General features: G+C 50.4%; 2 protein-coding genes across 2 annotated transcripts; both read right to left on the minus strand.

The window, feature by feature from the left end:
- Positions 1-5,555: 5,555 nt before the first annotated feature.
- LOC125437609 (metabotropic glutamate receptor 1-like) lies at positions 5,556-57,184 on the minus strand. The gene is made up of 7 exons (XM_048505359.1): positions 56,847-57,184; positions 56,390-56,562; positions 44,345-44,591; positions 33,043-33,211; positions 30,957-31,083; positions 27,846-28,776; positions 5,556-7,744 (listed from the first exon to the last, which is right to left on the minus strand). Exons 1-7 carry the CDS (start codon positions 57,182-57,184, stop codon positions 6,886-6,888), a joined length of 2,844 nt encoding a protein of 947 aa, XP_048361316.1. The 3' UTR covers positions 5,556-6,885.
- Positions 57,185-96,282: 39,098 nt separating this feature from the next.
- On the minus strand, positions 96,283-220,681 carry LOC125437613 (metabotropic glutamate receptor 1-like). The gene is made up of 7 exons (XM_048505372.1): positions 220,572-220,681; positions 218,771-219,667; positions 150,112-150,361; positions 132,171-132,176; positions 128,852-128,856; positions 96,783-96,845; positions 96,283-96,296 (listed from the first exon to the last, which is right to left on the minus strand). The coding sequence occupies exons 2-7, from the start codon at positions 219,531-219,533 to the stop codon at positions 96,283-96,285; spliced, it is 1,101 nt and encodes a 366-aa protein (XP_048361329.1). The 5' UTR covers positions 219,534-219,667; positions 220,572-220,681.
- Positions 220,682-238,101: the final 17,420 nt, after the last annotated feature.

A 238,101-nucleotide genomic window follows, 5' to 3' on the forward strand; every position in this document is an offset into this window, starting at 1 on the left:
TACAGGAGAGAAATGAGGGATATAAATCCCAAACAACTCCTCCTCCTCCTCCTCCTCCTCTTCTTCTTCTTCTTCTTCATGGCTGATTTTCTGTTGATCTGTATTTTCTTCTCTGTATGCAGGAAGCTACAAAGGTGATACTAAATACCTGGCTTTGCTGAATATTTAATTTCACAATAAAATTTTGTATTAGTTAGGTCCTTTTTTTTTGGTCACATATTGCCCAATTAAAACTTCAATTTTTGAACAAAATGAATTTCATACCCAGATTTTCTTGTAGTTTGCCATCAAAAACTTTCACTTTTGCTGAGACTGTACTAATACAGAACCAGGTTTTTATTCCATGAGGAATGTTTAACTGCAAATAGTTAAAAATACTTGAAAATGCATAGACTTTTGATTATATTCTGGTTGATCTTGAAACCCACAGCACTATTTCAGTTCACTGCAGTCTCTCCGTTAACTCTCGATATGGTCTCAACCAAAGGCCCAGTAGAACACCTTTGTGTCTGGTGTCAGCATACTGGTGACAACCCAGCCCAAAGCTCCGAACCAGCTGTGCCAAGGGCTGCATGTAGATGCTAAATAACATCAGGGGCCATCACTGGTACATCACACACACACACACACACACGCACACACACACACACACACACACACACACACACACACCCCGATTGTCACCTGCTGTACCTGGTTCTGGAGAAACGAGGTCAGCCACTTCAAGGCTGTCCTCTGTATACCAGCATCAGTGAGGCAGTGCGTTATGATTGACCACATCAAATGCTGCAGTGAGATCTAACAACTACCAGCAGTGCTGACCTGTCTTCGTCCAGCTGTAGACAGAGGTAATCTGTGATGGCAACCAGCAGTCTCGATCCCATGGCCAGGCTGAAAGCTGGACTGGAAAGGGTCCAAAGCTGATGAATCATCCAGAAATGTCTGCAACTGTTCTTCCGCCTCTCTCTCTTTTTAAATAATATTTTATTAATTTTTTCAAATATAAATCATGAAAAGAAAATACAGAAAAAGAAGAAAACAGCTACCCATAAACTACATGCATTAACTCTAGAACACTGGATCTTAAAATTACCACACTAATATCAGAGAGAACATTACATAGTTTTAAAATTCAGTACCTTCTAACATTTAATTCCTGAACAGCAATTAGTATCTAGTAAGCAGTTACTTGTATCTTAGTCAGTAACAATATTCTTACTATTGTTATTATTCTTGCATAATTGATACAGCTTCAAATAAGAAATACAGTTCCTATTTCTCTTCAGACTTTTTTTTTACCGTTTGTTTACAAGATTTGTTAATTTGGCCATCGTAGCATATTCTCTAACTCTATCTTCCAAGAATTCTATGCTAAGATCTCTTTCAGTTTTCCAACAGGATGTAACTATTATCCTTGCAGCTGTTAATAAGTGCCAACATAGTTCATTAAGCTTTTTTGGAAGATTTTCAGGAAAAATGCCTAAAAGCATAGTTTTAGCAGTAAAAAGGAAATTTCAATGTAAGTATTTTTTGCATTTTCATATGTACTTCTATTCAATACTTTTTGATTTTTTAAACAAGTCCGCCACATGTGAAATAACGACACAACAACTTCTTGTCATCTCTAACAAAGACCATCACTATGTTTACTCACCTCCGTAATAACTTCGGGAGTTATATACCACCTATAAAACAATTTATACCAATTCTCTTTTAACATTTGGCACACAATAAGTTTAATATTTTTTGGACCAGAATGTTTCCCACTGTTGAAAAGTTATTTATTTGAAGTTTTGCATCCATTTCACCATGCACACATTTACCTGTTCCATTTGTTTTGTATGTCAGCAAAATCTTATATATTCTTCCTATCAAATGTTTCTGTGAAGTAACCTCCTTTTCAAAGTTTGACATTTTATGTAGTTTGAATTTTCTTCAGAGTCTAGACACCAACTGAAAATATATCAACCATTAATTCTCCTGCCCTTTATCTCTTGCCATAATTTAATTTTCTTTTGCTTGTTGATCATTTCCTTATGAGTGTATTATCATTCCTCTGTGTTTCTTTATCACAATAAGTTTATTTGGGAGATTTTAAAGATGAGATCAAGGGACTGAGTTGTAAGTAATTTGGTGTATATTCTCTGTATCCCATCTTAAAATGTAGGTCTACATTTCAGATATTCTGACGTTTTTAACATAAATGAAATATTGTTGAAAGCTTTCTCTGCATCATTTCTTGAGGAGGTACAATTAATTTTTCTTCCATACATTTGTAATATTCTGGGCTTAAATTGTCAGGTCCTAGAGCTTTCCCCTTTTTCAATTCTTTTATGGCCTGTAATAATTCATAGATTGATATATTTCTGTTCAAAGTATCTTTGTGTTCTCTTGTAAATTTCTCCATGGGAATCTCAAGCTTCTTCCTCCAGATTTCATTTGTTATAGAGTTCAGAAAAATAGGAAACAAATTGTTTTTGTATGCTACCATCTCTATCTTAACTACCTTACCCAGGAACAATAGATTTGAAACTGGGCAGAAATTGGCTGGATCTGTAGGATCCAAAGATGGCTTTTTCTAGTGGGGGCTGACCACCACCTCTTTTAGCCTCAATGGAAACACTCCTTGCTCAAGGACATGATTGATGATATCCAATAAGGAGCATTGTACCACCTCTCCATTCCCTCCATTTGCAATATTCCTGAAATGAATGTTGCCGGGAAATTTAAACACAAATGTACAAAGGAACTGCAAATGTTGATAGTGGCTGGGAGTAATTATATTGACCATCAGATAATGGGCCTGTTTAAAGTTGACTAATTGAGTGCTGGGCATACTGATATCACTTTGTTAACAGAAACTTATACAATAACTGATACTAATCTGCACAGGTTATTTTTCCACTAAATGTGTACAGTGCAGATGGCTGAGGATGTTCATTGAGTGGGTAGACAGCCTGATTTTTAGTACTGGTACAGGCACTTTCCTATTCAGCCTAGGAAATCTAAAAGCAGAATATGGTGGCAGGTACAAGGAGTCAATTAAAAAGGAAACCTATAGTTCTAAATAAAAGATTAGAAACAGACATCTTATTCGCAGGTCATGAACTGATGACAAAAATATAGCAATATCATCCATATATTCCATATATCAACTGTTTTAATTATAGCAGCAATTATTTCCTAAATTGGAACCCACCTTGTAAAACCAGTGCACTTCAAGAAATAACTCAATCAGTTTGCTTTTCCAAATGTTAGATCTTGTTCATACTATCTTAGGATGATCCTGGGCAGGTATCAATTTACATTTTTTCTTTAAAAAAATCTCTTTGGCCTCACAAATACAGTTGTATATTACAACATACCGCTCTGATATTTATTTTGTCAACTCAGATATGCCACTAAATCTCATGCATGAATTTGTGGAAGTATATTCCCCTTACCTGAATCGGACTTACCCTTAGGTATATGTGCACAGGACTGCAGTCCATAATTCTGCTCTGCTGGGTGGTGGACAGCCACCCTGCTGCCTCCAAGAAGGTTTCCAGTGGCATGGGGAGCAGAAACTGCAAACCCCACACCCCTCCGTAGGGGTTTGGATAGTGTAAATCCGAGGGCTGTAGTGCCATGTTCCTTCCTGGCCCTAAAACCTGGGTGAGAGTCGACTAATGTCAGCTCCACCCCTGGGAACACCCCAGCCTGCCTCCCCGGCTGTTGGTTGTCAGTGCAGAACTGCTGTGGCCCAGACTTCCAGGTTTTGCTTTTTGCTTTAAAGTTGCAATTGTTGTTCAAAATATATAATTATTTTATGTTGTTCCCATAGAAATACGAACAAATACAGTGGCGGGGTCAAGGGTGGCTGGCCGCCAATGCCTCTGCCTCTTCCGTAGATGAGGGCGGGCAAGCATGACAGTGAAAAGCCATACTGCTTCCTCAAGCTCTCCACCCCCAGATGGGACTGTTGGTCTGGTCTCCCATGATGCTCAATCTCCCTTAAAATAAATCATTCATGGTTTTGGAATAGGGTGTCATCAGCATGTGGACAACATCCAGATCTATTTTTCTTTGTCCAGATTTCCAGGTGACATGGTAGAGACTCTGAACCAGTGTCTCGTGCTGTAGTTAAATGGTTAATTTGCCACCCAGCAAACAGGTAAAAAAATTGGCAAGTGCTTGTTCATGCACATTCTCTGTGGTAGCTCCTACGTTGTGGAAAGAATTGCCTGAGGTTGTTAGGAAGGCCCTACAAGTCTGTCATTTCACAAAACATGCAAAATGAAAGTCAATATCAGCTACTGCATGGTGCAAGGTGATCCACACTGGAGACATCTCTGTGCTAGGAGTTATTAGGAAAGGTATTGAAATAAAATTTGTAATGCCCCTCAGCCCCTGTAAAGATCTATTGTATGGCTCCAAACCAAATAAATGGATATATTGAAATAAATGCAGTAAATTTTACAGATATATAATCTGAGTGAAGAACTTTCTGAATTGGTGTTCTTTTAAATGTTTAAATCCCAATGTTGATGTTAATTCAGATGAAGTTTACCTTTGATCCAAGCCTTTGATCTAAGCCTTTGATCTAAGCTTTCTGAAATTATTTCATTGTACTGTCACATTGTTTCATGCTATAACGTTTTGGGATGATCTTTTTGGTTGAAGGATAAACATTATTTGAAATACTTGCAGTTGGCCTTTGATAGAACCCCCTTCCCCCTTGAGCTTGGTGGAATATTTTACCCAAAACCTGGAATAGTGAAAAGCACTCACAGCTATGACTTAACAATATCATATCAAGAGAAGGAAGCCTTGTGTAGAGTTGGACAAAATTAGTTTATATAGCCAGTCACGTGTACCTATAGTGGAAATGTGCAACTTTTGAACCTGCCAGGTCCTTTTATTTATGACAGTTATATTTTAACTTTCTTCCATGGAATTCATGACTGCCTACATAGGATTCCTAAGCCAGTTTCTTAACTGTCCAGACCCAGACATGCTTAGCTTTAGCAAGGTTGATGTATTGAGTAGGTTCAGGAGGGTAGGGTTGCAAACCACCAGATGGGACCTGGGGATCTTCTGGAATTATGACTGATCTCCAGACTACAGAGTTCAGCTCCCCTCCTAGAAAATAATGCAAGGCTTTCATTTTGATCCACAAAGTTCTACATGGATTGTTCCAAGACACCTTAGAAACTTCCTCCTTGCCAAAATCACTACAGTTACAGTGCAACTACATTGGATATTGGCGCATTTGCAGTCTTCATTTTCAGATCTAAAAGGGATGGGTAGGTAGAAATATTCACTGTAAACACTTCAGATTCTGGGAACATTTTCATTCTAAGCCACACCATTACTTCCTTTGATGGCTGTGGCTGCTGCTGCTTCAAAACTATTTCCACCCTCTAATTGATGCTTTATTTTTCTTCCAGAGGCATGGGAACAATTGTGGACAGAGCTATGTTTCAGGTCCCTGGCGAACAGCAATGAAGATATTTTGTGCAAAATATTTTAAAAACAATTTTGCCTTTACAGTTTTAATACTTGCATGTCCAAGATTGCTAAAAGAGATGCTTTTATTTGTTTAAAATACAAGAAATAACAAATTGGAGCACTGCTTATCATCAACAGCTGAATTACACATGGCAGAAATATCAGCAAAATCAAGCACCCTATTATAAGGGGAAGGCGGGGATTATTAAAAATGTTTCAGCACAGCATACAAACCTTCAAAGATGTATAGTATTTTTAAACAATACAATAGAAAACATGATTGAAACATAAAAATATCCATAGTATATTCATAGGACAATCATCCAGTGGCAGTTATTAGATATTTTATACAAACATTCTATACAGTTACACACAACACACACAGACACAAACATACTCTCTTGCATCTACCATATAATCTAATGAGCCAAAATTAGGGATTGCTTTTTGCTGTAAAGTTGCAATTGTTGTTCAAAATATATAATTATTTTATGTTGTTCCCATGGAAATACGAACATATGATGTAGTCACATGGCGAATGCATCAGATTATGAAAGCTGAGTTTGTACTTATTGTTTTGCTACAGGAAATGTAATGTTAACAGTATAGCCACCTGGCTTGCAATCTTCTACAAAAGGGCAAATCTACATTTTCAGGATGACAAGGTTTTTTGCCTTGGTTCATGTAAGCAACCTTTTGATGTCTTCTTTATGTTCATTCTGACAAAGGAGAAAACCTATATCTAATGTTCTATACATTCCTTATAAACTATTTGCTCACAGACTGTCTGTTTTCCCTGGTTAACTTTCAGAGGACAACTTTCTATTTCTAGGCCATCCACTTAAGAAAGCATGATAAAATATACACCTGTGTCCAATGTACAGAGGAATCTTCCTCCCCCTCCGTTCTTCTTTACTCTCTCCAGCAAATGTTGGCTGCTTAAGAGTCTGCTGCATTCAGTGAAGATACCCAGCCATGAGATGTGCTCTGTCCTCTCTGTGATTGAATTATGCAATCATATTCAAGTGTTGCCAAGAGAGTGTGTTTTGACAGTGACAGTGAGTGTGATCATTGTGTACTTATCATTTTTGTATTTTGTTTTTGCAATAGAAGTTATATATGGGGGTTTGTGCTTTGTCAAAATTCCTTTTATCTTCTCAAAACAGAATACTTGGAACACAATACAACATTTTCCCTTTAAAAAAACACAACAGATCAAGATTTGGAGCCCTCTAGTGGATTTAGTGCAGGATACATTTTTTTGCCCATCCATATACACATTAGCATGTTTTTATGCTTTCTCGTGCCCTTGCGCGGCTTGTGCTGTTTCTCCTTGCATAATAGAGCCAAAAGAGGAGACAATGTCAACTCGCTCCCATCATAAGAGCCTTTGTGTTACAGGGTGGACGAGCTTTGCTTGTAATCCCTCAGGACAACTGAAGCATAGGTGGCACTGGGAGGTGTGCAAAGAACTGATTCAGAGACAGGAGAGCTGGGCACAGAACTGCCCGAAGCCACCGAATCTCGGAAAGGAGATGGAGGGGTCAGTGCTGGCGAGTCTTCCAGAGTCAGTTTACTGGTTGCTTGTTCCTCTTCCTCCTCCTCGAGATTTCCTGGCCTCTCATACACATATTCTGGGATGAGTTTAAACTTCTCATTTTCTTCCTCTTCTTCCTCCCCCTCTTCCTCAGCAGGGGGAGAAACCAGTTCTTTGCTGAATGTGCCCATTGGGACAGGCAATACCTGCTGCTGCACCAATGGAGGATGATAGATAGGTCTCACTCCATTGGCTGTACCAGGCACAGGGATCACAGAGTTGAAGTCAGGAATGCCACTGGCAAATTTGTTGACCACTCCTTGCAACTGCTCCATGATGGATCTCTGAGGTGGCAGGAGGCTTTTGGGATTCTGTTCGGGCAAGAACAGATGGGCTTCATCTGCTGATCCCTGCAGGGGAGGAGTCATTGTGACTCTCCTGTGCACAGTTGTGGGAGGACTGCTCAGCTGGCTGAAGTGCACTGGCTCTCTCTCTTCTTCCTCCACCACATTGTACAGAGTCTTGCTGCTGATGTCTGAAAAAGTCAGGTTCTTGCCTTGGGCTGGATAGCTTTTAGTGAGGGGCTTGATCACTGCGGTCTGATTGCATCCTAGTTCCTTGCTCTTCACATGCACTGAGAGTCTGTGCCACATATGCTGTCCCTTGGGAACTTGACTTCCTCCTGGTTCAGACCATGACACAGACTTGCCATTAGAACTATGAATAAAATAAAGATGTGTTTATTTGTATTTATTGTAGGTACACATAGGCAAATAAATAAATAAATGACAGGACATCCCTACGGATGTGTTCTGTAATACTGAGTTCTGTCAGAGCCTAAAATAAAATGCTATGAGAAACAGCAAATACTCTTGAATCTAAGGCCGTTTCCGCATGGCAGCGGAAACGGCTGGGTCGGCGCTTCTCGCGCCGACCCGAAGACGCTGGGACCGTCTGCATGGATGGTCCCGGGAAGAGGCGGGCAGCCGGCGCCGCGGAGCGCTGGCGCCGCCAAGAGGCTTGTACCACCCTGGGCCTCTGGCTGTCAGCGGGAGAGGCCTGGGGACACGCCCTTGGCCCCGCGCACCTACTCGAAGCGGGCGCAGGGTAAGGCGTGTCCCCAGGCCTTCGGGCGACGCACCGGAGGCCCAGGGACAAGGTAGAGTGGTCCGGGTGGGGGAGTCGAAGTGAAGACGCTGCCGTTCGCTCGGCAGCGGCTTCACTGCGGCGTTTCCCCAAAAAGAGCGCTAGGAAGCGCTCTGGGGAAACGCCAGCTCCAGGCCGGGCGGGCGGCGCGAGGGCGGCGCGGCTGCGCTGCAGCTGCGCCCCTCGTGCGAATGGCGGCCTGGAGACGGTGTTTTTACCGTCTCCAGGCCGTCATTTTCTGCCCGTGCGGAAATGGCCTAATAGTTATTTCTATTAGAAAGTGAAGCCAACTACTTATTCCATGAGAAGAACTATGTATTACAGAAGGTACATGGCTGCCACCAGAAACTGCAGAACTGAGAACAGGCTTCTCACCAAAGTTGCATATCTCTGCCTCACTTCTGTCAATGGAGATGTCATATCAGAGTAAATAAGCATACAGCTATATTGTGACATATTCCTTAACTACACATTAATGCAGCAGAAGCTGAATGGGAAAGAGTCACCTAAGGTTGTATCTCCACTTGCCCCCCTGACTGTCGGCCCACTATTGGGCAGTGTCAGACAGTGGGACTAGGAGTGGGCAAAGGCAAGGGTGACATGAGTACAATGGAGTCATGGGTGACACAATGATGACAGTGGAAGAGGAGGAGGCAGTGATGGGATTCAGCAGGTTCGCACTACTTCGGCAGAACTGGTTGTTAAAATGGTGCTTGTAAACAACCAGTTGTTAAATTATTTGAATCCCACCACCAGAACTGGTTGTTAAATTATTTGAATCTCACAACTCGGTGAAGGTGATTGTCCCAGAAAATCTGTCACCTTGCCTCACTTCATCAAAAAATTAGCTCTGCATGAGGAATTAGAGGTGAAAAACCGCAGTTTTTGGTGGCAGTAATACATATCTAAAAACATACAATTCCACCCAACTAAACTAAAACAAAAAGTCTTCATCATAAATGATTGTAAGAAACTAAAGTTATTAAGAAAATGTTAAATGATTGTTTCCATCAAAGTTAACCTAACTAGATTTTTTCGACTAAATTTTGACTTCATCTTTTCTACAAGTTTTGAAGATCTTTAAACATCAGGGTTTTTTTAAAAAAAATGATGTAACTAGAAAAGGTATTGTTATTAGTTTCCCATCATTAAAGAATTTCAAGATATATTCCCAAGATATATTCACATTTCTAAAAGCCATCTAAGCTTTTTTCCTTTCATGCACTAGTCAGGCAGTTTTGTGATGTGGAATCCCAATTAATTCCACCATCTGTTTTTGGTATTTCTAAATGAAATCATAAAAAAGAAAGTATTCAATTCACTCATGCTAGTAGTACCTTCCATTTCAGTGACAAAAATCCCTAAACCTAAACCATCCAATATTCTGAAATGGCTCTAGAGGAAAAGATGCAATAATTCTCTAGCAAATGTACTTATAAATATCCTTATTTTAAAGAAAAAATCCTTTCTAATAGTTACATAAACTCTGATCTGAGGAAGTGAACCCATAGCAAAAAGCTGGTTTCTGACTTATTTGTAGAAGTTTTTGGTTTTATTCACCATTTCCTACACCACTTCATGCATGGGAAATAATTATTATACTTTATACCATCAAAAGGCATCTAGCCAGTCATTGCCATTTTAACAGAGAACCAGGATGTTAATTACATTGTGAAAAGGGGAAGAATTTGTACAAAATAGTAAGCTAATTTCTTCAGATCCTCACTAACAATCCAATCCTAACCATGTTTACTTCTACTTCTCATTGGTTTGATTGATATCGATGGATCTTCTAGAGCTTTTACAGTAAATGCAGGTGAACTCATGATAATCCATCAAAACAAAATAAGTTTATCAGACCCTTTCCTTCTACTTATAGCTATTGCCTACACCTTCTCACAAACCTATCATAAGAAGATTATAAATGAGACAGAAAATATTATATAACTCAAATATTTCACCAAAAACATGTTTTTAGGGTTACAGAACATCTAGCACCTATCTGCAACATCTACTATTTCCTTCTGACCCATCTGACTGTCATCTCTTGCTGTGATAATATATGGGAATTGGCTTAGATCTGATAGAAATAATACTGGATAACTGTTTAGTTAAAAATGGACATCTGTTGAAACTGTACAAATCAGACATGCCGTCAAACATTTATGACCTTTCCTCATCAGAAACATGAAATTTGAAAGGGCCCCTTACCAAGATTACACTTTGAACAGTAACACAAATTCAGCCTCAACATTCATTATGATGAAAAATTCACTAAATACAAATTCAGGCATAGCTGATGCCTATGAACACAAAACATTATTTGTTTTAAAGACTATAAAATTCTGGGTGTAGGGAAACAGGAAACTGGAAAGGTGATAAAAGGTACACCTTACATACTCCTGTTTTTCCTGATGATGCCACAAATATGCTTATAAAATACGAACACCTAGACACTACTAGAAAGAAAGGCAATGTAAACAGTGAAAATCAACACCAAATTAAAGCAAGGCAAAGTGCAGTGCAATGCACATATGACTTTAGGCAGCATTGTTTATGAAGAACTAAACAATTCTTGGGAGTGCCTCTCATTGACTGCATGTGTAACTTTGTTTATCCATTTAAAATAGTGAAAACAACCCATTGAAAACTAATTCTGCTTATGTGCCTGCCTAACATATCACTAATGAGAACCAGTCTTAGTCTATCTAAGGCCCCTTCTGCACATGCAGAATAATGCACTTTCAATCCACCTTCACAATGGTTTGAAAGTGGATTTTGCTATTCCACACAGCTGCAAAGTGCATTGAAAGTGGATTGAAAGTGCATTATTTTGCTTGTGCGGAAGGGGCCTAAGGAGTTAGCTGTGCTTGTAGATTCAGACTAAGGCCCCTTCCACACACGCAAAATAATGCATTTTCAAACCACTTTCACAACTCTTTGCAAGTGGATTTTGCTATTCCGCACAGCTTCAAAGAGCACTGAAAGCAGTTTGAAAGTGCATTATTCTGCATGTGCGGAACGAGCCTAAGATTGAAGCATAGTAAACATATGGCAATGCAGTATGTGTTCTTAGAAAGAATATTTCTTGGAAAGGATATGGCAATGCAGTATGTGTTCTTAGAAAGAATAAAAGTTGATGCATATTTGGGATTTTCTTGTCCTTTTTTGAATCAACACATTTCTGCAAGCATATAAGGTATATGTTTCTCGCCACAGTTTGTTTGGATGGTATAGGTTGACTGTTGAAAGATGGATGGCTTTGCCCTGCAGATGGAGTGGGAGGGGGGTAGATTAGATCACTGTCTCCTTGAGCGCAATGACTCTGGTTTTGGAGTTCATTCTTTTCTCAATTGCAAGTCTACAGACCCATTGACAAGGTGAAAGTCTTCAAGTGAACAGGGAAAAGTCTTCAAAAGAAATGGGTTCTCTGCTTAATTTATTTGGCAGGGATTTATTATTCATGATACTGGGAATGTGAAATACAGGATTAATGTAATGAGGCATTCTTCACATGGAAACTGTGACCAAAGTGGTGTCATAGATATGTGAGAGTAGGTGCTGCAATTCTATATATGTGGGGAAAAGAAACAAAAATGAAGTATTGTCCTAACCAATAATGTTTGAATGGTTTAATAGAGGCCATATATGGGTACTACAGGGAGGAGTGGAAAACATTTAAGAGACATGCACAGCAAGCCACAGTGTTTCAAAAATGTTTCAACAAAAGAATCGCTAGAAAAGAGAATGAGTTTAAAACATTTTCACACTTGGTATAAATGTTTTGGGCTAAAAACATTGCGCAGCTCCTCAGAGGAAACATTTTCTTTTCTGCCTCAAAACATTTTATTCTGGTTGTGCAGAGAGTCCTGATTCATGCATCTGTGACAACATACACACACACGCCAATCAAATGAGCTTACATGGACAAGATACACAGCCCTAACATATTTATAATTTCCCCCTGTAATAAAGGCATTTTGAAGCTGGATTTGCTTTCAGTGGACCATATGTTGAACCAAATTGTCACAAGAGGCATGAACAGGAATGGGTTCCTATACAATACACCAAATTGAGCCCTGTTCCATTGCACACTGCAGAAAGGCAGTTCATATGGGATTATACCTATATGGTTTACATTTGTATAGTAATTTTGTGTTATGTGAAATTATCTTAATGGTGTTTCAGTCTCTGAAACAAAGCTTTAATGTATTCTGAAGACCAAACTTTTGCAAGTAAGTTTTCCAATTCATGCAAAATCAAACATGAATGTATACCTAATAGTTTAAATCCATGTAGGAGAGCTTACTTGATTTTTCACTATAAGACCAGGCATGTAGCTTGGCTTTGTCTAAGGTAATTCTGCTTATTAGATTATTTTATCAGTCCAGTGTCTTTGACTGTTGGCACCTACAAGCTGTAAACTGATATAAACTTGTTAAGGGAGAGAAGTTAACAGGATATAACAGGGGCTTTCATCACTTTTAATGGTTACCTGGATCCTGCACATAGTAATCTACATTACATTCTGTATTTCATGTCTTTCACCAAAGCCATGTGGTGTTAAACCCTCCTCAACAGGCAACTGAAGTTCACCGGCTGTGACTGTTGAGAAGAGTGAGGCACAACAAAGATGCAGAAAATGTGAAGTGGTCAATGAAAGAAGACAGGATAATTTCACTTCCATGCAAAACTGTGAAAAGGGTAAAAGTGTTGACTAGATGAGGGGAAAAGAGAAGTTAACAAGAAAAATATATTTTGCTTTCTTCTGCAATTGCTAGCAAGCACTGAAGTGACAACCATTAAAAACAACCCAAAAAATCTTTCAAAAATGATTCCACAGTGTCGTCTGAAGAGTACATGAACAAGCAAGAGTCAAGGCAGTGTGAAAAATGGGGCACATAAGCAATTTCCCATCATTAATGGCATGCACACATTTGCCCCATTATCAGAAATGATGAAAGTCATGAGAAAGAGAAAACAATGGGTAAAAAAAAAAATCCACTGTTTGTCATGCAGCTTCTCTTACACATTCACTGCAGTTTGGGGGTTTTCAAAGCTGCACATGTGCCGACGGACACTGGCTGGTGGGCGAGAATTCTGGCTGCCTCTTCCTGAGAATTGAAAAGAAAAACACACCCAGTGAGTGGTTATACACGTGCATACACATGGTGGTTGTACCACTCGGGTGCCTGTTTGTGTCTTGTGCCTCTTCAGAGTTCTTTTCCACATCTGCTTTATGGTTTAACTCTTTCCTTGGATCTGCATATTGTTCTAGTCAACTCCATATACCATTCTTATTGATTTGATGTAGTCAATACCAGCTGGAATTTAGATATGAATTTGAACTGGAAAAGAAGTTCCATAGATGACCCTGGAAAAATTGTTAGCCTTTAATTTAATTTTCAGCAGTGTTCTGGGGCTAAAATGAGATTTGATTCAACTGACCAAATAAACCAAGTAGCTATGATGCTGATACAAATGGAAATGATTCCCAGTCAGGTAATCTGGTTTTCTGTGGTTTGTGTAACAGTTGATTCCAAGGGGACCATTAGGCAGAGAAGCGTCTACAAACATATTAGGCTATTAATGTGTCTGAAATATGAACATAACTCACATATGTGAGTAGCAATGTTTTGTAAATATTTTGGGGATTAGTAAGCATTTGCGAGATGGATTCATGTGCTAGAGGCACACAAAAATATTCCTAATGTGATATATGGAATTTTTCTTGCTCAATGACTGCTTGGAAAGCGTGTGCATATACTATCCCTTTCAGATATCTGACCACTCTTTTCAGTGTACAGCCTCTACATTGCATTTATTAATTGTCATAATTTGCTTTTTCTGAAAATTTAGGTTTTCAATGTGGATGCCAATTTCTATGGCAACAGGCATATGAAAGAAATGACAAATTAAAGCTTAAAATTGTAGACCTCTGGAAAAAAAGAGCAGTTAGGCCACTTTGTTAAAAAAAATGCCATAGGAACGGGGGGGGGGGGGAGAAAACACTAAAGGTGAACATAGAAAGTGCCTACTCAGTCACAGGCTGAGCTGGTGTAATGTCATGGAATGTTCACCAATATTCGAACTATTTCAGAGTGAGTTATCTCTTTATACTGACTATTGACGGAAGGAGTTGTTTGCTGCTGGTGTGAAAGCATAAAAATGTAGATAGATATGTATTTAGAAAACAATAGAATAGCTTGCTGGGAAGGTTTTTTGTGGGGGGATTAATAACCTAACTTGCTGCATGTAAGGAACATTCATGGAAATGGAGTCCAGCCTGACTGTTCTTTGGCTGCCATGTATACAAAAGCAGAATTGTAAATGCAGGGCTGATATTTAAATAATTACACTCTTAATGTGCCACTCTCATTGAAATTAAATTTCTGTTCAGTTTCTTTTTGTCTTGGATATACTGTTCCAAAAATAATGCCAAAATTAAAATTAAATATTTTCAACAGCTCTGAATACTTCACTTTTATTGGTCCAATGTACACATTAAATTTAAGAGGCTCTTGACAATGCAATCCCAGTCAGAATTACACACATCTAAGCCCACTGAACTTCAATGGACTTGTAAGGATATTGCTCTGTTTAGGACAGAAATGTTTGTAAAGAGAAGTCGAAGGCATTTCAGGACTCTGGTGAAGGACTTTAAGAGCACACAGAGGGCTTGGCTATTGTCTCAGGAAGAGACTCACCTACATATGGAACCAGAGAATTTCTGACAGTGTTTAGCTTAACTGGCAGAGTTAAGAGTGGGTTTGGTGAAACCCCAGAGCTTAATCTGTTCCAAGGCAGTGTGAGACCCATTGGAGATTAAGGGTGGCAGTTTTAGGAGAGTGTTCAGAACTGTGTTAATAATGTTTACCCTGAATAAAGACACCTGTGCGTGTGTGAAACTATATGTGAAGGAATCTGTAAACTGAAACAGCCATCTTTAAGTGAAGTTATTTTATAACCGAAACAGTCATTTAAAAGAAACTTCATTTGCTCTGTAACTTCTAAGAAATCTGCCTGAAGAAACCAGTACCACTTAAGAACCTCTCTGTAACAGCAACCTGAGAAGAAAACCTTGTCAAAATAAAATCTAGTTTTTTGTTTATCTTTTAAAAGCCTCTCTAAGTTCCCTATTACTTTTAGCTCAGAGTTGGTGGCAGCAGACATTTTGTTTTCCCTGACAGGATTTTTGGTTAAAGGCCTCTATGTGTGTGTGTGCGTGTGCGTGAGTTGAGGTGTGCCTTAGATCAATAACAACAATCAAACAGCCACCCTTCAGCAACACAGATCCGTCCCTGCTGGATTAAAACTAAATTAAAACAGTACAATAGATGGTGTTAAACAAGCAGCAGTATGCAGGTTCTAATGGTAGTCTTGGCCTAAATACAGCTACTTGTTCAGACACTGGGAGCAAATGTACACCACTAACTGGGCTAGTAAGGAGTCAGCCCCCAAAAATGAACTAGTAGTGCATAATTTGGGAGGGGGAGGGGCCACAAGATCCTGGGTGATAAATAGATTTACTGTGTATTGTTACTGCCCTCAACAACATGCCTGGTGAAACGGTTCCACGTTACAGGCCTGAAAAACTGAACTAGATCATTTAAAGCTCAGGTCTTCCTAGGCAGAGCATTCCACCACACAGTGGCTAGTGATGAGAAATCCTTGGCCCTAGCTAAGGACAGTTGCCAGAGCCAGAGACCACCAGTAGACTTTTAGATGATAATTGCAAGGCTTTTGCAGGTGTGTACTGGAAAAAGCAGTCCCAAAAATATGAAAATTCTAGACTGTGTAGGGCTCTGAAGGTCAATACCAAAACCTCAAAACTGATCCAGTACATCACCGGAAGCCAATGCAGTAATTGAAGTACAGGATGGATATGCATTTTTCATAGTGCCCTAGCAAGGAAGTACGCAGCTGTTTTCTAGACCAGTTGCAACATCTGGAGGAGCCTCAAGGACAGCCTTGTGTAGAGTGAGTTACAGTAGTTCAATCTGGAGGTGACCATGGCATAGAACACAGTGGCTTGATCAGCAGGTGATAGGTAAGGCAGCAGCTGGCACTCGTGGCAGAGATGGAAAAAAGCTATTTGGACTATGTTGTTAACTTGGGTCTCCAAAGAAAGAAAGACATCCAGGATCACACCCAACCTCTTGACACAGGAAGATGAAACACATTGCACCTGTCTAGGGCTGGGAGTTGGACTGCCTGATGGACCCCTCCTCCCCAACCTAACTAAAGGACCTCTGTCTTTGTTGGATCTAGCTTCAGGTGGCTCTGTTCCAGTTGTTTCACTATGGCTCCAAGAAACTTGGTCAGGACCTCAGGGAGAACATCTGACTGGACACATAGCAACAGAAAGATCTGGGTGTCATCTGCATATTGATGGCAGCCCAGCCTGAAAATTCATACCAACTGGACACCCAGCAACAGAAAGAGGGTACATAAAGATGTTAAAAAGCATCAGAGAATGGCACCCTGTGTTAATTCAAACACCAGAGAATATACCAGGTGGGAATTCTCTTTCAAGCACCACTACTGAAGTTAAGCTGTGCTAATAATTTGGTGGCTGGCTCAGCTTCCTGTGGCATCCATCTTATGGCAGCTATTTTGTTTTGCTAAGCCCACTATGGTGTGTCAGAATTCCAAATGTGCTTGCAGACTAGATTGGGATCCCTGCATGGGGGTATCTCCAAAATTTCCTGACCTGGATGGCCGAACCTTTGCAGATCTTGGAGGCTATGAAGGGTTGGCCCGGGTTATTATTTGGATGGGAGGTCACCAAGGAAGTCCAGGATAGCTATGCAGAGGCAAGCAATGGCATACCACCTGTTCACCTCTTACCTTGAAGAAGTAGAAGAGTTTGGATTTATACTCCTCCTTTCTCCCCACCTACTCTTAACAACTACACCATGCTGGCTGTCTGAGGTTGCCATAAAACCCTCTGAGGTTGCCATAAGTCTGTGGCAACTTATCTAGAGTCTAAAATGCCTACTGCACCTACTAGTTATGAGTAGTTTACCATTAAACAGCTATACTTCTGCATATTGAGTTAGATTACAAATATAGTACGAATTGCTGTGACTTGTGACAACAGGGCTATGATTCATAAATCTGCATAACTAATTCTGTATATCAAGCAAGACCGCTGACTATTTTCCAAGAAGCTTTCTTTCAAAAATTTCAGGCTTCAAGCTAACCACTTCTAAATGTGGGCAAAGAAAAAAAAAGGATGAGCTTTTGGAATGCTGTTTAAAGTTTTTCTTTGTCCTCCAAATACTGTGCCTCTGTATTTTTCTTGCTGCCTGAGGGAAGTAGCTGATAGCCCTCCTAACCTTTCGAGAAATTATGAGCACTGCAACCATTTTTAGAGTGGCAAAACTTTTTATTAACAAAAAATGGTTCAAGGTAAACAAAGTGTAAGGCACAGCATAGGGGTCTGATCTTCTGATCTGTGTACTGGGCAGCACAAGTGCTGTCCCCCAGACACCTAAATTTTTCACAGCACGCCTGCCGATGAAAAATTATACACACACACTGGAGCAGCTGTGAGATTCCAGATGGGCGGTCGCCACTTCCTGAAGATTCTTTGCTGCCAAGGGCGCAAGCCATATAAGCCCACGTCTGGGCAGGTGACCCCTTGGCTTGCTACACCCCAAACCTCCTGAGGAGGTTCCACTAAAGTGGGTATTCTCCCACTGCCCCCCCAACTAACAATCAGTCCCCCATGCGCAAACCGCCAACCCTCTAACAATAAAGCATATGCATTAACAAAGACAAAAAACCGGGAGAGGTGGGTAGGAAACACACTAAATGGGAAGGTGGGAAGGCTGGGCCCTGACCTAAATAGGCCCAGCCCCAGCTTCCTTGGTGATGTCAGGGTGCCCAGTGTCGCTGCTCTGCACCCTGAAGCCTGCCAGGCCCACGTTGCCTGGCCAGCCTGAAGCACAGTGGAAGGGGGGAGCATCACAGAGGCTGTCCCTTCCCCACCAGCAATGGCTGCCGTGGTAAGTTGTGGCCACTCTTTCTCAGCTTTCCAGGCATCATCTTTCCTGCCTGACAAGAGAAATGTTTGTCTTCCAAAGCATCACAGCAGCATAGCCACTGGCTGGGAAAGAGGGACCTATTGGTAAGAGGGGAGTGATAACAGAAATGAAAAAGTGCATGCTCAGTCACTATGTAACTAAAATGGAAGATCTACATTTTGCAGAGATTGTTGACCTTGAAATTTGGAAAAAGTAACTTAAAATCTCCAATCTCACCAAGTCCATCAGAAGATCCAGTCTCTAATAAAGGTCAACATTTTGTATTTTTTAATAACTATGGATTGTGATGTCAAAGCACAGGAAATAATTGTGGTACCTTCAGAAGTTAGCTGTAGAACAGCTAGATTTGAGACCAGTAACACCTTAGAGACCAGCAAGATTTTGGGGTATGAGCTTTGGAAAGCGAGACATCTGATAAAAGCAGCATTGACTCTTATACCCTGAAAATCTTGATGATCTCTAAAATGCCACTGGACTCAAAATTAATTGGGGTACTTGGTTATTACCTATTCTAATATAGTATGAAACATACACTTTTTCAAATCCAGAAGTTCATACTCCAGTTATGGAGTATGATATTGGGAGACCTGTGAACAGATTTCCCCAACATTTTAAATAGACCAATAGAAGTAGTACGGGGCCTGAATTTTGACTGGGATTACAGTGTAGTTCAGAAGAGTTTTAATCAATCCCTGGCACTGTTTCACCATTCAAAAGTGACTTCTCAAAGTTGTTATCAAACTGAAAAGAAAAAAAACACGTGGCAAAGATAGAAGAAATGTCTTCCTGTTCCAGAGCTAATCATGCAGAATGGCTTGGGAGACTATGACTCTTGAACTGGTGCCCCTAAATGAATCAGAATCTTATGTGGCAGTTGCTTATCTTAAACAAAACAACACTGAGCAGATCCCAGTGTTTTGTCAAATGTCAAGTTGATTGCTACTTCTTCGGTAGTAAGAAGAGGAAACAGGGTGAAATGGCCCCCTTTTCTACCTGCAGGGAAAGGTAAGTGAAGCAAGCTTTCTGTTTGTGCAAGAGGGAATGGGTGATCTTCTTTCCCATCTCCTCTATCTTTATGCCTGCCCTTTTACACATGATGTTCCTACAGTCACCAACACTGAGTGCTCAATGGAGCAGCAGGGGAAAAATGAAAGGACTAAAATGGTGTTTCATGGCAACATTACATCATTTCTGGCTGTATAAATGGAAGGATGCTTTAGGATTCTAGGTTTTTACCACAGCCTTTCAGGGAAAGCTTAGAGCATCGTATGATACAATGATGTCACTTTTGGTTATATAGTAAGAAGTGATGTTGCAGCATTGCAGCATGCCATCTGGGTAAACCTCTACCCTCTCTCCAGTGTTCCAGGGGTTTCCAACCAAGGAAATATTTACAAATTGAATCATTTTACCTAATGATAGATGTTCACAGAAGATGGCCAGTTTATACACTTGTGTGAATTCCCAACCTATGCCTAAGATTTACTATTACAACTGAATATAGAAGCAAATGGTTCAATATATAAATTGGAAATAATACCTGTGATAAGCGAAAGCCCACCTTAGTCCTACATTCCAGTAGCTTTAATGGAGGAGAGCAGATTTCAGCTCAGAACTGCATGATGACATAGCCATTATTTTCAAGGCCTAACTGAGAAACAGCTTGGCAGTTTTCCAGCCATGTTTATGGATGCTCAGGATAGAGCACAATACTGCTTGAGACCTGATTTAGTGGTCTCATCACATATTGTAACTTGGTCACATATTCCCTGTTTTAGATGGCAAACAGTACTCTTCTCCTAACAGTTTCATTTTCCTAATGGTTTTCTGCATAACTTGGCAGCTGATCTAGTAATGCGTACAATGGAATCAAATTTTAATTAGATGAAAATGGAATCCAGGCCATACATGATTGTATTTATTCACTAGTCTCTTCAATTTATGGCTCATTCCGCACATGCAGAATAATGCACTTTCAAACTGCTTTCAGTGCTCTTTGAAGCTGTGCGGAATGGCAAAATCCACTTGCAAACAGTTGTGAAAGTGGTTTGAAAATGCATTATTTTGCGTGTGCGGAAGGGGCCTATGTTGGTTTTTCCTAGAGACAATCTTACTGAATTTTATTTTTTTCAGTAATTTTCAAAAATATAAGTGGATTATCAGCATCTAGTGTTATCAACTCTTAGGCCCCTTCCGCACATGCAGAATAATTAACTTTCAATTCACTTTCAATGCACTTTGCAGCTGGATTTTACCATGCGGAATAGCAAAATCCACTTTCAAACAATTGTGAAAGTGGATTGAAAGTGCATTAGTCTGCATGTGCGGAAAGGGTCTTAGTGTCAACAGTGAACACACTATTGACAGTTCTGTATGCCATGTTCGTGGGAAGGTGACACAAGGTCTATAAAGAAATTTAAAGTACTCCAAAATGAATTCTCTTACCCTAAGAATGCAATCCTAAGGAGAGTTACTTCAGTCTAAGCCCATTCATTTCAATGGGCTTAGATTGGAGTAATTCTGCATAGAACTATGCTGTGAGACACTTAGCCATGTGTACTATTCTACCATGTGGTGAAGATAATTTTACCACCTACCTAACTTCTTTATGTTCTGAGAAAAAACAGACAGGTGAAGGAGATTTTCAAGAGGGGAAATGACAAAATACTATCCTTTCCCATCCTCAGGGCCATGATCCCAATCCCTGTCACCACAGCTGTTTTTTGCAGATAAATTAGGTATCTGATCTACCATGGATCCTTAGCATCATGTGTAGTTTGGCACCCAAAGAAGTACAACAGCATTTTCTGTTAAAAGCTGTTGCAGCTTCCCATAGTCCTTCAGCATATGAAAATGGCACAGTGATGTTATAGAACTATAACAAGCCCCAGTGTGCTTATTAATCAAATGGATCATCATGGTTTTTAGGGACTGGTTTCTTCAACTGCTAACATAGCAAAAATTTCATTCGAGAGAGAGAGAGAGAGAGGGAGAGAGGGAGAGATACCTGTAAACTTCAAAACTTTTTTGATAATTCAAATAATATGTTCACCCAATCATGGCTTAAGAAGAGTTTCTGATTCCTGTCCAAAACCAAATCTCTAGTAGATACAAACCTTTGCCTTGGGAATTCCCAGTGACTGCATTTTAGGAGAAAGTGAAAACTAGTCCTCAGACATTCGGGTGAATATTTGTAACTTGATGGTTTGTTTGCTTCTGCGTCTGACCTGGTATTTGGACTTTAATTGTATTTTAATCATGGGTTAATTAAAATTCATATGAATGTTCTATTCCAGGGGTAGGGAGCTATACCACTCAAAAGGATGGTGCGAGTCCATTTTCCCTGACTCTGGCATTCCTAGTAGCAGCCGACTCCTCCCCCCTCTTGAAACACTCCCATAATCCCCCTACCTTACTGGCCTCCACATTAGGCTGGTGCAACTGTGGAAGCAGAAGTCAGAGTGAAATGCTGTGGACCTCTGAAGTGTGCACCTGTCTGTGGCCCCCTGGCTGGCATAAGTGCCATGCTGGCCAGAAGAGAAAATGTATCGGCACAAACCCAGATCAACTCCAGTGGTCATTCAGTCTTACCTCATCTGGATTGGGCTGCTCAGAATGAAATGGCAGGAAGATAAAATTTGATATTTGGATATTTTTATAACTGAAGACCCATTTTCCAGTTAAACACATTGGCCAGAAAAGCTGTAGACTTTCCCTTCCAGAAAGGTGAATAATCAAAGAGAATTCAGCCACAGCAAGTCTTGCAGTATAGGTGATTGCCGGATTCTTCTAAACTGATCAGTTCAAGAAATTCAAATTGTTATACATTGCCAATCTGTACCTTAAAGCCGAAGGGGCCTTTTGGAATAACATCAACATGCATATATTTGGCATAACAAGAGAATAGCATAGAATAACAACCCACAAGCTAGTCTGTTTTATTGCTAAGGATGCAGTAATTGCCTGTTAGGAAGTGAAGATACAGCACTGACTTTGCTTTTTATTTGTTTAAGACACTAGTAGCCTGAATGAACCCAAAATATAGAGGACCTATTATTAACAAGTTAATTGGCCTTCAGTTCCAGGACACAGTGACAGTACAATGAGATCTTTTGTCCTTCATTATGGCAAAGTTCCTAAGGAGAGGACAGCCAAAAGAAGAAATGCAAATATTAGAAAAGAGAGAGATAAAGAAAATCAGTTGAAATCACTTTCATTGCTGCACCAGTTCTGAGACAGTATGAATACATGTTCATTTGGGAAGCATTTTCTTCCAATGGGTAATTTGTGGTGACTACAGAATATAAAGCATGAATGTACTGTATTAGTAAGTATTGCATTAGTAATGCCACTCTAATTCTAATCCCCCCCCCCCCAAATGTTAAAATGGGCTCTGAGTTCATTTGATATGAAATCTTTGCTACATCAAACAGGAGAGAAGAAAAAAAGAGAGTCAAAATGCAACTCTCTAGGAATCCCTGGCCACCTGAGATATAGCCCATAACTGACTGTACAAATCAACTGAGATAACCTTCATCCAACAAATTATATAAAGTCATTTTGGAAAGAAAATATCTAGGCTGTTAAGCCACTGACATTCTGACTGTAGTACAGGGGCATAACGAGGCAGCCCTGGGCAAACTGTAGCCCTGGGCAAAACCTGAGTTGGATGCCCCCCCCCATGGGCGGCCACTCCACCACGACCAAATTTTTTTTTGCACCAGGACATTGGTGCCTACAGGGGGTGAAGTTTTTAGACATATCAGCACCAGAATTTCAGCACATCATCAGGAGACTGTCCTTATGCTACTCCCCATCAGGAGACTGTCATGATGGCACCCCCAAGGTTTGGTGCAGTTTGGTTCAGGGGGTCCAAAGTTATGGACCCTCAAAGGGGGTACCCTTTTGAGGGTCCATAACGTTGGACCCCCTGAACCAAACTGCACCAAACCTTGGGGGTGCCATCATGACAGTCTCCAGATAATACCCTGAAATTTTGGTGCTGATACGTCCAAGAATGCCCTCCCTGCAAGAACATCCCAAAATTTGCCCAAGAATTTTTGTTCTGCATTGAGTTTTCTGCATTGCTGTCAATGGGGGTTGCAGGCTGGGGGGGCACATTTCTGAAGGTACAGTCTCAAAACTTTCAGGGTCTTATCAGGAGACTGCCCTAATTATTCCTCCCAGGTTTGGTGCAGTTTGGTTCAGGGGGGCCAAAGTTATGGACCCTCAAAACTGTAGCCCCCATCTCCTATTAGCTCCTATTGGAAACAATGGGGGATAGGGGCACCCCTTTTGGGAGTCCATAACTTTGGACTCCCTGAACCAAACCTCACCAAACTTGGGAGGTAGCATAAGGACAGTCTCCTGTTGATACGCTGAAATGTTGGTGCTGCTAGCATAAGAACTGCGCCCCCTGCAGGCCACAAATGGAAAACCACTAAAATACCCAAAAACAAACCCAGCATTTTGATGCCCCCCACAAGGTGATGCCCTGGGCAGCTGCCCACCTTGCCCAATGGGCATTACGCCAGTGCTGTAGTATCTTCAAGATAATCCCATGTAGCTATGTATCAGCCAGTTCCAAGCATTCTCTCCTTTTATTACTATTTTATTGCTCTAAGGGGGTGGTTCCCAAACTTTTTCAGGCTGCCACCTCCTTGGCTCCAGGGCCACATCCCTAGTGCTCCCCCCCCCACAAACATGAACCCCATCACTTCTTTCTTGATATTAGGTCTACTGCAAATTCAAAGCTACTTCTAACACTGTAAACACATGAATGCATTTCACAAATAAACATGATCTAGTAAAAGTAAACTAATTTATTGAGCTGTTTTAGCAATATGAAAGAGTTTCTTTGCATCTCTTTGCTGGGTCTTTGCCATGGTTCCCCCCAGGGCTACACAGTGAGGATAGTGCTGTTGCAAAAAAAGTCTTGCCTTGCAAAGCAGCAGCGATGAGGCTCTTTGCCTTGGGTTTCCCCCGCTCCAGGCTACACAGCAAGGAGAGTGCTGCTACTTTTCCTTTAAAACTCACCAGTCACCAGGATGGAAGAACAAGACCTTTTTTCCTGTCAGCTGTTCCAGGAATACCTGTGCCACCCCCCTACCACCCCACAGTTCTCTGACACCCACTACCACCCCAAAATTCCTTGCTGTGCCCATTGATGTTTCCACCCGCACCCCCCAAGGGGGCAGTACTGCCCAATTTGGGTATTCTACTCTGAGATGCCATATGTAGTATGCCAAGCAACAAAAGGCAAAACAATGGTTGCTGGGACTAGAAACTACCCCAAACACAAAAACTGGCTTTGGGATTGGGGGAAAAAACCTTCCTACTGGAGCAAGAAACATTCTTTCTGTGGCAGGTCGTAGTTATTGTTTGGTGAGTTTGGTGCAGTACTGGATATATAAGATGAGGTTTTGCCCTTCCTATGATAATGGCCTCAATAATGGATGAAAGTAAGGAGTGGAGAAAACTCTAGATTGCACTCCTATACCCACCCTAAAAAATAAAATAGAAAAAAGGACTGGCCTTCTTTCCATTCAAGATTCTGGCCTAGAATCACCACAATACAGAAGAAGTTGTGGTAAATTAACTGGGAAAGAGGCTGAAAAAGACTAATGGAAACAAAAAGGGCAAAATCACTGATCCCTTTACCCATTGCCTATACGAGTAACAGCACAATGGAAGAACCCTGATTAATTTTTGGTTAAGTGTTACATGCTGTTATGTCTCTAGGTAGAAGAATTGATACTCATCAGCTGAAACTACTGTCACAAAAATGCCCTAGGCTTAACCCTTCTTTAACTATGGCTCTCCGTCATTCACTCATTTGTCAAAAGATGTGTTTATTATTTTATTATTATTAATTTAATTTAATTTATAGGCCCTCCCTCCCAACCTTCCCCATGTAGGCTCAGGGAAGCTTACAACAGTTGATTAGCGTAACATAATTATTTAAACGATTTAATAAAACTACAACTCCACAGTAAACCTCTTCATTCCACAGTGCCATTAAACGACAATTGAGGGGGAATAACATTATCAAATTAACCAATAATTCCCCATAATTCAAAGCATTCATACACTCATTAGTAAGAAAAGGTAGAGGGAAGGTGTAAAAAAGTGTATTTTAATTTACCATTTTATTAACTTAACATAACCGTAACCATTTTGTATGATTTTTAGAACCTAAAATGCCACGTCTGTTTTATTTATTTTAGCAAATGCAGCTATAATGAAATTGACTTTCATCTACCAAGGTCACAAAAACAGTTAAACAAGTTAACTGGGAAAACATTTATTTTGGTGTATGTAACTGATTACATCTGTGAACCATTAAGATAACAACCTTTGCTATGGCTTAATTAGAGCAGCAATCTCATTGGTTCAGCAAGTACCACATGGGGTAAAGTTTTTCTATAAAGTTTTAATATGCTATTGAGAGCTCAGAGCTGTCTTTGGCTGGCTATTCTGTTATACTATTGCTGTGACTCATTCAGGACTTAATTTCTGAACTGAAAGAACTGAAACACAGTTTGCTGCTTGGAACATAAGAACTAGCCTGCTGGATCAGACCAGAGTCCATCTAGTCCAGCACTCTGCTACTCGCAGTGGCCCACCAGGTGCCTTTGGGAGCTCACATGCAAGATGTGAAAGCAATGGCCTTCTGCGGCTGATGCTCCCGAGCACCTGGTCAAAGGCTAAGGCTATGCAGAGAATGGACTTTTCTAACTGGATTCTATTGGGACTTTGCTTTGTTATATTAGCCACTGCATTTTTCCAGTTTTTATTTTGTACTAGTTGCATCTGCCAATATCAATGCCTCTGAACTGTATCTTTCTTAATAATTTTTAAATTATATCTTGTTTTCCTGAAGTGTTTCATTCAGACAGAGAGCCCACACACTAGTAGGTCCTGGGTGAGCACTCAGGAACCTTGACAGAAGGGAAAGGGGAAAGGAAGGCCAGCTAGTTGTATCCCATGGCCCTCCTCAGCTGTAGGCCAGGCAGAACAGCCTTACAGGATCTGCAGAACTGTACCAAATCCTCAGGGCCTGGGTCTCACTGGAGGGAGCTTTCCACTAGGCTAGTGCCACAGCCAAAAAAAAGTCCTGGCTCTGGTTGAGGATAGCCCGACAGATTTCAGGTCAGCAACAACCAGTAAGTTGTTACATGCTGAACAGAAAACATGCTGAGAATGTACTGGAAGAGACAGTCTCACAGATATGAAGACCTCAGACTGATTAAGGCTTTGAAGGTTGAATCTGATTCAGAGCTCTACCTGGAGCCAATGCAGCTGGCAGAGTACTGTTGGATGTGTGCCTGCCATGGAGTCCCCGTAAAGACTCAAGCAGCAGCATTTTGTACCAGCTGGAGCTTCCAGAGCAGATCCAAGAACAGCCACGCATAAAACGATTTATAGTAGTCTAACCTGGAGGTGACCATTGAATGGATCACTGGGGCTAAGTCGGTTTGGGAAATATAAAGTGGCAGTAGCCTCTCCTGACAGAGATGTAGAATGCCAGCTGAACTATACAATTGTTTCAATGAGTCTGGTAATCTCACAAATTGGGGGTCACTGTTTGAAGGGTGGAAATATAATTGATGAAGATGACAGTGGCTTGTGATTAAATATCTGGGTTGACTCAAGGACCTGGAGGGAGTTCATATTACATAGCCAATTACTTATTTCAATAGTATGCCCAGATAAAAGTATTTACAGGGCAATTTGGAGGAAAAGTACAGAATGGCTAATGACCCTGGGTATATGCAAGTCACATCATCTCCAGATAGTGATAGAAAATGCTGGATTTAGTTGTTACCAATCTCTCTAGGGTTGCCAGTGTGCAGGTGATAGCTGGTGATTTTCCAGAATTATAACTAGGATTACTAGGTTACAGAGATCAGTTTCTGTGGAGAAAATGGCTGTTTGGGAAGATGATCTCCATGGCATGATGTTCCACTGAGATCCCTCATCCCGCAAATGTGCCCTCCCTAGGCTCCACTCTCAAAATCTCCAGAAACTTCCAAACCTACAACTGGCAACCCTCCTTTCCACTTACTTTTCTGCCATAAATTGGACTCACAGAAAGGGCTTAGTCATACAAAATCGTTCTTACAAGATTCAGGTTTTAGAAGTCATATTCTAAAACCTTTGCCTTCATCAGACGAAACCTAGATATAACTCAGATCACAAGGAAGGACCTCATATTTCCATGTAAACACCCTTAAACTGCTGACCATACATTAGTGCTGAGAAAGCATACAGTATGTTTTCAAAAAGAAGATTACCAAGATTGTTTATAATGATGCTCTCACACTGTGCTTTAAAGGAGATCATAATTTTGTGGGCCTAAGTCAGTGGATAGGGAATCACAGGAAAAGGAAAACAGGTGTATAAGACTGGGAGTTTATTAAACAAAGGCATGTAGGCATGTCACATTACACCTGACACAGAGCAAAGAACACCTCATCTCTACTCTCTTCCATTCTTCTTTATTGTAAGCAAACTTCTACAGGATTACAGACCTTGTTGAAGATGAAGTGGTTTACTGAAAACAGAAAAAGAATAAAGAATGAGAAAAAGAAAGAATGATGGGCACCCAAATCACTTACTTTGGATTTCCAGTGCCTGGCTTCTTCCTCCGGAATATGCTGAGGAAAGTATTAGACCTACAAGGTGCCTTGCCATCCCCAACATGCATGCGCACCACGTCAGAAGTGGTGAAGGCACTGCGAACATTCCTCTCAGGCTTGGCAATGATGATGTACATCTTGGGAGTGAACATGCATCCCAAGGCTACTGTCACACTCAGGCTCACGGCAAAGCAAGTAGTTATGATCTTGTAGTTGCTCCCAAAGTAAATAGGCACAAAAGCCAGCCAGATGATACAAGTAGTGTACATAGTGAAGGCAATGTACTTGGCTTCATTGAAATTTGCGGGCACGTTGCGAGTTTTGAAGGCATAGTAAGTGCAACTCATGATAAGGAGTCCATTGTAGCCCACTGGAGCGACCACACCTAAGTTGCTGGTGTTGCAGATCAGGAAGACTTCCTTGATGCTAGGGTAGGAAAGGATTGGCATGGGAGGTTCCATGATGATCAGGGTAATTACTAACGTTAGCTGCACACTGATCAAAATGGAGGCAATGACCACTTGAGCCCAAGCACTCATGAAACGTGGCTTACGGGTGCAAATTTTTTTCTTGCTCCCTGCCAGAATGCGTGCAATGCGGTTGGTTTTGGTTACAAGGGCAGAATAACACATGGCAGAGGAAAGCCCCACAAGGAGGCGTTGGAGGTAGCATGACGTGACAGTGGGCTTAGCTATAAGAGTAAAGGTGGAAATATAACCAAGGAATATCCCAGCAAGGATAATGTAGCAGAGCTCCCGGCTTGATGATTTTACAACAGGGGTGTCCCTGTAGAGTGCAAAGATCAGTGTAACAAACATGGTGACCAGGATACCCATGCAGGAGAATGCCACAGCCACGATGGACTCTATATCACTCCATTGAAGATATTTTACAGGAATTGGTTCACAGCCTGCAGAATATAGAAAATAAATGTTAAAAAAGGTGAACAGTTTTTCCAGCACCTACAACATTATAGTATAAGATTGTTGTAAACTTGATAATCCATACACAGAGACAAGCTAGGGTTTTTTTAAAGTGTTAGTCACAGACAAAATGCATCTCAAAGACAGATTGACAGTAGTTTTAAGAACTGCCTAAACAACATATTCCTGGCATTTATCTGCTTGTTATTCTTCAGTTTCTAACACACAGTACCTGCAAAACTATGCCACACTTCGAATGACTGGATAATTTTTTGTATTTTATTTTAGAACTGATGAATTGTGTACACTTAAGAGATAGCACATTTTTAAAAGTTATTAAAAAATGGGAGCCATTTATTCATTTTTGATCAGTCCAATAGCCAGTCCAATCCAGCATCCTGTTTCTCATACTTACCAATCAGTTTTCCAAAAAGACACACAAGTAGGAGTATAGCCTCCTGCTATCACTGACCACCAGAAATTGGTATTCAGAGGTGTTCTGCTTCTGAGCATGAGCATTTCCAAGGTGTAAAATGATGTATATTGCACTTCTTGAAATGCAACAGTTAGCAGTTAGTTTTTATAGACAGTAACTCTACATGTTCTTTCTATTCTGGAGATGTAATACCAAGAGAGAAGAAGAAGCGAAGGAATTTGGATTTACACCTTTTTCTCCTGTAAGAAGACTTAAGGCAGCTTACAAACTCCTTTCCCTTCTTTTTCCCAGAATAGACAACTTGTGAGGTAGGTGGGACTGAGAGAGTTCTGAGAGAACTGTGACTAGCCCATGGTCATCCAGAAGGAATGTAGGAATGTGGAAGCAAGTCTGGTTCAGCAGATAAGACTCCATCACTCATGTGGAAGAGTGGGGGAATCAAACCCAGCTCTCTAGATTGGAGTTCGCTTTCTCTTAACCACTACCCTACACTGGATATGGGTAAAAGACCTGAAAAGCATGTTCATTCTGTGTTGCCATAGCCAGGTGCTAACAGTGGCTAAAAAAACATTGCTTTGAAAGTGTATGCATGAATAGTATAACAACATCTTTGTATTTATTATTCTAATAGTAAGACGTCCTGAAACAGATTCTGAAGAGGTGGCATAGAATTGTCATAAATAAGTGAATACATATATAACAAATTCAGGTACAATGTGAAAAAGACTGAAATCCTATGTGTACTTACTTGGAAGTAAAGTCCTCTTAATTCAGTGGAACTTACATCTGCATAAGAATTTAGAGAATGGAGCTGACAACTGCAATCATATGCACACTGTATACCCATGACAGCAAGAGCTGCTTTGTTCAGTGAAACTCTGGAGAAAATATGCCTAGGACCAAGTTTTTAAGTGCCCATTTGTGACATAATATTACCCATTGATACAAACAAGTCATTTCCCAACTTTCTGCTATGGTAAAGAAAAAAATATGTCTGTAGTACCTTGCAAAACTGCTGAAATTTAGATGCATTTCACATTCACCCACACTGGTATGGGAGCCACTTCCCAGTGGTGTGATCCTATGTGGTTGTACTAAATATGTGAATCCCAGAAGCATTTGGATGGAGCCAGGTTTGTCTAACCAAGAGGAAGCAATGATTGACCAGGAAAGACGCACATAGGTGGTGCCATATATATTGTTGTGCTATTTATATTCAAATGCAAAATTTAAAACCACAACAAAATCCAAAAGGTGGCCAAAGGTTTATTTGTGTTAATGGTTTTATTGAACCAGCAGAGTGTAGTGGTTAAGAGCAGCTGACTATAATCCGGGGAACTAGGTTTGATTCCCCACTCCTCCACATGAAGCCTACTGGGTAACCTTGGGCTACTCTCAGTTCTCTCAGAATTCTCTCAGCCCCATCTACCTCACAAGGTGTCTGTTGTGCGGAGAGGAAGGGAAGGAGTTTGTAAGCTGCTTTGAGACTACCTACTGTTGAGAAAAGTGGGCTATAAATCCAGATTCTTCCTCTTCTTCTTATCAAGCAATATAGGTAGAGTGCTTTGACTGAATCACTCTGATGTTGTACTTACTCATATTTATTCTGGCAATATTATTTCCTAACTATAAAATCGTTCTAAAACAAATACTGGAGTGCACTGGGAATTTGCACTAATATTTCTATTTCGGGACCACTGCTAAATTATTAAAGAAAATAATTGTCCTCACCTGTCAGGTCGGAATTAGGCCACCATCCCAGTTCACATGCCTTGCATGTGAACTCGTCCTGCACAAATTCATTCTCCTTGCAAGCTGTACAAATCCAGCAGCAACTCACTTCCCCTTTCCTTATAACCTACAAGACATTTTGTTAAACAAATGAGAACCTCCTGAGTGCATCTCTGTACAATACTATTATAGAAAGAACCATAGACCTAGTCTCAGCAAATGTTAACAATAAGTGAATGTTAAAAATTGTATTTCAACTCGGTTTGTTTGGGCTAAAATACAAGTTTTAAAATTACAAGTTTTCCTTACATTTCCCAAAAAAATTCCCCCATGAACTGAAAACATGAACACAGTAAAAGTTAATTATCACTTAGTTAAAGGGAAAACTAAGTTAACTGGTGTGCTGGATGTTGTACTACTTGCTCGGCTCAACTAGGTCAAAGCTTTGCTAACCAAGATATTTGATTTACTGGCACCTCCAGTTCCCATAGACACCAGTTATCAAAGCTTGTACTGTAAAAAACACAATTAAATAATCTGGATTCTCACTGCATTTACAGAGATGCTGCAAGGCTCAGGTCAGTATTTACAAACTCTTATACATGGATAAGCAATACATCACTTTGGAAGAAGTCACTGGGCTTTTGTGCTTTCCTGTTCCATGGGTGGATCGGGACGTCTCTCCCCTCGTGTGAGTGCTCAAGCGGGAAATCAGAAAATCTTAATAAACCACAGTTTTTGGGATATCCAACTAAGATTCCAAACCAGGACTAAACTTTTAGAACCCTGGTTGTAAGCAAGAAATAAACTGTAATTTGTTAAAGTGTCTGAATGATATGTCAAATCTACTCCAGGAATCTGTTGTCATATGAGCTGATGGCCATCACAAAGTCTCCTGGCAGTGAATTCCACCATTGAGTTAGCTGGGGAATTATAAACAACTTCCATTTTCCTGTCCTTTTGCCCATCAACTTTATTGGAGGTTTGTCAGTTTTAGCATTATTGCGGGGGTGGGGGGGAGTATTCACTTTCTCCATATCCATAATTTTATTCACTTATGTCATGTCCCCCTTCGTCAACTTTTTTTTCGCAATGGAAAAGCCCCAGTCTAAGTGTTAAAGGAAATGTACTTCAAACCTACAGAAGCTAAGCTGGGTCAACTCTGGCAAGGATTTGGATGTGAGATCTCCAGTGAATACCAGGGTGGTCAGACAGAGGCAGGCAATGGCAAACCACCTCTGGGAGTATCTTGCCTTGAACATCCCACCAGGGGTCCCCATAAGTCAGCTGTGATGGCAAAAAAGGGGGAAAGCAACTGGGTGCATGGCTGAAGAAATTTATTCCAACCCCAAATACTGGAATCAGTAATATATTACTGTTTGGATGTCCAGCCACAATCCAGTGGTGCAAGTAACCACAGTCCCTCTACTTTCCAAATAGAACCCCATTTCCTTCTGAAAAAGTAAATATAGGCAGCAATACTGGAAGGTACTTTTATAATCTGCACTAACCTTTGAAACTGACATGTTTTTAAATTGTTCTTTTTCTCCCTTGGAGGAACACTTTGTGTTTCCAGGCTATTTTAGCAGCGTTATTTGATAATAATGAAATGTTGCTTTATATCACATGAGCATTGCAGGTGCCAAATTGCTTTTAGGAAGACACAAATGCAGTTAGCAGGTAGAAGTTTTATTTGCAACTTTAGAATAACCTGCGATATGGAGTCATAAACACTACAGTGGATGTTTTAGTCTCCATCCACCTCTGCCTCTGAGAACTGCTTTTATGCTAGCTATTAATTTTGTGCAGCAAATTTTACATCATATGCATATTATATGATGTGCCTTTGGAGAAAAGGCTAACAGCCAAATCCAGAGGCAGATGGACCGCCTCACCTTCCTAACTTCCTGAAGACAGGCTGAACACTCTCTGAGTGAGCTGGTCAGATTTCCTGCTTGGTATGGTAGCCTGAAGTGATTTAAAAACACTATAGCTCAGCCCCATGTCCAACTCTCTAACCATTTCACTATCATCTCATGAATCATTAGTACATTGACTTTCCATAAAGCAAGATCTGGCAACATACCTTAATCTGACCTTTCAAACAAGGATCACTGCACACTGACCGGACTATTCCACTTTTGTTCATCTGAATCCGATTATCATCAATATTCAATACCCCTTCATGCCAGGTGCCAATGTGGACATAGTCATAATGCTGAGACTCTATGTGCTGCAGGTTCATGATGTCATACCTGAAGACCAAATCAGATTTACAGATGCCAAGTTAAACATTTCCAGTATGATTGGTTCTCCTACTCCACTCCTACCGTAGATTCCGGATGGGAAATTCCATCTCTCCCCAACAGCTTTTAACAGCATGAACAGATGTTGCTTTTGTATTGTTCTGCCACTGCTTCCTGTTTAGTGGGGTGTCAGAGTCTCAGAAGGTTACTATGTCAGATGGCACAGGAAGGCCATTGAAATTCATAAACACCAAGACAACTTCAACAGGAAAGAAGAGACTCTGAGAATTAACAAAGCTTGGCTACCAGTACTTAAAAACACCAAAAGCAAACCCCAAGGACATGCTAAGTTCACAAACAATGGACTCCACCCAAACACAGGATTTGCATTCACCAATACTGCTGCTGCTGCAGGGCATGAAAATGTGAATCACTCCCTGGACTGATAAATCCTGTCTGTAATGCAATACTATCAACCACATCTTTGCATAACAAGTTCCACCCAAACAGTTACTGATTGGTTCCTCACCCTGGGACATGGACAAAATATACCAGACTAAAACATTCCCTTCTCATTGGACACAGTGTGTAACAGACTTCCCTCCGTGATACACCTCTGAAGATGCCAGCCACAGATGCAGGCGAAACGTTAGGAACAAGATCCACCAGACCACGGCCACATAGCCCAGAAAACACACCACAACCAAACTGAGAAAAGGTGACATAAATACAGGTATGAGGAAGACTTGCTCCCAAAGCTGGACGAATTACCTGTGCTATACAGAGATTAAATTCATCAGCTAATCAGTGCTCACTTCATCACTGGCAACCCCTTCTCTCTGTGTTTCTGTGTATTTTTTTTTATTGGGTCACCATCAGGAGGAGGAATGTCAAGTACCCTGCTCCCAGCCCAACTCTCCAACAAGGTAATGGAACTGGCTGTATCACCATCAGAAGGAGTCACCATCAGAAGGAGGAATGTCAAATACTCTGCCTGGGGTTTGTTTGTTTGTTTGTTTCTCACTGAAGCATTCACTTCATAAACTGCTGAAGATCCCTCAGGGAGAATGACTAAGACTAATCATCTAGTTTACTTAAAGCTTTTCACTAAATAAAGGGAAGGGAATAAAGTCTCAGTCTTATAATAGGAGGTCAGGTAATTGTCTGTTAATCACTTTCAGCTACTCAAAAGGGAAACTTGTTTCTCTTTGTTGATTTGCTCCCCAAAGGTAAACCTTTTCCCCGCTTCATAACAGGACTGGTATTTTATCAGAGCGCCAAGTTCCTGAGCAAGAGACAAACCTGCAACTTTATGGGAATGTATACAAGTCATGTTTAAAGAGTGAGTGTTTGTCTGGGTGAGGTGCAATTTAAATGTTAAAAATAGAAAAGGTAATGATGGCCAGAGCACTGAGATGGCTTCAAAAGATGGTTACACACATTAATGGAAGAGATATTCATCAATGGCTACTACAACAGAAGTTATCCTGGAATTATAAGTGGTCCCCAGAAAACAGAGTGCCATCTCCCTAGAGAAAATGGCTTCTTTGGAGTGTGGACTCAATGGCATTGAGGTCCCTTCCCTCCCCGGGCTCCACTCCCTAAATCTCCAGGAATTTCTAAATCTGGAGTTGGCAATCTATGGTCATCAAAGAGAGCCTCCACTTTCAAAGACAGTAAACCTTTGAAACTCAGTGCTGAAAGGGAATATCAGGGAAATACAGTGGCGTATCTGTAGGAAATGGCGCCCAGGACAAATACGGATTGCTAGTGGGTGGTGAGCTGCGAATGGGACAAGTGAGGCAGGTAAGCAGCTGCAAGAGGTGGTGGGCAGCCAAATGTGCCCTCCACGTAACCCAATTGCCATCAGCCCCATCATGCCCTTCCTAGGTACGTCACTGGGGGAATGCCTTGGTCTTTTTGCCATATTAGTTGGCCGTTCGGGGTAACTAGTTGGCCCCTGTGTGAAACCAGTACCTAGCATCTAATAGGCTATTATAGTTGGTCCTCTGATATGATTTAGCAGGGCTCTTATATTTTTAGGTTCTTAAAAGGTGCATGGACAGAAGTAGAGGACCATTCTTTTGTCTGTCTGCTTTCCCTTCTTTTTATCCCTATAGTCACTTTTATCCCTGCAGACTCACTTCCAGTATCACATCATGGTTGCTAGAAGAGGGGTTTTTGGTGAGGGGGGGGGGGAGCACAAGGCTTTATGAGAAAACAGCCACAAAAAGGGTTTCAATAACCTCCATCCACTCTTTTGCCCCTTAATTGCATTCTACTCCCTACTTTACATGCGAATGGAGCAGATTTAATGCCATAAATTGACAGTATGTATGACCACTGTTTTCCCATGAGCCCTTTCCCTTCTGCCCTCTTTCCTGTAGGGGTGCCGGAAACCAGGCCTTGGTCTGCCAAAAAAGCCACCTATCTTTATCAAACATGCAGATACCCAGATAGCATTTGCCTTGATTTAAAGATGCAGCCACAGAATCCTTGACATAAATTAATCACAGTGTTGCAGTTAATTATGAATGAAAGGCAGCTTGGCAAGCATCTCGTGACCACTTAGCAATCGGGGTGGAAAATCTGCTACTTGCCAGCTCAAAGGAAGGAGAATAGACTTGAACAAGACAAATTCAAAGTTACCACCTGTGGCTGCTGAAGACAATCCAATGGCTTCCTCTGCTCACGGTCCTTCGTCTCAACTTCCTTTCTTACAAAGGCATATCAGCATTAAATTGCAGAAGTCTTTCAGTGTCACTGTACTCATTTTCTCTTTGGCAAAAGAAATGACTGACAGTAATAATTTTAAGGTGAGGGAGGAAAACGTAGGACTGAAGGAGCAAACTGAGGAAAGGAGGAGGGCTCACCAGTGAGTCTACGCTAGAAAGACAAACTGGCTGTTGAGAAAGTAAAAAGCAGAAGAAAAGATCATTGTGGGTGACAAGCAGAGGAGGATTTGGAACAAAATTTAGAATGAGAAGAAAGCTCCTGCTAGAAACTGTGATTTTGTCTGTAAATTGCAAGAGGCATAGTTCTTCCTGGGCAGCTACATGGCCTATCTGATTGGTGATTTGATGTCAGGGCATTTTCCCGCTGTCACATCACAATAATACACAAGCTGGGAAGAAGAAAGAAGGCAAGCATTTGTGCTCCGAATAATAATGACAAATATGTAAAGCACGCTGATTCTGAAGTGGCAAAGAGAAATTTTCAATCTTTTTACTCACCTGATGTTGAAATGAGATAATTCCTGTTTGATTTTTTTCCTCATGACAACTAAATATTATCTTTGATTTCCCAGGCAAGCAGAGACCTGATTCAGATCAGGAGCACAGTATGTGGAGAGGGGTGGGTGGGTTAAGCATTCCTCCCATGCCGTTTTCCTGACCTGAAACAGCTTGGGGAAGCTTACATCAGTACTCATATGTTTCCCCAGAAGGGCAAATAGCAGCTCACTGTAGCTATTGCAGGTTGGGAAAACAGTGCAGTGGGAAATCTGAATCCCCCTCTCCCTGCATGCTATGGTCCCAGCCCAGATTGGATCCCTAGCACCTGGGAATTAAACTCTGAGCATGGATCTCCTACAGAATGTCTGATCAAAAGGGCAAAATGTGGGGAACAAAAGCACTGTATGAATCAGCCCTCGGTCTCCAGGCTCTTGGGCAACCAAATTTAGTTGCTGAAGACATGAGGCATGCCACAGCTGGCAGTAAGACTTATTCGCCATCCATGCTGTGTCTTGCTGTACTGGTCTAATGTGTCGTCTTTGTGTATAAAATGTCAGCTACTTGGCAATGTCCTGCCAAGAGCTCAAAAATCAGCCTGGTTTTTGCAGTCCCTTGGTAGAGGCACAGCGTGGCTCTTTTCCATAAAGAAAATTATCTTCTTGAATAACACGACAGGCAGCTTTGCAAGCATCTTGTAACTATTTAGCAATCCAGGTGGAAAATGTTCTGCTTGCCTGGAAGTAGAATATGTTTGCACAAGGCTAAGAAAAACATCTGGTTTGTTACGATGTGCCACGTTGATATTTATTTACTATTTCTTGCTCACCTCAATTACTCCTTTATTAATAGTTGTTCTAAAGCTTTCTTTACCACCAATATTAAACCAGTAAATATGTAATAATAGTCACATTCTGTCTTTTCCTACCTAAGTAGACTAGATAGGTTATCAATGGAGAGCTTTTTACTTGCATTCATATTTGGGAGCATTCTCCAGAAAGGGATTCAAGAAAGTGTGTAGGGGCAAATTAGCAAAAGGTTCAATAATGAGGCATTGTTCTCCTTTCTTTCATTTTATCCTCACAACAACCCTGTATGGTAGGTAAGATTGAGTGTGTGACTGGCTCAAGGTCATTCAGCAAGCTTCAGTGTCAGGGTGGGGACTCAAACCTGCGTCTCCCAGATTGTAGTCCAACACTCTAACCCAGGGGTAGGGAACCTGCGGCTCTCCAGATGTTCAGGAACTACAATTCCCATCAGCCTCTGTCAGCATGGCCAATTGGCCATGCTGGTAGGGGCTGATGGGAATTGTAGTTCCTGAACATCTGGATAGCCGCAGGTTCCCTACCCCTGCTCTAACCACTACACCACAGAAGAGACTTTCCAATTAACTTTCTTTAAATGCAAACTCTATCTGAACTGAGGTAACAGCTTTTTCTCTCCTACTTCCCCCTTCCCATCTCTGTCTTCCTCAGTCATCTATGGACCCTGATAAGTGTTTGTTCAGAGCAGCAGACAACCAAACCAGCATGCAGGGTATTTGTGACAAACAGAAAAAGTTCAGGATCCCAGACCATCTATCTCAATACCTAGACTCCCTCAAGTTGCTTGTTGTGTGCTCTTGGACCTGATACCTTCTCTCTCAGAGGACATTTTCTCCTCAGATTGTTACACTCATAAAATGAAAGTGAGCAGAACCATGTATGCTGCTCTGAACTTCTTGAAGGAAGGACAGCACAAAAATATGTGATTGGTTGGTTGCTTGTGAGCAAATTTGCACATTCCCACCACAGTGCCCTTGAATTTTACTTTTTTCCTTCAGAGTGTATTAGTGTGAGTTCTAGCTAGCATCCACAGAAATGCACATTTAACACATTAACAATCACATACCACACAAAAGCATGTTTTTAAATGTGTCCTTCTATGTGTATTAAAGCTGGGAGACCCCTTTACAGGAATACATTTCTCAACAGCTGTAGCTTAGGAAAAAGAATATAAAGCCAAGCAGTTTATTTATTTGTTAATTTTACAACATTTGTTAATTTTACAACATTTGTTAACGTTTACAGTGATCCATGCGACAGTCATCTCTAGAATAGACTATTGTAACTCGTTGTACGCTGGCCTTCCTTTGGCCCTGACCCAGAAACTAAAACTTATCCAAAATGTGGCAGCCAGGCTCCTTTTGGGAGCGCATAGTGGACACCGGATTACTCCGGTCCTGTACCAATTCCATTGGCTGCCAATCAAGTTCCAGATCAAGGTGCTTGTTTTGACATTTAAGGCTGTGAGTGGTCTTGGACCTACATACCTACGGGACTGTCTCTTCCCATATTGCCCCTCTAGAATCCTCCATTCATCAGGGGGCAGGATTTGCTGGAGGTCCCCGGCCCAAAACAGGTCTGGCTGGCCACTACTAGGGCCAGGGCTTTTTTGGCCCTGGACCCTACCTGGTGGAATGAGCTCCCAACCGAGATTAGGGCCCTGTGGGACATCGGTGAGTTCCGCAGGACCTGTAAGACTGAGATTTTAACTATCCCCATATAAACTGGAAAAATGCAGGTTCAGGTCATAGTAAGGAGAGAACATTCCTGGATATGCTAAATGACTGTGGCTTAGAGCAGATGGTTGTGGAACCAACCAGGGGAGAGGTGATCCTAGATCTAATTCTATGTGGGACCCAGGACCTGGTGCAGGAAGTCAGTGTTGTTGAGCCGATAGGGAACAGCGACCACAATGCTGTCAGATTCAGTATCTCAGCATGCGAACAAGTGGCAACTACTAATGTAGTTACATTCGCCTTCAGAAAGGGAAATTTCTCAAAGATGAGGGGGATAGTGCACAGGAAGCTGAAAGGGAAAATCAAGAGAGTCAAAACTGTCCAGGATGCTTGGAGGTTATTTAAAAACACAGTAATAAAAGCTCAGCAGGAATGTGTTCCACAGGTTAGAAAAGGCAGCACCCAGTCCAAAAGAAAGCCACCATGGTTAACAAGAGAGGTTGAGGAAATTATCAGAAAAAAGAAAATGTCTTTTAGAAAATGGAAGTCCAGTTTGACTGATGAAGAATATGAGAGGGAACACAAATGGTGGCAAAAGAGAAGCAAGTTAGCTGTAAGGGAGGCAAAAAAGGATTATGAGGAACGCATGGCTGCGAACATCAAGACTAGCAACAAATAGTTCTCCAAGTACATCAAAAGAAGGAAGCCAGCTAGGGAAGCGGTAGGCCCATTAGATGATGAACAAAAGGTGTGCTAAAAGATGACAGGGAGATTGCAGAGAAGCTGAATGAATTCTTTGCATCTGTCTTCACCCAAGAGGAGGTGAGGAACATTCCTGCACCTGAACCAAGCTTCTTAGGAGGCGAATCCGAGGAACTAGCGAAGATAGTGGTAGACAAGGAAGAAGTTCTGGCAGCCATTGATAAACTAAATGTTACCAAATCCCCTGGCCCAGATTGCATTCACCCAAGAGTTCTTAAAGAGCTCAAGCATGAAATTGCTGATCTTCTCACTTTAATCATGCAACTTATCCCTGAAATCAGGGCTCCATCCCTGAAGACTGGTAAGATGGGCCAATGTCACACCAATCTTTAAGAAAGGGATCTAGGGGGGGGACCCGGGAAATTACAGGCCAGTCAGGGTTTGACATCTGTTCCTGGTAAATTAGTAGAATCTATCATTAAAGATAAAATTATAAAACATGTAGAAAAGCAAGACCTGCTGAGAGAAAAGAGTCACCATGGCTTTTTTGCAGGGAGAGGCAAAATCCTGTCTTACAAACTTACTAGAGTTCTTCTTTGAGGGTGTGCTAAACAGGCATGTGGACAGGGGTGAACCGAGTAGGACATTGTCTACTCTGGGATTTCCAAAAGGCTTCTTTGACAAAGTTCCTCACCAGAGACTGTTGGAGAAAACTCCAGCAATGAAGGAATAAGAGGGGAAGTCCTCCTATGGATTAAAACTGGTTGAGAAACAGGGAAACAAAAGAGTGGGTGTAAAATGGGAAGTTCTCACAATGGAGAGAGATGTCGGAGTGGTGTCCCCAAGGATCCGCTTTGGGGACCAGTGCTCTTTAACCTATTCATAAATGACCTGGAAGTAGGGGTGGGTAGCCAAGTTTGCAGGATGATACCAAATTATGTAGGGTGGTGAGAAACTTCACAAAGGATTGGCGAAGAGCTCCAAGCGGACCTTGATAAATTAGGTGAGTGGGCTCCAGAAATGGCAAATGCAGTTCAATGTAGCAAAATGTAAAGTGAAGAAGTGCACATAGGGGCAAAAAAATCCAAACTTCACATACACATCAGCTACAGAGGGTCAGTGCTTTATCAGGGGTCACAGACCAGGAAAGGGATTTGTAGGCCTTAGTTGATAGTTCCATGGGAATGTCAACTCAAAGCATGGCAGCTGTGAAAAAGGCAAACTCTATGCTGGGGATAATTAGGAAAGGAATTGAGAATAAAACTGCAAAGATTGTCATGCCCTTATATAAAGCAGTGGTGCGACCGCACTTGGAGTACTGTGTCCAGTTCTGGTCGCTGCATCTCAAAAAGGATATTGAGGAGATAGAAAAAGTGCAGAGAAGGGCAACAAGGATGATTGAGGGACTGGAGCACCTTCCCTATGAGGAGAGGCTGCAGCGTTTGGGACTCTTTAGTTTGGAGAGGAGGCGGCTGAGGGGGAATATGATTGAGGTCTACAAAATTATGCATGGGCTGGAAAATGTTGACAGAGAGACATTTTTCTCTCTTTTTCACAATACTAGAACCAGGGGGCATTCATTGAAAATGCTGGGGGGAAGAATTAGGACTAATAAAAGGAAACACTTCTTCACGCAACGTGTGATTGGTGTTTGGAATATGCTGCCACAGGAGGTGGTGATGGCCACTAACCTGGATAGCTTTAAAAGGGAGAAGCTTGGACAGATTTATGGAGGAGAAGTCGATTTATGGCTACCACCAATCTTGATCCTCCTTGATCTGGAGGATTGCAAATGCCTTTAACATCAGACCAGGGTGATCGGGAGCAACAGCCGCAGAAGGCCATTGCGTTCACATCCTACATGTGAGCTCCCAAAGGCACCTGGTGGGCCACTGCGAGTAGCAGAGAGCTGGACTAGATGGACTTTGGTCTGATCCAGCTGGCTTGTTCTTATGTTCTTATGTTCTTATCTTCCGCCAGGCTTTTATATCTTGCCAGCCGGCCTGATCGGAACATCATAACCTCCCATTGGTCTGCTTATTTATTGCTTTATTGTTGTAAGTTTTAATTGGTGTGACTGTTTGTATACATTGTTTTATTGTATTGTTTTTATCTGGTTATATTGATGTTCACCGCCCTGAGCCCTGTTGGGAAGGGCAGGGTATAAATTTTAAAATAAAAAATAAAATAAATAAGGCAAGTGGGGTGCAGGTGTTGCCCTGGGCGCTATTTTCCACCCCATGCTTCTGCCCCAGACTGAGGACACAGTAGTGAAATCAAAGTAAGAGTCACAATTTCATTAATTCAATGCCTGTGAGGTAGGTGGGGCTGAGAGAGCTCTGAGAAGCTGTGACTAGCCCAAGGTCACCCAGCTGGCTGTGTGGGAGTGTACAGGCTAATCTGAATTCCCCAGATAAGCCTCCACAGCTCAGGCGGCAGAGCTGGGAATCAAACCCGGTTCCTCCAGATTAGATACATGAGCTCTTAACCTCCTACGCCACTGCTAAAGAGAAAGTACTGTTTCTGATAGCTTTGTGGACAAAACAACGAAAAACCTGCAGGGTTCTTGATGAAGTAGTTATTGTATAAATGAGCATGAATATGTTAATGTTTTGCTAATAAACAGATATACTATGTAACTAGTTATTACAGGGACATAAAATTATATAACTTTCATGAAAAGTACATATGGGATTAATCTATTGCTCAAAACTTCGTTTTCTTTACTAGGAATGCACAGTTCCTCTGTTCTGTTATTAAGAGGATACATACAGCAGAAGCTATCAATAATGCACCACAACCCAGTCCCAAAGTAGAAAGTTTTAATCTACCTGAGTCCTGTTATATTGGAGTTGTTAATATTTTACAGGAGTTGAGGTTTATATGAGAACTGTCCTTCATATCCCTGATTTGATATACATAGTAGACACAAAATAAAACCCTTTATACAGTCTGTCAGTCTTCAGAGCTGGCTTGACTTGTGACTCTTAATTAGATTGATAAATAAATAATCCAGCTATAGAAATAGTCAGCTAGTCATGAAATGTTTTATTTTGTTACTTTCAAGATGTCCACCAAATAGAAAATGTGCTCAGATATGAAAGCCTTAGCTTTTTTTGAGTGAGCCAGAGAAGCATAGTGGTTTGAGTTCCGGGGTAGGACCTGGGAGACTGGTTTGAATCCGTACTCTGAATTGGAAGCTTGCTGAATAACCTTGGGCTCGTTCCACTGAGGAGAATGATGGGTTTAAATGAAATATATATATATATTTTAAAATGGTGTTAAGATAATAAAAAAGGATTAAGAATTCTATTCATAAAAACAGTGACTGTAAATAAAATAACAGATAAAATATTTATGTTCAAGTATATATGCTCCGACTCTATTCCATAAAATTCAGCCCCTGTCAAACACAGACTTTTTACATAGATTGTGTTAGTGCATTTGTTTTTATAGAAAAAGTAACACAAAAATCCCTTTGGTTCACCAGTCTGCCTTGTTATCTTGGAGTGTGTCAGCAAAAGTAGTGGAATGAAGATTAATAGCATTACCAATGTAGTTTAATCTAATCAAACTGTAAAGCTTTGTTGCACATTCAACATGTATCCATGTCTTCAAAAGAGCTGGTATAGTGTAATAGTTAGAGCATCAGACTAGGACGTGGAAGTGCTTGGTTTGAATCCCACCTTAGCTGTAAAAGCCCCCCCATGTGATATTTGACTTGACATCACCTAGCCTACTTCACTAAATCCTTGAGAGAATAAAATGGAGGAAGGGACAATGATGTGATAAGCCACTTTTGCTCTCCATGAGCAAACAAGGTGGGGTTTATAAATAAATAATTAATACAAAATAAAAGAAATCTAAAAACAATCAATGGTTGCTTTTACAGAACTCTATTTTTTGTTCTAGTGCCTCATTTTGTTCTAGTGCCTCACTGTTGGAGTAAAAAAAGGACATTGACCCCCTATGTATCACTGAGAATGGAGCATCTGTAACATTGATTTAAAAAAAGATCTGGCACCTATTATCTGCCAGGTCACATTCAAGTTACATGATGCAACCTATGTGGAGTTGCTTTTTCAGTCAAAATTGTGCTTCACATGACATAAACATCCTGACTTGTTCCCCTTACTGTCTTCAAGTACACTCTGGCTTGGCTAGAGAGGGCCATGAAACCAGCATATGTTGGGACAAACCAGGACTTGAAGAATCGCCTACAAGCTTAATCCTGGTTTCACAAACTGACCATGATTGAGATAAACTATGACTTTGCTTTATGCCTGAAGCAACCAATCAATCTAGTCTACTGCTCCACCAAATCTAACCCCTGCATCCAATCATGCCAATGAATTTGCCTGCCTTCACTTGCCTGTAATTCATCCATGAATTATATGTAGTGCAGATGCTGATGTGGCATTCTGGCATCAGGCTAGGAGCAAACCAGTGAAGCCTAATTGTGTTACCTGTGCTGTACGCCCTGTATACAATGGCATAGGTGTAAACTTCTAGATCAGGGGTCTGCAACCTGTGGCTCTCCAGATGTTCATGGACTACAAATCCCATCAGCCCCTGCCAGCATGGCCAATCGGCCATGCTGGCAGGGGCTGATGGGAATTGTAGTTCTTGAACATCTGGAGAGCCGCAGTTTGCAGACCCCTGTTCTAGATGTATGGATTAGCTGAAATTGACACTTCAGTACACTCTTACCTTCCAGGGGCATCTCCATTTCCATCAATCCGAACTTCTTCTCCTGAAACTCCAGTGAATGATGAATTTAGGAGAAAATCCAAGAGTTTGCTACCATCAATGGGCTTCATGGCATCACATAGTCCAACATGTCCTGGACATAAGGCTTGATGCATGTTTTGTAGGCCATGGGCCATGGCATATATGGCATTGATAACAAATCCCATTTTACTGTCCTGGACATAGTTTTCTTCTAAAGTTTCATTACCTGCAAGGAGAAGAGGTTGGCATTATTCCAACTATGAAATATGCAAAATACAGCCTTTACAGATAGATTCATTGCATTAGAGGACATGTTAGATACAAACGGTCATACGCAATATAAAGTTGCAAGATACGATCATGTTCCAATTTATATAACAAATTATATTTTCACTAATAATTTGACTCTAGTCAGTTCTATTAAAACTAAATACCTGTGGGACCACCTCTCCCCATGTTGCCCCTTAAGATCCCTCTGTTCATCGGAGGAAAATTTGCTGGTGGTCCCTGGCCCTAGAGATATCCAGCTGGCCACTACGGCCTTGGCCCCTACCTGCTGGAACAGGCTCCCCAGGGAGATCAGGGCCCTGTGGGACTTGAACTGTTTCCACAGGGCCTGTAAAACGGAACTGTTCCACCAGGCTTTTACATCTGGCCTGCCAGGACTGAATCTGAACTGGGACATATAATTGGTTGGGTTGCCGCCATCTATTGTAACTGTTGTTCTGCTGTTTTTATGCTGCTCATGCTTTTATTATCATTGTGTTTTACATTGTTTTATATTATTGTTGTTCACCGCCCTGAGTCCTGTGGGAAAGGGCGGGTTATAAATCGGAAGATAAATAAATAAATAAAAATTCTCATAAGGGGGGTAAAAAGAAATCTACTCTCTCTAGAAAGAGGGTTTTTTTTGGAGGGGGAATATCTGAAAGATAGCATGTTGGGCCATCTTGTTTTAAATATCTGCCCTTTAGAATTTTTTCTCATGTTTTTACTGTGCTTTGGTGAAGGTCTTTTGCTTCTGCTGTGTATGTATATAAGTCCATCAGTCCCAGACCTGCCCCCCACCCTGCCCCGGCGGCTTCAGGCCTGACTGATTGGCCTGACTGGGAGGGGGAAGCATAGGGAAGTCTCTGTCTGCATGGAGGCCTTCCTGGCCATTCCTCAGCCACACCACTACCCCAAAACTGGCCAGCAATGTCCATAAATAGGATTCCATGAAAGTCCTGGGTCTGGGCTTTAAAAAAAAACCCAAACCAACATCAAAGTGTTAAAGTTCTGTTATGGGTCTCCTACCAAAAAATATAAAAATGAGATGCACGAGGCTTGATTACTCATTAAAATCAAACTACTGCAAGATGTGTTCACATGTATCACTGAAAGGATACACCACATGGATGCACAAGTGGTTCATGCGTCATGTTCTGATCCTTCCATCACTTTTGATTCCAGTGGCCAAGTCCCATTTACCCTTCACAAGACTTTCTTATTGTACCATAAATCTGGGAAATCTGTAAGTCTCCTTTTTGTGTCTGTTGTGTCTGTGTGATATCTGAAGCCCCTCGTCAATTCCGTGCCGGAAAACAGAAAGTCAGAGCTTCATTCATCTTTCTTTAATCCTTTTCAAAACTCTGTTTTCAAAAGATTGAAAATATGCTGATGCTATTATGATTGTTATCAACCTATTATGTAAAACTGCCTGCTATGCTTGCACCTGTGGATTAGCATTAGATACACAAATCATCCCCAAGAGCAACAAAGTGTCTTTTGATTGGGTGATACCTGTGGTTTTCTTTCACCTTTGAAAAACATTATTAATACTATCTGAATATTTGAAAGGATCAGCAGAAAGATTGTTCTTTTAAAAAGAGAAAGAGAAAAGGTACATTGTCAGTTGGGATTTTTCATTTGTAAGCAGAACCTGATACTTTAACTCTCTTTACATATATACTTGGAGCAAGGTAGTTGCTGTCTTCTCTGTAGTTCCAAGAAAAGCTTTTAAAAAAACTTTATGGTTGGATTTTAGAATCTTTACATAAAGCACAAGTGAACACCTTTACTCACATCCTTCATAAATAGAAACTCAAAAAACTGATGTTTTGAAATATTTCTAAAGCAATAGGAAAACAACCAATGGAAGCAGGAATGTTGCATCAGAATCCATTGGGCTGACTACAGGTAAATATATAGAGAGTCTCTCTCTCTCCCCCCTTCCTTCCTTCCTTCCTTCCTTCCTTCCTTCCTTCCTTCCTTCCTTCCTTCCTTCCTTCCTTCCTTCCTTCCTTCCTTCCTTCCTTCCTTCCTTCCTTCCTTCCTTCCTTCCTATAGAAAATAAATAATCATTTATTCTATATTCATTTGTTTATGTCCTAGCACATCTAGGGAGGCTGTTAAACTGTTTTAAATCTCTTTATGCTGAATTAGCAATTTTAAATTTATTGCTGTTTTATCAATTCTCATGGTGGTGGTGGTGGTGATGCTGGTGATTTTGGTGACTGTATTATATCCTCGAATAATTTCTCAATAAAGCTGTTTGGCTAAGTAATAACAGCAGCAACTGCATAGGGAACATTGCACAGCATGGGCTATGCTGGCATTCAAAGAAACTCATATCTGAGCTACTTAATGGTCTGGTGTTATTTCATGCTCCGAGTCTAAACAAAAAGAAATCTGAAAGAACATTATCTCCAAGTAAAACTGTCATTTCCAAAAGTAAGGATTCGATGTTTATTTCCTTACTTGTGTTGCCTGGCCTATTTGCTTGTATCCCCAACTTGTTTTACTAACTGTACAGGTTCTCCTAAACAGAGTTCACTGGTGCATTTCACCTTATCTGCTTTCTACCCCCGTTTAAGGATGGATTTAAAGCCTCTAAACTAACCACTGTTCCCCAAATTCAAAACATAGTACAAAGATACAGTTTGAGTGTTGAGTCTCATTTGAAGACTGAAAAATAGGGGACTAAGGAAAACAGAGCACAATATAATTTCAACTGTCTGACCAGGGGAACACAAAACTAAATCAAAAAATGTTCAGAAGGCCATTTTCCCCATAGTAACTGCTGACCAGAGGCCTGCTTCATAGCAGAGATTAAAAATCCTAATGATTTTGCAGCCAGTCACAGCTCACCTAAGTATGCTATAGACCCAAGTCTAACAAATGGGGTTATACTTTTTTGGCTATCTGTTGTGAACCCTTAGAAGACACATGTAGGGCTTCTTGCCTTTGGCCCTTTAGAACGGTGACAGTCACTCTGCCTCAGAATTCCACCCAAAAGGAATCTCCTCTGCACACCTCCATGTACGGATCCAAGCAGTGACGTAGGTATAATTTTTAATGGGCTGGGTTCGGGGGGCCACAACCCCAACCACCCCTGGGGGTGTGGCCACACCTCCCCAAGTCTGCCCCCTCTGCTCCGCCCCTGCCTGAAATATGTTCTTAATGTGTACCAATTTAGCCACCCTTTCTCATTTTATAGTTGTTCACAGTGTTTCCCACAAAGGGAGCCCACAGGCTAAGTACGAACAGTGCAGACATCATATGTCATTGCAATTTCTTCATTGTATCCTGCTGATGTACCACTATGGTTTGATTAGGGAAGCATTATCTATCATGGGCATGCTATGTCCCAGTAAGCTCTGCCTGTTGTTCTGCTTTCTTTTAATGAAGCTTTCAACAACACCTTGCCAGAACAAGAGACGTTACAACTCCATCCAGCTCTCCAGAGCTCAATTTCTAATTCTATTCAATAAACAATTATTTCATAGCTGTACTTTTGTTTTAAAGGGATTTGTCTGTGGATATGTGCTCTAATCCTTTTTGTTACTAACCTTACTGAGAACTCCTGGGACTCTTACAGGGTCATCTAGTACCTAGCCACATGCAAGACTTGATCTAGGACCTCAGGGATGATAAACCTGTGCTGTTTCACTGTGCTGTGGCCTTTAATGGCAATATTTCCTCCCCTGGTATGCCCCATGATGACTCTTTTACTTTGTACCCAGTGTGGGAACTCTGTGCTGTGACTGAGTCGTGGGTCCTAATCCTGACTATTTCTTCTATTTTGCTTCTGAGAAGGTAATTTCTAGCAAAATGATAGTGACACATTGCATCAGCAATGTTTCCTAAATGAGGTTTTAAGGAGATGACTAGGGAGTCTGTCCTCTGTGAATGTGTAGCCATGCCTTCTCTTGCTTGGTACTGTCTTTGTATCTTTGTTCCCTCATCTTGCAAGAAAGATCTCCCAAAATGCCATTATGGGTTAATAATCACCTGAAAATATCTTATTCTTAAAATAATACATTTGTTACTGTACAAATTAATGAGCTCAGGAATTTATTTTTAAAGAAAGTGTGAATTAGATTCTCATTCTCTGGAGAGATCAGGAGACAAATCTCATTAATCTGATTCATGGGAAATGGGTCAACTATCCACTTATAGTTAGCAAAATTCAAAGGGACCAAACATGTCAAACCAAACCTTCCTGATGTTGACCCAGCGAGTCTATAAAGGGCCAAATGGGTTAAAGTGCTGCAAGATCTATGGATGTGTCTCTCAAGTATTTTATTAGAACATAGAAACTGTGGAAGACTGATTCAGATTGGAGCTGTGATACTGGGAAAGAGGAGCTTAACCATGTCACTCTATGCCATTTCCCAAATCTCAACCCTACTGCTCCAACTTTGTTGCTGTTTAGGAAAAATATGCCGGCAATTTGTATGTTTATCCCAATGTCAAATGTTAGTCCAGCAGGCAACCTGAAGCTGGAAAATGCTCTGGAATGAACAGATTAATTTCCTCAACCCTCAGTTACAACCTGATTTGGATCTTTTCTCTTCCCTCAGCTATTAATCCATAAAAACTATTTGAAAGACAATTCCTAAATCTGACAGTGTCTTGTCTGGTTTGTCCACAAGTAGCATACTTCAGGAACAAGAAAGCACAAAACTATGAAATGAGTCCTAATTTTCATAGTGTTAAGCAACATATGTTTCCCACTTCAGTTTGCTAATTTGATCATGCTTGCAGCAGCAAATATTCCACTTTGATTCCTCACCATGCCAAACAGCAGGGCCTACCAGGAGACTCCACTTGACTTTCCACCCTAGAAAAACAGCCAAGTCAAGAAACTGCAAGTGCTCTTTTGAAGTAAAATAATATAATTTAGCATTGTACCACATGTTGCTCATTGGTGCTGTCAAGGGAAGCCACTGTTTAATGAACAGAAAAACAGTGTTGCTTACCTGTAACTGTTTGTTCATCCAGTGGCTTCTCTATGCAGGTACTGTGATCCAGCAGATCAGCCACACTTAATTTAGTTAACTTAAAAGAGCTTTCCAGCTGTAGAATGAATGCTCCTCTTGTAATGTCGTAATGTCCATTGGGCAATGTGGGCAGCTGTCCAGGACTCAGGAATTTTGCAGGGCATGCTCCTATGTTTTTATTTTTTGGTGTTTTTCACATTTCGGTCTGCAGGGGGCGCATTTTTAGAGATATCGGCACTAAAATTTCAGGGTATCATAAGGAGACTGTACTGAGACTGCCTCCCAAGTTTGGTGCAGTTTGGTTCAAGGGGACCATAAATTTGGACCCCCTGAACCAAACTGCACCAAGCGGGTTGCCCCTATCCCGCGTTGTTTCCAATTGGACCTTTGAGGACTTTGTTCCCCCTGAGCCAAGCTTCACCAAACTTGGGGGGTGTCATCATGACAGTCTCCTGATGATACTCTAAAATTTTGTGGTGTCACTAACTTAACAATTGCACTCCTGACAGGCACCCCCAGAAATTTGCCCAAGAATCTTACTTCTGCATTGATTTTTTTCCATTGATGTCAATGGGGAATTTCTGGTGCAGCCTGTGGGGTGCACATTTCTGAAGGCACAGTCACAGAACTTTCATACTATCTTCAGGAGACTGTCTTGATGACACCCCCCAAGTTTGGTGAAGTTTGGTTCAGGGGGGCTAAAGTTATGGATCCTCAAAAGGGCAGCCTCTATCTTCTATTCGCTCCCAATGGAAACAATGGGGGATGGGGCACTCCTTTTGGGAGTCCATTAATTTTGGCCCCCCTGAACCAAAATTCACCAAACTTGGGGGGTGTCATCAGGATGGTCTCCTGAAGATACCCTGAGCTTTTGGTGTCACTAGCTTTAAAATGCTGTTTTTTGTGGAACACAGCAGGCTTCATGTGCTGGAGCAATGATACCCTGAAATTTTGGTGCCAATATATCTAAAAATATGCCCCCTGCAGGCTGAAATGCAAAAAACCCAAAAAATAAAAATGCATCAGAGAATCTCGGATTTTACCGCAAGTTCGGATTGCGCAGAGTTCGGAGGGGGCAGGCTCGGGCCCTTGGCCCTCCAAGTGCCTCCAAACCAGCTCAGCTTGGCCTGATCCATGGATCAGGCCGAGTCAAGCCAAACTGCCAAGCCTTGCTGCCTGTACTCCACCTCTTGTCAGCCCTGCTGTATCCTCAGATGGATCTTTGTGGGGTGGCAGGACTTGCAGTCAGGGGTGCACACGTACCTGGCAGACCCACCGACCGCGCCACTCTCCCCTGGATGCCACCACTGCCCGCCACTGCCTCACTGCCCCCCACATGTCATGTCCTTTTGCTGGTAAGGGGGGCACCTAAGTTCAGCCGGCAGGGAGGGGGAAGCCACAAGCCACCAGGGGAGGAGGACAGGGGAGCTCCGCCTCCTTCTGCCACCCATGGGGGGCATCAAACTTAGGTTTTGCCCAGGGCTCCAGTTTTCCTCGCTACGCTTCTGTCCTCTCCTCCTCAGTCATGAGCCAGGGCTGTCCAATCTTCCTACCCAGGGCCACATAACCAAAGGGGAGGGGGGCACTCTCTTCCTTCAGATCTTCCTTTGCTACCATGAGAAGTCACTGTTTGAGCTAGATGATAAGCCACAGCAGGGAAGGTAGGAGGGTCATGTGTCTGCACAGAGAAGCCACTAGATAAACAAACAGTTACAGGTATGCAACATTGTTTGTCATCGTTGTGGCCTCTGCGCAGTCCCATAAGGGAGAATAGCAAGCTTACATGCTGTGGAGGTGTGTGTGTTTTCAGAGTTCTCAGTGTTCTCAGAGTGTGTTCTTAGTGTTGCTCTCAGTTCAAAGAAATTAATATGCAGGAATGTTTCAAATTGAGGCCAGACACATTGAACCATATGTCCTTGAAAGTGTGCTCCCCACCCCATGAGTGAGGCATCAGTGGTTACCAGAATGGGAGGACAACTGCCCCTAAGGGCATGCCACCCAAGACGTGAGCGTCCTCCTTCCACCACTTCAGGGATCTGAGGGCTTACATGGAAATGGACAACCTGTGTCATTGCAGGTCAACATTGCTTTTAAACGCCCTGAGGAACCAGTTCTTTGGGGTTGCATCTGAATCTGGAGTACCAGACTATGGCCATGGCTGAAGTCATGAAGCCCAAGAGCCTCTAAAGAATAACAGCCCTTTGAAACCTGTAGTTTAGAATTTTGGTAATGAGGTGTTTGGTAATTCTCACCTTCCTAACTGGGAGAAAGGCAGGACCAGTGTCAGAATCAAGGGCCCCTTCCACACATGCAAAATAATGCGTTTTCAAACCACTTTCACAGCTGTTGCAAGTGGATTTTGCTATTCCGCACAGCTTCAAAGAACACTGAAAGCAGTTTGAAAGTGCATTATTCTGCATGTGCGGAATGAGCTAAGGGAAGTGTCTATAAATTCGATTTCATGAGTGGGTTGAAGCTTGGACTTAGTAATGTTCACTACCAGGCTTGGAAGCTTGGAAGGTGTGTAAGGCCAAAGTCAAATTATCTTGGAGACTGGCTGCTGAGTGTGTTACAAAGCACCAATCATCCAGATAGGGGAAGCTTTCCTGTGAAGAAGCTTCATGGCTTGAGGTTTGCCTTCTTAGGAGGAACTGTCACCTGCCCTGGGTATCTGGCAGCAGAGCAGGTCAAAAGTTCTGCATTTCCAGACAGGCCTGGCAAGCCAACTCTGGGTGCAAGGCCCAGTGGGAAAGGGCTTTGTGCAGGTGAGCCATCCTTTCCTTTTGCACCTTTGTGGAGAAGTGGCCACATGCCTTACAAGAGGCAACAACGTGGCCTTTCCCTAGGCAGACCATGCAATCTAGATGGCCGTCCAAGGCAGAGTGGTTCATGCTTTAAGAGCAGAAGATCTTCACCAACAGCATCTTGGGTCAACTTGTATCTCAGCTAGAAAAGACATAAGCCAAAAAATAGGCAAACTATACAGAAAAATAAAGAATGCACAAAGAACGTTCAATCACAACACTAATATTATCGAAATGAAAGAACTAAGAAAAAATGGCTCATAGCCATGTATCTGCTAATGGGAGGAAAGCTCAGCTGACCAAAAAACTCAACCACTTCTCTCAGCAGAAAAGAGAGATCTGAAGGGAGAACTGTATATGGACTTTGTGACTTGAGGTCAGGCTTCAAACTCCTGTCTACCTATGGATTTAGTGGGTAGCTCAAGAAGTTCCAGCTGTTCCCACATGCAAAATAGATGATGTAGGTCTTGCTCACAGGGCTGCTTTAGAGAAAAAGCAAGGCAAAGGCGGGTAACACTATACATAAAAAATAATGTATTCATTTATACAGCAAGAAAGAGCTATAAAGAGAACAATCATTTGAAATTAGCACCAGGAAGCTTTTGCATGGCATACCACTGACTTAAACAAAATCAACACCCTCTGCCATGTATGGCACCAAGTTTCTTTTTAGCTAGAGTACAATCAACTTCACTTTTCTACGAGGGACAAAATGGAATTAAAAACCTTTTGCATAACCTCCAGGCACCTTGCTGAGTTCCGAAACACATTAAGGATCTGAGAGCTTGCAGGGTTCCTGAAGCTATAAGTTTAGAAGGCTGTAGACTTCATTTTCAAGATGTCAGTAAATAAGAGAGCATTTATTTTAGTTCTCCACTCTTATTTTCCAAGGAAACAAGCATTGCCTTATGCTTATAATAACCCCATGCCATTAAAGACTTCAGTTTTGCATATTAAACGCTGAGCAAAATCACAACGACCACTAAAATGCTTCTTTATAAATATATCAACTGATGTTGCCAACCTCCAGGTGGTGGCTGGAGTTCTCCTGGAATTACAAGTGGAAGACCTGCTTGCAAGACCCCTGCCATGAAGAAAATGGCAGCTTCAGAGCTTCTGTGGTATATCACAGAGTGTAACATTCAGGCATTTCTTAAGTCAGAGTGGGCAACCTTAAGTGTCTGCATGCAGAGAACACCAGAATCCTAAATGGGAGGAAAATCTGTTAGGCCCCTGTCAAATACCAACCAGTGGGGAAGTTGGGTTGAAATAGCATGAAGTACTGTTTTGGGATCCTCTTACAAGGTATTTCATCCTATTTTCCCTCCCCCACAGGGTCAGTCCAGAAATTGATACCAGCTGTATACACAGAGAAAGTAACTGATTAGGATGGTTAAAGGTAGTTTCCTTTATAGAGTTTCTCTCATGTGCCACAGATTTTTTTTGAAAAAAACCTGAAGCTTTTTTGATTCCAGCTGAAAGAAAGGGTCTTACTCTCACCTTTCTATTCAGTGACATGATCAGGTTTGAAATTGTAACAGGTGGTGGAGACAGCATGGTGAAGAAGTTGAAGAGTACTGGATTAGTCCTGATATCGCCACTGTGTCATGGAAGCTTGCTGGGTGAGTTTGCGCTATTTGTGCACTCTTGGCCTAATTTACCTCACATGATTGTTATTATAAGGATACAGTAGTGGAAAAGAGAGCCATGGAAGATGTTTTTGAGAGAAAATCAGGGAATAAATGGAGTAAGAAAATAAATGGTTCATAAAATTGCATTTAATTCGGCATTTTAAAAAAGCTGCATCAGAAGGAATATTTTGCATTATACCTTGAACGTGAGCTTTTAAAATACAATTGCTGTAGCCTAGCACAAGCAGACAGCAACAAATTGTGAGCACTTCCACTTTTTGCATGGCATACAAAGATTCTTCCATCTTGTGAAAGCACCGCTGCGCAAATTGAAAGCTTCTGGGGGTTTAATGCTTAAAGTTTCAGTTGAAGCAAGTATTCTTATAGATATGTTACATCCAGATCTAGAGAATAAGGAAAGCTATAGATCACATACATTGAAATCCAGCCTACTAGGCTCTAGCTCTTAAGATCTCAATTTTAAACAAGAGGACCACACTTACTATCTCAAAATTCCTTCGTAGAGCAGAACTACATTTGTTCTGTCCACAAGAGGGAGCATTTTGTTCTTCCTAATAGGATTTTTTTTTTTGCCTTTCTCAGACACATGCTGGAAAAGGGAAAGTAAAGCTTGTTTCAGTTACATTTATGTTTCTGGTATCCACACAGAATTAGAATGCCTCATGCTCTGTGGAAAGAAACAATCAAGCAAAATCTTAATATTAATTCATTCTTGATTATCAAGGAACACTAGAATTGTTGAAAAATGGAGGCCTGAACATAGATGATGAGGAAAGAGGAAAATTAGTTAGCTTAAAGTGCCTTGAACAGGGACAAGGTCAGTTTTCTTGGGTCAGTCTTGCAGCACATAATAACTTTTTTTATCCACTGAGGTATAAAGGTGAAGGGAAATGACAAAGTCTGTCTTAACGATGGAGAAAATAGCCAAGTTGTTTTCACCAGCATAATTGAGAATTCTACCTACTTATGTGCAGACTCAGTGTCTTATTGACTACATTATTAAAACAAGAGTAGAATAGAGGTCTGCAGTATTCCAGCCTCCAGGACCCAGGGATCCACCAGAATTACTGTTTATCTCTAGACTATAGAGATCATTTATCTTGAAGAAAATGGATGCTTTGGAGGGTGAATGCTATGGCATTGTATCCCACTGAGGTCCCTATTCTTCCCAGGCTCCATCCCCAAGTCTCTAGGAGTTTCCCAACCTGGATAATGCAACCCTACCTCACCCCCATCCCCTGCCAGTGACCAGGGAGGATCTGGCAACCCTAGGCAGAGAGGGGAGATTTGATCAGGCAACCCTCTGATTCACTTTGAGCAGCGACTAAGCCAATAAACTGAACACCTGGCAGGAGTCTTCAGTCCATGAACTGCCATTATATTAAAAAGTACAGTATTCCTTCCCTCAAATTAAACATGGACATTAACAAAATGATGCTGATGGAGGAATCTATAACCAGTTAATGGTGAATAAATTTATATTTTATTTTAATATTTAAAATATAAAGCAAATTTGAACAACAAAGTATATTTCATGGTAATTTTGCACATTATGCAGAGGCAGATGACACTTTGGACTTACCATGAGGGTATTTTCTCTTCAGTGGGACATAGTCATCGATTCCAGTTAGGTCACACCCCCTATGCTACAGGCAGGGCTATGGAAACTTTGTAAGCTCTCCTGGTTGCTAGGGCCCTGCCCTTCCAGTTATCCAAGAGCTCTACTGCATACTAAATTGAAGGGTTTTTTTGTGCTGGGAAAGTGGATTACTATGCCCCACTGAAGAGGTAAGTCCAAGAGGTTGGTTATGTATGATAGTTACTTCTAGGGAGGGTAACTATAGATGTGAGTTCCCCTACCTGAAAAGTTAAAATAGTATGCATTGTAGGACCCTTCTCCCAAATGCTGCCTCTGTAGAACAGGTTTAATTAATTCTGTAATGCTTCATGAAAGTGAAGAAGGTAGACCATGTTGCAGTTCAACAGGTTTCTGCTAGCAGTGTTCTCATCTTAAGCACCACTGACATAGCCAATGCTCTGGTGGAATGGCCATAGAGTCAGTCAGGCAAGGTAGTCCTTGAGAGTCATATGCCTGTTTTATGCAAAGTTTTATCCATCAAGTTACAGACATCTTTAAAACCTTTTTCCCTGGTTTATTTGATCCATACACAACAAAGAGAGAGTCTGCTTGGCAAAGTCCCTTTGTTCTTTCCAGGTAGATTCTTAAGGTAAATTTATTTGTTGGTTTACTTGAAAACTAGATGTCACTCTCATTATAAAGGATGGACCTAGTCATAGGCTTACTGAGTCTTTGTGAAAAATACACAATTCTTTTATCATGGATAATGCGCTTAGCTCTGAAACCCTTCTTGCAGATCTCACGGCTATTAGGAATGCCACATTCCAGCACAGAGATTTTATGTCTGTAGATTTCAGAGGTTTGAATGGTTTTTTTGGTCAAGACTTTATTCAGGTATCTACGGGGAAAAATGATGCACCAGACGTGCAAGTTAAGTCACTCATTTTAGGAAATACTTTATTAAGCTAGTATAGGATAGATTTGGAATCCCTTTTGAGATAGGATAGCTGACAGAATCGTTACTTGTCTTTTTAGAGCATTAGGCCGTTTCCACACGGAGGCGGAAGGGGTCGGGTCGGCGCAATCCACGCTGACCTGACCCCTCTGGGACCGTTTGCATGGACGGTCCCAGAATCGGCCGAGACAACGGAGCAGAGTTGCGCCATCGTCAGAGCGACTTACCGGTCCTGCGGCCCTCCGGCGTGTCGCTGAGGCCAGGGGTCACGCCTGCTCCTAGCGCCGCACCGGGCTCCAGGGTCGCAGAGGGCAAGGGGAGCGATATCGTCCCCAGGCCTCGGGCGACACTGCCGGGAGGGCCGCAGGACAGGTGAGTCGCTTCCGGTTAGGGGAGGGAAGGCTTCGTGGAAGCTACCAAGCTTGAGGTTGGGAAACGGGTGGCTTCGCGCCGGTCGAGGCGAAGCGCTGAGGGCAGCAAGCGGGCCAGCCATAAGCAGCTGCACCTCTGTGCGAATGGCTCCCCTGGGGATGGCGTGCTTTTGGCCGTCCCCCAGGTCAGCCATAAAACCCGGCCTCGCAAGTATTGAGGAAGCGGGCCTTTAGATTTTTAGGACTTTCTTACAGCCCTCAGCATGCATGTCCCTTTGCTCATTTTCTGAAAGGTAAATAGCCCTTTCTGAGTGGTCCATAATTCCAACCAGTTTATGCTGTGTAGCTTTTTTGGGAGGGGTGGTGGTCTGTCATAATTACTAGTGGTTGTGCTTGGAGGAACAATATTATCTTGTTGAAGAAGAAGAAGAATTTGGATTCATACCCCCCTCTAAGGAGACTCAAAGGACCTTTCCCCTTCTCTCCCCAGAACAGACAGTTTGTGAGGTAGGTGGAGCTGAGAGAGTTCCGAAGAACTGTGACTAGCCCAGGGCCTCCCAGGTGGCACTGTAGGAGTGTGGAAGCAAATCTGGTTTACCAAATAAGACACTTCCACTAATGTGGAGGAGTGAGGAATTGGATCCAGTTCTCCAGATTAGAGTCCACCTGCTCTTATCAACTACATGACACTGGCTCTCTTGAGATTGTGTGTTTGAATCCACCAACGCAGAAATGCTTTCAGGCTGTGGTGAAGTTGAATTCTTTTGTGTTTTTCTTGACCTATCATCTTTTGGAAAGGCAATAAAACCAATTGGAATGATGTTGTCTACCCCACAGATTTATCTCTATTGTGGAAATCAGTAAGCCCAGTACATGGGAGTGTTCCATAATATCTGCTGTTTGTTTTGAGCATAGGTTTTTCAATGCCTCTACTATTTTTATTTGTTTTTTCTTGAGGAGGAATATTTTTCCGTGGAGGTGTTGGTTGTCATTCCCAACTGAACCAGGATCTTGGAGGGGTCAGCTGACTTTTCTGGTGATTGATGAGGAAGCCATGAGAGGTGAATAGGTGGATGGTTGTTTGTGTGTCCTTTTAAGTTGTTTCTTGATGATGATCTGATTAGGATATCATTCAGGTGAGGAAATAGGTGAATTCCCTGCTGGCATAGGATAGCTATGAGGGGAATTAGGACATTCATGAAAATAATAGGCTAAAGGGAGGGCCTTGTACTGGAAATGTTGTTGATGTTGGGTTTGGTGTACTAAAAAGATAGAGTAAAATTCGGTTGGGTGTTTTGGGCATAAAATGATTTGGCTGTGCCCGAATCGAATCATAGCCAATTCTCGGATATACCGAAAATTCGGGTAAAATCCGAAAAATTCGAGCCCGTTTTATTAGTTTTTTTTAATTTTGGGTGTTTTTACACGTTTTGGCCTGCAGGGGACGCAATTTTAAAGCTAGCAGCACCAAAATTTCAGGATATCATCTGGAGACTGTCCTGATGATTCTCTAAGTTTGGTGCAGTTTGGTTCAGGGGCAAAAGTTGGCCTGACCTCAAAGGGGTGCTTATCCCCATTGTTTCCAATGGAAGCTAACAGGAGATGGGGGCTACACTTTTGAAGGTCCATAACGTTGGACCCCTGAACCAAACTTTCTAAGCGGGAGTATCATAGGGACGAGTACATTTATGATACCCGAAATTTTGGTGACAGTACTCTAAACTGCACCCTCACAGTCACCCAAATTTCCCCAGATTCTGTAGCTTTCTGTGGTGGCTGGCTGGCTCCATTGCAGCCAATAGGAAATTTCTGTTAAGGAGGGCTGTGGAGTGCATTTCTCATGGTAAGCCACAAAACTTTCAGGGTGTCTTCAGAGTCTCTTCATGACACCATCGGGTTTGGTGACCGTTGCTTCAAGGGGTTCAATGTTATGGAGTGGGGTCCATCTCCACTGCCCCATAAGCAAAGTTCCTCAAACCTGGATTATTGATCATCAAAATCTCCTGAAGATACACTGTTGACCCCCAACAACTGTGCCTTGATAATGTGCGCCCACCTCCCTCCCATCCACATTATTTAACAATGCAGAAGTCACTGCAGAAAAAAGAACAGCGGGCAAATTTTTTTGGGGTGCCTGCGGGAGACAATTTTTAAGGCACCATATCGAAAGCACCAAAATATCCGGAATACATCATCAGGGGAGATGTCTGATGACACCCCATGCTGGTGCAGTTTGGTTTAGGGGCCAAAGTTATGGACCCTCAAAATGGTAGCCATCTCCTTAGCTGTCCAAGACAGGGGATGAAATTTTACTGAGGGGTCCATAACTTTTGCCCCCCCTGAACCAAACTTGCGCAAACCCGGGGTGTCATCGGGACAATCTCAATACTAACCCTGCTTTAAAAATTCCGGTTTCATGTTTCTGCGCTCCTGCACATGGCCTGCTTCCAAGGTAGAGGTGGCGTTAAATGCCAAAGCCAAGCTTGCATTTTTTAAAGGCTTCAAGTGACACCAAAACTTTCAGGGTAACATCCGGGAGGGCTTCAATCTGTTTTAAAAGTTTCAAGTACAGTTTGGAAGTTCGAGGAGCTAGGATTATGGACTCTCAAAGGTGTAGCCCCCATCTATCAGTATTTGGAAACAATGGGGATAGTTCTGCACGGGGTCATACCTGAACCAAACTGCACCAAGCGGTAACTATCAGGACGATCACCTGATGATACCCTGATAATTTGGTGCCAATACATCTCAAAATGCGTCCCCTGCAGGCACTTTGAGCTGCCAGATTCACGGTGACTTAACTTCGACCTTTGTCAATGGGGGCTTCTGATAGAGAGTTGCGCACATTTCACGAAGGGTATGGTAAAACAAAACTTTCCGGGGTATCTTCAGGAGGTCTCTGGATGACACCATCCAGGTTTGGGGAATTTTGCTTCCAGGGTTTTAATTCTATGGGACCCAAAGGGTGGGGCCCATCTCCCCACTTCCCCTGAGTAAGTTCCCCAAACCTGATGATTCGTCAATTCTCCTGATACTGAAAAGTTTATTGATTTCGCGATGTGCACTCCACAGCCCCTCGAAATTCCTATTGACAACCGCCAAGCCAGCTAAAAAGGCGATCACCAAAGGAAACAAAGAATCGCCTGATGCATTCTGGGGGGTGCAGGGGTGCATTTTGTAGATGTATCGGTACCAATATTTCAGTGTATCATCAGGAGACTGTCCTGATGATACCCTCGTTTGGTGCAGTTTGGTTCCAGGGGGGGCCAAAGTTATGGACCACTCAAAGGGGTCAGCCCTCATCTCCTTAGTTCCCATTGGAAAGAATGGGGATAAAGGGGACACCACTTTTAGGGGTCCCTCAATGACCCCATCACCAAAACCCATGGTATCATCAGGACCGGTCTCCTGATATTACCAAAGAGCCGGTGCTGACTGTGTTTAAAATGTCTCCCCTACCGGGCCGAGGAAATGTTGAAAAACACCAAAAAAATAAGCGCCAGATGGGCTGTTGAAATCCGAATCCCATGGATTCGGATCTGTTAGGATTCGGACAGCTCAGATTCGGCCCCTGCTCTTCCGAATCCGTCCGAATCCATGCAGATTCGGTAAAAATTCGGATTTGGACTGTCCGAATCTCCAACCCTAGTCCCCATGAAAAGTGTAGGTACTTCCTTGAAGCACAGTGAATTGGCATGTGTAGATGGGCTTCCTTCAAGTCCAGGGAAGTCATCCAGTCATGTCTTTGAACTGTTTGCAGGATGGTTTTCAGGGATTCCATCTAAAACTTCCTTTTCCTCATCCATCTGTTAAGCTTCCCCACTGTTCCCTTGACCTTTTGAGTACTACAAATTGGGGGAATATACCCCTTTGAGGTTTTCCTTCTCTGGGACCTGTTCTGTTGCTCCAATGTCCAGCAGGTGGTTGATTTCTTCCTGTAATGTTTTGCTTGTTGTTCTCACTTTGGAGCTGGGAAATTTTTAGACCAGGTAAGGGGAACTATTTTGGAGTTCTGTTTCGTAGCTGTGATGTATCTGTAATACAACCAGCTCTGGGTGAAGAAACTGAGTCTTCCTCCTATTAAAATGTCAGGTGGGCATGCCCTTGGAGGAAGGGTTTCTATCTCATTTGTTCTGATGGAACTGCTTGCCTGACCTTCGTGTCCTGAAAACTGATGTTCTGTTGTACCTGAAGTCCTTGTGGAGATCTGTAAGGACAAAAGGAAGTAAACTGCTTGGCTTTATATTCTTTTTCCTTAGCTGCAGCTGTTGAGAGCAGTGGCACGGCCTTCTTTTTGCCTCTGGTTTCAATCAGGGCCTTCTCAAGCCTGGCATCTTCAGCTTCCCTGGAAATTTTTCCATGCATAGGTTTGTTTTTGTGAGCGGGTCCACTTTCCAAGTTTTCAGACAGAGATTTCTGTGTACTGTTTGCTGCTTGTACTCTGGTGTCAAACTGAATCACATCCTGGGATGCGTCTGAAGGAAACTGTGCTGCTTTTTTATTTTCAATAAAGTTATTTTATAAGACAGAGGGTCTATGTCTGGTTCATTTAACATGTTGTCAGCCCAGATGACTATCACTCGGGTAAAATTTGAAAGGACCGCTGAAACTCTGATGGATAAGGATATGACTTTGTATGTTCTTTTTAAGGCAGTCTCATTTTTCTTGTCAACTTGATCCTTGAGGGCATTGTCCCCATCCTTGGATAGAATTACACCTGAATGCCGATTACTTCCACTAATAAAGGGAGCATCCACAGTATACATTGTAAAACTTTTTTGCTGTGGCTCCTGCAGCAGTGTTATTTTGTCAAGTATTTCAGGGAATGGACATTCTCTTGTGGACTTTGTGGGTTTTTTACAGCCTCTGGGAAGATGGATTGCTCCAGTCCTTAATGAAGCACTTTGAAGATAGCACCCATCTCTTTTGCGCCTTTTTGGAGTGGAGAGTTTCAGTTTTGCTGAAGGCTTCCTTGTCAGAGGCTTCTTGCCCTCAATGGTAATGAAGGTTAGGGGAATCCCTGTGCCTTTTTTGCCTTCTAAGTAGCCTGAGGATCACTTCTTCCTTCCCTTTATTGGATTGGGGTGATCTGGCTGACTCTGGGAACTTGCCTCTCACTGATTGCTCCTGACCCCTGTGCATCTGAGCTCAGCTAATGGTGGGGACTGAAAGGCTCCAGGGTTGCCTTATGTTTGCAAGAAGCCTAGAAAAGCTAGGGCCAACTGGTTTGGGTTTCACCAATAAGCCACCCATTCCACCTGTTGTTGGGCATAAAGGGCAGGAAACAGGGTTGCAGGCACCATATTAGGTACTCCCAGGTTTTGCACCTGTCCTCCCTAAATGGCATTTGGGGGTAAAACATCTGCTCAAATTTGAGATGGTAGCTGTCAGTTATGGAATCTCATGAGCTGTGAACTGCTAAACACACTTTATCATCTGTTAAATATGTGAGAAACTAAAGACCATTACATGCTTGCTATCAAACAGTGACAAGTACTAAATATCTTTATATATTGTTAATCAGGTTGAGTGGAATACTAGGCATTATGTAATTAGTGTTCAAAAATTAAATACTTCCGCAGTCTAACGGCATGTCTAATTGACATACACCAAAAGCTGGAGGTTTGCAATTCTCATTATTTCCTTCTCGTTAAGTCTTGGGAAGCTGCGTAATTTCTAAACTAGAACCTCTGAATTAGCCAAAGGAAAAGCACTAGTCACATTACAGAGGACCTCTGGCAACATAAAAAGAAGTACCACCTGGATCAGCTGCTAGCAATCCCCACCATGATTAAGCTACCAGACTGACTATTTTGTGTGCCAAGATACAGACTTGCATTTATATATAAAAAAAAACCTGAGACAACAAAACAGCATTGAAACAAATTAAATTATTTGTATATTTATTCTTGCCTTTCCTAGGACCAGGACATTTTTTCTGTTTCTCTTCCTTTCTTACAATGCACTTCTTAGCTAATGACATGTACTTCATTCAAGATGATGAGACCCTTCAAACCCCAAGATGCATGTTCTTAGCCATGGTGGATTCAGACTGGAAGATACCTTACACTCTGTTTTGCATCTTGGTCAGCAAATGGATACTTCTCAGTAATGCTCAAGCGCTACTGTGCAAACAGAAGTTAATCCTAACTTTAATAACATCACACAGTAAATGGAGCTGTATGTAATCGGAACCCACTTAAGGAATTTATGGAGTATACTGTCATGAGCATTGAGGTTTATATACCTATAAGCCAAACCGTAACCACATTATAGATAGTACATTGAAGCACAATTTAATATATTCAATATAAGAGAAAAGTAATGAACAGGCTGCAGTACCAGCTACAATTTCTAGACAGGTATAAACAATTACTGAATCAGAGCCATACTGTATGTGCAGCTTGTTTCAAAAGAAAATGGCATGACAAAGCCTCTGGTGTTATATCATAAACATTCAAGAAACTTCGAGGCAGATAAAGCTGGTGAAAACCAGATTGGTCTTCTTTGCTACATCTCGCATGCTAACATAAAATCCCTCACTGGTCTTATCCCTTCTCAAAGTGGAAAATTAATGCACACTCTTTTCACATCAACAAAAATATTAAAACAACATGTTCAGTACAAAAACCATCTGAGATTGTATAATTTTTTATCCTGTGAAATGGCCTATTGCATCATATGCCAGTCATAATGTCAAAAAGTTTTCATTTACATTGCATTTCATGCTTCCTACCAAGATCTGAAACAGGCACTGTATCATTTTAGCATAAATTAGCTTGAATAGCCTCTAAAAAGGACTGAAGAAATCCATGTAGGCCAAGTCTATGAATGATGATTAGCCCATCATAGCCCATCATAGTCAAGTGGTATGTGGTTAAAGTACTTTTGAAAACCAGATGTTAGGGACAAAACAACCGAGGAGGGATATCATCTTTATACATTGCTTGAGCTCCCAGAAACATCTGGTGGGTCATTGTGAAAAAGAAGATGCTGAATCAAATGAATCTTGATATTATCCAGTAATTCATATTGCACAGTTAACAGAATCGAACCCCCTTTGGGGGCTGGGCGGTCTATAAAATCTAATAAATAAATAAATAAAATTGCATAGAATATTGTCTTTAATGAATATGTCTCATGCTGCAACACTGCAACTTTTAAAATAATTATTTCCCCTAATATGTGGAGCCTTTGGAAAGTGCATGGGCTTTTAAAACAACTGGGATGACAGACCAGATATTTGGGCTTACTGGGAACCAATTATTTCCACATGTTTAAGTCTTGTTTTCCTGAGACAAAAAGGGCAATGCACTGTGAATAGGAATAATCAGCAAATCAACATTTATATATCTAAATAAAAACAGTGCTACATTCTGAATCTGGAGTTTATTATTATGGTGCTGACTAACCAGATCTGTGCTGATGATGACAGCTAATGACAGTATGTAAACTAGCCACCATCAGCCTAGCAGTAAACAAAATGCTTCAGAAAAAAAACAGAATGGGTTTTGTTTTTAAAATGAGAATGTAGAAAGACATTAACATGCTCTCTGCAGATAAGAACATAAGAAGAGTTCTGCTGGATGTCAGCAAAGATGATAAGCTATCATATTAATGTGGAGTAGAGATTCTTTAGCTACTCATTCTGGTGAGGGCATCTTATTAGAGCAGTGGCGGAGCACCAAGGAAACGGGGGCATGCATCATAAGAACATAAGAACATAAGAACAAGCCAGCTGGATCAGACCAAAGTCCATCTAGTCCAGCTCTCTGCTACTCGCAGTGGCCCACCAGGTGCCTTTGGGAGCTCACATGTAGGATGTGAACGCAATGGCCTTCTGCGGCTGTTGCTCCCGATCACCTGGTCTGTTAAAGCATTTGCAATCTCAGATCAAAGAGGATCAAGATTGGTAGCCATACATCAACTTCTCCTCCATAAATCTGTCCAAGCCCCTTTTAAAGCTATCCAGGTTAGTGGCCATCACCACCTCCTGTGGCAGCATATTCCAAACACCAATCACACGTTGCATGAAGAAGTGTTTCCTTTTATTAGTCCTAATTCTTCCCCCCAGCATTTTCAATGAATGTCCCCTGGTTCTAGTATTGTGAGAAAGAGAGAAAAATGTCTCTCTGTCAACATTTTCCAGCCCATGCATAATTTTGTAGACTTCAATCATATCCCCCCTCAGCCGCCTCCTCTCCAAACTAAAGAGTCCCAAACGCTGCAGCCTCTCCTCATAGGGAAGGTGCTCCAGTCCCTCAATCATCCTTGTTGCCATTCTCTGCACTTTTTCTATCTCCTCAATATCCTTTTGGAGATGCAGCGACCAGAACTGAACACAATACTCAGAATGCGGTCGCACCACTGCTTTTATATAAGGGGCATGACAATCTTTGCAGTTTTATTATCAATTCCTTTTCTAATGATCCCCAGCATAGAGTTTGCCTTTTTTGGGGGGGGGGTGGGGGGGGGGGGGGGTGGGGGGGGCGGGGGTGGGGGGTGGGGGGGCGGGTGGGGGGTGGGGGGGGGTGGGGGGGGGGGGGGGTGGGGGGGGGGGGGGGTGGGGGGGGGGGGGGGTGGGGGGGGAGTGGGGGTGGGGGGGGGGGGGGGTGGGGGGGGGGGGGGGTGGGGGGGGGGGGGGGTGGGGGGGGGGGGGGGTGGGGGGGGGGGGGGGTGGGGGGGGGGGGGGGTGGGGGGGGGGGGGGGTGGGGGGGGGGGGGGGTGGGGGGGGGGGGGGGTGGGGGGGGGGGGGGGTGGGGGGGGGGGGGGGTGGGGGGGGGGGGGGGTGGGGGGGGGGGGGGGTGGGGGGGGGGGGGGGTGGGGGGGGGGGGGGGTGGGGGGGGGGGGGGGTGGGGGGGGGGGGGGGTGGGGGGGGGGGGGGGTGGGGGGGGGGGGGGGTGGGGGGGGGGGGGGGTGGGGGGGGGGGGGGGTGGGGGGGGGGGGGGGTGGGGGGGGGGGGGGGTGGGGGGGGGGGGGGGTGGGGGGGGGGGGGGGTGGGGGGGGGGGGGGGTGGGGGGGGGGGGGGGTGGGGGGGGGGGGGGGTGGGGGGGGGGGGGGGTGGGGGGGGGGGGGGGTGGGGGGGGGGGGGGGTGGGGGGGGGGGGGGGTGGGGGGGGGGGGGGGTGGGGGGGGGGGGGGGTGGGGGGGGGGGGGGGTGGGGGGGGGGGGGGGTGGGGGGGGGGGGGGGTGGGGGGGGGGGGGGGTGGGGGGGGGGGGGGGTGGGGGGGGGGGGGGGTGGGGGGGGGGGGGGGTGGGGGGGGGGGGGGGTGGGGGGGGGGGGGGGTGGGGGGGGGGGGGGGTGGGGGGGGGGGGGGGTGGGGGGGGGGGGGGGTGGGGGGGGGGGGGGGTGGGGGGGGGGGGGGGTGGGGGGGGGGGGGGGTGGGGGGGGGGGGGGGTGGGGGGGGGGGGGGGTGGGGGGGGGGGGGGGTGGGGGGGGGGGGGGGTGGGGGGGGGGGGGGGTGGGGGGGGGGGGGGGTGGGGGGGGGGGGGGGTGGGGGGGGGGGGGGGTGGGGGGGGGGGGGGGTGGGGGGGGGGGGGGGTGGGGGGGGGGGGGGGTGGGGGGGGGGGGGGGTGGGGGGGGGGGGGGGTGGGGGGGGGGGGGGGTGGGGGGGGGGGGGGGTGGGGGGGGGGGGGGGTGGGGGGGGGGGGGGGTGGGGGGGGGGGGGGGTGGGGGGGGGGGGGGGTGGGGGGGGGGGGGGGTGGGGGGGGGGGGGGGTGGGGGGGGGGGGGGGTGGGGGGGGGGGGGGGTGGGGGGGGGGGGGGGTGGGGGGGGGGGGGGGTGGGGGGGGGGGGGGGTGGGGGGGGGGGGGGGTGGGGGGGGGGGGGGGTGGGGGGGGGGGGGGGTGGGGGGGGGGGGGGGTGGGGGGGGGGGGGGGTGGGGGGGGGGGGGGGTGGGGGGGGGGGGGGGTGGGGGGGGGGGGGGGTGGGGGGGGGGGGGGGTGGGGGGGGGGGGGGGTGGGGGGGGGGGGGGGTGGGGGGGGGGGGGGGTGGGGGGGGGGGGGGGTGGGGGGGGGGGGGGGTGGGGGGGGGGGGGGGTGGGGGGGGGGGGGGGTGGGGGGGGGGGGGGGTGGGGGGGGGGGGGGGTGGGGGGGGGGGGGGGTGGGGGGGGGGGGGGGTGGGGGGGGGGGGGGGTGGGGGGGGGGGGGGGTGGGGGGGGGGGGGGGTGGGGGGGGGGGGGGGTGGGGGGGGGGGGGGGTGGGGGGGGGGGGGGGTGGGGGGGGGGGGGGGTGGGGGGGGGGGGGGGTGGGGGGGGGGGGGGGTGGGGGGGGGGGGGGGTGGGGGGGGGGGGGGGTGGGGGGGGGGGGGGGTGGGGGGGGGGGGGGGTGGGGGGGGGGGGGGGTGGGGGGGGGGGGGGGTGGGGGGGGGGGGGGGTGGGGGGGGGGGGGGGTGGGGGGGGGGGGGGGTGGGGGGGGGGGGGGGTGGGGGGGGGGGGGGGTGGGGGGGGGGGGGGGTGGGGGGGGGGGGGGGTGGGGGGGGGGGGGGGTGGGGGGGGGGGGGGGTGGGGGGGGGGGGGGGTGGGGGGGGGGGGGGGTGGGGGGGGGGGGGGGTGGGGGGGGGGGGGGGTGGGGGGGGGGGGGGGTGGGGGGGGGGGGGGGTGGGGGGGGGGGGGGGTGGGGGGGGGGGGGGGTGGGGGGGGGGGGGGGTGGGGGGGGGGGGGGGTGGGGGGGGGGGGGGGTGGGGGGGGGGGGGGGTGGGGGGGGGGGGGGGTGGGGGGGGGGGGGGGTGGGGGGGGGGGGGGGTGGGGGGGGGGGGGGGTGGGGGGGGGGGGGGGTGGGGGGGGGGGGGGGTGGGGGGGGGGGGGGGTGGGGGGGGGGGGGGGTGGGGGGGGGGGGGGGTGGGGGGGGGGGGGGGTGGGGGGGGGGGGGGGTGGGGGGGGGGGGGGGTGGGGGGGGGGGGGGGTGGGGGGGGGGGGGGGTGGGGGGGGGGGGGGGTGGGGGGGGGGGGGGGTGGGGGGGGGGGGGGGTGGGGGGGGGGGGGGGTGGGGGGGGGGGGGGGTGGGGGGGGGGGGGGGTGGGGGGGGGGGGGGGTGGGGGGGGGGGGGGGTGGGGGGGGGGGGGGGTGGGGGGGGGGGGGGGTGGGGGGGGGGGGGGGTGGGGGGGGGGGGGGGTGGGGGGGGGGGGGGGTGGGGGGGGGGGGGGGTGGGGGGGGGGGGGGGTGGGGGGGGGGGGGGGTGGGGGGGGGGGGGGGTGGGGGGGGGGGGGGGTGGGGGGGGGGGGGGGTGGGGGGGGGGGGGGGTGGGGGGGGGGGGGGGTGGGGGGGGGGGGGGGTGGGGGGGGGGGGGGGTGGGGGGGGGGGGGGGTGGGGGGGGGGGGGGGTGGGGGGGGGGGGGGGTGGGGGGGGGGGGGGGTGGGGGGGGGGGGGGGTGGGGGGGGGGGGGGGTGGGGGGGGGGGGGGGTGGGGGGGGGGGGGGGTGGGGGGGGGGGGGGGTGGGGGGGGGGGGGGGTGGGGGGGGGGGGGGGTGGGGGGGGGGGGGGGTGGGGGGGGGGGGGGGTGGGGGGGGGGGGGGGTGGGGGGGGGGGGGGGTGGGGGGGGGGGGGGGTGGGGGGGGGGGGGGGTGGGGGGGGGGGGGGGTGGGGGGGGGGGGGGGTGGGGGGGGGGGGGGGTGGGGGGGGGGGGGGGTGGGGGGGGGGGGGGGTGGGGGGGGGGGGGGGTGGGGGGGGGGGGGGGTGGGGGGGGGGGGGGGTGGGGGGGGGGGGGGGTGGGGGGGGGGGGGGGTGGGGGGGGGGGGGGGTGGGGGGGGGGGGGGGTGGGGGGGGGGGGGGGTGGGGGGGGGGGGGGGTGGGGGGGGGGGGGGGTGGGGGGGGGGGGGGGTGGGGGGGGGGGGGGGTGGGGGGGGGGGGGGGTGGGGGGGGGGGGGGGTGGGGGGGGGGGGGGGTGGGGGGGGGGGGGGGTGGGGGGGGGGGGGGGTGGGGGGGGGGGGGGGTGGGGGGGGGGGGGGGTGGGGGGGGGGGGGGGTGGGGGGGGGGGGGGGTGGGGGGGGGGGGGGGTGGGGGGGGGGGGGGGTGGGGGGGGGGGGGGGTGGGGGGGGGGGGGGGTGGGGGGGGGGGGGGGTGGGGGGGGGGGGGGGTGGGGGGGGGGGGGGGTGGGGGGGGGGGGGGGTGGGGGGGGGGGGGGGTGGGGGGGGGGGGGGGTGGGGGGGGGGGGGGGTGGGGGGGGGGGGGGGTGGGGGGGGGGGGGGGTGGGGGGGGGGGGGGGTGGGGGGGGGGGGGGGTGGGGGGGGGGGGGGGTGGGGGGGGGGGGGGGTGGGGGGGGGGGGGGGTGGGGGGGGGGGGGGGTGGGGGGGGGGGGGGGTGGGGGGGGGGGGGGGTGGGGGGGGGGGGGGGTGGGGGGGGGGGGGGGTGGGGGGGGGGGGGGGTGGGGGGGGGGGGGGGTGGGGGGGGGGGGGGGTGGGGGGGGGGGGGGGTGGGGGGGGGGGGGGGTGGGGGGGGGGGGGGGTGGGGGGGGGGGGGGGTGGGGGGGGGGGGGGGTGGGGGGGGGGGGGGGTGGGGGGGGGGGGGGGTGGGGGGGGGGGGGGGTGGGGGGGGGGGGGGGTGGGGGGGGGGGGGGGTGGGGGGGGGGGGGGGTGGGGGGGGGGGGGGGTGGGGGGGGGGGGGGGTGGGGGGGGGGGGGGGTGGGGGGGGGGGGGGGTGGGGGGGGGGGGGGGTGGGGGGGGGGGGGGGTGGGGGGGGGGGGGGGTGGGGGGGGGGGGGGGTGGGGGGGGGGGGGGGTGGGGGGGGGGGGGGGTGGGGGGGGGGGGGGGTGGGGGGGGGGGGGGGTGGGGGGGGGGGGGGGTGGGGGGGGGGGGGGGTGGGGGGGGGGGGGGGTGGGGGGGGGGGGGGGTGGGGGGGGGGGGGGGTGGGGGGGGGGGGGGGTGGGGGGGGGGGGGGGTGGGGGGGGGGGGGGGTGGGGGGGGGGGGGGGTGGGGGGGGGGGGGGGTGGGGGGGGGGGGGGGTGGGGGGGGGGGGGGGTGGGGGGGGGGGGGGGTGGGGGGGGGGGGGGGTGGGGGGGGGGGGGGGTGGGGGGGGGGGGGGGTGGGGGGGGGGGGGGGTGGGGGGGGGGGGGGGTGGGGGGGGGGGGGGGTGGGGGGGGGGGGGGGTGGGGGGGGGGGGGGGTGGGGGGGGGGGGGGGTGGGGGGGGGGGGGGGTGGGGGGGGGGGGGGGTGGGGGGGGGGGGGGGTGGGGGGGGGGGGGGGTGGGGGGGGGGGGGGGTGGGGGGGGGGGGGGGTGGGGGGGGGGGGGGGTGGGGGGGGGGGGGGGTGGGGGGGGGGGGGGGTGGGGGGGGGGGGGGGTGGGGGGGGGGGGGGGTGGGGGGGGGGGGGGGTGGGGGGGGGGGGGGGTGGGGGGGGGGGGGGGTGGGGGGGGGGGGGGGTGGGGGGGGGGGGGGGTGGGGGGGGGGGGGGGTGGGGGGGGGGGGGGGTGGGGGGGGGGGGGGGTGGGGGGGGGGGGGGGTGGGGGGGGGGGGGGGTGGGGGGGGGGGGGGGTGGGGGGGGGGGGGGGTGGGGGGGGGGGGGGGTGGGGGGGGGGGGGGGTGGGGGGGGGGGGGGGTGGGGGGGGGGGGGGGTGGGGGGGGGGGGGGGTGGGGGGGGGGGGGGGTGGGGGGGGGGGGGGGTGGGGGGGGGGGGGGGTGGGGGGGGGGGGGGGTGGGGGGGGGGGGGGGTGGGGGGGGGGGGGGGTGGGGGGGGGGGGGGGTGGGGGGGGGGGGGGGTGGGGGGGGGGGGGGGTGGGGGGGGGGGGGGGTGGGGGGGGGGGGGGGTGGGGGGGGGGGGGGGTGGGGGGGGGGGGGGGTGGGGGGGGGGGGGGGTGGGGGGGGGGGGGGGTGGGGGGGGGGGGGGGTGGGGGGGGGGGGGGGTGGGGGGGGGGGGGGGTGGGGGGGGGGGGGGGTGGGGGGGGGGGGGGGTGGGGGGGGGGGGGGGTGGGGGGGGGGGGGGGTGGGGGGGGGGGGGGGTGGGGGGGGGGGGGGGTGGGGGGGGGGGGGGGTGGGGGGGGGGGGGGGTGGGGGGGGGGGGGGGTGGGGGGGGGGGGGGGTGGGGGGGGGGGGGGGTGGGGGGGGGGGGGGGTGGGGGGGGGGGGGGGTGGGGGGGGGGGGGGGTGGGGGGGGGGGGGGGTGGGGGGGGGGGGGGGTGGGGGGGGGGGGGGGTGGGGGGGGGGGGGGGTGGGGGGGGGGGGGGGTGGGGGGGGGGGGGGGTGGGGGGGGGGGGGGGTGGGGGGGGGGGGGGGTGGGGGGGGGGGGGGGTGGGGGGGGGGGGGGGTGGGGGGGGGGGGGGGTGGGGGGGGGGGGGGGTGGGGGGGGGGGGGGGTGGGGGGGGGGGGGGGTGGGGGGGGGGGGGGGTGGGGGGGGGGGGGGGTGGGGGGGGGGGGGGGTGGGGGGGGGGGGGGGTGGGGGGGGGGGGGGGTGGGGGGGGGGGGGGGTGGGGGGGGGGGGGGGTGGGGGGGGGGGGGGGTGGGGGGGGGGGGGGGTGGGGGGGGGGGGGGGTGGGGGGGGGGGGGGGTGGGGGGGGGGGGGGGTGGGGGGGGGGGGGGGTGGGGGGGGGGGGGGGTGGGGGGGGGGGGGGGTGGGGGGGGGGGGGGGTGGGGGGGGGGGGGGGTGGGGGGGGGGGGGGGTGGGGGGGGGGGGGGGTGGGGGGGGGGGGGGGTGGGGGGGGGGGGGGGTGGGGGGGGGGGGGGGTGGGGGGGGGGGGGGGTGGGGGGGGGGGGGGGTGGGGGGGGGGGGGGGTGGGGGGGGGGGGGGGTGGGGGGGGGGGGGGGTGGGGGGGGGGGGGGGTGGGGGGGGGGGGGGGTGGGGGGGGGGGGGGGTGGGGGGGGGGGGGGGTGGGGGGGGGGGGGGGTGGGGGGGGGGGGGGGTGGGGGGGGGGGGGGGTGGGGGGGGGGGGGGGTGGGGGGGGGGGGGGGTGGGGGGGGGGGGGGGTGGGGGGGGGGGGGGGTGGGGGGGGGGGGGGGTGGGGGGGGGGGGGGGTGGGGGGGGGGGGGGGTGGGGGGGGGGGGGGGTGGGGGGGGGGGGGGGTGGGGGGGGGGGGGGGTGGGGGGGGGGGGGGGTGGGGGGGGGGGGGGGTGGGGGGGGGGGGGGGTGGGGGGGGGGGGGGGTGGGGGGGGGGGGGGGTGGGGGGGGGGGGGGGTGGGGGGGGGGGGGGGTGGGGGGGGGGGGGGGTGGGGGGGGGGGGGGGTGGGGGGGGGGGGGGGTGGGGGGGGGGGGGGGTGGGGGGGGGGGGGGGTGGGGGGGGGGGGGGGTGGGGGGGGGGGGGGGTGGGGGGGGGGGGGGGTGGGGGGGGGGGGGGGTGGGGGGGGGGGGGGGTGGGGGGGGGGGGGGGTGGGGGGGGGGGGGGGTGGGGGGGGGGGGGGGTGGGGGGGGGGGGGGGTGGGGGGGGGGGGGGGTGGGGGGGGGGGGGGGTGGGGGGGGGGGGGGGTGGGGGGGGGGGGGGGTGGGGGGGGGGGGGGGTGGGGGGGGGGGGGGGTGGGGGGGGGGGGGGGTGGGGGGGGGGGGGGGTGGGGGGGGGGGGGGGTGGGGGGGGGGGGGGGTGGGGGGGGGGGGGGGTGGGGGGGGGGGGGGGTGGGGGGGGGGGGGGGTGGGGGGGGGGGGGGGTGGGGGGGGGGGGGGGTGGGGGGGGGGGGGGGTGGGGGGGGGGGGGGGTGGGGGGGGGGGGGGGTGGGGGGGGGGGGGGGTGGGGGGGGGGGGGGGTGGGGGGGGGGGGGGGTGGGGGGGGGGGGGGGTGGGGGGGGGGGGGGGTGGGGGGGGGGGGGGGTGGGGGGGGGGGGGGGTGGGGGGGGGGGGGGGTGGGGGGGGGGGGGGGTGGGGGGGGGGGGGGGTGGGGGGGGGGGGGGGTGGGGGGGGGGGGGGGTGGGGGGGGGGGGGGGTGGGGGGGGGGGGGGGTGGGGGGGGGGGGGGGTGGGGGGGGGGGGGGGTGGGGGGGGGGGGGGGTGGGGGGGGGGGGGGGTGGGGGGGGGGGGGGGTGGGGGGGGGGGGGGGTGGGGGGGGGGGGGGGTGGGGGGGGGGGGGGGTGGGGGGGGGGGGGGGTGGGGGGGGGGGGGGGTGGGGGGGGGGGGGGGTGGGGGGGGGGGGGGGTGGGGGGGGGGGGGGGTGGGGGGGGGGGGGGGTGGGGGGGGGGGGGGGTGGGGGGGGGGGGGGGTGGGGGGGGGGGGGGGTGGGGGGGGGGGGGGGTGGGGGGGGGGGGGGGTGGGGGGGGGGGGGGGTGGGGGGGGGGGGGGGTGGGGGGGGGGGGGGGTGGGGGGGGGGGGGGGTGGGGGGGGGGGGGGGTGGGGGGGGGGGGGGGTGGGGGGGGGGGGGGGTGGGGGGGGGGGGGGGTGGGGGGGGGGGGGGGTGGGGGGGGGGGGGGGTGGGGGGGGGGGGGGGTGGGGGGGGGGGGGGGTGGGGGGGGGGGGGGGTGGGGGGGGGGGGGGGTGGGGGGGGGGGGGGGTGGGGGGGGGGGGGGGTGGGGGGGGGGGGGGGTGGGGGGGGGGGGGGGTGGGGGGGGGGGGGGGTGGGGGGGGGGGGGGGTGGGGGGGGGGGGGGGTGGGGGGGGGGGGGGGTGGGGGGGGGGGGGGGTGGGGGGGGGGGGGGGTGGGGGGGGGGGGGGGTGGGGGGGGGGGGGGGTGGGGGGGGGGGGGGGTGGGGGGGGGGGGGGGTGGGGGGGGGGGGGGGTGGGGGGGGGGGGGGGTGGGGGGGGGGGGGGGTGGGGGGGGGGGGGGGTGGGGGGGGGGGGGGGTGGGGGGGGGGGGGGGTGGGGGGGGGGGGGGGTGGGGGGGGGGGGGGGTGGGGGGGGGGGGGGGTGGGGGGGGGGGGGGGTGGGGGGGGGGGGGGGTGGGGGGGGGGGGGGGTGGGGGGGGGGGGGGGTGGGGGGGGGGGGGGGTGGGGGGGGGGGGGGGTGGGGGGGGGGGGGGGTGGGGGGGGGGGGGGGTGGGGGGGGGGGGGGGTGGGGGGGGGGGGGGGTGGGGGGGGGGGGGGGTGGGGGGGGGGGGGGGTGGGGGGGGGGGGGGGTGGGGGGGGGGGGGGGTGGGGGGGGGGGGGGGTGGGGGGGGGGGGGGGTGGGGGGGGGGGGGGGTGGGGGGGGGGGGGGGTGGGGGGGGGGGGGGGTGGGGGGGGGGGGGGGTGGGGGGGGGGGGGGGTGGGGGGGGGGGGGGGTGGGGGGGGGGGGGGGTGGGGGGGGGGGGGGGTGGGGGGGGGGGGGGGTGGGGGGGGGGGGGGGTGGGGGGGGGGGGGGGTGGGGGGGGGGGGGGGTGGGGGGGGGGGGGGGTGGGGGGGGGGGGGGGTGGGGGGGGGGGGGGGTGGGGGGGGGGGGGGGTGGGGGGGGGGGGGGGTGGGGGGGGGGGGGGGTGGGGGGGGGGGGGGGTGGGGGGGGGGGGGGGTGGGGGGGGGGGGGGGTGGGGGGGGGGGGGGGTGGGGGGGGGGGGGGGTGGGGGGGGGGGGGGGTGGGGGGGGGGGGGGGTGGGGGGGGGGGGGGGTGGGGGGGGGGGGGGGTGGGGGGGGGGGGGGGTGGGGGGGGGGGGGGGTGGGGGGGGGGGGGGGTGGGGGGGGGGGGGGGTGGGGGGGGGGGGGGGTGGGGGGGGGGGGGGGTGGGGGGGGGGGGGGGTGGGGGGGGGGGGGGGTGGGGGGGGGGGGGGGTGGGGGGGGGGGGGGGTGGGGGGGGGGGGGGGTGGGGGGGGGGGGGGGTGGGGGGGGGGGGGGGTGGGGGGGGGGGGGGGTGGGGGGGGGGGGGGGTGGGGGGGGGGGGGGGTGGGGGGGGGGGGGGGTGGGGGGGGGGGGGGGTGGGGGGGGGGGGGGGTGGGGGGGGGGGGGGGTGGGGGGGGGGGGGGGTGGGGGGGGGGGGGGGTGGGGGGGGGGGGGGGTGGGGGGGGGGGGGGGTGGGGGGGGGGGGGGGTGGGGGGGGGGGGGGGTGGGGGGGGGGGGGGGTGGGGGGGGGGGGGGGTGGGGGGGGGGGGGGGTGGGGGGGGGGGGGGGTGGGGGGGGGGGGGGGTGGGGGGGGGGGGGGGTGGGGGGGGGGGGGGGTGGGGGGGGGGGGGGGTGGGGGGGGGGGGGGGTGGGGGGGGGGGGGGGTGGGGGGGGGGGGGGGTGGGGGGGGGGGGGGGTGGGGGGGGGGGGGGGTGGGGGGGGGGGGGGGTGGGGGGGGGGGGGGGTGGGGGGGGGGGGGGGTGGGGGGGGGGGGGGGTGGGGGGGGGGGGGGGTGGGGGGGGGGGGGGGTGGGGGGGGGGGGGGGTGGGGGGGGGGGGGGGTGGGGGGGGGGGGGGGTGGGGGGGGGGGGGGGTGGGGGGGGGGGGGGGTGGGGGGGGGGGGGGGTGGGGGGGGGGGGGGGTGGGGGGGGGGGGGGGTGGGGGGGGGGGGGGGTGGGGGGGGGGGGGGGTGGGGGGGGGGGGGGGTGGGGGGGGGGGGGGGTGGGGGGGGGGGGGGGTGGGGGGGGGGGGGGGTGGGGGGGGGGGGGGGTGGGGGGGGGGGGGGGTGGGGGGGGGGGGGGGTGGGGGGGGGGGGGGGTGGGGGGGGGGGGGGGTGGGGGGGGGGGGGGGTGGGGGGGGGGGGGGGTGGGGGGGGGGGGGGGTGGGGGGGGGGGGGGGTGGGGGGGGGGGGGGGTGGGGGGGGGGGGGGGTGGGGGGGGGGGGGGGTGGGGGGGGGGGGGGGTGGGGGGGGGGGGGGGTGGGGGGGGGGGGGGGTGGGGGGGGGGGGGGGTGGGGGGGGGGGGGGGTGGGGGGGGGGGGGGGTGGGGGGGGGGGGGGGTGGGGGGGGGGGGGGGTGGGGGGGGGGGGGGGTGGGGGGGGGGGGGGGTGGGGGGGGGGGGGGGTGGGGGGGGGGGGGGGTGGGGGGGGGGGGGGGTGGGGGGGGGGGGGGGTGGGGGGGGGGGGGGGTGGGGGGGGGGGGGGGTGGGGGGGGGGGGGGGTGGGGGGGGGGGGGGGTGGGGGGGGGGGGGGGTGGGGGGGGGGGGGGGTGGGGGGGGGGGGGGGTGGGGGGGGGGGGGGGTGGGGGGGGGGGGGGGTGGGGGGGGGGGGGGGTGGGGGGGGGGGGGGGTGGGGGGGGGGGGGGGTGGGGGGGGGGGGGGGTGGGGGGGGGGGGGGGTGGGGGGGGGGGGGGGTGGGGGGGGGGGGGGGTGGGGGGGGGGGGGGGTGGGGGGGGGGGGGGGTGGGGGGGGGGGGGGGTGGGGGGGGGGGGGGGTGGGGGGGGGGGGGGGTGGGGGGGGGGGGGGGTGGGGGGGGGGGGGGGTGGGGGGGGGGGGGGGTGGGGGGGGGGGGGGGTGGGGGGGGGGGGGGGTGGGGGGGGGGGGGGGTGGGGGGGGGGGGGGGTGGGGGGGGGGGGGGGTGGGGGGGGGGGGGGGTGGGGGGGGGGGGGGGTGGGGGGGGGGGGGGGTGGGGGGGGGGGGGGGTGGGGGGGGGGGGGGGTGGGGGGGGGGGGGGGTGGGGGGGGGGGGGGGTGGGGGGGGGGGGGGGTGGGGGGGGGGGGGGGTGGGGGGGGGGGGGGGTGGGGGGGGGGGGGGGTGGGGGGGGGGGGGGGTGGGGGGGGGGGGGGGTGGGGGGGGGGGGGGGTGGGGGGGGGGGGGGGTGGGGGGGGGGGGGGGTGGGGGGGGGGGGGGGTGGGGGGGGGGGGGGGTGGGGGGGGGGGGGGGTGGGGGGGGGGGGGGGTGGGGGGGGGGGGGGGTGGGGGGGGGGGGGGGTGGGGGGGGGGGGGGGTGGGGGGGGGGGGGGGTGGGGGGGGGGGGGGGTGGGGGGGGGGGGGGGTGGGGGGGGGGGGGGGTGGGGGGGGGGGGGGGTGGGGGGGGGGGGGGGTGGGGGGGGGGGGGGGTGGGGGGGGGGGGGGGTGGGGGGGGGGGGGGGTGGGGGGGGGGGGGGGTGGGGGGGGGGGGGGGTGGGGGGGGGGGGGGGTGGGGGGGGGGGGGGGTGGGGGGGGGGGGGGGTGGGGGGGGGGGGGGGTGGGGGGGGGGGGGGGTGGGGGGGGGGGGGGGTGGGGGGGGGGGGGGGTGGGGGGGGGGGGGGGTGGGGGGGGGGGGGGGTGGGGGGGGGGGGGGGTGGGGGGGGGGGGGGGTGGGGGGGGGGGGGGGTGGGGGGGGGGGGGGGTGGGGGGGGGGGGGGGTGGGGGGGGGGGGGGGTGGGGGGGGGGGGGGGTGGGGGGGGGGGGGGGTGGGGGGGGGGGGGGGTGGGGGGGGGGGGGGGTGGGGGGGGGGGGGGGTGGGGGGGGGGGGGGGTGGGGGGGGGGGGGGGTGGGGGGGGGGGGGGGTGGGGGGGGGGGGGGGTGGGGGGGGGGGGGGGTGGGGGGGGGGGGGGGTGGGGGGGGGGGGGGGTGGGGGGGGGGGGGGGTGGGGGGGGGGGGGGGTGGGGGGGGGGGGGGGTGGGGGGGGGGGGGGGTGGGGGGGGGGGGGGGTGGGGGGGGGGGGGGGTGGGGGGGGGGGGGGGTGGGGGGGGGGGGGGGTGGGGGGGGGGGGGGGTGGGGGGGGGGGGGGGTGGGGGGGGGGGGGGGTGGGGGGGGGGGGGGGTGGGGGGGGGGGGGGGTGGGGGGGGGGGGGGGTGGGGGGGGGGGGGGGTGGGGGGGGGGGGGGGTGGGGGGGGGGGGGGGTGGGGGGGGGGGGGGGTGGGGGGGGGGGGGGGTGGGGGGGGGGGGGGGTGGGGGGGGGGGGGGGTGGGGGGGGGGGGGGGTGGGGGGGGGGGGGGGTGGGGGGGGGGGGGGGTGGGGGGGGGGGGGGGTGGGGGGGGGGGGGGGTGGGGGGGGGGGGGGGTGGGGGGGGGGGGGGGTGGGGGGGGGGGGGGGTGGGGGGGGGGGGGGGTGGGGGGGGGGGGGGGTGGGGGGGGGGGGGGGTGGGGGGGGGGGGGGGTGGGGGGGGGGGGGGGTGGGGGGGGGGGGGGGTGGGGGGGGGGGGGGGTGGGGGGGGGGGGGGGTGGGGGGGGGGGGGGGTGGGGGGGGGGGGGGGTGGGGGGGGGGGGGGGTGGGGGGGGGGGGGGGTGGGGGGGGGGGGGGGTGGGGGGGGGGGGGGGTGGGGGGGGGGGGGGGTGGGGGGGGGGGGGGGTGGGGGGGGGGGGGGGTGGGGGGGGGGGGGGGTGGGGGGGGGGGGGGGTGGGGGGGGGGGGGGGTGGGGGGGGGGGGGGGTGGGGGGGGGGGGGGGTGGGGGGGGGGGGGGGTGGGGGGGGGGGGGGGTGGGGGGGGGGGGGGGTGGGGGGGGGGGGGGGTGGGGGGGGGGGGGGGTGGGGGGGGGGGGGGGTGGGGGGGGGGGGGGGTGGGGGGGGGGGGGGGTGGGGGGGGGGGGGGGTGGGGGGGGGGGGGGGTGGGGGGGGGGGGGGGTGGGGGGGGGGGGGGGTGGGGGGGGGGGGGGGTGGGGGGGGGGGGGGGTGGGGGGGGGGGGGGGTGGGGGGGGGGGGGGGTGGGGGGGGGGGGGGGTGGGGGGGGGGGGGGGTGGGGGGGGGGGGGGGTGGGGGGGGGGGGGGGTGGGGGGGGGGGGGGGTGGGGGGGGGGGGGGGTGGGGGGGGGGGGGGGTGGGGGGGGGGGGGGGTGGGGGGGGGGGGGGGTGGGGGGGGGGGGGGGTGGGGGGGGGGGGGGGTGGGGGGGGGGGGGGGTGGGGGGGGGGGGGGGTGGGGGGGGGGGGGGGTGGGGGGGGGGGGGGGTGGGGGGGGGGGGGGGTGGGGGGGGGGGGGGGTGGGGGGGGGGGGGGGTGGGGGGGGGGGGGGGTGGGGGGGGGGGGGGGTGGGGGGGGGGGGGGGTGGGGGGGGGGGGGGGTGGGGGGGGGGGGGGGTGGGGGGGGGGGGGGGTGGGGGGGGGGGGGGGTGGGGGGGGGGGGGGGTGGGGGGGGGGGGGGGTGGGGGGGGGGGGGGGTGGGGGGGGGGGGGGGTGGGGGGGGGGGGGGGTGGGGGGGGGGGGGGGTGGGGGGGGGGGGGGGTGGGGGGGGGGGGGGGTGGGGGGGGGGGGGGGTGGGGGGGGGGGGGGGTGGGGGGGGGGGGGGGTGGGGGGGGGGGGGGGTGGGGGGGGGGGGGGGTGGGGGGGGGGGGGGGTGGGGGGGGGGGGGGGTGGGGGGGGGGGGGGGTGGGGGGGGGGGGGGGTGGGGGGGGGGGGGGGTGGGGGGGGGGGGGGGTGGGGGGGGGGGGGGGTGGGGGGGGGGGGGGGTGGGGGGGGGGGGGGGTGGGGGGGGGGGGGGGTGGGGGGGGGGGGGGGTGGGGGGGGGGGGGGGTGGGGGGGGGGGGGGGTGGGGGGGGGGGGGGGTGGGGGGGGGGGGGGGTGGGGGGGGGGGGGGGTGGGGGGGGGGGGGGGTGGGGGGGGGGGGGGGTGGGGGGGGGGGGGGGTGGGGGGGGGGGGGGGTGGGGGGGGGGGGGGGTGGGGGGGGGGGGGGGTGGGGGGGGGGGGGGGTGGGGGGGGGGGGGGGTGGGGGGGGGGGGGGGTGGGGGGGGGGGGGGGTGGGGGGGGGGGGGGGTGGGGGGGGGGGGGGGTGGGGGGGGGGGGGGGTGGGGGGGGGGGGGGGTGGGGGGGGGGGGGGGTGGGGGGGGGGGGGGGTGGGGGGGGGGGGGGGTGGGGGGGGGGGGGGGTGGGGGGGGGGGGGGGTGGGGGGGGGGGGGGGTGGGGGGGGGGGGGGGTGGGGGGGGGGGGGGGTGGGGGGGGGGGGGGGTGGGGGGGGGGGGGGGTGGGGGGGGGGGGGGGTGGGGGGGGGGGGGGGTGGGGGGGGGGGGGGGTGGGGGGGGGGGGGGGTGGGGGGGGGGGGGGGTGGGGGGGGGGGGGGGTGGGGGGGGGGGGGGGTGGGGGGGGGGGGGGGTGGGGGGGGGGGGGGGTGGGGGGGGGGGGGGGTGGGGGGGGGGGGGGGTGGGGGGGGGGGGGGGTGGGGGGGGGGGGGGGTGGGGGGGGGGGGGGGTGGGGGGGGGGGGGGGTGGGGGGGGGGGGGGGTGGGGGGGGGGGGGGGTGGGGGGGGGGGGGGGTGGGGGGGGGGGGGGGTGGGGGGGGGGGGGGGTGGGGGGGGGGGGGGGTGGGGGGGGGGGGGGGTGGGGGGGGGGGGGGGTGGGGGGGGGGGGGGGTGGGGGGGGGGGGGGGTGGGGGGGGGGGGGGGTGGGGGGGGGGGGGGGTGGGGGGGGGGGGGGGTGGGGGGGGGGGGGGGTGGGGGGGGGGGGGGGTGGGGGGGGGGGGGGGTGGGGGGGGGGGGGGGTGGGGGGGGGGGGGGGTGGGGGGGGGGGGGGGTGGGGGGGGGGGGGGGTGGGGGGGGGGGGGGGTGGGGGGGGGGGGGGGTGGGGGGGGGGGGGGGTGGGGGGGGGGGGGGGTGGGGGGGGGGGGGGGTGGGGGGGGGGGGGGGTGGGGGGGGGGGGGGGTGGGGGGGGGGGGGGGTGGGGGGGGGGGGGGGTGGGGGGGGGGGGGGGTGGGGGGGGGGGGGGGTGGGGGGGGGGGGGGGTGGGGGGGGGGGGGGGTGGGGGGGGGGGGGGGTGGGGGGGGGGGGGGGTGGGGGGGGGGGGGGGTGGGGGGGGGGGGGGGTGGGGGGGGGGGGGGGTGGGGGGGGGGGGGGGTGGGGGGGGGGGGGGGTGGGGGGGGGGGGGGGTGGGGGGGGGGGGGGGTGGGGGGGGGGGGGGGTGGGGGGGGGGGGGGGTGGGGGGGGGGGGGGGTGGGGGGGGGGGGGGGTGGGGGGGGGGGGGGGTGGGGGGGGGGGGGGGTGGGGGGGGGGGGGGGTGGGGGGGGGGGGGGGTGGGGGGGGGGGGGGGTGGGGGGGGGGGGGGGTGGGGGGGGGGGGGGGTGGGGGGGGGGGGGGGTGGGGGGGGGGGGGGGTGGGGGGGGGGGGGGGTGGGGGGGGGGGGGGGTGGGGGGGGGGGGGGGTGGGGGGGGGGGGGGGTGGGGGGGGGGGGGGGTGGGGGGGGGGGGGGGTGGGGGGGGGGGGGGGTGGGGGGGGGGGGGGGTGGGGGGGGGGGGGGGTGGGGGGGGGGGGGGGTGGGGGGGGGGGGGGGTGGGGGGGGGGGGGGGTGGGGGGGGGGGGGGGTGGGGGGGGGGGGGGGTGGGGGGGGGGGGGGGTGGGGGGGGGGGGGGGTGGGGGGGGGGGGGGGTGGGGGGGGGGGGGGGTGGGGGGGGGGGGGGGTGGGGGGGGGGGGGGGTGGGGGGGGGGGGGGGTGGGGGGGGGGGGGGGTGGGGGGGGGGGGGGGTGGGGGGGGGGGGGGGTGGGGGGGGGGGGGGGTGGGGGGGGGGGGGGGTGGGGGGGGGGGGGGGTGGGGGGGGGGGGGGGTGGGGGGGGGGGGGGGTGGGGGGGGGGGGGGGTGGGGGGGGGGGGGGGTGGGGGGGGGGGGGGGTGGGGGGGGGGGGGGGTGGGGGGGGGGGGGGGTGGGGGGGGGGGGGGGTGGGGGGGGGGGGGGGTGGGGGGGGGGGGGGGTGGGGGGGGGGGGGGGTGGGGGGGGGGGGGGGTGGGGGGGGGGGGGGGTGGGGGGGGGGGGGGGTGGGGGGGGGGGGGGGTGGGGGGGGGGGGGGGTGGGGGGGGGGGGGGGTGGGGGGGGGGGGGGGTGGGGGGGGGGGGGGGTGGGGGGGGGGGGGGGTGGGGGGGGGGGGGGGTGGGGGGGGGGGGGGGTGGGGGGGGGGGGGGGTGGGGGGGGGGGGGGGTGGGGGGGGGGGGGGGTGGGGGGGGGGGGGGGTGGGGGGGGGGGGGGGTGGGGGGGGGGGGGGGTGGGGGGGGGGGGGGGTGGGGGGGGGGGGGGGTGGGGGGGGGGGGGGGTGGGGGGGGGGGGGGGTGGGGGGGGGGGGGGGTGGGGGGGGGGGGGGGTGGGGGGGGGGGGGGGTGGGGGGGGGGGGGGGTGGGGGGGGGGGGGGGTGGGGGGGGGGGGGGGTGGGGGGGGGGGGGGGTGGGGGGGGGGGGGGGTGGGGGGGGGGGGGGGTGGGGGGGGGGGGGGGTGGGGGGGGGGGGGGGTGGGGGGGGGGGGGGGTGGGGGGGGGGGGGGGTGGGGGGGGGGGGGGGTGGGGGGGGGGGGGGGTGGGGGGGGGGGGGGGTGGGGGGGGGGGGGGGTGGGGGGGGGGGGGGGTGGGGGGGGGGGGGGGTGGGGGGGGGGGGGGGTGGGGGGGGGGGGGGGTGGGGGGGGGGGGGGGTGGGGGGGGGGGGGGGTGGGGGGGGGGGGGGGTGGGGGGGGGGGGGGGTGGGGGGGGGGGGGGGTGGGGGGGGGGGGGGGTGGGGGGGGGGGGGGGTGGGGGGGGGGGGGGGTGGGGGGGGGGGGGGGTGGGGGGGGGGGGGGGTGGGGGGGGGGGGGGGTGGGGGGGGGGGGGGGTGGGGGGGGGGGGGGGTGGGGGGGGGGGGGGGTGGGGGGGGGGGGGGGTGGGGGGGGGGGGGGGTGGGGGGGGGGGGGGGTGGGGGGGGGGGGGGGTGGGGGGGGGGGGGGGTGGGGGGGGGGGGGGGTGGGGGGGGGGGGGGGTGGGGGGGGGGGGGGGTGGGGGGGGGGGGGGGTGGGGGGGGGGGGGGGTGGGGGGGGGGGGGGGTGGGGGGGGGGGGGGGTGGGGGGGGGGGGGGGTGGGGGGGGGGGGGGGTGGGGGGGGGGGGGGGTGGGGGGGGGGGGGGGTGGGGGGGGGGGGGGGTGGGGGGGGGGGGGGGTGGGGGGGGGGGGGGGTGGGGGGGGGGGGGGGTGGGGGGGGGGGGGGGTGGGGGGGGGGGGGGGTGGGGGGGGGGGGGGGTGGGGGGGGGGGGGGGTGGGGGGGGGGGGGGGTGGGGGGGGGGGGGGGTGGGGGGGGGGGGGGGTGGGGGGGGGGGGGGGTGGGGGGGGGGGGGGGTGGGGGGGGGGGGGGGTGGGGGGGGGGGGGGGTGGGGGGGGGGGGGGGTGGGGGGGGGGGGGGGTGGGGGGGGGGGGGGGTGGGGGGGGGGGGGGGTGGGGGGGGGGGGGGGTGGGGGGGGGGGGGGGTGGGGGGGGGGGGGGGTGGGGGGGGGGGGGGGTGGGGGGGGGGGGGGGTGGGGGGGGGGGGGGGTGGGGGGGGGGGGGGGTGGGGGGGGGGGGGGGTGGGGGGGGGGGGGGGTGGGGGGGGGGGGGGGTGGGGGGGGGGGGGGGTGGGGGGGGGGGGGGGTGGGGGGGGGGGGGGGTGGGGGGGGGGGGGGGTGGGGGGGGGGGGGGGTGGGGGGGGGGGGGGGTGGGGGGGGGGGGGGGTGGGGGGGGGGGGGGGTGGGGGGGGGGGGGGGTGGGGGGGGGGGGGGGTGGGGGGGGGGGGGGGTGGGGGGGGGGGGGGGTGGGGGGGGGGGGGGGTGGGGGGGGGGGGGGGTGGGGGGGGGGGGGGGTGGGGGGGGGGGGGGGTGGGGGGGGGGGGGGGTGGGGGGGGGGGGGGGTGGGGGGGGGGGGGGGTGGGGGGGGGGGGGGGTGGGGGGGGGGGGGGGTGGGGGGGGGGGGGGGTGGGGGGGGGGGGGGGTGGGGGGGGGGGGGGGTGGGGGGGGGGGGGGGTGGGGGGGGGGGGGGGTGGGGGGGGGGGGGGGTGGGGGGGGGGGGGGGTGGGGGGGGGGGGGGGTGGGGGGGGGGGGGGGTGGGGGGGGGGGGGGGTGGGGGGGGGGGGGGGTGGGGGGGGGGGGGGGTGGGGGGGGGGGGGGGTGGGGGGGGGGGGGGGTGGGGGGGGGGGGGGGTGGGGGGGGGGGGGGGTGGGGGGGGGGGGGGGTGGGGGGGGGGGGGGGTGGGGGGGGGGGGGGGTGGGGGGGGGGGGGGGTGGGGGGGGGGGGGGGTGGGGGGGGGGGGGGGTGGGGGGGGGGGGGGGTGGGGGGGGGGGGGGGTGGGGGGGGGGGGGGGTGGGGGGGGGGGGGGGTGGGGGGGGGGGGGGGTGGGGGGGGGGGGGGGTGGGGGGGGGGGGGGGTGGGGGGGGGGGGGGGTGGGGGGGGGGGGGGGTGGGGGGGGGGGGGGGTGGGGGGGGGGGGGGGTGGGGGGGGGGGGGGGTGGGGGGGGGGGGGGGTGGGGGGGGGGGGGGGTGGGGGGGGGGGGGGGTGGGGGGGGGGGGGGGTGGGGGGGGGGGGGGGTGGGGGGGGGGGGGGGTGGGGGGGGGGGGGGGTGGGGGGGGGGGGGGGTGGGGGGGGGGGGGGGTGGGGGGGGGGGGGGGTGGGGGGGGGGGGGGGTGGGGGGGGGGGGGGGTGGGGGGGGGGGGGGGTGGGGGGGGGGGGGGGTGGGGGGGGGGGGGGGTGGGGGGGGGGGGGGGTGGGGGGGGGGGGGGGTGGGGGGGGGGGGGGGTGGGGGGGGGGGGGGGTGGGGGGGGGGGGGGGTGGGGGGGGGGGGGGGTGGGGGGGGGGGGGGGTGGGGGGGGGGGGGGGTGGGGGGGGGGGGGGGTGGGGGGGGGGGGGGGTGGGGGGGGGGGGGGGTGGGGGGGGGGGGGGGTGGGGGGGGGGGGGGGTGGGGGGGGGGGGGGGTGGGGGGGGGGGGGGGTGGGGGGGGGGGGGGGTGGGGGGGGGGGGGGGTGGGGGGGGGGGGGGGTGGGGGGGGGGGGGGGTGGGGGGGGGGGGGGGTGGGGGGGGGGGGGGGTGGGGGGGGGGGGGGGTGGGGGGGGGGGGGGGTGGGGGGGGGGGGGGGTGGGGGGGGGGGGGGGTGGGGGGGGGGGGGGGTGGGGGGGGGGGGGGGTGGGGGGGGGGGGGGGTGGGGGGGGGGGGGGGTGGGGGGGGGGGGGGGTGGGGGGGGGGGGGGGTGGGGGGGGGGGGGGGTGGGGGGGGGGGGGGGTGGGGGGGGGGGGGGGTGGGGGGGGGGGGGGGTGGGGGGGGGGGGGGGTGGGGGGGGGGGGGGGTGGGGGGGGGGGGGGGTGGGGGGGGGGGGGGGTGGGGGGGGGGGGGGGTGGGGGGGGGGGGGGGTGGGGGGGGGGGGGGGTGGGGGGGGGGGGGGGTGGGGGGGGGGGGGGGTGGGGGGGGGGGGGGGTGGGGGGGGGGGGGGGTGGGGGGGGGGGGGGGTGGGGGGGGGGGGGGGTGGGGGGGGGGGGGGGTGGGGGGGGGGGGGGGTGGGGGGGGGGGGGGGTGGGGGGGGGGGGGGGTGGGGGGGGGGGGGGGTGGGGGGGGGGGGGGGTGGGGGGGGGGGGGGGTGGGGGGGGGGGGGGGTGGGGGGGGGGGGGGGTGGGGGGGGGGGGGGGTGGGGGGGGGGGGGGGTGGGGGGGGGGGGGGGTGGGGGGGGGGGGGGGTGGGGGGGGGGGGGGGTGGGGGGGGGGGGGGGTGGGGGGGGGGGGGGGTGGGGGGGGGGGGGGGTGGGGGGGGGGGGGGGTGGGGGGGGGGGGGGGTGGGGGGGGGGGGGGGTGGGGGGGGGGGGGGGTGGGGGGGGGGGGGGGTGGGGGGGGGGGGGGGTGGGGGGGGGGGGGGGTGGGGGGGGGGGGGGGTGGGGGGGGGGGGGGGTGGGGGGGGGGGGGGGTGGGGGGGGGGGGGGGTGGGGGGGGGGGGGGGTGGGGGGGGGGGGGGGTGGGGGGGGGGGGGGGTGGGGGGGGGGGGGGGTGGGGGGGGGGGGGGGTGGGGGGGGGGGGGGGTGGGGGGGGGGGGGGGTGGGGGGGGGGGGGGGTGGGGGGGGGGGGGGGTGGGGGGGGGGGGGGGTGGGGGGGGGGGGGGGTGGGGGGGGGGGGGGGTGGGGGGGGGGGGGGGTGGGGGGGGGGGGGGGTGGGGGGGGGGGGGGGTGGGGGGGGGGGGGGGTGGGGGGGGGGGGGGGTGGGGGGGGGGGGGGGTGGGGGGGGGGGGGGGTGGGGGGGGGGGGGGGTGGGGGGGGGGGGGGGTGGGGGGGGGGGGGGGTGGGGGGGGGGGGGGGTGGGGGGGGGGGGGGGTGGGGGGGGGGGGGGGTGGGGGGGGGGGGGGGTGGGGGGGGGGGGGGGTGGGGGGGGGGGGGGGTGGGGGGGGGGGGGGGTGGGGGGGGGGGGGGGTGGGGGGGGGGGGGGGTGGGGGGGGGGGGGGGTGGGGGGGGGGGGGGGTGGGGGGGGGGGGGGGTGGGGGGGGGGGGGGGTGGGGGGGGGGGGGGGTGGGGGGGGGGGGGGGTGGGGGGGGGGGGGGGTGGGGGGGGGGGGGGGTGGGGGGGGGGGGGGGTGGGGGGGGGGGGGGGTGGGGGGGGGGGGGGGTGGGGGGGGGGGGGGGTGGGGGGGGGGGGGGGTGGGGGGGGGGGGGGGTGGGGGGGGGGGGGGGTGGGGGGGGGGGGGGGTGGGGGGGGGGGGGGGTGGGGGGGGGGGGGGGTGGGGGGGGGGGGGGGTGGGGGGGGGGGGGGGTGGGGGGGGGGGGGGGTGGGGGGGGGGGGGGGTGGGGGGGGGGGGGGGTGGGGGGGGGGGGGGGTGGGGGGGGGGGGGGGTGGGGGGGGGGGGGGGTGGGGGGGGGGGGGGGTGGGGGGGGGGGGGGGTGGGGGGGGGGGGGGGTGGGGGGGGGGGGGGGTGGGGGGGGGGGGGGGTGGGGGGGGGGGGGGGTGGGGGGGGGGGGGGGTGGGGGGGGGGGGGGGTGGGGGGGGGGGGGGGTGGGGGGGGGGGGGGGTGGGGGGGGGGGGGGGTGGGGGGGGGGGGGGGTGGGGGGGGGGGGGGGTGGGGGGGGGGGGGGGTGGGGGGGGGGGGGGGTGGGGGGGGGGGGGGGTGGGGGGGGGGGGGGGTGGGGGGGGGGGGGGGTGGGGGGGGGGGGGGGTGGGGGGGGGGGGGGGTGGGGGGGGGGGGGGGTGGGGGGGGGGGGGGGTGGGGGGGGGGGGGGGTGGGGGGGGGGGGGGGTGGGGGGGGGGGGGGGTGGGGGGGGGGGGGGGTGGGGGGGGGGGGGGGTGGGGGGGGGGGGGGGTGGGGGGGGGGGGGGGTGGGGGGGGGGGGGGGTGGGGGGGGGGGGGGGTGGGGGGGGGGGGGGGTGGGGGGGGGGGGGGGTGGGGGGGGGGGGGGGTGGGGGGGGGGGGGGGTGGGGGGGGGGGGGGGTGGGGGGGGGGGGGGGTGGGGGGGGGGGGGGGTGGGGGGGGGGGGGGGTGGGGGGGGGGGGGGGTGGGGGGGGGGGGGGGTGGGGGGGGGGGGGGGTGGGGGGGGGGGGGGGTGGGGGGGGGGGGGGGTGGGGGGGGGGGGGGGTGGGGGGGGGGGGGGGTGGGGGGGGGGGGGGGTGGGGGGGGGGGGGGGTGGGGGGGGGGGGGGGTGGGGGGGGGGGGGGGTGGGGGGGGGGGGGGGTGGGGGGGGGGGGGGGTGGGGGGGGGGGGGGGTGGGGGGGGGGGGGGGTGGGGGGGGGGGGGGGTGGGGGGGGGGGGGGGTGGGGGGGGGGGGGGGTGGGGGGGGGGGGGGGTGGGGGGGGGGGGGGGTGGGGGGGGGGGGGGGTGGGGGGGGGGGGGGGTGGGGGGGGGGGGGGGTGGGGGGGGGGGGGGGTGGGGGGGGGGGGGGGTGGGGGGGGGGGGGGGTGGGGGGGGGGGGGGGTGGGGGGGGGGGGGGGTGGGGGGGGGGGGGGGTGGGGGGGGGGGGGGGTGGGGGGGGGGGGGGGTGGGGGGGGGGGGGGGTGGGGGGGGGGGGGGGTGGGGGGGGGGGGGGGTGGGGGGGGGGGGGGGTGGGGGGGGGGGGGGGTGGGGGGGGGGGGGGGTGGGGGGGGGGGGGGGTGGGGGGGGGGGGGGGTGGGGGGGGGGGGGGGTGGGGGGGGGGGGGGGTGGGGGGGGGGGGGGGTGGGGGGGGGGGGGGGTGGGGGGGGGGGGGGGTGGGGGGGGGGGGGGGTGGGGGGGGGGGGGGGTGGGGGGGGGGGGGGGTGGGGGGGGGGGGGGGTGGGGGGGGGGGGGGGTGGGGGGGGGGGGGGGTGGGGGGGGGGGGGGGTGGGGGGGGGGGGGGGTGGGGGGGGGGGGGGGTGGGGGGGGGGGGGGGTGGGGGGGGGGGGGGGTGGGGGGGGGGGGGGGTGGGGGGGGGGGGGGGTGGGGGGGGGGGGGGGTGGGGGGGGGGGGGGGTGGGGGGGGGGGGGGGTGGGGGGGGGGGGGGGTGGGGGGGGGGGGGGGTGGGGGGGGGGGGGGGTGGGGGGGGGGGGGGGTGGGGGGGGGGGGGGGTGGGGGGGGGGGGGGGTGGGGGGGGGGGGGGGTGGGGGGGGGGGGGGGTGGGGGGGGGGGGGGGTGGGGGGGGGGGGGGGTGGGGGGGGGGGGGGGTGGGGGGGGGGGGGGGTGGGGGGGGGGGGGGGTGGGGGGGGGGGGGGGTGGGGGGGGGGGGGGGTGGGGGGGGGGGGGGGTGGGGGGGGGGGGGGGTGGGGGGGGGGGGGGGTGGGGGGGGGGGGGGGTGGGGGGGGGGGGGGGTGGGGGGGGGGGGGGGTGGGGGGGGGGGGGGGTGGGGGGGGGGGGGGGTGGGGGGGGGGGGGGGTGGGGGGGGGGGGGGGTGGGGGGGGGGGGGGGTGGGGGGGGGGGGGGGTGGGGGGGGGGGGGGGTGGGGGGGGGGGGGGGTGGGGGGGGGGGGGGGTGGGGGGGGGGGGGGGTGGGGGGGGGGGGGGGTGGGGGGGGGGGGGGGTGGGGGGGGGGGGGGGTGGGGGGGGGGGGGGGTGGGGGGGGGGGGGGGTGGGGGGGGGGGGGGGTGGGGGGGGGGGGGGGTGGGGGGGGGGGGGGGTGGGGGGGGGGGGGGGTGGGGGGGGGGGGGGGTGGGGGGGGGGGGGGGTGGGGGGGGGGGGGGGTGGGGGGGGGGGGGGGTGGGGGGGGGGGGGGGTGGGGGGGGGGGGGGGTGGGGGGGGGGGGGGGTGGGGGGGGGGGGGGGTGGGGGGGGGGGGGGGTGGGGGGGGGGGGGGGTGGGGGGGGGGGGGGGTGGGGGGGGGGGGGGGTGGGGGGGGGGGGGGGTGGGGGGGGGGGGGGGTGGGGGGGGGGGGGGGTGGGGGGGGGGGGGGGTGGGGGGGGGGGGGGGTGGGGGGGGGGGGGGGTGGGGGGGGGGGGGGGTGGGGGGGGGGGGGGGTGGGGGGGGGGGGGGGTGGGGGGGGGGGGGGGTGGGGGGGGGGGGGGGTGGGGGGGGGGGGGGGTGGGGGGGGGGGGGGGTGGGGGGGGGGGGGGGTGGGGGGGGGGGGGGGTGGGGGGGGGGGGGGGTGGGGGGGGGGGGGGGTGGGGGGGGGGGGGGGTGGGGGGGGGGGGGGGTGGGGGGGGGGGGGGGTGGGGGGGGGGGGGGGTGGGGGGGGGGGGGGGTGGGGGGGGGGGGGGGTGGGGGGGGGGGGGGGTGGGGGGGGGGGGGGGTGGGGGGGGGGGGGGGTGGGGGGGGGGGGGGGTGGGGGGGGGGGGGGGTGGGGGGGGGGGGGGGTGGGGGGGGGGGGGGGTGGGGGGGGGGGGGGGTGGGGGGGGGGGGGGGTGGGGGGGGGGGGGGGTGGGGGGGGGGGGGGGTGGGGGGGGGGGGGGGTGGGGGGGGGGGGGGGTGGGGGGGGGGGGGGGTGGGGGGGGGGGGGGGTGGGGGGGGGGGGGGGTGGGGGGGGGGGGGGGTGGGGGGGGGGGGGGGTGGGGGGGGGGGGGGGTGGGGGGGGGGGGGGGTGGGGGGGGGGGGGGGTGGGGGGGGGGGGGGGTGGGGGGGGGGGGGGGTGGGGGGGGGGGGGGGTGGGGGGGGGGGGGGGTGGGGGGGGGGGGGGGTGGGGGGGGGGGGGGGTGGGGGGGGGGGGGGGTGGGGGGGGGGGGGGGTGGGGGGGGGGGGGGGTGGGGGGGGGGGGGGGTGGGGGGGGGGGGGGGTGGGGGGGGGGGGGGGTGGGGGGGGGGGGGGGTGGGGGGGGGGGGGGGTGGGGGGGGGGGGGGGTGGGGGGGGGGGGGGGTGGGGGGGGGGGGGGGTGGGGGGGGGGGGGGGTGGGGGGGGGGGGGGGTGGGGGGGGGGGGGGGTGGGGGGGGGGGGGGGTGGGGGGGGGGGGGGGTGGGGGGGGGGGGGGGTGGGGGGGGGGGGGGGTGGGGGGGGGGGGGGGTGGGGGGGGGGGGGGGTGGGGGGGGGGGGGGGTGGGGGGGGGGGGGGGTGGGGGGGGGGGGGGGTGGGGGGGGGGGGGGGTGGGGGGGGGGGGGGGTGGGGGGGGGGGGGGGTGGGGGGGGGGGGGGGTGGGGGGGGGGGGGGGTGGGGGGGGGGGGGGGTGGGGGGGGGGGGGGGTGGGGGGGGGGGGGGGTGGGGGGGGGGGGGGGTGGGGGGGGGGGGGGGTGGGGGGGGGGGGGGGTGGGGGGGGGGGGGGGTGGGGGGGGGGGGGGGTGGGGGGGGGGGGGGGTGGGGGGGGGGGGGGGTGGGGGGGGGGGGGGGTGGGGGGGGGGGGGGGTGGGGGGGGGGGGGGGTGGGGGGGGGGGGGGGTGGGGGGGGGGGGGGGTGGGGGGGGGGGGGGGTGGGGGGGGGGGGGGGTGGGGGGGGGGGGGGGTGGGGGGGGGGGGGGGTGGGGGGGGGGGGGGGTGGGGGGGGGGGGGGGTGGGGGGGGGGGGGGGTGGGGGGGGGGGGGGGTGGGGGGGGGGGGGGGTGGGGGGGGGGGGGGGTGGGGGGGGGGGGGGGTGGGGGGGGGGGGGGGTGGGGGGGGGGGGGGGTGGGGGGGGGGGGGGGTGGGGGGGGGGGGGGGTGGGGGGGGGGGGGGGTGGGGGGGGGGGGGGGTGGGGGGGGGGGGGGGTGGGGGGGGGGGGGGGTGGGGGGGGGGGGGGGTGGGGGGGGGGGGGGGTGGGGGGGGGGGGGGGTGGGGGGGGGGGGGGGTGGGGGGGGGGGGGGGTGGGGGGGGGGGGGGGTGGGGGGGGGGGGGGGTGGGGGGGGGGGGGGGTGGGGGGGGGGGGGGGTGGGGGGGGGGGGGGGTGGGGGGGGGGGGGGGTGGGGGGGGGGGGGGGTGGGGGGGGGGGGGGGTGGGGGGGGGGGGGGGTGGGGGGGGGGGGGGGTGGGGGGGGGGGGGGGTGGGGGGGGGGGGGGGTGGGGGGGGGGGGGGGTGGGGGGGGGGGGGGGTGGGGGGGGGGGGGGGTGGGGGGGGGGGGGGGTGGGGGGGGGGGGGGGTGGGGGGGGGGGGGGGTGGGGGGGGGGGGGGGTGGGGGGGGGGGGGGGTGGGGGGGGGGGGGGGTGGGGGGGGGGGGGGGTGGGGGGGGGGGGGGGTGGGGGGGGGGGGGGGTGGGGGGGGGGGGGGGTGGGGGGGGGGGGGGGTGGGGGGGGGGGGGGGTGGGGGGGGGGGGGGGTGGGGGGGGGGGGGGGTGGGGGGGGGGGGGGGTGGGGGGGGGGGGGGGTGGGGGGGGGGGGGGGTGGGGGGGGGGGGGGGTGGGGGGGGGGGGGGGTGGGGGGGGGGGGGGGTGGGGGGGGGGGGGGGTGGGGGGGGGGGGGGGTGGGGGGGGGGGGGGGTGGGGGGGGGGGGGGGTGGGGGGGGGGGGGGGTGGGGGGGGGGGGGGGTGGGGGGGGGGGGGGGTGGGGGGGGGGGGGGGTGGGGGGGGGGGGGGGTGGGGGGGGGGGGGGGTGGGGGGGGGGGGGGGTGGGGGGGGGGGGGGGTGGGGGGGGGGGGGGGTGGGGGGGGGGGGGGGTGGGGGGGGGGGGGGGTGGGGGGGGGGGGGGGTGGGGGGGGGGGGGGGTGGGGGGGGGGGGGGGTGGGGGGGGGGGGGGGTGGGGGGGGGGGGGGGTGGGGGGGGGGGGGGGTGGGGGGGGGGGGGGGTGGGGGGGGGGGGGGGTGGGGGGGGGGGGGGGTGGGGGGGGGGGGGGGTGGGGGGGGGGGGGGGTGGGGGGGGGGGGGGGTGGGGGGGGGGGGGGGTGGGGGGGGGGGGGGGTGGGGGGGGGGGGGGGTGGGGGGGGGGGGGGGTGGGGGGGGGGGGGGGTGGGGGGGGGGGGGGGTGGGGGGGGGGGGGGGTGGGGGGGGGGGGGGGTGGGGGGGGGGGGGGGTGGGGGGGGGGGGGGGTGGGGGGGGGGGGGGGTGGGGGGGGGGGGGGGTGGGGGGGGGGGGGGGTGGGGGGGGGGGGGGGTGGGGGGGGGGGGGGGTGGGGGGGGGGGGGGGTGGGGGGGGGGGGGGGTGGGGGGGGGGGGGGGTGGGGGGGGGGGGGGGTGGGGGGGGGGGGGGGTGGGGGGGGGGGGGGGTGGGGGGGGGGGGGGGTGGGGGGGGGGGGGGGTGGGGGGGGGGGGGGGTGGGGGGGGGGGGGGGTGGGGGGGGGGGGGGGTGGGGGGGGGGGGGGGTGGGGGGGGGGGGGGGTGGGGGGGGGGGGGGGTGGGGGGGGGGGGGGGTGGGGGGGGGGGGGGGTGGGGGGGGGGGGGGGTGGGGGGGGGGGGGGGTGGGGGGGGGGGGGGGTGGGGGGGGGGGGGGGTGGGGGGGGGGGGGGGTGGGGGGGGGGGGGGGTGGGGGGGGGGGGGGGTGGGGGGGGGGGGGGGTGGGGGGGGGGGGGGGTGGGGGGGGGGGGGGGTGGGGGGGGGGGGGGGTGGGGGGGGGGGGGGGTGGGGGGGGGGGGGGGTGGGGGGGGGGGGGGGTGGGGGGGGGGGGGGGTGGGGGGGGGGGGGGGTGGGGGGGGGGGGGGGTGGGGGGGGGGGGGGGTGGGGGGGGGGGGGGGTGGGGGGGGGGGGGGGTGGGGGGGGGGGGGGGTGGGGGGGGGGGGGGGTGGGGGGGGGGGGGGGTGGGGGGGGGGGGGGGTGGGGGGGGGGGGGGGTGGGGGGGGGGGGGGGTGGGGGGGGGGGGGGGTGGGGGGGGGGGGGGGTGGGGGGGGGGGGGGGTGGGGGGGGGGGGGGGTGGGGGGGGGGGGGGGTGGGGGGGGGGGGGGGTGGGGGGGGGGGGGGGTGGGGGGGGGGGGGGGTGGGGGGGGGGGGGGGTGGGGGGGGGGGGGGGTGGGGGGGGGGGGGGGTGGGGGGGGGGGGGGGTGGGGGGGGGGGGGGGTGGGGGGGGGGGGGGGTGGGGGGGGGGGGGGGTGGGGGGGGGGGGGGGTGGGGGGGGGGGGGGGTGGGGGGGGGGGGGGGTGGGGGGGGGGGGGGGTGGGGGGGGGGGGGGGTGGGGGGGGGGGGGGGTGGGGGGGGGGGGGGGTGGGGGGGGGGGGGGGTGGGGGGGGGGGGGGGTGGGGGGGGGGGGGGGTGGGGGGGGGGGGGGGTGGGGGGGGGGGGGGGTGGGGGGGGGGGGGGGTGGGGGGGGGGGGGGGTGGGGGGGGGGGGGGGTGGGGGGGGGGGGGGGTGGGGGGGGGGGGGGGTGGGGGGGGGGGGGGGTGGGGGGGGGGGGGGGTGGGGGGGGGGGGGGGTGGGGGGGGGGGGGGGTGGGGGGGGGGGGGGGTGGGGGGGGGGGGGGGTGGGGGGGGGGGGGGGTGGGGGGGGGGGGGGGTGGGGGGGGGGGGGGGTGGGGGGGGGGGGGGGTGGGGGGGGGGGGGGGTGGGGGGGGGGGGGGGTGGGGGGGGGGGGGGGTGGGGGGGGGGGGGGGTGGGGGGGGGGGGGGGTGGGGGGGGGGGGGGGTGGGGGGGGGGGGGGGTGGGGGGGGGGGGGGGTGGGGGGGGGGGGGGGTGGGGGGGGGGGGGGGTGGGGGGGGGGGGGGGTGGGGGGGGGGGGGGGTGGGGGGGGGGGGGGGTGGGGGGGGGGGGGGGTGGGGGGGGGGGGGGGTGGGGGGGGGGGGGGGTGGGGGGGGGGGGGGGTGGGGGGGGGGGGGGGTGGGGGGGGGGGGGGGTGGGGGGGGGGGGGGGTGGGGGGGGGGGGGGGTGGGGGGGGGGGGGGGTGGGGGGGGGGGGGGGTGGGGGGGGGGGGGGGTGGGGGGGGGGGGGGGTGGGGGGGGGGGGGGGTGGGGGGGGGGGGGGGTGGGGGGGGGGGGGGGTGGGGGGGGGGGGGGGTGGGGGGGGGGGGGGGTGGGGGGGGGGGGGGGTGGGGGGGGGGGGGGGTGGGGGGGGGGGGGGGTGGGGGGGGGGGGGGGTGGGGGGGGGGGGGGGTGGGGGGGGGGGGGGGTGGGGGGGGGGGGGGGTGGGGGGGGGGGGGGGTGGGGGGGGGGGGGGGTGGGGGGGGGGGGGGGTGGGGGGGGGGGGGGGTGGGGGGGGGGGGGGGTGGGGGGGGGGGGGGGTGGGGGGGGGGGGGGGTGGGGGGGGGGGGGGGTGGGGGGGGGGGGGGGTGGGGGGGGGGGGGGGTGGGGGGGGGGGGGGGTGGGGGGGGGGGGGGGTGGGGGGGGGGGGGGGTGGGGGGGGGGGGGGGTGGGGGGGGGGGGGGGTGGGGGGGGGGGGGGGTGGGGGGGGGGGGGGGTGGGGGGGGGGGGGGGTGGGGGGGGGGGGGGGTGGGGGGGGGGGGGGGTGGGGGGGGGGGGGGGTGGGGGGGGGGGGGGGTGGGGGGGGGGGGGGGTGGGGGGGGGGGGGGGTGGGGGGGGGGGGGGGTGGGGGGGGGGGGGGGTGGGGGGGGGGGGGGGTGGGGGGGGGGGGGGGTGGGGGGGGGGGGGGGTGGGGGGGGGGGGGGGTGGGGGGGGGGGGGGGTGGGGGGGGGGGGGGGTGGGGGGGGGGGGGGGTGGGGGGGGGGGGGGGTGGGGGGGGGGGGGGGTGGGGGGGGGGGGGGGTGGGGGGGGGGGGGGGTGGGGGGGGGGGGGGGTGGGGGGGGGGGGGGGTGGGGGGGGGGGGGGGTGGGGGGGGGGGGGGGTGGGGGGGGGGGGGGGTGGGGGGGGGGGGGGGTGGGGGGGGGGGGGGGTGGGGGGGGGGGGGGGTGGGGGGGGGGGGGGGTGGGGGGGGGGGGGGGTGGGGGGGGGGGGGGGTGGGGGGGGGGGGGGGTGGGGGGGGGGGGGGGTGGGGGGGGGGGGGGGTGGGGGGGGGGGGGGGTGGGGGGGGGGGGGGGTGGGGGGGGGGGGGGGTGGGGGGGGGGGGGGGTGGGGGGGGGGGGGGGTGGGGGGGGGGGGGGGTGGGGGGGGGGGGGGGTGGGGGGGGGGGGGGGTGGGGGGGGGGGGGGGTGGGGGGGGGGGGGGGTGGGGGGGGGGGGGGGTGGGGGGGGGGGGGGGTGGGGGGGGGGGGGGGTGGGGGGGGGGGGGGGTGGGGGGGGGGGGGGGTGGGGGGGGGGGGGGGTGGGGGGGGGGGGGGGTGGGGGGGGGGGGGGGTGGGGGGGGGGGGGGGTGGGGGGGGGGGGGGGTGGGGGGGGGGGGGGGTGGGGGGGGGGGGGGGTGGGGGGGGGGGGGGGTGGGGGGGGGGGGGGGTGGGGGGGGGGGGGGGTGGGGGGGGGGGGGGGTGGGGGGGGGGGGGGGTGGGGGGGGGGGGGGGTGGGGGGGGGGGGGGGTGGGGGGGGGGGGGGGTGGGGGGGGGGGGGGGTGGGGGGGGGGGGGGGTGGGGGGGGGGGGGGGTGGGGGGGGGGGGGGGTGGGGGGGGGGGGGGGTGGGGGGGGGGGGGGGTGGGGGGGGGGGGGGGTGGGGGGGGGGGGGGGTGGGGGGGGGGGGGGGTGGGGGGGGGGGGGGGTGGGGGGGGGGGGGGGTGGGGGGGGGGGGGGGTGGGGGGGGGGGGGGGTGGGGGGGGGGGGGGGTGGGGGGGGGGGGGGGTGGGGGGGGGGGGGGGTGGGGGGGGGGGGGGGTGGGGGGGGGGGGGGGTGGGGGGGGGGGGGGGTGGGGGGGGGGGGGGGTGGGGGGGGGGGGGGGTGGGGGGGGGGGGGGGTGGGGGGGGGGGGGGGTGGGGGGGGGGGGGGGTGGGGGGGGGGGGGGGTGGGGGGGGGGGGGGGTGGGGGGGGGGGGGGGTGGGGGGGGGGGGGGGTGGGGGGGGGGGGGGGTGGGGGGGGGGGGGGGTGGGGGGGGGGGGGGGTGGGGGGGGGGGGGGGTGGGGGGGGGGGGGGGTGGGGGGGGGGGGGGGTGGGGGGGGGGGGGGGTGGGGGTATTATATAATTACTGCACTACTTTTTTCATCATTCCTATTACCCATCTCCTCCCACTTATGACTGTATGACTATAGCCTGTGCTGACATTTTATTTTATTTTATTTTATTTTATGATTTTACATTTTATGTTTTCATTACTACTGATTGTTTCCTGATTGCTTACTAGACCTATATGACAATCATTAAGTGCTGTACCTTATGATTAAGTGCTGTACCTTATGATTCTTGACAAATGTATTTTTCTTTTATGTACACTGACAGCATATGCACCGGAGACAAATTCCTTGTGTGTCCAATCACACTTGGCCAATAAAGATTCTATTCTATTCTATTCTATTCTATTCTATTCTATTCTATTCTATTCTATTCTATTCTATTCTATTCTATTCTTCTATTCTATTCTATTCTATTCTATTCTATCCAGTTAACCAGATAAGAGTCCACCGCTCATATGGAGGAGAGGGGAATCAAACTCGGTTCTCCAGATTAGGATCCGGTTTTCTTGACCGCTACACCAAAACATCGAATTTGATATTAGATATGACCGTCAGTTTTCCAAAAGTCTAAGCTTTGATTAACAAAAATAAAAAAATCTGGCCTTTAATGCTGTTCATAGGCATGGGGGGCTTGGACAATGGCTGGTAAAATACAGAAAAATGGAAAGACTTATTTACTCAATAATTGATTAAAGTGTAGAATTCACAACCAGTTGACATAGTGGAAGCTACAAGCATAGATGGCTTTAAAGGGGGATCAGGGAAATACTTTAGCCTCTATGCCCTATTTGTTGATCATCCAAAACAACTGGTTATGCACAATATGATGCTGGTCTAGATGGTTTGACCTGGCAAAGAGCAAGAAAAGAGGGGCTCAGACTTATCTGGGACCCTGTTTGAGAGATTCAACAGCATCCCAGTGATTCTGGCCGTGAAAGCCTTCGACAATATATTTTGGCAATATCAGCATGGAGCCAGTGTGTGTGTGTGGGGCGGGGGGGGGGGGGGGGGCCTGCATGCCCATTTCCCACAACTTGGAAATCCCTGTTATGGGAAATCCCTGTTATGGGAACTGGGGTGAGTGCTTTGGGAAACATTCCCAGCTTAGGGGCTGTTGGACACCCTCACATTGAGTGGCAAGGGAGACCACATAGAAGCTGGTGCCCAAGTAATATCCTTCAACCTGCCATTCTGCATGTTCTCCCCATGCCCAGCAGGCAGGCTGTGGCTAGGTGGAGCAGTACATCAGCCAACATGGTAGTTGCCCAATATTTTGATCAGTTGCTCCATGAATGCCAAGGCTGCTATAACCAATAAAATTGTCAATGTCTTACCTCGGAATTCTGGGGTTTCTTGGTAGTTTCTTCCCTCCTTATTTCCTACTTCCTTCTTAAACTCTGGGCTCACAAGACAGGGATAAAAGCAAGTAGGCACATAATGTTTGTATGCCGATGCATTGTTGCTTTTCATTTCATTAGAAAAATATATATTCACTTCCATTTCAATTCAAGGAAAAAATGAGGACATATACTGGTCAGATGGTCATTTGATAATTTTTGGTATGTATTTATTAACCTTGGAATTACTCTTAGAAGATTAGATGACTTTACATAGACTTTAATCAGTCTCCTATAAAGGTACTTTTCAGAATCAAAACTAAGATGCTCAACTGTACATCTTCATCTTCTGCATTTGGCCTCCATGTGCACGAAGGCAAATCCTGTCACTGCTTGGAAAAATACACACAAGGAACTTACATAGTAGATGTGCTACTTCTGCAGAAGCTTCTATGGTAGATGTACTGCTACTATCCTCTAGTAGTACTAACAGGCCTCCGATAGCTACGTCCCCAGAATAATGTTCCACTAGTTCTGGTGGGTTTTCTGGGCTGTGTGGCCGTGGTCTGGTGGATCTTGTTCCTAATGTTTTGCCTGCATCTGGCATCTGGCTAGCAGCTTCAGAGGTGTATCACAGAGGGAAGTCTGTTACACACTGTGCCCAGTGAGAAGGGAATGTTTAATGGGGTATATATTGTCCATGCCCCAGGGTAGGGAACCAATCAGTAAGTGTTTGGGTGGAACTTGTTATGCAAATATGTGGTTGATAGTATTGTATTGTGGGTGGGGTTTATCAATTAGGAACAAGATCCCTGGGAAGTAAGGAGTCTTCAGGAGTAAGAGCATGACAGCTCAGACCAGGTTGATAACAAACTGGGGCTGAGCCCAGAGCAACCAGAGCCCCTGAAGGATGAATAGCAGGCCAGCCAGGACTCAGAGCCCCAAGTGCCTGCAGAAGCAGACCATTCACCCAGCCTGCCCCATCTGAGGTGCCTCAGGCAAGTAGCTCACTTGAGCCCATTCATCATCAGAGACAGCGCTATAGAAATCTGCTATGGGCTAAAAGGCAAAGTGCACATTTGCTGGCTCAGAGAAGGCACCTCCCTCAGCAGGAGGAATCAGATTCCTCTCAGGTTGAAGGCTAGGCTCCTGGGAAGCTTTATATCAGGGAGGATTGCAGACCCCACAGGCCTGGATGCTGTGAATTGCATCCTTTTACCATGCTGACTTTGTGGACTCTGATCCTTGGACTGGACCTCTTTGACTCTGAGCCTTTGTGATGGACCCTTGACTTGGCTTTCTCAGATTCTACAGACTGCTGTTGCTGGCTCTCGCTCCCTGCTTCTCTCCAGACACAGCTCTGTGCTGTAACCTAAAACTTCTGGCCAGCAACCTAACTCAGGACAGATGTAATTAAATGAAGAGAAACATGTTCAAATGGACCATCCCAACTATTTCATCATTTATTATTTGAAATTTCGCACATTCCCCCATATCCCTCCCACACATACACTACTCTTCACTGTATCTTTTCAAATAAAAGTCATTTGAACAGGCTGGATTTCAAGACTAATAATGGAAAATCAGTGTACTGTAACAAATGCCTGCCAGGTGCCACAATAATCTACTGTCCAGGTTCAATTTCCTGCATGAGTGAAATGCCTTTTGAGGTATGGCACTAACATATTGTGAATGCTTGGACATGTTTTACACAGTAGTTAATTCACATCTTGATGGGTGGCACCTCTTCATAGCCAATTGGGCCATAAAAAAGATAATTGTTTTTATCTTACAATGGGCTGTTATTTGAAATATTTTTACAGGAATATTAATGTAACCATCTTTTAAATTATGATACCATTTCCCCTGGTGTTTCTATTGTTGTTTTCTATGACATTTCCTCTGAAAGTGTTTTACTGCCAAGTGTTCATTTTAAGATATATCTAAATGCTGCAAAAAACATGGAGCTGCTGCCCAAAATGGAAGCCTCATATCAAGCTCCCCCTTCTTTTCCATAATGTGTAATATTCTTCTTCTAAGTCTACATGGAATGGGGCAGAAGAAGCACTGGGGCAATCATGTTGCTGCCTCTATATCACTCAATATTATATATTAGGGAAGAGTGGAAGAAAAGGAGGAAATCTGACATGATGTTACCATTTTCCGCAGGAACCTTGTGTTTCTTTTAACACTTATAGTGCAATTCGAAGGGGTGTGGGTGGGAAATGGACTCCTGGAAATGGTGCGACAGTGTGCTGATGTGGGTGCCCCTTCTGCCATATAAGCAAATATTTTGTGTGACTCCATGGCACCCAACCCCAGCAACTGCTGCTGAGTCAGCACTGCTCCAGTGCAGGAGCCCACACCAATTTGGGGGTGGTCAGGGGCATTTCTGGGGGTGGAGCCAATTTTAGTTGACTTCCATAGTGCTTTCAGCCCAGGAATGCCTCATCACTAGCCACCAACTTATGCCACCAAAAAGTGTGGTGTAGTCCATTGGCCTCTCTCTCTCTGTGTGTGTGTGTGTGTGTGTGTGTGTGTGTGTGTGTGTGTGTGTGTGTGTGTGTGTGTGTGTGTGTGTGTGTGTGTTGCAATTTTATTTTTCCGGTCCTTGCTTGTTATCCGACTGACTAATGGTGGACCAAAGGGGTCCTCTTTGGAATACAGTGGAATCTCTACCCACCTCAACCAATGCTTGGGGTGCCTAGCAGTGCAGTGCCAAAATGGGGAGCACATTCCTTGCAATGGCTCAGTGCACCAAGGAGAAAGAACTCTGTCTGGATTTGCCTTCCTCCAAAGCAACTTGCACAATGTTTCTCTGACACCCCTCCTGACAGGATTAAAGTCATCTCAAAGACCTTGCCTTGGAGAGAGATTCTAGCTCCAACCCTGGACAATACCACCCCCTACCCCAGTGAAGACAATGGATGTGCTAATGTGCTTCCCTGCCAAGTTTTGTACTAACTAATGTTTCTTCCTCTAATACCTTTAATGACTACCTTATTTTGCATTGTCATTGTTTCCCAGCTGTAATTTCATCAGCTAACATCACCCTTGGAGACACTCCTGAGCCTGGCTAATGTCTCAAACCATTATATCAGTGACCCAACCATTAAGGTTGATGTCTTTCTTTCCCAGGAAAGGCAGGGAATCTCTTTGTCTAGGGAGATTAAGGATCACTCTGCATACCGTTCAGGGTCAATTTTTCCCTATAAGAAGCCCATTCTCCCAATTGTCAGTGTTCAGTATCTCTGTGATATTGTTCCACAGTGCTGTTCCTCCAGAACTAAGTGCGGGTCATTCAGTTCTGTTTCATTCTGCTCCAAGATCAGGTGACTGTAACTTTTATTGCCTCTCCCCATATATTCATAATCTATTCCAGACCTATCCCCTCAAAACTGTTGATATCCTAGGACTGTGTGTGTGTTCTGCTGCTTATTGTATGCTTGTGTACACCCAATAAAGTAAAAAAGTGTTAAACTTTATTTGTTCTCTTATGAGTTTCTTATGAAAGCTGACCCTTGTATACATAGGCAATCAAGTTCTCATGTTGCCTGGCCTTTTGCTAAGCCAAGAGTTCCTGCTAATTCCCCTCTCTCTAAAAGGGAGAAACTTCCCACCACTTTGGAGCTGATGCTGCATTGAAGCAATCCCCAATCTGTCCCTTCTGTGGATTGCACTATTATTTTTGCAAGAGACAAACATGTGCTGAATCTGCCTTGAAGCTTCACTTCTCCATGGAATAGACCTAGCACCTGCCATACTTGCTGTTTGCTCTTATCCTCATCAGAAAACATTTATTTATTTAGAATTTCTTCCAGCTTATGAGTAACTGGATAAGGAAAATGAGTATTCTTCTGAAGATATTTTCACACTGGACATTTGTATTAATCATAATTATGTAGTCAAGTAAGGAAGGAGTGAACTGAACGGGTGAAACCTAAAAAGGAGGGGGGAAATTTTATCTATGAAAATGTCTCCATCATTTAATTAACAGCACTTAAATAGTAGTAAACTTTTTGTACAGTATTTTAAATAATAATTTTAACCTTGCAATGTTATTCCTAAAATACATCTTTGTATCCTCCCACTATAAAAGTAGATAAAAAATAATTATGCTGCATGTTTATTTCTTGTATTTTGATCCCACTTGTTTTCCTGTGTGTCATCCAGGAATCTAACCAGAAAACTATTTAGCTTCTACAAGACTGCTGCAATTTTGTTTCCAATATACTAGTCCCATGGGCTACTGCATGCACCCTATTGTTTATCTCATAATTAAACTGAACACACCATATCCAGGGACTTACAACACTTACAATAGCATTCAAGAGTGAAATCTTCCACCTGTCATCTGAAGTAGAAGAGTCTTGAGAGGGTTGTAGTTTCTCCTGTTTCTGAATGTTTGAATCAGTTCTGTGTCAGGCCCTTTCCACACAGCGGAAAGGGCGCCTCTCCATCATCAGAAATTATGCCGGTGGAGGGGAGGGGGCTATTCACACAGGAGCGTGCGAGCAGCCTCTGCAGAGGCCAGCACAGAAGAGGCGGCTCCGCACGGAGCCACCTCTTCTGCATCCCCCCCCCACTCACCTTGTCCTCCAGCGTCGGTCTGGAGGGCTGCAGGGACCCACCCATGCTGCCCTCCGACCTCCAGGGGTCAGAGGGCAGCATGGGCGGGTCTCAGCAGCCCTCCAGACCGACGCTGGAGGACAAGGTGAATGGGGGGGGACAGGAAAGCGGCACCTTCGGCGCGGTGCAGTTCATACCATGCCGATGGGAAGGCGGCACTTTCCAAAAACCTCCCTCAGGAAGGGAGGTGGAAAGCGGCGCCTTCACACTGCTCGGGGGTGCTCGGGGCTGCACAGGACACGGGGCCTGTGCAAACAGCTCCCCATGGACCAGTGTTTTTCTGTCCCTGGGCCGCTGTTTTTGGCCCTGTGCAGAAAGGGCATAAGAGTCACTTCAACATTACAGGAAAGGCTAGTTCTGCTATGTTATATCAGACAAACAGGCCAGTCTCTACCCAACAGAATAAATCAACATAAATCTATTAAAAATCACAATACTCATAAATCAGCAGGGGAACATTTTAATCTTCCAGAATATTCTATTGCTGACTGTAAAGTGGCCGTTCTCCTACAGAAATCTTTCAGGAGGAAATTGCAATGTGAGATTGCAGAACTAGAATTCATTAACAAGTTCAAGACAATCGGCTGAATAGAAATAGGAGTATTATCCCATTACAGATTCTAATTTTCTGCACTTTCTATACATATCTCCTAATCAAGATAATCACATTTTGCATCTCTGTATCCTAATTATAACTGGCCCTTTTTTGTAACCCCCTACCACCTTTTGTAACCCCCCTACCAAGATGCAAGCACAGATGGATTTTCATTTGTATCTGACAAACTGAGATTTGGTTCACGAAAGCTTATACCCTGGAAAATGCTGTTGCTACTGGACTCAAATTTTCTCATGTTATGATGTTCACTACTTCAGAGTCAAAGGAAACCTGTTTTTCCTAGAAAATGTATAGTAGCTCTGAGGGACTATTTGCTTCTAACATTATGCTGTACTTATTTCTTTTTTACACCTTCATAACACCATAAAAAAGCCAGATTATCCAGCACATCTGGGTCCCATTCTTGTTTTCCATCGATATCCCTACACTATGCATATATATTACCGTATTGAACACAATTGCAGCCTCATATTGGAAAACTGTTTGCCAATCGAAAATTTGCTTGGCCCCAGTAAAAGTGCTAATGAAGCAGGAATCAATAGAGTTTGTGAATTGCTCCCTGTCATTCCTTCTCTAGTGTCTCAAATGCTGGCTCCCCCAATAATCCCTGCCATTAGGAAATCGGGTATTGCCAAAAAATGTTCTGAGATACTGGAGGAAGAAAAAAGCAGGAGGAAGACCCCTTTTCCTCTTTTGTTTGAGGCCTGTAAAGACCTCCATAGGGAGACACTGGAGTTTGTGTCAGCCCCGTTCAACCCTGATCATCCAGCAGACACTCACATCCCTGTCTTGCCAGTAACGGACATTTTCAGTTCAAATTCCTGCCTTTTAAAAAGTTATAATAAAAGATTTTGCTTATTTGTTATGGAAGAATCCTAACATAAATATTGAGGTAAATATTTCTAAATATATATTATACAGTATCCATTGTAGAAAATATTATACAATAGCTATTGTATAATGGATACAATACCCACTGTATGCAGAAAAATACCAAAAGATTTTCCAAACTATGAATGAGTTCATACTCATTCAGGGTAATGCTGCAATACTGCTGGCAGAAAAGGAGATGAGGCCCACCATCTGTCACGGAGGGTCTATTTTATGAACTGAGACCTTGTGTGAATGGTGAGTTATGGAGGAGACCAATTCATGTAACAGCTCCAGAGATGAATACTAACAAATACAAAGGTGTAAGGAGATCTGCAAGACCTTCCTCAAACAAGCTGTCTAAACTTTTCAAAGCCTGTGGATTTTCACGAGAAGGCTGACCCAAGTATAGTGTATAGCACTGCTGTTGAAAGAGATCAACACTTTGCTTGTACTTTGATATTTACTTTGCTTGTTATCACTAAAAAACCTCTGAGGTATCTAGTAAAAGTATTTCTCTTCATATCTAAAGATACATCATGGTGTTTAAGTCATTATTATTATTATTATTTAATTAAAAGCTACCAAGTCTCATTAAGAGTTGCTTTCTGTTTCCTTTCTCTCTCTAGTTCATATCTGAGCTAGAAACAATGCATACATACAAATAATAAAGAGCTGCATTTATTTCTTTGCATTGAACACAGGTGATTCTCAGTTGCCTGGTGACCAAGATCCTCAAATACCTGTTTTCCTCTTTTATACTCAGCTATTTAATTAGTCTTATATATACCATTTCTAGTGTAGTTCTTTGACTTATCCCAATTAAAGTTAGGATATTAACGATGGTTGCTAATTTCATACTATCTGCATCTTTCATTCTGCAAGGTCATTGCAAGGTGACTTAAAAGCAGCATTTGGGCATGCTATAAAATGCTGTAAATGGAACAGAATGCCTTGATGTGGGTTTGGTTGCTAGCTCCAGATTGGGAAATACCTGGAGATTTGGGGGATGGAGATTGGGGAGGGTGGGGTTTAGGGAGGAGAGGAACTTTAATGGGGGTAATGATTGAATGTTCATTATCCAGAATAATCATATTTTAAAACAACCATTCAAAAGGCAAACTACTGTGGTTGTATGTGGAAAAAATACCTCTGTTTTGGGATACAGCATGTCTGAAAAGTTTCTTCTTGCAATGTTAATTCATTGCCTTGGAGCCACTGTCAACTGCAAACTGCAGAAGCAAAAGATCACTGGAATTTGAATAGAAGGATTATTTTACAAGCAGATCAAAATCTGAGCAATAGCTATATACACGCATTCTCCCTGGCCTCATGTGTGAATAATTCAAAATGAAATCCCTCTTTTTAACACCCACACACGCTGGTCCAGCTCCTAAAGTGGACTCTCAATGCCACTCCACTAGAACACAGTTTTCACACATACAATCAACTTGAATTTGGAGTTATCCAGAGTCTGCACTAAAGATGTCCCAAGAACCTGCCATAATTAGATACGGGTCCAGTGAAAAGTAGATTTCACCTTTGAATGACTCTCTGCATGATCTGCATGTTCCTTCGAGCCCTTGGCCTAATGATACAACAAGAGTGGACAGGCAAAGTACTTTCCATATTGTAGCTAGGCTACATAAGAAAAAGAGTTACATAAATGGGAATCATTTGATTCCTTTGGACTAGCACAGGTTTTTCCCCCAGCACAATACCAGTCATATGCGCATTATAATGATGCCTCTTGGCTTTGTGTTTTGACATTGACCAGTAATTCTACTAGGAAGAAATTATAAGTCTTATGACTTCTTGTTGTTTTGGAGAGCAAGACGAGTGGAAAGAAAGAAAAGACATTCTTTGGACTCAGATTCTGAAAAACAATTATGTATGTCTTGCCCCCTTTATTGATTCAGATTTCCCAGTCCCAATTAATGGAAGCTGGATTCTGCACCCCTCTGTCCCTGGCCATTGTAATGAATGAAGTTCTTTTCTCTCTCTTGATGTTGATTTTTCCTCAGTTTATAAATTCTGCCATTTAATGATTCTCTACTAGCTTTAAAATTCAAACCTATGAATAGCTGCCATTCTTGCTGCCATACCAGTGCCTCAACAGTATCACTGCATTATGTAAAGGACATAAGAGCATTTTTTGAAGATGAAGTGAAAGTGAAGCCACCAACAATATTTTACGGTTCATGTTTCAGAGGCCCTTTCCGCACGGGCCATTTACAGCACCCTGGGGACGGCAAAAACGCCGTCCCTATGGAGCTGTTCGCTTGGGGGGGGCGCAGCTGCATTGCAGCCGCGCTGCCCTCGCTCCCCCCCAGCGGCACTAAGCCGCTGTTTCCAAACCTCGCTCCCTGAGCGAGGCTTTCTGGAAACAGTGACTTCCAGCCCCCCCTTTCCCGATTGACGTACCTTCCCTGCGACCTTCCAGCACGTCGTCCAGGCCTGGGGACATGCCCCTCTGTCCTGCAACTCCAGAGCTGTCGCACAGGGCAGGGGGGCGTGTCCCCTGGCCGGGGCGACATGCCGGAAGGTCGCAGGGAAAGTATGTCAATCGGGTGACGGCGCAGAGCTGTGCCATCTTCCCTGCCATTAACGGTGTGTGTGTGTCGGCGTTGTATACCATGTCTGTACGGGTCATAGGATATATACACTCAAACATTGCATATTATGTGTGCAGTCCCATTGATAGGTGAACTCTCTGTTCCCTTTTCACACTGGTAACCATCTATGGGTAAATGTTCTTTTAATCATTATTTTGCTATAAAATCATCACACAAAATCTGGAAAGAATAATATTGATTTTTGTTTTGTTTGGCATGCCCCCAATAACTGTTATTGGCTTTCTTCTCTGGTTTTGGCATTAATGTATGTTTATATGTTTTTATTGAATTATTTTTATATTCTGAATATTATATATAAATTGAAATGTTTTAATGTTCACCATCTTGGGAATACTACTTGGGTGGAAAGGCAGCATAGAAATGTTCAAATAAATAAACCAAATAGTATGACAGTACTGGGCTGTAGGATCCCCAGACTATGTTAGATGTCTCAGTGGATCTCAGGATTTTTCAGATAATTCTTTCACAATAATTTATGTCATCAGGGGCACATAACTTTAATATTCTGTCTCTTAATAGATACCTGAATAATCGTATCCTTACAACTGCTCAACAAAGCTAACCAAGGTGAATCAGAATGTAAAGTTATAGTTTTGCTTCTCTACCTCGAACTTAAGTTATTAATCTACTTTAGAAATTCATTAGTTTCTCCTCTTGTTAACCTCAAACTGGTGGCAAAAGATCTGATTGTGAACATAGATGTCTCTTTGCAAAATTTAATATGACATTGATTGGCTACCACCTATTCTTCTTGAGATATGCAATCCCATACTGTATATAATATTAGACATCTTATCTTTTCTTTATAGAATTAAGCCACTGGTTCTAAAAGGCTAAAATATTAATTGAGAGTTCGGTTTTTATTCAGATTTGAGTTCAAATGCATCCTACCCAAGCTGCAAAAGTTGCCTAGTAACAGCTTTAAAGAGTGTTATTTGCTTTCAAAGTGACAAGCTGTTATTTCTTCCTTCTTTAAAACAAAAACATAAAGAAAGACTAGCACTAACAGAAGAGAATCTAGTAATTACTGCACCAAATAATAGTGGAAATGGCCCCATTTAGATGAACACCATGATAACATTTGATGTCTTCCTGATTGCTACAACATGGCTTCTTAGGAGAGAAAGTAATCCCTCCTCCCCCAGTCACTGTAAGCATAAGAAACAAAACTACCACTATATAACCCAGCTAGCACTAGGGAACATGAATTACATGGAAGGCCGACATCTCGATGAATCACTGTGAGTGTCGTCTTCAAACAAGTCAATAATGAATGAGGATGAATGTCTGGCACAGCATCACTTAACAGCTGTATCTCAAAATATTCCTGAACTTTATTGAAAAGTCACATTGCAGAAACATCACACAGTTGGGACAGAGAGCTGATTCCACTGTGAGGAGACTTTTCATTTCACCACTGAAAGACTGGAACAGCGTTACTCAAACAGTTCCAGTGCCTGTTGGAAATGCAAAGCAACACAAATCCTGATGTGCTGATTGGAGGCTTTCTGAACTCCTTGTAGCCTCAAATTTCATTGGACTTTTTCTATGACTAATTGTATGTGAATCTTCACTTCAGAAAAGCAGAAAAAGTTATATTGCTTGGATCCTTTCCAGTCTGGTTCTGGGCCTTGTTGTGTAAGACTAAAACAGCTTTGGTCACCAAGATAGAGGACCTGTGCTGGGATGTGGACTGAGAGAGTGTGACAGTAATTCCCTTGGACCTCTTAGTTATCAGGTTATAATATCCTTCTGGACTACCAATCTGGGCTGTGATTGGGAGGCACTGTTTTGTGGTGGTTTCAGGATAGGTTTCAGAAGATCGTGTGGGGAACTACTACTCAGCATCTTTGCTTTTGATCTGTGGGATACCACAAGACTCTTGTCCCCTACAATCTTTTCAGTCTCCCCATTTGCAACAATTTATGTCTACACTCACACCTTCCAAATGATTCCTGGCCACCATTTTGTGATTTTTGCCATTTATTTTGAGTTTGTTACATGGAATCACTGTTTTAGTTCTTCACAGCAGGGGGCTGAAAGTCTCTGTACCTTCTACACTCCCTCCTTTGAAAATTCCTGCCCCAACAAATGCTCCAAAAACAGGCAATGGGCAAGTAGTGGGCTCACAAAATGGCACTAATGAGGACTTTGAAGACAAAGAGGCATGGGAAATATCTTAAGAGGACCACACAAGAAAATGAAGCCATTTCTAAAATGTTTCAGCCAGAGATTCATTTTTAAAGGAATTCATTTAAAATCTGCTTAAAAGCAAACTGTATTTGCATGAGGCAGGCATTTCAGGTCACTTGCTTTATCTCGCAGTACGCATCATACATGAACATACATAAAACATTTGGGGGTAAAAACAATGTGGAACTTCACAGAATAAATGTTTTATTTCCTCCCCTTCCCCTCCCTCCACTAGGGTGGGTGGGCCATGTCCAGATGCCGGGCCCCCTCCCCTCCTGTCCCTTGCATGCCACCCCTCCCCTTCCATTGCATGGCACCCCTCCCCCTTCATCCCCTCCCTCTTCTTCTGCTAGGGTGAGTGGGCCATGTCCAGATGCCGGGCCCCCTCCCTCCCCTCCCCTCCCTTCCCCTGCATGCCTCTCCTCCCTCCCTCCCTCTCCTTCCCTTTATTTCCTGCCCCAACATGTTTTAAAGCGTCTGTGTGAAAAGGGCTAGCATGACTGACAGAGCCTCCAACCACAACCAATTGTGTCAGATTTATAAAGTTCTTTACCAACAGAATACATATTTTTCATTCCTCCCTTTTTTCATTCCTCCCTTTTAGTTCAACATGGAAGAAAACTTCTGTAAAAAAAATCAATAGGTAGTTTACCATTTTTTGACTTTCAGTTGGTAACAAATTGGGTTTTATGGGTACTATGTCCTGATCCCTTGTACAATGTGAATTTGCAAGTAAATCCCACTTTATAGCCTATTTTGAAAGGTTTCGTAATTTAGCTTTTTGGTAAGGGGCAGAAGAAAAATGGCATTTTTCAATTCTCCTGCCAGCTGCACAACTGCATAACATCTTCAATGCTTAATTGAATTGTAAGTGTTGCCTGAGCCTCAGATAGGGCAGATGAAAGCAAACAGCTGCTGCCTGGAATCCACTGCCTGAGCTCTGGATAGAGCAGGTGCAAGTGACCAACACATAGAACCAGGTGTCTACATCCTGAATGAAACAGGCAGCAGTGGCAGTCACAATAGACAGCTGCACAGGGCCTAGATACAAAGGAGGGGGTGTGGAAGACTGCCTCTGATCAAGCTTCCCAAGACTCAATTGAGGCAGGCTGGAGGAGCCACCACACCATGTACAGAAAGTCTGAGCCGCAAACAGGGTAGGCTCAAGCAAAGTCATGGCAGGAGGCTACCCTTTTTGTTGGGTGAGGGTGAGTCTGTGGGCAGTTAGGACCGCCTATCATGCAATCTGGTGCAGCTGGCCTGGTTGCCCCTTGGCTAACTTAATTTAACCTCAGAAACACTACTACTTCTTTAGCTGTTACCAAATGCGCAACAGGAATGCAATGAAACATTTTTGTCTTTCTCTTCACCTTTATAATTGAACATGAAAAGCAACACTATTTTTCCTTAGTAAAAATATTGACTCCAGTTATTGCTTATTGGTTAGACAAAGGTGAAAGTGATTGCTTAAAATGGATTCATCACCAGATTGTCCTCATACAATAATTAAAAGAGAGAATGCTAGCAGCTTTTATCCCAGACTTTCAATGTGTCTCATGATTATGAAGCTGATTATTTGAATTTGTGTTTGCCATTGTGAGAAGAACACAGGACTGTGGCAATTGTGATTAGATTTTATGAACGATCAGATTGTGATCTTGAAAACTATTCATTTCCCTTTTTTAAAGATAAAACTCAATGGCTCAATATTTTTTGAGAAACTACCAGAAATATCTACCTCTTCACAGGAAACAAAAGGACTTTTTGTGGCAGTATTATTGCCATCAAAACAGAGATACATTTTTAAATGAATCCCAGAGGGGTAGCTTAAAAGCAAACTGTATTTGCATGCACAGAGGCAGGCATTTCAGGTCACTTGCTTTGTCTCACAATATGCATCGTACATGATTCTGTTGTTGCATAACATGATGAAGCCAACCTATCCATTAACCTATCCATGCAAAGAAAGAATATACTCAAAAAGTCAGTGTGTAATGTGTTTGTTTTTAAAGTTACATTGACGAAAAAAAATATAAAACATATTTTGAATCATTTTTTGTTACTTTCCCTCTAGAATTCCATGTATTTGTTCTTTGATTATCAACTCATATATAATTATACTGGACCTTTTTGGGCTCCGGCTTAGCTCTTTTTTTGCTCCTTGAGATGGATATCTAGTGTATAAGAATGCTTCTTATTTATCCTACTGACTGTACGTAGCACAAGCCAGAAGCAAATAATTAGAGACACGGCACATTTTACAGCTACTAGGTTTGAGAGTTGAACATAGACATGATCACCTGTGAGCTGAACATCCCATCTGCTCACCTGTCTATTGACAACTTTATACTGCTGTCAAACCATTTTGTACCTGTTCAGTAGCTGTGGTGGTAGAGTTTAATTTCTTTTTTCTTACTGGGGCTTATACATGTGTGTGATAGGTTAGATTGATTCTACCCAGGGTCACGGATGGTCATGTCAGGTCAATAAATTATGTGAAGGAAAAAACTGTGTCTCACAAATGGCTGTGCAAATGTGTATATAAATTGAAAATGGTAAGACTTTAAAGAAAATTAGTTATAACCACTGGCTGGTGGATTAATTTGCCTACTTTTTATTTATACCTTTGTTTTCCAAGTGATGTGCACCAACAACAAGTCTGTCAGAAAGGAGGAATATAGGATGACTGTTGGCTTCTGTGAGAATGTGCATGCATGAAATACTACCAATTTCTGGACTGTATATTGTGAATAACTGAAAAGTAACCCTATAAATAATCTCAAACTGTTTATGAATGTCCTGGCCTGCATGGCCCAGACAAGCCTGTTGTTATCAGATCTCAAAAGCTAAGCTGGGTTGGCCTTCATCAATCCTTGGATAGGAGACCACCAAGGAAGTCAAGGATTACTACATAGAGGCAGGCAATACCAAATCACCTCTGTTTGTCTCTCACCTTGAAAATCCTACAGGGCAGCATTAGTCAGCTGAGACTTGCCAGTACTTCCCATCACCACTCATAAACAGCAAACTGATTGAGGAACCATCAGCTCCCTGTTGGTAGCCCACAAGCTGAAGAAGTGGATATTTGAGCAATCACTGCAAATAATCTTAAACAACCTGCAGAGCCTAAATCATCTTACCCTGTAATTAAATGAAGGCATATTGTTATTGCAATTTACTTGTAGGCATACTCAACTGTGTGTCCCACCTAGCTGAATGTCAGCTGGATCTATAAGACTAGATGGAGAGGAGGTAAGTTGCAGCATACATGACTAGTATGTTGCATTTGGTTTGGTGGGACACAAGATGCACAGAATCACTGAAATTTGTAGCAAAAACTCAGGTCAGCAAGTTTCATTTGATGCTATGAATTGCCACAACAATGCTGCCTGTTGGAAAGTCAAGCAAAAAGGAACAAAGCTGTACATGTGATTTTGTCCGTGTTACACTGATATGAGAAAGGGTGAATAAAAACTGCTTGTTGCACAAACTGAATCTATTTTAATATAATATACTTACTGAGATTGAATAACTTACTATAATAAATACCATGTTTAAAATTATTATTCAATTTACTATTTTTCTTTCTAAACAGCCTATCTGTTAAGAATGCAGATAGCATATTTGCTTTTTAGTTTAAAAAGGACTGAAGACTGTTGTGCTTAAATTATGTCACCATAGAGATGCCAACAAACTCCAATAACATGACTAGACACTGTAAACACTCACATCCTTTCAAAACAAATGCACCTGACAAGAAGCCAATGTGTCCAATTTTTTACGCTTATAAAGGAATCAACACCAGATTGCTCATATTCTGAGATGCTGATGCCTTTTTATAATTTGAATCTTAGAATCTGCAATATAACATGGATGAAAAAGAAATCTTTTCTTCCTTCAGAGATCTACCGTGGAAGTGGAAAAAAATGTACTTAGAGGGAGTAGTTAAGTCTTGAGAATATGACATTCTATTCCTACTGCTTGTATAACTTCAACATAAGGCCTAGGTATTATACAATCTATATATATAAAAAGCTAACAGTGACTTTGTTAGTCATGTCCTAACACTGAGACGGTTGGACAGATCACCCCCAAATTTTCACACGACGCCCCTCCCTGTTGCGGGCAGGTAATTGGACCTTCAAATCGCCAAAAGTCCATACCTGAGCCAGGAAAAACTTCTTTTTCTTGGCGCACCAGGCCATGAAGCTGGCTGTGTTTAACTGTCACTCTTAGAATGTTCGTGCAGCATGTCTGTGGCCTGAGGGGTTGGTATGGACTTGTTCGCACAGATGGCCACAGATGAGCATTGAAAACAGTAAATAGGTAATACTGTTAGGTAATATGAGTGGAATTGAAACACATGCACACTTTGCCATGTGAGACCTCAGGTGGGGTTCCCCCCCCCCCCACACACGCAGGTAACTTTCACTCTCTGTGCCTCACCCACTGCTACCACACAACACACATACTCTCATACACATCCAGCTCATCCTCACACATCTCACTCTGCCCTCCCTCACATCCAACCACCACTTACCCACTTCCTCACCCATATTCGCCACAGCTCTCTTTTACTAAAAGCGAGCTGGAGTTTGCCTTTTTCTTATAAGAAAATCCGCGGGGTGGGGGCGAACCAACACTATTGGCTCCACTTCTTTTGCACATGGCCCTTTGAGAACCCAGGGAGCTGGCCTCGATCTGAACGCCTCACCACCCTGCCTCTGCTGCCTGACTGGGATAGCTGCTTGCCCCAGTTCTGCCTTACCCAAGCCAGGACTGTGCGTGTCAACCAGCCTCATGGACAGCGGGATTCACACTCTGGACAGTTCCGTTGTGGAATGGAAAGGGTTACCTTATACTAAAAAAAAAGACACCACCATATAACAGTGTGAACTGAAAAGGGAAAGAGGGATTCCTTTTGACCACCCCAAAAGGCTATGCTGCAGATCATTGGACCTGCATGGACATCTGTGTGGGTTGCGGACTGCGATGAGAAGGACAATTGCCACAGCCACGCGTGGCCGGGCCCCGCTAGTAATTAAATAAAAAGTATAAACCTTGTCTTGTTGCAGGCCTTCAGCTTCAATGCAAGACCAACAAAGAACAGTCACAAAGAAGGGGAAGGAAAAAAAGAAGCAGAAATCTATGTTTAAAAGTGAGAGAGATATTATATGTTTTCAAACACTGTTTAAAGATTTGCAAGGGAGAGAATGAAAGTTTTCAGGACCATGAGTTCTAAAGGAGATGAATAACAAAAGAGAAAGGGCAGAAACATGAAACGGGTGGAGCTCTGCATATAATATGTGCATTAATGGATTGAAAGTATATTTTATGATACATCATTTTCCTGTTTTGAACTTTTCTTACAATTATGTCATAAAAAAGTAATTCTACACACACAGCTGCTGCTCACATTAACATGTGTAGTCACTGAGTTAGAAAGGGACCAGCTGCAAAGTGAACCCAAGAAATTAAGGTACAAAACAAGAGTTTGGGACTAAAATGCTAAGATTCCTCATATCCTACTACAAAAATATGTTGCCAGTCTTATTGTCTCTGAGTGGCAGCTGATGAAAAAACATGGCCATTGGGCCTATCGTATGACATTACTTATGGAGAAAACCTAGAAGTGACATCACATCTCTCTAAAAATCACTGAACATTCTGTAGTAAAACTATAGAGTTTTGAGCAGTTCCTAGAGAGAACTGACATCACTTCCGGTTTGTGGGGGGAGGGTTGGTCATTATGTCACATTTTCACCAATAGCTGCACTTATCACCATGCCCTGGTAACTCTAAGCTTGATTTCTTTGAGGTGTTGATTAGATCCTAAGGGGACTGACCTGTCGACTGAGTCCAGCTCCAGGAATCCAAATGGTATCTGAGGGATTAAGTACACCTCCCCAGCTATACTTCAGATTGTTTGGGTTTATTTTGATGACTTTTGCTTTTGCAAATTTAGCTGCCAGACTTGCTTCTTCTGGAGAAAAATATGGGGAAAGAGAGAAATGTAAATCCTTCTGCTATTGTTTTTCCCCTCATAGAGAAAAGGTTGTTTTGTTTTAAATGAGTGTACCTTGGGGAAACTGAGAGAAATCTTAAGCAAGTTTGCTCAGAATTCTACTGATATCTATTCAATATGGCATACTCACAGGAAAGCGTTCTTAGGATTTTACTGATAGTTAACGAAAGTGCTAGTGGCAATGCTTAAAAGGACAAAGTTGTTGAGATACTTTTATGTGCATTCTGCCAAAAAAGAAAAAAACAGAGCAAAATTGTATCCCAATTCTTCATCCCCAAAAAAGAATCTGTTAACTTATGAAGTGGGCAGTAAAGGACTTGTAGCTTCTCAGGAAAAAGAACAATAGAAATTAAATGAACTATTTGTTAAAGTATGTATTTCAGAGTGCATCTGCCAAGAAAACTGACCACAGCATGATCCAACTGATGTTTTATTTAAAACACTTTATATGTATTTATTTATTGTGTATTAAAAGACAGCAAACATGGTGTGACTAGAGCAGTGATGGTGAACCTTTTCGAGACAGAGTGCCCAAATTGAAACCCAAAACCCACTTATTTATCGTAAAATGCCAACATGGCAATTTAACCTGAATACTGAGGTTTTAGTTTAGAAAAAACGGTTGGCTCCGAGGCGTGCGTTACTTGGGAAAAAGCTTGGTGGTAGTCGGTGGCTTTGCTTTGAAGCAACTGTGCAACTCTTCCAACGGGTGAATCACGACCCTAGGAGGGTTTACTCAGAAGCAAGCCCCATTGCCAGCAACCAAGCTTACTCCCACTGCACTAATCACACAATGTTTGCTGTCTTTTAATACACAATACATTATTTTTATCCACTTTAAATCTATGCACTGACCTATCACATGGTATCCTGAAATCTGTTTACCTGTTTTATTAATTCTGTAAACATTTCTGTCTTGTGATTCTAACAAACTTTTTCACAGTACCACAGATGTATTCCTTGTTTATGTATCATTTATGATTCATCAACATTACCCATTTTCTAGACAGCTCCTCATTTTTTCAGTAGCGCCAAAACCCCCCTGCAATTTCAGATTGCATCTGCCAAGAAAACTGACCACCGCATGATCCAACTGATGTTTTATTTAAAACACTTTATATGTATGTATGTATGTATTTCATTTATATCCCACCTTTCTCCCCAGTTGGAACCTAAAGGGGCTTGTGTAATTCTCCTCTCACCCATGTTATTCTCACTACAATTCTGTGAGATAGGTTAGGCTGAGAACTTGAAAGTGTATGACTGACACAAGGTCACTTAGCAAGCTTCAGTGGCAGAGTGGGGATTCGAACCTGCATCTCCAAGTTCCTAGTCCTACCCTCTAGTCCAGTGGTGGCGAACCTATGGCACGGGTGCCAGAGGTGGCACTCAGAGCCCTCTCTGTGGGCACACGCAAACAGAGTGCCCAACCACATCTAGGCCGGCCTTGGCCGCTGGGCTCAATTATTAGCATTAAACTGAAGACCTAGTTTTGGGGAAGCAGTGTAGGTAACCCAGCTAAGCGCTGTTAAACCCCACTGATTTTCATGTGAAGAACTAAAGCCTAGTGGCCTGAAAAATAGCAATATGGTTCTTCTCCCCTGACTGTCCTGGGCATCAGTAGTCAGCACAAATGCAAAACATGTAAGTAAGGCTGAAGGTGAGGAGATCTGTATACATTTCCCCATGCCATAAAACAGCAATTTTCATACTGGATATTAAATCTCACAAAAACCTCTCTGCTGTTGACCCTGAACTTTCCTTTGATGTCAAATAGAATTTTCCTACCATGATATTTGTTTAGACAGCCGCTGAGTCCTAATTGGGCTATTTTGTCCACTGCTTTCTGTAGCTTCAGCTCCTTGGGGGCCTGCAGTTTGTTTGGGCTAATAGCACTACCCACTATTGCTGCTTCTGGATTTAATTTTACTAGTCCAATAGTTTATGGACAAGGATTTCTGCATAAAGGTCAGTCCTGGAGAGCATTAAGCCTATTGATTCTACTTCCACTGACTGTAACAATGTAAAATGCAGCACTAAATGTCCACTTCTAAATTTTAAACCAGGGGATATTTTCTTTTGGGTACAAGAGAGCAGCAGCTTAGCTGACATGTACAGCATAAATCACTATTAGAAATAATAGTAAAATCTGCAGGCCTACTGTTTCATCTCAAAGATTTCCATTTAATTTTCACTCTTCCTTACTATGAATTGAACCATTGAATCTTTGGTTTGGATCCAGATTAGTGTTTCTGCAGGTACAAGAATTTTTGCCTATTCTGCAGTACCCCAAAATGCCTTCAAATCTTGTTTTTTTCTGATCTCCCCAGGAACTGGATTTAATGGGTCATGTGGGCTGCCATGGAAGCGCGTGGTAAGAAAGATGTTTCATACCCATGGAAAATGTTAGTTTGGACCACACGTCACGTTCACAGCCTTTTCAGCTTCCTCATGCAGAATTTTTCTGTCATATTTACACCATTTTAAATGTTATCCTTTGTGTTATCCATTTAAATGTTATCCATTTATGTTCTTTTATATTGGATATACATGGTATAACATTTATATATTTATTTTTATTTAGTAACTGCATTTATTCTCCACATTTTCTTGTTGAAACATTTGCATTGTAAGAGCAGTGCAAAAAAAATTCCTTGTGTTTTAAATTTTACCTAATTGTTTGATGCTGATTTTATTGAATTTTATGTGGCTGTACATCGCCCTGAGCCCTTTGGGTGAGGGAGTCTAAAAATGCAATTAATAAAGAAAATAAATAAATAATACATATCATGAACAATGCAAGAAAACTGGTTTACACAAAGGCATGACTGTGATATTTTAAAAAAACCTAACCAATTCGAAATGCCAGTGAGTGAAAGGAACAGGCTCACGTTACAACTAATTTTAAGAAACTAAAAGGAGAGTGTTTTCATTCATCCCTAGTGAGTATCTCTCACAAGAATTCTAAGAAAATATATTCAGACTTTATTCTTTTTATTTCACATGCCACTGGCTATTCTTTTTCAATACTGTTCCTAGTTTCTGCTGTTTTATTTTTCTCTGTAAATAATGCCTTCCCCACAATGTATTCTTTCAGAACTTGAACTGAACACCAGCAGAATTAGCAAGAAAGGCCTTCACATTCAAGGCAATGAAGAGTAGCACATTCACTTTCAAACAAATTGTTGGCATGGTAACAGAAAACATTTATTGCTAGAAGAAAGAGATGACAACGTGAGAGACTGCTACAAAAATAATCCCAAATGTTTGAAATGCATTGTTTGTTTGCACAGATCTTCATTCTACAGCATCAGTAAAAACCCTCCAAGAAAATAGTACCGTAGTTTAAGGCTCCAATTTCCCATTCTCTCTTCACAAAATATGTTTGCCCTTATAGTTCTCCTGGTATGTGTTCTACTGTAATGTGTTCTACTATAATTCTAATGTTCTACTGTAATTCCAATGTGTTCTACAGTAACAGTTCTACTGGTAAAGGAAGCCTGAGAATTACATTACTGTCTCAGTCAATATACTTCCCTCAGATAGCTCTGGTCATTCAAGCCACATTACCAAAAATCAGCAAGATGACAGAAATAACATATTAATAATAAGAAGTACTTAGATATGGAAGTAGAAAATCTACTAATTAATACAAAATTAGAAAGGAGGATGAAAAACAAAAAGTGCCTAGAAATAAAGAATGGAAGTTTGATGGCAGAAGGAAACTGCCTTCTGCAGTCCTGCTATATTTATTTGGCTATCAGGAAAGTCAGTATTGTTCAAGGCTTTCATTGCCTGAACCAACTGGATGTTGTGAATTTTGTGGGCATTGTAAGCCATGATTTGGCAGTTTTTGCTCCTAATGAGTCACCTGCAACTCTGGCTGGCAATTTCAGAAGCCATATCATGGCAAGATGTGTTTCTTTCCATGGTACAGTGTAGAGTGCTGCACTGTACCATGGAGTGAACCCCATCTTTCTGTAACGTGCCTCTGAAGATGCCAGCCAGAGATGCAGATGGGTCATTAGGAGCAAAAACTGCCAGACCATGGCCACACAGCCTAGAAAACCCACCACACACAGTAAAGAATTTTTGTTATTCATGTTGTGTGAGTGAGAGCTGTTTACATAGACCAGCGGTTCTCAACCTGTGGGTCGCAACCCCTTTGGGGATCGAACGACCCTTTCCCAGGGGTCGCCTAAGACTCTCTGCATTTGTGTTCTCCATCTGTAAAATGGATAAATGTTAGGGTTGGGGGTCAGCACAACATGAGGAACTGTATTAAAGGGTCGCAGCATCAGGAAGATTGAGAACCACTGACATAGACATTTACAGGCAAGGTATATGGTTCATAAACTTCAGCACCCAGCAGAGATGGGCACATGTTTTATCTTAGTTCCCAGATGCCTTGGACAGTATTCTGAGGTAGACAGGCCCTTTTAGCCACAATATAGCAGGATATGTCCTTCAGGGATCTATCTACACAACCCAGATTATCCTGAACTACATTCTGATGGAAAGCATTTAATGGCACTCAGCTAATGGAGACTTAATTCCTACCTTTGAGATCAGGAGTTCAGGGCCAAATCAAACATGATGTTGAAAGTTTCATGGATAGAGCTTACACTGATCCCATTACATAGCAGGTGTGTAATTAGGGCTGCCAACCCAGAGGTGAGACCTGGAGATCTCCTGGAATTAAAATTGATATCTAGACTACAGAGACCTGTTTGCCTGGAGAAAATGAATGCTTTGAAGAGAGGACTCCATGGCCCTTTCCGCACAGCGGAACGGGCGCCTCTCCACTGGCAGAAATTATGCCGGTGGAGGGGAGGGGGCTGTTCGCATGGGAGCGTGTGAGTGGCCCCCACAGGGGCCAGCGCAGAAGAAGAGGCTCTGCATGGAGCCGCCTCTTCTGCATTCCCCCCACTCACCTCATCCTCCAGCGTCGATCTGGAGGGCTACAGGGACCCGCCCACACTGCCCTCCGACCTCCAGGGGTCGGAGGGCAGTGTGGGTGGGTCTCAGCAGCCCTCCAGACTGATGCTGGAGACGAGGTGAGTGGGGGGGGGGACGGGAAAATGGTGCCTTTGGCGCGGTGCAGTTCACACCACGCCGATGGGAAGGCGGCGCTTTCCAAAAACCTCCCTCGGGAAGGGAGGTGGAAAGCGGAGCTTTCACGCTGCTCGGGGCCGCACATGACAGCGAACAGCTCCCCGGGGACCGGTGTTTTTCCGTCCCTGGGCCACTGTTTTTGGCCCTGTGCAGAAAGGGCCCATAACAATATATCTTGCCAATGTTCCCCAAACCTATCCTCTTTACACTCCATCCCCCAAACTTTGGGAATTATCCAACATGCAGTTAGCAATCATAAGTGTATGTTATCCTAATCTGAATTGTAACCATGGCTCAAAAGGAGGGTGAGTTCAAGCTTTTTCCCAAACACTGCTATCCATAGTGATTTTAGTAATTTGAAATATATTCTTCAGATCAGATCTTGTGGAACTTTTCTGTTTATGGCAGAGCTTAGCAACTCTTTATCACGGCTTACCTTTGGCCTTACCATTTTGATTATCTCTGAGGCCTAGATTGAGATCAGCTTCTGGAGCAATGCTCTTAAAAGCACTTGTTGCCCCCTTGTGTAACTGAAATTTGTTTCTGTTTTGTTTAAGGTTGAAATGCTTCTGTTGGGATATTCTGAATTAATTGTTATAATAAAAAGACTGATATTTATGACAATTAGCCTTAAGGGGCTTATTTAGTTGATAATTTAAGACTGCAATAGGTGTGCCTTAATGAAAAGAGCAAACTGAATAAAAGAATGATAACTCATAGTGGCTGGTGAGCAGAAATCAGACTGTACAGACAATATTTCTTGACAGCATTCTTCTTACTGTTTCTCAAACTCAGAACAATTAGAACACAGAAATTCAATTTTGTTAATTATATTTATTGAATAAAGATGGTTTTGCTTTATTTATTTTTTTTGCAATTGTGGCCTGTTGCAAAGCTCTATTTACCCGGCGCTAAACAATTAAACTGAATTCCTAATGAGATTCTGAGGATGAAAAGCTATCCAAGAAGCATCAAGCACTGGTTTTATTAAATAATATTTTATCCCCATTGTATTATAACAGGCAAACAGCTATTTAATGGGAAAATGTAAATTTCATCCACTGGCTAGGAAACTGCCTTTCCATTTGGCACAGCCACAGAAGCAAATGCACATATATACATGGGTTCATTTGCTACTGCCCTTTTAAAGATCAAGATTAGAAATACTGAACCTGAAAAACATGATCAAAGACCATTACATTCTAGACAAGACCACATTTCAGTGGTCTTGTCTAGAAGGGCAAAGAACCTGCTGTGCTTTCTTGTTTTTTAAAGTGGCTGCACAAATTAGCAATTGAGAATTGCTAACCACTGACTGGCATGGAGTCTGGCCTTTTGGTCAGCAGGACATCTAATTGAATCTTCCTGAATTTTGCTACTCCTCAGTGCTGGGATTTCTTTATTCTTGAAACTAAGAACTCCCTTGCTGCCCTCAAATAAATGGGCCCAGCTTCAGAAAAAAATAAAAAAATTCATTAAAATAGGGTTAATTGCAGAATAAGCCAAGAATCAGAAAGATTACTTAAACCTTGGTTTAGGCTTGCCAAACCTATGACACACCAAGCACCTGAAATAATTTTACTATCTATCTACTGTGGCTTACCCAAGTGCTCAGTCAAATATTCTTTTTCAGTCCCAGGCAGGTAAACAGCAAACTAAGAGATTTTTCACATCTCTGTTGCACACTTGTACAAGAGCCTTTTATATGAAGCTTGGTGGGTCACAAATTGTACAGTGACCTGTCTTACACCTACTTTGATCTGACTCAAAAACTGACACATGAAGCCAAATGCCTAATAAGTAAACAGACATGTCAGAGCTCACATGCTGGAAACCTTTTCCTCTTGTCTCAGGGAGCAGACTGGACTGATCCAGTAAAATTGAAAAAGCAGTCTCTTTGTTGTTAAAAACTATTATGCCTGCCCATCTTCCCACACATCCCTCTCCTTCTCATTGGCAGACAACTTTTCCCACCCTTTCCACATCACCCTCTTTTTTTCCCCATGCTCATCATGGCAGCATTGCTCCCTCAGGCAATTTGGAGGTGCTCAGTGTTTCAGCTCAACCTGCAGATTGCTCAGACACATGCCTGTGGGGAGAATGGCAATGCTGCCTCTTCTGTGCTAAACCCAGACAACACTTAGCCCTCAGCCTTGCAGTGAACAGTTTTTCCCGCCCTTCAGAGAAAGAGAGAGAGAGGAAGATAGCAGCAGTGATGACCGCTTCAACAGAGGTGTGTTTTGCAGGCTGAGAAGGGATCCTGTGGGCTCAAGTCAACATTAAGGACCTGACTTCCGTACATGCGCAGGCTGGGTCCTGAAGCTGCATCCTTGCCCTCGCATGGGCAACGACGCAGCTTTTCCCAGGGGCCCCTTCCACCCACAATGGCGGGCTGCACGCTAGCCGTGGCCACGCCTTGCGTGCATACAAATTCCTGTTTTGGATAATTTCACACACACATCCCATTTCCTCCCAGGTTTCTGATTCTTCTGCAAACCCAAGTTTGTCAGAAAACATCTGTAGTGTGTAGTCTGCACAGATAGTGAATCTCTATTCAGATTAAGAAATGCACAAGGCAGTGAGACCATGGCAGAGTCCACAAGAATGTAGAGACAGGATGTCAGTCTTTATGGGTAATAGTGATAAGAATGCCACTCCTTTTTCTTGATCAAGGTGGGTTGTAAAAACCATGGTGGTCTTAAGTCTCCATGGAATATGTCTTCAGCAAGTAATTTTAAATAGATATATTAAAGAACATCAGAAACGAGGTAGAGCAGTTCTGCAAACAGAGGAATGCTAAATTTGTTTCATAAATTATTCATTAGTAATTATTCACACAACCACCCGCCTGATCCATTTTGTTGTGAAAGGCATTTGAATTTTGCATTTTAAGAAGTTGTACAGGAACATCACCAAAAAAAGTGCATGCACTGACAAAACCTATAAATGTCATTGTCTTATCTAATGATATGTCCCAGTTTATAAAAGAGAGTTCAAAGACACTACATCTTTTTTAGGGCAAAGTAGTCCCAGGTGCGAGAGGTTTCTATTCCTGTCTCTTATGGTATTCTTCCTAGGATGATGAGTTCTTACAATGTGTTATCTTAATTGACTAAGTATTTGTTACTATAGACCAAACCCAACAGTTCTTGTCCAGATATAGCAACTTATGAAGTTGTGAGCCAGACTTACTAGCAGATCACCTCAAATCAAACATTCTACTTGTGACATGGGTGAATGAATGCAGGTGACTTAACAATTATTTTGGGGTGCCTTACTATTAAAATTCCATTCCATCTTTTGAAGGCATATTGGAAATGACTATATCAGTAGAGATGCTGGGGATGCAAGTGTTTTGGATAGAGAAAACACTTGATTGGCGGCCAGGCATTTCCATTTTGCATAGGGATAGATTGGCATCTCTGGTGCATTGACATTAATTGAAGCTCATCTTGGTTTAATCATAGAGTTTTGGACAAATGCTAGAACATCATCTGGTGTGGCGGCATCACTACTGGGTCATGGTAGAAGTAATGTCATCATGTCAGAGACATTGATAAAGCCCCCCATTCATCTGAACATTTTCTCCCGCCATCCCAGCTGAGTAGCAATTGGAAAAGGGAGTAGAAGATTCCCTTCCCCCAGTGGGAAACTAGCAACCATATGCAATCATCAGTATCAGTGGGTGAGTGGATTAATAAGTAAACACTCACTGGACCCACCGAGGAGATTCATCAGCCAGTTTATCATGTACAAGAATATAGATTTTATTTTATTTTGCATGCTTTTGTAATCCACTCAATCTACCATGAGTGCAGGTGTAGGTGCACATCAACTGGGAGTTTGCAGATGCAGTGAATTCATGCGTGCAGTCTCTGTCATCACAAGGATCACTGAGGAGTTTGCTCTACAGTTGATCATTGGGAACTTAGTCGCTGAGCTGTCAAACAATGGTCACTTACTTAAAGCATGATTGCAGTTGTATCAAATAAAGAAACTGCTGCTCATTAAAAATGAATAATTATTGTTATGAAACAATGCCATTAAATTCTAAACCATCACTATCCATTATTTATAACTGACACATTTATCAGAATCTAAATATGTTAATTATAGTCAAAAATTATTGATTTCTGTCCTGGAAGTGGAACCCCAGGGGTAGCCCATAGTTGTTTATTCCTAAAGATAAAATTAAATAACCATTACTAAATACAAAAGTTGATTATAAAAGCTGTTACTATGTTGCAAAATTGAGTGTGCAGTTATGTGTGTTTGTGTATGTGTTTATGTAATTTCCTTAATAAAAAGAGGAGAATTGTGTGCCCGCATGATTTGTATCCTGCCATTCAGTGTGTTTTGGGGTCCATATCAAAATAATGTTCAACCCTAGTTTAATCAGTTAATATTGCACTGCTCTTGGTCACTTCGTTGTTACAAAAGATTTCAGATATTTAATTAAGGTTTATTCTTATGTTCTTAAGAATAATAGTTGTCATATATTTCATGTTTTCATTGTTCAAAGTGATTTACACACACATTGTGTTGGAGAAATATTTATAACCAGTGGTGGGATCCAAAAATGTTAGTAACAGGTTCCCATGGTGGTGGGATTCAAACTGTGGCGTAGCGGCAATGGGGCTGGGCGGGGCACGACAGGGACGTGGCTTGGCATTCCGGGGCGGGGCTGTGGCAAGGACGCAGCTGCTGCGCCAGTCCTTGGGTGGGAAACGAATGCACGCAGGCACAGGCTGCCACGCACACCGGTGCACCTCCTGCTCGACTGCTTCAAGTTCTGCGCACTACTGCTGAGAGGAGGGGCGTAAATAAGGCAAAAATCACGTGGCAAAATCACCAATTAATAACCCCCTCTCGGCACACACAAATAATTAGTAACCTACTTTCGGGAACCTGTGAGAACCTGCTGGATCCCACCTCTGTTTATAACATCCTATAAAGTAGACCAGCATTTTTACCCCGAAGGGCTGAGGCTTCAGAAAAACTAATTTGCCTAATGCCGTTTAGTTATTTTTGAGCAGAGGCAAGAACTGAACTGCGGCTTTCTTTGGTCATATTTATTGTCATGGGAGACACTTGTTACACCAGATTTCATATTGATATGGTGAGAAAAAAGCCTTGGTATAATGGATTTAATACTTTACTGGGACCAAATTCAGAACAGTAGCCCAGTCTTCCCAAGCAAGTCCCCATTGTCACTTGGCCAAATGGTCCATAAAAAAATTCCATAAGAAATCTTAAATACTTCATTATCAACTTCATTCAATTCAAGTAAAAATATGCTTTACACAAAATTCTTCTATCATTTATGACACTGATGCACAAGTTGGGTATATAGAGCAATTATAAGTGTAAAGAAAAAGCTATCGTCTAAAACTCTATGCTTTAGGCACTGACACTTGTCTTCATTTTTAGAACATTTTAATTGGTATCTGTATATCTGGGATTTTTTTTTTTGCCTCCGCTCATATTCCCAAACAGGAGAGGAAAATGGAAAAGAAGTGTTAATCCACTTTATAAATTAGCACATACACCATGCTGGAGAATTGCCTGCCTTTTATCATTTTGATAACACTTAAAAAAAAAAAGAAATCCTGTAACTGCATGCAATTATCACTCAGTACACAATCTCAGTGTGTTGAAAAGCACTTTTCATTCCCCACCCCCTTCCCAGTTTGATGCAGCCAGCTACATTTTAGGTCAGTCAGTAATTGTGTATTGCTAATTGTTTCCTCCCTCAAAATACTTAAAATGTTTAGATTAGGTCCAGAAACCAAAGAAAAAGAAAAGGCAGTATGTGAAAATGATAGATTCCCCAAATGGTAGTTGGTGTATTTATATCCCATCTTTCTCCCCCAACAATGACCTGAAGTGACTCACGTCATTATCCTCTTCTTTGTTTTATTCTTACCACAGTCCTGTGAGGAAAGGTTGGGCTGAGAGTATGTGACTGGCCGAAGGCCACCTAGCAAATTTCTGTGGCAAAGTGCAGTTTTGAACCTGGGTTTCCCAGTTCCTAGTCCAGTACTTGATTTTTATACCTTGCTTTTTCTGCCTTAAGGAGCCTCGAAGCAGCATGTAATCACAATCCCTTCCTTTCCCCACAACAAACACTTCGCGAGGCAGGTGGGGCTGAGAGAAAGCAGAGCACTCTGCTCTTTGCAAACAACCGGGCTCCTTCTCCAGTCCCAAAGCTGGCAACAGTTGCTTGCAGAAAGCAGGAAAAGCCTATTTGGCTTTTCTGACACTTGCCTAATGCAATTCTGCCAATTAGTTTGGGTTTTTTTTTCAGTGAATAATGTTTTTTCAGGGCTTTTGGGGGTGATTTTGGTTTACCAAATCATCACTCTTAGCAAGCATATTTGGAGACAAACAGCTGAATTCAGACTAAACTGCAGTTTCCATCTATTCTTTCTTCCTACTGCACACATCTCTCATGCCATTTCCCAAGATCTCCTGTTCCCTAGCAATAGCATCTCATGGAGATCAGTGGAAGGGGGAGGGGTGCGGACTGGAAAGTTCCTCTCCAACACAAAAGATTTGTTATATTTGCACACTGCATTTTCTTATGTTTCCTTAAACCATGTTTTAAAATGTAAATTGATACAGCAGGCCTAAACAAAGCTTCATGGAAAAATCACGTGCAAATCCAATAACATTTGATTTTCCCCCCTTAAAGCTGCATTTCTGGAATTATAAACATATAATTACATTTTTAATGAAAGTAAAATACACGTGGGACAAAATTGTTTAAAGACTACTTATGTGGCTTTGATGAAATTATTTATACAACTTTGTCTCACTAGTAAATGTGTATGATACGAGGAAGAAAAGACTAGATGCTTTTTTCAAGCAGTTTTGCTGAGCATACAAGTGAATAATTTCTTACGTTTATATCCAACCATTCTTTCATTCACCATGAAACTTCTGGAGACAAATACAGCATTCACAGGTGGCCTCTTGCGCATGCACCAACCTGATCCACACAAAGTTACCTTCAACCAGATTATAGATCAAGTGCATTCCAAACATACTCTGGGAGGGGAGTTCTCTGTTTTCAATTCCCTTGTGCAACTTTGCCTAATAACAAGCTAAGAGAAGAACAGGGAGGAGAATGAAGAAGGATTTCTGGCAGAGGCTTCTTTGAAGATGTTTGAAAACAATGCAGTTTTGCAATTCTCCTGTTCTCGAAGCCAGGCAATGAAACTCAGATGGAGCTATCACCCCACCCACTACCACCATATCCACAGAGAAACTTTTTGAGGAAGAGTCTGGCATTAGGAAACTTCCATTACCAGACTAGTATATCACGGTAAATGAAATCAGCATGGATATTTTTCCCATCATACATTTATCTTTGAAAAAATAAGCTCTTGTTGGAAGGAAGAAAAGTACATCTCTGGCACTCTGAGGAACAAAGATGGACGATTACAACACAGAAAACATCTTATCAGTGTCACCATTTCACTCAAGTCAGGAGTAATTCTTCCCAGTTGTTCCTCCCAGTGCCTCAACTGAACCAAACAAATCTAGTGAGCTTTTTTTTACAGAGAGAATAAATCCAGAAGTATCTTTTTGAAATCTCAGTGGAAATAAAACAGGAAAAATAGTAGTAATATATATAATGAGTATATAATAAGTATATATATATATAATGAGTCGTTCTGTGCTAAAACAACTAAAACAACTATGTTCAGGAATGAGGAAAGAAAATTTATTCAGAGATGTGAAGTGTGAAATCCACCTCAAAAGCCATCAATGAAGTAACTAGATATTACATTGCTCAACAATTTATAAAGTTGCATTACAACAAAGACCATTAGATACACTGAAAACACTCCAATCCAAATTCATTTGAATCAAGAGACTTTCTGTAGACTTATAATTATTAGTTTAACCACCTTTTAACCACTATTTTAAATTTATCTGATGTTCCCCCTACAATGTATTCTCTCAATATTTTATTATATGCTGTATTTGAGATTCCAATATATTTTTCTCCTATCTCTATTATTTAGTTGATTATTGTTAAATGTGTTGGCTATCAATATGCTATTGTAAGGTTTTTCATTGTTTTTCTTGTTATTGCATTTTATTGACTTTACTGTTAGCCCCCTTTGAGAACCAATTTGTCTGAAAGAACTGAATTAAAAAACAGAAACTAAAGCAAACAAAAAATAGCTATTCTGTGGTTTCACTGTCTCTGGAGTTTTCTTGCCATATACTTGATGCTTTGAAGACTGGCCACCCCAAAATAAAAGAACAGAGAAATGCTGCAAATAAACAGGAAAGGGTTCCTGTGTGAGCCCATAAATGAGGAAATTCCGAGGAAGTTCAGAGACACAGACAAGCATGGAAAATGTAGTCAATACACAGCAATTGAAAATTTCAAAATGTTTCAGCCAGAGAATCATTTTAAAAGGGGATTCATTTAAAACATTTTGAGGCTGGAAATAAAAAAAATTTGGGGTAAAAGCAATGTGGAACTCCATAGAGGAAACATTTTATTTCCCACCTCAAAACATTTTAAAAGAATTGTGCTGAAAAGCCCCTCTTCTGCCATCTCTCAGAATTGGGTTGGCCTTCTGTTGGTTTGAACTTAGCTAAAGATTTCAGTCAAATCCATGATGGAAGCAGTGCTGGGACATAAGCCAATCAATCTTCAAATCATTCCAACCTAGCAATTGGTTAAGACCTTGAGAAATTTCTTGGACCTGCATCTCTACACACTTTGCTCTTGCAGCTGCACCGTCCCTAGAGAGTACAGTGGTGGAAGTCCGGCATTCCCTCGCCAATCTAGCTATTTCAACTATTTCAACATTCACACTAAACTTGTGCAGGACTCTGTGTGGGACTGATCCCCTTCCCCACAAAAAACCCCCAAACACCTTAGCAGCTTCCTCTAATACAGTCGCTAGGGTCTTTACTGGATCCTGCCAAAATAAACATATAACACTTGTTCTTCTGCAGTTTCACAGGTTTCCAGTTTGATTCAGGTGCTGATTCAAGATGCTGATTTTGACAGACTCTAAACAGCCTGAGTCCACATTTCCTAGAAGACTGCCTATGCCTTCTCCATTATTAACCTGCCAGGGCCTTGATACTCAGCAGCAACCTGTGCAATTTGAAATGAAAATGGTGCTGACTTGTGTGAAGACCGTTGCAGTTGGAACTCTCTCTTCTGGGAAGTGAGACCTTTTTAGTCTAGAAAGCATTTTTATGTAACTACTAGTGGGGCCCGGCCACACGTTGCTGTGGCTTATTGTGGTGAAATGGGAAAGGAACAGTAGCAGCAAATCAATTGCAGAGGCCAGCAGTACGTGCTCATGCAAACATGCAGCCTGATACTGTGCGATGTCAGTGATGTGTGTGCCCGCATTCCTTGGGGGGAGGGAATGGAAAGGCACCCCTCCCACACATCTTGGCTGGCTGGTCAAGATCCTTTACCTGGGAGTAAGTTCGGGTGTCGCTTCTGAGGAAACCCTCTGAGGGGCACGACGCAGCCATTCAAAGTATGTCACGGTTGCTGTACCGAGCTTACTCCTGAGTAATGCATGCCTGGTTTTCTTAACTGTAACCGCAGTATTCAGGGAATCTAGGGTGCCTGGCCCCTCCCTCCCATCCCTTGCATGTCACCCCTCACTCTCTTCCCTCCCTCACTTCTCTTCCCTTGCATGCCACCCCTCCCCCTCCCTCCCTCCCTCCCTTCCCTTTCCCTCTGCTAGGGTGGGTCATATCAAGATGCTGGCCCCCCTGCCTCCCCTCCCTTGCATGCCACCCCTCACTCTCTCCCCTCTCTCACTTCTCTCCCCTTGCATGCCTCCCCCTCTGTCCCTTTCCTCTCCCTTCTCTCTTCCCTTGCATGCCACCCCTCCCTCCCCCTCCCTTCCCTTGTGTGTATGTGTGTGTTTGTGTTTCACTTCCTCTCGAGTTACTGCCTATGTACTGTTTTCACTGCTCATATCTGGCCATCTGAGTGAACATTCTAAGCTGCACAAACATTCTAAGGGTGACAGTTACACACAGGCAGCTGCATATCCTTCACCATGGAGCGCCAGGAAAAAGGTGTCTTACCTGGGCCAAGTGTGAAATTTCATTTTTGTGAACAAACGGTGGGAACATGTGGCATTGTACAATGCTTGCAAGGGAGGGAGGGGAGGGGCAAGGGGCCCCTCGCTCCTCTCCCTCTCTCCCATTCCCTTGCATGGCACCCCGCCTTGCCCCTCCCCTTCCTAATGTTCCCCTTCCTCTGCTAGGGTGGGTGGGCCATGTGCAGGTGGCTGGGCCTGTTTCTTTCACTCCCTTCCCTTGCAGGTGAATTACCTAGCTGAAAACATGCTAGGAGGCATGAGCTACATTGTGTTCAAATTTCAGAGCGTTTGGTCCAGCCAACCCCCAGACCCTCCCTCACCTTCCCCTTCCTCCACTAGAGTGGGTGGGCCAAGTCCAGATGGCGGGACCCATGCCTTTCACTGCAGATGGCAGAGGATTTTCAAGGAAGGCATGGTTGTTTCCCTTGTATCAGAGGGTGTTGCTTTGATGGCCAGCAGATGGCGCTGTTGCAGAACAGAACTGTGGTTCCAACTGTCACAGGTGTGGAATATACACAATAATGGGCATAGTTGTGACATGTACACAACAGGAGGTGTGGAAACAGTATGAAAACCTGGCTGCACGTGAATGTGACGTTGTGTGAAAATTTCAAAGCAATTGGTCCAGTAGTTTGGGAGATTACCTGTCAGCAGAAAAACGCACTGATAGATTTTTATATATATAGATTGTATGATGCCCTGTCATCTTTTATTGGGTACTGCACGTATTTTGTGGTGATGATTTTACGTTTGAGGCAAAGTTAATTTTTTGTGTTGTTATTAGCCACTTTGGGATTTTAGATGGAGTCAAAAGATGGCGTACAAATCACAAAAATAATTACTTTAGTAGCTGAATTGCACACTGTGCAGTGGGAGTAGTAATATCTTAGGGTTTCAATAATGCAGTAGGGACTCTGAGACGTCTCCCTGCCCGACCCTCATGCATTGTCAACCAGAATTACTAGGCATGACTCTTGAATCTGCAGTGGGATTCTAAGATAAACTTTCTCTGATGGTGCTGTTCAGCCATTTGGGGTGGAAAAATGGGGTGCCTTAGCCACATGCCAAAAAAAAAGCACTGCATACATTGAACACACATAATTCATTGCAGCATAGTCTTGTGATAAATACGGGGCAAGTCTTCTTTTTAAAAAAACAAACTAGGTAGATACAAAGAAAATAAGTGTGATAGTGGCAACAATATGTGATGGACAAAAGTTGAGGGAGTTTAACTGTGATAATTACAAATTAAGAGTATATCATAGGTTACTAGATAGACACTGGGACCAAGAACTGGAAACTATAAAAATATGTGTACACCTTCTGTCAACTGCTCTGTTAACTCTTTTCATAGACATTGACTTGTTTCAGACATACTGCAAACCATGGTTTACTTTAACTAGAACACTTTGTAAAACCAGGATTTGGATTACAATAACTCAAGTCATCTTGACAAATATGAATTTCCTTTTCAGATCTCTGATATCTGGGACAGCATTTCCAAAGACAAAGCCAGAACAAAGCCTGTACGCCTACATTAAGGCATCAGATGAAAACCCACAGACTCACTGTGGGTAAAATAGTCCAATTTTATGTACTAGTTTGTTGGACCTAACTAACTGTAAGTATTGGAATGGCCTGCTTTCAGACAGTCAAACACCACACTTAGTTTAATTAAACCGTGATCTCACACAATGACTGAAATGAGCTAATATCTGGCTGTTCTCAATTGGCAAGAAGCCTACAAAATGAAAGCCAAATACTCTAAGGATGCCAAAATTCTAACCCAGAAGCAAAATTGGATGGATTCTAAGTTACAAATTTCTTTCATAAACACCAGTATGGCTCAATAGCTTGACTCGGAATATTGCTGATTCAAGTGCTGTGACATAATAATAACAACAGTATATAAGGAAGCACAACGCTGAGGAGGAATACATATGCTTTGTTGATTTTTATTTTATGGCAAACATACAACACTGTATGAGAAGATCCAAAATTAATGGAGGGGATGTGGCAGACTGTCAGTTTATCGAGAAACATGTTTTGGGACAGCTGATGCCAGCAAAACAAGCAGGTTTTCCAGTCTTGGGAGCGCTCCCTCTCTCATTCTTATGCATTGTGATTGTAGGCTTCCCTGATGAGCAGCTGTCAACCTTGACAGTTTTTGAATATGTTTTCTGCCTTTCTTCGATGTTGCATTGTCTTTTATTCACGAAAGATGACAGTATGTGCAGTGATTTATCTGGGGGGCTGGGGAAAAGTAAATGAAATAATAAATTGGTATAGCTTGCATTCTCCAAGCTTTCTTCACAGCTAAGATGTCAGTCTGTAAATATTGCCTATTTGGAAGAGACACTGACTGATAATAGTATGAAACATTCCGTGTGTGCTGGAGCTAATTGTTGATGATAAAAAATAGTGGCAGAAATGCCTGATTTGGGGTTGGTAAAATACTTATGTGGATGTTTAAGTATAGATGTTGGATAGGAGATCACAACCAGAGAAGTTAAAAATCTCTTAATTCTTTTGCCCCCTTTAATGTCTCCTTTTTCTCTTTACCCCCCCCCCCCCTTCTGTCTTTCCCTTTAGTTAAGGTCTGGTTTAATTCTTCTTTTTCAAACATCTGTCCTTTGTCTCTTGCTGATCTTGCTGACATTTCTTGTATCTGCACAGTGAGTAGGGGATGTTTTGAAAATGTTTCATGGGGAAAAGTCACTAGTTTAGCGTTTTCAAAATAAAACATTTTGAGGAAAAATAAAACTTTTAAAAACATTTTGAGCAAAAAGCTGTGCAGAATTCCTGCAGGAAACATGTTATATTCCAGCCTCAAAATGTTTCTTTGTGTTGTGCAGAATTGGCCACTGTAGTTACTAAGTATGGTTCCCATTTGCCCAGTTATGATGGCCCAATTCCTGCCAGTTAGCCAGGCTGCCTGCTGATTATCAGGTAGGTGCTAGTTGGTGGACAGAAGCAGTCCAACTGAAGTGGGGGTGTGATCCCCTTGCGTGGTACAACAGTATCATTTCTGGGATTATCCCAGAAACACCAGCATCATGACAGGGGCCCTCTAGCATTTTCCCCACCCAAAATTACATGGTTTCCATAGGTTTTTTGGGGTAGAACTACAGCATAATGTATGATGCCAGCACTTGGGGGGTAAACCTAGAAGGGACATCATCAATCCGAACACACACATCACTGCCACCAGCCTTGCAGGAAGATCAGAATGAACATAACAACAAAAGAAGAGCCCACTGTATCAGACCAGTGGTCCATCTAGTACAGCATTTTATCTCACACAGTAGCTGATCGATTGCCCCGGAGAGCCAAAAAATAAGGCAATAAGGCCAAGAGTCTTCCCTGCTTCTGACTCCCACCACTGGTATTCAGAGATTTGCTGCCTTTGCAGATGGAGGCTTCCTTCATGCACCATGAAGAGTAATCATTGATGAACCTCTCTTCTCTGAATCTGTCTAACCCATTTTAAAGTCATCTATGACTAGGGCTGTCAGTGCCTCCACTGGCAGTGAATTCCATAGTTTAATTACTCATTGAATAGAAAAGTGTTTCCTTTTGTCTGTCCTTGATAAATTTCCCAACTGTTTCATTGGATACTCCTAAATGCTAGTATTAGAGAAGCAAAAGCTTTCTCCATCCACTGTCTCCATTCAGTGCATAATTTTATGAACTTTTGTTCCCAAAGCCATCTTTTTTTTCTAAACTGAATAGATCCAGACTCTCCAACCTTTCCTTTTATGAAAGGTGTTCCAATCTCCTAATATTTTGTGCCTTCCTTTGTACTTTTCTCAACTCTGCAATGTCCATTTTGAGATACAGCAACCAGAACTGCCCACAGTTTGCCAAATGACGTTATACAAGGTCAGAAGAATATTAGCCATTATATTATCAATCCCTTTCCTAATTTGTTCTAGCTTTTTTCACTGCTACAACCCAGTGGGTCAACATTTTCAATGAGCTTTCCATTACAGGCCCAAGATATTGGTTAAGTAGGACTTCCTGTTGCAGGAGCCGAGCTGATTTTCAAGCAGAGCATGTTCCTTGATGTGCTTAATAATTTTCTTTTATGACCAGTGTCTATTAATTTAGCCAGAACAGATGTTAGGCTAACTGGTCAGTAGTTTCCTGGACTTCCTCTGGACTCCTTTTAAAAACTGGGGTAGCGTTTACCATTTTTCAGCCATCTAGCATACATTCCAATTTTAGAGACAATTTGCATACTTTTGTTAGTCGATCAACAGTTTCATATTTGCCTTCCTTAAGAACCCTGGTCTGCTAACTTATTAGTATCTGCTAACTTATTATCTTTTTAGTTTGCTCAGTAATGCTAGAAGTTCGTCTTTCATCATCACCTCAGTTTGGCTCAGTACTTGACACCCTTCCCAAATATAACTTCAGCACGGGCATGTGGATTTGTATACCTTCTTGGTTTGGGGTACACATTCTATCTGGGCTTCAATTAGAGTAGATTTAATACTTTCCAGGCAGAGGCATATGTAGGGTGGGGTGCATGCCATGGGCACTACTTGAAGGGGGTTGCCACCAAGAACTCTGCTCCAGTCTAGACAAGTCCATCTTTAAACTTCAGGCTTTGCCTCCAAAGTCCATGTATACTTTGGAGGGAGCCTGCAGCTCAGCACTGGGCTGTGCTGGGTTCAGTTTTAAACCGTGGGTGCCTCCAAAGTCCAAGCAGAGTCTGCAGTTTAAAGCTGGACCAGGCAAGGCTGAGCCCAGAGTTGAACTGTGAGCTTTACCTGACCAGATCCAGCTTTATACTGCTGGCTCCACCTCCAAAGCTTCACTTCTAAAGTTATGTGGACTTCAAAGGCAGAGCCAGTATTATAAAGCTGGACCATTGACCCTGTTTTCCACAGATACTCCCCATTTTCCAGGCATCCAGGTGGGATTTTATTCTCTTAACTCAATCTCTTAATTTGCTTCTGATTAGCAAGCAGTTCCCTCTTTTTTAGCAGTTTTAGCATTTCCCTCTTTTGAAATCAAAAGTCATTGTTTTGGACTTTGTGGACTACTTCCAGTTGACATGAATGCTGAGCTTAATAGCATTGTCTCACTGTTCTCTATCAGTGCAACAACATTTACATCTCATACCAGATCTGAGACCCACTGAGAACCAAGTCCACAGGTACTACCTTTCCAATTGACTCTGTGACCAACTGCTCCAGTTTAATTCTCTCTGGCATTCAGTAGTTTCTTCATCAGCAGGTAGTATGTGCCTTTTCTCCTCCCTCACATTCTCCTGAAGGTCACAAAGTCACAAAGGAGGTCACAAAGTAGCCACTACAAAAGGGGGTGAGCCCAAGTTGGATTCTACAATGGCCTTTTTCCTAAACAGACTTTGTATCATCTACTGGCTAAGATTCATAAATTTAGCTTAGCATTCTGCCAAAGCAACATTGGAACTTTACTATTTCCTAAATCCATTTTAACCCTCATGATGGTTAGTGTCAGTCTAAATAATCACACCTCTGAATGCTACTATATGCAAACCCCCTCCCCCAAAACCAGCACGTATAAAATTTACATGCCAGGGAGAAGACTAGGGTACTACCTATGACATGGTTTTATAGAAGATTTTTTAAAATTTGCATAAGTCATATGAAACTCTTTCCCAGTATGATCTTTATTTACCCATTTATATGAAAACATATATGAAGCTGCCTTGTACCAAGTCAGATGCTTACCATCTAATTCATTATTGCCTAATCTCAGCAGCAGTGGGCTTTCCAGTAGCAGAAGGTCTCTTAAAATCTGCTTTCTGGGCTCCTTTAGCTAGAGATGTCAGGGACTGAACCAGATGCTCTACTTATGAGTCATGACTACTCTGCAGTCCAAGTAAATCACTATATTAATTTTATTCCTATTTAGACTTTGAAGAAATGTGAAGGATGCTTATTAAACATTTAATATTGGGCATGTACATCTACTAGAATTATTTATGGAGGATACCTGTTTCTCTCATTTTTCTAACACTGTACACTCAAGACTATCACACATAATGCTAATGATAATGTTGCTATTTGAATAATGTCAATAGCAATGCACACAAGGATATGAAAGTCTAACACATAAAAGGCTGGTCAAAGGCTAGATGAAGCAGATGTCACTTAGCCTCCTTCAGGGGCAGAGTGCTCACAGGGACATGTGGGCTTCATCTAGTCACATGTCCCTGGGCACATGCCAGCTGGTCACATGTGGGGGCGGAGAGTCACCTCCACACCCCTCCCCTCAGCCCCACCCCACCAGGCTGATCCTACAGCGACCGGAGCAGATGTTGTCCCTGGCGCCATTTCCCCCACCCCCTACGCCTCTCCCTTTTTAATGGTTGCTGAAAAGGATGCCAAGTGAACCTGCAAGTGTGGAAGGCATACCCCAAACAGCCTTAAGCCCACTACCAAGAAGACTTATAAAGGCACCAAGAAGTTACTATCCCCATGCCACCCCAGCCCTGCACTTTCCACTACAAAGGAATTTGTACATCTTGATGTTTTAAAGAGGTGAAGCCTTAGATATGCCAACTTCTAACACACAAGCAATTACCTCCCCATGAGTTCCAGGAAGTAATGAAGTATTTGATTAATTGGATGTGACCTCTTGCTATGGAAAATCAGTCTTTTAACATCTATAAATGTCATATTGATGAAAGAAGTAAGTCATCTTGTTGCAGGCCTTCCAGTTTGCAAAGCTCAATTAACCGCAAAGAGTGTTAACATCTTCAAAATTAATAACAAAACCCTTTTCTCTGAAGTAGTTACAGAGGAAGCCAGAAGGTACATTTTCACAAACAATGGCTCAGGACCCGCTGAATACAACTATGTACTTTTTGGCCTGAAAAGGCATCCAGGATTGGAGCCTGTAGAGCAAATGTTCTGGGGTAACCTTTAGCAAATGGCAGCAGGGAAAATCCCTTCAGCTGCACACAAAATGTCTGGTGCAAGCTCAGAATGAAACTGACCAGAGAACAAAATGGTAAGGTGGGAAACAGCCTCTTTCCAGCCTTTGCTGTCTGTAAAGCACACCAGAAAGCTACCTCTTTTTAAGACATCCTCCAGACATGTGCAGAATGAAAAGAGACAGTTGTCTCTTTTTAAGACGTCCTATGGATATCTCTTTTGTGCTGTGTAGAACAGATCTCTCCCTCTTTCCCTTTCTTTTGTGTTGCTTAAATTGCAGGAACAGGTTCTATGAACTATTAGGACAGTTCAGGTTCTGAGTGTGTGTGTAGTCATAAAACCCCATAGGAATTTCAAATCAATGCCACTACAGTGGCATAAAGTATTGTGCCAAAGAAACTACAGCAGAATCAAACTCAGATGAGGCAGATCCTCCTGTTATGCTCTCTATTTCCATCAACTGTGATATCAGTACAACTAGCTTCACATTTGTATGCTATTTAAGACATGTTGGGTTACACAGATGAATCTTGCTCTGAAGCATCCAAACAGGATTGAGGACTGCATGTGCGCCATCTTGCTCTATGCCCGAACTCTTCTGTGCCATGAAACAGCCTGTATCCCACTGCTTCTTACATCCAGTGATGGGTGGCCATCACTGACACAGAATAATAACACATTCTTGATTGATTAGTGTTGCAGATGGGGTATCACAAATATCTATAGGCTTGATGCTGTGCTTTCATTCATTTGCCAGCACAGCAGTTCCTGTTCGAATATTTGGCATCTCCCTTGATTCTTCCTGTAAGTTCTTTCAGGAGAAAGATAGCTGCATCATTTGGTTTGTTTCTGTTAATGCAGGACAGGTGAGCTGTTAGTGGGTTCATTGGGGGTCACTATCATTATGTGCATATTATGATGTAGCTTTGTATGCTCCATACCTCAATTTCTCTACTTCATTCTCTCCTCCTTATCCTTATGCTGTATTGTTGAAGCTATTTTCTCCTGTTTATTATGTAAGCTTGTTTGCTTGCTTGTGCATTTTGCACATTACTATTTTTTTGCCTCCCTCTTTTGTCAATATATTTTGTAGCCTAAATTTTTGTATCCAGAATCTTATTAAAGGATAATTCCCTTTTTACAATACTGCCGCATTTTGCTCTGCTAAAGAACTGGGTAATTTGAGTTCTTCCATAAGTTCCTAGGCATGCACCAAAAGAGGGAAAATTCCTTCTGTTTCCAATGTTCACTTGATCACACTATTATTTTTCTTCCCTTTCTGTGTCGTCGTCATTGTCATAGTTGTTGTTGTCGTCGTCGTCTGCTGCTGCTGCTGCTTCTGCTTCTGCTTCTTCTGCTTCTTCTTCTTCTTCCTCCTCCTCCTCCCAAAGCTTTATTTTAAAAAAATACCCTTTGCTTTAATGGCAGTAGGTGAGGAGTGCTTGATTTTTGCACCCTGGGTTCATAAAGTGCTCACATTCTTTCATGAGGATACAGGTGTTATTATTAATTACATATGAGGACTTGGAGGAAAGAGAGGGCATATATCAAATATTGCTGTTCACACCACTGCACTTACCATTGATATTGCAACTGGAGGTGGCAAACTTCTTGTGAATTTACTTTGAATCCTTCCAGAATATTTTGAGCTTATTTTATATTCACTGTAATTACACTTATGAGTAGAATTCATTTGATATTCATTCAGATAAACACATCTATTTCTGCACTATAGGTGTTCTATTGTAAATGAACTTTAGCATTGCATGCTAAACATCAATACTTTGGGTTGGATCTTTGATAGAATTATGTGTCCTTAATATACTTGCAGTTGAAAAAATTACATGTTAACTGTATGTTAAGGAATGCATAGAAAATCATGTGCCACTCAGCAACATGCATTCTGAAGAATAGCCATCTTAGTTAGTTGCTGCAAAAATAAATGGGTCATTTGTAGTACCATAAAGGCTAACCTTTCCCCCCCTCCCCCAGAATAAGCTGTCAGTCAGCTCAACCTATAGGGGGGGAGTGGGGTGATGGCTGGAGACAGTCCAACAGCACTGTCTTGAAACAGTCAATTGGAGGCACAGGTGCCAGGGGGAGAAGAAGAAACTCCTTTCTCTCATAGGAAAGCCCACAGAAGGATATGCCACTCTTTTTGGTGTGCTGCATGAAGGGGGGAGTTACTGGTCTGAAACTCCTTCGGGACACAGTGTGTATTTCTCTCTGTGATACACCTCTGAAGATGCCAGCCACAGATGCAAGTGAAATGTTAGGAACAAGATCTACCAGACCACGTCCACACAGCCTGGAAAACCCACCACAACTACTATAGTTAGCTCTGCCCCTATAAACACCCACTGTAGGTCCCCCTCCATCCTGGTATAGCCTCCAGTGGTACAGAAATGACAGCATGGGGGGGGGGGGAACCAGACAGTATGAGTGGACTCCTCTACACAGACATCTGTGCTTCTTTGTGTGGTGCTGGTGACACTAATGCGAGGGTAGGGGGTCACACGGCATCTAATGTGGCTCCACAGCGCCCTTTTGGATTGCAGCCATAGAGGACAGGAAGTACAGGGTGAAATGTAATTATGTAAAATATAAATCTCATAAAATAAAATACAGATCACTATGTACTTCTTAAATGTCATGGTCCATTTACCCTGCTGTTTCTTTTTCTTTTCTTCTTGTCATCAAGTCACATCTGACTAATGGTGACCCCTTGTGAGGTTTTCAAGGAAGAGACATTAAAAGATGGTTTGCAATTGCCTGCCTCTGCCTCAGGACCTTGTATGAGATTGCTCTTCCAAATATGCAGGGGCGAATCTAGGCAAACTGGAGCCCGGGGACAAAATCTGAGTTTGGTGCCCCCCCACCCCCACCCCAGGTATGGACGACCACGCTCCCCCACAACGACCAAACAATGATTTTTTGCACCAGCTCACAAAACACCTCCCACCACCAGCAAAACATACATGGCTTTTTCCCCACCAACTCTCTTTCCTAATTGTGTCCTCACACCAACCCTATGAGGTAGGTTGTTAGCCTCAGAAAGAGCTCCAAGCCAGTGCAAGTGGGAATTAACTTTTAAGCATGTAAATATCTCACAAGTCACCCCCCATCTGAAGGTTTACCAAGCAAACATCAGCATCATTTCTCAGAAATCACCTCCTACCCCCAGCAAAACATACATGGCTCCCTCCTTACCACTTTCCTAATTGTGTTCTCACACCAACCCTGTGAGGTAGGCTGCTAGCCTGAGAAACAGCTCCAAGCCAGTGCAAGTGGGAATTAACTTTTAAGCATGTAAATCTCTCACAAGTCACCCCCCCATCTGAAGATTTACCAAGCAAACGTCAGCATCATCTTCAGTTCTGCTGCTGCTTCTGGGCTCCCTGCTGAGCTTGCCTTTTCCTGTGCCTGCGGGGGAGAAAGCTTCTGAGAAATGCCACACTTAATTTAAGGCGAATAAGGCACGCTGGGTTAGAGGGAGGGGAGGCGGAGCTTCCCAGTCCTGCTCCTGGGAGCCCAGTGGGACTTCTCCCCCGCCCCCTGGACACTCCAGGCCACTGTACAGAGTGGGCGGGGCTACGACAGGCACTGGGAGCAGTCCGCTGCTTCAGTGCCTGCTTTCTAGGGCTTGCTCAATCCCTCCCTGTGTAGGAGGATGTTTTGGCGCCCCCCACGTGACCTCAATCGATGCGCCCGGGGACAAGGGGTGCCCCACGTCCCTAGGCAGGAACGCCAGTGCAAATATGTTTCAGGGCTAATCCTGCTTAGCTTCTGAGATCTGACAAAATCAGGCTAGCCCACCCTATCCAGGCCAGTACATAAATGGCAGCATAATGAGTATACACAAGCGGCCTTTGAAGAAATGGGCTCTATTCCCCTAAAGCATATGCTAGAATAAAACTGTACTAATATGTAAAATGCCATGAGATTTTATTTTTGGCCCACATGGTACATATGAACCTCGAGACAGGGAGCAGTGGAAAACAAACTAAATACTAATCTGATGCCAGTTTTTAGAACCCAGATTGGCCCGTGGGACTCATATGGTTAGGAAGAGCAGATTAAAAAGAATGAGGTAGCCTTTGTTCTGGGGATTTAAAAAACCTGACTGATTATTTTCTGTTCCCACTATCCACCTGAAATTGGGGTGTGGGAGATACCAATTTTTTAATTGGGGCCAGTGCTATTTGATTTGTTCATAAATGATTTGGAGCTGAGTAGCATAGTGGCTAACTTTGCACGTGACACAAATTATTCAGTATGGTTGAAAACAAAAGCTGATCACAGAAGATGAGGGGGCAACAAGCTGGAAAATACAGTTCAATGTAGGTAAGTGTAGGATGATGCTAATTGGAACAAAAATACTAACTATGGTATTTTTGTTAATAGGGTCTGAAATATATGCTAATGGGGTCTGAAATTTCTGAGAGTGAGAGGGAAAGAGATTTTGGTGTCATAGTGGTAGGTGTGGAAAGTGCCATCAAGTTGCAGCTAACCTGCGGTGACCTCATTTGATTTACAAGGCAAGATATGTTCAGAGGTGGTTTGTGATTGCTTGCCTCTGAGTAAAAACCTTAGACTCCCTTGGTGGTCTTTCATCCAAGTACTAACCAGGGCCAGTCCTGCTTAGCTTCCAAGATCTGACAAGATCAGGCTAGTCTGGGCAATCCAGATCAGGGATGGAGTCTTCGTAGCTCAATGAAAATGCAGTATGTTGAAGCATTGGGTGTGGGGGGATGATTAGGAATAAGATGGAAAATGAGACAGCCAATATTCAAAATCCCCCAGCATGGATCTATGATGCAGCCTTATTTGGAATACTGTGTGCAGTTCTGATCACCAGGTCTCCAAAAGGGCATTGTAGAGTTGGAAAATGTAGAGAAGAAGGCAACCAAGATGATTAGAGCATTGGAGCACCTTTCCTATGAGGCAGACTGAAGAGTCTGGGCCTTTTTGGTTTGTAAAAAAGACAGCTAAAGCAGGGACATGTTAGAGGTTCATAAAATTATGCATGGAGCATGAGGTAGAGAGAATAGAGAATAACTTCTCCCACAATACTAGACCTCAGAGACATACAGTTAAGTTTATAGATAGTTGATTCAGGACACACAAAAGGAAATACTTTACTCAGTGAGTAAATAAAATGTGGAGTTTGCTGCCATAGGCATAGATGGCTTTAAAAAGGAATGGGACAGATCTATGGATGATAGATTTATCAGAACCTACTAGCCATGGTGACTAAAAGCAACCTCTACATCTGAATACCAGTGCCAGAAGGGTGGAGTTATGCACAGCCCTTGTAATATTACAGCAAATAATAGGAAAATAAACCCTAGGCCACAGTGTACGAAAAACAAAGCAGGAGCCCAGTGATACCTTAAACTGGATTGCATTTGCATTTATTTATTTATATCCTGCATTTGTTCCTAGGTGGGACTTAAAGCAACTTAGAATATCATTCTCCCAGTCTCCCTCACAACTATGGTTGCCAGCCTCCTTATGGTGGCTGGAGATCTCCTGCTATTATAATAGATCTCCAAGTGGCAGAAATTAGTTCACCTGGAGAAAATGGACACACTTGAAGGTGGATTCTATGGCATTATCCTCCATTGAAATCCTTTCCCTTCCCAAGCTCTGCCCTCCTCAGGCGCCACCTCCAAAATATCCAGGTATTTCCCAACCCAGAGCTAGCAGTCTAACAAAAACCCTGTGAGGTAGGCCCAACAGAGAATTTTTGAGATTACTCAGGAAGCTTACATGGTAAAGTGGTAATCCTAGTCTAACACTGCAGCTACAATGCTATATCAGCTCTTAAGACTAACAACATAGCATAGCAATGGTTCTAAAAATAAACGACACAATTTAAGGATAGCCCATTTTGCTGTTATGAAGTAACAGTATGAAAAGCGAACATTATGTAGATTGGACAACAACATATTAGATACATAATCTGTTTTAAGAAACTAGAGAACTAGAATATTTTTTCACAGGTTGTAGCATTGCTAGCTGAGCTTTTGTAGAGCTGTCTGATGCTGTCAGTAGATTTTTGATGTGCTTTCTTTCTTGTCTCTTTGTACACTCCTATGGTACAAGGAAGCCAGGGACAGCATTATTATCTGCCTTCATACATTATCCGCCATAGTACGTTCAAACCCAGAAATATATAACAAAATCTTATTCCACAATAAAGTTACCTGTTTTTTTTAAAGAACTTGGTGAAGGCAGTGCCCCTCTCTCCACAATCTCCTCAAAGCTTTTAAGACAAACATTATTTATTATGGCATTTCTGGAATGAAACAATACATTGTAACCCTATGTAAGCCATGCTCCAGTTGGGATAACATTTGGTTATGTCAAACAATCATCAAGGATCCCTTGCACTATTTTCCCAGTCTGCTTAGAAATCCTATAAAAAGCTAGAACAATTTGGTCTGCATGTCAAAGGCTGAACTGTGTACCCGTGACTTGCAAATGTATGCTCTGTATTTTATATCTGTGTACATTTTCTGTGCCTGATTTTATGTTGCTAATGGCCAGAGCAACAAATAAACCTGTGAGACTGAATTGCAATAAGTCTTTGATAACCACCTAGTTAGGAAAATAGAACATGCAGCAGGGTGTGAATTCTTGCTTTCTTGGCTAGAGAAAAGACAGGATATTTCTGTCTTCAGTATAAACAAAGAAGTGCCATATTAAATCTGACACTGGCATTGGGCAATAATATTTGAAAAGGGTCAGCAACAGTTATGAAATTGAATGCACCTGTGGTCATAAGAACATAAGAACATAAGAACTAGCCTGCTGGATCAGACCAGAGTCCATCTAGTCCAGCTCTCTGCTACTCACAGTGGCCCACCAGGTGCCTTTGGGAGCTCACGTGCAGGATGTGAAACCAATGGCCTTCTGCTGCTGCTGCTCCTGAGCACCTGGTCTGCTAAGGCATTTGCAATCTGAGATCAAGGAGGATCAAGATTGGTAGCCATAGATCGACTTCTCCTCCATAAATCTGTCCAAGCCCCTTTTAAAGCTATCCAGGTTAGTGGCCATCACCACCTCCTGTGGCAGTATATTCCAAACACCAATCGCACGTTGTGTGAAGAAGTGTTTCCTTTTATTAGTCCTAATTCTACCCCCAGCATTTTCAATGAATGCCCCCTGCCTCTAGTATTGTGAGAAAGAGAGAAAAATTTATCTGTCAACATTTTCTACCCCATGCATAATTTTATATACTTCAATCATATCCCCCCTCAGATGTCTCCTCTCCAAACTAAAGAGTCCCAACCGCTCCAGCCTCTCCTCATAAGGAAGGTGCTCCAATCCTTCAATCATCCTCATTGCCCTTCTCTCCAACATGGCTGGCATGACATGTTGGAGCAGGACATTTTTGGGGTGGGAAGTTTTCCCCCGCAACTACCTGACGTTTGTTTGTTTGAAAGGATGAACGTTTAAGTGATGATGTTTGGGAGTGGATGATCCCCCACCCTGAAACAGCATCACTTTCAATGTTTAAACTGGGGGCCTCAGAAGCAGCCCTCCACTGGGGTGGAGGGAGGCAGCTGTGTAGGGTCAGCAGCCACGTTATAACTACATTATAACGGCGTTATAACACAGGGAAAGGGGGAAATGATGTTATAATGCAGTTATAATGTCGTTATAACAATGTCGTTATACCATTACAACGCCATTATAATGCCGTTACAACACCGCTATAATGCCACTATAATGCCATTATAACACCGATATAATGCTGTTATAAAGCCATTATACCGGCATCATAACACTGTTACGTTAATGTGGGGGGAAGAGGGGAAAAAGGCTGCTGCCGGCGGTGCCGTTTTGTAAAGGGCGGAGGGGGAAGGTAATCCCACGGGGCAGGGCATGGCCTCCATCTGCTGCTGCTGGAGCGCCTGGCTGGCTGGCCAGAGAGGTTAGTTGTCATTAGGAGGACTCTGGACACCCTAATGTTACTACACCCTAACGTTACTACAACGTTATAATGGCATTACAGCGGCGTTAAAACGGCGTTACAATGGCGTTACAATGCTATTACAATGGCGTTATAACGTGGGGAAAAGGGGGGAAAGGGCTGCTGCCAGCGGTGCTGTTTTGTAAAGGGCAGAGGGGGAAGGGCATCCCATGGGGGCAGTGCTTGGCCTACCCCTGCTGCTGCTGGAAAGCCTGCCTGGCTAGCCAGAGAGGTGCATCGTCATCATCGTTAGGGGGACTCTGGACACCCTGATAGATGGGGAGGGGCTGAGGTGGTTCAGGAGCAGCCCTCAGCTGGGGGAGAGGGAGGCAGCTGGGTGCACCTCTCTGGCTAGCCAGGCAGGTGCTCCAGCAGCAGCAGTGGAGGCCAAGCCCTGCCCCAGTGGGATGCCCTCCTTCCTCTCCCCTTTACAAAACGGCACCGCCGGCAGCAGCCCTCTTTCCCCCACGTTATAACGCTGTTGTAACGCCGTGGTAATGCCGTTGTAATGCCATTGTAATGCCGCTATAACACCACTATAACGCTGCTATAACGCCGCTATAGCGGTGTTATAACGGCGTTATAAAGTTGTTATAGCGGCATTATAACAGCATTATAATGGTGTTATAACACGGGGAAGGGGGAAATGCTGTTATAACGCCGCGATAACGCCGCGATAACGCCGCTATAGCGGCATTATAACGGCGTTATAACACTGTTATAACGGCATTATAACGGCGTTATAACAGCATTTCCCCCTTTCCCCGTGTTATAAAACCGTTATAATGCAGTTATAACACCGCTATAACGGCGTTATAGCTGCGTTACAGCGGCGTTACAACGTGAGGGAAAGGGGGAAAGGGGCTGCTGCCAGCAGTGCTGTTTTGTAAAGGGCGGAGGGGGGAGGGCATCCCACGGGGGCAAGGCTTGACCTCCACCTGTTGCTGCTGGAGCGCCTGTCTGGCTAGCCAGAGAGGTGCATCGTCGTCATCGTTAGAGGGACTCTGGACACCCTGCTAGACGGGGAGGGGCTGACGGTGCTTCAGGAGCAGCCCTCAGCTGGGGGAGAGGGAGGCAGCCGGGTGGGGTCAACAGCCACGTTATAACAGCATTATAACAGCGTTATAACACAGGGAAAGGGGGAAATGCTGTTATAACGCTGTTATAATACTGTTATAACACCGTTATACCATATCAACACCATTATAATGCCGTTATAATGCCGTTATAATGCTGCTATAATGCTGTTATAACGGCATTATACCGGCGTCATAACACCGTTACATTAATGTGGGGGGAAGTGGGGAAAAAGGCTGCTGCCGGCGGTGCCGTTTTGTAAAGTGCAGAGGGGGGAGGGCATCCCATGGGGGCGGACCCTCAAATGTGTAGCACTGTCTCCTATTAGCTCCTATTGGAAACAATGGGGCATGGGGGCACCCTGTTTGGGAGTCCATAACTTTGGACCCCCTAAACCAAACCTAACCAAACCTTTGTGGTATCATCAGGAGAGTCACCCAAAAAATCCCTGAAATTATGGTGCTGCTAGCCTAAAAACTGTGCCCCTGCAGGCCAAAAACTGAAAAAACACTTAAAAATATAAAAAACTACAAACAGCATAAATTTTCAACATACAGCTGAGTATGCCATTAACTTCTCTGTAAGTACATTAGAGGCTCATGAAGCTTTGACATTCCTGGCCAATAAAATTACGCTTGCACTGTGTCCTTAATCTCATTTATGCCCAAATATCTGGTCAAAATGTTTCATAGGCCAGTTGCAGCACTTGCATTCAATATTTGTGAGATACTATCAGTTGCATTCTGTGCACTTTCTACATCTCTCTATTCTGTATAGTCTATGATCAATAATCTTACAAAGCAGGGGCATTCTATTGTTACTTCCTTATTAGGTGTTTCAGCTTTGGTCCATACTTCCTTTAGGGACTCATCATTTTTTTGTTCTGCTAAAAACTGGGAAGCATGAACTCCTTCAATTTGAATTTCTATTTCTTCAGAAATATTTTCATGAGTGTTTGTTTGAGGATCTGAGATATCTATCTGACTCTCTGGAACTTGAGGTCTTCCTCTTGTTACTATATTACTCCTTTTACAGTTTCGCTAAATCATTGCCAATTAAAACAGGTACCTCAATGTTATCCCACACTCCCATAATCTATTCCCCTGTATAATCTAGGTATTGCGAATTCAGCAAGTGGTACCTTAAACTGCAGGCCGCTAATACCTTTCATATGGTAAAATCTATTTGTCATATATTCTTTCAATACTAACTGGGGAAAGGGTTTCCCCTTGTAGTTTTCCATTGTCATCTGAAGAATATTTAATCCACATACAAAATATCACTATTTCCAGAGAAGAAATACAGGTAGAAACTTGTACTCTCATCTAGCCCCAAAATCATTTCTGTTTCAGTGCAGGGAATTTTATTATTGTTGTGAAGTAGAAAGCTCATTCTGCATGGTTAGGGCAAGAGTTAAGGCAATTGAAAGCTAACGTTCTAAGACAACACAAGAAATCCTGTGGGAAGGTGATAGTTGAATGGAGCCCTGGAACAGGAAGTGATATGCCCAGTGTGACAGTTGTGTTTTGCTGTTATAGAAAGTGTCAACAGAAGCAGTGGTTTGTGGCTTTTTTGGTGCACTAGCAAATTGCATGTGGATGAAGGGATGTGCTGGAGCAACATCCAGTTATTTCTGTCTCTTTAGAAGAAATTGTTTCTGTCTATTCCATGGGTTTGGGAACCTGCTAATTTCATGAGAATGCTTCAGAGGCACAAAATTTACCCTCAAGGCATATTACCTTCAGAGGCACAAAATTTGTGCTTTGGAGGCACAAAATGTACCCGCAGGGCCTACCTGCAAATAGCAAATGTGTACATTTTAAAAGGGCCAATTCAAGTTAGGAAAAGGAATTGATCCAGACATTTTTCATCTTTTGGGTCTGCAATTCATCCATGCCCTTGAACTGTCAGGCATCAAAGGACGTCTGTGCCGACTGAAACAAGAATCAGGTTTCCTGTCATCATCATCCTCTTTTTGATGGCTGCAGTCCACAACATCTCACTACAGTTTATTCCCTAGGCCTAGGGCAATAAGATACGATATAGTGAAACATTGACTGGATTAATTCCTCAGATACCAGGAAAAGAAGAAGCTGCTACATGTCAATAGTGCCTAAAATCTGAGGAGAAAACATGAGTTAGGACAACTTAACAGGTTTGTTTGTCTCCTGTTGGAGAATACTGTCAGATGCACAACACTTTTTGACCAATATTAGCATAATTGTCTCACCTGTATCCACCATCACCATGAGGATCTGAAACTGACTGAGGCATTAAGTAATAATTATAAATGTCAGTTCTGCACAGTCCAAGAGACAACCACCAGGAATTAAGGGAAACATTTTCAATGGAGGCAAAACAAGTTTTACCTTTCAGCACATCAAAAAAGAGCAGAGAACAGAATACCTCAAACAAACATATGGAACAAGTTCACAATCTTGTTCAGCCTATGGGCTCTTCAGGAATTTTAAAAACCTGCATTGGGCATAACTAACCATGAAATGGTTGCCATGAGCTGCTAAGTTTCAAGTAAAGCATCTTTCTATGATGAATGTAGCTGGCTGTTTCTGAATAAGAGCTGTCTGAAGATGCCACAGATTCTGCTAAAACATCTACTGCAGTAAGGTATAGGAAAACCAGGGCTGGCTCATTGGTTTGGCAGAAAGTGCTTTGTCAGAGAAGCATAGGGGTGCCAGGAAACCCACTGTCCAGTTCCACACTGGGGAGTATTGTTATATGGAATAAGAGCCTTCTTCGCCAGTAGTCAGCAATGTAATTGCTGTAAACACTTTGGGAAGGCAGACTTCTCAGCGCAGCTCTTCAGTATAAAGATCTGTGTAACTCAGCTGATTGGAAAATGTCTGTGTGAGTACCAGCTTATTCTTCCTCTGTTCTTTCTGTGCAGCTTGACTGTAAGGTAGATATCCAGGTACAGAATAATGGATAGATCCAAACTACTTTATGCCACTTCCCTCCTCCTATTTGGTACTGCTGTAACAGGAACATTGATGGAAATGTATTTTTATTTATAAACCAGCCTTAGACCCATTCCAGTTTGGCTTCCACCCTAGCTATGGGTTGGAGATGGCTCTGGTCACCCTCACAGGTGGCCTCCAAAGGCAACTGGATAAAGGCAGATCAGCACATATGCTGTTGCTCATTCTGAAAGCAGCATTTGACCTGGTTGATCACACTCTCCTGACCCACTACCCTACTGACACTGGGGTACAGGGTACAGGGTTCTTTCCTTCAAGGTTGGGGCTAGAGGGTAGAAATTGGAGAGAGGACCTCAACATTCCATTTGGTGTGTGAAATCCCACAAGGAGCGATCCTCTCTCCAATGTTATTTAACATCTACACGTGCCCTCTTGCCAAGTTGATCCAGAGCTTTGGGCTGGGTTGCCATCAGTATACTGATGACACCCAGCTATATCTGCTGATGAATGCACAGATGGACACTGCCCCAGGGGGGCAGGGTGAAGTTGTTGAAGCACAGCTAGCTTAAGTTAAATCCATTGGTCCTCTGGCTGGGTGGGAAAGGTGAAGGTGGAAGTGACTGGTTTCCAACTCTTGATGGCATGCAGAAAAAAAGGACAACACAATGTGAGATGAATTACCTCAATAAAGGAAACTACAGTCAGTTTACAAGAGCTGAGCAAGGTTGTTAATGATAGGGCATTTTGGAAGTAATTAATTCAAAAGGTCACTATAAGTCAAAAACAACATGTCAGCACAACACACACACTGGAGTAAGAGGCTCACACTTGGCATCGAGAAACACAAATATGAACAAGGTGGCAGTGTGCAAGAAAAACAATCTTAAAGGTGAGTCTTACTTGTCCAAGAGTTGGAAGGAATGTTAGAATTGTACCTTTGCTCAAATCCCTCTTTATCTAAAAATGCACTGAGCAGCTCAGCCAGGCTGGATCAATGGGCTGTCTGTGTGTCATTTTTAGAACAGAAAAGCAGAATTATTAGCAGAATACCTTGCAAACTGCATGCTCTGTCAGTTGTGTCATTTTCTCTTTCCTGCTGCATTTATAAGCACTGGGCATGGCCAAACATGTGAACCAAAAAAGCAAGAACCAAAGGGCTTTTGGCCCTTTAACTGTTAGCTCATGAGTTGCAGCCAGTTTCCTTGGAGGAACCAGCTGTAGAATCCTCACCTGACCAAGATTTCTTATTGTTGGTGAAATGATTTAAAATGTTGTGTGTGTGTATGGTCTCAGAGATATAAAGGCGTGAGAGAGTGGATTGATGTAAAGTGAAAGTCACCTCAGCAGAAGTTATTGCCTCAGTTTGTGTTATTTGTTGTAAATTATTTCTTGAAACCTTTTAGCTAAAGAATATAAACAACATTTTAATTTGTTAAATGTCACCTGGAATCCCACACTAGTAATTTCCTCAGGACTCCCTAGCCCTTCAAAACTGCTTTAAAGCTTGGACATAATACTACAGGAGAAATTATAAGGGGGTTGGAATTAAATTCCTGGTGATAGCGAAATACAGATCGCAAAAGAAAGGAATGCATAACATTATTTTGCGCCTATTATATTTATGTACAAAGAAATAAGAGTTTTCCTTCAGGAAGAAAGATAGGATACACATATTTACACAAACAGAATAAAAAAATAGTTATATTAGGAAAAAACATCACTCTAGCCCCTTCCGAACATGCAGAATAATGCATATTCAATCCACTTTCACAATTGTTTGAAAGTGGATTTTGCTATTCCACACAGTAAAATCCAGCTGCAAAGTGCATTGAAAGTGGATTGAAAGTGCATTATTCTGCATGTGCAGAAGGAGCAGAAGAATCTTCTTTTTCCTGGGATAGTAGCAGTGGTGGGATTCAGCAGGTTTGCACCACTTTGGCAGAACCGGTTGTAAAAATGGTGCTTGTAAACAATCAGCTGTTAAATTCTTTGAATCCCACCACTGGATAGTAGCAGTGCCAGAGTAATTTGCACAATGGACTGTTGCACCAGATCGTGATAAATGAATTGTACACAATAATGGTGAACATGTGGAATATTTGGTTAGCAGAAATGGGAAATATTGTGACAGCGTCCCCATAAAACCTGCATATAGAGGGAGTGATTCAATCCAACAGAGTCCAACTGTAAGTATGACTTAAACCACTTACCTTCCAATCAGGAGAAGCTCCCCCTGCACTTTCAGACGTCTCATAGCTATGAGAATCCCCCGGACAGTCATTCCTTCACAGAAGCACACCACAACGCGGGCCTTTGGCAGCCTTTCCCGGAGTTTCTGTAACAGTCGGTCAAAGCTCTTTTCTCCTGCATTGCTGTAGATCTTGTCTGAATGAGCAATGCAGAGACCTTCTTGAGCAGCCAGCTCTTTGAAGGCTTCCATACCACTCTCACCATAATTACCTAAACAAAACAAATGATTATTTTATTCCAGCATGGCACCAACACCATCTAAATAGCTTTTGAATTAACAGATGTCTATGTCTACAACTCAGATTATGTAAACTTAGTCAACTGAAGCTTTCAAGTATCTAAAATCCTATTTGAATCTTACTTGCCACTCATGGTAATATTAATACATTGAAATAACACTTTGGTATAAATGTGGTTGTGAAAATTCCCTGGGTTATAGAGTCAGTTGGATAACTGTACTAGACTTTTTGTATCATCTCATTAATTGCAACAAGAACAGTTGTTGACAGGCAAGGGTACCAAAGTATGATAAAGATGGTTTGTTCTTCACTTAGCTTTTCCTCCTGCAGAAATAACATTTTTATTTAATGCAACTTACTAGAATCTGAAACATACTTCAAGACTGACTTTTCTTTGTTAACATAGAAAGCAAGAAAGTGGAAGAAAGGCAGAGGAGGCAAGGGATACAAAGGTTAACCAAAAATGTGAGAGTTTCAATTTCTCTGAGGGCTTCCTAATACCAAGGACTTGGGAGACAGAAATCAATGGTTCTGTCAGTTGTTAGGGCACCACAAATAAGCAGCAAATGAAGCTCGGAAGTGTTGCAAATGAAATGTTCAGGTATCCTCTGTCTCCTCTAATTGCTGCAGGATGAGCATTATTCAAAGCCTCCTTCCATCTCGTTTGTAGCTCACAGGTTGCTCAACTTTACTTTTGCACTTTGATTGTTTTGCTATTCTCTGCCCTTTAAGAATCTTTAAAGTATTGTCGAAGGCTTTCACGGCCGGAATCACTGGGGTGCTGTGTGGTTTCCGGGCTGTATGGCGGTGTTCTAGCAGCATTCTCTCCTGACGTTTCGCCTGCATCTGTGGCTGGCATCTGAAGATGATCCTCTGAAGATGCCAGCCACAGATGCAGGCGAAACGTCAGGAGAGAATGCTGCTAGAACACGGCCATACAGCCCGGAAACCACACAGCACCCCAATCTTTAAAGTGTTTGCTACATAAAAGCATGTCTCTGATTTTCTTTAGTAGACCATTGTTCTGTGTCCAAATGGTTATTTTTCTATGCAGGTTCTTATGGGAATGGGATGAACTGGACCAAATGGGTTTATTTTCTCTTTTTTTAACAAAAGGTGTAGGTCTCAGATTGCGTCATCAGTATGGTTTCCACTTTCAGTAACATGACAGCATATAGACAGCAGAAGAGCACACAAACAATAACGCAATGAAGGGTGAATTAAAAACTAGCATACCACTGTGATTATTCTACTAGATGCTTGTAATGTGCAGAATTCCGGGGAAGCAGGGTACGAGAAATCAGTTTCATAGTTTAGACTGTCCTGTGCTTCTAAACCAATGGAATTTATAGCATATTGACATGGATAAGATAAATATGAATCTCTCCCAGCTAATCTGTTTTAATTTGCCTACCCACTACTGTTAAGATTCAAGCTTTGAAGAGATGTTTATTGAAATGCCCTCAATGCCAATGCTATGAAGAAGTGAACTATTTGAAGATTTCCTTTGGGTATCGATCACACTACCGAGTTCTTCCACACAGTCCAGCTCTATTTTCTGCATCTTGTAGAACAAGAAGTCAACCAGCCTCATTCAGAAAAGGATCGGTTGTACTTTAAAGTAGGTTTCTCTTGTGGGAGAATTCATAGCTTTTATGAATTGATGTGAGTTTGCAACAAAGCACAACATTACTATACCAGGAGAGAGAGAAAGTATCACATTGGGGGGGGGGGGGGAATCAGCATATAGCTGTTTTATCATGGCTTTTAAGAGAGTAGAAGGGGGTATGTGAAAGATCTCAGTCTTTTCTCACATAAGCCCATAGCCGAACCTTTTAAAGGGATGTTTGTTTGTTAAAAACATTTGTTTATTTAAAATATTTTCAGATCTCCTTTCCACCTAATCAAAGTCTCCAAGGCAATGGTTATAAAACTTCAAAACTGCTGAACAATTATAATATGTTCAAAATCATAAAATAAATCAATAAAAATGCATGAAGAACACCAAAAACAGGAAGATGGGCCAATAACCATTATTACGAGTATGCCAAGTGAAACTCAAAATTCTTCACTTACTCATGAAAGACACAAGCAGAGGGAGGCAGAGGACTCTCCTAAGGGAGGACATTCCAAAGCTTTGGTGCCAGGACCAGGAAAGCCCTTTCTTGGGTTGACACTCATCTAGTAATGTCTCTGAAGATTAATGGAGTGTGTATAGGTAGCCTCATTTGGAAGAAGGCATTATTTAAAATATGTTGATCCCAAGTCATGCAGGGCTTTAAACTGAGATTGGAACAAATTGGAAGCCAGTGGAAATGGAACAAGACTGGAGTGATATGGTCCCTGTGACCCACTCTAGCATGCTAACATTTCTGTACAGTCTTTAAGGTAGCCCATCATAAAACACATCGCAGTAAAGTACTCTAGCTGTTACCACAGCATGCACCACAATGGCAAAATTTCTCTCCAGGAAGGAATGCAGCTGGCTCACTAGCTGACAGTACTGAAAGGCACCCCTGGTTATAACTTTCACCTGTTTAACCAACAAGCAGTTTGGGTCCAGACTCCTTTAGGAGCAGTGCCATTGAGGATAGGAAATACTCCATTTTCTGGGTCAGGCTTTTCCCTTATCAGTAATACCTCTGTTTTGTCAGGATTCAGTTTCAGCTTGTTAGCCTTCACCCATTCCACAATTGCCTCTAGGAACCTGTTCACAGTTTCCGCAGTCTCTTTGAGTTCTGCTTGTAGCATGAGATAGCACTGAGCATCATCTGCATATTGGTGCCAACTAAGGCCAAATCTCTGGATGACCACTCCCAGTGGCTTTCTATAGATGTTGAAAAGTATGTGGGGAGAGATAGAATCTTGGGGAACTTGTAGGCCAGGGGGCAGAGCATCAGTCCCCCAGCACCTACTCTCAAAGTAGGATGAAAATGACTGCAGAATAGATCCTCCCAGTTCCAGTTCCGAAAGAAAGGCCAAAAGGATACAATGATCAATGTTATCAAAAGTCACAGGAATGTCCAGGACAATTAATTAACAGAGTTGCACTCCTTCATCCATTTCCTGGCGTATGTTATCCACCAGGGTGATCAAGGCCATTTGAGTCCTATAAACAGACCTGAAACAATCCACTTTATTCATGAATTTCTAAAGTATCTAGCAACCACTCGCTCAATCACCTTGCTCAAACAAGGGACATTTCAGACTGGACGGTGGTTATTCAACTCATCCTGTGTTCCTCATGAAGGAATGAATGTTGCTATAGTTAATTTAACCAGGATGATGCATCTGAATAGCTGGAAGGTAGCATTTATCATTACTTCCACAAGGTACTTTCCTCTTCAATCCTGAACATATATACATTGATGGAGTTATTAGTACCACCAATGACTGTAGAGCTTCTCCAGCACTAGCACATTTGGCCTCCTTAGACACAGTCACAAAACTGTATTTAGTTATTTTAAAATATTGGTGGGTTTAAAAGGGCGTTACTCTTTTTGTTGCACTGATACAAATCTATATAGCTTATAGAACACTGAAACCTAAGGTAGGTAACAACAATAAAACCTATTCATCATGAAAGTATTAATTTTAAAAACATCAAAATAGTCCACAATAACTAATTGAGAATAGTGTCCAAATATAACTGATAGGAATTCCCATTATTATACAAGCTGTAGCCATAGTATGTTCATGTATCAGTTTGGAAAAACCCTAAATCACTGAAAGATAATTTAACAAATAGCAGAAGATCCAACATCAGCTTTTTATCTCAAAGTTTGTATAAACTTCCATTGACTTTAATGGGAGCAAATTTAGGTCATAACAGAGTGATCTAAAAGTTCCTTGCAGAGATTTTGTTGTTGTTTTTACTGAAATAGCTGCAATTAATTGCTTGCAATAGTCAAGAACATTTGTTTGCTATAAGAACGTTTTCATCTAATCTTTATCTGTGCAATTCAAAATGAGGCGTCAATGGTTGCTGTAGGTAGAGTATGTAGGAAAAATATACCCTGGTGCAAAATCTGAGCTTTCCACGCCCCCCCACCCCCTTGCCCCTGTATGGGTGGCCACCCTCCCCCACCATGACCAAACAACTTTTTTTGCACCAGGTCTTGAAGTCAGTATGTGGACCAGGGGGGAAGGAGTAGGAGTGTGGGAGGCAATTTTCTGCCCTCTACATGACACTTGACCCCATATGTCCCCCTGGGCAGTAAGCCCCTGTTCTACGGCAATGTGCATGTGTTTTATGAAAAGTATGACCTTCAACAAGTTTTCAGAAGAGTGTAACTTTGCCTGCAGTTTAGATGACAGCAGATATATTTCAGCACAGACTGCAACATTTCAACAGAACTATGACTATGGTGCAATTCTCATTAGCTGATTTGGCCTGACATGCTTCTGTCAAGGGATACGTGGAAAGCCTATGGAGGAAGACAGGCTCATTAATCCAATATATTGTACTTTAATTGCAGGAGAAGACACTCTATGGCCATATTTGAATGCTCTGTAAACTCAGGGTAAAGAGTGGAGGCTGTGGATGCCCCATTTTGTTCTGGGTTTCCTGTTGGTGTGCCTTGTTCTGAAAGTCCTGGTTGAAGCAGAGGAGTTAGGATTTCTGGAGAAGGGTTACATCCAGTGGCGGAGCACCAAGGGGGCGGGGGATGCGTCATGCACTGGGTGCATGCCGTGGAAACACCCTCGCCCTCACCCTTGGCCTAGCCCTGCCCCCCCCCTTCAAGAGTCCCTCGCAGCACCCCCCCCCGACAACCTTCTTCCCTTACCTTGTTCCTTTTTCTTTTTAAAGTACTTTTTGAGGCTGAAAAAAGCAGCCTATTTACGGTTCAGGCTAAACACTGCCTGAGGAACTGCAATTCCCAGGAGACCTTGGGGCTCACAAGGTCTCCTGGAAAGTATAGTTCGTCAGGCAGTTTTTTCCCTGAACTGTGAACCGCTTTTTTCAGCCTCAAAAAGTACTAGAAATAGAAAAGGAACATAAGTAAGTGTGGCAAGGGGGGCGGGGTGTGTGCCGCGGGGGGGGGGTCGCCACAGGAGGCCATGGGGGCAGAAAAACACACTGTGCACCGGGCGCAGTTTGGCCCAGCTACACCTCTGGTTACATCTGAATTTTTAGGGAGTGTATCTGAAAGGATGTTAACAATGCAATCTTCACCCACTTTTTATGACCCCTGGCCATTGGTGTTGTGCCCTTTCACTAGTGAATTTTTGCCACCAGCAAGTTCTGACTTAAGTGCTTCAAGTTCTGTAGGTATGAAAATTAATAGCACATTCCTTGATATCCAGAGTCAGACTTAATTCACTAGTACTGACATGCCTCTTTTGTGCTGTGATTAGCATCAAAATTATTCAGAATCCTAATCTTCATTGTTGTTGTAGGATGGAAAGGGAAGAACTGGTCAGGGGCTCTTCTACGGGCCTTATTTTCTAGCCACTGCCAGTCTTATGTTCTGCCATTGCAGAGGTGGGGAAATTGTGCTGATGAGCAAAGGTCCTTAATAGGGAATTCACATCCTCATTCCACCCAGTTTTGACATTTCTGTTGATGAAAATACCTCAAGTTGATACTACCAATGCAATGGCGGAACTAGGCTGGTGTGGAATACTTATTTATGCTAATAAATCATTGAAACTTTGTTGGCATAGGGAGATATATACCCACCAGCTCTGTTTTATTCCCACCCCCACCCCCCACCCCAAGTTTTTCTTCTGACTGCTTGTATCAATTTGACATGCAAATTTATGAGCACCATCTGGTGGCCAAATACAACCTGGAAAATTGTGTATATCCTGGTAGGTGAATACTTATTTTTCAATAGTTCTCATTTCTTAATAAATATTCTATTGAAATTGCAGTCAATAAAAATAATCTTGTCTTTGCTTCATTGGTGATAGAACACTGAACAGCTAATGAGATTTCAGATATGTGCAATTTGGGTGAGGTCAATGAGAACAAAATATAACCATTTTCAAGTGATTCTTGGGATATATTAGGAATACTCATGTCCTAAATGTTTCTCTGAATATGTAATATTTTAACAGATCTAGCCACCCAGATGGGGGCTAAAGAATGCATGGATAAAACCTTCTTAGAAGGGTACAGGTTGGATGAGAATTGCTCCTCCTAGTAATTTCAGGGAACTTTTTGTATGGGAGTTTTCAAAATGACACTTCCCAGTTGTAACTTGAAATAAAACAACCTGCTCTACTACCTGTGAGTGTAGCAGAGGCCAGAGTTGTATTTCCTCCATTCAAAACACATATCGATCACAACCATGTTAGTAAGATTGGGATGACAGTCTTGAAGAAGACCTTTCTGATGAAATAAGGCTTAAAGATCTTGACTAGCTTAAAAGAATCTGAATGTGGGTGCATCAGAATAATTAAATGATAATGCTGAATGAAGGATATTTTTATAAGGACTAATTGATGTACAGTTGTAAATTTACCCTGCATGTCAACCATTAAAGAACTGCAATTCTTATATACTCTGTCTAGACCAGGAATGAAATTCAAAGACATCTCATTACTCACCAAAGGATATCACTGTGGAATATTTTCTCATGACATGTAAGTGGTAGTTCAGGAAACACTTATTAGACACAGCACTGAATCCACTCTAAGAACTTGAGGGCTGACTTTCTGGTCCCCTGAGATGCAAGACATGATACACAGTGGAGACAGACTTCTGAACATGATAGTTTTGTTCTGAACAGCATACTTTTTCCTTGAAAATCCTCAGTTGTACGCCATTCTAATAATCAACTTGGCATTATGTTTTAAATAATGGCAAAAAGATAGAAGTAATTTTATTTGGCAAGGTAAGAAACTAAGAATTAGTTCAACCATAGTCAGTTTGGTTTTGCCTTATTGTTAAGTCTTTCTTGGGAGGGTGTTTTCGTTAGACCTTGCCCCTTTAAGACTTTTCCCCAGCAGGCAATTTCCTTTTCCCTACCCAGAAACCCTCTGTGTTAGTTTGTTCAGTTAGTCTATGACAGTGATAGCGAACCTTTTCGAGACCGAGTGCCCAAATTGCAACCCAAGACCCACTTATTTATCGCAAAGTGCCAACATGGCAATCTAACCTGAATACTGAGGGTTTAGTTTAGAAAAAACGGTTGGCTCCAAGGCATGCGTTACTTGGGAGTAAGCTTGGTGGTAGTTGGTGGCTTTGCTTTGAAGCAACTGTGCAACTCTTCCAATGGGTGAATCACAACCCTAGGAGGGTTTACTCAGAAGCAAGCCCCATTGCCAGCAACTGAGCTTACTCCCAGGTAAAGGATCACGCTTTAGTTCTTTGCATGAAAATTAGTGGGATTTAACAGCGCCTAACAGGGTTACCTACACTGCTTCCCCAAAACTAGGTCTTAGGTTTAATGCTAATAATCGAGCCCGGCGGCCCAGGCCAGCCTAGATGTGTGTGGGGGGTGCCCACAGATAGGGCTCTGAGTGCCACCTCTGGCACCCATGCCATAAGTTTGCCACCACTGGTCTATGAGGTGCTAAGGGTGAAGATGTCCACACTGTTCATAACGTCCATATAATCTTAGAGTAGTTTAAAGAGAAGTCCATAGGTTATATGGTGGGCTAAAAAGAGAACAAGCCAAGTGTATCTACAGTCAGAGCGAAGATCGAGAATTCCAGAGCTACAAGGAAGCAAGAGACTGTCAACCATCCACAGCAGCCAGAAAAGAACCAAGTCTGCAGCTTCCTACAGCCTGAGGATAAGCAAGTACTCTGTTTAGTTAAACCCTGGGAGGAGTTAGGGTCTTGTTTCTTTCCTTGAATAAAGCCATTTTAAGAACTGTAGAAACTGGCTTGCATTCCCCCTTTCTGTCCCAACCAAAAACAGGGCACCTCAAGCAGAGACACTGGGGGGGGGGGGGGCAGAAGAGGATGCAGATGAAAGAGGGAGTTTCTCATTGCCAAATTAAAGACTTTATTTTGAAGCTGCCTCATTGGTGTGGATAAGGGAATGGGTGATATTAAAGAGTAGCAGCATCTTGGAACGATAAGGTTTTGTTGGCATGGATGGTATAACAGCATCTAATCCCTGAAGAGAAAACAGAGGCCCAAAAGGAAGGGAAGAATGTTGCTGAGGGTAGATGTTTGGTAGCTGTTTGTTGACCTAGGCAGTCCCCCACTCACACACATACACATCGGCCTTTACTGTCAAAAACCCTGTTAGAAAAATTAACATATAAAAAGCTGCCACCAAATCCTGAGATAAAATAAATGGAACTTATAGAGGCTTTTGAACAATAAAACAAAACTAGATTTTATTTTACAAACTTCTCTTCTCAGGTTGTTATTTCAGAGAGACACCAAGCGTTAGTGGTTTCTTTAGGCAGATATTTCTTAGAGGTTACAAAGCAAATGCAGGTTCACTTAAATAGCTGTTTCAGTTAAAAGATTTTGCTTCACTTAAGTTGGCTGTTTCAGTGCACAGATTACTTCACCTATAGTTTCCCACACTCACAGGTATCTTTCCTTAGGGTTAACCTTTACACCACAGTTCTGAACACTCTTCTAAAACTCCCACCCTTACTCCAAAGGGAATTCACACTGGCATGGGCAGAATATGCTTTGGGGTTCCAGTAAACCAACTCTTAACTCTGCCAGTTAAGCTAAACCCCGTCAAGAGCTCTCCAGCCCTATATCTGGATGTTGTCTCCTCATGAGACACTTGCTAAGAACTCTGTGGTCTTTGCAGTGTTCCTGTGAGTTCGGTTTCCCTCTTGTTTCCCACCAACCAGGCCTCTAGCCTTTCAAGGAAACAAGGCTGTTTCCTCTCAGTCTGAGATCTCTTTGAGGATACAGGCCCCTTTGGCTGTTCTCCCATTGTCTAAGTCCCAATCTGCCTTCAGACTAGATTTCCCCTGACTTTGATGACTGACACAATTTGTGTGTCACGCAAGCTCACAACCTGCTTTCAAAACTCTGACAGTGATGATCAACATATACATAGGTAATGAAATGAAACAGTATTGACATGGAAACAGGAACATGGTAACTTATGCTCATTAATTAGTTACTTAAATTAGATATACGGTATTCCTGAAATAAGACTTTTGAAAATGTAATATATGAATGTAATTATCTTGGGGTATAAATGCTAAAAGGAAGTTCAACTATATTTTCTGTGACAGGAAATAACACATTGTTATGTTATATGATTGAATTTATTGTAACATTTTTTATTTGAATAAAAAAATTAAACAAAAAAACTCTGACCTTCTCCCCCTCTCTCTTTCTGACAGGCTTTTCCTGCTTTCATAACAGCTAGCCCACCCTATCTGTGGCTACTGGCTATTGCCTTTCAGCCCAGTCAATCAGGTTGCACTCTGGTTAACACTTGGTGCTTCTGCTAAAGCTACACTGCACCTTCTCAAATTAACCTTATAATAGCCTAATACATCACAGAAGGCATGGATATTTGTGATATGATAAGATGAAATATATAAAAAGGAGACTTTGGATACAGCCGAAATATAAAAGATTGATAGCAAGTGTAACTTCTTTATGGTTGTCTCCAATTGAAGCTTTTACTTGAAAAGAGATAAATATGCAAGAAAAATGGCAACTTATAAAGAATTGCTGAATTTCCAAGATGACAAATGTGCACTTAGACCTAGGAACGATTTAAAAGATATAATTAAAAACTAGTTTCATTACAATGAACTTCTAGAAGCATTTTAAGTCAATTATAAAAATACAGGGTTTTCCACTGAAATGAGAGATTTTGAGTGTAACTTATGTACTAATGATGATAAACTGATTACTAAAATGTAGAAGAAGAAATGGGACACAGAAGACAAGGTTGTTAAGTCTGTAATAATTAAATGGGCCAGAAATGTTGGTAGAAACATACAGATAGAATCGCGGGAGAAACTGTAGAAGAAAGATCTTAAGTTCACAGCATGTTATAATTTGAAGGAAAAATATTAAACAATTATATAAGCCAAAACAAATTGGCAAAGATGTAATGAGGTTCCAGACCCCTTGCTCATTCACAAGGATGGGTCGTGCTTATCACGATATCAACTGGCCAGTGTGTTCAGGATGTGCCTGATAAGGTTTGATCTCCCCTACATGTTCTATGTCCTCCATTTTTTTTTGATTGGGATGTTATCCACAGCAGATTCCCTGGGGTGGCCAGCTGAACATATTCAATCTCTGGGCAGATGGTGTTCTTCTGCCTACAAGGCTTACATCAGGCTCCTGGCACACGCTTAAACAAGTTGTCTTGTAGTCTCTGCAGGTCCCCAGCAAATATGGATTATCAGCCACAGAACTGTCCACTGGGCATCCCGCTACGCTGCCTCCTCAGGATGGGGTTGGAACATGGGTCTACCAGCAGGAGTTAGGGTTTTGTGGTTTGGCTTCAGGAGGATGCGCTGGGATGCTCTTTTACCCATACTTCAGGAGAAGGTGGATCGTTTTGGAGCTCCTCACACACTCATCATTCACCTCGGATAGAACAACTTGCCAGCTTGCAAACGGATCACTTTAATCCATAAGATGTGGCCTGATCAGGACTACATTTTATGTATGTTGCCCGAGACCATGCTTTTCTGGTCCAAACTTTTGGAGAGCCGTTGCTGGCGTGGCGCCATCTCTCCTAAACAGGTGGACTTGGCTAGGATTAAGACTTGCCGTGCAGCTTCATGTTTTGTAATTGGACATGGGAAGAGGTACATCACACACAAGCTGGAGCCTCTTTACAGGGCCAATGGGGTGCATTTATCTTTGTGGGGTATGGACTGTTGGCTTCATAGCATACGGGGTGAATTGTGTGATTGGCTCGAGGTTTAGGAAGCTTTTGGCAGGAGCTGGTTTAAAGCTCTTTGGCGATTGTGTATGGGGGACTGATCTATAGGTGGGGGACAACGGGTGAGATCCCCACTTTAAGAAACCTCCTTAAGAGGTTTGGGTTAGAGCAAGTCAACGGGTTGCATGCCCAGATGTAGACTTATATGGCTTGCGTCCCTGGCAGCAACAGGAGTCTTCAGGAAGTGGCAACCGCCCATCTGGAATCTCTCATGGCATTTTCCTCAGCAGGCGGGCTGGAGGAAAATTTAGGATGCTGGGGGACAGCACTTGGGCTGCCCAGCACACAATCAGATCCCCATGCTGTGCCTTACACTTCTGTTTATCTTGAACCAATATGTTAATAAAAGGCCATGTCCAACCTATTTTACCACTTAAAATCAGGCTGCTGTTGTATTAATGTAAGGTTTAAACAGGTGGTAGGGCTTTTAGTTAGTTCTATCAGACAGCAAAGGTATATCTAACTAATGCTGGAAGTGCCAAAAACAAGAGGGGTCTTTCTTTCATACGTAAATGTGGATGTGTAAAGAAGCTAAACTTTTGAGGGACATGATATTAAAAGAAATACAAAAGATTTTGAAGACAATAATTGGGAAAAAACCTGAAGTTTTCTTGTTGGGACTCAAGGGAGATGATATTCCTAATCAATGCAAATCACTTTTTATGTATGTGACTACTGTTGCAATGACTCTATATGCACAAAAATGGAGAGACAATAAAATATCAACAAAGGAGGACTGGGTTTTGAAAGTCACAGAATATGCAGAAATGGCAAAACTGACATCTCGAATAATATGGAAAACTTTTATTTAGAAAACTGGAAACCTTTTATGAAATACATTTTGAAAACCTATTCGAACAGAGAAACAATAGCAGGATTTGAAACCTAAAACAGCAGAAATGTTTAAAATGTTAGAAAAGCAAAAAATAACTGATTTTTCACATTATTTTAAGCATGAATCTAGAGTAAACTTTCAGTCTAAGATGAGATCGCTGGAAGTCATTGTAGGATGTGTAATGGGTTGTGTTTTGTGATTTATTGACCTGTTTTTCTTTTCTTTTTTTTCTCTTTGTTGATGCTGCTGGTGTCTGTGTCTGAGCATGTGTGTGTGTTTGTTTTTATGTGAGAAATTATTTTATGTGAGAAATTAAAAAAGAAAATCCTCAGTTGTGTGCTCGTGCATGAGTTCACAGAATAGTGCCACACATTACAAATAAGCGTTCACAGTCTCTTCTTGTCACTTAAAGAAGGTTGTTGGAAGTTGTCTTATGTAGGATCAGTTTTAGCTCTTACAGTGAAGCACCTCCAACCAAATGTGTGAGTAATTGAATAGTGGCTGGAGAAATGTCTGAAGCCCTTGACGTATTTGAAATTAGAAGGCAATTCTCCATACCCCGCCCCCACTCCACCTGATTATCTGGTGGCCTTTGCAGCTTTCAACTCCCCCCATAGCATAAGGCACAGTTCATTTGTCTGAGCCATCTGCCTTTCTTCTGTTTGACTCAATGTATCATTTGTTATTTGAGCATTTCTAGCATTAGGTACTTTGGTCTCCTATCATTATTATAGTACATAGTACAGGACTGAGATATTCAATCTGCTTTGAGACATACTCTTTTATTATGCCTTTTTTTCTTAATTTCTTAGCAACAAAATGAGTGGTTTAGAAATATCTTGCCAAATATGGGAATCATAAGGATAAATACATGGAAAAAATTGGAGGAGATCTGATACTATGGTAACAGAGTGCCTTATAAGAATCTCATTGGGCAGGCTTTGGAGATCTCAGCTAATAAGTAATAACTGTGCATTTCTGATACTTTGAGCAGAAAACTACACTGTGAACATTTGGAAAGGCCTTAGTTTAGCCTAGAAAATGACTTGTTTACTTCGCCCCCTGGATCCATGCCACAGTAACATTGAGACTAAACTACTATAATGCACATTATGTTGGAAAGGCCTTAGTTTAGCCTAGAAGATGACTTGTTTACTTCGCCCCCTGGATCCATGCCACAGTAACATTGAGACTAAACTACTATAATGCACATTATGTATTGCTCCCTTCAAAGGCAACTAGTTGTTGTAGAATGCAACAGTTCTGTTATTACCAGCAGCTAGGTGGAACATGCATATTACCTGCCATTTCTGCAGTCTATTGGGTTCATTTCTGCAACCACGCCTCTGGGTGCAATTCAGGGTACTGGCTATTACACACAAACCCCTTCTTGACCTTGGACTCTCATATCTGAAGGACTACTTGTCTTCAATGCCAGCTTTGCTCATCTGAGCAAGGCCATCTCTGGGTGCCACCCTGCAAGTGTGCAAGGTTAACAACTGCCAAACACACACATGCAATAGCAGATCCCATCTTGTGGAATGGACTGCCTAAGGAAGTCAGGAAGAATTCTGTGCTTTTGGAATTCTGCAGTTATTTGGATGGGCTTTCTATAAAGGTAATAGAGCTATATACTATAATGAAATTGTTCAGGGAAGATCTTTTAATAAAAGGAATGGGGGATGGAAACTGTGGACTATAGTACTGTGCATTGTATATATTATCAGTTGCTGTGTGTATTATTTTGCTCTCATTGAACTGTTTTTCTACTTATGTACTACCATAAGTTAGTACTTATGCTTCATTTTTCCAATTGTAGTCCTATTAGATTGTTTATTAGAGGTCTCATTTTGTTGATTGCATTAACTTAATTATGTAATCCAGTTTGAGTCTCAGTTAGAAAGGCAGACTATAAATAATGGAAATAAACTAACTGCAGAGCAGGAAGAATAAAAAAGAAGACATGAGATCTCACTGAAGGCAATGTAGTGCAAATAGATTATATTTACACTCTGATGAACAATTGGAAGTACACCTGGTTTTCTTCTTATTGGCAAGCTCCCAAGTTATACACACAGGGGACCTGCATCCTCACACATTGATCGAAATCCAGTAGTCTATCCCCTATAACACTTTGTTACCTATTATGTACATTTTAATCCTGGCTTCCCTTTAAAGAGATCAGGGTAGTGAGCAACAACCCCATGAAGTGAGGCTCAAAGAATGTGATCACCCCAAAGCTAGTTTCATGGCAGTGAAGGGATCTGTGCCCAGTCTTCCAGATCCTAGTCCAGTACTCCCAAAAGTGCAGTCATATGGAGAGTTACTCCAGTCTGCATAGGATTGCACTGTAAGGGCTTAACTATATAACATGTTTGATGCCACTTCAATAGACTTTCCCAGACTTAAATGCAATCATATAAAGTCCTTCCCTTTTGCTAAGCTTCTGGCAGATCTGTTGTTGTGTGCTGTCTGCACTGTAATTGATGGTTTTATGCCAGTTTTCTATAACATGAACTGGGCATATGGGCTAAAGTAAAGAATGAAATAAATTCACAGAAAAAGAACAGAAAGCTCAGTCGTGTAAGAGACAGTGCTAAATTCTTTGTTATACAAGAAAAAAGCACACTGTTATCAGTGTCTTGGATTCTCTGCTCAATCCTTTGTATTTTGTCCCCTACCAAGAGGTGATTATTTATTGCTCAATTAGTGTTCAGCTTTATTTCTTGTGAAGAGAAATATATAGTTTTGTGGGATGTTGTGGGCCAGGGAAGGGTATTTACCAATTTCCCACACTGCCATCTTAAGCCGGTTCACTTACAATATTTTTTAATAAAGGAAAATGTAAATAGGGCCATTGGCAATGACCCTAAATAAATACAAAACCAGCTATGGTAAGAACTACTTGGAGGCTTTAGAATGCCATCCTTTCCCCCTTCTCTGCACAAATGTTGTATTTCCTTTGTTATCTCTTTCAACAGACCTGTAGCATGATTTCACTGTAAAACATGGGTACCTACAGACCACCGTTATCTGAAAAAAAAGTGGTTTACTATGAAGAACCACGTGAATAGCAATATACACATTTGATATTTTTTTCCAAAATGGATGCCTCCCTGGAGTTTCCTGATCTCAACAGTATGGGAAAGAGAGAACTGATATTTTGATATGATGGCCCTTTAACAGGAAACCCACACAGGAAATATATCCCTCGATGACATGCATCAACTGACAGCTTACAAACCATAAAGGGACTTTACAAGGAAGGGATTGTTAAAAGAAGTACCGTTGCTGCTTTGGGGGGATAGAGAAGGGGGCACTGCATCCATATTAATCATATTACCCTGGAGGTGTTGCCTCTTACCATACTGGACTAGCAATTTCATTGCCCATTAGCCTAGCAAGGCAAGACTATCACCCTGCAAACTCAAACAGAAAGGGGAAGAAAGAACTTCAACCCAGAAAGAACATGTAACCAAGAAGGCTGACACAAACCCACATCAGACAGAATAGCAATGAGCTACATACAAAAAAATAATAAAGGCTAATTCAATGTAAATCATAACAAAATTCTTTAAAACCAGATGCAGTTCAGTCAATAGGTCTTCCTATTGATTAAAATACACACTGTAAAGTACAATAATTCCAAAAATAAAATTCAACAGTTCTGACCAAGATACAAAACATGTATAATAAGTAGGAGTTGTGTATTAGCTAGATCATCCCCCATCCCTACCTGCATTATTGGAATAACATACGGCCGTTCAGTATCACTTTTCAGATAGTTATTGTTTTTGGTCCAAATGTCTTAGTAATCCAGGTCAGTATAAATCTTAGTTCCATGGTGTGTATAGATCCACAATCGCATAGCAAAATATACTGTGATGCTTTGGTGAAGGTGACAGTTGCCTCTCCTTCATCTTACCTACCTTCTTGCAAACAACTTCATGGGGATGTGAAAAATTCCAGAAGAATATGTTTTAGTGTCTTTTTAACCCAAAATGACTGCCATTCCCAAAGATATAAGACTTTTACAGCCCAACACAAAGTGTGTGTGTGGGGGGGGGGGGCTGAAAGGACTAGTGGAGGTGGTGCAACCCTAAGCCAGAAGAAATGCCCTTTGTGAGGCACTTACACCAATGGAGGGTAAACTTGCTGATGGCAGGCTGCTGCAACCTCCCAGGATGCTCAGCACTCTAGCATTGCTGCCAGCCCCACCAGCATAGTGGAGGCACTCCAGAGGTGTTGTCAGGGTGGAGCAAACATTAATTCACCCTAGGTTTGCCTTCGGATGTTCTGCAGCCCCAGTCTCTAATCTACCCCGTCTTTTTTGGATGGTGCAAGCCCATGGACCAATATATAGAGGGCATTCTGGTGACAGGAAGTTTTGCTTTCCTTTTTTGCCTCCCCACACCACCAACAAGCCCTCTGAAGGCAGCAGCACAATGCAGCAGCAGCATTGCCATCCCCACCCACCTGGGTCTCTGGATTGGGCTGTCTGTTTTCATAATACAGTGGAATCTCGGTTTTTGTTGATAATCCATCTGAAAAGAATCGATGAAAACCGAAACCAATGAAAACCGAGGCAAACTTTTCCATAGGAATCAATGTAAATCCAATTAACCCATTCTAGGCACTCTAAAAAACATACCAAAAACACATTTTAGGTGAATAAACATAGGGTTTAATGCTGAAAACAATAACAAACAATAACACTAGGACCTGCTTCAGAGCCAGTGGACCAATGTCGAACCAGAAAGCTGTCCAAAGAGGTCGGTTTCTGAGGCCTCTTTAAGATTTGTCTGAAATGGGGCAAGACATTGTCATTAAACAAGTTGCAGACATGGCCTGCAACAGCTTTGTCCAGGTGATTTTTCTCCTCAAACCCCGGCACCTTACTGCAAATCGATGAAAACAGAGGCAAGTCGATGAAAACCGAGACAAATTTTTCACTGAAAAAATAGATGTAAACCGAAACCAATGAAAACCGAAGGCAACGAAAACTGAGGTTCCACTGTATAAAGAATGCCAGAACAGCACCATGGACAGTTCTACCATCTGAGATCCAGCCCAGCTCCATGCAAAGAACGCCAGCAAATGAATACAGCAAAGAACAAATGGACCCCATTTATCTCACATATTTATCACAAGAACAAAGCTCACATGGGAAATTATCCCATTGATAAAAAGTGGAAGAAGAAATCTAATAGGGTCCCCACCTTGTCATCTGTCTACTTGAATCTTATCTATGGCAGGGGTCATAACATTCCTCCTCCCCACTATTTCTATGCCAGCTCCTCATGCACAAACCAGAACAGAGACTCTTTGATGCAAGCAACAAAATATATCAGCAGATGAGTTAGAATCCATAAAGGTTACTACAAATGTGCTAAAAACAAAGCAGCAGTAATAAAGCAGAGCTATCAATTTATTTCTAAAAGTGTTTGTGCTGATCCAGGAAAACATATTCACTCTGATCCATGCCATGTTTCCTCCATTCATATGTGGAACAAGCTATGAGAAACCAGACTACACAAACATATTTGAGGAGTGTAAGAGTCTGAATCAAGCAAGTATGTCCTATTGACCTATGGCTGATTCATAAACAGTGTAGAAGATTTTTTTTATTTGCAAAAGAAATAATGTACAAACTATATGTAGACTGCCCTTCTCACATGGCAAATATACGTACAATGCTTAATTGACCCATGGTGGCAAGAGTTCATTTTCCATATACAGAATTCTTTCCTCCATTTTTATCCTCCCAACTATCTTGTGAGGTAGTTCAGGGTAAAAGTTAACAGGCTAGAGTTAACCCATGGAATGTCACAGGTGTGAGGGGATTTGAAACTTAGCCTCCCCACCTCAAGCCAAAGACTAATCATTGGTCACACTGATTTTTATAATGTGGGACTCCCTGCCACAATCTGAGTCACTGCTGCCAACTCAGGAGCTCTCATGAATGTGGAGATTTATAGCATGATTGATGCCAATCACTTCTTCAGAGTGTGGGTGGAATGATTTCAGTCAATCTAAAAAAAGTCAGAAAATAACTTGCCTTCCTTTAGTTCATATGAAATAATTGTACAGAAGATACTAAAATCAGAGATATAAAACTAAAGACTTTTAACCACAGGTTTGTTTTTCCCAGCATTGTCTCTATTGCTCTGAAAAGCAAATAAAAATGCAGATTAATAAAAAGAAGTTATGTCAAGTCTCTAAATATCAGTTGGTCTTTCACTTATCTTAGTTATTGGTTATCGTTTCCACACTCTGGTCATCATGAAAATCAACTAAAAATGATACAGAAGATTGAGCAGATTTAAGGAATCATCTTTTACAAAACTTGTTTTTTTCATATTAGAAACAAAACCAGTCCTGTTAAGAAACCAATCCAACATTTCCAGTAGTTTCAATAGTAAACACACTTCCAGATGTATTTCCCTTTCCCCCAAACTAGGATGAAGTTCTTGAGGATTATATCACTGAAAGAGAATCTTCATCTCAAATTTCAGGCAGACAGGCTTTTCTACCAGTAATTTGCATTCTGACTTGTTAAAAAAGACAGAAGGCTGTGTGAATTAATGTGAGAGAGCACTGATCCACATTCTGCAATCCTCTAGAAGGTGCAAAGAGGTTTAAGGAACAAAAATGAAGAGCACAGGTAGGGCAACTCTCTGCCCACATCTTGCCTTGCTGTCATTTGTTTTTTTAGCTGACTTCCTGTACCAGATTTGGGGAGCATCAAATATGTTTTAAACAGCAGCAGTACAATACAGGAAGATGGCAGTGGAGAGACAAGCACCCCTTGTCAAAGTGCTTCAGTTGTGTTCAAAAATAGACCCTCTTGATTTGCACATGAACTGGCAGACTCATGCATATTTGTGCTTTTAACTAAATATCAAAGCAATATCAGATATTGAATCTGTGGTTCTCTTTTCTATTCAGAGACAATCTGATCCATCATCATCAGTGTTCTCTCTCATATTCCATGTGTGCACCTGTTTTTTTCTATCATGTGGTACAGCTTTCTATCTTTGACTCAGTCTGCCTGGAAGCATGGCTACCTATTAGTATGGGGCAAATTGGAGGCTTTTGTCTCTGTTTCTTCCCCTTCTGGGAGTGTAGCTTGCCTGTTTGCCAGCATATGAAAGCACAGTCTTAACTTTCCCTGCTGCAGCAAGCAGACTTCCTGTAATGGGTGGAAAAAAAGTGTAGCGTGAGGTTGAACCACCACCTCTGTTTCTCTTCTGCCTTGCATTAAACTAAGCGCAATAAAGGCTTTTGCTACAGCCAAGCAGATGCAGCCACAGAGAATGAAATATTTCATATAAACAAGATCTGTGGTTATGTAGAATCAGAAAACCCCACTGTGCTCATAAACACCAATCAGGACAATCCTGTTTGGCAGGAAGATGGGCAAAGTGTTGTGAATGGATTACCCCCCTAACATATAAATATCTGCTGAGTCACTTTGTACTTTCATTACCTTTCCTTCTGCCCATGAAAATGAGAATAGACAGCAAGATAACGGAATAAGCTAAGCTGTCACTCTCAGGTCATAAATATTTCTGTTCAACTTTAGAGCATTTACAGTATTTATTTGTGGGAGCTGTTTGGACTGGACTGGATTAGTAGACTTTCCAGAGCACACCTCTAAAATAAATGACATTAGAGGAAAAGTTAATAAAATCCATGTACTCCCTAAATATTTTTTAGTAGTACAGAAGCTTCCTAACAAAAAATAAAAGGCCAGTCACCAAAACTGAAGCAGAACAACTCAAACCACCCCAAATATGCTAACCCATATGCATGAATTCTGTTGGCTACTGAAACATCACAGTACGTAAACAATGCCTCAAAGAGAACCACCTCCTGTGGTTAAAAAATCTGAAATGAAAAAGTATTTCAAGCATTTATAGTTTTTTGGCAAAAGATCTGGAGAAATATTGCTTCATTAAAAATTAAGTGAACTGACATTTTGTGATCTGAGAATTCACCAAATGATTAGTTAAACTTCGCCACAGGTATCTAGCGGCTGTGATTCATCAAAGGAGGTATGTTATTTTTTTTCACAAAACACTAAAATGAAACGAAAAGAGGGAAAGGCACACTGTGCTGAACTGTGCCCAAAACCTGTTTAGAAAGAAATAACCAAGCAATTTGATCCTCAATTGCTATATTCTTATAGTGCAATCCTGAACTGGAAGGGCATAAGGGCTCTGGGACCTAAGTGACCCCATGCTGGCATACATGTTATCTCATGCCAGTGTTAATGGCATCTGCACTGGCGCAGTAGCATTTATGCCAGCACCAAGGCAGCATGGTGCTAGTGCTCCTCCAGTACAGGAGCCTGCACCAGTAATGATGGAAGTGTTTCCAGCTTCCTGAGCCCTTTAAACCTAAGAATGCCCCCTTTTGTTGGTGGATTAAATAGATCTGGAAAGAATAAATGTTATGGTGGGGGAATGTATATATATATATGAATATAATCATTAAAGGTTAGACTTCAGAATGTTGTATAGTATATGAAATGCTGTTAAGACCAAATGTTAACCTTTAGTGAATGTTTATGATGATCTTATATGTTGGATTCTTTATGTTAAAACTTGGAAAATCATATTTTAAAAAGTGTGGCACAACTCACTGGCCCACTTCTCGCAACTGTTGGGAGATGATGACTCTGTTCTTGCTGGGCATGGTGCAGCAAACCTCTGTGAAGGTGGTGAAGCTGCACTGTGGCCGGCCATGTACATCTATCTGCTCTCAGGATTGAGCTGCCCATCTCTTCGGGCTAGTGCAGGGGTCTGCAACCTGCGGCTCTCCAGATCACAGCCTCCCCCTCACCTCAACCATACAAAAGTCCCAGCTAGGACACTTCATGGGATGGGACAGATAACACAAGACACTTTCTGACAGCTTCTTGCTATGTGGACTTAGAATGCCTACCTACACCCACCAAGGCACTCCTGGCCCCTTGTTGTCAATGCACATATCTTGTTTTGTTGTTTTGCAGGCGAAGATCCAACAGGGCAAACAGTGGCTCAGGCCATTCCTCCCACCCAGCCTCACTGTGTTGTGGCTGCAAACTAAGCCTTCCTTCAGAAGTGGACAGGTTTTCTTTTTGTCTTGAGTTGTATTTTCATGGCAAATACTGCATATTCCATGAGAAAGAAAATTTTGAAGAGCAGTTCTAATAGATAGATTCTAATCTCAGCTCAGCTTGAAGCTACTCAATTATTAAGACTCCAATGAACTCAGCAGTCCCTGAGCTAAACCACAAGGCACAGTTTAGAGAGTTTCCAAGACTTGAGAACAAGGCAACTGTGAACTTCCCTGAGCTGACTGTTCTCAAGTCATGCAGGGTGTATACACTCTCTGTGAGCTCTTCCATAGTTTACGTGACTGGGAGTGACTCTGCCCTCCATCCCTTCTGACAGACACATAGGCTGGGCATGTTGTTGTACTTATAAAGAAGATGTGTAGGAATTCAGCCAAAGTTCTGGGCACTTCTTCAAACTTGGTCAGAAAATCAATTGCAATGCTCCTTTACTCCCAGTTTTGGAGATCTTTTGCAGAGCTGTGCCTACAGCAAACCCAGGAAACTGAAGATGCTTCTAGTATCTGAAGTTTGAATAAAAAAATTAAGAACATAAGAACATAAGAACAAGCCAGCTGGATCAGACCAAAGTCCATCTAGTCCAGCTCTCTGCTACTCGCAGTGGCCCACCAGGTGCCTTTGGGAGCTCACATGTGCACGGATGTGAGCGCCAATGGCCTTCCTCTGCGGCTGTTGCTCGATCGACCTGGTCTGTTAAGGCATTTGCAATCTCAGATCAAAAGAGGATCAAGATTGGTAGCCATGAAATCGACTTCTCCTCCATAAATCCTGTCCAAGCCCCTTTTAAAGCTATCCAAGGTTAGTGGCCATCACCACCTCCTGTGGCAGCATATTCCAAACACCAATCACACGTTGCGTGAAGAAGTGTTTCCTTTTATTAGTCCTAATTCTTCCCCAGCATTTTCAATGAATGCCCCCCTGGTTCTAGTATTGTGAGAAAGAGAGAAAAATTTCTCTCTGTCAACATTTTCTACCCCATGCATAATTTTGTAGACTTCAATCATAACCCCCCTCAGCCGCCTCCTCTCCAAACTACAAAAAAAAAGGAGTCCCAAGCGGCTGCAGCCCAACCTCTCCTCATAGGGAAGGGTGCTACCCAGTCCCTCAATCATCCTTTTTTGTTTGCTCCTGCTCTCTGCACTTTTTCTATCTCCTCAATATCCTTTTTGAGATGTGGCGACCAGAACTGGACACAGTACTCCAAGTGCGGTCGCACCACTGCTTTATATAAGGGCATGACAATCTTTGCAGTTTTATTCTCAATTCCTTTTCTAATGATCCCCAGCATAGAGTTTGCCTTTTTCACAGCTGCCATGCATTGAGTTGACATTCCCATGGAACTATCAACTAAGACGCCTAAATCCCTTTCCTGGTCTGTGACTGATAGCACTGACCCCTGTAGCGTGTATGAGAATTAAATGCAACTTTGAGGGATGCAATAAAAGAACACAAATGGCACTTTAAAAATATATAACCAATATAAATATTAAAAGAAAGATTAAACTCAGCTCTAGTTGAAGAAACCCCCCTAGTCCATGTGGTGAGAACTGTCTTGTGGGTATGACAGAATATGTGCTGTCAAGTCACCGCTGACTTATGGTGACCCCATTGTGTTTTCAAGGCAAGGTGTTTTGCCATTTCCTGCTTCCATTTGGGCTGAATGAGTTCGAAGAGAACTGGCCCAAGATCACTCAGCAGGCTTCATGTGTAGAATCAACCCCATTTCTCCAGTTTAGCTCTTAACCACTACACTATGCTCGTTCCTACATTGTACTTATTTCCTCTCACATTATCCAAATGTTTTTGACTTTTTCAGTGGTGTCACATCTAGTTACTGATAAAAACTATAATGACAGGGGTAGGTTGTCATGCTATAAGGGTGGTATTTGATGTGCTGTAGCATTGATCAGCCCCAATGCTATCAAGTTAATGTTGTAATTTCCCGATCATATGGGAGCTGCCATAAATGTGGCTTCTCCCTACATTGGTATTAGTCTTATGGAAACTGAAGGAAAACTAACATGAAGAGGAGCTTCAATATGGGATTCCCGCATTGTGGTCCATGAGCTCATGTTATCCCAATGATAAAGAAGTAGCACTGCAGTGGCTCCCACTGTCAAAATACCCATCTGAAAATCTTGCTAGAAGATCCATAATGTCAAAGATTTATGGTGTCCCCCCCCAAAAAAAAATCCAGATTCCACTGCGTCCCTGCATAAGTTAGCATTGATGTCAGTCCTTTGGCATGAAATAATGTAATGCCTTGTGACAAGATGCAAGAAATGTGCAGGGAAAAGATAATGAATCTTTCAGATACACAGAATGTTTTCAGGCCAAATATCATCTGCCTCTTATAGTCAGTCCAAACACATGACAATTAACTAAACAAGTGAATATTAAAACACATGCGGCATCCAAGTGCCGGCAGTTTTTCAAAAGGATAATTATGTTGCATTTAGCAGAATACATAAACAAAGAAAATAAAAGTAATTATGTGGGTACAACTTTTTGTTCATAGATTGATGCGATGTTTCTAGAAGAAAATGGAGTTGAAAAGTAAAACCATTTTGCAGCTTGTCACCATTATATCCTCAAAGTGCACTATAGGGTTGGAATAGGAGCTTTCTAATAAAAAATGTAGTAAAAATTGCAAGAGCAGAGTGAAGTTTTGCACTGTAGACTCACAATATGATAATCCTAGGATCAGATCAAATCATTATCTTTTAGTACATGAGGAGGCATCTTCCAGTTGAATCCAACCCTGGCAGCAGAAATGGTGGAATCTGACTCTGTGGAAAGATCTAAAGCTCTACAGAGAGTTCCACCTGAAGAAGTAAGCTGCTGTCTCCTGCATAGAAAAAGTGTCTTGTATGGAATATCAGCTTGCCTTGTTTATCCTCTGTAAGGAAAGTTCCAGGATGTTACTTCTTTGGATGGAGCAGGATCAATTCCTTAAGTAAAATATCAACTTACTATTCAAAATTCATTTATTTTGCTGATATGACAGCAGCTTCTATTCCAGTCAACTTCCAATATTTTCTTCATAAATAGGGCTGGAATATATTAAAGGCCTATTTATAAGTTTTATTAATGGCTGTTCTCAGCTACGGAACTTCTATTCCTTTTGAAAAATATGCCAAAGTCCATACTGGAACAGGCAGCATGTTTAAATGCTGCATTACACTTGCTTTCAATTTGGTTGGGGTTCTTTGTTTTTGTGTGTTTGTTTGTTTTGTAGCACTTATTTCCATGTAGTAAGTAGTCATCATGGAGATCAGAGGATTTTCAGTGCAAATCTTTACAGAAGGCTGGAGTGATAATCTATAGGGAAAATACTCCAGATCAAATTTAAACCCCAGTGGTTTGCTGCTTAGAGAAGAACACCAGAGGCAGCAATTTAATGTGACCTGCAATTTGCACCTTGGCCCAAAAGCCTTTCTTCCTGGCTTGACCTGGGGACAAGGAGTGGATGGTCATGTAAGCAAATAGGACCTTATAGGTTTAATTGAATTTTATATTTTAGCCATTTGGTTGGATTTTCATTCTACATTGTCACCTTGAGGATACAATGTAATTCAAATAAATGAATAAAGACTCCTGGATCTTCTAGAGAATATAAGTGAACCTAATACATTATGTTTCCTTGTATTTCACATGGCAGAGCCTTGTTTGGCATATGCAGCAAACAAAACCAAAGCAAAAACTCAAGCAACAATCCTTGCTCTTTAAATACTCTGCCACCTATCGTTATCTCCACAGCATTCTTATTAAAGCCAATTGATATCTTTGATTTTTCCCACCTCCACTTCCACCAAGTTTTACAGGTGGAAGGCAATGGGTATTTCAGTTTCACGCAGTTGGGATTAATGAGCATGTAGGTGCTGAATTACCATCCACCCCCTTAGTTCTATAGTTTACTTTAACATCCTGTTTCTGAACCATATAAGAGAGGATCACAATTTTTTTTCAATGATTGCACACAACTGAAGAAGCAAGTTCACAGCTCAACAGATGAAGGTGCAACTTTCTTCTGTGGTATATTGTGCCTTTGTGCAGTGCTATTTGGCTATCTTTGGGTCCTTTGGATGCTTCCAGCTACCACCCAGTGTCCTTCCTTAGTAAAGTAGTTGAGAACTGCTGCAGAGCAGCTTCAGGACTTTCTGGAGGATGCATCTGTCTTGGACCCATTTCAATCCAGTTTCTGAGCTGATAATGGGACAAAGAGGCCATGGTGAAGTGCTGAAACAGAATTGAAAAGATGGTGGTCCAGTTGCTGGGCCTGGTGACTGTGGATGAGAGCTGACAATTGCCAACTCTTGTCATGATGCAATTAACCCCAGCACGCACCTTCAAGAATCTTGGTGTGATCTTTAATATCTCCTTATGGAGGCTCTGGCCATACGCAATGATCACCTGGCTTTTTTCCATCTCCACCAGCCAAGGCTGTTGACACCCTATTCATTTCAAACTGATCTAGCTACAGAGATCCATGCAGTGGTCACCTTAGAATTTATTACTGCAACTCACTGTACTCAGGGATACTTTTGGGCTTGTTCCAGAAACTTTAGCTGGTGCAGAATGCAGCAGTGTGTGTTCTCACTGGGACCCTGTGGCAGATACACATGCAACCAGTGCTCTACCAGTTGCATTGGCTTCAGGTGGAGCACTGAATCAGGTTCAAGGCTTTGGTACTTACCTTTTAAAGCCCTAAATGATCTAGGGCCACCTTATTTGCAGGACTATCTTTCAGTGATGTATTTACCAAGGAGACACAGGGTACCCTATGTCCCCGGGTGCCCCCTAGTTGGGGGGTGCAAAAATTTCAGGTTCATTTGTGTGTTTTTTGTATTTTTTGGAGTTTTTCAGTTTTCGGCCTGCAGGGAGCACAATGTTTAGGCTAGCAGCACCAAAATTTCAGAGATTTTTCAGGAGACCCTTCTAATGATACCAAGTTAGGTGAGGTTTGGTTCAGGGGGTCCAAAGTTATGGACTCCCAAAAGGGGTGCCACCATCCCCCATTGTTTCCAGTGGGATATAATAGGAGATGGGGGCTACACCTTTGATGGTCCATAACTTTGGACCCCCAAACCCAACTTCACCAAACCTGGGTGATATCATCAGGAGAGTCTCCTAAAGATACCCCAAAATTGTGGTGCTGTTAGCTTAACCAATTGCATCCCTGACAGCAGGCACCCTCCAAATTTCCCCAGATTCTCCTTTTAAATCCACCCGCTTTGGCATGAACTTAAAGGGAGAATGTGAGGCCCCCAGTTTAAACATTGAAAGTGATGGTGTTTTGTGGTGGATTCCACTGGAGGTGTTTTGTGAGAGATTATGCTGACATTTGTTTGGTAAATGTTTTGCTGGGTGTGCTTAATACCCACATACACTGGCTTGGAGCTGTTTCTCAGGCTAATAACCTATTAGCATGAGGTTGGGTTGGTGTGAGGACAAAATTGGTGTGAGGGTTGGTGTGAGGACAAAATTGGTGTGAGGACAAAATTAGGAAAGAGAATTGGTGGGGAGAGACCCATGTATGTTTTGCTGGGGGTGGGAAGTGTTTTGTGAGCTGGTGCAAAAAATCATTGTTTGGTTGTGGTGGGGGAGGGTGGCCGCCCATACGGGGAGGGGGGGCGCCAAACTCAGGTTTTGTCTCGAGCTCCAGTTTGCCTAGATATGCCCCTGCTATCTTTCCCAATATGACTCCTAAAGGATGCAATTGGCAAAAACAGCCTAAAGGTGGTCTCTGGCCAAAAAAAATGCCTGGGTGGCCTCAATTTTCAGCCCTAGCCTGGTGAAGGATGTTCTGTTGTGTGAGACCAGGGCCCTGAGGAATTTGAGGAATTTGATTCAGTTCTGCAGGGCCTGTAAGACAGAGCTGTTCCACCAGGCATATGATTGAGGCAGCTCGGGTTCTTTTACTGTCAAAAAGGCCTTCCTCTCCTCCTTCCCACCCCTCCTTTTTGTGGTTTCAATTGAGATATAGTTGTAGTGAAAAAAATAGAATAGCTAAATCTAATGACTATATTTTTAAAATACAGTATTTTAGTATTCGAGATTAGGTTGTTTAATCTTTATATATGTTTTAAATTGTTTTAGGTATGTTTTTAATATTTTATGTTAGAAGCCTGCGAGGGGAAGGTTGACATATAAACAGGTGAGCCAAATTTGTTTTCCCATTCCTCCACATGAAGCCCACTGGGTGATCTTGGGCTAGTCATCATTTTCTCAGAACTCTCTCAGCCCCACCTCAGTGGTGTAGCGCCAATGGGGCCAGGTGAATCATGATGCCCCAGGCAGAGCAGTGGAGGTAATGTGGCCAGGCCATGGAGGATGTGTGGCAGGGGCGTTCTGGGGTGGAGCAGGGGCGGACGGTGCTGGGGCAGGGGCTCAGGGCACATGTGTGCCCTGGGCACAGTTCCCCCTCACTTTTCCTCTGCCCCAACTACCTCAGAAGGTGTCTTTTGTGGGAAGAGGAAGGTGATGGTAAGCCACTTTGTGACTCCTTAAAGTAGAGAAAAGCTGGATATAAAAACCAACTCTATTTTTTTCAGCACACTGCAAAGTGCTAGGTTAACACTTAAAATTGCCAGCTCCAGGTTGGAAAATACTGGAGATTGTAGGGGGTGGAGCTGGGGGAGAGGGGATTTGGGGATATCAATGGAGTATAAAGCCACCAAGTCCACCTTCCAAAGTGTTTATTTTTTCCAGGTGAACTGATCTCTGTCACCTGGAGATCAATTGTAATCCTGGGAGATCTCCAGTCATCACCTGGAAGTTGGCAATCCTATTAACTCCTCTAAAGCCCAAACTGTCCTGGTCAGGACTGTTTGCTGTCACATGTGCTTACCTTTCTTCTGTATTTATCTATAGGACCTCCGCTGTTTGTGCTCCCACCTTCAGGGATGAAGGAAATGGCTATTAGAGACAAACCCTCCTCCACAGGGGCACCTCATTTATGGAACTCCTCCTTTACGGCTGCTTATCTGGTGCCTAGCCTGGTCATCTTTAGATACCAGGTGTTCCCTTAACTGAATTAAATTTAGGTACCAGGTGTTCCTTTAACTGAATTTTATTGATTTATGGTTTTTTGGGCTACATGGTGGTGGTATTTTTATTGTAAGGATAAAATGGAGATCTATAGAATGATCTAAGCCACTTTGGATTACCATTGGGAAAATAGTGGGAGTATAAATAAAGTAAATAAACTGTAATAAATAACTTATTTGGCTGATCTTAAAGAGCACAGGGCAATTCTTGTAGTAGTTGGTGTCAGTGTCTTAGAAGACAAAGTAGGAATATAAAAATGGTTTACAATTTCAAGCAGAACTTTATCTGTCACCCATCAGATGACTCATAAAGTTCATTGGAAGATTGTGAAGATGGCCAGTTTTCTCCCCCCCCCCCGCCCCCCAACATTTTCTTATTAAAGCTATACTGCCCGAACATAAATGTTCCATTCAGCTACTGTGGCTGATAGCTTTTGATAGAAATGTCTTTAATGAATTTGTTGAGTCTATTTTCCATGCAAAATAAGCTATCAAATACCGCAACATCCAGTGGCAATTTAATAATTCCACACTGACATTGCAATCTGCTAATAATGACCATCTGCCAAAGGATTGGTCACATCATTTCTTGCTTTTTATTATGGTGAAAAGATAAAGTATTATTATTTTCCTAATGGAATACTGTGACATAGGAGCCGGTTTTACTAAACAATAGCTTGGACTTTCCAAGGGGAACTCTTTGACAACCATTGGTGAAGTATCAGTGAATTTCAAGACTGCCCAGCATTGATGAAGATTCGGTAAGCACCTTGTTCCTGCCTTTTAGTAGGAAATTTCTGTGGCTGCTGTTGGTTTAAGTTTTCATTCATTCTGAAGCCTTTGAAATTATTTCAGAAGAATAACTTTAAGAAAGAGGCTTGGGAATAAAAAAAATTATAGAAAGACATCTGTATGCAATATATAATGCATTGCCAGAATTGCTCAAACCTGACCTGATTTCTCAGGGTACTGGCTGATTCAGCAGTGCTGTTGAGATGATGTTTACTCGGTTCAGAAACACTTGTTTTTCCTGTACAAAAAAAACATACAGAGCAAAACACGAGGAATCACTCTATCATAATCTTATCTGCAAAACCATTTTGTGTTCATAATTTATATAGGTTACATTTCACGTACAGGCTATCTCATTTTTCTCAGCCAGATTCCAGACTTGCTATATGGACACTATGTAATTGGTTACACTTCACAGATAAAAAGGTCTCTGAAATTCAAGGTTTGTGAAAATGACATTAGTTCTTCCAAAAGGAATCTGTGCTGAGCCATATCATACACTATATACATACAGATCAATAAGTAGAAGATGTTTTGTTAAAACTTTCCATTCTACTGCTGCTCACAACTTCCTTTGTTTTTAAATAAGTCCTTAAATATGATGTGTCCAGTTCTAAAGAATTCTAGGAACACTACCTTATAGATACATATCTATCCTTCCAGTTACTGATCATATTTTCTTAATTTAAATATTTACATTACTTGTAAGTAATATGCTAATGAGTTTTCATGAAATGACATGAAATGTAATCTTGGTCTCTAGCTGAAGTATATTTATAAAGTGTGGAAGAGCTTAAATGAATATAGTGGATTTATTCTTAGACTAGAATGGGCAATATTTTTCACTTGGCCAGTAGTCTGATGTTTGGAAGGATTTCATTCATAAACCCACAAGAGACAATGTTTGCATTTGTAGGGTTTTCAAGGCAAGAGACATTCAGAAATGGTTTGCCATTGCCTGCCTTCATGTTAAAGCCCTGGTAATCCTTGGAGATCCCATCCAATACTAGCCATGGTCAGACTGAGAATGTTTGACTGGCCCAAGATCACCCAGCAACCTTCTAGATTTGGACCTGGGTTTCCAAGGATCTAATCTGACACTAACCACTCTATCATGTTGGCTCTCATTCTAGCATTTACCAGATGTAAAGTTGTTCTTAAAGAGAAGAGTGATGGAACTGGAGTCTAATGAAAAAAGAGAGGGCAATAGTGGGAAATGGAGACTGGGCCTGAAGCTGGACTAGTTTATAACATTTTTATCCAGGACACTATAATTTGATCTTCGTTTTATTTGCAGAATAATTTTTCTGCAGTTTGTTAAAAGTTTTCCTGTAGAAGATTGTTGGTTGGTTTTTTGTTTTTGATAGGTTAGTCTTTTGGGAATTTGCTCTAGAAGGATTTTTTTCAAAAGTAGATTATTTTCTCGTTCTATTGGAAAAGAAGGTCAATCTCCATTGACCCAATAAGGATTTTATTGAAGTACATTGGGTTTCCTTTGAGTCTCATTTATAAAATACTTTTATATTGGCTTTTCTGAAAGAGAGAGGATCATCCAGCTTTGTGAAAGAGATGGTTAGTGCAAAAGAAAAAAAAACAACTTTCCTATCTAGTAATATTAAACACAAGAAATCTGAAGTCCTGGCTAAAATTATTTTCATAAATTTCTTAAATAAATATATAATTTCATGTCTGTAAACAGGACTATTTTTGCACTGGGAATAATTCACACCAATTAAATATTATAAACAAAAGGTACAAGTAAATTACACATTCAAGTTTGCAGTAAAATAGAGGAATGGAATCACCACAACATCAGGGTTACTACATGTACCATAAAATTAAAAGTTGAACTGTTCAGAAGTTCACTTGATCAGCAATAACTATGTGGTTGTGTATATTAAAACTACTGTGAGATATATTTCATATTTCAGATTAATATTTCAATTATTTAAATGTTTCAGGAGCTAGCATTTTCAGTTTTATATAAGGAAAGTTATGTCAGCATTCTGGATACATAATATTTGCAGGAAAAATATTAACTTTGAAAAACTAATAAATTGTTTGGCTAATGACTGCTAAATTTTGCAATATGTGCTGAAATGATGAGGGCTGTGATTCCAAGAAGGACCTGGGTTTCTTCTTTCCCCATTTTTAGTCCAATATGAAATTCTGTAGCTCCCACAATATTTTTCAGTAATATCTGGCCTGGTTATCAAAGAGATATTAATCTGGAAATATTTATTTATTTGATTGCTTGATTTAATTTGTTTTATAGGCCACCCTTCCCTATCAACAGGCTCACAATTACATTATATAACAGTAAACCAGTATTAAGATTGTCGAATCAGACCCTGAGCCAAAGCCGGGGACCAGCTCAGAAGTGACCAGCCAGTCACAGATACTCCAGTTTGCTCTCCTCTCAACTCCTGAAACCCATGAGTAGCGCAGGAGATAGCTGCATAGTGACTGGCAAGGAGAAGTGCTTACTAGACAGCCCTGCACTGCCTAAGCCTCAGCAGCAAAAAGAAGTGTTTACAGGAGCAGGGCTGACATGACAGCCAGATGCTAGCTATCTTCAGCTGCTAGAGCAGTGCCCTGTTAAAAGAGACTGGAAAATAAAAGGTAGTATGAAAGCAACAAGTCTGCTTACTGCTGCCTGAGTTGTGTGTGTGTTTATATATTAACTCCTTCGTGGTGACCTTGGCCTCAACTTCTGGAGTTGTGTTGACTGGATTGCCCTTGTTTGGACTCTATGCTTGTGAGTAGGTACTGTGGATGCTAGGATTGAACTTTGACTATGGATGGTGTATGTGACAGAGATTAGACTAGCTTACCAAACCTTCTTCCACCACCATACCTCTCACACACCCCTATCACTGGAATTCCTGATCTTACTCTGGCCTCCCTTATACCACTAATATTCATTTCCAACCCTCTCAGAGTACTACCCACCACAACAACATACAGCACAACTCAACCCAGCCTCCTTCCCTTAAACTATGTAGTCTGTAGTATATTCCCCTTAATCACCCCAGTAGCAACATGGGGAATTTTGGAGGACCCAAAGTATACAATATTGGATCTCATATGATATACTGGATGCAATTCAGAATGAAAAAGAGGACACGTGGCTCTGCAAGTTCTCCAGTGTATACAGAGGTTGCAAGAGGCCTCTGAAAGGAAGAAATTAGTCCTTAGAATAAGGAGGACATGATTAGAATGCACCATCTGTTGTAGAAATGCTCATATTTTATGATATTTCTGAGTATTGTTTTTATCCTGAACTGGTTTTAACATTGTTGGTTTTATTGCTGAATTGTTTATTTGTTGTTCCCTAATTTATAAATCAAGCAATAAATCAAGCAAAATAATCAGACTTCAATCTGCTATGCGTCTAGCTATACCATATAAACAGGGTTGCCATGTCCCTCCTAACTACAGGCAGGGGAAGGAAGGATAGAGTTCCTGGCACCAGATTAGGAAATTTTGCAGTTTTGGGGATGGAGCCTGGTGAAGACAGAGATCTCAGTGGGAAACAAAACCATGGTGTCCACCCTCCAAAGAATCAATTTTCTCCAGGGAAACTGATCTCTGTAGTGTGGAGATTAATTGTAATTTTGGAAGATACCCAAGACCCATCTGGAGGTTATCCTTACATATAAATATGCATAGGTAAATGGTAGAGCTTATGAAAATATTGAGAAATATTTTTCTGTTCACACTTTAGTTTGTGTAGTTTGAATTTGGAAGCAAATACAGTTTCTGTATAGAAATAACACATTCATAGTTTTCTCACTGCATAGCATTTTCCCTGAAGAATTCATATGAGTTCAAAACAAATACAGAATCTTTTACCAAACAAACTTGTTTTTATCCATAGAAGTTGGTTGCCAACATGTAAACACACTTTAGTATGAAATAAAATAGTACTTAAGGATAGAACACTGTTGCGTAAACTGTTCTCCCCCTCTGAGTCATCTGTCTTGAACATATTCTGTGGCCTGAAATCATTTTCTATTGACTAGTACTACTTGCTGAAAGTCTACAAAGAAATGAAAGCATAACTAGAAGATAGAAGGAAAGAAATAAAGAATGAATATGTGAGTGGAAGTTAGCATCTTAATTGGAGTTCAGGGAACTAGCTAGTAGCCAAGGCGAAGAGGCTATGTCTTCATCCTGCAGTTTTTCCATAGTCAGGTATGATACTAAAACAGTGCTTATTATTTATTTTGTTGGTCCTACTATTAAGAAACATGAAGCACCTCAGATAGCAAAGTTGGAGGGCAGAGTCAGAAACTGATCAGTTATTTAGGCTCATTCCGCACATGCAGAATAATGCACTTTCAAACTGCTTTCAGTGCTCTTTGAAGCTGTGTGGAATAGCAAAAGCCACTTGCAAACAGTTGTGAAAGTGGTTTGAAAACGCATTATTTTGCGTGTGCGGAAGGGGCCCTAGTTTTTATTATTGTTTAGATTTTCTGCCTCCAAATGCAATGATTTGACTCAATTCAGTTTCAACCACATACTTAATGTGACTCATATTTACAATGATAAAACTTTAATAAAACATAAAACCACTGGTTGGAAACCATAAAGATCTTTCACTTACAGAAAAATGTCAAACAGAGACAAGGGATGTAACACTACCAAATTAAACAATACCAAAAGTATTAAAAGATTTTACTAGCCTATCAAACCATATTCATCTCATGGTAATCTTCAATTCTGATCACATGCAGAGATAATTACTATATTAAACTCATAGAATGTACAAACACAGGGGTCTGGATTTGATGGAATCCTTCTACTAAATGTGTTTTGCTCCAGTAGAGGAAGTTTCACTCTTGCAGGAGTCTTGTTTTGATGGATGCTTCCTCAGTTTTGTGTGTGCAGTCAAAGCACAACTGACTTATGGTGACCCTGTAGAGTTTTCAAGGCAAGAGAGTTCACAGGTGATTTGCAATTGCCTCCCTTTGTGTGGGTTGAGAGAGTTCTGAGGAAACCATGACTGGCCCAAGGCCACCCAACAGTCTTCATGTGGATGAGTGGGGAATTAAACCTGGTTCTTCAGAGTAGAGTCTGCTGTTCTTTTCACTATATCAGGCTGGTTTTCACTTAGCAGAAAGAAATCACTGGGTCCAACCACTTTGGAGTTTAGGAGAGGGAAGGGCAAAATCTGCACACACCCTGACTGCATAGCATTTTACTTTTGTCTTCAAATGAGAAGATGCTTCTGTAAAATGGCTTCTACTTAAAATGTAAAGGTGTTACATCAGTAAAAACACTTGACAGTTCATACAACTTCACTTGCATTTTGTCATATTGGAGGTATTTCACAGTGATACCAAGCAGTCCAGTAGCATTCCTTGTGCCAGTGGAACAGAAAAGCCAGAGGCATGCATCTGCTCACTCCACTGAGCAAAGCTTGAAGCCTTCCTCCAGCATAAGGAGGCTTCTTCCTACTTATAAGGCTCTTCCTCAAACAGAAGAGCCATTTATTTATTCATTCATTATATGTTTTGCAATCATTTTAAAAATTTAAATGTGAATATTATGTACATATAATAATATAAAACTTTAAACACAGAATAAGGAAACACAGCAAGCAATGTAAGATATTGTGTCGTTCGTAATAACTTTAAAATCTTCAAATCCATAAGCAAATGAAGGTCTTTTATCATATATAGGCAACCTCTTATTTAGTCTATTTCTATGCTTTCTCCTCAGAATTCTGCTTAAAGCAGCTTATAACTCAAATCAGCACATTACTGTAAACAAGCCATAAGAAACAGGCCCTTAAAAATCAGCGATTGGACATAAGTACCATAAGACTATTCACAAGACAGACGCAGACCATTAAAAAGATAAGATAAAAAAAGTTTGGTAAAAAGATGTGTTTTGGTCTGGTGCCTAAAGAAAGTAAAGTAGATGCCAGGTAACAGATGAGTGCAAAGATAACTGCCAGCAAGTGTTCAAGAATTCAGCTGGTTCCCTTGGGTAGCAATAAGCAGGAAGAACTGCAAAACACTTGTAACTATAGGAAAGGAGTGTCTTGAAACCTCTGTTTGGGAGAGATCTGTAAACTCCCATTTTCCATGGCAACAGAAGATTTTCAAAAGACTAGTAGTTTTTTGTTCAGCGTTTCTTTGAGCATATGAATCGGCCATCAGAGTTGACATGATAACAACAGTTCATCACTATGGATAGACAACATTTCTTCCTAATGAATTACCTGCTTTACTGCAATCAGAAATGGGGGGATCTTTTAATATTCATTTCCCAAAGCACATCTACTTAGTCACTTTTTGTTATAGGTGTCTGCAGATCATCTGTCAAAATGAATTAGTGGAAAATGTAGTGCTTTAGTTTTGCAACGAATAAGGTTGTGGTGACATTTCAGTTTGCTTTCATTCTCTTCTCAGAACTGATCTATGCCATTTTCCAGAGCTGCTGCCTTCCTCCCATTTGACATCTACTTCCTAGCAAACTTTCGCAATGGATAAGGAAAAAAAAACCTTTTTTCTCTTGTATACATTCAGGCTTATTGCATAAATGTCAGAGACCTACTGTACTTTTTACATTTCACAGCCTTTGGTCACACTGATCATAAATTACTCTTACCTGTGTGTGTCTAGACACTTACACACACACCAGATGAGGATAACACTGTATGTTTCTGATGAAGTAGTCTCCAGTTGACAGCAGAATATGTCAAAAATAAATCTGTTAATGTTCAGGGGGCCATAAGATCTGCTGCTGTTTTTTTGCTGGAATAGACAGGGCTATCCTAAACAGAGTTACTACCTTCTAAGTCCATTGAGATCAAAGGGTTTAGAAGCATATAACTGCTTGAGACTGCATTAGGACATAGATACCACCCTGGTTTTCTTACTTCTCCCTCAATGTTATTTAGATAGAATCATGGAATCAAAACATTGGAAAGGCTTCATGTCCAACTCTCTGCTCAGTGTGGGAAACTGAAAACAAAACCATCCTTGGCAGATGAATGTCTGTCTTCTGTGAGAAAAATCACCATGGTGATGGGTTCAGTGGTTCGCACCACTTTGGCAGAACCGGTTGTTAACATAGTGCTTGTATGCAACCAGTTGTTAAATTATTTGAATCCCACCACTGGATGGGTTCCAATGTCACTGGAAATATTGTCCACAACTGCTGCTGGTTTTGTCAAATTATTAAAATGATGCATTTTGCCTTTAAAAATGTTGTGATATTGCCTACTCATGATAAATTTTGATAGGCACAGCATCCTAAGCAGGCTGAAGACCAGAAACAGCCTAGACTGTGCCCACTCATTTGGGAGTCAGAAGGAAAAGACTCTGTTTTTATTCGCCTGGGTCCACTGCACATTAATCTGGGCAAGGAGTGCCTGCAGTGTACATCAAGGGATTCCAAATCTTATCCAATTCATGATCCTCAATTTTTTTCTACCACTAGCTGTAGAAAACTCTGGCAATGTGTATTGTTCATGCTCCATTGCTGCACATTGTCATGCATCAATACTTCATGTTACCTGAAATAATAATAGCAGAAAGCCTCCTAGGAAATCTCTATGTTTTATTTAACGTTTGTGCATGTGTGCACACACACTAAAAGCAATAAGGCACTGAACAAACAGCAAACCTACCTTTGCAATTTTATTCCACACATAGGTAAGTCCTTTTTGAACAGACATTTTGATTCCTCTGTACTATCAGCAATGAGTCAAGCGCCTTCAAACCACAAAGTAACAACATGCTTCAAAAATAAAGCATAGCAGCATGCTGATTCTAGACCTTTGAAACACATATGAGGCATATTGACTGAAATAGCTGAATGGCTAGGTATCAAGGGCTACTTTTTGTACACACTATTTTTTGCATTTTGGATCACAAATTTTGTGATTTTGTATCACAATCCCACCCACTCCTCCTTGCGGTCCTCTATGAATGAAATTTCCTATTGAACAGGTATATGGCGCTACTTCCCTTTCTCTTTCCCTTTCTCTTTCCTGCATTTGCTCATTCTTTGCTACCTTTGTCTTTCCCTTCTCATCCTCTGTTATATCCCTCACTGCCTGTTTTACATACTATTTTTTTAAGGGGCTGAGACCTAACCTCGTTCTGCTAATGGAATTCTGTAAAGAACCATGTACATTGATAAAGACAATTCATGTGTCATTGAATGTTAAGCTATTGTGATCATTCTCATCCTGGACTTTCTTGGGTAGATGTGCAGCTCCCCTAAAGATATAATCATAATAATCAGGGCCCGTCTGGTGGGTCAGCTTGGAGCACTGTGGGATCATTTGCAGTTGGGAAAATGGCACAGGGGAAAATGTGTAAAGCCCTCCTCTTCTGAACTTTGTTCCCAATCCAAGTTCGGGATTCACACATTGGATATTTAAAAGAAAAACTTCTGGAAGCTCCATAGACAGAACTGCCACTGTGCTGGTTTGCCTCTTAGCCAACCTATTCAAGCATTCGGGAATATCCTCTAGTGGAGCAAAATATTCATATCCAAATTTATCTTAAACAGATTTTCTCACTGAAATATCTGTGTGCAGATCACAAGGAAGTAACACATGAATTGAAATGAATAAGGAATTGTGAGACAGTGCCCAGGTTTATGTGTTACCTGAGGTCATCTCACGGTGGAAGAACAGTCTATCCCTTCCAGAGGATGTAATACATGGGTCAAGGCTTTCATACCGATGCTGAATTGTACAGTTTCTGTATACTTGCTTTTAAAAAGTGGGAAGTAAACATGCGAACAAGTACTCCAAGCAGACAGCAATTGGCTTGAAATTCCCAGTTCACATGATCAGTTTGGAATAGGGGAGGAGTTTTGCTATTCTCTATGTACATCAGAACCAAGGTATACTTCCTGAAAAATGATATCACCCTTGGTCTTTTGACATACATTGACTGAAGGCATACTGGAAAGATCAAGCAAGGGACTCTGAAATGACTTCAGAAGAAGTATTCCTCTTTGTGGTGAAACTGACCCAGAATCAAATTTCTGCAAATCGTTGTGGATTTCCAGAAAAATATTGCAACCAAGCACATCATGACTTAAAACACAGTGGCATGTCTAGAAAAATACATCCTCTTTTATCTAAATTTTACCACTACTTTACTACTATCAGAGTTCTCAACACTGTTGTGCAAGAAGTTGGATTTTTTTTTACAAACGTTATTTATGAAATTGGTGCTATTTATTCCTATGTAGTTCCTGGCTTGAATCTCCTTGTCACACTCAGTTTACTTCAGCATATTAATTTGGTTGCCATTGGCGATAGCAATATCAAATGCTGTAAATTGTCACATTTTAGTGTGACCAATAACTGGTTCCCAAGGTCAAGCCATTCAGATAGAAATGGGCTCAGTTGTCAAAGTTTTCCATGAAGCTTGACTGAACAAAGTAAACAAGATGAAAATGTCAATATGAATGATGGAGCAAAAATATATTTTGCCAAGAAAACGGTGTCACTGAGGACACTTTAACTGGCTATACCTTTAAGTGTTCTCCTTTATTATTTTCCTTATAAGTGGCTGCTATTCATTCTTAGGGAAAATGTAAAGCACTGAACTTGAACATACTGGTGAAGTAGCAGCCCAAACAATCTCCATTTACTTAAGGCCCTTCCACTGAGAGGCGTCCCACAAGTACATCATATGCAGAATATACAGATGTTCAATATGAAACCTACCTAGAGCCCCCGGAATGTATAGCTCCCCCACCCCCACTTCCATATTGACTGACATTTTGCTACTTTTACATGATATTCTGGAATATATTGCTTACTAAGAATTTATAAATGGATTTCCTTTGAAAGGGATAACTGCAGTCACATTTCAATAAGAATCTACAATGTGGTCATATCTTTTGACACGTCAGTCGGGAGAGTCAACACTTGGAAGACATTAAATAAAATCTTATAATAAGGAACCCCTTTATGAGTTTTTTTCAGGGTTCACTCTGTTTTACAGTGAACTAAAAACATTGCAACTAAGTTTTCATTTCAATTAAGGGTCTTAAAATAGTGTTCCAAATTGACACCATCATCTAAGCACAGTAATAGGCTGTTAAGCCTATTGACCTCAACTGACTTACAAACTGATAATTCTGCTTAGGATGGCACTGTTACCCACTGAACATGTCATCATCTTCACTACTCACCAAATAGACTCATGACTGAAGTCAGAGTTTATTCTATGGCCTCCAATGTATTGGCTGATGCCAGTAATGACACAATGTAAGTTATTTAGAAGATATCCAAAGCCTCATCTTATCCACCGACCATCCTTTCTTTCTGATCCAGTTGGGTTTTTCTTGTGTTCTTAGGGCTTACCCATCTAAGAACATGCTGAAAATAGCAATTACATGTGTGCCATATAATCTTCAATTTAAATAAATAAAAACTCATTTTGGAAGAGGAAACTTTTTTGTTGTAAAAAAGCCAGAGAGTAGCTGGTGTTCTCAAAATGTGAAACTGTTTCCAATTCTAACCATCTGAACTGCACAATTTAGTCCACCCATGGTTCCCCCTACCTCATGGTAAATTTTTAAAGAGCACGATCACTATCACAGCTCCTGAAACAAATGCTCCTTCAGCCATTGTAAGTGTAGGTATGGCCAACAGTTTAAAGAGAGAAAGATTTTTCTCTTGAAGTTATTTATCCAAGCAAGGTGTTCACTATAAGCAAATGAATGGTCCAAATATTTAAAAAGTTTTCTTGCATGTTTCATTCTGGCAGAAACAATATATGGACTTTGTGTGAGATTCACCAACTTTCTTCCGCAGTTTCTTCTTTCAGTGGAAAGCTTTTTCACTGGAGGAAAACTCCAGTCTGTAGAAAGGACACTTGCACTAATAAGTTTATGAAATATTCCATTAGGTATCTGTTACATATTCCATTTATGCTTTTGGTTTGAAATTATAGCAGAATCACCTGTGCATATAAGTGGTAGCCAGTGGCATAGCACTCACAGGGCGGGGAGGCATGATACCCCGGGCGGAGCAGTGGTGGAGGCATGGCCGGGCCATCAAGGGGGCATGGTGAGGGCATGGTGGAGCATCCCAGAGGGGTTCTGGGGTGTGGCATGGGTGGGCAATGCCGTGGCAGGGACGCAGGGCGCACGCACACCCCAGGCACAGTTTCCTCTCGCTCCACCTCTGGTCAGGCCTTTTCTAAGTGCAATAGGGGAGGTCATGCCACAAGTTCTGTTCACCAGAGTGGAAAATTCCCTATTTGGATAAAGCAAAACTTTCACAGAAGTGCTTCCTACCTAGCATATTGAAGAAGCAAGGTTCTGGCCCCTTCCACACATGCAGACTAATGCACTTTCAATCCACTTTCACAATTGTTTGCAAGTGAACTTTGCTGTTCCACACAACTGTTAAATGAACGGAAAGTGGATTGAAAGTGCCTTATTCTGCATGTGTGGAAGGGGCCATAGTCTAGGCCAATCAGTTATGACTGTTCTCGTGAAGGATTTTATAGATCTCATTTTTAAATGCCTAGAATTTCAAAACACTCAAGCACCTAGCGGGGCAAAATATTTGCACTGAGGACTTCTGCTTGGCCCCTTCTGCAAAGGGAGAATAATGTACTTTCAATCCACTTTCAATGCACTTTCCACTTTCAGTGCACTGGATTTTACTGTGTGGAATAGCAAAATAAACTTGCAAAATAAACAATAAACAAATTGTGGAAATGGATTGAAAATGCATTATTTTGCATGTGCGGAAGGAACCTCTGATGCATCACAAGACTACATGACCATTCCATTTAGAAGAAATTTGGAGCTCACATTTTTTCTTTGAGTATGAACAGTTCTGAATGCTCTGTATTTATGTGAGCAATCAATGTCCAATTTTGGTCACTTTGACGGTTTTGGTATTTGAAATGCTTTATATTTGATAGAGAAGAGTATGCCAGTTTGTTGCAAGCTGCTGTGGAAAACCAACATGTAAATGCAGAATATTCTTCAACAAACATAAAGCACTTTTAAATCCAATTGACAGCAACCTGAGATTCTACTACACAGGTATAATATTAATGAGGTATTTTCCACAACAGATTCTCTTGGATAAAAAATAGTGCTAGTGGCACATAAGGAGACAATCAAAAGCATCATGTTTCTCCTCTAGACTGAAGGTACTATTTAATTACCCTGATAAATTACATTTTTTATCATGAAATCTTCACAATATCCTTTTAAAGTATGTTCTGTCAGTAGAATAATGAAATTATACCCAAACACATACTTGTTCCTAATTTTCAGAGGGTAGCCTTGTTGGTCTGCAGTAGAACAGGTAAATTCGAGTTTGGCAACACCTTAGAGATCAACAAAAATATCCAGGGTATAAGCTTTCAAGAGTGAAGGATGATGAAGGGAACTTTGACTCTCAAAAGCTTATACCCCAAAAATCTTGTTGGTTCCTAAGATGCTACCAAACTCAAATCTCACTGTTATATTTTACATTTATTTTATATTAAAATGTTCTAACTGCAAGGCAATATTGACTGGAACTATATAGAGTATGCTTTCATGACTTTCTTTTGGCAGATTTATCACTAGTTGGTTCTTAATGAACAAGCAGCAAGAAATCTCATCCGTGGTAATGGAAAATAACCCGTATTGGATGCGTTGAATTTTGGAAGAGGAGTTAAGGAGGAACAATCACACTTGACTACCAATTCATGTGATAGTTGTTTTCAGAACAAAAGGAAATAAGTTACTTCCAGGCAAGGACATAGGTAAGAGGGGGGGTTTCCCCAGGTTTAAATCCCCCCATTACATGCCCAAACCTCCACCACCACCACCACCCCGTTTGCGGGGTTTTTTTGTATTTTAAAGTGTTTTTTTCGGTTTGTGGCCTGCAGGGGGTGCAGTTTTTAGGCTAATAGCACCACAATTTCAGAGATTTGTTGGGAGACTCTCCTGATGATACCACCCAAGTTTGGTGAGGTTTGGTTCAGGAAGTCCAAAGTTATGGAGAGTCTCCTAAAGATACCCTGAAAGTTTGGTGTTGCTAGCTTAACAATTGCACCCCTGACAGCAGGCACCAGGCATTCCTGCCTAGGGACAGGGGGTACCCTATGTCCCCGGGCGCCCCCCATTTGGTCACATGGGGGGGCGGCAACATTTCAGGGTCGTTTGTGTTTTTTTATTTTTAAAGTGTTTTTTCACGTTCCAGCCTGCAGGGGGCGCATTTTTAAAGCTAGCAGCACCAAAATTTCAGGGTACCATCCAGAGACTGTCCTGATGATACCAGCCATATTTGGTGATGTTTGGTTCAGGGGCAGCAAAGTTATGAACCCCCAAAGTGGGTGCCCCATCCCCATTGTTTTCAATGGGAGCTAACCTGAGATGGGGCTACCCATTTCAGGGACCATAACTTTGGTCCCCCTGAACATAACTTCACAAAACTTGGGTGGTATCATAAGAATAGTTAACAGATGATGCCCTGAAATTTTGGTGTCACTAGCTTTAAAATTATACCTCTTCCAGGCACCCCAAGACATTTGCCCAAGATTCTTTGTTTTGCAGTGACTTTGCTCCATTGTAGCCAATGGGGAATTTCTGAGTGTGTAGGCAGGCTGCACATTTTTGAAGATAGAGGCACCAGAGTTTCAGGGTGGCTCCAGGAGGGCATCCTGGTAATAGTATCCAGGTTTGGAGACCTTTGCTTCTGGGGGTTCAATTTTACGGGCCCCCAAAAGGTTTATTTTGTTTCCTCGCTCCTGCACATGAAAGCCTGTGGGCTGAGTTTATTTATTTATTTTATTTATTATTTGATTTAGTATACCGCCCTATCCCCAAAGGGCTCAGGGCGGTGAACAATATAAAAGCATATATAAACATAAACATATAAAAGTTTAAAATTTACATTCTAAAACAGTATCCCATGAACCCATATGCAACCCTCCCAAGAAGAATGATGGGTCCCGATGATGTTAGGGACCCTATACAGCAGGGGGAGGATAAAAGCAGGGCACCCTCAGCGGCTGGTCTCTCCGAAGGCCCGGTGGAACAATTCGGTCTTGCAGGCCCTACGGAACTCTCCAAGGTCCCGCAGGGCCCGGACAGCTGGTGGTAGAGTGTTCCACCAGGCAGGGGCCAGAGCCGTAAAGGCCCTGGCCCGAGTGGAGGCCAGCCGCATCATTGAGGGGCCAGGGATCTCCAGTAAATTGGCCTCTGCTGAGCGCAGAGGTCAACTCAGGACATATGGGGTAATGCGGTCCCGAAGGTACGAGGGTCCCAGGCCGCGTAAGGCCTTAAAGGTCAGCACCCACACCTTGAAGATGATTCGGAATTCAACCAGTAACCAATGCAAACGGTGCAACACAGGGTAAATATGTTCTCGAAAGGCGCCTCCTGCGAGCAGCCGGGCCGCCGCATGTTGGACCAGTTTCAATTTCTGGATAAAACGCAAGGGAAGGCCCGCATAGAGCGAGTTACAATAGTCTAGCCTGGAGGTGACCATTGCATGGATCACAGTGGCTAGGTCAGCGTTGGAGAGGAAGGGAGCCAGCCGTTGGGCCTGTCGAAGATGGAAAAACGCAACCCGGATTGTATGGGCCACCTGGGTCTCCATTGAAAGAGATGAATCCAGGTGGACCCCCAGGCTGCGGACGGAGGAGGTCGGCGCCAATGTGATCCCCTCCCACACCGGCGGCTGGAATTCCCCAATCTCTCCCCCCCGGCCAAGCCAGAGGATCTCCGTCTTCGATGGATTAAGTTTTAACCTGCTCTGTTGTAACCAACCAGCGACCGCCTCCAAACAATGCTGTAGAGCTGCAGGGGCGGCGACAGCTCCCCCCTCCATCGACAGAATGAGCTGAGTGTCATCAGCATACTGATGGCAGACCAGCCCAAAGCTCCGTACCAACTGAGCATAGGGGTCGCATAGGTCGCATAGGGGTCGCAAGGGGTCTCTCAGAACTCTCTCAACCCCCCCCCCACTCCAGAAGCAAAGCTCACCAAGCTTGGATGCTATTACTCAAGGCCTCTTGGAGCCACCTTGAAACTCTGGTGCCTCTATCTTCAAAAATGTGCAGCCTGCCTACACACTCAGAAATTCCCCATTGGCTACAATGAAGCAAAGTCACTGCAAAACAAAGAATCTTGGGCAAATGTCTTGGGGTGCCTGGAAGGGGTGAATTTTTAAAGCTAGTGACACCAAAATTTCAGGGTATCATCTGTTAACTTTTCTTATGATGCCACCCAAGTTTTGTGAAGTTAGGTTCAGGAGGACCAAAGTTATGGTCCCTCAAATGGGTAGTCCCCATCTCAGGTTAGCTCCCATTGAAAACAATGGGGATGGGGGCATTCCATTTGGGCATCCATAACTTTGCTGCCCCTGAACCAAACATCACCAAACTTGGGTGGTATCATTAGGGCAGTCTCTGGATGATGCCCTGAAATCTTAGTGCTGCTAGCTTTAAAAATACACTCCCTGCAGGCTGAAAAAACACCAAAAATACCCCCCAAAAGCCTAAATACCTTGCATTTGCATTTGTTCATATTTGGGCAGGACATAATCGGACAATTTCTGTTTCTGTTTCTGTGCCCAAATTTGCCCAGATTCCAGCCAAATCGGCTATTTGTTTCATCTGAATCTCCAACCCTCAAAAGTGATGCTGTTTCAGGTGGGGGAGAATCCACCCCCGAACAGCATCACTTTCAATTTTGTTTTAACCGGGGACCCCAGATTCTCCCTTTAAGGTAGATTTAAAAGAAGAATCTGAGCTCCCTAGTTTAAACACCATTGAAAGTGATGCTGTTTGGGGGTGGATTCCACTGGAGGTGTTTTGTGAGAGATGATGCTGACATTTGTTTGGTAAATGTTTTGCTGGGGGTGATTTGTGAGAGATTTACATGCTTCATACCCACTTGCACCGGCTTGAAGTTGTTTCTCAGGCTAACAGCCTACCTCATAGGGTTGTTGTGATTAGGAAATTAGGAAAAGAGTTGGTGGGGAGGAAGCCATGTATGTTTTGATGGGAGTGGGAGGTGTTTTGTGAGCTGGTACAAAAAATCATTGTTTGTTCATGGTGGGGGAGGGTGGCCGCCCATACGCCAGGCCGGAGGGGGGGCTCCAAACTCAGGTTTTGTCCCCGGGTGCCAGTTTGCCTAGGTACGCCCCTGCAGGCACCCCCCAAATTTTCCCAGATTCTCCTTTTAAATCCACCCCCTTCGGCATGGATTTAACGAGATAATCTGAGGTCCCCAGTTTAAACATTGAAAGTGATGCTGTTTCAGGGTGGGGGATAATCCACCCCAAAACAGCATCACTTTCAATGTTGTTTAAACTGGGGACCCCAGATTCTCCCTTTAAGGTGGATTGAAAAGGAGAATCTGGGCTCCCTAGTTTAAACACCATTGAAAATGATGCTGTTTGGGGATGGATTCCAGCACCACAGTGGCCGCCCATGGGGGGGTATGCAAAACTCAGATTTTGCACTGGGCTTCATTTTCCCTAGCTACGCCTCTGCCTGGAGGGAAGGGCAGAAGGGACTGCCAGTTGCCAACTGGGAGCCAAGGCGGGGTGGGGTGGGGCAGGGGAGTCTGCCGTTCCTGGCCTCAGAGCTGTTTTTATAAGCACTGAGGCTGGGGTCAGGGCTTGGGGAAGTGTGATCATGCCCCCAGGGGTGGGTGGAGGTGTGCCCCCCCAAGTCCCCCATAAAAATCTATACCTACATCCCTGCTTCCAGAAAAAAATGGCATGCAGGGTATCATTTCAGGGTATCATCTGTTGGCATGCACCATCTCAACAATGGCATGCACCATCTCAACAATGATTCAGCTTGCAGTATTCTCCAGATAGAAAGATCTGTGCCTAATTTGGCTCTGCTCTGCTACTATGACTCAACTCCAAAGAATGTTTCTGCTAAAAGAGAAGTCATACACATATTACTGTCATAAAACTGTGTATGTAATACAATTGATATGTTTATTAGCAGGGTGTGAGAAGTGTTAAAGGTGTTCAAATATATAATAAGATTTGGAAAAAACACTTCAGAGCATTTCTAAGATAGGATTTTCTTTGATGAAACTTGTTTCCTCTGCTAACAGTTTGCAATCTGCCATGGCATAGCATAATTCTTCTAATCAGTGAGTATCCCTTTCAAATAAAGGATGTAACTATGATATATAAGATTCTGTTCTCAATGGTGATTTGGTACAGCAAGAGTGTATAATTGGGATGGAAATACACTGCTGAAGAATGCATTTAGAACATTTGTTGAATGGTAAGAATGTTTGGAGATGGAAAAGAACCAATCAACAGCCAAAAAGATCCACGCTTTGAAGTTCAAAGAGACTGTAGAAAGACACAGATGCTTTGGGCATTTTGACAAGAGGAAATATGGACTATAAATTTTAAGAGTAACAAAAATAGGGTCTAAATAGTGTTGTCATTTGTGTCCTTTTTAAAATGCACATTGTGCTTAAGAATTTTTTTTCAGATCCATAAACCAGGGTGTGCTCTTGCAAAAATGCTATGCCTATTGTAGAAGGAAAAGGGAATAAAATCTGTCCATGACCTATTACCAAATATTTTAAAAACCAAATGAATTTGATTATATTCTTGGAAAGAATAAATCAGTTGCACCTATAGTTCTTTAATGTAACAAATAAAGTAAAAGGTGGTGGAGGGGAGGACATAGCTATTTGCTTATATGTGACTGTATCAGTCTTTCAGATGATGGTAAGATCAATATAAATGTGAATACCTCCACTTAAGAAAAGAATGTGGACTTGTGATTAATATTCCCCAAAGGAATATTGTCATTGATGAATTCATAGCATCTGTATTGAGCCTGACTCAATGAAACACATTTTTCACAGAATTGCTGTGTATCTGAAAATTGAAAACTATGTATATATTCCTTCTAAGGCCATTTTAAGAATAAGCATGGAATTCAGAGTGGTGTAGTGAATTGTACAGAGTGGGACTATGGCCTGAAAAATCTGAGTTCAAGTCTTTTCATAACTAGTCTGCTTATCGGCGTACTGGCTAACCATCAGCCTGTCTTTTTTACACATGAAATTGATATACTGAGTCCATTTGTATACCAAGATCAGAATTGTCTACTGTGACTGGCAGTGGCTCCCCAGAATCGTAGGATTTTCATACCACCTACTACCTCATTCCTTAAAAACAAAACAGAACTGGATATTCTAAATACTGAATCTGGAAACTTCTGTATACAGAGCACTCCCCCTCAGCTATGAAATGTCCACTGTCAGAACATCCTCCCTTGCATGATTGTTGTGCAGATAAAATGAAGGAGGGGCAAAGCAGGTATGCTGCCAGAGCTCCTTGAATGAATGAACACATAGAGTTAGCCATCTGCATTTCTTGCACAGAGATTCTATAGTATATTTGAATGCTATCCTAAATCAATTTATTATCGCAGTTCAACTGCCAACTTTGACAGTTCTCTCCCTGAATGGTTAACTGAAGGATTGCCTTATACTTGCCTTTAGAGTCAAATCTGAAAATGCTTATTCCCTTGCCTTTACTGCCCTTGGCACATCAAGGAATCAACAAAAGAACTAAATATTGCTCTGCTGTAGAAGCTCTTCCCTGTATTATTCAATGCTTTTGAAATACACATGGATCAAGACAAATGACACTGTTCCATCTGCAAATTTATCATATCCTAGATAGCAGTGCTGAGTGTCACATAGAATGCCATGCAGGGAAATTAAGGGAATGTCACCCTGCTTGTGTGTGTGTTTAACCAAGTCATCTGCATGGAAGCATGTCACAGATGAGAAGACAAACTGCGAGACCCAGGACTTTTCACTTCTCTAAAAGGAACATATATCACAAAATGTTGCAAATGCAAATTGCAGTGATCCTTAATATAAAGATGCTCAGAATAAAACTATGACCAAAATAAATGAGGAATGAAATTAATATTTCATAAGTTTGTTTTGTGAACCATTTTCTTGCACATATTTGGGTGGATGAGTGGAGGTTCTAATTGTAAATGAAAATGATTTATTCCATGAATACTATGAAGGATCAAGTCGTGAGGAAGGATGTAAAGTTTGTGAATCAGTGCTGGATTTATCTATAGGCTTGACAGGCTGAAGCCTAGATCCTCAAAATCGGGGGGGGGGGGCGCTCTAGCCAAGGTATTTAATATTTTTGACACTGTCATAGACCTTTCTTACACATGCTGCCATAACACATTGTAGTCTCTAAAAAACCCTTCAGTAATTTTATTTGCACTCCATTTCAGAATAATACTGTCTTAAACCAATAACTAGTATTGATTTCTGTAATAATTTTGTCCTGTAAGGGACCTCACAAGTGGAATAGCCTAGGGCCACTCTTCATCTAAATCCAGCATTGCTGTTAATCTGTGTATATTTTAGAGGAACAACTCATTGGGATGCAAGTCATGGGGGCTTTTGTGTGGCCCATTCATTCCTGTCATAATCCATTCTTCACCAGTGTTGCTGCTAAAAAAGTAATAAAAAGGGTAACTCTCTAGTGCAATGGTCTTAAACATTTCCAGACAAGCCCCCCCTTGCCCATGCATAAGACCCCCTGAACTGCAAGGTGAGGGTCAGAGCCATGAAGGAATCCTCTTTGGTGCCAAAATGACATTTCTTGATGTCTTGCTGCTTCTCTCAGCATATACTCAAAGTGAGGTAGGAGGCATGGTACTCCTGCTCTCTAGGGGTATGCATAAGCAGCAGGTCCTTCCAAAAAAGGGTAGACTCAGTAGACTCAGCATTCTACCTGAGGACCCTAACTGTGTGCTGAATACCTCTATTCTAATTGACATGAACTATCAAATCTCTTCAGCTTTAGGAGATCTTGTTTTAAGCAGTTACAACAACCTTGACCACTTGAAAAGACTACAGAATTAAGGGATTAGCTTGCAAAAGTAGTTTCTTAAATCAGGAAGGATTTTTTTAAAAAAATATGTTGCTTAAGTTCTTTCATTTGTGTTGGTGATTGCAATCACATATGAAAATCATAATAATGCCTTGTATTTAGATCTATTCTGAGTAAAGTACAAGCATGCATTTATAGCTCAAGTCCCACAGCTAAAGTAATGTATTTAGGAAAATTGTATTCTTCTTGAAAGCCTTGACAAGGGCCAGATTAAGCATTAATTCTATAGCGCTTAGTGCTGGGCCTCAATTTTTCTTAATGGTTTCTCCCTAATGTAGAAAATACATCTATTACAGCTCCTAAGTAGAACCTTTAAGTGGCTCCAGAACCTATATATTCTTGGCACGTCACTTGTAAGATTACTGATTGCTATATTCCATGGTGCAATAGTACTATAATTTGCATGGATATAAACATACGAAGGTACTTAATATTGAGACAGACCATTGGTACATTTATTCTGCAAGTTACACTCTTCTCAACTCACTGAAGACAGTGGTCTTAGAAGGATGCGATTTTCTGCATGATCTCAGCCAGAGGTCTTCAGTATGTTTGTTAACTTCAAGCATTTTAGCTGAAGAAGCTAGAAGTTGAATTTAGGACATTCTCTATAAAAAGAACAGGCTTTACCACTGAGCTATGCCCCCGCTAAATATTAGGAACATTTGTCACCAGATTTTGACAGCCATGACAAGATATAAGGAAGATCCTCTGCTTCTGTTGCTTGTTTGCATTTTTGTACGTCTGCTTGATCACCCCAAGTAGATGTATAAGAGTGTTCACAATTCAGAATGTAATTCAGGATTAGGGCTATGTGTTCTTTAAACAAACTCTGACTTTGACCTACTACTGAAGGATATGCTCCTATTAATTCACACTTGAGCAGCAGTGATTTGATTTTTTTTAATTGCTGGGGTTTTCAGCATACTCTCCTGGGATACTTGAAAGACAGTGCTAATTATGCTGGAACTGAGTATAATTGCTTTTGTATTTCTGACCAAAAATAGATAGATAGGATGTCCTTTTCAAAATCAGCAACTGCCATAATACTTTATTCCATGTATGATAAGAAAGGATAGCGGCTGTTTTTGTTGAAATGGTGAACACAAAGCAGAAAAAAAAACCAGAAGTAACTTCATTTTCATAAAGTGACGTTGTGGAACTGGATGGAAGTGAAGTATGACTGATGTTGAACTCCAAAAAGGTTGAGCTAGCATAAATGCATAAAATAGTTTTTTTTTATTGCGTGCACAAATTTGTAAAAAGATGTAAAACCAAAACCTGACAGAAGTATTAAAACCCCATTTATAAATAATACAATGCAGTAGCATGCCTGAACCACTGTGACCAGATGCCATGAACAGATCTGTAGGATGGAACTTTGAGCAGTTATTTTTGGGTGGTTGAGCTGTATTGGAATCCTTAGCAATTATTGCCTTTAATACAGTTGTGACACATACCTAACCAATTGATGGGGACACCAAGCAAGTTCAGGCCTGATAAATTTTTTCCCCTGGAACCCTTATTTTAATATTATATGCTAGCAACCATGGCCGTTTCCGCATGGCCCAAATACGACGCCTTAGGGACGGCAAAAATGCCGTCCCTAAGGCGCCGTTCGCACAAGTGACGCTGCTGAAACGCAGCAGCGCCGACCTGGCTTCCCTCCACCTCCCCCAGAGTGGCGTCAGGCCGCCCCAAAAAACCTCCCTTCTGGAGGGAGGTTTTTTAAAAACAGCGTGTTCCCGCCTGCATGGTGCGAATGGCACCGCCGGGAACACACTGTTTTCCCCGCCCCCCCCCCTCGTTGTCCTGCGGTGCTCTACCGGACTGCTGAGACCCTCCTTCGCTGTCCTCTGACCCCTGGAGGTTGGAGGGCAGTGTGGGCGGGTCTTAGTAATCCAGCAGGACGATGCAGGACGACGAGCTGAGTGGGGGGGGATGGGGAAGAGGCGGCTCCATGCAGGGGCCGCTCGCACGCTCCCGTGTGAACGGCCCCCACCCCTCCACCAGCAGGATTCCTGCCAGTGCAGGGGCACCCTTTCCGCAATGCAGAAAGGGCCCATCTGTGTATATTGAAGTAATTGTGTATTCAACCCAGTTAATTTCTACCAACATTTTTGTTTGCTTGGTTTTTTTATATCCCCAGGTTTTATATGCAACCTGCTTAGGTTTGGAAAATAACTGTTTATTTGTGTGCGTGTGTGCGCGTGCGCACGTGCGTGCGTGTGTGTATTCTAAGACCACTGAGTAAGGCCTGGTGGCCCAAATGCATATACTGCCGGCTGAATAGTTAAGGGAGGGAAAGACTAAATTTTGATCCTTAGAAGATATGGTCGGAGGCTGGAGTTTTTTTGGTAATGTCACTATAGGTTTTAGCAAGACTGCACAGGCACTTTACAAGTGTAGCTATACTAACTTTTTAATCTTTTGTCATAATCAAATATATTTTACCTACTGCTTGCTTTTTCGCGAGTTGACCTTTTAGTAAACAGTCACCGACTGTGTATAAGTACAATAATAATTATATTAGTGTCGCAAATATTCCTTCTTGTAAATACCATAGACTATGTAATTTTCCGTATAGTGCTTCTAGTACTCTTTTGTCTATATATATACTATGGTAATGGTACCTTGGAACTGAAGTACCTTGATCTTATACTACTGGTCGCTGACTGTAAATAAAATGACTTGACTTGACTACTGCCTAATAATTTAAACATGGTGGTTTTAATACCTCCACAAGGTTTTGGTTTTTAAACTTTAATAATTTTTGCCCACAACAAGGAAGCTCCTAGTTTGTGGATTTATGCTAGCTCAACTTTTTGGGTACCTAACCTGTTTTTTTTCTGAGAGGGAGGCTTTGGTTCCCTCCATGTTTTAAGAACATAAGAACATAAGAACTAGCCTGCTGGATCAGACCAGAGTCCATCTAGTCCAGCATTCTGCTACTCGCAGTGGCCCACCAGGTGCCTTTGGGAGCTCACATGCAGGATGTGAAAGCAATGGCCTTCTGCTGCTGCTGCTGCTCCTGAGCACCTGGTCTGCTAAGGCATTTGCAATCTGAGATCAAAGAGGATCAAGATTGGTAGCCATAGATTGACTTCTCCTCCATAAATCTGTCCAAGCCCTTTTTAAAGCTATCCAGGTTAGTGGCCATCACCACCTCCTGTGGCAGCATTATTCCAAACACCAATCACCGCGTTGCGTGAAGAAGTGTTTTCCTTTTATTAGTCCCCTAATTGCTTCCCCCCAGCATTTTTCAGTAAGATGAATTGCCCCTGGTTCTAGTATTGTGAGAAAGAGAGAAAAAATTTCTCCTGCAATGTCAGCATTTTCTACCCCATGCATAATTTTATAGGAGCTTCAATCCCATATCCCCCTCTCAGGCGTCTCTCTCACTCTCCAAACTAAAGAGTCCCAAAGCGGCTGCAGCCTCTCCCTCATAAGGAAGGTGCTCCAATCCGCTCAAATCATCCCTCGTTGCCCTTCTCTGCACCTTTTTCTATCTCTTCCGATATCCCTTTTTTTTGAGGATGTTGGCTGACCAGAGACTGAACGCAGTACTCCAAGTCGCGATGCGCACCACTGCTTTATATATAAAGGGCATGACAATCTTTGCCCGGTTTTATTATCCAACTCCTTTCCTAATATGATCCCCAGCATAGAGTTTGCCTTTTTTGGGGTGGGGGGGGGGGGGGGTGGGGGGGGGGGGGGGGGGGGGGGGGGGGGGGAGGGGGGGGGGGGGGGTGGGGGGGGGGGGGGGTGGGGGGGGGGGGGGGTGGGGGGGGGGGGGGGTGGGGGGGGGGGGGGGTGGGGGGGGGGGGGGGTGGGGGGGGGGGGGGGTGGGGGGGGGGGGGGGTGGGGGGGGGGGGGGGTGGGGGGGGGGGGGGGTGGGGGGGGGGGGGGGTGGGGGGGGGGGGGGGTGGGGGGGGGGGGGGGTGGGGGGGGGGGGGGGTGGGGGGGGGGGGGGGTGGGGGGGGGGGGGGGTGGGGGGGGGGGGGGGTGGGGGGGGGGGGGGGTGGGGGGGGGGGGGGGTGGGGGGGGGGGGGGGTGGGGGGGGGGGGGGGTGGGGGGGGGGGGGGGTGGGGGGGGGGGGGGGTGGGGGGGGGGGGGGGTGGGGGGGGGGGGGGGTGGGGGGGGGGGGGGGTGGGGGGGGGGGGGGGTGGGGGGGGGGGGGGGTGGGGGGGGGGGGGGGTGGGGGGGGGGGGGGGTGGGGGGGGGGGGGGGTGGGGGGGGGGGGGGGTGGGGGGGGGGGGGGGTGGGGGGGGGGGGGGGTGGGGGGGGGGGGGGGTGGGGGGGGGGGGGGGTGGGGGGGGGGGGGGGTGGGGGGGGGGGGGGGTGGGGGGGGGGGGGGGTGGGGGGGGGGGGGGGTGGGGGGGGGGGGGGGTGGGGGGGGGGGGGGGTGGGGGGGGGGGGGGGTGGGGGGGGGGGGGGGTGGGGGGGGGGGGGGGTGGGGGGGGGGGGGGGTGGGGGGGGGGGGGGGTGGGGGGGGGGGGGGGTGGGGGGGGGGGGGGGTGGGGGGGGGGGGGGGTGGGGGGGGGGGGGGGTGGGGGGGGGGGGGGGTGGGGGGGGGGGGGGGTGGGGGGGGGGGGGGGTGGGGGGGGGGGGGGGTGGGGGGGGGGGGGGGTGGGGGGGGGGGGGGGTGGGGGGGGGGGGGGGTGGGGGGGGGGGGGGGTGGGGGGGGGGGGGGGTGGGGGGGGGGGGGGGTGGGGGGGGGGGGGGGTGGGGGGGGGGGGGGGTGGGGGGGGGGGGGGGTGGGGGGGGGGGGGGGTGGGGGGGGGGGGGGGTGGGGGGGGGGGGGGGTGGGGGGGGGGGGGGGTGGGGGGGGGGGGGGGTGGGGGGGGGGGGGGGTGGGGGGGGGGGGGGGTGGGGGGGGGGGGGGGTGGGGGGGGGGGGGGGTGGGGGGGGGGGGGGGTGGGGGGGGGGGGGGGTGGGGGGGGGGGGGGGTGGGGGGGGGGGGGGGTGGGGGGGGGGGGGGGTGGGGGGGGGGGGGGGTGGGGGGGGGGGGGGGTGGGGGGGGGGGGGGGTGGGGGGGGGGGGGGGTGGGGGGGGGGGGGGGTGGGGGGGGGGGGGGGTGGGGGGGGGGGGGGGTGGGGGGGGGGGGGGGTGGGGGGGGGGGGGGGTGGGGGGGGGGGGGGGTGGGGGGGGGGGGGGGTGGGGGGGGGGGGGGGTGGGGGGGGGGGGGGGTGGGGGGGGGGGGGGGTGGGGGGGGGGGGGGGTGGGGGGGGGGGGGGGTGGGGGGGGGGGGGGGTGGGGGGGGGGGGGGGTGGGGGGGGGGGGGGGTGGGGGGGGGGGGGGGTGGGGGGGGGGGGGGGTGGGGGGGGGGGGGGGTGGGGGGGGGGGGGGGTGGGGGGGGGGGGGGGTGGGGGGGGGGGGGGGTGGGGGGGGGGGGGGGTGGGGGGGGGGGGGGGTGGGGGGGGGGGGGGGTGGGGGGGGGGGGGGGTGGGGGGGGGGGGGGGTGGGGGGGGGGGGGGGTGGGGGGGGGGGGGGGTGGGGGGGGGGGGGGGTGGGGGGGGGGGGGGGTGGGGGGGGGGGGGGGTGGGGGGGGGGGGGGGTGGGGGGGGGGGGGGGTGGGGGGGGGGGGGGGTGGGGGGGGGGGGGGGTGGGGGGGGGGGGGGGTGGGGGGGGGGGGGGGTGGGGGGGGGGGGGGGTGGGGGGGGGGGGGGGTGGGGGGGGGGGGGGGTGGGGGGGGGGGGGGGTGGGGGGGGGGGGGGGTGGGGGGGGGGGGGGGTGGGGGGGGGGGGGGGTGGGGGGGGGGGGGGGTGGGGGGGGGGGGGGGTGGGGGGGGGGGGGGGTGGGGGGGGGGGGGGGTGGGGGGGGGGGGGGGTGGGGGGGGGGGGGGGTGGGGGGGGGGGGGGGTGGGGGGGGGGGGGGGTGGGGGGGGGGGGGGGTGGGGGGGGGGGGGGGTGGGGGGGGGGGGGGGTGGGGGGGGGGGGGGGTGGGGGGGGGGGGGGGTGGGGGGGGGGGGGGGTGGGGGGGGGGGGGGGTGGGGGGGGGGGGGGGTGGGGGGGGGGGGGGGTGGGGGGGGGGGGGGGTGGGGGGGGGGGGGGGTGGGGGGGGGGGGGGGTGGGGGGGGGGGGGGGTGGGGGGGGGGGGGGGTGGGGGGGGGGGGGGGTGGGGGGGGGGGGGGGTGGGGGGGGGGGGGGGTGGGGGGGGGGGGGGGTGGGGGGGGGGGGGGGTGGGGGGGGGGGGGGGTGGGGGGGGGGGGGGGTGGGGGGGGGGGGGGGTGGGGGGGGGGGGGGGTGGGGGGGGGGGGGGGTGGGGGGGGGGGGGGGTGGGGGGGGGGGGGGGTGGGGGGGGGGGGGGGTGGGGGGGGGGGGGGGTGGGGGGGGGGGGGGGTGGGGGGGGGGGGGGGTGGGGGGGGGGGGGGGTGGGGGGGGGGGGGGGTGGGGGGGGGGGGGGGTGGGGGGGGGGGGGGGTGGGGGGGGGGGGGGGTGGGGGGGGGGGGGGGTGGGGGGGGGGGGGGGTGGGGGGGGGGGGGGGTGGGGGGGGGGGGGGGTGGGGGGGGGGGGGGGTGGGGGGGGGGGGGGGTGGGGGGGGGGGGGGGTGGGGGGGGGGGGGGGTGGGGGGGGGGGGGGGTGGGGGGGGGGGGGGGTGGGGGGGGGGGGGGGTGGGGGGGGGGGGGGGTGGGGGGGGGGGGGGGTGGGGGGGGGGGGGGGTGGGGGGGGGGGGGGGTGGGGGGGGGGGGGGGTGGGGGGGGGGGGGGGTGGGGGGGGGGGGGGGTGGGGGGGGGGGGGGGTGGGGGGGGGGGGGGGTGGGGGGGGGGGGGGGTGGGGGGGGGGGGGGGTGGGGGGGGGGGGGGGTGGGGGGGGGGGGGGGTGGGGGGGGGGGGGGGTGGGGGGGGGGGGGGGTGGGGGGGGGGGGGGGTGGGGGGGGGGGGGGGTGGGGGGGGGGGGGGGTGGGGGGGGGGGGGGGTGGGGGGGGGGGGGGGTGGGGGGGGGGGGGGGTGGGGGGGGGGGGGGGTGGGGGGGGGGGGGGGTGGGGGGGGGGGGGGGTGGGGGGGGGGGGGGGTGGGGGGGGGGGGGGGTGGGGGGGGGGGGGGGTGGGGGGGGGGGGGGGTGGGGGGGGGGGGGGGTGGGGGGGGGGGGGGGTGGGGGGGGGGGGGGGTGGGGGGGGGGGGGGGTGGGGGGGGGGGGGGGTGGGGGGGGGGGGGGGTGGGGGGGGGGGGGGGTGGGGGGGGGGGGGGGTGGGGGGGGGGGGGGGTGGGGGGGGGGGGGGGTGGGGGGGGGGGGGGGTGGGGGGGGGGGGGGGTGGGGGGGGGGGGGGGTGGGGGGGGGGGGGGGTGGGGGGGGGGGGGGGTGGGGGGGGGGGGGGGTGGGGGGGGGGGGGGGTGGGGGGGGGGGGGGGTGGGGGGGGGGGGGGGTGGGGGGGGGGGGGGGTGGGGGGGGGGGGGGGTGGGGGGGGGGGGGGGTGGGGGGGGGGGGGGGTGGGGGGGGGGGGGGGTGGGGGGGGGGGGGGGTGGGGGGGGGGGGGGGTGGGGGGGGGGGGGGGTGGGGGGGGGGGGGGGTGGGGGGGGGGGGGGGTGGGGGGGGGGGGGGGTGGGGGGGGGGGGGGGTGGGGGGGGGGGGGGGTGGGGGGGGGGGGGGGTGGGGGGGGGGGGGGGTGGGGGGGGGGGGGGGTGGGGGGGGGGGGGGGTGGGGGGGGGGGGGGGTGGGGGGGGGGGGGGGTGGGGGGGGGGGGGGGTGGGGGGGGGGGGGGGTGGGGGGGGGGGGGGGTGGGGGGGGGGGGGGGTGGGGGGGGGGGGGGGTGGGGGGGGGGGGGGGTGGGGGGGGGGGGGGGTGGGGGGGGGGGGGGGTGGGGGGGGGGGGGGGTGGGGGGGGGGGGGGGTGGGGGGGGGGGGGGGTGGGGGGGGGGGGGGGTGGGGGGGGGGGGGGGTGGGGGGGGGGGGGGGTGGGGGGGGGGGGGGGTGGGGGGGGGGGGGGGTGGGGGGGGGGGGGGGTGGGGGGGGGGGGGGGTGGGGGGGGGGGGGGGTGGGGGGGGGGGGGGGTGGGGGGGGGGGGGGGTGGGGGGGGGGGGGGGTGGGGGGGGGGGGGGGTGGGGGGGGGGGGGGGTGGGGGGGGGGGGGGGTGGGGGGGGGGGGGGGTGGGGGGGGGGGGGGGTGGGGGGGGGGGGGGGTGGGGGGGGGGGGGGGTGGGGGGGGGGGGGGGTGGGGGGGGGGGGGGGTGGGGGGGGGGGGGGGTGGGGGGGGGGGGGGGTGGGGGGGGGGGGGGGTGGGGGGGGGGGGGGGTGGGGGGGGGGGGGGGTGGGGGGGGGGGGGGGTGGGGGGGGGGGGGGGTGGGGGGGGGGGGGGGTGGGGGGGGGGGGGGGTGGGGGGGGGGGGGGGTGGGGGGGGGGGGGGGTGGGGGGGGGGGGGGGTGGGGGGGGGGGGGGGTGGGGGGGGGGGGGGGTGGGGGGGGGGGGGGGTGGGGGGGGGGGGGGGTGGGGGGGGGGGGGGGTGGGGGGGGGGGGGGGTGGGGGGGGGGGGGGGTGGGGGGGGGGGGGGGTGGGGGGGGGGGGGGGTGGGGGGGGGGGGGGGTGGGGGGGGGGGGGGGTGGGGGGGGGGGGGGGTGGGGGGGGGGGGGGGTGGGGGGGGGGGGGGGTGGGGGGGGGGGGGGGTGGGGGGGGGGGGGGGTGGGGGGGGGGGGGGGTGGGGGGGGGGGGGGGTGGGGGGGGGGGGGGGTGGGGGGGGGGGGGGGTGGGGGGGGGGGGGGGTGGGGGGGGGGGGGGGTGGGGGGGGGGGGGGGTGGGGGGGGGGGGGGGTGGGGGGGGGGGGGGGTGGGGGGGGGGGGGGGTGGGGGGGGGGGGGGGTGGGGGGGGGGGGGGGTGGGGGGGGGGGGGGGTGGGGGGGGGGGGGGGTGGGGGGGGGGGGGGGTGGGGGGGGGGGGGGGTGGGGGGGGGGGGGGGTGGGGGGGGGGGGGGGTGGGGGGGGGGGGGGGTGGGGGGGGGGGGGGGTGGGGGGGGGGGGGGGTGGGGGGGGGGGGGGGTGGGGGGGGGGGGGGGTGGGGGGGGGGGGGGGTGGGGGGGGGGGGGGGTGGGGGGGGGGGGGGGTGGGGGGGGGGGGGGGTGGGGGGGGGGGGGGGTGGGGGGGGGGGGGGGTGGGGGGGGGGGGGGGTGGGGGGGGGGGGGGGTGGGGGGGGGGGGGGGTGGGGGGGGGGGGGGGTGGGGGGGGGGGGGGGTGGGGGGGGGGGGGGGTGGGGGGGGGGGGGGGTGGGGGGGGGGGGGGGTGGGGGGGGGGGGGGGTGGGGGGGGGGGGGGGTGGGGGGGGGGGGGGGTGGGGGGGGGGGGGGGTGGGGGGGGGGGGGGGTGGGGGGGGGGGGGGGTGGGGGGGGGGGGGGGTGGGGGGGGGGGGGGGTGGGGGGGGGGGGGGGTGGGGGGGGGGGGGGGTGGGGGGGGGGGGGGGTGGGGGGGGGGGGGGGTGGGGGGGGGGGGGGGTGGGGGGGGGGGGGGGTGGGGGGGGGGGGGGGTGGGGGGGGGGGGGGGTGGGGGGGGGGGGGGGTGGGGGGGGGGGGGGGTGGGGGGGGGGGGGGGTGGGGGGGGGGGGGGGTGGGGGGGGGGGGGGGTGGGGGGGGGGGGGGGTGGGGGGGGGGGGGGGTGGGGGGGGGGGGGGGTGGGGGGGGGGGGGGGTGGGGGGGGGGGGGGGTGGGGGGGGGGGGGGGTGGGGGGGGGGGGGGGTGGGGGGGGGGGGGGGTGGGGGGGGGGGGGGGTGGGGGGGGGGGGGGGTGGGGGGGGGGGGGGGTGGGGGGGGGGGGGGGTGGGGGGGGGGGGGGGTGGGGGGGGGGGGGGGTGGGGGGGGGGGGGGGTGGGGGGGGGGGGGGGTGGGGGGGGGGGGGGGTGGGGGGGGGGGGGGGTGGGGGGGGGGGGGGGTGGGGGGGGGGGGGGGTGGGGGGGGGGGGGGGTGGGGGGGGGGGGGGGTGGGGGGGGGGGGGGGTGGGGGGGGGGGGGGGTGGGGGGGGGGGGGGGTGGGGGGGGGGGGGGGTGGGGGGGGGGGGGGGTGGGGGGGGGGGGGGGTGGGGGGGGGGGGGGGTGGGGGGGGGGGGGGGTGGGGGGGGGGGGGGGTGGGGGGGGGGGGGGGTGGGGGGGGGGGGGGGTGGGGGGGGGGGGGGGTGGGGGGGGGGGGGGGTGGGGGGGGGGGGGGGTGGGGGGGGGGGGGGGTGGGGGGGGGGGGGGGTGGGGGGGGGGGGGGGTGGGGGGGGGGGGGGGTGGGGGGGGGGGGGGGTGGGGGGGGGGGGGGGTGGGGGGGGGGGGGGGTGGGGGGGGGGGGGGGTGGGGGGGGGGGGGGGTGGGGGGGGGGGGGGGTGGGGGGGGGGGGGGGTGGGGGGGGGGGGGGGTGGGGGGGGGGGGGGGTGGGGGGGGGGGGGGGTGGGGGGGGGGGGGGGTGGGGGGGGGGGGGGGTGGGGGGGGGGGGGGGTGGGGGGGGGGGGGGGTGGGGGGGGGGGGGGGTGGGGGGGGGGGGGGGTGGGGGGGGGGGGGGGTGGGGGGGGGGGGGGGTGGGGGGGGGGGGGGGTGGGGGGGGGGGGGGGTGGGGGGGGGGGGGGGTGGGGGGGGGGGGGGGTGGGGGGGGGGGGGGGTGGGGGGGGGGGGGGGTGGGGGGGGGGGGGGGTGGGGGGGGGGGGGGGTGGGGGGGGGGGGGGGTGGGGGGGGGGGGGGGTGGGGGGGGGGGGGGGTGGGGGGGGGGGGGGGTGGGGGGGGGGGGGGGTGGGGGGGGGGGGGGGTGGGGGGGGGGGGGGGTGGGGGGGGGGGGGGGTGGGGGGGGGGGGGGGTGGGGGGGGGGGGGGGTGGGGGGGGGGGGGGGTGGGGGGGGGGGGGGGTGGGGGGGGGGGGGGGTGGGGGGGGGGGGGGGTGGGGGGGGGGGGGGGTGGGGGGGGGGGGGGGTGGGGGGGGGGGGGGGTGGGGGGGGGGGGGGGTGGGGGGGGGGGGGGGTGGGGGGGGGGGGGGGTGGGGGGGGGGGGGGGTGGGGGGGGGGGGGGGTGGGGGGGGGGGGGGGTGGGGGGGGGGGGGGGTGGGGGGGGGGGGGGGTGGGGGGGGGGGGGGGTGGGGGGGGGGGGGGGTGGGGGGGGGGGGGGGTGGGGGGGGGGGGGGGTGGGGGGGGGGGGGGGTGGGGGGGGGGGGGGGTGGGGGGGGGGGGGGGTGGGGGGGGGGGGGGGTGGGGGGGGGGGGGGGTGGGGGGGGGGGGGGGTGGGGGGGGGGGGGGGTGGGGGGGGGGGGGGGTGGGGGGGGGGGGGGGTGGGGGGGGGGGGGGGTGGGGGGGGGGGGGGGTGGGGGGGGGGGGGGGTGGGGGGGGGGGGGGGTGGGGGGGGGGGGGGGTGGGGGGGGGGGGGGGTGGGGGGGGGGGGGGGTGGGGGGGGGGGGGGGTGGGGGGGGGGGGGGGTGGGGGGGGGGGGGGGTGGGGGGGGGGGGGGGTGGGGGGGGGGGGGGGTGGGGGGGGGGGGGGGTGGGGGGGGGGGGGGGTGGGGGGGGGGGGGGGTGGGGGGGGGGGGGGGTGGGGGGGGGGGGGGGTGGGGGGGGGGGGGGGTGGGGGGGGGGGGGGGTGGGGGGGGGGGGGGGTGGGGGGGGGGGGGGGTGGGGGGGGGGGGGGGTGGGGGGGGGGGGGGGTGGGGGGGGGGGGGGGTGGGGGGGGGGGGGGGTGGGGGGGGGGGGGGGTGGGGGGGGGGGGGGGTGGGGGGGGGGGGGGGTGGGGGGGGGGGGGGGTGGGGGGGGGGGGGGGTGGGGGGGGGGGGGGGTGGGGGGGGGGGGGGGTGGGGGGGGGGGGGGGTGGGGGGGGGGGGGGGTGGGGGGGGGGGGGGGTGGGGGGGGGGGGGGGTGGGGGGGGGGGGGGGTGGGGGGGGGGGGGGGTGGGGGGGGGGGGGGGTGGGGGGGGGGGGGGGTGGGGGGGGGGGGGGGTGGGGGGGGGGGGGGGTGGGGGGGGGGGGGGGTGGGGGGGGGGGGGGGTGGGGGGGGGGGGGGGTGGGGGGGGGGGGGGGTGGGGGGGGGGGGGGGTGGGGGGGGGGGGGGGTGGGGGGGGGGGGGGGTGGGGGGGGGGGGGGGTGGGGGGGGGGGGGGGTGGGGGGGGGGGGGGGTGGGGGGGGGGGGGGGTGGGGGGGGGGGGGGGTGGGGGGGGGGGGGGGTGGGGGGGGGGGGGGGTGGGGGGGGGGGGGGGTGGGGGGGGGGGGGGGTGGGGGGGGGGGGGGGTGGGGGGGGGGGGGGGTGGGGGGGGGGGGGGGTGGGGGGGGGGGGGGGTGGGGGGGGGGGGGGGTGGGGGGGGGGGGGGGTGGGGGGGGGGGGGGGTGGGGGGGGGGGGGGGTGGGGGGGGGGGGGGGTGGGGGGGGGGGGGGGTGGGGGGGGGGGGGGGTGGGGGGGGGGGGGGGTGGGGGGGGGGGGGGGTGGGGGGGGGGGGGGGTGGGGGGGGGGGGGGGTGGGGGGGGGGGGGGGTGGGGGGGGGGGGGGGTGGGGGGGGGGGGGGGTGGGGGGGGGGGGGGGTGGGGGGGGGGGGGGGTGGGGGGGGGGGGGGGTGGGGGGGGGGGGGGGTGGGGGGGGGGGGGGGTGGGGGGGGGGGGGGGTGGGGGGGGGGGGGGGTGGGGGGGGGGGGGGGTGGGGGGGGGGGGGGGTGGGGGGGGGGGGGGGTGGGGGGGGGGGGGGGTGGGGGGGGGGGGGGGTGGGGGGGGGGGGGGGTGGGGGGGGGGGGGGGTGGGGGGGGGGGGGGGTGGGGGGGGGGGGGGGTGGGGGGGGGGGGGGGTGGGGGGGGGGGGGGGTGGGGGGGGGGGGGGGTGGGGGGGGGGGGGGGTGGGGGGGGGGGGGGGTGGGGGGGGGGGGGGGTGGGGGGGGGGGGGGGTGGGGGGGGGGGGGGGTGGGGGGGGGGGGGGGTGGGGGGGGGGGGGGGTGGGGGGGGGGGGGGGTGGGGGGGGGGGGGGGTGGGGGGGGGGGGGGGTGGGGGGGGGGGGGGGTGGGGGGGGGGGGGGGTGGGGGGGGGGGGGGGTGGGGGGGGGGGGGGGTGGGGGGGGGGGGGGGTGGGGGGGGGGGGGGGTGGGGGGGGGGGGGGGTGGGGGGGGGGGGGGGTGGGGGGGGGGGGGGGTGGGGGGGGGGGGGGGTGGGGGGGGGGGGGGGTGGGGGGGGGGGGGGGTGGGGGGGGGGGGGGGTGGGGGGGGGGGGGGGTGGGGGGGGGGGGGGGTGGGGGGGGGGGGGGGTGGGGGGGGGGGGGGGTGGGGGGGGGGGGGGGTGGGGGGGGGGGGGGGTGGGGGGGGGGGGGGGTGGGGGGGGGGGGGGGTGGGGGGGGGGGGGGGTGGGGGGGGGGGGGGGTGGGGGGGGGGGGGGGTGGGGGGGGGGGGGGGTGGGGGGGGGGGGGGGTGGGGGGGGGGGGGGGTGGGGGGGGGGGGGGGTGGGGGGGGGGGGGGGTGGGGGGGGGGGGGGGTGGGGGGGGGGGGGGGTGGGGGGGGGGGGGGGTGGGGGGGGGGGGGGGTGGGGGGGGGGGGGGGTGGGGGGGGGGGGGGGTGGGGGGGGGGGGGGGCGGGGGGGGGGGGGGGTGGGGGGGGGGTGGCGGGGGGGGGGGGGGGGGTTGGCGGGGGGGGGGGGGGGGGGGGGGGGGAGGGGGTGGGGGGGGGGGGGGGGGGGGGGGGGGGGGGGGGGGGGGGGGGGGGGGGTGGGGGGGGAGGGGTGGGGGGGAGGGGGGGGGGGGGGGGGGGGGGGCGGAGGGGGGGGGGGGGGGGGGGGGGGGGGGTTGGGGGGGGGGGCAGAGGCTGATGGGAATTGTAGTTCCTGAACATCTGGAGAGCCGCAGGTTCCCTACCCCTGAGCTATACAATAGAAGTTAAGTTAATTTAAAATCTATTTGGACGTACAGCGCATAAAAGCTAAAATATTAAGTTAAAATTGTGTCTAATAAATATTTGGGAACGTTCGGTAATGACAGCGCACAGAAATCTGGCAGTTGGTTCAAGAATGGCATTTGAATTACTGTCTAGGAGGAACGGAGTTTTGGCAACATCTACAGTGTTGCCTAATCCAGCCATAAGAGGGTTGAGTAGTTTTTCCCGCTCAGATTCATATAAGGGACAGAGATGGAGAACATGGTGAACAGTTTCCTCGAGGCCAAGATTACAGCTGCAAGTTCTGCCAGTAGATAAAAGATGGCACTTTCTATTATATCGTCTAATAGAGGGAAGAACATTGCATCTGGCCAGGGTGACAGCACATTTCAAGTTAGGATCATGTAAAAGATGTAAATAGTTGGCTGGGATGGAGAAATGAGGCAAAATATTCATGACCTCGAGTAATGCCTTATATGCCATGCATGCACATTGATTTCTGCAACTAGAATAAAAATCATGGACAGTAGAATGGCAGTTATCATATTTCCAGTGATCTACGAGATGCCATTATTTGACTTATTGCAAGAGGAGTAGAAACCATCTTAAATAAGTAGGGATCTAAGGATATGAAAGACCCATCTCATCTCCTTGAGATTCTTGAACACTGTCAGAAATTCTACAGTGAAATTTTCTTCCTTGTGACTTATCACCAACAGCTAGAGATTGGCAATATGCCCTATAGAGTTTGAAGAAAAGGTGGATTGAATAACCATTATAAAAAGTGGTGAATAATGTGGTGTAGTTACCACAGAGAAAGTGCTATGCAATATGTGGCAATTGTTTGAACACTTCTAAAACGTTTTGTCAGAGGTCCCTCTTAGTTGATGTGTATCTTCTTCCCCATAAAATTTGTTGGGTTCCAGACAGTCTTTGTAGGGTGAACAAGATGACTGACTGTGCAGTTATAAGCAGTTACACACTTTTGAGTTTGTTGACTTCAATGGACTTATAAGGATATAATGCAGGAAAACAAATTAGCAAAATTAGTAAGCAAAAGGAAGGCAAATTACCTCTTCATATACAAACTTTTTAAAAAAAGTATAGCCTTGTTTTCCTGGATCCAGCCTAAGAATTGAAAGTATGCACACATCAGAATAATCCCTGAATGCTTTTTTTAAAAAAAATACAGGAACAACTGTACATGAAATGCCTTAGAGCTAAAATGTCTGGTGACAGACATTTGCACAGACAGACACTCTCACTTGGTTACTTGACTGCTGCATCCTTCAGAACTAATGCATTCCCTGATGTGCAGCTGCAGGACAAAGTTGCTTGGTCATGTGGCCACACTCCCACACACACATTTCTGTGATTTTTCTTAACTGCATAATATAATTTGCCTGTTTCTGTGCAGACTTGGCATTTTCAGTGGAATTATTTATTTATTTTAAGGACAGAACTATCACATCCTACGGAAAGAGACTTTCCATTCTATCGGCAATAGATAAAAGGTCAGGAAATGTGGCTATGAAAAATTAACAAGTCAATAAATTGGATCACTTTGTTATGCAAGAAACCACTGTGCACTCAAGAATTAAATTATTGGGAGGGGGGGCACACAGGAAACTGTCCAGGAAGATCTACTCTTCGAACTGCTCCCACACTTTTTTTTAGTATGAGTTTAAGAGCATTGGTTTTTTTCCTCATGGCAATGGATGAATTTTTAAAAAAACTCATGAATTCGAATGCAAATTCTATATCATCACCAAGAAAGTTAGTCAGATCTTCTTTGTAATATCCATATGAGTATTTTATCCCAACCTAAATTCTTATAATCAATATTCTCAAAAGTGCATTCCTTCATGGAGGACAAATATTGCTTCACAATCAGTCCTATGTGGGGAGAAGATTAATGCAAGAAACCACAGGGAAAAGAAACCAGGGCACCAAAGAACATTTGGGGCATCCATGAAGGTGTCCCAGAGCTCAGCAGTGCAGCAATACCTGATTATCAGCTAAATATAGTAGAATAAGAAGGTGAATTCAAAGTGAGAGTCTAGTACCAGGCTGTGAGCCAAGTCAAGGACAGGATCCTCTTTTGTTCACTTAAGAGAACTACAAATAAAATCTGGTGGGGTTTTTTCATCTGGAAGGATCTTAACAATCATTAGGATATAACAGAGAGATCCTCTTGTATCTTCTCTCTGGTAACCAAGCAAGAAAGTCAAAAGCAGTTTAAGTGCTAGTCTCCTCAGTGAGTCAAAATATATTTGGCTTGGAATTTCACTGTCTTTCTGGAAATGACTAATCATAACATGTTTTCACACACAAGACTTCAGTCACCACTGAGCCTCCTCTCATACTATTTATGTGAAGCCTGATCAGTGTGACCATAGAAGAGAGGACCTGGAAAACCTATAAACATCGGTTATGCCTTCACATTACAAGCCAATTTTCAGAGTTATGTGTAATAAAGAACCATTTTCAGAGTTATGTGTAATAAATGCCTTTCTTATGTGTGAGACATTAGTGAAATTCAACACAGATAAACTAATATTGATTCTGGCTATGGAGCTACCTGAAGTCTGGATTGAGCTTTTTTTCTGGGAAGATGCAGCACAAAAGAATTGTACATTCAGCTCTGCCTAAGTAAGTGAATGGATTGTGCCCTATCTGCTATCATTGTCAAATTAGCAGACCTTTCCTGTTCCATGTCCAAACTGTGATAAAGACAAAGAGGAGAGACTATCTCTAATGTGGATCACACAAAATGGAGATTGTATTTAGCCAGTAATACCTATTGGTCTTTTACCAGTTCTTGAATAATATATAACCAATACGAATTGATTTCAATCTCTACAGAGATAAAATGTGATCAAAAAGAAAAAGAAAACAAATTATTTGAATTCTTATACTTTACTAGCAGTAAAGCCCACTTTAAAATGAAATAAAATGGGCACTAGACAGGGAGGAGGGCGTCCTGTTGCTCCCCCTGCCTTGTTTCCCAAGCCCTGCATGGCTTGGGAAACAAGGAAAGGTCCCCAATCCTCCATGCATGGTTCAGAGGACTGAGCCTTCATGGAGGATCAGGCTGTTCCCCACCCCCCCACCCCCAATTCCTTGTTTCCCAAGCCCTGGGCAGCTTGGGAAACAGGGAAGGGATTCCGATCCTCCATGCAGGGCTCAACTAGAGAATTGAGTTCTTTCCCCCCTCCTACATGTTTCCCAAGCTCTGTGCAGCTTGGGAAACAGGGAAGGGAGGTGAGGGGATCTGATCCTCTGTCCTGCACTCAACACTCTTCTCACCCCACCTCTCTTCCCAAGGCTAGCAGATCATAGGAAGGGAGGTGGGGTGGTATGAATGTGAGGAACCCACTTCCAACCAATGGCTGCACAGGACACACTTTGTGTGAGTCCTGCATGCTCATTGGCTGGGGGTTCATTGTCGGACTTTACAGGATGACTTTACAGAAAGGTGAGTAATAATCTTAGGTTTGGCAAGAGGAGGAAATCAGTCTGAATTAAATGGGGCTTATTCTTATGGATGCATATGATTGCAACCTGGGGCATCTCTAGAGTGCTACAAATTCATACCATTGGCTATTCTAATGGATTTCACTAAGATAGCAACCATATGCATCCATAGGAATAAGCCCATTTAATTCAGCAGACTTATTTCTAAGCATCTAACAGTAACTGTGTGCTTTGGGTACACAAATACAAAATTGACAACGCTATGAAATTCGTGAAATATTTATGATGTTACTGAATAATAAGCCAGCATGGTGAAAAGTGGAATTAATGTAAGGTTTCCAAAAGCACCATGTCAGGCATCAACTATTTTTCCCTCTGTAATAAGTAGTTCTTTGCTAGCTTGTTTCAACTAAGGACTGTTTTTCACTTAAAAGACAGATATTTGAAAGATTTTCAAATTATACTATAATACTGTGAAAGTTTAAGAGTCTCTCCCTAAAATCATATGTGTTGGTTTGCTGAACAGAATTGCCTGTGTCACAAGAAGTGACTAAATTCCCAAATTGCTTCTTTACCTTCACTTGTAACAGCATATACCAATGTTCACAAACAGTTTTGTAATTCAGGCTCAACTGATTTTTTTTTAAAGTCCAGCTATCTGAAAAAGAACTGCACTAGTCATCATTCCTTATTCTAAAATTCTTTTTAAAAGCTTACTTTTAATATCCACTTCCAACCAGGTCCACTGACATTAATGCAATGAATTAGAGGCTTTGTTTTGTCATAAAACTTGCCTGTGTGGCTTTTAATTACTATAAAAAGTCTTAATTTAATAGGAAATTCAAAATTATGTCTTACAAATACAGTCCAAAATTTTGCAGTTAAGGTGATCATAATTTTGACCCATGAAATAAGACATTTCCCTTTTATAGAGAAAGTAAGGGTTATACTATGACTTTGATTACCGTGATCCATCTACAAATGAGTGCTTCAAACTCCTGTTATCTTTTGCGTACAATTCCTTCACTATAATTTTATTTGCATTTATTTAAACCTATATGCCTGTCTTTCTCCTGACAGTCCAGGATCTGAAACCATGTAAAAGTGTATTAAACATGTCAGAGAATTAGTGATTTGTGTGACAGATTAGGAGTAGGGAGACCAATTCACACCCCCATGAAGTTGTAAAGCTCAGTGAGTGACCTGATCTAGCCACTGTCTTTCAACCTAGCCTTTTTCACAGGGTTGTTGTGGGGAAAAATGGAGAAGCACTTAGACTCTATGGAGAAGTGGAAGAATATAAATGTAGTAAATAGACAGACATAGTGACTATGTAGTAACATTCACAGCACATCAGCTGATAATGGGTCATAAAATAACAGAACTGTGAACTTCACTACATTGTATGAAATATAAAATATTTTGGCACTCATCTTTGCATCTCTGTAGCCCAGCAAAGTCTGCAAAGAACAGATTCCCCAGGATCAATGTTTGGTATTCTCTATTCTTCTATTTTCCCTTCCATAGTCTTTACTGGCGCAAAAATACAATTGACCTTAGAGACGGGGGGGGGGGGGGGGCCTCCAAAGCAAGACTGCAGAACTTGTCTCATTGAAAATCTATAAACTTCATTACTGAACTGGCTCTTTCTCTTCAAGAATGATTTGTCTATGCCATTATTAACTTCGCCTGTAAATTTCCACATCTGCTACCTATTTAATTAGAAATGAATTACTGGTTGAAATTGGAATTATTCCTTTTTTATGGCAGTGGAAAGCAAAAGGATGAGAATCAAAAAGCAATAGCAGTAGATATGCCAGACTGTGTATATTTGCATAGGTATATGTCTGTGAGTGTCTGTACACATCCATTTCCTTCAAAAGCAAACTTAGATCTTCATTTTAATGTCACAATTGTTAACTGCAAGAACATGGGTTAGTAAAATGTACTTTGGGCAATGGGTTCTTATCATTTCTACCTTACTGTGCTTAAATATATAATGCTTAAGAAGTACATTTTTTATTTTCACTGTATTTTCCATGATGAAAGTTGACTGCTAATAAAATATGATCAGTGGCTTTTTTCCATAATGAAAGAATCAACACAACCAAGAAAGCATTATTTTAAAATAGCTGATGTCTCAGTATAGCCTTTCTAAGTCCTTCGCAACTTAAGATGATGCAGAACAGCTAGAATTCCTACAGCAAAAGACAATATATATCTGTTGGATAAATCTGCCTAATTCAGCACTCCATTCTTTTGGAAAGGTGGAAGCTGTCCATGATCATAACTGAAAGAGAGACTGAAAGCAAAACAGAAGAACAGAAGCTACAGGTATCACATATATTCAATATGCCTGAATGGTATGGACTTGAACTTGCAAGGTGTAGGTTTAAGACTGACCTTATCAGTGCTTTTGGTAAGTCACTATTTCTTAACTGTTTCTCAAAACAGGAAAAATATTATCTATCTCCTATGCTTAAATTAACATCCTGCAAAATATTTTGCATATTAAAGGTCCTACAGAAGCAGTTAATAGTAGTAATTGCACTTTCCATACTCACCTTCTGTGTGTACAGCAGACACGTATGTCCAGTTGTAGCGTTTGACTATGTCAAGCATGGCTCTGGCTTGCAGAATATCAGATGGAACAACCCTTAAGAAGTATTTGTACAAAGTTTTATCACTTAGGTCAATACTTGTTGCAGAATAAGCAATTTGGGGGATGTCAAAGAGCTGGAGAAGATTTTGTACTTGGATGGCCACAGAACTAGAGCCAGGGCCAATAACACCAGCAATGGGTTTTTTGGCCTTGATATGGTGGTGTGATGCAGAATCAGGCACACAACGACCGAGAGCATCTTTCTCATCTCGGATGGAAATCAAGGAATCCCTTATGAATTCAATGCTCTGCTCCAAGGCCACTGAGGAGTGCCAACAGGAGTCTCGGATTTCACTTCCTAAAGTGATGTTGGGCAGTAGGACTGGGTCAGAATTAATTTTATCCAGGGTGTGAAACATGGCCTCTACTCTCTGGATACCATATTGCTCTCGGATCTCACCACATTTCCTTTCTGGGACTTTCTCAGCTGGAGGTTGGTGGTGGACAGAAAAGAGGGCTCCTATAATGACATCACCATCCATTCTAGCTACTGATCTTTGGGAAGAAGCACCTGCAATCAAAACCTTCCTGCCAGCACTCTTAGGAAGGAAGTCCATGTCCAAGAGGACAGCAGGGAAGAAGACAAGCAGTATCCCAATCATTTTGTTGCAAGAAGCCATCCAGATCCAGGTAACCAGTTTCATGGACTCTTCCTGTCTGCGCATTGTTATAGTTATGAAAGAGGCTGCTGTCTCTATCCACCAGTCACTTCTTAAGTGCTCAAAATCCCAATACAATGTAGTCTTAAACCAAACAGCCTGAAGGGGCAATAGAAGTCATCATAGAAATGAACTGTTGCCTGTTGATAGGAAAGAAAGAACAAAATACAAATATCAGCTATGTCTGTAAATGCTCCACTAAGCAATGGTTGTTTTCTTTCTAAGTGTCTGTTGTTTGGGATAACAGAAGAGATTGAATCACTATGCACTAGAAAGCAGGTTACTCTCAAAAGCAAATATCATTCAAAGAAAGTGGAAACAAGACACTATTATCTTGCTGTGAATATGCATAAATATATATGCTGTGGATATTATTGTATTATTATTATTTTGCATAACGTACATGCAGAATATACAGATAGCTATCCACAATATACATTCACAAATAAATCTGTGTGATTAGATAAACTGATTAGTAGCCATCTACTTGCATATGCTATATATATTGAGATGAAGTTTGTATTATCTGTGATATAATGCTTTGAAAATATCTTTATAAGTTTTAGAACATCCACAGGTTCGTTAATAAGATATTCTTTAATCTCAATGATCCTGTAAAGAGCCAGAATGCTATAGAGGTTTCAAATAATAATTTAGAGCTGAAGAATGCGCAATGAAAAGCAGGGGGAAGGGAATCCTCAGAAGAAAAGAAAATGTCATTTAAAGGTCAAAACAGAATTTTTAAACCCCCGACAAGATCCATCTGCCTCCCAGTTAGCTTAATCTTTCGTTTTTGAAAGGAAAGCTGTAGTTCGACAAGAAACACAACTATGCAAGCCGTGGGAAATACATATTAGTTACTAAGGCAACCGCAGGCAAAGTCCTGATGTGCTTTTCTGGCAGTGCTTGCTTTTCATGCAGACTTTGGGCAGAAGAGGTGGCTAGGCGGACGGTTAGAGTTTAAATAGTTTGGTGCGATTAAAAAAAGGGGGATCGGCTGGTTGCTTGAGGCAACTGCCGATTCGTAAGTCAGGGATGCCTCACCTGTCTCGGCCGCCCTGGCTCCCTGTTGCACGGGTTTCTGCGGCTTTTGCTGGAACCGGTGCTGATTTCAGCACGCTGGACAGCGGCCACAGCGGCCACTGGATTCCCCCAGCATTCTCCCGTTGTGTGGAATAAAGATTCCGGTGCGAGGCTAACCTCTTTGGGATTTAAACAAAAAACACAAAAAAACTTCTTGCACTCGCTTTTTTTGGTCTCTTTTCTCACGCGCGCACACTCATCACCCTGCTTCCTCCCAATCCCCTCTCCCCAACAGAAAAATACATACAGAGAATCCCGGTCGTAGCAGCCTCCCCTTCGCATTCTTCCCGAATAGCTCTAAATGCCCACAAAAGCAAGCGATGGTGCTGGATTTCTACCCTACAACCAGATTTCAAGTTAGCGACCCGCCTCCCGATTTCTCTCTATCTTTCTCTGAAGGGCAGGAAGCCGGGAGCCGCGACAGAAGGATAGGCAAGATGAAAGGGGCAGAAGGAAAACACTCTCGAGGAGTGTTCAGAACGCGCGCACACGTACAGGCATGCAGAGATAGCTAAAACTAGTCAGGAAGCCAAAGATGTCTGAAACGTGATCTACGGTGAACGTCTTTTGTCTGGATCTTTTCCCTGCGGTGTTCGTGCTCCGACTGGTCCCTTTCGGGGATTGAAGTCAAGACCTACCTGAACCCGAAATCTTGAGACAGTTCACTTCTTCTTTCATCAAAGCGGTCAACGCCAGTTCTGTTCACGTTTCTCTTGCTAGTCTGATTCAGGCAGATGGGCTGTACGCGAGTGCCCTCTTTCTTCAGCGTCGTTTTACCGCAGGAGGAAGGGGAGGGGGGGACAGGTCATACGAGGCTCACCCATTATCTCATACATAAAGATCAGTCATTCTCTCCCCGTTTCCCTCCCCGCCCTCGCTACATTTCACCTTAATTTTTTTCAGCCCTTGTCTGTTATTGGGGGGTGGGGAGTGGGATATGCATAACCCAGAACGGGAAAGGGGGAGGGGCTTGGTTTTCTCAGTATTTCAGCTCCAGCGATTCATTATCTTCCAGTCACACACAAGTATTGCAAACAGAGTATATAAGAAGAGGGAGGATTTAAGAGGCATAGATAGAGGAACAGTTCTGATGAAGATTTCTTATATGAAGATTCTCTCTCCATTTTACCTTAATATTCAATACTTATTGTTCAAAACTGTTAGAAAAAGTCAAAACTGCATGATATTGGAAGTAATTAGGAACCAAATCTTCCAGATGAATCTAAATCATACACATTAAGAAATGTATCAGATTAAAATAATACCAGAATGAATAATCCAAATAACCTGCTTGCTACACTGCTACACTGACAGAGTTGGAGGACTCTGTTTTAGTTTCTTAAGTGAAAGTTGGTTACAGCAGTATCCCAATGGAAACTCCAGAGTCAGGTGGAGTCTTTGTCCTGCATCCTAAAGGCAAAGGAGATGAGTGCAGCTATCCAGGCTTGGTTTTATGTAGGCTGGTTTTTAAAGTTTTCCAACTGTGTAATCTGTGTTATATTTATACAGCTGCTTTAGTTGATATGTTGTGTACGTTTTTTCATAGAGGTTATTTTTGTCACTATGTATGCATTTACAAAATGTGCAATCACAGTCTTCAGTTTGTAGACCTGAACAACATTTTGGAGGTCATTCATTCATAGAATCCCCATAAGTCAGAAGTGATAAGACACATATCACACACAATTAGATTACTGCTTAAGAGCTGGCCAAGGCAAGAAGAGGCAAGGCAAATAACTTTGGCCTGTATACTGGACAGTAATATATTTATACTGCATGGCAAGCCTGCTGCTGCTTTTTTATTGGATATTGGTAAAAAAATAAAATAGCAAGGAAGCATTTGAATAGGATGATAAAAGAAGTCCTGTCCTACTGTTGTTCCAGGTTATATTTCTTCAGTTAGTAGTAATTCAATGTTGGGCTGATTTTTTTTAAGAACAAAAATTAATTTAGAGTCAATCCTAAGCAGGTATATTCAGAATCCTCCTGACATCTGCTCAGTGGGGCTTACTCCCAGGAAAGTATTCTTAGGACTGCACTGTAAGGCTAAGCAAAGTGCGGAGCTATGAGATAAATAGCACAACCCTAAATCTATTGACTCTGTTTTAAACTTGTTAACTGATTTCAATTGATTTGAAGGGTATAACTCTGCTTAGGATTGCACTGGAAATTTAAATATTTCTGGTGTTGCTGTCTCAGCGTGATCATATTGTAGCTAGTAAATGGCTTTATGTGACATCATCCCATGGATCAGTAATGAACTGGTGCTTGCAAAGAGAATTACCTTTACCTGTACAGCTAGATGTAGAAGATATGGTAGGGAAAAGAAGAAATAGTTAAAGAGATGAAGCAGAATGAGAGAAAACCTAGATTTATATTTAGGGTTGCTACTTTCTAGTGAATCCATGACTTGCATTTGAAAAAATAATGACAGAAGACCTATTTAATATTTTGGTTTACTTACTAGATATGATACAATAACACTTGAAAGACAGTTGTGTTTTTATACATGTATCATTTTTCTGTCAGGCCTCTCATTTAAAACTATATATCCCACAGGATTATTTAAATATTTAAACTAAAAACAACAATGGAGAATTGATACAGACTCACACATAGAAAGTTGCTCCCAATCATTTGGATAGCCTGATACATTTTGCTGAACTGAGCTTCAGATATGATATTCCCCACTCCTACATTCCTGCTGACCTTGGGCTAGTCCAGGGGTAGGGAACCTGCGGCTCTCCAGATGTTCAGGAACTACAATTCCCATCAGCCTCTGTCAGCATGGCCAATTGGCCATGCTGGTAGGGGCTGATGGGAATTGTAGTTCCTGAACATCTGGAGAGCTGGGGGGGGGGGGGTGGGGGGGGGGGGGGGTGGGGGGGGGGGGGGGGGGGGGGGGGGGGGGGGGGGGGGGGGGGGGGGTGGGGGGGGGGGGGGGTGGGGGGGGGGGGGGGTGGGGGGGGGGGGGTGTGTGGGGGGGGGGGGGTGGGGGGGTGGGGGGGTGGGGGGGGGGGGGGGTTTGGGCGTTGGGGGGGGTGGGGGGGCTGGGTGGTGGGGGGGGTGGGGGGAGGGGGGGGGGGGGGGAGGGGGGGGGGGGGGGGGGAGGGGTGGGGGGGTGGGGGGGGGGGTGGATGGGTGGGTGGGGGGGGGGGGGGGGGGGGGGGGGGGGGGGGGGGGGGGGGGGGGGGGGGGGGGGGGGGGGGGGGGGGGGGGGGGGGGGGGGGGGGGGGGGGGGGGGGGGGGGAGGGATGGAGGGATGGAGGGATGGAGGGATGGAGGGATGGAGGGATGGATGGATGGATGGATGGATGGATGGATGGATGGATGGATGGATGGGGGGATGGATGGATGGATGGATGGATGGATGGATGGATGGAGGATCAGCTAAAACTGTATTGACATGGAAAACTTTTCAATTGTCTGAACCAAAAGTCATAATTCTTGGACTCCATAAGTGGTCAGCCAGGCTGCAGTTTAGCAGGAAAAAAGGAACATAGAGTGAGGTCCTTTCTTTTTCACAGCTTCACCTAACTGCTACCTAGCCCTCTATAAGCATCTCAACATTAACAGAAGACTGGTGGGAGAGGGACTCCAGGGCTCATTCCATGGGCCTGCTTCCACTGATCCGAAAAAAGAAAGGCAGGATGATGACAACAACAACAACAACAAATGACCCATGAAGCAAGTTAAATTATGTTACTATCTATTTCTTGTGCATATAAGTTTCCTTTCTACATAATACCATTTAACAATCTAATGTGAAATCTTTCTTCAACTGGAAGTTGGGACATTTATACTAAATTGTTGATTGCAAAAATTGGAAGCCTTTATTTTCTCCCTTACAATTCCTATCAGGTAGATAGTACAACCTATTACAATTCATGTGACAAATGTAATTAGAATTTTTGCCTAAGTCCTTGTTGCATGTCTAATTCTGAAGAGCAATTTCTACTGTTTTTATCTATAAATGATGTCTAAAGAAAGTGCACACATTTTAAGTCCATTGACTGTAAGGTTCCTCGGAAAGCACAAGTATAGTATATAGTAAAGCATATTAAATGCAAGCTGAGACATGTAACTGATGGAAACTGGGATTCAAACCAGTGAATTTCCAAATGAAGAGTCTTTACATTTGAAAGACAAGAGCTTTATATAGAGAAATGAGATAATCCCAGTGACTACCCATTTGATTATTCCAGCTGGTGTATATTGCTAAATTTTAATGCCAAGTATCCCATCTGTGAAATTATGATAGCATGAAATGAACACAGAAAATCAACTGGGGCTTAGGGAAGCCATGTTAGCATTTCAGCTCTGAAACTGAAGCCAATGACATTTCACTGCAGCGTATTTCTTTTAATGGCTTAGCTCCTCACCTCCTTTTTCATTTGCACTATTTATTTTTTGGTCTGTGCTAGCTGCTTCAGGGGAGAGCAATTTTGCCTGATTTTCCTCTTTCATTGCAGCCCCTCACTTGAATCCTCATGATGTTCCTGGTGCTCTGATTGGAGCACAGTGTTGAAGGTCAAAGAAGACCAAACCACAAAATAAAGGGCGGGGGGGGGGGTGTCGCTGTTTATGATGCTTACACAGAGCAATTTACTTATGCGCAGAGGATCCAGCCTTTTGTCTTTGGAAATGTGGAAGGTAATGGCATATCTCCCCCTTTTAATTTGCTTGCTTTCATTTTTATGCTAAATATTTGTTTGCTCCCAGTGGTTTTAATTAAAAAAAACCAAACCTCATTTTCTTAGATAATATAAGTTTTAGGAATTGTACCTTGCATTCATGGGCTCCTCCTTGACAACTTTCCTTATTGCATACATAATTCAAGTCACAGTGCATTTTTGGTCATACTTGTTTGTTCTCACCCCAACTAGGACGAAATTCTCAAGGACTGTATCCCTTACCCAAAAGATGTTTCCTGCCAAATTTTTAAGAGACAAGGAAAGCATCATTTTATAGCTTATTAATATTCTCATCTACTCCTTCTTGAAGAACGTAGCCAGTGTAGCACAGTTGCAAAGGAAGGCCTTTATCATGTGATAAAAACTGGTGAAAACAGCATGGCAGAATAGGCACTGAGACTTTAATTTAGGAACTCATGAAGGCAAGCAGCAGGATAGAATGGGCAAGGAAGATATATCTCACAGGCCAAGGAGGCAGGGACAACAAACAAAGGGGACATTTGGCACCCCAAGAAAGGCTGGTGAAGGATTTAGAACATGCACAGAGGCTTGTATCTGGCAGCTGAGAAAATAGTAAAGCTGACACGTTTTAAAAAATTATTTATTTATTTATTTTGATATTTATGCCATGTTTCCCTCCCAAGTAGGGACCAAGGGTGCTTTAAACCTTGTTCTCCCCTTCTCCTTTTATCCACACAATAACTTCACAAGGTAGTTTAGGTAGAGAAACAGGGAGATTTACTGGCCCAAGACCACCAATAAGATTCTGTGGATTTGAACATGGGTCTCCCTGTTAACAGTTAAACCAAGGAGCTTTCTTGCATCTTCAAGAATGCTGCTTGCAATACATAAACAAATTATGGTTTGATTGTAATTCATCAACCAGCATATAAAACAACATTTTAATCTGGAAATATTACAAAGATGGGCAACCCAATCCAGAGGCTGTCGCAGCCAGGGATGGCTCTCCCATCACACCATCTCCATAGGGCTTTCAAGCAGCTGCTTGGAGTTATGCCACCCTTTTGGGTGACGTAAGTCTGAGGCCCTGGCTGCAGTTGTCTCCACCCAGGACTACAGTTGGCTGCATCCCAGGGAACACTCACCCTGCCATCCACCATGCCAGTATCTGCTTGGACACCAGTGTAGCTCTGTGGTAGAGGAGGTAAATGTAGCGTGAGCCCATGTTGCATCTGAGAATTGATTCCTCTTCCTTCTCCGCCCACCCCCCCAATTTGGGCTGAGATACTCCTATCCACTGAATTTGGGGGAGGAACTTGAAAATTGTACTTAATTTCTTTGCTATTTCACTTAAACAGCAAAAAAGTGGATTACAAATTTTAAAAGACAAAAATTTGAATTTGCTCCAGTTTTTCCCAAACTTTGAATAAGAAAATGAAGCCATCCTTAAGCCAATTCTCTTCATGAACTTATGGGTTATTTGATTCTAATCACTAGTGGGGAGGGGGAGGAGCTCACAGACCTATACCTTTTGTCCATATGCAGCCACATGGTTTGCATCTGAGTATATTCCCTTTCCATGGTCGCAGTAGTAAAACATGATTGACATTCAGCCCCAGTGCTCCCATAACAGTTTTTAAAAACTTTAGTTAGCAAGGCACTTCACTCCATTATATATAGCATTACAGCAGATCTGTTGTACTGTACTGCATTTATATATATATAGAAATATATATATATATAAATATATAAGTCATTGTGCATATTAGATATTCATTTTAAAACATGTTACTTCAGAATAATCATTTTATGAAAAAGTGGGAAAGAATGTTATTTTGCCTTCTGTTGTTTTTATTTGGTGGCCATTAATACAGTAATGGCATCATTAGTAAATGCAAACAAAATTGCAACCTTTTTTAAATGACAAAGTACATGTCATCCTATCTGGAGAAAACTGGATACCGTTTTTCATGCACTGAGGAAAATATACTGCACTTACTTTGGCTTTAAATTTTCCACACGCTGGAGAGATTACCATATTTATTGCCAAACAAAAACATAGCTCTGGATTGTCTTGAGATCCAGAGTTTGTAACAAGACTGCTAACAAAAGAAAAACATATAGGAAACTCAGTCTCAAATTGAATGGTATCTAGGATTTGTAAACTGTTCCTTTTAATTTAATTATATGGTCAGGAATGAGAACCTTAGCATTAAATACAACCAGTGGATGACAGCGAAGGGTAGTGTCAAAAGGCATCTATCCATTAGCAAGTCTAGGTGAAGCTTGGATTTTTATGGAAATTATGATGTCAAGACCAGAGTGTTCAGACTTGCCATAAATCTCCAGGTAGGAGCAGCGGGTGAGACGTCTGGCATCACTCTGACTGTTCTCAGCCTGCTAACTCTCACTTTCCTATCTTTGCTGCTTTGGCAGGCATCTTTCTTCAAAATGACCTTCCCACAGGTTCTTCTAAGAGAGCGGTTACCTGGTCTGGGGTGGGGGATGTGCACCATGGTGGGATCCAAAAATTTTAATAACAAGTTCCAATGGTGGTGGGATTCAAACAGTGGCGCCGCCGCACACACGCACCTCTAGTCCCTATTGGGCAGGGAGGTTGCTTTAGTAACCCCTTCTCAGAATTCAGAAAAAATTAGTAACCATTTCTAGAGAAGTGGTGAGAACTGGTTGGATCCCACCTCTGGATGTGCACAGCTGTACCTGCTTGTGGGAAACTGTTGCTGCCTAATTGACTCTGGGGGATGGGCAGCTGTAAGTATCGCTGGGACCTTCTCACCTGAATTCAGACTGGACAATGACCCTTTTCCAGTGTACATCTCTACAGATCCTGTATAAATATAAGAGATTTCATTCACATTTGAGTCTATTTAAGAGATCTAGAGGACACAGCAGTTTTTCCAGTCTCCCCTAAGTCCCTGGCCTGGAAGTCTGTTCACTGCAACCATGTCAGATGATAGATGTGGGGACCACTGATGCTGTTCTCATGGACATGGGAACCACAGTGGTGGAGATGGGACCTCAAGAGCCCTGGAAGAATGGAATGCCCGGGGGGAAGCAGCTCCCTACTTAGCGATATCCACTCCAGGAGAACCAACCAGCTGGATGGAGAAGATGGTCACAACGAGGCATGACTTCCATGAGCTGCTCAGATGGGTAGAGGTGGTGATCAGGCTGACACCTGCACCTGCCCCGGTGTCACAGCCAGCCCTGACATCACACTCCCAATGGGGGGAGCGCCCATGCCACCCACGACTCAGGCTGCAGTGGTCCCAGTGGGGATGGGGTTACAGCTATAGCCAAGTTGCTGAAGGCAAAGCATGATGGTTCGACCAAGAAGCTGGCATATTTCCTTATCCAAGTGTCAGGATTTATGCAGGAGTTTAGGAGGGGAACTTTCCCCTCCGAAGAGAATCGGGTGCACTTTGTTGGATGTCTACTAGAAAAAGAATATGTGGCCCGTTTTGTGGATCTGTTCAAACTGGCAGCCACTGAGTTAGATACTTTTGAAGAGTCCATGCTTACCCTGTGCACCCCCTGAGGATCCAATTCTAGGAAGAGAAGGGCAGGACCCAACTACAACGGATATGCCAAGGGTCCTGATCCATGAGTGAGTACACTACAGAATTCCAGAAGCTGACTGGGAAGGTGCACAACTGGGCTGAAGTTACCCTGGTACAGTACTTCAGGAATGGCCTCAACAGCAAGATTTTGCAGTGGGCCCTCATGCAAGGCTGATGTTGACTTTGATCCCGACAGCCTCAATGAGAGAAGAGACAGGCCGTTAAACAATTCAACATGAGGCAGATATTATCAGTCAAGAGAGAGAGAATTTGAAGAGCTTCTCCTTACTGGTAGTTAAGACAGCTGGTTTAATTTTTATCTCCTTAAAACAGGTTAATGTGCAACTTGAACATCTAAACCAGCAATTAAAAAGTCAACAGGCAACAGGAGGAGGTCGTATTAACTCTATGCCAATTGGCAATTTTTTCTTTCAAGCAAAACCTACCATTTCTCCTATTGCAGCTATGCAAGGGTCAGGGACCAGACTACCACTACCAAATCATATTGCAGCTATGCAAGGGACAGGGATCAGAGTACCACACCAAATCATTTAGAGAAAGGCCCCTCCCACCAGTTGATATTGCAGTGGAATAAAGTTTGGGTCCAGATATAAGGGGAGATCTCCTCTTTAGAATACAAAGCAGCTGGCAGTAAACCATCAAGGTTTTCTACTTAGAATGAACTGTTCATTAATTGATCTCAAATCTATAGAGGTCCTTAGCAATTTGAACAATTTGAACCAGGCTCAGAAAATCTTGCCTGACTTTAGCAGTCCTACTATTCCCTTGTTACCTAGCTTAACAGTTATGAATATATTTTTCAAAGTAGCAATGGGGAAAATAACTCAGCTTGGCAGTGCGAGAGGTAGGCTAGGTAGAACTTTTAGACAGCTATACCAGAATTGGCTTTTGAAACGTTCTACAGAGAATGTAAAAGAGACCAAATTGTAGTTTAAACATGTTTATATACATTTTGTTTACAAGCAATCATACAGTGAGACGTTAAGGCACATACACACAGTTCCTAATATATAAATAGGGAGGAAAAGATAGGTTTTAGATGATAGAATAGGAGGGGAAGCAGGGGACTTATATGTTACCTAAAATCTGCAGAGAAGTTCCAGAAGAAGGCAAGGATCTCTATGCCAGCATAGGGACCCAAGCAAAGGACGATATATTGTGTCTCACACCAATGTGACCAAGAGAGGTTCAGGCTAGTATTGAGCACTGAGGCTCTGGTGTGCAGTATTTTTATACCCCTTTGCGCAGGTAAGGCGGGAAATTCAAACGTAGGTTTCGTTTCTCTGCAACTGCTTGGGATTTCCTTGCTGGACTTGTGGGGTTGAGCTAATTAACAGCTCTATCTATTGTCTCTACTTCCTGGGACAATGGGGTCAATTGGTCCTAGATTATATCAGTGAAATCTTGAATGGTTTATGCAGAGATACTTCCTAAAGTCTCTGCCTAGAGTATTCAAATTTGGCTGAACCTTGAGTGAATCAGGAAGGGATCTTTTTGTTAAGGAGATCGTATCTAGAGGTTGAGGAAATGTATGGGAGAAGCAATTGTTGAGGAAATGGTTTCTCAAAAGCACATCAGATATAACATCTAGTACCAGGGAGTTCTCTGGGATCCATCGTGTCATAACATCTTTAGTGAGATGTGGTAATCAAGATATGCCCATGGTCAATGAGGCTTCCAGATTCTATTGCCTGGAGTAACTCATGCATTGATTTAGTTTTGCAAACAGACCTTTTGCCTTTGGCCTGTTTTTAGATGGACATTCTGCTACCTACACATACAAACATGGAAACTGGCATTTTGTAGCACACAGTGTAAGGAATAATATTAAAATCCAATATTTCATAAGGCAGGGGATAAAGGCCATGCTAACACCCTTATTACTGTTCCATCAAAGATCACACCTATGTCTCAAAGGGATCTTTTTGACATGAGTTTTTCTTAATACTGTGACAGCCTCTCTTATTTTGAAGTGACAGGCCTAAGCGAGGCAAAAGTTGAAGATAATTCAGCTGGGAAAAAACCAGATAGCTTAACACATCAAGATTTGATTAGCTGGCTGGCTCCAATGGAACTGTGAACTGACCAGCAGCCTGCTATTAATGACAGTTCAATGTCCAACTTTGAACCACTCCAGGTTGGAAATTCAATAGAAGATGATCTACTGAACTCCTTCATGGCAGTGCCATCTGCTGATCAATTAGCAATTACTGATAAACTCGAACATCTGAGGTCCAAGTCACTGAATAACAAAGCTGCTTCCTTAATGCATGTTTCACCATCTCAACAATTACTGAATCAAACTAATATACCTGGTCCTCTATCTAGTTCCCTATCTTTGTTTGAAGCGAGGGGCAAGTCAAACTCCTGTAAAGCAGATCGAAACAAATCCCTCAGAGGAGCACTCTAGCTGCCGGAGCACTATGTACCCAGATTCCACTGCCCACAGTCAGGCTCTCAGAAATGGGTGCATTTTTTGGATGCAAAAGGGGATCTTGATGAGATAACAAACTTGGGTGGCGTAGCAAGGTCCAACCTCCAAGGTATAGCCACATCAGCTAAGCCTATGGAGACCATTGAGTAAATTAATTTGTTCAAGCTCCAGGACAACTTTTTTATCCTGGAACATAACAGGCTGGCACAATCTATTGAAAGAACCAGGGGTAAGATTGTTGCATTTTCAATTTTTTTTCATACAACAAACCTGGGGAAGAGGAGGCATTATTTTGGCAGGTTTCATTGCTAATGTGGTATATGCCCCATCTAGTGCAAAAAGCTGGCCAAGTTCAGGCTTAGCATGCTTAGCTTGGGAAGCACTATTTTGTACTAGTATAACTCTTGTTGCCTCTGCATACTTTGCACTAGTAATGTGATTCCAATTCCCATTCTTTTTTCTTCTGATGGTTACTATTTATCTCCCCATTCAGGCAACCAATAGTGAAATCTTAGTATTGAGGAGCAATCTGAAATAATTTCTTCATAAACTTATCAATCAGTATCCCAAAGTACTGTCGAAGGCTTAGGAACAAGATCCACCAGACCACAGCCACACAGCCTGGAAAACCCACCAGAACCAGTATCCCAATGCCTTCTTATTTATAGCCAGAGATGCAAATGCCATATTGGCCGGAGTGATTAAGCTACTCTGAAACTCCAATCAGAGAAAATTTTGACTGAGACATTATGCCTCTTTTTACATGAAATGCCACCAAAAGATGGTAAGATAAACTTTACCAGCAAGCCATTATTCAATTGTGTGCTGAACTGTGGCTTTGAAATTCTAAATGGGAATAAAAATTAGAGTCTAATGGTGACTACGTCTGTTTGACACCAAATGGTGCTAGTGTCATTGATTATGTATTGATTTCACTAGGTCTGTTCCCACAGGTTTGCTGTTTCTGGGAGAATGATTACCTAGGAGGTGATCATTTTCCTGTACAGTTTGATCGTCTTCTTCCACCAGATTGTCTCTTGTTGTTTAACACCTATCCTATCCTAAACTATTACAGGGAGAGACAATCTTAAGGCCACTCAAGCAGTGGCAAATTGGGGGGAAATGGCACTCGGGGACAACACCTGCGCCCCCCGCACTCAGGGGCAGGGCTCAGGGCGGCTTGGACAGGCACCGTAGCAGCAGGCTGGCTTCTGGGTTGGCCTGCTGCTGCAGCACCCATCCAAGCCTCCCCTGCCTCCCTGCAGGCCCTCTCCTGTCCTCCTGTCCTCCCCAGAGCCTGGCCTGCAGGCAAAAGCCAGCCTGCAGGAAGGTGGGTGCAAGGTGCCATGGCAGATACTTGGCGGGGAAGAGGCTTCCCCATTGCATGGCTTGGCTTAGCCTCTGGCACCAGTGCAATCCCCCACCAGTGCGTGTGGCTGGAAGCCTTCCCAGTGCGTGTGGCTGGAAGCCTCTCACCCACAGGGGGATCGCATTGGTGCACAAGGCCGGGGAATTGCACTGGCATGAGAGGCCTCCTGCCTTTCAATTGGGTGCTGGCGAGTGGAGTCCTGGCATGGGGGGAGCCACCAGGGTGCCCGCCGAGTTGCTGCGTTGTGGGAGAGGCCAGGCATGGGGACCTGGCCAACACCCGGTGCCTCCCACGTGACCAAAAGGCGTGCACCCGGGGATGTGGGTTACCCAGATCCCTATAGGCGGTGCGCCACTGCACTCAAGTGGACACCAGAGTCAACTCAAATAGCAATTGATACTATGCATTCTAGGGATTGCAGTCTTTTACTTAGACAGTATGAGAGAATCTGAACCCACTGGAATGAATGAAAGATTACCCAACTTCTTAGATCTCTTTAAACCATTTTATACAAAAGTAGCCTTGACTTCCTGGGCCTGATTTAATTCCATCTGATTTATTAAAAGCAGACATATCATGGTGGAGTGCTCGCTCCACTCACATGTCAAAGGAGTCATTCCAGAGGACTGGAACTATGCAATTATAATACTTGTCTATAAAAAAAGGTGGGAAAATGATCCTAATTATTGATTTATTAGTTTATTATCAACAATAGGTAAGGTGTATGTGCTCTTTAAACTTTGAGACAGGGCAGACTTAGAATCTATACTTTACCCTGAGCAGGGGGGATTTAGGAAAGATATCTCAGTCTTTGGCACTGTTTTACTTTATATCACCTAGCAGAATAATGTTCATTGTTTATGGGCAGTAGACCCTCCATGGCATTTATAGATCTGTGAGCTGCTTCTGATTCAGTGCCCAGATCCTGCCTTTTTGCAAAATTGGCAAAGCCAATGATAGATAGGAGGTTTTGGTTGCTAATTTCCAAGCTGTATAAAAATCCAACAGCCCAGGTATGGCTTTGAGAGTCACCTGATTGGGTATATCTCTATATAAAAAGGTGTTAAACAAGGCTGCCTTTTAGCCCCTGTATTGTTTAATCTATAAGTAAATCACATGATCTCTTACATTAAGAGATCAGCATTACATGCTCCCGTATTGGCCATTCTGAAATTCTGGTTCTGCCATATGCTGATGATATGCTCTTACTGTCTAGTTCTGAAGTGGGTCTCTGTCAGGGACTAACTGCATTTATCAACTACTGTACCCAGGAGGGATTATCAGTAAATTATTAAAAAAAACTAAAATAATGATGTTCTCCAAAAAAAACCCTGCATGTGGCCAAAGGATCTGCTCTGCTAAGGGTGAGAAAATGGAGCAAATTCTGCATTTTAAATATCTAGGAATTATATTCAGTCAGAATCTTATGCGTAAAACCCATCTTTGCACAGTAGGTAACATTGCTAAAATCAATACAAAAGCAATACTAAGATTTTATCAGTCTAAAGGTGGAAGAGACGTACCTACAGCTATTAGGGTTTTTAATGCAAAGATAATTGCTCAACTAGTGTATAGTGCAGGTATTTGGATAAAGGGAGTATCAGAGCGATTGGATAGTGATTGGATTTTAAAAAATTTTACAGTACATATCAGGGGTTCCAAACTGTGTTCAGTTTGCCCAGCACAAACTGGAATAAAGGGCCTGGCTGGCTGCTTTTAACCTGAGGCTAAAGATTTTATTTCCAGTATGATGCAATCAGAGGTGGGATCCAAAAATTTTAGTAACAGGTTCCCATGGTGGTGGGTTTCAAACAGTGGCGTAGCGCCAATGAGGATGGGCGGGGCACAACAGGGGCGTGGCAGGGCATTCAGGGTGCGGGGCATTGCTGAGCAGGGCTGTGGCAAGGACGCAGCCACTGCACCGGTCCTTGGGCGGGAAATGAATGCATGCAGGTGCAGGCTGCCACACACATTGGTGAACCACCTGCTAGACTGCTTCAAGTTCTGCACGCTATTGCTGAGGAGCGGAGGAGGGGAGTAACTAAGGCAAAAATCTCATAGCAAAATCACCAATTAGTAACCCCCTCTCGGCACAAACAAATAATTAGTAACCTACTCTTGGGAACCTGTGAGAACCTGCTGGATCCCACCTCTGCATGCAATATTTAATTGAGAGAGATAATTTTAGAAGTTCCTGTGAGAGACTGGTGGATAATAAGAGTGGTTTTCTTGGCCTCTCTGCTGGAATCCTTAAGGATCTGGGTAGACAGGAAGCTTGGAACATGATTAGGAAGAGGGTATCTGATTTAGGTCAAAGTAGAACCCAAATTGCAGCAAGACATGAATGCCCTTGTGCTGCTCTTGGGATTGCTTTGAATACTATCGCCCCCCCCCCAAAAAAGTTTGAACTATCTTCTACTTTCTACCTAGAGGTGTGCTTTTACTCTAGCTAGGCTGATTGCAATTCAAGGGAATTTTTGACAAAACTCCATTCCCTGACTGTCTATGTGAGTATGTGTCATTTAATGCTTTTCTGTGTCAAATGGATTGGACCAAGGACCTCCTGAATTGCCCTGATTCTGTTCAGGTTCAGCCTTCCCTTAGAGACCTGGGTGGTATTGTTTTTCCTGGCAGACACTGATTCAGAGATAACCTATTCAGTAGCAAAATATTTGGCAACTATGATTGCCTTGAAAAGCTATTACCTGACTTGTTTGTTTGCTGTATTGACGACAATGTTAATTCTAGTTTTAAGTCTAATTATTATTAGACTTAATAAATCTATTCAAACTGTAATATGAATTACTATTTTCTTGATGCTTAAAACCTTTAGTTATAGAAGATTAATAAATGGTGATGATGAATTGATACAGAATATAATGAACTATCTTGCAAGGAGGAAAGAGGCCAGAATCATGGAAAGAGGCCAATATAGCATTAATCCCCAAAGAAGGGCAAGATTTAACTTTGACATGAAATTATAAACCAATTTCAATGCTGCATATTAACCAGTGGTATATCTTGGGGGTGGGGGCAAAGGGGAGCCTTGCAACCCAAGTGCCACTCACCTTGTTCACGTGTGGGGTGCATTCAGAAACCATTTTCCCCATGCCCCCATCCAACAGCCTTTGTTCACTAGGTGTCTTGCAGGGCCCTGGCTCACACAGCCCTCCCTCTCTCCTCCCCTGTGCCTAGCCCCTAGGCAAATTCTCTCCATTTCCCCATATCACACCCCCAACACCTCACCAAACTCACCAAACCCTGGCTTGCCTGGCCAGCTGCCTAATCCAGTCCTGGATTTACTTACCTGACCTGCCCCCTCCTCTCTCCCCCATCACACTCACACAGCCTCTCCTTGCCTGGCCCCGGCTCTTTTTGCCCACCCCCTCCTCCCCCCCCCGTCACACTCGTACAACCATGGCTCACCACCTCACTCACCTACTGCCTCGCCCAGCCCTGGATAGACTGGCTTGCCATCTCATCCAGTCTGCCCTGTCCCTCTCTCTCCCAACCACAGTCACATGGCCCTGGCTCACTGCCTCGCCCACCTATTGCCACATCTCGCCCTGGCTCACCCAGCCCACCACCTCACTGCTTTGTATGGCCTGCCCCCTCACTCTTTTTTCTGCATGTCCACCCCCTGGTGGAACTCCCTCCATACTGGGAGGAACTCTCCCCACACTAATAAACACCCATTTCCCCACCCCCCCACCCCCAGCAGTGGGAAACTTGCAGTGGTAGGGGGAATTTGGCCAGGGCTGGGCATGACAGGGGAGGGAGGGGGAGGACCAGGTGAGATGGTGAGATGGCGGATGGGTAAGGTGGTGAGCTGGGTTTGTGCAAGTGCAGTTTGGGGAGAGAGGGAGGTGGCAAGCCAGGGCACTCCTATGTGGCTCTCTCAACAAGAAGTTTTATTCAGATGAGAAATTATTTGAAGACTGTTGGTGGGTTAACGGTGCCCACCAAGAGAGCCAACCCCTCCTGCCTTTCCTCCTTCCTTGGCCTCGCATCACCAGCTCCCTCCTCATCCTCATCCTCTTCCCTGATGTCTGCTCCTCCTCCTCCAAGACACCTGTATTACCATGCAACAGTTAATGGCACCGTTTCAGCCACCAGCAGTCGTGACCCTTTCCATGGGGAGTGGCTGATGCAGGGGTGCAACGAGGCAGCCCTGGGCAAACTATAGCCTTGGGCAAAACCTGAGTTGGATGCCCCCCCCCCCATGGGCGGCCACTCCACCATGACCAAATTTTTTTTGCACCAGGACATTGGTGCGTGCAGGGGGTGCCTTTTTAGACACATCAGCACGATAATTTCAGCATATCATCAGGAGACTGTCCTTATGCTACTCCCCAAGTTTGGTGAGGTTTGGTTCAAGGAGTCCAAAGTTATGGACTCCCAAAGGGGGTGCCCCATCCCCCATTGTTTCAAATGGGAGCTAATAGGAGATGGGGGCTTCAGTTTTGAGTGGGTCCATAACTTTGGCCCCCTGAACCAAACTCATTGCACCAAACTTCTAAGGGGGGTATCACATCAGGGACAGTCTCCTGATGGAGAGACCCTGAAAGGATTTTGAGACTGTGCCTTCAGAAATGTCCCCCAGCCAGCAACCCCCATGGACAGCAATACAGAAAACTCAATGCAGAACAAAGATTCTTGGGCAAATTTCTGGGATGTTCCTGCAGGGGGCGCATTTTTGGATGTATCGGCACCAAAATTTCAGGGTACCATCTGGAAACTTTCCTTATGGTACCCCAAAATTTCGGTGCAGTTTGGTTTAGGGGGTCCAAAGTTATGGACCCTCAAAGAGGGTGCCCCATTCCCCATTCTTTGCTAAGGAGATGGGGGCTACCCTTTGAGGGTCCATAACTTTGGACTCCCTGAACCAAACTGCACCAAACTTGGGGGGTGCCATCATCTCCAGATGATACTCTGAAATTTTGGTGCTGATTCATCCAAAAATGCATCCCCTGCAGGTACATCCTAGAAATTTGCCCAAGAATCTTTGTTCTGCATTGAGTTTTCTACATTGCTGTCAATGGGGGTTGCAGGCTATGGACCCTCAAAACTGTAGCCCCCATCTCCTATTAGCTCCCATTTGAAACAATGGGGGATAGGGGCACCCCCTTTGGGAGTCCATAACTTTGAACTCCCTGAACCAAACCTCACCAAACTTGGGGGGTATCATAAGGACAGTCTCCTGATGAGACCCTGAAATTTTGGTGCCGCTAGCCTAAAAACTGCGCCCCCCTGCAGGCCAAAAATGGAAAACCACTAAAATACCCAAAAACGAACCCAGCATTTTGATGCCCCCCACAAGGTGATGCCCTGGGCAGCTGCCCACCTTGCCCAATGGGCATTACGCCAGTGGGCTGATGCCTGTGCCTGCTCCTCCTCAGGCACCTACAGAGGGTATAATGACTGTAATTAT

This window comes from Sphaerodactylus townsendi, linkage group LG01 (genome assembly GCF_021028975.2).
Source record: "Sphaerodactylus townsendi isolate TG3544 linkage group LG01, MPM_Stown_v2.3, whole genome shotgun sequence".
NCBI classification, from domain to species: Eukaryota; Metazoa; Chordata; class Lepidosauria; order Squamata; family Sphaerodactylidae; genus Sphaerodactylus; species Sphaerodactylus townsendi.

Coding starts and splice junctions, on each gene's coding strand:
- LOC125437613 (XM_048505372.1), bottom strand. CDS start 219,533: ATGCGCAGACAGGAAGAGTCCATGAAACTGGTTACCTGGATCTGGATG. Junction 150,362..218,770: donor GTCTGCTGTACACACAGAAG/GTGAGTATGGAA, acceptor TGTTTTGTTTAG/GTAATTATGGTGAGAGTGGT.
- LOC125437609 (XM_048505359.1), bottom strand. CDS start 57,184: ATGGCTGACCTGGGGGACGGCCAAAAGCACGCCATCCCCAGGGGAGCC. Junction 56,563..56,846: donor GCCGGAGGGCCGCAGGACCG/GTAAGTCGCTCT, acceptor TTTTCCCCGTAG/ATACCTGAATAAAGTCTTGA. Junction 28,777..30,956: donor GCCTAATTCCGACCTGACAG/GTGAGGACAATT, acceptor TATATTCTGCAG/GCTGTGAACCAATTCCTGTA.